General features: G+C 41.1%; 1 protein-coding gene and 1 pseudogene across 5 annotated transcripts; one reads left to right on the forward strand and one right to left on the reverse strand.

Moving 5' to 3' along the window:
• Positions 1-6,304: 6,304 nt before the first annotated feature.
• LOC101601267 lies at positions 6,305-141,587 on the reverse strand (annotated as a pseudogene).
• Positions 141,588-146,128: 4,541 nt separating this feature from the next.
• On the forward strand, positions 146,129-151,698 carry Spry1 (sprouty RTK signaling antagonist 1). 5 transcript variants are annotated; one of them, XM_045131768.1, is made up of 2 exons: positions 146,129-146,250; positions 149,518-151,698. In XM_045131768.1, the coding sequence occupies exon 2, from the start codon at positions 149,573-149,575 to the stop codon at positions 150,530-150,532; it is 960 nt and encodes a 319-aa protein (XP_044987703.1). In that variant the 5' UTR covers positions 146,129-146,250; positions 149,518-149,572; the 3' UTR covers positions 150,533-151,698. The 5 variants fall into 5 exon arrangements, 3 of the variants coding, with proteins under 3 accessions (XP_044987703.1, XP_044987702.1, XP_044987705.1); XR_006632964.1 differs by lacking the exon at positions 149,518-151,698 and adding an exon at positions 146,837-147,274 and having other exon boundaries at positions 146,131-146,250; XR_006632965.1 differs by lacking the exon at positions 149,518-151,698 and adding an exon at positions 146,840-147,274 and having other exon boundaries at positions 146,142-146,250.
• The last annotated feature ends 136,660 nt before the right edge of the window (positions 151,699-288,358 follow it).

The following is a 288,358-nucleotide window of genomic DNA, read 5'->3' on the forward strand; positions in this document are numbered from 1 at the left end:
GCAGGGACTAGGGGAATTAAACTTATCTATGACTACAGCAATGTATTGTGTAAGCAGTTTGTGGTTTTTCCAGTAACTGATAAACCCACCCTTACCAGAAAACAAAAACTTAGACCTTGCCAGGAAACAGAAACTTAGGCCCATGGAGGACTCTGAAGCCTGTCATGGATTCCATCTGGTTCCTGAGTCCTTCACTGATAATGTGTTATTATCAGTTATTTATTTTGCAAGTATAATGAAATTTTATATAATTAGGCCCAATTGTTACCTATTAGAATACAATTTTGTCAGTCAATTTTTTGGCCGGGCATGGTGGCACATGCTTTTAATCCCAGCACTCAGGAGGCAGATGTAGGAGGATTGCTGTGAGTTTGAGGCCACCCCAAAACTCCATGGTGAATTCCAGGTCAGCCTGGGCTAGAGTGAGACCCTACCTCAAAAAAAAAAAAAAAGACACAAATTTTTACCCAATAGGAAACATGTAAGAACAGAATACATAAGAAATCTGTTTTTGTAAACAAAGAAGCAGATGTTCTATCAACAAAAAACCATTGGAAAACATGTAGACTTAACATTTGGATATAACTCTATCATAAGATTTAAGAGTGTCATTTAACATAAAATACTTATTTGTAAACTATTTTATGAACTGTCGTATAAAAGTAGAACAATATGTAGGTGGCCTTTTGTTATAAACAGACAATCAGGAAATTTGTAAATATTAAGAGAAGAATCATATATAAGAAAACATAAACTTTGACCTGTGAAATTTTTTAAAAGTTTAATAATATACTTATGTCATCATTTTTGTTTGATCTTTAAATATATCTTAATCAGAAATGTAACAACTCCCCCCCCACAACTTCTGCTTTTATGGTTTTCTGCCCCTGTGAATAATTATCAATAGATTGTCTGGATTCTGACTGTCTGCCTTCTCATTACTCTGGATTGGCAGTCCCTCAGACCCATTTTCTTACAGAATATCCAGAAGATCAGCTATGCTAATTTTGTATTTTATTTTTATAAAAATAAAGTAGATTCTTGTTTTTAAATATTGTATTGTATGTATTTATTTGAAAAAGAAGCAGATAGAGAGAGCAAATGAGAATGAGCATGCCAGGGCCTCTAGCCATTGCAAATGAACTCCAGACACAAGTATCACTTTGTGCATCTGCCTTACATGGGTACTGGAGAATCAAAACTGGGTCTTTAGACTTCACAAGCAAGCACCTTAAGCACTAAGCCTCTTCAGCCCCTGACTTTATGTTTTTGACTTTTATGTTACACTTAAATAAAGTTTGAATAAACAAACAAAAACTAGTTAAAATGAATCTTGATTTTTTAAAAGACTTAGTTTTTTTTTTTTAATTTTTATTTATTTATTTATTTGAGAGCGACAGACACAGAGAGAAAGACAGATAGAGGGAGAGAGAGAGAATGGGTGCGCCAGGGCTTCCAGCCTCTGCAAATGAACTCCAGACGCATGCGCCCCCTTGTGCATCTGGCTAACGTGAGCCCTGGGGAACCGAGCCTTGAACCGGGGTCCTTAGGCTTCACAGGCAAGTGCTTAACCGCTAAGCCATCTCTCCAGCCCAAAAGACTTAGTTTTTTTAGTAGAGTGTAACATAGTAGGAAGCTAAATTTTAACCTTTATTTGAGACATGACAATATAAATAAACTTAACAACTTATTAAAAAGAGTATATGGCTGGAGAGATGGCTTAGTGGTTAAGGCATTTACCTGCAAAGCCAAAGGATTCAGGTTTGATTTCCCCAGGACTCACCCCTAAGCCAGATGCACAAGGTGGGGGGGGGGTGATGGTTACATCCATGTCAACATGGTCTGTTTAGGAATCCACAGACATTTCTCATAAGTGGGTCTCTGAGGTTGCTTCCAGGAAGGATTAACTAAAGGAGGAATCCTTCCCCTAGGGTGACCCTTACCCCAGAGTGGACTACCCCTCTTAGAGGGGAGGCTTCATCAAAAAAAGCTCTGGAAAGAAAGGTATTCTCTTCCCCTCCCACCTGGCTTCTGGCACTACTTGTTTGCTGTTTGCTGTTTTGCTGCTTTCCAGTGTGGACCGGAGATCAGTGTGGACTGAAGAGCAGTGGCTCTCCAGGACACCTCCAGGCCTTCAGGATTGTTACTGCTGAGGCATCCAGCCTCATGGACTGACTAGCTACCAAGTTCCTTGACTCTCAGGCCTGTAATCTGCTGTTGTTGGACTGTCATAAAATAATCCAATAAATTCCCTTTTAATACAATTCATTCTATCGGTTCTGTTCCTCTATAGAACCCTGACTAATACAGGGCGCATGCATCTGGAGTTCGTTTGCAGTGGCTAGAGGCCCTGGCATGCCCATTCTCTCTCTCTCTCTCCCTGCTTATTTCTCTCTCAAATAAATCATTTTTCTTAATTGACCTTGAGGCCTGTCAGAATTAATAATTTCAGATTTGATTTTAGGCACTCCCAAAAGCGTGTCCTTGAGGATGAAGATGTTAGAGCCCATTTTGGACTGCTATTTTAAGATGATGTCAAATTACTAGAAATCAGTTTACAATGTATTTTAAGTCATCTCTGTGCTTTTTTGGCTTTGAAAGGAAAATACTTGTTTGGGCTTACTACAATGTTAGACAGTTGTACTTAAGGGTGAACAAAAAGGCCAAACTTCAACCCTGCTTTCTAAATTGCCTTATAGACTCACCTAAAAGGCCAACATTTTACATTTTTAAAAACTTATTTGCAAGTGTGTGGGTGTGTTCACATGCATGTATGCAAATGGACACAGCAAGCTCTCTTGTCATTGCCAATGAATGTGAGATATTTCTACCACTTTTTGTATCTGGCTTTACATGGATGGCTGGGAAATTAAAATCTGGCCAGCAGGTTTGCTGAGCCTCACTCCTCAGATTTGTTTTTAGGTAGGGTCTCACTCTAGTCCAGGCTGACCTGAAACTCACTAGGTAGTCTCAGGCTGGCCTCAAACTCATGGCAATCCTCCTACCTCTGCCTCTCCAGTGCTGGGATTAAAGGCATGCACTAACATGTCTGGCTCTTAGATGGTTATATAAAGTTTTTAGTGTAGAGAGAGAAAAAAAAAGAAAGAGGGACAGAATGTGGGCATCAGAATTTCTTGCCACTGTAAATGAATTCCAAACACATATGCCACTTAGTGAATCTGGATTTACATAGGTACTTGGGGAATTGAACCCTGGCTGCCAGGTTTTGAAAGTAAGCATCTTGTGGTAGTTTGAATGTTTGTCCCCCAGTAGGTTCAGTAGTTTTATGAAAGCTTGTAACTTGGATTTCTAGCCATCTGGCTAGAAGAGGTGTCACTGGGGGCAGATCCTAGGGTCCAGCCCAAAGATGTGTTTGCATGCAGGTCTGATTTCCAGCCTAAAGTGTGCAGTGTCTGAGCACTGCCTGGGTCCCTGCTGTTTTGCTGCTGGTGTTTTGCTGCTGGTGTTTTGCTCTTGCTTGTGGTGCTGGTGGTGGTTTTTCTCCTCTCTGTTTGGATCTGTAAAAGAAGGCCAGCCTCTTTTTCCATTATGGAACATCCCCTAGATCTATAAACATCAAATAAATCCATTCCTTCTATAAATTGTGTCTGGTTTAGAAGTGCATCCCAGCAATGTGGAGCTGGCAACAGCACAACTTTAACTGCTGAGATATGTCTCCTTAGGTTTTTAAAAATTATTTGTGGAGAGAGAGAATGAATATACTATGACCTTGTGTTACTGCAAATAAACACCAGATGCATGTGCCACTTTGTGCACATGGCTTTACATGGGTACTGGGAAATTGAACTCAGACCACCAAACTTTGCAAACAAACTCCTTAACTACTGTACCATCTCTCCAGCCCTAGATTGTTTTTAAAAATGCTTATATTATACACTTACATATTTGAAAAAATGATTGATGCAGATTTTTTTCAAGATTTAAAAATTGTTTATTTGACATTACTCTGATTTTAGTGAAGTAATTAATTTATACATAGACTAATTCAAAATATTTTCATTAAGCACCAAGAACAGTTTCCAGTATTTTCACCAAGAACACCTTTATTACTGAAAGACTAATGAAAATGTAACAGATTGTAGAAAAGGGAGTAGAAAGCAGGTTAAGAGCCACAGGTGGAAAGGTGTACTGTGAGGTACTGTCCTCCTGACAGGAACAGACGGGTACATTTATGAGCCAGTGATTACCTATGTCCCCACTGATAAGTGCCCTCATTGGAATAGGGGTGGGAAGAGGGGACAAATTAGGATAACCTGATGGGAATATGGCTAATTTGTAGAATGTTCATAAAGGTCCCAATAAAATTTTTTTACCAAGAAATCTAAAACTGCCAGTCAGAGCTGCTTTTTCTTTTCCCCCCAAAGTAAAGTCTCATTCTAGCCCAGACTGGCCTGGAATTCACAGCTATCCTCCTACCTCTGCCTCCCAAGTGCTGGGATTAAAGGTGTGCATCACCATGCCCTGGCTTGGTGTTTCTAATTAGCATAATTAGTATGAGACCACCACTCAAAACCTTATGTGAGTAACAGCAATCATTTTTGTTATTTTTTTAAGATAAAAGTCTCATGTCACCCAGGCTGATCTCACACTTGATGTGTAACAGGATGACTTTGAACTGATCTTCCTTCTACCTCCCAGGAGCTGGGCGTACATGTCTGCCACTGGGTCTCACCTAGAACAACTTCTTACCTTATCCATTCTAAGAGGGACTGTGTTGGCTTTAGGCGGTACACATAGGTCTATGTGACAAGTACCACACAACCAAGCCCACAAAGAAAGATGAAAAGCACCATATAAAAAATAAATGTGATCTCTTAGGTTCAAGGGGAATAATGCCTAATTCTTGGGGACATATGCAGCAACAGACATAAAGACAAGTATGAATCATAACCCTTAAGGAAAAACTAAAAAGTTGGTAAGAGACACATATACAAAATCCTGTACCCTGGGGACAATGGAAGCTTCACAGACCAGGTGGCATCCAGACCAGACAAGGAACACTAATTGAAATATCAACGTGAGGGACATGAAGGCTGTAGACCAACATGGGCCAAGACCTTGAGTGGGAGACACTACTCAGGACAGTGCGGTGTTTGCTCTGGTCAAGGATGTAATCTGCTCTGAGAAGGTAAAACTGCACCAACCTCAAAGCAGGGATAATCGACGTCATCTTTTAACTCCTTACAGCTCACCGATGTCCCCACTGTGACACTACTGAGACAAGGTCTGCCTTGTCCTTACGCTGACCAGGGCAGCATGGTCCTGATTCATCCCCAAGTAAGCATGATGCAAATACAAACTCACCCCAAGTAGAAGTCAATTCAAACCTCCTATACTCACTACAGTAACAGCGTAGTTTAGCCTTTTGCAACTCACTCACAAATGTGCAAACTGTGTACTGTTCTGGAAGCATAACATGCTGTGTTAGACTTCTCTTCCTGAGGTAGTTCAAAGTCTTGAAAAAGAAAATTTACCCATCTGTCTGCACTACCACGGATGAATAGCTGTTAAAGTCAACAATCAAATTATCTTCTGCTTCTCAGATTATTACTTCTTTCTTTCAGTCCAAACAAACTAGCAACCAGAAAAATGGAGATGAAGCAATGGAAAGGTATATAACCCAACAAAGACTCCAGGAAGCAAGAGGGAATCTGTGTCATTACCCTGACAGTATGAACTTACTAAAAACAAAAAAACCTTACTTGACTTACTGAAGACATGCACTTTCAAAGTACCCAAGAATCTAGGACTGAGGAGCCTAAGGCAGGGGCTGCACTCCCAGCCAGCCTGGTGTGGACAGTGAGACCTTGTTTCAGGAGAGAATAAGAGCTAACACTCAAAAATAATAGTGGGTTGCTCCCAGCAATCAGGAGGCAGAGAGATAGGAGTGTCGCCACTGAGTTTGAGGCCACCCTGAGACTACACAGTGAAGTCTAGGTCAGCCCGAACTACAGTGAGACCCTACCTCAAAAAAAAAAACCCATAATAATAATAATAGTGGGAACATAAAATTAGCATTAGATTATTCTTTTTTGTTTTTGTTTTTGTTTTTGTTTTCAAAGTAGGATCTCACCCTAGCTCAGGTTGACGTGGGATTCACTATGTAGTCTCAGGGAGGCCTCGAACTCACAGAAATCCTCCTACCTCTATCTCCTAGGTGCTGAGATTAAAGGTGTGTGCCACCACACCCAGCCTGTCATTCTTCAACAGAGCTCTTCCAAAATGCCATAAGGAAGGAAGCTTGATCAGCTGTATGGACAGGAATCCTCGCTGGCCAGAGCACTCAGGTCTGCTTCATAGTTGCAGGAATGTTGGCAGATGCCTGCTTGAGGGAGGCCAACAGGCTTGAGGGATTTCGGCTGGCTTTTTGTGCTGTGCATTGATGTCCTCCAGCTCCTGCTGCCAGTGCCTCAGCTTTGTCAAGTGCTTCTGGACCAGAGCGTCTTTCCATTGCAATTCATTCCTTAGTTCTGATACATCCTCTTTGATAACCTGCTCTGGTTTCTGAACAGACAACTGCAGTCCTTTTTGTAGGAAAAAGCACTCTGTCTGTCTTGCAACATCCAGAAACTTCTGAATACACTGATCAACACCAGTTCGAATTTCTTCTGATCAGTGTCATTCACATAATCCTGACTCACAAGAGAAACGAAACCAAAAAAAAAGAAGAAGAAGAAGAAGAAGAAGAAGAAGAAGAAGAAGAAGAAGAAGAAGAAGACCAGGTGGCAGAACTAATACAGTCCAACAAAGAGAAAGACAAACTAATAGAAAAGTATGAATAGGGATTTTAAGATATTTGGGGTACTATGAAAAAATCAAATTTAAGAATTCAGAGCATAGTAGAGGAAAAAGAATTTCCCTCCAAAGAATAGTAGGCATTTTCAACAAAATTATAGAAGAAAACCTCCCCCAGATTCAGAAAGAGAGGACATGGAGATAAAGGAAGTCTCTAGAACACCAAACAGACAAAACATGGAAAGAACCTCTCCTTGCCATATTATAATTAAACTACCAAACATACAAACCAAAGAAAATATATTGGAAGCAGTTAGAGAGAAAAATCAAGTCATATACAAAGGCAAGTCCATCAGGATCACAGCAGATTACTCAACATAAACTTTAAAAGCCAAAAGGTCTTGGAATGATGTATTCCAAGTTCTGAAAGATAAAAACTGTCAACCAAGGTTACTTTGTCCTGCAAATGGAAGGAGAAGTAAGGACATTCTGTAACAAAAGCAGGCTAAAGGAATATTTGAAGACAAAACCAGCTCTACAGAAAATACTTGGAAGGATCTCCCATGCCGAAGAGAAATAAAAACATGCATATAAGGAACCTGGAAAAAACAAACCCTGCTCAAATACTAGATAATACAAAAGAGCAAAGGTAAAACCAGAAGAACTACAAAACAAAAATGGCAAAAATAGACAAAACTCAATAACTCAATATCAAGGGCCTCACTGCCCCAACCAAAAGACACAGGTTTGTGAACTGGGCTAAAAAAGCAGGATCCTTCAATTTGTTGCCTCCAAGAAACTCACCTTTCTACAAAGGATGGATACTATTGGGTCAAAGGTTAGAAAATGGCGTTTCAAGCAAATGGGCCTAGAAAACAAGCAGGGGTCACTATACTAACTTCTGACAGGGTAGACTTCAGACCAACATTAGTTAGGAATGATAAAGAAGGTCACTTTATAGTGATTAAAGAAATATTCCAACAGGAGGACATTATAATCCTAAACATATATGTACCTAATATGGGGAGCTAGCTCCCAACTTCATCAAACAAAGGCTATTAGAAATAAGGTCACAGATAACAACAAACACAGCTGTAGTAGGTGACTTCAACACCTCACTCTCATCAATTGACAGGTAATCTTGAAAAAAAAAAAAAAACAGATGCATCTGGATTAAATTAGATCATAGAACAAATGGACCTAACAGATATATACAGGACATGTCACCCAAATGCTGCAGAATACACATCCTTTCTGACAACATATAAACATTCCCTAAAATAGACCATATATTAGGACACAAAGCAAATCTTAACAAATTCAGGAAAATTGAAATAATTCCTTGCATTCTATCTGATCAAAATGGGATCAAAATATAAATCAATAGCAAGAAAAGCTATAGAGCATACACAAAATCATGGAAACTGAACAATACACTACTAAATGATGAATGGGTCAATGAAGAAATCAAGAAGGAAATCAAAATATTTATAGAGTCAAACGATAATGAGAACACAACATATCAAAACCCTGGGGACAAAATGAAGGCAGTGCTAAGAGGGAAATTTATAGTTTTAAGTGCCTATATTAAGAAATTAGAAAGGTCACAAGTAAGCAACTTAATGCTTCTTCACCTTACACCTTGGAAAAAGAAGAACAAGGCAAACCGAAACTCAGTAGATGGGAAATTAATGAAATAGAAACAAACAAAAAAGAATCCAAAGAATCAATGAAACAAAGAGTTGGTTCTTTGAAAGCATAAACAAAATTGATAAACCCTCAGCAAATCTGACCAAAAGAAAGAGAAAAGAAACAAAAATCTAAAAGTTAGAGATGAAAAAGTCACCATCACAATAGATACCAGAGAAATTAAAACAAAATCATAGGGACATACTATAAGAACATATAGTCCACTAAGTTTGAAAATCTGAAAGAAATGAATGATTTCCTTGATTTATATGACATACCTAAATTAAAGCAAGATGAGATTAACCACTTAAATAGACCTATAATGAGTATGGTGATCCAAGCAGTCATGTATGTGTGTATGTGTGTGTGTATATATATATACACATATACATATACATGTATATGTATGTATGTATCCCAATTAAAAAAATTTCAGGCCCAGATGGATTCACTTGTGAATTTTATCAGACCTTCATGGAAGAACTAATGCCAATGCTTCTTAAACTTTTCCATAAAATGGAAATGGAAGGAATCCTATGGAACTCCTTCTATGAAGCCAGCGTTACACTCATACCAAAACAAGACAAAGATAGAACTAAAAAAGAAAATTACAGACCAATCTCCCTTGTGAACATAGATGCAAAAATGCTCAACAAAATATTGGCAAACAGAATACAAGAATATGTCAGAAAGATCATTTATCCCAACCAAGTAGGCTTTATCCTAGAGATGTAGGGATGACTCAACATAAGCAAATCAATAAATGTAATACATTATATAAATGGACTGAAGGACAAAAATCACATTATCTCATTAGATACAGAAAATAACTTTTGACAAAAACCAACATCCCTTCATGATAAAAGTCCTACAGAGACTGGGAATAAAAGGAACATATCTCAACATAATGAAGGCTATTTATGACAAACCTACAGTCAATATAATACTAAATGGAGAAAAACTTGAAGCTTTTCCACTAATATCAGGAACAAGACAATGGTGTCCACTGTTCCCACTTGTATTTAATATAGTACTGGACATCTTAGCCATAGCAATAAGGAAAGAGACACACATAAGAGGAATACAAATTAGAAAGGAAGAGATCAAGTTATCATTATTTGCAAATGACATGATTCTATACATAAAGACTTTCCCAGCAAACTGTTAGAGCAGATAAACACCTATTGCCAAGGAGCAGGATACAAAATAAATATACAGAAACCAGTAGCCATCTGATATGCTAACAACAAATACAGAGGATGAAATCAGATAACTACTCCCATTCCCAATTGAATAAAAATATAAAAAAAACAAAAAACCTTGGAGTACCTAACCAAGGAAGTAAAAGATCTCTGCAATGAAAACTTTAAAACATTCAAGCGAGAAATTGCAGAAGACTCTAGGAAATGGAAAGACATCCCTTGTTCTTGGATTGGAAGAATCAATATCGTGAAATCTTTGGTAATCTTACCAAAAACAATCTACACATTTAATGCAATCTCCATGAAAATTCTAATGGCATTCTTCATGGAAATAGAAAAAAAAATCAAAAATTTATTCAGAAGCACAATTTTGAGCAACAAAAAAAAGGCTGATTGTATCACTATACCTGATTTTAGCTCATACTACAGAGCCATAGTAGCAAAAACAGCATGGTACTGTCACAAAAACAGACATGTAGATCAATGGAACAGAATAGAGAACTAGAGGTAAGTCTAGGTAGCTATAGTTACCTGATCTTTGACAAAAAAAAATGCCAAAAATAGAGCTGGAGAGAGGGCTTAGCAGTTAAGCACTTGCTTGTGAAGCCTAAGGACCCTGGCTCGAGGTTCAAGTTCCCAGGACCAATTAGCCAGATGCACAAGGGGTCACACGTGTCTGAAGTTTGTGTGCAGTGGCTAGAGGCCCTGGTGTGCCCCTTGTCTCTTTTTCTCTCTGCCTTTTCCTGTCTGTTGCTCTCAAATAAATAAATAAATAAACAAAATGCCAAAAATACTCATTGAAGAAAAGACAGCCTCTTCAGCAAATGGTGCTGGGTCCATTGAGGAAGAGATGACAGAAAGAATATAAGAGCCAAAGGAAGGTAGGACTCCTTACTATATGCTCCTCCAGACACAAAATGGCCTGGATATCCATAACCCGACAGTGTCTGACACTATCTACACAAGACCATCATAATAGGAGGGAAATATGAAAATAAAAGAGAGACTGAGTAGGGGAGAGGATGTGATGGAGAGTGGAGTTTCAAAGGGGAAAGTGGGTAGAGGGAGGGAATTACCAAGAGATATTGCTTACAATTATGGAAGTTGTCAATAAAAAAATTAAAATAAAAAAAGAATCAACTACAGAGGAATCAAGAACATTAATATCAGACCTGAAACTTTGAAAGTACTAGAGGAAAAAGTAGGGAAAGCACTTCAACATATTGGCTTAGGCAAGGAATTTCTGAATAGAACCCCAGTTGCTCAGAGAGTAAGACAACTAATTAACCACTGGGACCTCGTGAAATTAAAAAGCTTTTGTGAACAGAGCAAAGAGGCAACTTACATAATGGGAGAAAATCTTTATTAGATATACATCTATCAGATGATTAACATCCAGGAGTCACAGAAAACATTAAAAACTAAACAATAAGAAATAAAAGACTTTGGGTAGGATGACAGCATAGGAGTCACACCAAACCAGCCTAGGGAGGGATTTAAGCAAAACCCCTGCAAAATACACTCTTCTTCTGGAAAGGGATGGAGTATAGGTTATTCTTAGACACAGTGGAGAAGCTGGAGAGACCAAGATCCACCAGAAAGAAGGAAAATGGTCCAATCTGCTCAAACACTGCACCCGCCAGACACTGCCCTGCCAGACGCGCCAAGCGGCGGCAGCAGCAGGGACCAAACAAGGAGGTTTCTCAATTTCATCAGCCTCCTTGAAAAGTTAAGAAAACAGAAGTAAAGGCAGCTGAGATCAACCAAAGAGCTACTGAAAGGGATGCAGGTGGAACTGTGTGAGCAACTGCAGAAGTCTGAACTACCATGTCTCCCACCATCAGAACCAAGAACCTATAGCATTCAGCCCCCAGTAGGAGTGCAGCTAGCATATCCAGTCAGAGCTCCAGCTCCACAGCAGAACATTGAGGAATCAAGGTGTGCACTCCAAAATGGTGAGATCGGAAGCCACCCCAAAAGGTAACAAGGCCAACTGACCAAAAAAAAAAAAAAGAAGAAGAAGAAGAAGAAAACACCAAAAACAGGTACATAGGCTTACATTGGAAGAACTAATCTCTCTTTCCTGTCAGGGCAGGTTATGGATTGTATATTCTTGGTTGTCTTTACCATCTTCAAATAACCTGTATTTTGGGATTGAATATTGTTGCTTATGATCATTTCATATTTATAGGGCCTTTGTCTTTTGCTTCTCTCATTATTGGGGGCAGGATCTGATCCACACCCAGGTTGACATTGAACCCAATTCAGAACAGAAATCTCTACCTCCCAGCTGACAAGATTAAGGGCGTAGAGTAACACATACCCTTAGGGAATTTGGCTTTATAGGACTATCTGTTTGTTTTAATCCCCAAAATTGCATACTTTGTGCTGGTTTTTATTGATTGTGTATGCTGCTCCATTGAAGTTTAGAACTTGCCAGTAAATTGTTCCACTCAGTCCACTAGAATACTTGCTTAGCAAGCAAACTCAACACCTAGGATTACTTCTGCAGCTGGATTGGAGTACAAGAGCTACACCTGGCACCTTGAACTCAGATCCTGAGGGTATACAAAGGTGGATTGCCATATCTGGGAACACTGTGGATAAGTAGAAAACCCAAGCATCAAATCAATTCAGGATGCAAAAGTCGCTATAATACAATACAAGAAGCTCAAAGAATCAAGACAACAGCCCCACCAAATATTATAAATCCATCAGAAATGATCACCAATGAAACTGTTTTAGATGAAATGCCTGATAAAGATTTCAAGAAAATGATGGTGTCTATGCTAAAAGAAATCAGAGAAGAAATGAGGGGAATCAAAGAAGAAAACAAAGGAATTAAAGGAGAAAACAAACCTCTGAAAGAGAAAACAGGAAATGAGCTTAATGAAATAAGGAGGACCTTATAAGACATGAGTGAGGAAATAGAAATATGATGAAAAACCAGGCTGAAATCCTAGCACTGAAAAATACAGTCAGTGAAATAAAAAACTCTGTGGAAAGTCTCACCAGTAGAATGGATGAAGGAGAGAACAGAATAGCTAAACTAGATATTCAAGTGGCAGATCTAATACAGTCCAACAAAGAGAAAGACAAGCTAATAACAAGGTATAAATGGTAGTTTCAAGATATCCAGGACACTATGAAAATATCAAACATATGAATTCAGGGTATAATAGAAGGAGAAGAATTTCAATCCTGAAGCTTAATAGGTATTTTCAACAAAATCATAGAAGAAGATTTTCTCTAAATTGGGAAAGAAATGTCAATGCTGATACAAGAACCTTTTAGAACACCAAACAGACAAAACCTGGAATGAACCTCTCCTCACCATGTTATAATTAAACTCCTAAGCACAGAACCCAAAGACAATATACTGAGAGCAGTTAGAGAGGAAAAGCAAATCACCTACATATGCAAGCCCACCAGGATAGAAGCTGATTACTCAACACAAACTTTAAAAGCCAGAAGGGCTTGGAATGATGTATTCCCAGTTCTGAAAGACAACAACTGTCAAGATTATTTTATCCTGCAAAGCTATCTATTCAAATCGATGGAGAAATAAAGACATTCCACAACAAAAACAGGCTAAAGTAATTTATGACAAGTAAACCAGCTCTACAGAAAATACTTGAAAGAATTCTTAATGCTGAAGAGAAAGCAAAACACACACAGGTGGAAATAGGAAAAAATAAACCACACTCAAATAACAGTTACAACAAATGAGTAAAGGGAAAACAGGAAACACTACAAAATAAGAAGAGTGGTGAGAATAAATGCATATCTTTCAATAGTAACTCTTAATATCAATAGCCTTAGGCTGGATTAAAAGTCAGGATCCTGCCATTTATTGCCTCCAGGAAACTCATCTCTTAATAAAAGATAGACACTGATATAGGGTAAAGGGTAGGAAAATGGTATTTCAAGGAAACAAGCAGGCATTTGTATCCTAATATCTGACAGTATAGACTTCAAAGCAACATTAGTGAGGAAAGATAAAGAAGGTCACTTTATACTGATTAAAGGAACACTCTAGCAGGAGGACATTACAATCCTAAATATATATGCACCTAACATGGGGGCTCCCAGTTCATCTAACAAACACTATTAGACTTAAGGTCACAGATAACATCAAACACAATTGTAGTGAGAGACTTCAATATCCCACTCTCCTCAATTGACAGGTCATCCCAGCCAAAAGTAAACAGAGAGACATCTGAATTAAATGATGTCATGGAACAAATGGACCTAACAGATATCTACAGAACATTCCATCCAAATGCTGCAGAATATACATTTTTCTCAGCAGCACATGAAACATTCTCTAAAATAGACCATATGTTAGGACACAAATCTCAACAAATACAGGAAAATTGAAATAATGCCTTGTACCCTATCTGACCACAATGGGATTAAACTGCAAATTAGCAAAATGAAAAGTTACAGAGCACACAGAAACTCATGGAGACTAAACAGTACACTATTGAATGATCAATGGGTCATTGAAAAAATAAAGAAAAGAAATCAATAAATTCATAGAATTAAATGATGATGATAATGCAACAGACCAAAACCTTTGAGACACAATGAAGGCAGTACTAAGAGGGAAATTTATACCTCTAAGTGCCTATATTAAGAAGTTAGAGAGTTCACAAATAAACAGTGTAATGCTTCATCTTAAGGCCTTGGAAAAAGAAGAACAAGGCAAACCAAAATTCAGTATATGAGAAGAAATAATAAAAATTAGGGCACAAATTAATGAAATAGAAACAAAACAAAATCAAAAGAATGATTGAAATGAAGAGTTGGTTCTTTAAAAGGATAAACAAGATTGATAAAGCCTTAGCAAATTTGACCAGAAGAAAGTGAGAAGAGACAAAATTTAATAAGATTAGAAATGAAAAAGGCACAAGACATACCAATGAAATTCAGAAGCTTATAAGGACATACATTAAGAATATATATGAAAAAAGAATATATATGCCTCTAAGTTTGAAAATCTGAAAGAAATGGATGATTTCCTTGATGCATATGACCTACCAAAATTAAATCAAGATGAGATCAGCCACTTAAATAGACCTATAACAAGTATGGAGAGGCAAGCAGTTATAAAAAGTCTCCCAACCAAAAAAAGTCCAGCCCCAGATAGATTCACTCATAAATTTTACCAGACATTCATGAAAGAACTAAAACCACTGCTTCTCAAACTTGTCCATAAAATAGAAAAAGAAGGCATTCTACCAAACTCCTATGAAGCCAGCATCACCCTCATACCAAAACCAGACAAAGACAGGAAACAACAAAACAAAACAAAAAAACCTACAGATCAATATCCCTCATGAACATAGTTGCAAAAACTCTCAACAAAATATTGGCAAACAGGAGCCGGGTGTGGTGGTGCATGACTTTAATCCCAGCACTCAGGAGGCAGAGGTAGGAGGATTGCAGAGAGTTTGAGGCCACCCTGAGACTACATAGTGAATTCCAGGTCAGCCTGGGCTAGAGTGAAACCCTATCTCAAAAACAAAACAAAACAAAAACAAATATATTGGCAAACAGAACACAAGAATATATCAAAAAGATTATTCACCCCAACTAAGTTAGCTTTATCCAAGGGATGCAGGGATGGTTCAACATATGCAAATTGATAAATTTAATACATCATATAAATGATCTGAAGGATAAGAATCACATGATCATCTCAATAGATGCAGAAAAAGGCATTCGACAAAATCCAGCATCCTTTCATGGTAAAAGTATTACAGAAACTGGGAATGGAAAGAACATGTCTCAACATAATAAAAGCTATTTATCCCAAACCTACAGCCAACATAATACTAAATGGAGAAAAACTTGAAGCTTTTCCACTAAATTCAGGAACAAAACAAGGATTTCCACTTTCCCCACTTTTATTTAATATAGTACTGGAAGTCTTAGATATAGCAATAAGGCAAGAGACACTCATAAAAAGGATATAAATTGGAAAGGAAGAGATCAAATTATCACTATTTGCAGATGATATGATTGTATACATAAAAGACCCTAAAAATTCTACCAGCAAATGTTTAGAGATGATAAACACCTTTAACAACATAGCAGAATACAAAATAAATATACAGAAATTAGTAGCTTTTCTATATGCTAACAAGAAAAATGAAGAGGATGAAATTGGGGAATCACTCCCATTTACAATTGTCTCAAAAAAAAAAAAAAAGTAACCTGGAATAAAATTAACCAAGGAAGTGAAGGATCTCTACAATGAGAACTTTAATACAGCCAAGCAAGAAATTGCAGAAGACAAAAGGAAATGGAATGACATTCATGCCATGTTCTGGGATTGGAAGAATCGATATTGTGAAAATATCAATCTTACCAAAAACAATCTACATTTTAATGCAATCCCCATTAAAATTTCAGTGGCATTCTTCACAGAAATAGAAAATGCAATCGTAAAATTCATTTGGAAGCATAAAATAGCCAAAATGATTTTGAGCAACAAAAATAAGTTTGGGTATCACCGTGCCTGATTTTAAGCTATATTACAAAGCCATAGCAACAAAACCAGCATAGTATTGGCACAAAGACAGACATATAGATCAATGGAACAGAATAGAAGACCCAGATATTAATCCAGGCAGCTGTAGCCATCTGGTATTTGACAAAAATGCCAAAAATATTCATTGGAGAAAAGACAGCCTTCTCAAAAAGTGGTGCTGGGAAAACTGGATTTCTATATGTAGAAAGATGAAAATAGATCTTTGTCTTTCTCCATGCACAATAGTCAAATCCAATAGGACCAGGGACCTTTAATATGAGACCTGAAACTGAAACTTCTCAAGGAGAAGGTAGGGAAAACACTTCAATATATTGGCATAGGTAATGACTTTCTGAACATAACCCCAATTGCTCATAAAATAAAACCACTGATCAACTACTGGGATCTCATGAAATTACAAAGCTTTTGTACAGCAAAGACAAAGAGACAAACTACAGAATGGGAGAAAATCTTTGCCAGCTACACATCTAACATGGGATTAATATCCAGAATATACAAAGAACTCAAAAAAAAAAAAAAACAGAACAATAATAAATCAAACAACCCAATTTTAAAATGGGCTATGGAACTAAATAGAGAGTTCTCATCGGAAGAAATACAGATGGCATATAAACATCTAAAAAAGTGTTCTACATCCTTAGCCATCAGGGAAATGCAAATTTAAACGACCTTGAGATGCCATCTCTCTCTCCTGTTAGAAGGGCTACCATCAAGAAAACAAATGACAATAAATGTTGGTGAGGATGCGGTAAAAGGGGAACCCTTCTACACTATTGGTGGGAATGTAGTCTGGTACAGCCATTGTGGAAATAAGTGTGGAGGTTCTTGAGACAGCTAAAAATAGATTCACATTATGATCCAGCTATAGCACTTTTAGGCATATGTCCTAAGGACTCTTCTTACTACCTTAGAGATACTTGCACAACCATGTTTAATGCTGCTCTCTTCACAATAACTAAGAGATGGAACCAGCCTAGATGTCCATCCACAGATTAATGGATAATAAAGATGTGGTACATTTATACAATGGAGTTATATTCAGCAGTAATGAAAAATAAAATTATGAAATTCACAGGGAAATGGATGGATCTGGAAAGGATTATACTAAGTGAGGTAACCCAGGCCCAGAAATCCAAACATCACATGTTCTTTCTCATATGTGGATCCTAGCTACCAATGTATAGACTTGTGTGTGATCTGGAACCAAAAATCAGTAGCAGAGGCCCATAAGCTAGAAAAAAGCTATAAGGGAGGTAAGAGAGGGAAGGACTTTAGGTGATGGTATTGTATATATGTAAGTAGATGAACAGATTACAGGGAGGTGAAAGGCCTAACTGAGGTCAAGAGAAGAGACTGTATAAAATAAGGTTGGGGGAAAGGTTCAACCAAAATTCAAGATATTCTGAATTAGACGTATGAAAATCTACTTACTTGAATAATGGCACATCCAGAAGCCATATATTGTTACGAGAAAGTTTTCAGTGCAAAGGATGGGATACCTTCCAGTGAGTTGTTGGCCAGGGAGGTCACTGTTGCCTCCAAAACATTATAGGATATTGCCAAGGCCCTTGGTTTCCTGTGAGAAAGAGATGGTAAGACGCTATTGCTGAATACTTTACATGCCTGGGTGGCAAAGTCACTGAGAAATCAAGCTGGTGCTGAGCAGAAAAAATTCTCCCTGTAGCCCAGCCAACTGAAAGCTGTATGCAGCCTTATGGGAGACAGAAATCAGCAGTGGTGAAAACATTGGACACTGGAAGCCTCAACTTTGGCCAGATAGGCCAAATGACTGAATGAGCACAATAGTGACATGTCTGCTCTGGGGGAAACCAACTGTTCTCTAATTGGACTAAGGCCCAATCTATGGGAGGGAATACGTACATGGTACTGAAAACCTAATCAAAAGCCTATGGCAGGGGAGGTCATGAGATTTAGACAAAGCCTGCTCTTGTCTGGATAAATGCATATATTACTCTCACCAAATTGCCCTGAAGGCACTACACTTAATATTCCTATTCAGGGCTGGAGAGATGGCTTAGCGGTTAAGCGCTTGCCTGTGAAGCCTAAGGACCCCGGTTCGAGGCTCGGTTCTCCAGGTCCCACGTTAGCCAGATGCATAAGGGGGCGCACGCATCTGGAGTTCGTTTGCAGAGGCTGGAAGCCCTGGCGCGCCCATTCCCTCTCTCTCCCTCTATCTGTCTTTCTCTCTCTGTCTGTCGCTCTCAAATAAATAAATAAATAAATAAATAATTTAAAAAAAATATTCCTATTCATATAATAATGCTAATTTCACTTCTGGTTAGAGAAGCTTCTCTTTTCAGATGGTGATGACCACTGGCATCACCCAAAAGGCAACACAGTGCTGAGAAGAAGGGACAGAGGAGTGTCCAGTACTGAAACATCTCATACTCTCCAAGACTGAGAGTACATTGTGGAAGAGGTGGCGGAAATAATATAAGAGCCAAAGGAAGGGTACTCCTCCTTACATACAACTGTCTAGACAGAAATTGGCCTCAATATCCAAGACCTTGCAATACCTAGCAATACTTACACAAGACTGTCATAATAGGGGAAAAATATGATGACATCAAATTAAAAGAGAGCCTAATGGAGAGAGAGAGGGGATATGATGGAGAGCCGAGTTATGAAGGGGAAAGCAGGGGAGGAGAGGGAAATACCATGGTTTTTTATCTCTAAGTATAGAAGTTGTCAATAAATAAATATATATATTAAAAAATCTGACAGAATATAAATAAGTCATATGCAAACCTACTTTTTTGGGCAATGGAACACTCAGGAGCCATAGATAGTACTAGAAAATTTTCAGTGCTGAGGTTGGGATAACTTCCAGTGGGTTGTTGGCCAGGGAAGTTCCCTGATACCCACAAAACATTTAATGCCATTGCTGAGGCCCTTGGTTTCCCATCAGGAATAGATGTTAAGACCCTATTGCTGAAGACACCACATACTTGGGCTGTAAGGTCACTGAGAATTCCTGCCAGAGCTGAGCTGAAAACCTCCTCCATGTAGACCAGCTGACAGAAAGCTGGCAAAAAGCCACTCTGCATGCAGTTCAATGGGAGAGAGTGATATCACTAGTGAAGATACCCAACAGTGGACACTGCAAACCATATATTAGGCCATCCAGGCCAAATAAGCCAACAGGTGCAATAGTGGCACGTCTGTTATGGGGGAAACCAACTGCCCTCTAATTTGACTGGAGGCCCGCTCCATGGGAGGGAATACATCCCTGATACTGAAAACCTGCAATATTCATGAAAACCTATAACACCTAGGGATGTAACGATTGCAGGTTTCTGGCTAAATGTATACCCTATGCTCACCAAACTTCCCAGTAAGCATTTCTCTTAATGTTCATACCCATATATTAAAGCTACTCTCACTTTTAGTTAGAGGTACTTCTCTTTTCAGATGGTAGTGACTTTAGGTTGACTCAGAAGGCACCATGGTGTTGAGAAGTGACAGAGGAGTGCTCAGCCCTGAAATATCTCAATCACACCTTCCATGGCTCATTGTCCATTGTGGAAGATGTGGCAGAAAGAATATAAAAGCCCAAGGAAGGGTGGGACTCCTTACAAGGAGCTCCTCCAAACACAAAGTGACCTGGATATCCATGACCTCACAGTGTCTGACACTACCTAAACAAGACCATCATAATAGGAAGAAAAGATACAATGGTCATGACATTAAAATAAAGGAGAGGGGGAGTGAATATGATTGAGAGTGGAGTTTCTAAAGGTAAAGTGAAGGAAGGGAGGGAATTACCTTGGAATATTGTTCATAATTATGGAAGTTGTCAATAAAAAAACTAAAAAAGAAATAAAAGAAACTAATAAAAATGGGCTATAGAATTAAATAGAGAGTTCTCAAAAGAAGAAATATAACTGGCCAGTAAACATCTAAAGACATGTCCTACATCCTTAGCCATCTGGAAAATGCAAATTAAAACTACTTTGAGGTTCCATCTCATTACTATTAGAATGGATATAATCAAGAAAACAAATGGCAATAAATGGTGATGAGTGTGTGGGGAAGAAAAGAACCCTTTGCATTGCTGGTGGGAATTTAAACTGGTACAGTCATTATAGAAATTAGTGTGGAGGTTCCTGAAACAGCTAAAAATTGATTTATCATATCATCCAGCTATACCATTCCTTAGCATGTACCCTAAGGTCTCTACTCATTATTATAGAGATTGGTTTTTTTTTTTTTTCTTCATTTTTTGATATAAGGTCTCACCCTAGCTGAGGCTGACCTGTAATTCACTCTGTAGTCTTAGGCTGGCCTCAAATTCATGGAAATCTTTTACCTTTGCTTCCCAAATGAGATTAAAGGTGTGTGCCACTACATCCAGCTACTATAGACTCTTTTTTTTTTTTTTGTTTGTTTTTTTTTACTATAGGCTCTTGATCATTCATGTTTATTGCTGCTCCCACCTGACTAGTTCTCACTGCTCCCTGACCAGTGCCCACTCCCCCTGACCAATTCTCACTCCTGCCTGATCGGTGCCCAACCCCATTGACCATTGCTCACTCCCCTGACCAGAACCCACTTCTCCATGACCAGTGCCCATTCACCTCTGACCAGTGACCACTCCTTCCTGACCAGTGCCTACTCACCCCTGAACAGTGCCCATCTCTCCCTGACCAGTGCCCATTCACCCTGACCAGTGACCACTCCTCCCTGACCTTTCTTTCTTTAATTCTTCCTAAGGTTCATGAATCAACCAAAGACTTTCTTCCTACACCACACCTAATGGTTAAAACCACCAATGATTTTTTATGAGAGAGAGGGAGAGAATTCTCACGCCAGGGCCTCCAGCCACTAAATCAAACTCCAGACAGGTATTACACCTTGTGTGCATATGTGACCTTGTGCACTTGTGTCACCTTGTGTAGCTGGCTTATGTGGGACCTGGAGGCTTGAACACAGGTCCTTAGGCTTTACAGGCAAGCACCTTAACCACTAAGATCTCCAGCCCCACCAATGAACTTTTTTTTCAAGGTAGGGTTTCACTCTAGCTCAGACTGACATGGAATTTACTATGTAATGTCAGAGTGGCCTTGAACTTATGGTAATCCTCCTACTTCTACCTCCTGAGTGCTGGGATTAAAGGTGTGGGCCACCACACCCAGCTCCCCCCAATGAACTTTTAAAGTCTCTCAGATAGGCCCATGGGAGAAACACTCTAACTTGCCACACCCAATGATCCAACTTGGCTCAAAGAAATCAAAGAAAGACCCTTGAGCCTGTAAGGTAGAATCAGGTTCCTCCTTATTTATTTTCCCCTAAAGAGGTCCTCTAAGATTGCACCTTGCTGCAGTCCAGAAATGTCAGAACGATCTGGTTTTCCTGGTCTTCCCTAAGGGAGTTCTTCCCTGGAAACCAAGCATAAGGATTGCAAGGCACTTAAACACCTGGCATGGGAATTTTAAATGACCAGCTCAACCCCCATGGAGTAAATTCCCATAAAATTTCCCAAAGTTGCCAGGTGTGTTTTCTCATTTCTGGGGAACCTCCTTGCTATAGAGGAGCTCTGCCTTCTGTCCTCTTAAGTTCTATAATCAAATCTTCCTAAACTGCACCCTCTATGGGTCTGTAGCTTTCACTCATTAAATTCATAAGCCAAGAACCTGGAGGCCACTGACTCAGAGGAAGTTTTGTGTGACTGTGTCCATGTGGCAAGCTAATTTTTTTTAGATTTATCTTATTGTTTTAAACAGTTTTTAGTGTTAACTTTCATAATTATAGACAATAAACTATGGCAAGTCACTCCCCTCCCCCACTTTCCCCTTCACAAATCTACTGTCCATCATATCCTCTCTCCCTCTCAATTAGTCTCTCTTTTCTTGTGTTGTCATCATCTTTTCCTTCTATTATGAGGGTTTTGTGTAGGTAGTACTAGGCACTGTGAGATCAAGGTATATCAAGGCCAGTTTGTGTCTGGAAGAGTGCATTGTAAAGTCTTACCATTCCTTTGCTCTTACATTCTTTCTAGCACCTCTTCCACAATGGACTCTGATCCTTGGAAGTTGTTATGAACATTCCTCTGTCACTTCTTTTTTTTTAATTTTTTTTATTAGCATTTTTATTTAAAAAATCCCATGGTAATTCCCTCCCTCCCCACCCCCCCACACTTTCCCCTTTGAAATTCCATTCTCCATCACATTACATCCCCATAACACTCATTGTACTTACATATATACAATATCAACCTATTAAGTACCCTCCTCCCTTCCTTTCTCTTCCCTTTATGTCTCCCTTTTAACTCACTGGCCTCTGCTACTAAGTATTTTCATTCCCATGCAGAAGCCCAGCCATCTGTAGCTAGGATCCACATAGGAGAGAGAACATGTGGTGCTTGGCTTTCTGGGCCTGGGTTACCTCACTTAGCATAATGTCTTCCAGGTCCATCCATTTTTCTGCAAATTTCATAACTTCATTTTTCTTTACTGCTGAGTAGAACTCAATTGTATAAATGTGCCACATCTTCATTAGTTGAGGAACATTTGGGCTGGTTCCATTTCCCAGCTATTATAAATTGAGCAGCAATAAACATGGTTGAGCACGTATTTCTAAGGAGATGAGATGAGTCCTTTGGATATATGCCTAGAAGTGCTATAGCTGGGTCATATGGTAGATCAATCTTTAGCTGTTTTAGGAACCTCCACATTGATTTCCACAATGGCTGGACCAGATTGCATTCCCACCAGCAGTGTAGAAGGGTTCCTGTTTTTCCATATCCCCGCCAACATTTATGATCATTTGTTTTCATGATGGTCGCCGATCTGACAGGAGTGAGATGGAATCTCAATGTAGTTTTAATCTGCATTTCCCTGATGACTAGTGACATAGAACATTTTTTTAGATGCTTATATGCCATTCGTATTTCTTCCTTTGAGAATGCTCTATTTAGCTCCATAGCCCATTTTTTGATTGGCTTGTTTGATTCCTTATTATTTAAATTTTTGAGTTCTTTGTATATCCTAGATATTAATCCTCTATCAGATATATAGCTGGCGAAGATTTTTTCCCATTCTGTAGGTTGCCTCTTTGCTTTTTTCACTGTGTCCTTTGCAGAGCAAAATCTTTGTAATTTCATGAAGTCCCAGTGATTAATCTGTGGTTTTATTACCTGAGCAATTAGGGTTGTATTCAGAAAGTCTTTGCCAAGACCAATATGTTGAAGGGTTTCCCCTACTTTTTCCTCTAGCAGTTTCAGAGTTTCAGGTCTGATGTTAAGGTCTTTAATCCATTTGGACTTAATTCCTGTGCGTGGTGAGAGAGAAGAATCTATTTTCATCCTTCTGCAGATATATATCCAGTTTTCCCAACACCATTTGCTGAAGAGGCTGTCTTTTCTCCAATGAGTATTTTTGGCATTTTTATTGAATATCAGGTGGCTATAGCTACTTGGGCTTACATCTGGGTCCTCTATTCTGTTCCACTGATCTACATGTCTGTTTTTGTGCCAGTACCATGCTGTTTTTGTTACTATGGCTCTGTAGTATAGGTTAAAATCAGGTATGGTGATACCACCAGCCTCATTTTTGTTGCTCAGTATTATTTTAGATATTCGAGGTTTTTTGTGATTCCAAATGAATTTTTGGATTGTTTTTTCTATTTCCATGAAGAATGCTTTTGGAATTTTGATAGGGATTGCATTAAATGTGTAGATTGCTTTAGGTAAGATTGCCATTTTCACAATATTGATTCTTCCAATCCAGGAACAGGGTATGTTTTTCCACTTTCTAGTGTCTTCTGCAATTTCTCGCTTGAGTGTTTTAAAGTTCTCTTTGTAGAGATTCTTTACACCCTTGGTTAGGTTTATTCCAAGGTACTTTATTTTTTTTTGATGCAATTGTGAATGGGAGTGATTTCTCTGATTTCATCCTCTGTGTCTTTGTTGTTAGCATATATGAAGGCTACAGATTTCTGGGTATTTATTTTGTATCCTGCTACATGGCTGTAGGTTTTGATCAGCTCTAACAGCTTGCTAGTAGAGTCTTTAGGGTCCTTTATGTCTAGAATCATGTCATCTGCAAATAATGATAACTTGATCTCTTCCTTTGCAATTTGTATCCCTTTTATGTGTGTCTCTTGCCTTATTGCTATGGCTAAGACTTCCAAAACTATATTAAATAAATTGGGGACAGTGGACACCCTTGTCTTGTTCCTGATTTTAGTGGAAAAGCTTCCAGTTTTTCCCCATTTAGTAATATGTTGGCTGTAGGCTTGTCATAAATAGCTTTTATTATATTGAGATATGTTCCTTCTATTCCCAGTCTCTGTAGGACTTTTATCATGAAGGAATGTTGGATTTTGTCAAATGCTTTCTCTGCGTCTAATGAGATGATCAAGTGATTTTTGTCCTTCAACCAATTCATATAATGTATTACATTTATAGACTTGCGTATATTGAACTATCCCTGCATCTCTGGGATAAAGCCTACTTGGTCAGGGTGAATGATCTTTTTGATATACTCTTGTATTCTGTTTGCCAATATTTTATTGAGAATTTTTGCATCTATGTTCATGAGGGAGATTGGTCTGTAATTTTCTTTTTTTGTTCTATCTTTGCCTGGTTTTGGTATCAGGGTGATGCTGGCCTCATAGAAGGAGTTTGGTAGAATTCCTTCTTTTTCTATTTCCTGGAAAAGCTTAAGAAGAAATGGTGTTAACTCTTCCTTAAAGGTCTGGTAAAATTCAGCAGTGAATCCAACCGGGCCTGGGCTTTTTTTAGTTGGGAGATTATTGATAACTGTATGTATCTCCATGTTTGTTATAGGTCTATTAAGGTGATTAATCTCCTTTGGATTTAATTTAGGTAGGTCATATAAATCAAGGAAATCATCCATTTCTTTCAGATTTTCATAGTTTGTGGAGTATATGCTTTTATAGTATGTCCCTATGATCTTATGAATTTCTCTGGAACCTGTTGTGATGTTACCTTGTTCATCTCTGATTTTATTAAGTTGTGTCTCTTCTCTCTTTCTATGGGTCAGATTTGCTAACGGTTTATCAATCTTGTTTCATTAATTCTTTGGATTGTTTTTTTTTTGTTTCTATTTCATTAATTTCTGCCCTAATCTTTATTATTTCTTCCCGTCTACTGATTTTTAGTTTGCCTTGTTCTTCTTTTTCCAAGGCTTTAAGGTGAAGCATTAGGTCGTTTACCTGTGACTTTCTAATTTCTTTCTTTCTTTCTTTCTTTCTTTCTTTCTTTCTTTCTTTATTTATTTATTTATTTATATTTTTTTAAAATTTTTATTTAGTTATTTCTTTGAGAGCAACAGACACAGAGAGAAAGACAGATAGAGGGAGAGAGAGAGAATGGGCGCTACAGGGCTTCCAGCCTCTGCAAACGAACTCCAGATGCGTGCGCCCCCTTGTGCATCTGGCTAACGTGGGACCTGGGGAACCGAGCCTCGAACCGGGGTCCTTAGGCTTCACAGGCAAGCGCTTAACCACTAAGCCATCTCTCCAGCCCCTTTCTAATTTCTTAATATAGGCACTTAAGGCTATAAATTTACCTCTTAGAACTGCCTTCATTGTGTCCCAGAGATTTTGATATGTTGTGTTCTCATTATCATTTGACTCTTTGAATTTTTTGATTTCCTTCTTGATTTCTTCATTGACCCATTCATCATTTAGTAGTGTATTGCTTAGTTTCCATGATTTTGTGTCTGCTCTATAGCCTTTCTTGCTATTGATTTGTAGTTTAATCCCATTGTGGTCAGATAGAATGCAAGGAATTATTTCAATTTTCCTAAATTTGTTGAGATTTGCTTTTTGTCCCAATATATTGTCTATTTTAGAGAATGTTCCATGTGCTGCTGAAAAGAATGTATATTCTGCAGCCTTTGGATGAAATGTCCTGTATATATCTGTGAAGTCCATTCCTTCTATGACCTCATTAAGTCCCGATGCCTCTCTGTTTATTTTTTCCCGGGATGATCTGTCAATTGGTGAGAGTGGGGTGTTAAAGTCACCCACTACCACTGTGTTTGGTGTTATCTGTGACCTTAGTTCTAATAGTGTTTGTTTGATGAATTTGGGAGCCCCCATGTTAGGTGCATATATGTTTAGGATTGTAATGTCCTCCTGTTGGAGTGTGCCCTTAATCAATGTAAAGTGTACTTCCTTATCTTTCTTGCTTAACGTTGGACTGAAGTCTACCTTGTCAGATATTAGGATAGCAACCCCTGCTTTTTTCTAGGCCCATTTGCTTGAAACACCATCTTCCAACCTTTCACCCTAAGATAATATCTATCCTTTGTATAAAGGTGAGTTTCTTGGAGACAACAAATTGTAGGATCCTGCTTTTTAACCCAGTCTGCAAACCTATGTCTTTTTGTTGGGGCATTTAGGCCATTGATATTAAGAGATATTATTGAAAGGTGTGTATTTATATTTGCCATTTTTTTTTTTTTGTGGTTCCGGTTCTACCTGTGCTCTTTTAACAAGTATTTGAGTATTGCTTGTTTTTTCTAGGTTCCTTATATATGTGCTTTTCCTTTTCTTCAGCATGGAGGATTCTATCAGGTATTTTCTGTAGAGCTGGTTTTGTCTTCAAATACTCCTTTAACCTGCTTTTGTCATGGAATGTCTTTATTTCTCCATCTATTTGAATGGATAACTTTGCAGGATAAAGTAACGTTGGTTGACAGTTGTTATCTTTCAGAACTTGGAATATATCACTCCAAGCCCTTCTGACTTTAAAAGTTTGTGTTGAATAATCCTCTGTAATCCTGATGGGCTTGCTTGTGTAGGTAACTTGATTTTTCTCTCCAACTGCTTTCAATATTTTTTCTTTGGTGTGTTTATTTGGAAGTTTGATTATAATATGGCGAGGAGAGGTTCTTTCTAGGTTTTGTCTGGCTGGGGTTCTAAAGGCTTCCTGTATCTGTGTTGGCACCTCTTTCCCAATTTGGGGGAAATTTTCTTCTATGATTTTGTTGAAGACGCCTACTATGCCTTTGGAGTGGAATTCTTCTCCTTCTACTATGCCCTGAATTCTAATATTTGATCTCTTCATAGTGTCCCGAATATCTTGAAATTCCTACTCATACTTTTCTATAAGTTTGTCTTTCTCTTTGTTGGCCTGTATTAGATCTGCCACCTGGTCCTCTAGCTTAGATATTCTATCCGCTCCTTCATCCATTCTACTGGTGAGATTTTCTACAGAGTTTTTTATTTCATTAACTGTGTTCTTCATTGCTAGTAATTCTGACTCGTTTTTCTTTATTATTTCTATTTCCTTATTTATGTCTTGTATTGCCTTCTTCATTTCATTAAATTGGTGTCCTGCTTCTTTGATTCCTTTGATTTCCTCCTTGACTCCTTTGATTTGTTCTTTGACCTCTTTGAACATATTTACAATCATTCTTTTGGAATCTTTCTCAGGCATTTCCTCTAACTCGTTCTCACTGGAGGTCATTTCTGATGCATTAATACTTTTGGATGGATTTATATCATCTTGCTTTTTAGTGTTTCTTGTGTTATAATGAATATATTTTTGCATCTTGGATTAAGTTAATGCTTGTATTTTCTAGCTAGCTGGGTATTCTTAGCTGTATCAATTGGTTTGATGTTATATATTTTCAGGGTAGGAGCTTGAGGTGTTAGATGTGGCTCTTAAGACTCTGAGAGTATCTACAAAGTGCTCCTAGGGGTTGAGTTTCCCTGCTATGGAGGTATTCAAGTAGGCTGAGTGGAATAAAATACAGGTAGATTCTAAAAGTTAACTAAATACTGTACCCATTCAATCAAAAACAGCCGCAAGTATGTATGCCAGAGTAGTTATTATAACAACCAGATCCCTATCAACATAGAGGTTAAGATTTCTGGTCTGTTGAGGGATCCAAGTCAGTTTGTGACCAAGTGCGACCCTTCCCTGGTGCAAACCCTGGATGAGTTTGGTCTCACTCAAGTTGCTGCCTGGGTCGTCGGGCTGCTGTTGTGATTTCTGGAGCTGGGCACTGGCTTTTTCTGCAGGGCAAGCCAAGCCTGGCAACTGTGGCCCTGCAGATCAGCCTCCCCACTGGGTCTGTCAGCAGCTGAAGCTTCTGCTGCCTGGTCGGCTGTTGTTGCCACTCCTGGGCTGCTGCTTGGGCCACTATTCCTGGTGCTGGAGCCGCTGATGTTGCTGCCGAACTCTGCTCCTTCTTGGGTCATACTGTCGGCTCAGGTTGGTGTGGTAGGGTCCTGGGACCGCTGCTCTGTTTGCTGGAGCTGGGCTCAGGCGGTGGGGGAGGGGAGGGAGCTGCAGCTGCTCCGGTTTTCTCGCTGCTCCATGTGTTCTTCTACCTCGTGGTGTGCTCCTCTGTTGCTCACTGCCGCTCTTCCTTCACCTTTCCTGAGTTGCGGAGAGCGCAGTGTGAGGGGAAAATCCCGCACCTGGCTTTTCTTGTGGCTGGAACTGAGCTTGGTGGCTTTCTAGTGCGCTGCCACCGCCACCACCACCTTGGTTGGCCGAGCTGCCGGGGCCATTTTTGCCATCCTGTGCAGACTCTGGATGCTCTGGATCTCTCCTACTTCTCCGCTGCTGCTTCAATTTCCTATACACCTCACTTTTTAGTGAAAGTGTGTATTTAGCTGAGTTTTTTTGGTCCTTCCCCCCCCCCCCGCAGGCTGCTTTGGCGTGGTACCTACGCCGCCATCTTAACCAGAAGTCCCCTCCTCTGTCACTTCTTTTCAGCCCTATGGTGACTTTTGGGTTATCCCAGTGGTCACCCCCATCTGAAAAGAGAAGTTTTTAACCAAAAGTGAGAGTAACATTAATATATGGGTATGAACATTAAGAAAAGTACTTACAGGGAAGTTTGCTGAGCATTTTTTAGCCAGACACCAGAAGGTATTATATCCCTGTGGCTCATGAACTCCCTAGCCATAGGCTTTTGACTAGGTTTTCAGTAGCAGGCATGTATTTCCTCCTGTGGAGCAGGCCTCCTGTCCAATTAAGAGAGTGGTTGTTTTTTCCCATAAGGGACTGGCACTCTAATTTTTGAGTTAAAGCCCAACCAAGAGCTGAGAATGGTTCTGTCATTCTCAAAGACACCCCAAATTTATGTATTACTGTGACTTCTCAAATAAAAAGTCTGAACACAGGGTACTTCTCCTCATCTCTCTTCTTTTCTATAGAAAATAACAAGTTGACGATGGTGTTGTAGTTTAGGGTTCCCTCTGAGACCAAATCTCCCCATCTTCCTGGGGATACTTGGGCCATGCTTGGGTACAGAAGAAAGTACCTCCTTGTGAAGGGTTTGAGTATCTAGCTCCTCTAGTTAGGAGGCCGTTCAGGTGTGTGTCAGATGTGATCTTGGAAACCATTGTACCCATCTGTAAGTGAAATGGAGAAATATGCAGAATGAGAGATATTGCCCTGAGATTGGAGTCTCTGTCATGGTGGGAGATTGCTCTTAGCTTGGCCAGACAAAGCTTCTGAGGGTTTTGTTATATGCTATTATTTGGGCTTACCCACAACTTGTAGGCCAGGCTCCTGACAGTTTTGCTTATAACCTAAGTCTTTTTGCCACATCCAATCCTGAATATATTGAAATTCAAAGATCATCCTCTTTATGAACTAAATAAGGAGTGTTAACAGTGACAAAACCCATAAGAGTTGTGCACCTGATGGTGACAGGAACAAGACCATAATGATGAGATTTCTGTTCTTGGCTTGAACAAATTGGAAGGCTCCATGGGAAAGACTTGAAAATCATTTGGGATTGGATCCCAGAGGAGCTCAAGTTGTAAACGGGCCAGGTGATTGACAACCACCAATATAGCTCCTTCTCTTCCATTAGCCAATGACTTGTTAGTTCATCTTAAGATTATGCAACCATGTTTGCATGCGTGCACATGTATGTATGTGTGCATGGGGTGGGAAGACCTCTCTATAACCTGATTCAAAAATTACCTCAGCTTATAGAAGAATAATAACATAATAACTACATTTAAATTCTGCACAGTGCCCAGTATTTCAGACTTCAAACACTATGTAGACTTACAATAGGGAGCATGCACAGTATGTTTATGAAAGCAGAAATGATGCAATATGCTTTATCACTATTCCTTCAATAAAACTAAAGGAATGAATATCTCATGTAGAAACAATAACAAAAAAATCAACCACTTAGAAGTCCAAATTAAATTTCAAATGATTCCTTGATTAAAGAAAATACTAGTTGTGGTTAGGATGTGAAAGCAGGAGGACCAGAAGTTCAAGGTCATCTTTAGCTACTAAGTGTGTTAGAGGCCAGCCTGGGCTGCATGATACTCTGTTGTTTTTAGTGACAGCTTTGGTTTGCTATACACCTCATTGGCTTGCTTACCAATACCAATATGATGTGGTCCCTTCTCTCATATTTAAGCCAGAACACATTTGGGTATTCCTGAGGCTTTATAAAGCGTGTATCATTTGTTATACGAACCTAACTTACCTTGTTTTCTCATATTGAGAAATGTAAATCTACTTTATTTTAATGAAACTATTTTGGTAATGGATAAGCAATTTTGGTTATGATTAGGGAGTTAATTCCAGGTTTCCATGACTTGATTTGAGCTTTGCTTTATTTCATATCAGTAAGGTAGCCATTTTAATTTATCTAAATAAAACATTTCCTTTCTCACTAAAAGAATGATATGGCAGGGTATAATTAAAACTATTTACAGAGATTAATACAATTAAGGTGAATTAAGCATTTTCCTAAAATGTTATGGGAAAGAACTCCAAAATTTGCCTCCAGGAAAAAAATAGATGTAAAAGCTGAACTTAATAAATTCAAGAACAATAGAAATGATAGATTAACACATTATTCTCCAGTGAGCCAACTCCGAAACAAAATGTACTATGTGTATGTTAGGAATTAGAATATGGTGGTTACATATTATAAGTGCAACAGGAAAGGAATCTACCTTCTAGCTCATTTTTTAAAAGATTAAAAAATTCACAAATGGCCAAAATTAGAGGAAAAGAGAACCACACTGAGAGGGAAATACAAATTTAGGAAGAAGTTATATATACTTACACTAGTAAATATGAAAACGAACTATTCCAAAAACGTGGCCACCAACATGAACCTCTGACTCCAGCACAAAGTCTCATTTTCCCCACCTCAGTTTGTCAGTTCTGGGAGTGCTGGCCAGTTCAGCCCTTTGGGCAGTGGGGTGCTCATGGTGCAACTAATGACTGCTGTAACAAAATAAGGCCACCCTTCCTTTCATCCCCAGATATGTATCAGTATTCATCCCAACAATGTCCCTAAGTCCATTCTAGTAACCTCACTTCCTCCTGTACTTCCCAGGACTCTGGTGAATACTTTAATGGGTGTTAAGTACATTCTCACAATGACTCAACCAGTGTCCCCTTGCCCAATCCCATGTTTTCACCACTGTCACCCACTCCTCAGCCCTGAACCCCCATGCTGTTCTAACAGGTTCCTTTAATGGCTGGACACTGCCTTCTCCCCAGGATGGAAGAGACCTGACTCCTCCAGTGAGTAGGAAAAGGCCAGGCTATGGTTTTTCCCAAAACATGGCTGATAACAGAAACCACATAGTTGTGCAGACAAAACTAATTAGTTTTGGATATCAGTGCCCCTGGAATCTTCTGCTTCCTCATTCCTTCACACCCTGTTTCATCCTCTTTCCTGCCACTATTGCGAAAACTAGCTTCTCACCTACCTGAACTTAGGGGACCGTCACTTCTGCTACCCAGCCCACCTTGAAGACATTCTCTGATGCTTGCAATGTAGTCATTTCATCCAGTTTCCAAAGCATTTTCATCACAGAGGATTTCTGCTTTTATATTTAACTATCTTTGTCCCAACAGTAAGTTATTACTGTCATAAAAGTAGAATCAGTAAGTGTTTGTATATGTTTTTGTGCTAGTGAGAATGATGTGTATGTATAGATTTGCATACCTCATGTGCACGTGTGTAGAGAATAGACTACGATGTCTGATGTCCTCTATCACTGTTTTGTATTATTTCCTTGAGATGGAGTCTCTCACTAAGCCTGGAGCTGGCATTTGCCAGTTAGATTGACTGCTCAGTGAGCTCCTGTGATTTTATCACAGGAGACCCCATCCCTTAGTGATGGAGTTACAGGCATGCTCAACTATGTCTAGCTTTTGTGAATGCTCCCTCACACTTGGCTTTCCCTTCTCTCAAATATGCCAGCCCCAGGTTGGAGAATGCCTATGAATATGGACTCTAAAGAAATTAGGTCACAGAGGATTTGATATAATACTGATTGAGCTGACTTTATTGGTGTAGACACAGTTATCAGAGGTTCTGCAGGAAGTGTTTTGGTTCTTTTACTTCACTTGTTAATTTTTAAAAATATTTTATTTATTTATGGGAGGAAGAGGCACATAGAGATAGAGACTGGACATGCCAGGGCCTCTAGCCACTACAAATGAACTCTAGATGCATGTGCCATGTTGGGCATCTGGCTTTATGTGGATACTGGAGAATTGAACTTGGGTCCTTAGGTTTTTTGGGTAAGCACCTCAAACCACTGAAAAATTTCTCCAGCCCCTACTTGTTAATTTTTAATCTTTGCTTTCCCTGTTGCTATGGCCAACAGTTTTTCTCTCTTTTGTTTGCTGCCATATTCCCAGCAATTTAGTTTACACTCAATAAATATTTACTTGCTCTTCTCCAGACTTTTTGAAAGATTTGCCAAATAATTCATGCCGTGTGAAGTGTATGCTTACTAAGTTTGAGAGGAAATGACCTAAATTTAAGATATATGTATATATATTTATTATTTAAGATATATGTATATATGCTGGAAAGATAGCTCAGCAGTTAAGGTGCTTGTCTGCAAAACCTGACAGCCCAAGGTTCAATTCCCTGGTACCTACATAAAGCTAGATGCACAAAGTGCACATACATCTGGAGTTTGTTTGCAGAGGCAAATTTATATATTATTGTGGGAAACTACTTTACTTTCTGAATTCATCAGTTGTTCAAATACTGTATTTAAAACATACCTGAACAAAAATCACTTTGGAAGTTTTTATGATAAAAACAAATGAAAACATAAACAGTGCCTCTTGTGTTTTTGCCAATTGCACTGGTCTGCCAGTTTTCTGGGGAAGTCTGGGCAGCATTCTGGGTCTGCAGTCCACTGCCCTACTTAGTCTCTTACATTCTGTTAGCCTATAGCTCTTCACTTCCATCTCTCTGGGATACGCATTCAGGGTGGTACTTGTATGAAAGATCAGCAGCACTCTGCAGTTCACCTTGTGGGTTGTCTGACACAGGCCCCATGGTAGCTTGTGCTAAATGAGGCAGAGATACCAGCACCTCCCTGGTATAGTGAAGTCAGAGGAACCCAGCAAAAGATTCAGCCCAAGGAGAGCCAAAGAAGACAGAGTCCTGGGGCCAGGGAAGGGCTGATGGGCAGAGATAGAGGGTTTCTGTGGTTGCAGGGTGACAGCAGATGGAGAGAGCTGACTGTTCTCTTCAATGAAATGGGATGCTCAGCTCTCAGCTGAATATAAGAATGGAAGACAATTGGATGTACGAAGGGAGCGAGTAATGTGTCTGTGACATAAGATGGCTAAGTTCAGGGTCCACTCAGGACAGGGTGAGGACAGTACGAGCACATACAACTGTGAGTTGGCCAAGTTCTTACATTTTATTTCAGAATCATATCACAGTTATAGTTCCAGAGTTCTTTTGTATGTGTCATACATGTGTATATGAGTGTTCACATGTGTGAATACAGTATGTGTGGGTGCATGTGCATATGTGTGCATTTACCTGTGGAGGCCAGAGGACAACCTTGGGTGTCATACTTAGGAACATCACCCACCTCTTTTTGAGACAGAATCTCACATTAGCTTGGAGCTCACTAATTAGGTTAGACTGGCTAACCAGTGAGGCAGAGGAGCCCTCCTATCTCCACCTCCCCAGCTTTGGGATTACAGACTGTTATATGAGTCCTGGGCATCCAGTTCATATGCTAATGTTTGTGAGGCAAGAACTTTACCAACAGGTATCTTTCCAGCCCTGAATTTTAGTTTATTTATTACTGATTTTTCATGCACATATGTATAAGTGTAGGGCACATGTGGGCACATGCATGTCCATAACAAGCATGCATGTGGAGTCTGGAGAACAACCTGAAGGTAAGTGTGCTCATTTTCTGTGAGACAAGGTCTCTTAATGCTGTGAATGAATCTGGCCCAAAGCTTTGGATTCTCCTGGCTATGACTCCCATGATTGCAGGCATGTAGGGATCATAGAAGCATGCACTACTTTGAATCCAGCTTTATATGCTGCTGGGGAATTGAACCTATGCAGGCAGGCTGTGCTTTTAACCATGGAACCATCTCTTCAGGTTCCTAAATTTAATTTTAAAATGAATATATAAAAGCCTAAAAGCAAGTCAGGTATAGTGGCTGACAGCTATAATCTCAGCACTTGGGAGACTAGGATAATTACCATGAGTTTGAGGCAGCCTGGGCTACATAGTGAGGTCCAGGTCAGTCTGAGTAAAATCCTGACTTAAAAAAAAAGCCTAAAATCAGCTCCAAATTTCATCTCCTACTTCCCATCATTTGTCTTCTATGACAGCTTTTTGTTTTTGTGGTCTGTGCTTTTCTTCATCCACTAAAATTCCCACTGGCTGTGAGTTGAAAGATGTCAGTTACCCATTTCTTGCAGTCAGGTTCGCATTGCTGGTAGAAATCACCCAACCAGAAGCAGCTTGTGGGGAAAAAAAAAAGTTTATTTTGGTTTACAGGCTCAAGGGAGAAGCTCCACAATGGCAGGGGAACACAATGGCATGAGAAGAAGGTGGACATTATCCTCTGGCCAACATCAGGTGGACAACAGGAACAGGAGGGTGTGCCAAAGACTGGCATGGGGAAACTGGATTTAACACCCATAAGCCCGCACCCAACAATACACCGCCTCCAAGAGGCTTTAATTTCCAATTGCCATCAGCTGGGGAACTTAGCATCTAGAACACTTAAGTTTATGGGGACACCTGAATCAAACCACCACACCATTCCACAATGCCACAAAGCCTTCCAAAGTGGCTGAGAGAAGTCACCCTTTACAATTCACCACTCAGGCCCTTCACATCTCCAACAGTAGGAACTGGGGCTGTCATTCAAGTAGATATAGACATACACTTTAACATATTCTATAAGTCATATCGATACAAACTTTTGTAAAATGTTGAGATTTTTAATATATTTTCTCACAAAAAAATTATCTCTGAAAAAATTATAATGATGTTTTAGAACAGAACTAGGTTTTACTAACCCAAACAACAGTAAAGATTTTTCTGGTGGCTTCTGGGGAACTTTGGGCTTTTTATTCATTAGGGGATAGACTTTTAGTTTATCAGCAGAGCCCACCAACCCTGGTATAGCCCATACAAACATGGGCTCTATTCCATGCCTGTCATTGTCTCCAGTATTAGGATCTCCTCTGGTCTTACTGAATGGGAACGGCTGTGCCTTTCTTTGATCCCCACCCCCAGTGTGTTAGTGGTGGTGGAGAGGGAGGAAGGCTCTGCATGCACACTGGGCCACCCAGCCTTCAGATAGTACACACTCTTCCTTTCTGTTTCTTTATATTGCAGGGTCCAGCCCTACAGACCAAAGGAATTCCTTATTAAGAATACTGGCGAAGGCTAAATAATTTTGGCAAAATCACAAAATAAGGATAATAGTATAACAGTTGGAATGGAATTCTCACCTATCTCACTTAGGTGCTGAGAGAATGAATTAACTTCTGTGAAGACCTCTGAGTTCTGTGGGGGTACATGCCACCAGACAGGTAGCATTACTGTGGAAGGATTTCAATACTAGCAGCTGGGATGTTACTAAAAACACAGCAGACCTTTCTGTGTGGATGTAAGGAAGGAAATGCCTCACTGAGAAGAGCTTAACCATCTGTTAATATGAATGCTTAGGAAGCCAGGGGATGAAACAGCCCTGCTGAGTTTCTGTTGTAAATAAAGGGTGACATTTTCTGAACATTGGCAGGGTGCTGGAGAACAAAACAGAATGACTGCTTGGCCAGAAAAGTGGTTATGGTCTGTGACAAAGAGATCAAGAGACTGCTTGGCTATGGCACTGTGCTGGTCCTCTGCCCATTGGTGGGTCCTCCAGCACATCTGGTAGTGAGGGCGCAGCTTGTCAGAGTTCTAGATCTATTTTCCATTGCTTCCCTCTCAAATAAACACTTCAAGTCCTAGTTTTGAAATAACAGAAGAAATATTCTTGCTTATGTGCTTACAAAGGATTGTATTAGCTTTGTAAGAAACACAAATCAAATAAGCCAACTTCTTTGTCCATACTTTTATAGTGGTAGAAGCTGAATTCAAGGAGTGAGTTCTGTGATGTTTGGGAGGTCATCTTCATCAAAACTGTCCCCCCAAAAGGAATGGAATTCCTCTCCTGGTTTCCTAATCCTCCTTCCCAGCCTCTTCTCCTTCCACCTTCTTATTTTGTAACAATGCCTGTGAAGTCTAAAGTATATTAGCAAATAAATAAATCCTTTTATGTCATGGAGCACTTTTCTCAGCATAAATGGGATTAATCTGCCACCCTAGAAAATACCTGGGCTGTAGGAAGTCCTTATTCCAACCCCTAATTTATGGCAAAATTTATTGAACTAGTTAGCTTTATTCTTCCGTCTCATCCCAGCCCAGCTCTCTTGGTTTTCTACCTTTGACCTTTACATGACCTTTAGGAATGCATCGGAGGGCAGTTGGTACCCTATGGTCCAGAAAAGCAGGACAAGTGGCAGGGTGTGGAACATGAGCCTTCAAGAAGCAGTAACTTAAGTGTAGCTCTGGCCTTGAGCACACAGGCAGGGTGTGAGGGCCCAGAGCTATGGCCACCATCCTCCTACACAGTAATGAAGGAAATCTGGCTGCACCCATAGCCCCTACTGGCCTGTCTTGAAAGTGAGGAAGGAGTTGCTTTTCTGATGAACAGGGAAGGCAGAGTCCAAATATCTCCACACACATCGCATCTAACAACTTGCCCAAACCCACACAGTCAGGTGGGTGGTCTGCTAGCACCATGCTGTCCCTACCAACCACATCTCCTTCCCTGCTGAACACATCTCCTGCTGCTCTTCTTTAGGAACTGAAGAGAAAAAGAAACTTTGGGGGGTTATAAGTACTTAAGACCACTGGATCCGTTCTGACTCAACACAATAATACTTCTCTTTCCCTCCCTTCCAAGTCTAGCAACATGGCTCACCCAGTACTCTGGTGCCCTTAGGGACTGCAATTGTACGCCCATATGTTTCATGGTTCCCAGAACACTGGGTCTCGGTCAGGCCTTTATGCTAGGAGAATTTGGGTGCATTACTAAGTAGCCATAGCAAAAGCTTCACTTCAGAGCCACACAGCAGAACTGCAGTTGCTTGCAGCAAGGACAGCTCACAGTGTGACTGTAGTGAAGTGAGCCCTCAAACCCCATGCATCCTGACCACTCCTTGTCGAGTTTAATGCCATTAAAAGCTTTAAAATATGTGCATTTTAGGTATACAGTGACTTCTGCAGACCAAAAGCAAAGGAAACGCCGAGGATTCCAAACCATGGAAAAGACTTGATGCTGAGGCACGAATGTATGGTTAGATATGAGTTCTCTCACAGTCTAGTTTGTGGAGGCAGGGCCACAGATGTTTACTGTTAAAAATAAATAAGCTGGGCATGGTGGTGCCTGCCTTTAATCCCAGCACTCAGGAGGCAGAGGTAGGAGGGTTGCTGTGAGTTCAAGGCTACCCTGAGACTACACAGTAATTTCCAGGGCAGCCTGGCTAGAGTGAAACCCTACCTCAAAAAAAATCAATCAATCAATAAATAAGTAAACAAAAGCTGAACATCTCTGACTCATTGATGAGAAAAGCATTGTGGGTCAAGGATCATGACTAATCCCATTAATAAATTTAAAATAAATAAATATGACAGTTGCATGGGTTTGCCAGGGCTGAAGTAACACAACAGCATGAAGTAAGTGGCTCAAACTACAGAAATTCATTGCTTCACAGTTCTGGAGGTTACACATCCAAAAGAAAAATGTTTCCAAGGTTGGTTTCCATCAGGAGGTGGGGAGTGGGAAAGAGGCACGTGTCCAGACATGCTAGCAGGTCATCTCCCTGGGCCTCCCAGTTTCCTCTGTGTTGGGTCCATGTCCAAATTTCTTCCTCTTATAAGATGTCAATTATGAGATTAGGGCCACATTCATGCCTTCATTTTACCTTGATTAACTCTGTAAAGACCTTTTCTCCAAATAAGACCACATTCCAAAATACTGGGGATTGGGACTCATTTTTTTGGGGGGTAGGTTATGTAGTTCAACACTTAGCAAAAGCATGTACAAAAAAAAAAAAAGCAAAAGTATGGCTGTTACCATCCATAACATCAGAAGTGGAAGGCGGCAGAATTTTGGTTGTTGTACACTTTAGAATATGGGTATTGAAGTTTTCTTTGTATTGTAGGCTTATGTTAAAGAAACCATAGAAACATGGTTAGAAGCTTCCCAAAGGATTGGAGAGATCTCATTGTCTGAAAGTTTTTTTTAATTGATTTTAAATATTGTTCACGGGTCTTTAAGGCAACTTTGATTCATTCTCCTCCTTAAAGCAGCTGCAAAGTTCTAGTTGTCTTCTCTATCATGAATATCTATCAACATTTAAAAGAGCCCGGTTATGGCCCAACCCTTGTCTCTTCCTGGAATCTGCCTTAGACAAGACTTTCTTTTCCAAGTTAAACAAACAAGGCTGCTGACACCGTGATGGTCATGATGATATCTGAGATGTATATCCGGAAGCAGGTGGCTAACTAAATTGCAGGATAGGCAAAGCTGTGCAAGCATTTGAAGAATAAGGTAGCAATACACAATCATAGCCAATTTACTGAGTGTCCATGTACACAAGCCTGGCACTAACTTACATGAACTCTATAGTTTATTGTAAACAAGGCAGGTTATGAGCCCATGCACAGTAGAGAAAAGGGACTTGGAGGGCTCGTGAGGTGAGGTGATTTGACTTGTCCAGCTATGCAGTAAGTCAGCAGGGCTGGGAGTCAAACCTGTAAGTGTAGAAACAAGAGAAACTTCCTGAACTCTGGTGTGAGCACATATCACTGTAAAGTCTGGGATGTGGACAATGTCTCCTTTAAAAAACCAATTCCAATCTGTCTCTTTCCTCATTTTTACTCCTTTGACTTCTGGTTTAATCCAGCTTCCACTTCCACTCTTGGTTTGCACACTGGCCACCTGGTCTTTGGTTTTCACACCGTCAGCTAGAGGACCCTGCCTCTCATGATAGACATTGTCTTCTGGCTGGAACTTCCTGGTGCCTAAAATAGCTGAGCCTCTGTAAGGTACCTTCCTAAGCCAAGATCTCCTTTCCCTAGAGCTCAGGGTGATCAGCTCTGCAGCAGGAAGCCTCCTCTTTCCTTGCCCCCAAGCCCTGGCAGACCAGTGTCCTTCATGTGAGCTCTTCTCTGTGAGCTCACAACAAAGGTCAGTCAGCTCCAGCTCCTTTCCTGCATAGCACAGTTCCCAACTTTGTCATCCGGTAACATCTCCCTCCCTCCTTGCCCTCCTCTGTCCTCCCCTTTTAGCTCTTCATGGCCAGGTTCTTGTATTACTGTTACTGTTTTAGCTGTGATTGACAGCTCCCTAAAGACAGGTAGCAATTATTTTTCTTTTCTGAAACTGTGGTCTACCCAGTACTATGATGTCCCATTGTCTAAGAAACATATATTTAATAAAGCCAATGAGTAGAGTTGATGGGTTTAAAGTGTAAATTATACATAAACAAAATAGTAGATAACTACATGTGGTAGCCCCAGTTGACATACAAGCATCCCTGTGGCAAACCTTGATCTGAGCTGGGGAGCTTTTATGGTGTGATTATGAGCTCTACTTCACCTCCTGCAGCCTGTTGTGAGCATTATGCTGTCTAACTGAAGCACAAGTCCTGTCTTCCTACAGTCTTTGAGTAGATGGGACGGGTGCCTGTGATGTTGACCTTAGGGTTCTTCTCTTCTGCAGTGGATCTTCTTCCTGTTTCCTCTGCTTATTCTCCAGCCCTCCAACAACTGGCTTTCTAGCTCTTGTACTGGTCTCTCTCCAAGGCCAAGGCCCTACATTTAGCCAGGTTCCCCAGGCTTCCATCTGCCTGCTGGATTTTGGGCTGCTCTTCAACCTGTAATTAGTTAATGCTGCTGACATTTCATACTCCTTTCCTTATATGGATTTACCTCCTAGTTTCAAACCCAATTTGGTATTCATGAGAGAGAACTACTGCAATCTCAAGTAACATGTTTCTGGCACTTGAACCTTGTTCTTCTCTGGAGACCCAGTAGCCCACAGCCTGGCCTTGGTAGTTTCTTGGTTCTCTCTGAGAAATAGCAGCTGGAACCAGACACAGCTTCAATCAGACTTCAGAGGAAACACACCAAAAGGGCTTAAAGATTGGAAAACAGCTACCAGAGAGCCTTGAAGGAAGACAGATGAAAGAAATCTTCCCATGATATCTATCAGATGGGTGAGGCGTGATGGAGAGGGGTGTGAGAATGTCCTGACCTTCACATGAGGAGGAACAGGGTAAGAATCCTGAGCTAACAGCATTCAGTGTCCCATCTAGTCCCTGGATACAGTTTTCAAGGTGCCACAGTGCACAAGCTCCAGGTTACACAGGACCTTTTTTGATGGTTAGTGTGAAGTCACTAAGTGAAGAGACGCTGAGTCATGAGGGTCAGGGGTGTGGTTGAGGAAGCAGTGTGCCCAAAAGAGTCCATGGCAGGTGCTGGCTTTGAGCCTGTGCTCTACAGTGGCAGAATCTTCTGCCTGGGTAGACAGGAAGATTTTGACCTGGGGCCTTCTTGACTTCTCTGATCTTCCCAGAAAAAGGATAGGATACAATTTTTTTTTTTTTTTTTTTTTGGTATTTCAAGGAAGGGTCTCGCTTTAGCCCAGGCTGACCTGGAATTCACTATGGAGTCTCAGGGTGGCCTTGAACTCACGATGATCCTCCTACCTCTGCCTCCCTACTGCTGGGATTAAAGGTGTGCGCCACCACACCAGGCACAAAAAATTTTTTTTAAATTTTTAAAAAAAATTTTATTAGCATTTTCCATGATTATGAAAAATATCCCATGGTAATTCCCTCCTCCCCCCCCACTTTCCCCTTTAAATTTTTTAATTCATAAATTAAATAAATAAAATCCACCCAAGTGTGAGGGAAATCAGTTTACCAGCAAAGGGAGTACCCATGGCCTCTGTCCAGACCTTCAGATTCAAGGTCACTCTGCTGAGGAGTAGCAAACAGCCACGAGGAGCCTGGGCATCACAAATAACTCTAGATTTGAGTCCCAGGAAGTTACCCACACTTAGTGCATGTATTTCTTACTCCCAAACACAGAATTTGCAACATCTACATGTTAAGACAGTGAGGGGGTAAAATGAGGATTTACTTTTGATGCAGGCTCATGGCCCACCTTCTCTGACTGCTCTTGGCTCAGGGTATGGCCAGGTGGTCATCATCTGTCCTTTATAATTGGCTGGATGAAATCAGAACAGATCAGATGTATTCTGTGGTCACTATATCCTGTCTTTTTTTTTGTGGGGATTTGTTTTTTTTTTTTTTTTGAGGTAGGGTCTCACTCTAGCCCAAACTGATCTGGAGATAACTTTGTAGTTCCAGACTGGCTTCCAACTCACAATGATCTTCCTACCTCTGTCTCTCAAGTGCTGTGATTAAAGGTGTGTTCCACCATACCCAGCTATGCATGGGGATTTTTAAGTGAATGTCTGATCTAGCACAGACTTTATGTTTTTTTGCTTTGTTTTGTTTTTGAATAACCCTACCATGTGAATCCTGTTCCTGGCTGAGGGTAACAATGTGCTCATTTCTCTGAACCTCCTGAAGCCCATCCAGCTTCAGACCAGCTAAGCCCGATGGCCCTTTGCTTAGCGGACCCATGATGACCTGCTCATTTATCCTCCAGATTCCCATAAATTTCACAGGACCTATCAAGTTCTTTTTCATCAGAACTAAGTAAGGAATAGAAGTCCCTTGTTTCCTTTGCTGCTTGGTGATGAGAGTGTCATGAGGCCTGGCAAGGGCTCACACAGTTTCCTTCAGCAGAATAAGGCCAATAAAATCTGGACCTTTGAAGCTGGTCCCCACCACACCTGTCATACTTGTTTACTATCTAGTATTGATGAAGCATTTCCCACCATCCCCTCAGAGTGAAAACATCACATCTTATGCTTTGTTTTGCATGTTTAATGGGGGCATCAGGGAGCCTGCCTCAGCCCTTTCAGATCACTGTCCACCATAGCTTTAAAACAGTTTCATGGGACACTGCTATCGTAAGTTCCCATCTTGCAGCTATGGAAACTGAAACACAAAGAGATGATCTGCATAAAGCCACATGGTCTGCAGAGAGGAAAGCCAGGACCTGACCCCAGAGCCTGGCTTTGAGCCATGACTCAGTAACTTACCAGGGAAGTGACTGCATGCCTCACTCAGGATCCTTATTTGTAAATGTGGAAATAACGACAGTAACACCCCAGGGGTTGTCACACAGATCAAATAAGATGAAGTATGGAAATGCAGGAGACTCCTCTGCCACTCTTAGAGTGTGCCCTGTGCTGACATGAGGGACATATCCCTATCATTGTGGCCACCACACCTCTGCTCTCTAGCTGCCATTGTAGCATTTCTGGAAACAAAGTCCAAGTGTCTACCTGGTGAGGCTTCCCCAGCAATGTTCTGTAAATATTGTCCATGAATCAAGGAAATGTAGTATCACTTCTGGGTGCCTGGGTGTTAGTTTTTAGCTGTTTTACTTATAACCTGAGGACAGAAGCTATTGCTCCTGAGTTGTCCCAACACAAATCTTACCTAATCTCAGGATTTGATAAGGAAATGGAGAGCACATAGGTATTTCCTTGATGCACATCTGGTGGTGTGTTCACTAAGTGATGCATTTTTCTATGGTGGGATGGTGCAGGGCAGCAAATTCTCCCCTCTCAGGGAAGAGAGTTGGGGGAAGCAGGATAGAAACCTCCCCTTTTCTCCATAGATGTCCCCTCCATTTCTCTGCAAACAAAAAATATTGTGTCTTTGGACCACTAGACTGAGCTTTGGCTAGGTCTCCAAGGATAGGAGAAAAGTGGGCATGGATTATGTTCTCCTGGGTTCTCTCTCTACTGTTTAGGATACGCATGTATGATCATGCATGCTTCTGCACCTGCCTAATGACTACGACATGCATGTTTTGGTGGGACTTTATAAAACAGACAGCTAATGTGTTTGAGAAGCTCACCTGGCTGAAGGGCACAGCTGCCTGGACCAGGTGAGCTTGGGCAGAGATGGTAACTTCAGCTGCATCAGTATTTTTCTTGTCTGGCCTCTCCAACACATATGACTACTGTCACCAAGCAAGCAAACCACTATAAGAAACTACTATTCTGAAAGTTTTCTGTAAAGTATAGCCCAAAGATTGTTGTTTTTCTGAAATGAAGAGTTGCTAGGATACTAGTACAGTGGTATCTTGGTATGGGACCATTTTTACTTGCATTTTAATAATTTCAAAATAGAAAGAACTGACTGCTGGGTAGAACCTTTCTCCAAGGCCATTTCCTTGTCTTTATTAAGAGTGTGACAGAAACAGCATTTGTGTGGAACAGTCTTCTGTGCCAGATACACTGTGACACAAATACTATACAATTTTTCTAATCTGATTTCAAATGAGATTAAGAACTGTGCTCATGAAAACTTTTCTTGGGTTACAGAGGTTGTCTTTGTTTCTTTTTTTAATTATTTATTTATTTATTTTTATTAGTTTTCTATTCTGCAAGTACAGGCAGTTTGGTACCATTATTAGGCTCATCTGTGACCTACCCCTTCCCCATTGGCCCCTCCTTGTTGAGGTATATGGGTCGTGCATTGTGGAGTTAGCCCACAGTTATTGGTATTATAAATGTCTCTGCATATCATGACCCAACATGTGGCTCTGATATTCTTTCTGCCCCTCATCTTCAGCAAAATTTCCCTGAGCCATGTTGGGTTCATTTTTGGTCTGCATCAGTAATGAGGTGTTGGGGGCCTCTGGGGCTCTGGATCTCTGATTTGGTAGGAGTTGATTTTTCTCTGTGTTGGTCTCCTTCCCCCTTGTGCTGGTATCCAGTTCATCAGGAAAACAGCACCCTTGCTTGTTTCACCAATTTTCCTTACTTTCAGCCGAGGCCCTTTTGAGGTATGATGGGGTGGCTCTCTCCTTAGGATCTGCATCTCTCTGAAAAAGAGAAGCAGATTCTCCAAAGGAGAGTCATTTAGCACCAGGACAAAACAAATAGACTTTACTTTTTCTTATAGAGAGTTTAATAGGTGTAGGCCCTCTTGTAGCCCATGATTGATGGTAGCTTGATATTGGAGAGTGGGCTTATGTTTGGATATGGTTCTGACTTGTTACCCAGCTCCAGCTATGGGTCTCGTACCACTGAGGGGATCAGTTAGCCGAATCAAGAGCAATTTATTCCACACCATGGCTGTGTTCCACTATTGCACTTGTGCGGGCATCACACCAGGTTATTTGCTGCTAAGTAGGTTGGACCATGAGTTGCTAGGACAGATATTGGTCATTTTTCCCCAGTCACCCATGTAGCACCTTCTGGCACTAGACACGCTGACTGTCTGGGGACTGACTCTCTCATAGCTTCCAGCCATGCCATTCCATTTTACATGTCAGCTGCATATGGTGTCTTCAGCAATAGGGTCTTACCACTAACCTTTGGTGGGTCATCAAGTACTCTGACAGAAACTTTCATTCCTTTAGAAAACCTTGTAGGTTTTTATGATCAAAAGCTCATTGTGGATGTTAGCCCCATGCTGGTACTGGGAGTTACAGGTCAGTGCCCCCTAAGAAAATGAGGAAAAAAGGTAACTAACATATAGGAGTTAGAGAGGAGAGAGAGAGAGAGAGGGAGAGTGAGAGAAGGTTAGACTTGATCCTACCCTCTCCATTGTCTTGTGGTTCAGGTGTTTCCTGTAAGGGCCTGGTGAAGGATCAGCCATTTGGTCTGCCTTTTAGGAAGTAAAATTTTATGGTACCATTGCCGTTTGAGTCTAGATTAGTGTTTGCCACCCATTTGATGCCCTCGCCTCCCTCTCCATCCCTCCTAGTGTCTAGTCCATGAGATGCTTGCTGGGTATGTAAGGTATCTTGGGTAGATTCAGGTTATGTGCTGTAGATGAGTGAGATTATGAGGTGATTTTTCTTCTGTGATTGGGTAAATTCACTGAGAATGACCTGTTCCAGGTTCACCCATTTTTCCTCAAATTTCATTGTGTCATTTTTTCTTACTGCTGTATAGAATTCCATTATGTAGATATACCACATCTTAGTTATCCATTCTTCTAGTGATGGACATCTGGGTTGATTCCAGCTCTTAGCTATTACAAATTGAGCCGCTACAAGCATGGTTGAGCAAATCTCTCTGTCCCATGGTTTGAAGGTTTTAGGGTAGATGCCCAGTAAGAGAATAACTGGTTCTGTTAGTATCTGTATAGTCAGCTTTTTCAGGAGTCTCCATATTGCTTTCCAAAGTGGTTGTACCATCCTACATTCCCACCGACAGTGGATGAGTGTCCCTGCTTCTCCACATCCTCGCCAGCATTTATTTTCGTTTGATTTTTTGATGTTTTCTATCCTTATTGGGGTAAGGTGGAATCTCACAGTTGTTTTAATTTGTATTTCTCTGATGATTAGGGGTGATGAACATTATCTTAAGTGTGTGTTTGCCATTTGTATTTCTTCCTCTGTGAACAGCCTGTTCATCTCTTTGCCCCATTTTGTGAGTGGGGCGTTTGACTTTTTACTGTTTAGATTTTTAAGTTCTTTGTAGATTCTAGAGATTAGGCCTCTATCAGTTGGATAACCCACAAATATTTTCTCCCATTCTGTGGGTAACCTATTGGCTTTGCTTATTGTATGCTTGTCTGTAAAGAAACTCTTCAGCTTCATATGATCCCATTGGTTGAGTGACTGTTTAAGATCGTGAGCTACTGGGGTTTTGTTCAGGAAGTCTTTTTCCATTCCTATTCCATGGAAAGTACTTCCTAAATTTCTTCCAGTAGTATTTGAGTTTCTGGTCTTATATTGAGGTCTTTGATCCATTTGGATTTGAGTGTAGTGCATGGTGAAATGTGTGGATCAAGTTTCAGCTTGCTGCATGTGGTTATCCAGTTTGTCCAGCACCATTTGTTGAAGATGCTGTCTTTTTTCCAGCCTATATTGTTCGGACCTTTGTCAAATATCAAGTAGCTATAGTTGCTTGACCCAAAGTCCGGGTCCTCAACTCTATTCCATTGGTCTATACTCCTGTTTTTATGCCAGTACCATGCTGTTTTTTATTACTATGGCTTTGTAATATAGCTTTAGATCAGGTATGGTGATGCCACCACAGGTGTTTCTTTTGCTGGGGATATGTTTGGACATGCGAGGCCTTCTGCCTTTCCATATGAAATTTGAGATCATTTTTTCTATCTCTGTGAAGAACACTGTAGGGATTTTAATTGGAATTTCATTAAATCTATATATTGCCTTTGGTAGGATTGCCATCTTCACAATGTTAATTCTGCCTATCCAGGAGAATGGGAAATCTTTCCATTTTCTCAAGTCCTCCTCAGTTTCTTTTTTGAGTGTTTTTATGTTTTTGTTCTATAGATCTTACACTTCCTTGGTTAATGTTATTCCAAGGTATTTTATTTTTGTTGTTGCTATTGAAATTGGGACTATGTCCCTTATCTTTCTCTGTGTCTTTGTCATTTTCATATAGAAATACTACTGATTTTTGTGCATTGATTTTGTATCCTGCTACTTTGCTATAGGAGTTCATCACCTTCAGGAGTTTTGGGATGGAGTCTCTCGGGCCTCTTACATATACAATCATGTCATCAGCAAATAGTGCTAACTTAACTTCTTCCTTTCCAAATTATATCCCTTTTTATTTCCTTCTCCTGTCTTATTGCTAGAGCTAGGACTTCCAGTAATATATGGAAAAGCAGAGGTGAGAGAGGACAACCCTGTCTTGTTACTGATCTTAATGGGAATTCCTCCAGTCTCTCTCCATTAAGTATTATTTGGGCCTTTGGAGCTTTGTATATTGCCTTTATTATGTTAAGATATGTACCAACTATGCCAATTCTCTCTAATGTTTTGATCATGAAGTGATGTTGTATCTTGTCAAAGGCCTTTTCTGCATCTCTTGAAATGATCATGTGGTTTTTATGTTTAACCTTGTTTATGTGGTGTTTTACATTGACAGATTTCTGTATGCTGAATCACCCTTGTGTTCCTGGGATGAATCCCACTTGGTCAAGGTGGATGATGTTTTTGACGTGTTGGATTCGGTTTGCGAGGATTTTGTTCAGGATCTTTGCATCTAAGATCATTAGGGAAATAGGCCAGTAGTTTTCTTTTCTTGTGGCATCTCTGCCTGGTTTTGGATTAGGGTGATACTAGCTTCATAAAAAGTGTTGGGTAGCTTTCCCTGTTCTTCAATTGTGTGGCACAGTTTAAGGAAGATTGGTTTGAGTTCTTCCATGAAGGTTTGATAGAATTCAGCTGAGAAGCCACCCGGTCCTGGACTCTTCTTTTTGTGGAGGCTTTTTATTACTTTTTCAATCTCCCTGAGTGTGATGGGTTCATTGAGGTGATTAATCTGCTCTGAATTTAGCTTTGATAGATGGTATGTGTCCAGGAATTTATCCATCTCCTCCACATTATCCAGTTTTGTGGAGTAGAGGTTTTTGAAATAAGTCCTGGTGATTCTCCCAATTTCACTAATGTCTGTTGTGATGTCTCCTTTTTCATTTTGAATTTTGTTAATTTGAAGCCACTCCTTTTTTTGCTTCATCAAATTGGCCAGGGGTTTGTCAATCTTGTTTATTTTTTCAAAAAACCATCTCTTTGTTTTGTCAATTGTCTTGATTGTTTCCTTGGTTTCTAATTCATTAATTTATGCTCTGATATTAATTATTTCCTTCCTTCTGGAGCTCTTTGGGTTGGATTTTTCTTCTTTTTCCAGTGCCTTTAGGTGGATGGTTAGGCTATTGATTTGGGATCTTTCTGTCTTCTTTATGAAGGCATTGAGTGATATGAATTTTCCCCTGAGGACTGTCTTCATTGTGTCCCATAAGTTTTGGTATGATGTGCTCTCATCGTCATTCAATTCCAGAAATTTTGCAATTTCATTTTTTATTTCATCCACTATTCTTTTATTGTTTAAAAGTGTGCTGTTCAGTTTCCAGGTGCCATTGGGATTTTTGGTGGGTCTTTTGTTGTTGATTTCTAGCAATATAGCATTGTGATCTGATATCATGCAGGGAATTATGTCAGTTGATGGCTGAGGAGAATGGGGGATGGCTGGGGATGGCACTGTGATGGGGCATGGGACTCGGTGCGGGACAGGGCTCCACGACGGGGCGTGGGATGGGCGCGGTCTCTGTGACTGGGCCCAGGACGGCACTGGATGGGGCACCACGATAGGGCACCCAGCTATTTGGTGGAATGGGTGTTTTACCTGCCCATGAGGGGATCCCCAATTCCCTGTTTCCCCCCCTCTGAGCCCTCCCCCTGACAAGAAGACCCAGAAAAACCTTAATGTCTTGCCTATCATTCCCCATGATTTGCAGCACAGCTAGGCGGTCGCCCTCTTGGCTGGAAGTCCCTTGTTTCTTTATTTTTTTAGAAAAATATTTTTATTTATATATTTATGAGCAGAGAGAATGTGTTTATGGCCACACTTGGGTCTCTTTGCTACTGTAAATGAACTCCAGATGCATGCACCACTTTGTATATTTGGCTTTATATGGGTATTGGGGAATTGAACCTGAGCTGGCAGAGTTTGCAAACAAGTGCCTTTAACCATGGAGTCCTGGTGTCTCTTTTGATTGACATAGCCAAATGCTGGAGGTGCCTCAGGTGGGAATAATCTACTATTCTTCTCTATGTATTTATAGAAGTTGTAGCTCTGTTCCCAATCACTGAGTTATAAAACCAACCTATGTGTCCAACAATAGAGGAACGAATAAATAAAATATGATGTATATGCACAATGCAAAATTTTTAGTCATAAAGAAGAATGAAGTCATGCTGCTTATAGGAAAATGGATGTAACTAGAGATAATCATGTTGATTTAAACCAGCTTCAGAAAAGCAAGTATCTTATATTACCTTTATATATAGTTCCTAGATTTTCTTTTTTCTTTCTTTCTTTCTCTCTCTCTTTCTTTTTGTTTGTTTTCCAAGGTAGGATTTCACCTTAACCCAGGCTGACCTGGAATTCACTATGTAATCTCAGGGTGGCCTTGAACTCATGGTGATTCTCCTACCTCTGCCTTCCAAGTGCTGGGATTAAAGGCGTGTGTGACCACTCCTGGAATTGCTTCCTAGATTTTCTATAAATACATAAAATCATGTGTATATATAAGACATGAGAGTAAAGTAGCAAAAATGTACAGTAGAAGTTAGGGTGCTGGTAAGTGAGGATGTGGGATGTCCTCAATGTACAATATGTAGGAAAATGTCCTTATTAACACATTGCCATGTAAAATGAAAATCTTTTAAATTTGTCATAAAAAATTAACACACCACAGTGAATTCTACTCTCCTAGTAAAGGAGTAATGAACATTTAGACAATAACTTGGTTTGTTTGTTTGATATGCTGTGTTTGAGACAGGGTCTTATATATCCCAGACTAGTATCTGACTCACTATGTAGCTCAGGATAACCTTGAATTCCTGATCATTCTGCATCTACCTCCAGAGTACTAGGATTATCTAAGTGCCATTCATGCTAGACAGTGACTCCTTAAGCTGAGTTTTGTTTCCTTTGGACCATGTTAGGCACATAAGTGGCCCAGATAGTCTCTGTGATGATTTGCTTAGAATATCTGCCAGACTGGGGAGACAGCATTTAAGTTGCTTGCCTACAAAGGCAAAGGACCCAGATTCAATTCCCCAGCACCCATATAAAGCCAGATGCACAATGCACAAGGTGGCCCATGTATCTGGAGTTCATTTGCAGTAAAAAAGCAAAGCAAAACAAACAAACAACCAAGATCCAACTGACAAGAACAGAAAAAAACAAAACAAAAAAATGAACAGGGCTGGAGAAATGGTTTAGCAGTTAAGTGCTTGCCTGTGAAGCCTAAGGACCCCGGTTGGAGGCTCAATTCCCCAGGACCCATGTTAGCCAGATGTACAAGGGGGCGCATACGTCTGGAGTTCGTTTGCAGTGGCTGGAGGCCCTGGCGTGCCCATTCTCTTTCTCTCTCTCTCTCTGCCTCTTTCTCTCTGTCGCTCTCAAATAAATAAATAAATAAATAAATACATAAATAATAAATTAAAAAAAAAACAGGAACAGGCTTCAGGGACTGCCATCTTAGACCATCCAGGTTTTCTAGGCAAAAGGTGGTAATATTAAGGGAGAAAATGGAAGGTGGCGGGCGGGGGAAGGAAGGAAGGAAGGAAAGGGAAGGGAGGAGAAGGAAAGGAAAGGAAACAAGGCCAGCCCTCAGGAATGTTGCAGAATAAAGGCCAACTAGCTTCACAATAGTCTCTTAAGGAAACAATACCCAGATTTGGTACGTATTACACTCATGTATACATACTTAGTTTGGCCAGTTTTGAGGCAATTCAGCTCAAAACAACTGACTTCCACTAAGAAACACAGGATTGAAGATAAATCAGAATGATGAGGGCTGAAGATTAGTAAGAACAGAGTAGCCATATGGTTAATACATGTTCTTCCTATGGAATGTTGCATAGAAAATTGAAAAAAAATCTATGGTGGTTTGTCCCCCAAAATTTAAGTGTTCCAGCTGATGGAGATTTGAAAATTCCCTTCTTGGAGGCAGTGTATTGTTGGAGGTGGGATTATGGGTGTTATAGCCAGAGTCCTCATGCCAGTGTTCAGCATACTCTTCTGTTGCTATTGTCCACCTTATGTTGGCCAGGGGGTTATGTCCACCTTCTGCTCATGATATCATTTTCCCCTGCCATCATGGAGCTTCCCCCTTAAGCCTATAAGCCAAAATAACCTCTTTTTTTTCCCCCAAAGCTGCTCTTGGTAAATTGATTTCTGCCAGCAATGCAAACCTGATTGCAAAAGTATAGTTGGTAACAGAAGTGGCATCATTTGCTGCTAGACAGCTGACTGTGTGGCTTTGGACTTTGGAGTTTATTTTCAAGAAGAATGTGGAAGGATTTGAAACCTTGGCCTAAGAGATGCTTTGCAGTGCTGTAAGTACAGCTTGATGGACTATTTTGGTTACAGTTGAAAGACCTGAATGCAGTAAAAACTATGGACTGTGAGGTTTGGCTTATGAGGATGAGAAAGAGCTTAACTTGGACTGGGCTAGCAGTATGTGTGAGAAGCTTGCTGTTAATGCTCGTATCCTGAGAAGTTATATAGGGTTGCTTTGTGTAGAAATAAACTGGTATGAGCAGAGGGATATGGCACAGAGGAAAAAAAAATGTTTGGGTGAACTGCTGCCCATTCAGCTGCAACTGAGAGATTACAATTTTTGAGATTGGGGTAGCTGACCTGCCCTGGGGCAAGAGGAAGAATGCAGACTCTTTTTGAGTGCTCAAGGAATGTCCTGTTCTTCAAAGTCTGCTTTATTGCCCCCTGTATTTAACAAATTGGCACCCTACCTGATATTGTAGAGTATAAGAAATGCAGGAAAGAGAGGGTCATTGAATTTGCAACACCGACTTGTGTTTTGGAAATGGCCATGGGCAGTGTGAAGCAGGTTTGCTCATGCCATCATTTTCCCCTGCCATGATGGAACTTCCCTTTGAGCCTATAAGCCAAAATAAGCCCCCTCCCCTTTTTTTTTCCCAAAGCTGTTCTTTGTCAGGTGATTTCTGACAGCAATGTGAACCTGATTGCAACAACGTCCTTATCATGAGGATGCTTTGTAATCAAGAAATCTGAGCAAGGGATCATGTTATACTGTCTATATGTATGGAAGTTATCATTAGAAAGTTTAAAAAAGGGGGCTGGGGAAATGACTTAGTGGTTAATACGTTTGCCTGCAAAGCCTAAGGACCCTTGTTTGATTCCCCAGGGCCCATGTAAACCAGATACACAAGGGGCCACGTGTGTCTGGAGCTCATTTGCAGTGGCTGTAAGCCCTGGTATACCTATTCTCTCTGACTCTTCCTTTCTCTCTCTCAAATAAAAAAGTAAATTTTATATATATATATAATTTAAAAAAGGAAAGAAATCTGAGCAAGGAAATTCTGCTGGAGACTGGAGTGCTTGAGAGGTGCAGATCTTCCAGGTAAGGAGAAGAACACCACCAGCAGACCCTTGCATACTTTCCCCCTTAGGCTACCTGAACATTCTGCCTATACAAGACCATTTTCGACTGTGCTATACTTGCAGACCATTTCTGTAGAGCAGCACCAGGCCTCCTCCTGGGCTCCATCTGTCTGGGTCCACCTGCTCCTTTCCCTTAACCTGGTGCTTTTTGGATACCTCTAGATGGGGACATTTATATGTACAATATGATATTATCTCCTGATATTGGGCTGTAGCAGCAAGTCACAGCTCCTAGTCAGCCAGTTTCCAGAGTTCTTGGACACAAATACTCAATGAATTACATGAGATACTAACAGTTTATTATAAAACAGACTTGTTATGAGGTGATTTTGCACAATTATAAGCTAATGTAGATATTCTGAGCACATTTAAGGAAAGCTAAGTCACACTCAAAGTTGAAGAACATCTTTTGTTTCCCCAACTATGTACTCCCAAATGTTATTTGCACTATGAAGCTGAAACCATATTTTCCCAGCTTTCTCATTTCATTTCTCTGATACCATTATTACTCCAATCTTGTTTGATTGCTCTCCTAATGTTAGCTCCAGATGCTTTAAACATAAACTCCTATCAAAAACAGGGCCTGGGGCTGGAGAAATGGCTTAGTGGTTAAGGTGCTTGCCTGCGAAGCCTAAGGACCTATGTTCAATCCCTTTCTAGGTCCCATGTAAGCCAAATGCACAAAAGTTGTCACAAGCACAAGGTTGCATATGTTCACTAGGTGGAGCAAGGGTCAGGATTGCAGTGGCTGAGGCCCTGGCATGCTACTTCTCTCTCTAAAAAAGGAAGGAAGGGAGGGAGGGAGGAAGGAAGGAAGGAAAGAAAGAAAGAAAGAAGGAAGAGGGTCTGTCACTACCTTATTCTATTATTTGGAGCAATTGACATCTGAAATTATTTTACCTTTTTATTACTGTTGTTGTTATCTGCCCCAACAAGAAAATAGAAACTCCATAAAGGTAATGAACTTGTTTTGCTCATGATATGTGATAGTACCTCACATTACTGGAGCAGACTAGGTACACAGTAGGAGCTTAAGCTGTGCATGCTAGGAGTAGTGATTGAGCAGTCTTGTCTGTAGGTGTACAACTAGATGCTTCTGCTACTGCCTAGTTAAATGGTGATGTCATCCATGCATGCTTCATTCTTGCCCACATAACATTTCTGGCCGGTGGAAATATTACCAGACCCAAATTAGATGGTTCACTGTACAACAGGCCAATTAAGTAGAGAGAGAAAATGTTGAAGCAGGGGAAGTGACTTTACTCGAAATGCCAGCTAAGCAAGAAGATAAAGCACTCCTGTCACAAAGCCCATCATATCAGCCCATCTTGAATTAGGGGTGATTTATAGGTAGTTGATCAGTGTTCCCTGCCTGGTATCTGCCTTCTAACAGAGGCTAGTCTTGAGGTACTTTTTAGTTCTGCAATCTCAAGAATAAAGACCATCACTTCCTCTGGCTACACTTGTCACTGATTAGTTTATGCATGTGAAGTTACATATTCAATATGAACAGGCTAGAAGACCACATCAGGTCCTCTTGATGATTGATATATTCACAATCATGGAAGAAACATCCTTAATGCTCATCTGCAATACCAGGTGGCACTGTGTACCTTATCAAAGGACACCCTCCACATGTCCCACATGTCACACTATGATATACTGCAGAAGAAACTGGGTTGTAAGCACTTGCACTGGTTTTGCTTAAGGGAGGAAAGGCTTTGGCTGGGAAGGGAGGAGGGAGAATAAGTTTCTTACATGTTGTCACCAAGAGACAACATATAATTAATGTGTTAATGTGGGAGGGACCCTTTAAGGATGCCACATTCAATCTTTGTTACCTTCTACAATAACACTGATGAGCAGTGATTTTCTCAATATGAGTTATCCCCGTGATGATGCAACATTTACTGTATACTACATTACTAGTATGTAGCATTGCTGATAGTAGCTAATATTTACTGGATACCCCTTTGTTCCCATCTGGTTACTAGCTATGCTGCAGGGCTGTATAGTGCATTTTCAGGGGGGCAGTAATATCAGTGGCATATCTGGATTCTGTGTGATGTGACATCTCCAATGTCATATGTAATTATGTTCATCCGTCCAACCCAGCACAGCAGACTTGTGGCAAGAAATGCCAAGACTGAGAGTTGAACCCCAAAATGTTCAACTGACATGATACCTAACACCCACTTATTTATAGTTTGAACCCTGTGGCCCCAATTCTACCCTCTGAGTTCCCTCAGAAGACTTTAGAAGAATTTTTGCTAAATCACCTGGTTCTCATACACTACTCACCATAGATAGATGAATGATAGATAGATAGATAGATAGATAGATAGATAGATAGATAGATGATAGATAGATAGATAGATAGATAGATAGATAGATAGATAGATAGATTCCTTCACAGGGAAACCCTATCTCTATACATTTTAGCAGGGGCTTCCTATGAAGATATGCTATACTTCCTATGTTGCTTGAGCTGGCTTCAAATTCCCAATCTCTTGCTTTAGACTCCCAAGTACTGGACTTAAGGTATGCACACAACTCTCACTGTTTCTTATCTTTGTAAAAAGTAAGTCAGGTCAAACCACCTCCTGCTTCAGATCCTCTCCACTGGCTCCTGTTCCTGGAACCAAAGCCACATTCCTTCCCGTGGTTCCCAAGGCCAGTCTCCTAGAGTCCTGATCTCACACTTTAGCTTCCTTCCCAGGATTTTAAGTTCATGACTTTTTATTTGTTTAAGTCGACTTCTTCTTTTTTTTTTTTTTTTTGTCATATTCCTCTGCACAAATGGAAATCCCAGGAAGGCAGATTCTGTGATAAATTAGTTGTTGATCATTGGATAACTACTTTACCCACAAAAGTAATCCCATTTTTTTGTTGTTGTTGAATAACTGAATATTCTATAAAGCATTGATTATTCCTAAAGGGTTGTCTTTTCCTAGATGAAATGTACTCATTCTTTCAAGTCAACCCTGTGGATACTGAAGACCAAATTCACTTTAGAAAATTTCCAAACACAAAACTCAAATTTGCCTTATGCAAAGCACTAGGCTAAATCTATGTAAATTAAGCAATGTGTTGCATAACCTGCTGTAGCTTCTGGACACTTTATGGACCTCTTTTCCAGCACTTGTTTCTCCTGTAGCAATATTCCTCACCTGTGTCTGGTTTAAGCTTGATGTATTTAGACTTATAATGGTTGTGTCAGTATTGAACATGTACAGAAGTTTTTTGTTATTATTTCTCAATAATGTAGTACAACCATTTATACAGAGATCACAGTATATATCTCCAAAGTAATCTCAATATGATTTAAAGTCTGCATGAGGATGTATGTACACACATGTAAATACCACATGACTTTATATAAAATCCTTGAGTATTTGTGGATTTTGGTGTCCGTGAGGATCCTGGAACCTGTCCCCTGCAGATATCAAGGGCTGGCTGTATTTTTTAAAATATATATATTTCATACATTGTCTTTTAAATATTTCATTTGTTATTTATTTGAAAGAGAAAGAGAGATAAATGGAGCAGCAGGACCTCTAGCTACTGCAAACAAACTAGATGCATGTGCCACCTTGTGCATCTGGCTTTATGTGGTTATGAGGGAATAGAACTTATGTCCTTAGGCTTTGTAGGCAAGTGCCTTAACTGTTGAGCCATCTCTCCAGCCCCTGGCTGTACTCTTTATATAGCACAATGCCCTCCTCCCTTTCTATGTTGGACTTTAAATTTCCCTACAACACTTCAGGAGTTGTCTCACACTTTTCTATCTATGCTGAGGCCCAGTAAATTGCTAGATTGTTTTTCCTTTCTTTTTTAAAAATTTTTAAAATTTTATTAGCATTTTCCATGATTATAAAAAAAAATCCCATGATAATTCCCTCCCTCCCCATCCCCCACACTTTCCCCTTCGAAATTCCATTCTCCATCATATTACCTCCCCATCACAATCATTGTACTTACATATATACAATATCAACCTATAAAGTACCCTCCTCCCTTCCTTTCTCTTCCCTTTATGTCTCCTTTTTAACTTACTGGCCTTTGCTACTAAGTATTTTCATTCTCACGCAGAAGCACAATCATCTGTAGCAAGTATCCACATATGAGAGAGAACATGTGATACTTGGCTTTCTGGGCCTGGGTTACCTCACTTAGTATAATCCTTTCCAGGTCCATCCATTTTTCTGCAAATTTCATAACTTCATTTTTCTTTACTGCTGAGTAGAACTCCAATGGATAACTGTGCCACATTGTCATTATCCACTCATCAGTTGAGGGACATTTAGGCTGGTTCCATTTCCCAGCAATTATAAATTGAGCAGCAATAAACATGGTTGAGCACGTATTTCTAAGGAATTGAGATGAGTCCTTTGGATATATGCATAGGAGTGCTATAGCTGGGTCATATGGTAGATCAATCTTTAGCTGTTTTAGGAACTTCCACACTGATTTCCACAAAGGCTGGACCAGATTGCATTCCCACCAGCAGTGTAGAAGGGTTCCTGTTTTTCCATATCCCCGCCAACATTTATGATCATTTGTTTTCATGATGGTCGCCGATCTGACAGGAGTGAGATGGAATCTCAATGTAGTTTTAATCTGCATTTCCCTGATGACTAGTGACGTAGAACATTTTTTTAGATGCTTATATGCCATTCGTATTTCTTCCTTTGAGAATGCTCTATTTAGCTCCATAGCCCATTTTTTTTATTGGCTTGTTTGATTCCTTATTATTTAACTTTTTGAGTTCTTTGTATATCCTAGATATTAATCCTCTATCAGATATATAGCTGGCGAAGAATTTTTCCCATTCTGTAGGTTGCCTCTTTGCTTTTTTCACTGTGTCCTCTGAGGTGCAAAATCTTTGTAATTTCACGAGGTCCCAGTGATTAATCTGTGGTTTTATTGCCTGAGCAATTGGGGTTGTATTCAGAAAGTCTTTGCCAAGACCAACATGTTGAAGGGTTTCCCTTACTTTTTCCTCTAGCAGTTTCAGAGTTTCAGGTCTGATGTTAAGGTCTTTAATCCATTTGGACTTAATTCTTGTCCATGAAGAGAGAGAAGATTCTATTTTCATCCTTCTACAGATATATATCCAGTTTTCCCAACACCATTTGCTGAAGAGGCTGTCTTTTCTCCAATGAGTATTTTGGGAATTTTTATCGAATATCAGGTGGCTATACCTACTTGGGCTTACATCTGGGTCCTCTATTCTGTTCCACTGATCTACATGTCTGTTTTTGTGCCAGTACCATGATGTTTTTGTTACTATAGCTCTATACTATAGGTTAAAAACAGGTATGGTGATACCACCAGCCTTATTTTTGTTGCTCAGTATTATTTTAGATATTCAAGGTTTTTTGTGATTCCAAATGAATTTTTGGATTGTTTTTTCTATTTCCGTGAAGAATGCTTTTAGAATTTTGATAGGGATTGCATTAAATGTGTAGATTTCTTTAGGTAAGATTGTCAATTTCACAATATTGATTCTTCCAATCCAGGAGCAAGGGATGTTTCTCTACTTTCTAGTGTCTTCTGCAATTTCTCGCTTGAGAGTTTTAAAGTTCTCATTGTAGAGATTCTTTACTTCCTTGGTTAGGTTTATTCCAAGGTACTTTATTTTTTTTTTGATGCAATTGTGAATGGGAGTGATTCTCTGATTTCATCCTCTGTGTCTTTGTTGTTAGCATATATGAAGGCTACTGATTTCTGTGTATTTATTTTGTATCCTGCTACATGGCTGTAGGTTTTGATCAGCTCTAACAGTTTGCTAGTAGAGTTTTTAGGGTCCTTTATGTATAGAATCATGTCATCTGCAAATAATGATAACTTGATCCCTTACTTTCCAATTTGTATCTCTTTTATGTGTGTCTCTTGCCTTATTGCTATGGCTAAGACTTCCAAAACTATATTAAATAAAAGTGGCGACAGTGGACACCCTTGTCTTGTTCCTGATTTTAGTGGAAAAGCTTCCAGTTTTTCCCCGTTTAGTAATATGTTGGCTGTAGGCTTGTCATAAATAGCTTTTATTATATTGAGATATGTTCCTTCTGTTCCCAGTCTCTGTAGGACTTTTATCATGAAGGGATGTTGGATTTTGTCAAATGCTTTGTCTGCATCTAATGATATGATCATGTGATTTTTGTCCTTCAACCCGTTTATATAATGTATTACATTTATAGATTTGCGTATGTTGAACCATCCCTGCATCTCTGGGATAAAGCCTACTTGGTCAGGGTGAATGATATTTTTGATATACTCTTGTATTCTGTTTGCCAATATCTTGTTGAGAATTTTTGCATCTATGTTCATGAGGGAGATTGGTCTGTAATTTTCTTTTTTTGTTCTATCTTTGCCTGGTTTTGGTATCAGGGCGATGCTGGCCTCATAGAAGGAGTTTGGTAGAATTCCTTCTTTTTCTATTTCCTGGAAAAGCTTAAGAAGCAATGGTGTTAGCTCTTCCTTAAAAGTCTGGTAAATGCTGGAGAGATGGCTTAGAATTTAAGCGCTTGCCTGTGAAGCCTAAGGACCCCGGTTCGAGGCTCGGTTCCCCAGGACCCATGTTAGCCAGATGCACAAGGGGGCACACACATCTGGAGTTCGTTTGCAGAGGCTGGAAGCCCTGGCGCACCCATTCTCTCTCTCCCCCTCTATCTGTCTTTCTTTCTGTGTCTGTCTCTCTCAAATAAATAAATAAATAAAAGTACAAAAAAAAAGTCTGGTAAATTTCAGCAGTGAATCCATTCGGGCCTGGGCTTTTTTTAGTTGGGAGATTATTGATAACTGTTCAGATTTCTTTGTTTGTTATAGGTCTATTTAAGTGATTAATCTCATTTTGATTTAATTTAGATAGGTCATATAAATCAAGGAAATCATCCATTTCTTTCAGATTTTCATACTTTGTGGAGTATATGCTTTTATAGTATGTCCCTATGATTTTTTTGAATTTCTCTAGAATCTGTTGTGATATTACCTTTTTGATCTCTGATTTTATTAATTTGTGTCTCTTCTCTCTTTCTATTGGTCAGATTTGCTAAGGGTTTATCAATCTTGTTTATCCTTTCAAAGAACCAACTCTTTGTTTCATTAATTCTTTGGATTTTTTTTTTGTTTGTTTCTTTTCATTAATTTCTACCCTAATCTTTATTATTTCTTCTCGTCTACTGATTTTTGGTTTGCCTTGTTCTTCTTTTTCTAAGGCTTTAAGGTAAAGCATTAGTTTGTTTACTTGTGACCTTTCTAACTTCTTAATATAGGCACTTAAGGCTATACATTTACCTCTTAGAACTGCCTTCAATGTGTTCCAGAGATTTTGGTACGTTGTGTTCTCATTATCGTTTGACTCTATGAATTTTTTGATTTCCTTCTTGATTTCTTCATTGCCCCATTCATCATTTAGTAGTGTATTGTTTAGTTTCCATGATTTTGTGTATGCTCTATAGCCTTTCTTGCTACTGATTTGTAGTTTAATTCCATTGTGGTCGGATAGAATGCAAGGAATGATTTCAATTTTCCTGAATTTGTTAAGATTTGCTTTGTGTCCTAATATATGGTCTATTTTAGAGAATGTTCCATGTGCTGCTGAAAAGAATGTATATTCTACAGCCTTTCGATGAAATGTCCTGTATATATCTGTTAGGTCCATTCCTTCTATGACCTCATGTAGTCAAGATGCCTCTCTGTTTATTTTTTCCCGGGATGATCTGTCAATTGATGAGAGTGGGGTGTTAAAGTCACCCACTACCACTGTGTTTGGTGTTATCTGTGACCTTAGTTCTAATAGTGTTTGTTTGATGAATTTGGGAGCCCCCATGTTAGGTGCATATATGTTTAGGATTGTAATGTCCTCCTGTTGGAGTGTGCCCTTAATCAATGTAAAGTGACCTTCCTTATCTTTCTTGCTTAACGTTGGACTGAAGTCTACCTTGTCAGATATTAGGATAGCAACCCCTGCTTTTTTCTAGGCCCATTTGCTTGAAACACCATCTTCCAACCTTTCACCCTAAGATAATGTCTATCCTTTGTAGAAAGGTGAGTTTCTTGGAGACAACAAATTGTAGGATCCTGCTTTTTAACCCAGTCTGCAAACCTATGTCTTTTCGTTGGGGCATTGAGGCTATTGATATTAAGAGATATTATTGAAAGGTGTGTATTTATGTTTGCCTTTTTTTTTTTTTTGTGGTTCTCGTTCTACCTGTGCTCTCTTAACAAGTATTTGAGTATTGCTTATTTTTTCTAGGTTCCTTATATGTGTGCGTTTCTTTTCTTCAGCATGGAGGATTCTATCAAGTATTTTCTGTAGAGCTGGATTTGCCTTCAAATACTCCTTTATCCTGCTTTTGTCATGGAATGTCCTTATTTCTCCGTCTATTTGAATGGATAACTTTGCAGGATAAAGTAACCTTGGATGACAGTTGTTATCTTTCAGAACATGGAATATATCTCTCCAATCCCTCTGGCTTTAATAGTTTGTCTTGAGTAATCGCTGTAATCCTGATGGGCTTACTTTTGTAGGTAACTTGATTTTCTCTAAGTGCTTTCAATATTTTTTCTTTGGTGTGCGTGTATGGAAGTTTGATTATAATATGGCAAGGAGAGGTTCTTTCCAAGTTTTGTCTGGCTGGTGTTCTAAAGGCTTCCTGTATCTGCATTGGCACCTCTTTTCCAATTGGGAGATGTTTTCTTCTATGATTTTGTTGAAGACGCCTACTATGTCTTTGGAGTGGAATTCTTCTCATTCTACTATGCCCTGAATTCTAATATTTGATCTTTTCATAGTGTCCCAAACATCTTGAAATTCCCACTCATACTTTTCTATAAGTTTGTCTTTCTCTTTATTGGCCTGTATTAGATCTGCTACCTGGTTTTCTATCTTATATATTCTGTCCTCTCCGTCAACCATTCTACTGGTGAGATTTTCTACAGAGTTTTTTAAGGATTTTTTTTTTTAATATTTTTTGTTCATTTTTTATTTATTTATTTGAGAGCAACAGTCACAGAGAGAAAGACAGATAGAGGGAGAGAGAGCGAATGGGTGCGCCAGGGCCTCCAGCCTCTGCAAATGAACTCCAGATGTGTGCGCCCCCTTGTGCATCTAGCTAACGTGGGACCTGGGGAACCGAGCCTTGAACCGGGGTCCATAGGCTTCACAGGCGAGCGCTTAACCGCTAAGCCATTTCTCCAGCCCTCTACAGAGGTTTTTATTTCATTAACTGTGTTCTTCATTGCTAGTAATTTTGACTGTTTTTTCTTCATTACTTCTATTTCCTTATTTATGTCTTGTATTGCCTTCTTTATTTCATGAAATTGGTGTTGTGCATCTTCTTTAATTCCTTTGAATTCCTCTTTAAGTTCCTCTTTGACTCCTTTGATTTGTTCTCTGACTTCTTTGAACATATTTACAATCATTCTTTTGAAATCTTTCTCAGGCATTTCCTCTAACTCGTTCTCACTGGAGGTCATTTCTGATGCATTAATACTTTTAGGTGGATTTATATCGTCTTGCTTTTTAGTGTTTCCTGTGTTATAATGTATATATTTTTGCATCTTGGATTAAGTTAAAGCTTGGATTTTCTACCTAGCTGGTTATTCTTAGCTGTATCAGTTGATTGGATGTTATGTATTTTCAGGGTAGGAGCTTGAGGTGTTAGATGTGGCTCTTAAGACTCTGAGAGTATCTACAAAGGTTCTCCTAGGGGCTGAGTTTCCCTGCTATGGGAGTATTCAAGTTGGCTGAGTGGAATAAAATACAGGTATATTCTAAAAGTTAACTAAATACTGTACCCATTCAGTCAAAAACAGCCGCAAGTATGTATGCCAGAGTAGTTATTATAACAACCAGATCCTCTATCAACATAGCGGTTAAGATTTCTGGTCTGTTGAGGGATCCAAGTCAGCTTGTGACCAAGTGAGACCCTTCCCTGGTACAAACCCTGTTATCTTGGATGAGTTTGGTCTCAGTCAAGTTGCTGCGTGGGTCATCAGGCTGCTGTTCTGATTTCTGGAGCCTGGCACTGGCTTTTCCTGTGTGGCAAACCAAGCCTGGCAACTATGGCCCTGCAGATCAGCACCCCGCTGCTGAAACTGCTGCTGCGAAAGCTGCCTCTGCTGGGTCTGTCAGCAGCTGAAGCTGCTGCTGCTGGGCCCACTGCTGCTGTTGCCCCTGCTGCTGCTGCTGCTGTAGCTGCCACTTCTGGAGCCACTGCTGTTGCTGAAGCTGCTGCCGCTCCTGGGTCTGCTGCTGCTGGGGCCACTGTTACCGGTGCTGGAGCTGCTGATGTTGCTCCCGGACTCTGTTCCTGCTTGTGTCCCGCTGTCGGGTCAAGTTGCATGGCCGTGTCCCGGGACCACTGCTCTGTTCGCCGGAGGTGGGCTCAGGCGGTGGGGGAGGGGAGGGAGCCGCAGCTGCTCAAGATCACTCGCTGCTCCACGTGTTCTTCTACCTCATGGTCTGCTCCTCCGTTGCTCTCTGCCACTCTCCCTTCACATTTCCTGAGTTGCTGAGAGCGCCAGTGTGAGTGGAAGCTCCCGCACCTGGCTTTTCCTGCGGCTCAAGCCAAGCCTGGCAGCTTTCTGGTGCACCGCAGCCACCGCAGTGGTTGGCAGAGCTCCCAGGGCCGCTTTTGCTGGCCTGTGTGGGTTCTGGATGCTCTGGATCTCTCCTACTTCTCCGCTGCTGCTTCAATTTCCTATACACCTCACTTTTTAGTAAAAGTGTGTATTTTACTGAGTGTTTTTGGTCTTTTTTCCCCCCAGGTTGCTTTGGCGTGGTACCTATGCCACCATCTTAACCAGAAGTCAAATTGCTAGATTTTGATAGAGGATGTGGATGAGTGAGCTAACGAGGTGTCCTGTCTGTTCAGAGCTCAGTGCTAAACTGGTGAGAAACTTACAACCCATCACTTCACTCCCTGCACCATGAATGCCATAGTGTAAATCCTGCCTGGCTCCTCATGACTAAGTTCATGTTATCAAAGGAAGGTCCTTCCTCTTGGCTGAGGCCTCCTCCTCCCTATTGGTTCTCCTCTAAGCCAAGCCCTGCTTCCCATGCACATGCATGGCCTCTCACTTTCCCTGAGGAACATCAACCAAGACAAATTGGTCTTGGACAAATGCTGACTTTCCTTATAAAACCAAAGCTCTCTATAAACTAGGCAGAAGGGGAACCAAAAGGGGAGGAAGAAAAATATAAATCTTAGGCCTACCCCTGCTTCCCATTCAGCCTCTGAGGGCACTAATTCATGCCTGTCTTCATGGCTTCCCCAGAGCACCTTGAATTAATTCTGATTATTCTTTTTCATTGTTGAGCCCAAATCAGTGGCCAAGAGGAACAGTTCTTTGTTGCTGACTTGGTTTATTTATTTCACTACAGTCAGTTCTTTTCTCCTTCAGCTCTCCAAAGGGTACTATGACCAGGGGTATAACTCCCCACATTGGTGGTGCTTCAGGTAAGGCTGTGATGTCTTGGGCCCAGCCCTGTAGTGTTTGTTAGCATGCCATTCAGAGATCTGATGTGTCTACCATCTTTTAATTGTGTCAGTGGGAAAGGGCTGACAATTAGTTACTCTGGCAAGGGTTTGGTTAAACCTGGAACTCAGACTTAACATACTGTGTGATCATTCCTGACCTATATCTGGAAGCCCTCCAGACCAGTGTGTCAATCTCCAGTGTGCTTGTTTAAACACACTCCTATAAGAGCTGCTCCTTTGTGAAGCAGGGTGGGGAAATGCTGGACATGAGAGCTGAGGTTAATTGCAGGGCTGAGCTGCTATGAGGAAGTTAAAAGGAAGCTGTTATTCTGAAACCCATATTCATTCTTAGGCAAAGGGGGCAGGGGTGGACTTCCAGACCCTTGGACTGGATGTGGTAAAATCATTTTGCTTCAGGAGATCACTAAGTCTACAAGTATGTTGTTCTTTTGTCTTTTCATTTTGATGTGGTAAACTGGTTTTGTTTTGTTTTTTGTTTGAAATGAGGTTTCATGTATCCTAGGCTGGACTCACACTGTATATGTAGCCAAGGATGACCTCAAACTACTAGTCCTCCTGTCTCTACCTTCCAAGTGCTGGCTTGGTGTGGTAGACTTTTCATTAAAATAGTACATGCTCACAGACAAGTGACCCTGTCCTCAGTGTCCAATTCGATGGATGTTCACAACACAAACATATCTAGGTAACTACTTCCAGATAAAGAGATGAATGGATGGTTCTTTGTCATCCTGGCCAGGGCAGGACCTCTTCATTCTTCCTTTGGTTTACCACTAACACCCTACAGACTTTTTAGTTCACTTCTCTAGTTCTAAGTCAAAGGTCTGATTTTTTTTAATTATCTAGAAGTTTTAAAATCATTCATTTGTAATATTTTATTTGAGAGAGAGGCAGATGAGAGAGAGAGAGAGAGAGAGAGAGAGAATAGGTGTGCCAGGGCTTTCAGCCACTGCAAACAAACTCCAGACACGTGCACCACCTTGTGTATCTGGCTTATGTGGGTACTGGGGAATTGAATCTGGGTCCTTTGGCTTTGTCCCTTAACTTTGGCAAGTGCCTTAACCACTAAGCAATCTCTCCAGACCTCATTAATTTTTTAATGAAATTAATTTATTTGTAGTGCTGGGGATCAAAGCCAGGGTCTCATACATTCAAGCTAAGTATTCTGGCCCCAAGGTACATCCTCAGCCTTTGTTCATGTATGTTTGCAGCTGTGGAACATGTATGTGTTTGGTAATATTACTGAGTCAGATTCTGAAGACTGCATGGGCCAGGATCACACCTTGGCATGCAAGTCTAGGCATACTTTTTTTGTTTGTGATCAGGCCCATGTCTATATAAATAGCTTGACTATGAAAAACTGTACAAGAGAATCCATGATACCATCCGAGTTGAGGAGGATTTCTGTGCTGGCTTCTTGTCCTGTTGCTGCACCTGGATATTCTGGTGTCTGGGAACCCTCTCATCCTTTTCAGGTTTAGGAAGTATGTCTTCCTGTTCTTTATTGTCAGATGCTCCATCTCAAGCCAATTATACATTTCCCACAGCAAGAAAAGGGAGAGAGGTTGTTATTCAGAACATACCATGTCTCCTCTGAATCACAAAACAGTACAGCTGTTTGTGTGTTCCTGGTTCATGTGATTAATTCACGTGTGACACTTAATCATCTAATCTACCATCCATAAGCACTGGCTTTCACATGGCAAAGAAGTGAAGATAGTCAATAGTTCCAAAGACACAAAACTGTGCAAACACCCACAATGACTTATTCCCTAGGTAAGTGACACTTGCCTACAGTCATAGGAGATGCCCTCAAGTAAAAGACCTCACTCACTATGTGAGTCAGTGAGAACTGAGGAAATCATGTTTTGGTTCAAGTGGCTTGGCCCATTTGATGGTAATTTGTTATGCAGTGACAGATAATAGAGAAGGTAAAACAAAGTTCTAAGAATTATTCAAACTTTGAGGAAGTTTAGATTTCATCATTTAAAACCACACTGATTAGTGGGGAAACAAAGTACTCTATGATTGTATTTGAGGCCCACTTCATAGGAGATAATTCATGCCTTGTACTGAAAACCTACGGTTGGGGAGATTAAAAAAAATCCTAAGGGGAAAGCTACTACTGTTGTCTGGCTAAATGGATATGTAGTGCCCATCAAGTTGCCCTATGTTATGTTGATGTCCATAGATTAATGCTGCTCTTAATTTGGCAAGAGAAGATTAATTCTGCAGTTTGTGATGACTACATGGGAGACTCAAAACTCATCCATGTGCTGAGAATAAATAACTGTTGAGTGCTCAGCACTAAATGAGACCTCTCTGTTAGGCCCATTAAGGCTCAGGGAACATCTCATAAAAGCAGGTGGGAAAGAATGTAAGAGCCAGAAGATGGGGAGAACTGCTTTGGAACATTGTCTTCCAGACATGAATTGGCTCTTGCATTCATGATCTCACAGTACTGTCATTACCTGCAGAGTCCTGCACAATATTGGACTCATCAACGTGTTATCATGGGTTGTGGAGGAGTGCAAGAAAAGCAAAATAATCCTATCAAAATAGAAAGAGGGACTAGATGACAATAAGAAAGTATTCAGTGGAAGGGGGAATGAAAGATAGGAATTATGATCAAAATACATTATATACATGTATAAAAATTGTCAACAAAAAGTTTAAATAACTGCCCAGTTTAACCCTGTCCCAGTGGGTACTGTTACAAACATATTTACAAGAGTATCTTAGCAATTAATTTTCAAGTATTTTTGACACCCAGGATAACTTATTTCTTGATCAAATCTGTCAGCCCATCTAACATGAGCTGAGAATGTCCCTATCAACTTTCTATTTATGCAAACAAAACACCATTTTGATTCATCCTAGATGTCCCTACCTGATAATTTCACAGTTGAGGTTAGATGGTATTGCCAGACAGAGAGCTTCACCACTTAAAGGCATGGTAGCACAGGCATCCCTAACCCAGGTCTTTCAGGAAGTTTCTCCCCTTTCCCTCCCTTAAGCACTCATTGGACCAAGCAATGACCTGCCTCTAATTATAATGCTTCTTCTCAAGCCAGTTCCTATTCTCATTTCTTGCAGGAGGTTCCTAGTGGCCTCTTTCAGTGAGCCTTTCCATCCATTCTGCATGCACTGTCTGGTGAATTCCCCTCTATTGTCACCTTCATTCTGTCCCTCAGGAGAGTCTCTAAAAGTCTCTGCTGCTTCTAGAACAAACTCTGACTCATCTAGATATGCTGCACCTAATCTTTATTCCCCATACCTCCAACACACTCCCTCAACTCATGTCTATGCCTCTTGTTCTTTTCTACAACAAGCACTCTCTCCACTCCTTGAATTAAAAACAAAAACCAGAAGCCCTCAGTTTGATCCCTGACACCACACCAACTGATCATGGTGGCATGTCTATAATCCCAGGTTGAGGCAGGAGGATCAGAAATTCAAGGTCTTCCTTATCTACATAATAAATTGGAGGATAACATGGACTACCCACTGTGCCAAGAATTAAACCTAGGGTTTTGTACATGCTAACCCTTTATCAACTGAGCTACATCCTCAGCCTGACTTCTATATTTTAAATCATAGGTACTTCAGTACCACACTTTCTCTCTTGCTGTGCAATACTGAATTACTATGTAGAGCATGGCTTTAGTGCCTTATCATGTGCACCATCCAGATGGGAAACATAAGAGGCAAAGTCAGTAATGATGTAGGAAAATTAATTAATACAATTGAGAATACTGCAGACTACTTCTTATGGTTCCATTTCCCAGATAGAAGAGTCTGACCTGAAATAGGTAAGTAGAAGTCTGAGCTTGATAGGAGCTCCTTGCCACTTTCTGAGTTCAGTAATTGTGGCCTAGTAGGTTCTGGTCCAGTGTTTTAATAGCTGGTTATGATTATTTGAATGTGGAGTGGAGTGTCACCCATAGTCTCACATGTTTGTGAGTAAGCCTCATACTTAATCCCCAGCTGGTGGGGTCCTTGGTATATGGAGCCTTGCTGAGGGAGGTGTGTCACTGGGGGCTAGCCTTAGGATTTTATGATCCAGCCCCACTGACAGTGCTCATTCTCTCTTCTTCCTGCCTGCTGATATGGAAAGATGTGACACCTAGCTATTTGCCCCTCCTCTGTTTTCCTGGCCACAATGAAGCTTCCTCTTGAAACTGTCAGGTGAAATAAACCCTCTTCTTCCATAAGCTGCTTCTGGTTTGCTGTTTTGTTCCAGCAACAAGAAGGTAAATGCTACACTGGTCTAAGTTATTCACATAGGAAACACATTTTTATTGTCCAAATAAATGGTGATGATGAGTTCTTACTTCTCAGGACTGCTTGGGGATTCTTTTTCTGAGATACTGTGTGCACCTGGTTTGCCCAGGAAAGCTTCGAAGCAAGTGCTTACATGTTCACTTATGGGGCCACAATCCTGGGGAGCAAGAGCTCATGTTGAAGAACAGAGAGATGGAAGGAAGGGGACAAATGCCCCCAAGTACATCAGCCAGAAGCCACAGCTTTGCACCAGCATGGCTGACTGCCTTTGCTCACACTGCTGCTCTCCAAACACTGTGAGTCTCCCTGTAGAAACAGAGCCCTCACAGTACCCTATGCCTCAATGTAATAAGAAGCCCTCATTAGCATGGCAATATAGTCCAATTGAGGCATAGCCTGGGGAGGTGTCATTCTTCCAGTAACAGGAAAATCTGTACATAGATGCTGCTTGACTAGCCAACTACACAGAGGCATCACCACACTATGACATGGTTCCTCCTACAAGAACAAATGCTTCTGTGTCTGTGGTCTACAGACATGTAGCTGGGGACTAGATCTCTACTAGGAGAAGTCTCTGACCAGTGTGGTGCCTGTGCTCAGCTCAGAGGCCATATCCATAGCTTTCCCTTTCTTCTTTGCCTAGTCAGCTGAAGTATGTGCCACAATGTCTGTAAGTCTGACATTAAAACTGTACCAAGAATAAAGTACACTAGGTCACTTCAGTTGACTTTGGTGGTTGTTAGCTTTGTAAAAAGGAGTAAAATCGGGGCTAGGGAGATAGTTCAGGGGATAAAGCTCAGATAAAGTTCAGATCCCCAGACATTATGTAAAAACTGGAAGTTCTGGTGGACTTTTGTTAAGTCCAGTGTGCTGCTGGCAAGATGGGAGGTGGAGGTAGGGAGAAGTTCCCAAAAGCTCATAGACCAGCTCACCTCATGGACACAGTAGTGAGTGATAACAATGAGAATGAGAAATGTTCTTCAAAACTGAGGTGGAAGGCAAGGACTAACCCCAACACTCTGACCTCCACAAGTGGCCCATTACACCTTTGTGCTCATTTGCACACATGTACATGCACACACATACTTACACAGAAACATATGAACAAAATAAGTGACACCATATTAGGGAACTTCAGGTGACCTCATCAGATAAAAACCCTTAACATATAAACATTTGTTATTGTTTCTCTGCTTACTTTTCTTTTCTTTTTTTTTTTAAATGTTTTTATTAGCATTTTCCATGATTATTAAAAAAATCCCATGGTAATTCCCTCCCTCCCCACACCCCACGATTTCCGCTTTGAAATTCCATTCTCCATCATATTACCTCCCCATCACAATCATTGTACTTACATATATATAATATCAACCTTTAAGTACCCTCCGCCCTTCCTTTCTCTTCCCTTTATGTCTCCTTTTTAACTTACTGGCCTCTGCTACTAAGTTTTTTCATTCTCACGCAGAAGCCCAATCATCTGTAGCTAGGATACACATATGAGAGAGAACATGTGCCACTTGGCTTTCTGGGCCTGGGTTACCTCACTTAGTATAATACTTTCCAGGTCCATCCATTTTTCTGCAAATTTCATAACTTCATTTTTCTTTACCGCTGAGTAGAACTCCATTGTATAAAAGTGCCACATCTTCATTATCCACTCATCTGTTGAGGGACATCTAGGCTGGTTCCATTTCCCAGCTATAATAAATTGAGCAGCAATAAACATGGTTGAGCACGTACTTCTAAGGAAATGAGATGAGTCCTTTGGATATATGCCTAGGAGTGCTATAGCTGGGTCATATGGTAGATCAATCTCTAGCTGTTTTAGGAACCTCCACACTGTTTTCCACAATGGCTGGACCAGATTGCATTCCCACCAGCAGTGTAGAAGGGTTCCTTTTTTTCAACATTCCCGCCAACATTTATGATCATTTGTTTTCATGATGGTGGCCAATCTGACAGGAGAGAGATGGAATCTCAATGTAGTTTTAATCTGCATTTCCCTGATGACTAGTGACGTAGAACATTTTTTTAGATGCTTATATGCCATTCGTATTTCTTCCTTTGAGAATGCTCTAATTAGCTCCATAGCCCATTTTTTGATTGGCTTGTTTGATTCCTTAATATTTAACTTTTTGAGTTCTTTGTATATCCTAGATATTAATCCTCTATCAGATATATAGCTGGCAAAGATTTTTTCCCATTCTGTAGGTTGCCTCTTCGCTTTTTTCACTGTGTCCTTTGCGGTGCAAAATCTTTGTATTTTCATTAGGTCCCAGTGGTTAATCTGTGGTTTTATTGCCTGAGAAATTGGGGTTGTATTCAGAAAGTTTTTGCCAAGACCAATAGGTTGAAGGGTTTCCCCTACTTTTTCCTCTAGCAGTTTCAGAGTTTCTGGTCTGATGTTAAGGTCTTTAATCCATTTGGACTTAATTCCTGTGCGTGGTGAGAGAGAAGAATCTATTTTCATCCTTCTGCAGATATATATCCAGTTTTCCCAACACCATTTGCTGAAGAGGCTGTCTCTTCTCCAATGAGTATTTTTGGCATTTTTATCGAATATCAGGTGGCTATAGCTACTTGGGCTTACATCTGGGTCCTCTATTCTGTTCCACTGATCTACATGTCTGTTTTTGTGCCAGTACCACACTGTTTTTGTTACTATGGCTCTGTAGTATAGGTTAAAATCAGGTATGGTGATACCACCAGCCTCTTTTTTGTTGCTCAGTATTATTTTAGATATTCGAGGTTTTTTGTGATTCCAAATGAATTTTTGGATTGTTTTTTCTATTTTCATGAAGTAAGCCTTTGGAATTTTGATAGGGATTGCATTAAATGTGTAGATTGCTTTAGGTAAGATTGCCATTTTCACAATATTGATTCTTCCAATCCAGGAACAAGGGATGTTTCTCCACTTTCTAGTGTCTTCTGCAATTTCTCGCTTGAGAGTTTTAAAGTTCTCATTGTAGAGATTCTTTACTTCCTTGCTTAGGTTTATTCCAAGGTATTTTATTTTTTTTTGATGCAATTGTGAATGGGAGTGATTTTCTGATTTCATCCTCTGTGTCTTTGTTGTTAGCATATATGAAGGCTACAGATTTCTGGGTATTTATTTTGTATCCTGCTACATGGCTGTAGGTTTTGATCAGCTCTAACAGCTTGCTAGTAGAGTCTTTAGGGTCCTTTATGTATAGAATCATGTCATCTGCAAATAATGATAACTTGATCTCTTCCTTTCCAATTTGTATCTCTTTTATGTGTGTCTCTTGCCTTATTGCTATGGCTAAGACTTCCAAAACTATATTAAATAAAAGTGGGGACAGTGGACACCCTTGTCTTGTTCCTGATTATAGTGGAAAAGCTTCCAGTTTTTCCCCATTTAGTAATATGTTGGCTGTAGGCTTGTCATAAATAGCCTTTATTATATTGAGATATGTTCCTTCTATTCCCAGCCTCTGTAGGACTTTTATCATGAAGGGATGTTGGATTTGGTCAAATGCTTTCTCTGTGTCTAATGAGATGATCATGTGATTTTTGTCCTTCAACCCGTTTATGTAATGTATTACATTTATAGATTTGCGTATGTTGAACCATCCCTGCATCTCTGGGATAAAGCCTACTTGGTCAGGGTGAATGATCTTTTTGATATACTCTTGTATTCTGTTTGCCAATATTTTGTTGAGAATTTTTGCATCTATGTTCATGAGGGAGATTGGTCAGTAATTTTCTTTTTTTTTGTTCTATCTTTGCCTGGTTTAGGTATCAGGGTGTTGCTGGCCTCATAGAAGGAGTTTGGTAGAATTCCTTCTTTTTCTATTTTCTGGAAAAGCTTAAGAAGCAATGGTGTTAGCTCTTCCTTAAAAGTCTGGTAAAATTCAGCAGTGAATCCATCTGGGCCTGGGCTTTTTTTAGTTGGGAGATTATTGATAACTGTTCGGATCTCCATGTTTGTTATAGATCTATTTAAGTGATTAATCTCATTTTGATTTTATTTAGGTAGGTCATATAGATAAAGGAAATCATCCATTTCTTCCAGTTTTTCATACTTTGTGGAGTATATGCTTTTATAGTATGTCCCTATGATTTTTTGAATTTCTCTGGCATCTGTTGTGATGTTACCTTGTTCATCTCTGATTTTATTAATTTGTGTCTCTTCTCTCTTTCTTTTGGACAGATTTGCTAAGGGTTTATCAATCTTGTTTATCCTTTCAAAGAACCAACTCTTTGTTTCATTAATTCTTTGGATTGTTATTTTTGTTTCTATCTCATTAATTTCTGCCCTAATTTTTATTATTTCTTCCCGTCTACTGACTTTTGGTTTGCTTTGTTCTTCTTTTTCCAAGGCTTTAAGGCGAAGCATTAGGTCGTTTACTTGCGACCTTTGTAATTTCTTAATATAAGCACTTAAGGCTATAAATTTACAACTTAGAACTGCCTTCATTGTGTCCCAGAGATTTGGATATGTTGTGTTCTCATTGTCATTTGACTCTATAAATTTTTTGATTTCCTTTTTGAATTCTTCATTGACCCATTCATCATTTAGTATTATATTCCTTAGTTTCCATGATTTTGTGTATGCTCTATAGCCTTTCTTGCTACTGATTTGTAGTTTAATTCCATTGTGGTCAGATAGAATGCAAGGAATTATTTCAATTTTCCTGAATTTGTTAAGATTTGCTTTGTGTCCTAATATATGGTCTATTTTAGAGAATGTTCCATGTGCTGCTGAAAAGAATGTATATTCTGCAGCCTTTGGATGAAATGTCCTGTATATATCTGTTAGGTCCATTCCTTCTATGACCTCATTTAGTCCAGATGCCTCTGTTTATTTTTTCCCAGGATGATCTGTCAATTGGTGACAGTGGGGTGTTAAAGTCACCCACTACCACTGTGTTTGGTGTTATCTGTGACCTTAGTTCTAATAGTGTTTGTTTGATAAATTTGGGAGCCCCCATGTTAGGTGCATATATGTTTAGGATTGTAATGTCCTCCTGTTGGAGTGTGCCCTTAATCAATGTAAAGTGACCTTCCTTATCTTTCTTGCTTAACGTTGGACTGAAGTCTACCTTGTCAGATATTAGGATAGCAACCCCTGCTTTTTTCTAGGCCCATTTGCTTGAAACACCATCTTCCAACCTTTCACCCTAAGATAATGTCTATCCTTTGTATAAAGGTGAGTTTCTTGGAGACAACAAATTGTAGGATCCTGCTTTTTTACCCAGTCTGCAAACCTATGTCTTTTTGTTGGGGCATTGAGGCCGTTGATATTAAGAGATATTATTGAAAGGTGTGTATTTATATTTGCCATTTTTTTTTTTTGTGGTTCTGGTTCTACCTGTGCTCTCTTCTGTTAACTGGTATTTGAGTATTGCTTGTTTTTTCTAGGTTCCTTATTTGTGTGCTTTTCCTTTTGTTCAGCATGGAGGATTCTATCAAGTATTTTCTGTAGAGCTGGTTTTGTCTTCAAATACTCCTTTAACCTGCTTTTGTCATGGAATGCCCTTATTTCTCCGTCTATTTGAATGGATAACTTTGCAGGATAAAGTAACCGTGGTTGACAGTTGTTATCTTTCAGAACTTGGAATATATCACTCCAAGCCCTTCTGGCTTTAAAAGTTTGTGTTGAATAATCTGCTATAATTCTGATGGGCTTACTTTTGTAGGCAACTTGATTTTTCTCTCTAACTGCTTTCAATATTTTTTGTTTGGTGTGTGTATTTGGAAGTTTGATTATAATATGGCGAGGAGAGGTTCTTTCCATGTTTTGTCTGGCTGGGGTTCTAAAGGCCTCCTGTATCTGTATTGGCACCTCTTTCCCAATTTGGGGAAAATTTTCTTCTATGATTTTGTTGAAGACACCTACTATGCCTTTGGAGTGGAATTCTTCTCCTTCTACTATGCCCTGAATTCTAATATTTGATCTTTTCATAGTGTCCCGAATATCTTGAAATTCCCACTCATACTTTTCTATAAGTTTGTCTTTCTCTTTGTTGGCCTGTATTAGATCTGCCACCTGGTCTTCTAGCTTAGATATTCTATCCTCTCCTTCATCCATTCTACTGGTGAGATTTTCTACAGAGTTTTTTATTTCATTAACTGTGTTCTTCATTGCTAGTAATTCTGACTGGTTTTTCTTTATTATTTCTATTTCCTTATTTATGTCTTGTATTGCTGTCTTTATTTCATGAAATTGGTATCCTGCATCTTCTTTGATTCCTTTGGTTTCCTCTTTAAGTTCCTCTTTGACTCCTTTGATTTGTTCTCTGACTTCTTTGAGCATATTTACAATCATTCTTTTGAAATCTTTCTCAGGCATTTCCTCTATCTCGTTCACAATGGAGGTCATTTCTGATGCATTAATACTTTTAGGTGGATTTATATCGTCTTGCATTTTAGTGTTTCTTGTGTTATAATGTATATATTTTTGCATGTTGGATTAAGTTAATGTTTGGATTTTCTAGCTAGCTGAGTATTCTTAGCTGTATCAATTGGTTTGATGTTATATATTTTCAGGGCAGGAGCTTGAGGTGTTAGATGTGGCTGTTAAGACTCTGAGAGTATCTACAAAGGTGCTCCTAGGGGTTGAGTTTCCCTGCTATGGGGGTATTCAAGTAGGCTGAGTGGAATAAAATACAGGTATATTCTAAAAGTTAACTAAACACTGTACCCATTCAGTCAAAAACAGCCCCAAGTATGTATGCCAGAGTAGTTATTATAACAACCAGATCCTCTATCAACATAGAGGTTAAGATTTCTGGTCTGTTGAGGGATCCAAGTCAGCTTGTGACCAAATGAGACCCTTCCCTGGTGCAAGCCCAGTTACCTTGGATGAGTTTGGTCTCAGTCAAGTTGCTGCCTGGGTCGTCGGGCTGCTGTTGTGATTTCTGGAGCTGGGCACTGGCGTTTCCTTCGGGGCAAGCCAAGCCTGGCAACTGTGGCCCTGAAGATCAGCTCCCCCACTGGGTCTGTCAGCAGCTGAAGCTTCTGCCACTCCTCGGTCTGCTGCTGCTTGGGCCACTGTTACCGGTGCTGGAGCCACTGATGTTGCTGCCGAACTCTGCTCCTGCTTGGGTCAGGTTGGCGTGGCCGGGTCCCAGGACCCCTGCTCTGTTCGCTGGAGCTGGGCTCAGGCGGTGGGGGAGGGGAGGGAGCCGCAGCTGCTCTGGTTCTCTCGCTGTTCCACGTGTTCTTCTACCTCGCGGTCTGCTCCTCTGTTGCTCGCTGCTGCTCTCCCTTCACGTTTTCCGAGTTGCGGAGAGCACGGTGTGAGGGTAAAATCCCGCACCTGGCTTTTCCTGTGGCTGGAACCGAGCCTGGCACCTTTCTTTGTGCCGCCGCTGAGGTTGGCCGAGGTGCCGCAGCCGCTTTTCCCACCTTTGCGGGCTCTTGATGCTCTAGATCTCTCCTACTTCTCCGCTGCTGCTTCAATTTCCTATACACCTCACTTTTTAGTAAAAGTGTATATTTTCCTGAGTTTTTTTGATCTTTTTTTCCCCCCAGGCTTCTTTGGCGTGGTACCTATGCCACCATCTTAACCGGAAGTCTTACTTTTCTTAATTAGTGGTAGAAGAGCCATCTATTTGGGGAGCCTACAAATTGTTGACCCCATCCTTGCCACAGTTTCCATTTCTTTTTGTTGTTGTTGTTGTGTGTGTTAGTATGTGTGTGGGTACATGTGTGCATGGGCATGCATTCATGTGTTTGCACATTTACGTAGAGACCAGAGGCCAATGTCAGGTGTCTTAATCACTCCACTTTACTTTTTGAGGCAGGGTCTCTCACCAAACCTGAAACTCACCAACTAGGCTAGATTGGCAGGTAATTAAGCCCAGAGGTCTTCCCATCTCTGCCCTGCTCCTGTCCTCCAGTGCTGGGATTGTAGACAAGTACCACCATACCCAGCTTTTATGTGGTTTCCAGAGATGTGAACTCAGGTCCCCATGCTTGGATAGCAAGTACTTTGTCTACAGAGGCATCTTTCCAGTCTCCATTAATCATCTACTTTCTAAGTACCGGTGCTGTGGGTTTGCACTAAGATTTTTGTTTTGTTTTGTTTTTTTTTTTTTTTTTTACTTTTTGAGTGAATAGCGTTTTTTTTGTGGTTGTTTTTTTTTTTTTTGAGTGAATATCTTTAAAATTTTGATGATGGCCTGGTGGCTTCCTGACTTTTTTTCATATTGAAACCTTAGAACTATAACCTTGCCCACCCCTGCAAGAATAGGCTTCAGAAAAGTGTGGACATAAGCTACTAGTTAGATTCTAGTAAGCATAAAGGATTTAAAGGCCACCTTGCGAACTTGAGAGAGGGCCATGGCAGCAGCACCTATAGCCTCATTCTTACCATTAAGGGAAAAATTTCTTATCTAGACATTTAGCTTCCCAAAGCAATGCTACATGAGATTTTTCTGAATCTGGAAAAGCAGTATAAAAAGTCAGCATTTTCTTTCACATGGGCTCACTTGTAGTGAGGGAAAAATGAACTCAATGTGTGAAAATTTTTTTTTTTTTTGAGGTAGGGTCTCACTCTAGCCCAGGCTGACCTGGAATTCACTCTGTATTCTCAGGGTGGCCTTGAACTCACAGTGATCCTCCTACCTCTGCCTCCTGAGTGCTGGGATTAAAGGTTATACTACCACGCCCCACTACAATGTGTGAATTTTCTTGGACTAACAGAAAAAACACAAGTCTTAAAAAGTTTTAGCTATCTAAACATTTTCTACTTAAAAAAATAAAATCAATTAGACAGGAACATCATGGTACATGGCTCACAGTAAACACCAAACACATAGTATCATAATCATTCTTTACAAAACTCAGGAAATTATATGAATCCAAAAAATAATTACCCAGAAAGTACAAATGAAGGATAACCAGAAGATAGATTTGAAGGTTTTGTTTGCAAGTTATCCATTTATATAACTTTGGATAGCCACATGATTGGATCTGGAATCAGTCAGAACCATAGATACAAAAAATATTCAGATATTGTGACAGTTGATTTTACTGTCAACTTGATTCCAGGAGATTAAAAAGCACACCTCTAGATGTGTTTATGAGACATATCCAGTGATTATTAGAGCCCAAGGGTTCTGAACCAATGAATGGTTTGATTCATCGATGGATTCAAAATTTCAAAACTTGGCTAGGAGATGGTGGAACTGTGGAAGGTGGGACCTGGTTGGAGGACATAGTTCATCGAGAGAATGTCTTTGGGGGCTGAATATGGCCCTGATCCCTTCCTGTTAATGCTCTGTCCTGCTTTTTGGCTGCTAGGATGTGAACTTTTTCCATTACATGCTCTGGACTCACTTTGTACCCAGAATCAGTGGATCCAAGTACCACCAGCCAAAAATCTCTGAAACTGTGAGCCTAAGTAAATCCTTCCTAGCTTTGCTTATCTCAGGCATTTAATCACAGTAATGTAAAGTTACTAACCACTGAGACCTTCAGATCTATATCTGTTTTTTTTTTGTTTTATGTTTATTTATTTATTTGAAAGTGACAGAGAAAGAGAGAGAGGGAGAGAGAAAGAGAGAGAGAGAGACAGAGAATGGGCATGCCAGGGCCTCCAGTCACTGCAAACGAACTCCAGACACATGTGCCCCCTTGTGCATCTGGCTAACGTGGGTCCTGGGGAATTGAGTCTCGAACCAGGGTCCTTAGGCTTCACAGGCAAGCATTTAACTGCTAAGCCATCTCTCCAGCCCTCTGTTTTTTTTTTTTTAAATTAATTAGCTTTGTACTCAGTGAATACAGTCAATTTGGTACCATTATTAGGCTCATCCATGTCCTATTCCCTCCCCCTGGTCCCTCCTTGTTGAGGTATATGGGCCATGCATTATGGAGTTAGCCCACAGTTATGGGTAGGATAAATGTCTTTGCATATCATGACCCAATGTGTGGCTCTGACATTCTTTCCACCTCCCTTCTGCAAAATTTCCCTGAGCCATGTTGAGTTCATTTTTGGTCTGCTTCAGTGATGAGGTGTTGGGGGTCTCTGAGTCTCTGGATATCTGATTTGGTAGGAGTTGACTTTTCTCTGTGTTATCTCCTTCACCTTTGTGCTGGTATCTGGTTCATCAGGAACAGCACCCTTGCTTGTTTCGCCTATCTGGAGACTGGCTTTCTCCCAGCTTCCAGCCATGCCATTCCATTGTATGTGTCAACCGCATATGGTGTCTTCAGCAGTAGGGTCTTATCACTAACCTTTGGTGGGTCATCAAGTACTCTGACAGAAATCTGTCTTTCTTTTAGGAAACCTTGTAGGAATCTCTGATCAAAAGCTCATAAAAGCTCATTGTGGATGATAGCCACATGCTGGTACTGGGAGTTACAGGTTGGTGCCCACTAAGAAAAGGAAGAAAAAGATAACTAATATAAAAGAGTTAGAGAGAAAAGAGAGAGAGAGAGAGAGGTGGTAGAAGATTAAGGTCAGTCTTCATCATACCCTCTTCAGTGTCTTGTGGCTCAGGTGTTCCCTCTAAGGGTCTGGTGACGGTTCAACCATTTGGTCTGCCTTTTAGGAATGTAGAATTTTATGGTACCATTGCCATTTGGGTTTAGATTTGTGTTTCCCACTCCCTCCCTTGCCCTCCCCTCCCTCCTTCCCTAACCACCCTATTGTTTGGTCCTCGAGATGCTTGCTGGTATGTAAGGCATCTTGGGTAGATTCAGGTTTGGTGCTGTAGATGAGTGACTATGTGGCAATTTTCTTTCTGTGATTAGGTAAGTTCACTGAGAATGATCTGTTCCAGGTTCAACCATTTTTCCTAAAATTTCACTGTGTCATTTTTTTCCCCACTGTGTAGAATTCTATTGTGTAGATATACCACATCTTAGTTATCCATTCTTCTAGTGATGGATATCTGGGTTGATTCTAGCTCTTAGCTATTATGAATTGAGCAGCTACAAACATGGTTGAGCAAATCTCTGTGGCCTGTGGTTTGAAGGTTTTAGGGTACATGTCCAGTAAGGGAATAAATGGGTCTGTTGGTATCTCTATAGTCAGCTTTTTCAGGAGTCTCCATATTGCTTTCCAAGTGGTTGTACCATCTTATATTCCCACCAACAGTGGATGAGTGTTCCTACTTCTCCACATCCTCGCCAGCATTTATTTTCATTTAATGTCTTTGATGTTTGCTATCCTTATTGGGGTGAGGTGGAATCTCATAGTTGTTTTAATTTGCATTTCTCTGATGATTAGGGATGATGAACATTTTTTTTAGGTGTGTGTTTGCCATTTGTATTTCTTCCTCTGTGAACGGCCTGTTCAGCTTTTTGCCCCATTTTGTGAGTGGGATGTTTGACTTTTTATTATTTAGGTTTTTGAGTTCTTTGTAGATTCTAGAGATTAGGCCTCTGTCAGTTGGATAATCAGCAAATATTTTCTCCCATTCTGTGGGTAATCTATTGGCTTTGCTTATTGTATGCTTGTCTGTAAAGAAACTCTTCAGCTTCATGGGATCCCACTGGTTGAGTGACTGTTTAAGATCGTGAACTACTGGACGTCTTTTTCCATTCCTATATCATGGAAAGTTCTTCCTATATTTTATTCCAGTAGTAGCTGAGTTTCTTTCTTTCTTTTTTTAAAATTATTTATTTATTTATTTGAGAGTGACATACACAGAGAGAAAGACAGATAAAGGGTGAGAGAGAGAATGGGCGTGCCAGGGCTTCCAACCTCTACAAACGAACTCCAGATGCGTGCACCCCCTTGTGCATCTGGCTAACGTGGGACCTGGTGAACCGAGCCTCGAACTGGGGTCCTTAGGCTTCACAGGCAAGCGCTTAACCACTAAGCCATCTCTCCAGCCCTGAGTTTCTGGTCTTACATTTAGGTCTTTGATCCATTTGGACTTGAGTGTAGTGCATGGCGAAATGTGTGGATCAAGTTTCAATTTCCTGCATATGGTTATCCAGTTTGTCCAGCACCATTTGTTTAGGCAGCCGCCATCTTGGCCGGAAGTCTCACCCCCCCCCTTTTTTTTTTGTTTTTCAAGGTAAGGTTTTGCTCTAGCCCAGGCTGACCTGGAATTCACTATGTAGCAGCCTCAGGGTAGCCTTGAACTCATTGCAATCCTCCTACATCTGCCTCCTGAGTGCTGGGATTAAAGGTGTGCACCACCACACCCAGCTATATCTGTTAATTCTGGATATGTTATTTACTGAAGGTGGTTTAAAGCTTCCTTTTAGGAAAGACTCCAGTTTTGAAATCATATTTGGAATAAACAAAAGCATAACACACTGCTTCAATAATAAACACTATCTATACAACCCCTTCTGTTTTAACATCTGTCATGTATCCATGAGGCATGCTAAATTATGCCCATTAGTAACGCCCATCAGTAAAGGAGTTCTTGACCTAGCATTGTATAATGATATTTTGGATATCATAGTGGTCCTGTACTCTATGCTGAAGATAAAAAATCCTTACCTTGGACTGGAGAGATGGCTTAACAATTAAGTAAATTGCATGCAAAGCCAAAGGACCCAGCTTCAATTCTCCAGGACCCATGTAAGCCAGATGTAGAAGGTGGTGCATGCTTCTGGAGTTCATTTGCAGTAGCTGGAGGCCCTGGCACACCCATCCCCCACCCTTTTCTAATAAATAAATAAAATAAAATAAATATTAAAAAATCATTTCTACCTTGAAGTGATTTCCTAGCTTCATAATGTCACAGCACAATGCATTATTAACATGCTTATGATAGTGTTGTGAACAAACCTATTGTACTGGCACATATATAAAAAGAACATGACATACAGTTATGTAAAGCCCATACTACTTCATAATGATAAATAACTATTATTGGTTTATGTATCTACTATACTTTTGAATGTTATTTTATTTTTTATTTTCTTAAGAATATTTATTTTGAAAAACCATACGAAAATCTTACAGTTATACTTACTATAATCTTAGAGGATGTGATCATGATTGGGTGAAAAGAATATAATCAGAAAACTTCAATGCCTATCTACTAATGTTAAAGCTCACATTCTGAGGGCAGTAAGGAAAAGATAATTGTATTTATCTTCTCCCTTAGCCTTTCCAACAGAAGAACATTATTTTATTTTATTCTTATTAAATTTTTTCTTATTAATTAGTTTTGTATTCAGAAAATACAGTCAGTTTGGTACCATTATTAGGCTCATCCATGACCTACCCCCTCCCCATTGGCCCCTCATTGTTGAAGTATATGGGTCATGCATGGTGGAGTTAGCCCACAGTTATGGGTAAGATAAATGTCTCTGCATATCATGACCCAACATGTGGCTCTGACATACTTTCCGGCCCCTCTTCTGAAAAATTTCCCTGAGCCATGTTGGGTTCATTTTTGATCTGCTTCAGTGATAAGATGTTGGGGGCCTCTGAGGCTCTGGCTCTCTGATTTGGTAGGAGTTGATTTTTCTCTGTGTTGGTCTCCTTCCCCTTTGTGCTGGTATCTGGTTCATCAGGTAAACAGCACCCTTGCTTGTTTCGCCAATTTTTCTTAGTTTCAGCTGGGGCCCTTTTGAGGTATGATGGGGTGGCTCTCTCTTTAGGATCTGAATCTATCTGAAAAAGAGAAGCAGATTCTCCAATGGAGAGTATTTTAGCAGGAGGACAAATGAGATAACCCTTACTTTTTTGATAGAGAGTTTAATAGGTGTAGGCCCTCTTGTAGCCCATGATTGATGGTAGCTTGATATTGGAGTATGGGCTTATGTTTGGATATGGTTCTGACTTGTTTCCCAGCTCCAGCTATGGGTCCCATACCACTGAGGGGATCAGTTAGCCAAATCAGGAGCGGTTGGTTCCCTACCATGGCTGTGTGCCACTATTGCACTTGTGTGGGCATCACACCAGGTTATTTGCTGCTAAGTAGGTTAGACCATGAGTTGCTTGGACAGATATTGGTCATTTTTCCCCAGTCACCCATGTAGCACCTTCTGGCACTAGATGCGCTGACTGTCTGGGGACTGACTCTAGAAGAACATTATTTTAGAGTACTGTGAAACAGTGTGCCAGCACCAGCCTGTGCGTGTCTTACTTACTATTTCTTTTGATAACATCAGAATGACTAACCTAAATTCATGTGATTGTACTCTTATGTTTTCACAATAGCAAAGTCACTAGCAATGCAGTTCACAGAGAATTCTTGTCATTGAGTGATACATGACTAGAGGCTACGATAGTCATAATTAATGGGCAAAGGGATGCATGCGGATACATGGCAGAACATTCTTTCTGGGTAGGTCCATGATCATATCACAGGAAGAGAGGGGCAGCTAAATTGGTAGACTGAGTCGAAAGGACCTGTTGACTGGATATGGCTGACTGGCATCCATTCCACTAAGAGCTGAGTAGAATGAATATGTGGAGGAAGGGAACTTCACTGTCTTGGCTAGAACATCTATCTTCACATGGCCTCAGATCTTTATGCTCCTAGTTCTTGGGCTCTTGAGTTTGACCTGGAGTCTTATCACCAGCTCTCTGAGCCCATAGCTTGACAAAGGATAGCCAGTATGTATCATGGGAGAGTATCCCTTATGTAAATCTCTCTATAGAAAGCCTCTTGGTTCTGTTTCCCTAGAGAACCTTAATCCTATGTGTGGACCCCTTGTTTCTCAAAGCTACAGGGTGCTACTTCGGAACAGATGGAAATTCCTCTGTAAAGTAACTTGAGGTATTGTCTCCAGAAGAGAAGTTACAGCCAAAACAGAATGGTGACAATCACTCAAATTATAGGAAACTCAGAGTTTTGCCTGGTGGTGTACACCTTTAATCCCAGCACTCAGGAGGCAGAGTTAGGAGGATCACCATGAGTTCGAGGATACCCTGAGACTACATAGTGAATTTCAGGTCAGCCTGGACTAGAGTGAAACCCTACTTCAAAAAACAAAAACAAAAACAATTATATATATATAAACAAAATTAAATAATTAAACAAAATAAAATAAAATGCAAGAATGAAATAAACAGAATAAATAAAATCCCATAAAAGATATTACTTTTATGCCAGCCATGAAGATTTATACTTATAATGCTATCACTCAGGAGGCTGAGACAGGAGGATTACTGAGAGTTTGAGATTCATCTGAGCTATATACTGAGTTCCAGGGGTTCAGCCTGGGCTTCATAGCAAAACCTTGTTTTAGGGATGGAGGGGAGAAAGTTAAATTATTTCTGCATATCTGATTGGCAGCATTTCAGCCACTGGTGCTATGCTGTATGGCTGAGGCCTGGGGAAGAACATCTCTATCTAATAGTACTAATAGTTGTGAAAGTCCCAGCATCACAGTAGACATCTAGAAAGATCTAGTAAAATGACAGCCTTTTGAGCATTGTTTATCTAGGCTCAGGATTTTTTCCTCAATCTGTCTTTAAGAGGTTTATTTGCTGAGACATTGCTTGTCACAATAATATTCTGAATATTCATACATAAATTCTAAATTTTCATACATAAAGCTCTGGGCCAGTCATAACTGGACTCATCATAATAGTATTTGAGAGTGAAGGGGTCAGTGACATGATGGTATAAACATGTCTAAGATCCAGCACTACCTAAAAAGGATATGGTAAAGTGTGTTGTGTAGACATGTTATCATTATTATATAAAGGACAGACTGTATGAAACATATACGCTCAAATTTCCCTTGATGGGCACATGTTTTACAAGGATACCTAAGAACCTAGCAAGTACAGCTGCTTCTTGAACTTATTAAAAGAATGAGGGTAAATAACGTATACATTAACACTTGTTATTTTTTTTTTGTTGTTGTTGTTTTGAGGTAGGGTCTCACTCTAGCCCAGGCGGACCTGGAATTCACTATGTAGTCTCAGGGTAGCCTCGAACTCATGACAATCTTCTTACTTTTGCCTCCCAAGTGCTGGGATCAAAGACATGTGCCACCATACCCGGCCTATACTTGTTAATTTTGAACTGCATAATATATTGTCTAGCTTAAAAAGGTCAAAAATAATTTAGGGCCAAGGAGATGGCTCAGCAGATAGTGCTTGCTGTGCAGAAATCCGGAACCCACATAAAGCTGAATGCTTTAGTGAGAATGTCTATAATGTCAGTGTACCTTTAGCAAGGTAGAGGCAGGAGAATCCCCAGAAGTTCATGAGCCACCTAGCCTGGCATACACAGAAGAGAGTAACAAATGAGGTGGAAGGGGAGGATTGAAACCTGATCTCCACATGTGCACTATGACGCGCACGCACGCATACACACACACAATGACTGGAACAATCCCAAACATGAGGTGTCTATGTCTTCAGGAATACATTGTCACACATCAGTGTATACCCACCATGAGAAATGACAACTCAGAATGACTGTGGGTATAGAATCTCTGAGTTTCTTTTGTTGCATGAGTCACTGAGCCATCTTCCCTGTGACTAAATTCCATCTTTACTCTCTGGTTCTCTTCCTCAGAGTTCCAACCCTCTACCTGTGGGCCAGCCCCCTACCTGAGCCTATGAGTACACTGGATCCATCTTCAGCCATCTGTTAGCATTGTCAGGTATCCAGGGCAAGCCATCCCATTACCATAAAGTATCAAGGTGGTGCCACTGCAAAGAGCAAAGACATACCTATTACTTAGAAATTCCAGGTTACCTCCCAGAAACTGACCACAAAATACAGCACAATTCTTTTTTTATTATATATAGACTTTTTAAAATTTATTTGACAGAGAGAAAGAATGAGAGAGAGAAAATGGGTGCACCAGGGCCTCCACTTGCTGCAAATGAACTCCAGATGCCTGTGCCACCTTGTGCATCTGGCTTATGTGGGACCTGGGGAATTGAACCTGGGTCCTTTGGCTTTGCAAGCAAGCACCTTAACTGCCAAGCCATACCTCCAGCCCCAGCCCAATTCTTTATTACATGCCCTCTGATTAAAATTCCTCACAAAAATTCCTCACAGCTCCCTTAATTTGAAAATAAAGTACTTAAATAGAGATTTCAAGGCCTTTATGAGAAGGAATGATACACAAGCAACATAAAAACATTTTTTTATGACTGGAGAGATGGTTGATCAGTTAAGTTGCTTGCCTGCAAAGTCTAAGGACCCAGGTTCAATTCCCCAGTAAGCCAAATGCACAAGGTGGCATATGTGTCTGGAGTTCATCTGTAATGGCTAGAGGACCTGGCATGCCCATTCTTTCTCTCTATCTGCTTTTTTTCCTCTCTCTCTCAAATAAATAAAAATAAAAATATCTATTAAAAACTCAAAAACATTCAGGGTGTGATGCTCTAGCTGGCATATAGCAGGCAATAAATTCTTGCTTGAATAATCATTCACTAGTTGATGGAAGGAAGGTAGTACTAAACTGATAAAAAGAAAATGTCTATAATCTACAAAGATGATAAACTTAAAAGTGAAAAAAATAATAATATTGAGATCTTACATACCTCTTGGAAATTGAATGTGTCAATTAATACCTTCTTATTCTGGCTTCTGGATTTAACTTAGAGTCTAAAGGGTTTTTGTTTTGATATGGGTGGGTGTATGTGTGTGTGGTAAGTACACATGTCTGTGCAGGTGCATGTGCCCCATGTTCCCTCATGCAGAGGCCAAAGGAGAACATGGGGTGTTCTTCCATCCCTCATCCACATATTTCCTTGAGATGGAGTCTCTCATTGGTTTCAGAGTTTGCCATTTTCTCAAGCCCCAATGATTCTCTGGTCACTGCCTCCCACCAGGACTGTGGTGACAGATGTGCACGGCAATGCCTAGCTGTTTACCTAGGTGTTGGGGAATAGAACTCAGGCCATGTTCAGCCCTCATGCTGGGGCAAGAAGCACTCTTACTTTTTAAGCCATATCTCTAATCTGTGATTTTGATTTTTTGAGGTAGTTTCTTACTCTGTAGCTCAGGATGGCCTCAAACTCATGGCAGCCCTCCTGCCTTATTTCCTGAGTGCCAAGCTTATAGGCATAAGCCACTATGCCCTGCAAAATATCAAGATTTGGGTCTCATTTCTAAGCCATCACTAGCCAACTCTGTCTTTTATGAAGTTAATAGAGCCAATAACAGCATATAATGTCCTGTTAAAATATTAAAAGAGGTCAATTCTTGGAAGAGACATCACCCATATGTTCAGCACAGACAAGGAATTCAAAATATGTGTAATGACAGTGGGGAGATGGCTCAGCCACTAAAGGCACCTGTTTTTAAAGCCTGTCAGCCAAAGTTTGATTCTCCAGTAACCACATAAAGCCAGATGCAAAAAGTGGTGCACACATCTGGAGTTCATTTGCAACATCAAGAGGCCCCAGCGTACTAATATTCATTCTCTCTCTTTTAAATAAATGAGTAAATATTTTTAAATATGTGTATTGAATACAATGCTAATATGATATTCCAGATCCCCTGGTGAAATATAAAAATATTGTGTAATGAGACTTTCAGGTGGTACTATCTTTGAATAAAAGATTTTTCTGTCACTATTTTCTTCTTTTTTACTTAAAACTTACTTAAAACACAAACAGAGGGGCTAGAGAGATGGCTTATCAGTTAAAGGCACTTGCTTACAATGCCTGATGGCCCAGGTTTGATTCCCCAGTACCTACATAAAGCCAGATATACAAAATGGTACATGTGTCTGGAGTTCATTTGCCATGGTAGAAAGCCCTGGCATGCTCAAACTCATTTTCTCTCTATCTACCTCTCTCTTTCATATAGATAAAAATATATTTAAAAAAACACAAGCAGAAATTTATCTGTTAAATTTATCCACTAATGCTTTGTGAGAATCACAGTTACATTGTTTGATTATAATCCTTGGGTTGGAATAAAAATGTCACTATGGAATTTGTGGGCAGAAAAGAAGACCCCTATCTTTTCAAATGACTTTAGATTTAGATAAAGTAAAATCAGAAAGCACAATCTCAGATTTTTCTTCATGTAGAAATAGCACAAAATCTTTAGTAGCTCACAAGGAGAAAGTATACAACATCGATGCAACATGGAGCATACAATCTGTCATTGGCTTAGTGTTCACTTTTTAAAAAAGAATTGAAATTCGTCTACAACTCAGACCTAGCTAGGTATACCACATATATAGTATGTGGAGATCTGACAAAATTGTCACTTTCTGTCTTATTAAAAAATATTTATGGGCTGGAGTGATGGCTTAGTGATTAAGGTGTTTGCCTGCAAAGCCAAAGGACCCAGGCTTGGTTCCCCAGGATCCACATTAGCTAGATGCACAAGGGGGCACAAGCATCTGGAGTTGGTTTGTAGTGGGTGGAGGCCCCGGCATACCTATTCTCTCTCTCTCCCTCTTTTTCTGTCAAATAAATAAAATAAAATACTAAAAAATTTATATGTATTTATTTGAGAGAGAAAGAGGCAGAGAGACAGAGAGAGAAAGAGAGAGAGAGAGAGAGAGAGAATGGGTGCATCAGGGACTCCAACCACTGCAAATGAACTTCAGATGCATGTGCCACCTTGTGCATCAGGCTTATGTGGGTCCTAGGGAATCAAACCTGGATTCTTTGGTTTTGCAGGCAAGTACCTTAACCACTAAGCAATCTCTCCAGCCCCATTTTCTGTCTTAATACCAGCAGCAGGCAGGCAGTCAGCTTTGCTGGTCAATGATAATAAAGGAGATGGGTATGAATGGGGACCTCTTACTCCCATTGCCACCCTGGAACCCCATGTATGTCCTTCCAGAACATGTAAACCTGATGTCAAAACAACATAATGGGGACTGAGATATACAAATGACTGCAGCTACTTTTAAATTAAATAGTCAGGGATGTGTATGACATCAATGTCTATGTACATACTGGGGGCTTAATTACATCGTGGATTAAAAGAAATTTTGACCCAAGATTGAAAACAGATATTCAATCACTTCATGTCCCAATGGTTACTTTGTGAGCAAGTAGCACTGGATTCTGTGCCTTCAAGAACATTTTCCTTCCCCTCATTGTTTTTGCCAAATATTCATTAAAGAAGAAACACAAAGGAACCCAGTTAGATTTCTCCTGGTTTCTTGAGTGCTAACAATCAACAGGATTAGCTATGTTTGATTGGAAATTTTTCTTAGGCATTTACTCTCACGATCTGTCTCTAATCTGGAAGGAAACAGCTGATGTTAAGTCACTGTTGTTGCAGCTAGTTTTTTTCTGCTTGTGAAAGTACAAAATCTAAAGTTTTATTGTGGTCTGCCTCATTTCACCTTTGCATGAATATTAGTACGCTGGGGCCTCTTGATGTTGCAAATGAACTCCAGATATGTGCACCACTTTTTGCATCTGGCTTTATGTGGTTACTGGAGAATCAATGAATGAACTAATAGTATGAGGTGGATCTGTTTAGCTATTTATACCCTTATCTGCTGATAGGATATGATATAAGCCCACTCCAAAAATGCTTATCTGGCATGCATGAAGCCCTGGGTTCTATTCCCAGTGCCATATAAACCTCATTCCCATAACCTCAGCACTTGGAGTTGGCGACAAGAGGACCAGAAGTTCAAGGTCATCCTCAGTTATATAGCCAATTTGAGGCCAGACTATGTAATATCCTGTATCAAATAAATAGTAAAGCATTTTAGTAGAAAAGCAATTTGTGTTGCTAGATTGTTGTTGAGAAAATAAGTAATTTGAATCTCCTACTGAGTCAAAGCATAGGTTTTTACACAAAAGGAGAGAGCTGTTTACCTGGTGTGAATGAACACACTTCAGGTCTGTTTCCAGCATTGGTATTGAAACTGTGGGTACAACTGGTATGTTATGGATCATTAATCCAGAAAGGAAGACAAATCTTAAACACATTCTGAAGAAACAATAACACTGTGTAAAGAAGTACTGAGTATTTCAAAATCATAGAATTGAGGGAGAAATAACATACAAAGATTTTGAGATTTGGAAGACATTATTCTACAAGCATACAAGGCAGTGACCTCCCTGCTATTACAGCACAGAAGCTACAGTGTGGTAGGGCCAGCTCAGAGAGAGAGTGGCTACATTCAGGCCATGTTCAGGGTCAGATGCTCGGTAGTATGGGAGGTGTTTGAAGGATGTCCCTGCTTATAAAGAGATCAGGTCTGAGTTGGGGATGTACACTGGTAGCGATGGACATGCTTGTCCAAGGGTAGAGTCGATACAACTGTTCTGGAGGACTGAAGAGAAGCACAGGAAGCAGAGCTGTCAGACCATGAGGACTGACATGAGGGACAAAGAGAAACTGGTGATGGGGACCATCACCTTTAGTAGAGAGGGGCAGAGGGCTTGTCACCCTGTGAGATAGTCAAGTGGGATGAGAACACTTTGGAATGGTGCTCAGAAGTGAAGTTCAAACTGCAGGTCTGTGGCCATCATCAGCAGAGCCATGGAGTGGCAGGCTCATTTAGGGAGAGAAAGATTTGATCCCAGGCATGGGGGCCATGGGTGTCAGCATAATTGTGTGTGTATGTATGTATATGTACAGGCACATGTATGGAGGTCTGAGGAAAACCTCAGAAGTTGCTCCTCACTGTCCATTTTCTTTTTGAGACAGGGTCTCTTTTGTTGTTGACTACTGTGAGTCGACTATCTGGCCAATAGCATCAAGACTCTCCTCATTCTGCATCCCATTTCCACTGGTGCCTCTAGGATTATAGACACATGCACTACTTCTGTACAGTTTTACATGGGATTTTTACATGGGATTATAGACATATGCACTACTTCCGTACAGTTTTATATGGGGTTACAGACATGTGCACTACTTCCATGCAGCCTGCCTGCTTGCTTCTTTCTTTCTTTCTTTCTTTCTTTCTTTCTTTCTTTCTTTCTTTCTTTCTTTCTTTCATTCTTTCTTTCTCTCTCTCTTTTTCTCTTTCTTTCTTTCTTCTTTTTTTTGCATGTATGTATGTGACGTGCATGTATTTGTGTATGCTTGTCTGTATGTGTGTAGGCATGAGTAAAAGTGTGAGTGTATGGAGGCCAGAGACCAATGTCTGGTGTCTGCCTCAATCTCTCTCCACCTTAGTTTTTTTATGGTGGCTTAATTGTGTTGAGTTTATTTTATTTATGTTATTTTTTTCAATTAATTTATTTTTTTCCTCAATTTTTGTTAACATTTTCTATGATTATAAAAAATATCCTATGGTATTACCCTCCATTCCCCCTCTTTCTTTCTTTTATTTTTTGAGGTAGAGTCTTGCCCCAGCCCAGGCTGACCTGGAATTCACTAAGTAGTCTCAGGGTGGACACAAATTTATATCAATCTTCCTACCTCAGCCTACCAAGTGCTGGGATTAAAGGCATGCATCACCACACCCAGCCCATGCAGTTTTACGTGGGATTTTTACATGGTGTTATAGACACATGCACCACTGCCATACAGTTTTAAATGGGTTCTGAGGATTCAAACTCTGGAGCAAATCCACTAAGGAGCCACAAACCATAACCAGGAGATGGTGATGCTATGAAGGCAAAGAAGGAGCTACACCACAGGTTTTACATATGTAATTACACCACATTCTTTGGGGTTCTGGAATGAAGGAGGATGGCAATGGGACCCTCAGATGGTTCAGTGAGTGGAGTTCAGCCAGAGGATGGGGTCTAGTGATCATTCCTAGAGCAAGGTAGGTGCCATTGTTACTGAAAAAAACCAAATACAGGGGCTGGAGAGATGGTTTAGTTGTTAAGCACTTGCCTGTGAAACCTAAGATTCCCTGTTCAAGGCTCGATTGCCCAGGACCCACATTAGCCAGATGCACAATGGGGCAAATACATCTGGAGTTCGTTTGCAGTGGCTGGAGGCCCTGAGGTGCCCATTCTCTCTCTCTCTCTCTCTCTCTCTCTATCTGCTCTTTCTCTCTCTGTCACTCTCAACTAAATACAAAAATGAACAACAACAACAAAATAAACCCAAATACACACGAGCTTAGACATTCACAATATAGCATGACTTTCTCCTCTTGGCAGATATATTGAGGAAACCATTAAGAATGCTAACATCAGTAAACTGCAGCAATTCTCAGTTGCTCTCATTCCTCACTCAAGCCATACCAGGCTTTACCTTAGGACTTTTTGGTGATACCCCCTCTTCCCCCCCCCCAGACTGAACATGGTCTTTTCTTTGACTCTCAAGATAGGAAGATACTCTAGACATCCTCCCCTGACCTAGGCTCTTCTCCAAGGGTGGCTTCCTTTTCCTGCCCCAGACAGGTCTCTTCTTCTCTAACTTGTGAATCTTCTTTTTGAAAATTTTAAACTCCTTAAACTTAGGAAGATTATCTATTATTTATCTTGGTATGTAGTAGAAATTCAATAAATTTTGTAAGTAGGAGAAATTTAATAAATGCCGAACTGAGTTAAAGTATAAGAGAGAAGTTAGAATCATTTTCTATTAAAATATTTTAATTTGTTTAGTTTTGGAAAGAGAGAAAGAGAGTGAACACAACAGGACCTTTACCACTGCAATGAACCCAGATGCATGTGCCACTTTGTGCATCTGGCTTTATATGAGTACTGGGGCATTGAACCATGGACTGGTGGGTTTTGCAAGGAAGTACCTTTAACTACTGAGCAATCTCCCAGCTCTGGAATCATTTTTTCTTCTTTTTAAAGAATAAGTTTTGGCGAACTTTGGTGATTTTAAAAATATTTTATTGGGCTGGAGAGATGGCTTAGCGGTTAAACGCTTGCCTGTGAAGCCTAAGGACCCTGGTTCGAGGCTCAGTTCCCCAGGTCCCACATTAGCCAGATGCACAAGGGGGCGCACGCGTCTGGAGTTCGTTTGCAGAGGCTGGAAGCCCTGGCATGCCCATTCTCTCTCTCTCCCTCTATCTGTCTTTCTCTCTGTGTCTGTCGCTCTCAAATAAATAAATAAAAAATTAAAAAAAAAGTTTTAAAGATATTTTATTTATTTATTCTTATTTACTTCAGAGAGACAAAGTGAGGGAGGGAGGCAGAAATGTAGAGAGGGAATGGGCACACCAGGGCCTTCACCTACTGTAAACAAACTCCAGAAGCATGTGCTGCCTTGTGCATCTGGTTTATGTGGGTCCTGGGGAATTGAACCTGGGTCCTTTGGCTTCACAGACAAATACCTTAACTGCTAAGCCATCTCTCCAGCCCTTTGGTAATTTTTTAAAATATTATTTTATTTATTTGTGTTCAAAGAAAGTCAGGAAGAGAATGGGCATGCCAGGCCCTCTTGTCAGTGCAGATGAACTCCACACGGGTATGCCACTTGATACATCTGGCTTTATGTGGATTTTGGGGAATAGGGCTGACAGACTTTGCAAGCAGATGCCTTTAACCACTGAGCCATTTCCCCTACCCTAGAATAATTTTCTCATTGAGGTAAGATTCACAGTGAGGGCAAAGCCTAATAACCTGGGCTCAATTCCCCAGTACCCATGTAAACTAGATGCACAAAGTGGTGCATGCATCTGGAGTTCATTTGCAGTGGCTGAAGGCCCATTCTCTCTCTCTCTTTCTCTCTCTCCCCTTGCAAGTAAACAAGAACACCTTTGCGTGTTTAAAGAAAAGATTCCCAGTGAAATACATTAGTCTTAAATGTGTAGTTAATTGAATTTCCACACAGTACACGTGAATACCATCCTAACTAGCAAACACAATTCTGTCCTTTTAGAAATCTTCTCTCTCTGGTCAGTCCTAATAGCATACACATCACTATTTTGCTTTCTATTCTTACAGATTAGAATCACACAACATGTCCTCTTTTTTGTCTGACTTTTTTGTTTAGCATCATATTTGTGAAACTGATCTATATTATGTGATATCAATAGTCTACTACTCCATGTTACATTGAGTAGTATTTTAGTGATACACCATCATTTCTTTCCATATTCTCCTATTGATGTATTTTGGTATTTTCTAATTTGGGGTTTCTGAGACTAAAGTTTTTTTTATTTATTTATTTATTTATTTATTTATTTATTTATTTATTTATTTATTTATATGAGAGTGACAGAGAGAAAGAGGCAGATAGAGAGAGTGAGATTGAGAATGGGCGCGCCAGGGCTTCCAGCCACTGCAAACGCGTGCGCCCTCTTGTGCATCTGGCTAACATGGGTCCTGGGGAATTGAGCCTCGAACTGGGGTCCTTAGGCTTCACAGGCAAGCGCTTAACCGCTAAGCCATCTCTCCAGCCCGAGACTGAAGTTTTTATGAATAATTATGTGGCCATTTTTTGTGTAGCTGTATGTTTTTATTCTTCTTGGTCTACTGTAAGGATAAGGGCTGGGACAGGATGTGTGCATGTTTAATTGTATAAGAAATGGCTCACCTATATTGTAAAAGTGGCTGTAGCATTTTTACATTTCTACCCATAATGAACAGCTGCCTTCAATACATACGAGTTATTCATCTTCTACTCAAACCATCGTGGGTCAAAAATATTTTTATTTAATTTTGGGCTGGAGAGATGGCTTAGCGGTTAAGCGCTTGCCTGTGAAGCCTAAGGACCCTGGTTCAAGGCTCAGTTCCCCAGGTCCCACGTTAGCCAGATGCACAAGGGGACGCATGCGTCTGGAGTTCGTTTGCAGAGGCTGGAAGCCCTGGCGCGCCCATTCTCTCTCTCTCCCTCTATCTGTCTTTCTTTCTGTGTCTATTGCTCTCAAATAAATAAATAAAAATTAAAAAAAAATATTTTTATTTAATTTTTTCATGAGAGAGAGAGACAGAGAGAAAATTTGCATGCTCAGGCCTCCAGCCACTTCATTAAAACTTAAGACGCATGCGCCACCTTGTGTACATGTGCAACCTTGCACACTTGTGTCACCTTGTGGGTCTGGCTTGTGTGGGACCTGGAGAGTTGAACACAGGTCCTTAGGCTTTGCAGGCAAGTGCCTTAACAGTTAAGCCATCTCTCCAGCCTGAAAAGATTTGAAAAATTTTGTGAAATTAAAAAAAAAAGGGCTGGAGAGATGGCTTACCAGTTAAGGTGCTTCCCTGCAACACCAAAGGACCCAGGTTTGACTCCCCAGGAACCATATAAGCCAGATGCACAAAGTGGCACATATTTCTGGCATTCATTTGCAGTGGCTAGAGGCCCTGGTAGACTTATTCTCCCTCCATCTGCCAGTCTTTCTCTCTTTCATAACTAAATAAAAATTTAAAAAATTAAAAATAAATGAGGACTTCCGGTTAAGATGGCATAGGTACCACGCCAAAGCAGCCTGGGGGGGGGGGGAAAAGACCAAAAAAACTCAGCAAAATACACACTTTTACTAAAAAGTGAGGTGTATAGGAAATTGAAGCGGCAGCGGAGAAGTAGAAGAGTTATAGAGCATCCAGAGCCTGCACAGGCGGGAAAAGCATCTCCGGCAGCTCAGCCAACCGCCGCAGCCGCAGTGGGGCAGAAAGCCGCCAGACTCGGCTCGAGCTGCAGGAAAAGCCAGGTGCGGGATTTTCCCCTCACACCGCCCTCTCCACAACTCGGGAAACGTGAGGTGAGAGCGGCAGCGAGCAACGGAGGAGCAGACCGAGAGGTAGAAGAACACGTGGAACAGCGAGACAACCAGAGCAGCCGCGGCTCCCTCCCCTCCCCCACCGCCTGAACCCAGCTCCAGCGAACAGAGCAGCGGCCTGGGACCCGGTCACGCCAACTTGGGCTGACAACGGGACCCAAGCAGGAGCAGAGTTCAGGAGCAACATCAGCGGCTCCAGCACCGGTACCAGCGGCCCCAGCAGCAGCAGACCCAGGAGCGGCAGCAGCGGCAGATCCCGCAGCAGCAGCTTCAGGGGGAGCAGTGGCAGTGGACACAGCAGCAGCAGCTTCAGCAGCAGTGGTGGCTCCAGCAGTGGCAGCTACAGCAGCAGCAGAGGCAGCAGCAGCGGCTCAGTTTGCCCTGTAGGAAAAGCAAGTGCCCAGCTCCAGAAATCAGAACAGCAGCCCGACGACCCAGGCAGCAACTTGACTGAGACCAAAATCACCCAAGGTAACTGGAATTGCACCAGGGAAGGGTCTCACTTGGTCACAAGCTGACTTGGATCCCTCAACAGACCAGAAATCTAAACCTCTTTGTTGATAGAGGATCTGGTCATTATAATAACTACTCTTGCATACATACTCGGGGCTGTTTTTGATTGAATGTGTACAGTGTTTAGTTAAATTTTAGAATCTACCTGTATTTTATTCCACTCAGCCTGCTTGAATACTCCTATAGCAGGGAAACTCAACCCCTAAGAACATCTTTGTAGATACTCTGAGAGTCTTAAGAGCCACACCTAATACCTTAAGGTCCTACCCTGAAAATATACTACATCAAATCAATTGATACAGCTAAGAATACACAGCTAGCTAGAAAATCCAAGCATTAACTTAATCCAAGATGCAAAAATATATACATTATAACACAAGAAACACTAAAAAGCAAGACGATATAAATCCACCTAAAAGTATTAATGCATCAGAAATGTCCTCCAGTGAGAAAGAGTTAGAGGAAATGCCTGAGAAAGAGTTCAAAAGAATAATTATAAATATGTTCAAAGAGGTCAAAGAACACATGAAAGCAATCAAAGAAGAAATCAAAGACGAAATCAAGGGAATCAAAGAAGAGGCAGGACACCAATTTAATGAAATAAAGAAGGCAATACAAGACATAAATAGGGAAATAGAAATAATAAAGAAAAACCAGTCAGAATTACTAGCAATGAAGAACACAGTTAATGAATTAAAAAACTCTGTAGAAAATCTCACCAGTAGGATGGATGAGGGAGAGGACAGAATATCTAAGCTAGAAGACCAGGTGACAGATCTAATACAGGCCAACAAAGAGAAAGACAAACTTATAGAAAAGTATGAGTGGGAATTTCAAGATATTCGGGACACTATGAAAAGATCCAATATAAGAATTCAGGGCATAGTAGAAGGAGAAGAACTCCACTCCAGAGGCATAGTAGGCATCTTCAACAAAATCATAGAGGAAAATTTCCCCCAAATTGGGAAAGAGGTGCCAATACAGATACAGGAAGCCTTTAGAACCCCAGCCAGACAAAACCCAGAAAGAACCTCTCCTCACCATATTATAATCAAACTTCCAAACACACACACCAAAGAAAAAATATTGAAAGCAGTTAGAGAGAAAAATCAAGTTACATACAAAAGCAAGCCCATCAGGATTAGAGCAGATTATTCAACACAAACTTTTAAAGCCAGAAGGGCTTGGAGTGATATATTCCAAGTTCTGAAAGATAACAACTGTCAACCAAGGTTACTTTATCCTGCAAAGTTATCCATTCAAATAGATGGAGAAATAAAGACATTCCATGACAAAAGCAGGTTAAAGGAGTATTTGAAGACAAAACCAGCTCTACAGAAAATACTTGATAGAATCCTCCATGCTGAACAAAAGGAAAAGCACACATATAAGGAACCTAGAAAAAACAAGCTATACTCAAATACCAGTTAACAGAAGAGAGCACAGGTAGAACCAGAAACACACACACAAAAAAAATGGCAAACATAAATACATACCTTTCAATAATATCTCTTAATATCAACGGTCTCAATGCCCCAACGAAAAGACATAGATTTGCAGACTGGGTTAAAAAGCAGGATCCTACAATTTGTTGTCTCCAAGAAACTCACCTTTCTACAAAGGATAGACATTATCTTAGGGTGAAAGGTTGGAAGACGGTGTTTCAAGCAAATGGGCCTAGAAAACAAGCAGGGGTTGCTATCCTAATATCAGACAGGGTAGACTTTAGTCCGACGTTAGTCAAGAAAGATAAGGAAGGTCACTTTATATTGATTAAGGGCACACTCCAACAGGAGGACATTACAATCCGAAACATATATGCACCTAACATGGGGGCTCCCAAATTCGTCAAACAAACACTATTAGAACTAAGGTCACAGATAACACCAAACACAGTGGTGGTGGGTGACTTTAACACCCCACTCTCATCAATTGACAGGTCATCCAGGGAAAGAATAAACAGAGAGGCATCTGAACTAAATGAGGTCATAGAAGGAATGGACCTAACAGATATATACAGGACATTTCATCCAAAGGCTGCAGAATATACATTCTTTTCAGCAGCACATGGAACATTCTCTAAAATAGACCATATATTAGGACACAAAGCAAATCTTAACAAATTCAGGAAAATTGAAATCATTCCTTGCATTCTATCTGACCACAATGGAATTAAACTACAAATCAGTAGCAAGAAAGGCTATAGAGCATACACAAAATCATGGAAACTAAACAGTACACTACTAAATGATGAGGGGGTCAATGGAGAAATAAAAAAGGAAATCAAAAAATTTATAGAGTCAAATGATAATGAGAACACAACATACCAAAATCTCTGGGACACAATGAAGGCAGTTCTAAGAGGTAAATTTATAGCCTTAAGTGCCTATATTAATAAATTAGAAAGGTCGCAAGTAAACGACCTAATGCTTTGCCTTAAAGCCTTAGAAAAAGAAGAACAAGGCAAGCCAAAAATCAGTAGATAGGAAGAAATAGTAAATATTAGGGCAGAAATTAATGAAATAGAAACAAAAAAAAAAATCCAAAGAATTAATGAAACAAACAGTTGGTTCCTTGAAAGGATAAACAAGATTGATAACCCCTTAGCAAATCTGACCAAAAGAAAGAGAGAAGAGACACAAATTAATAAAATCAGAGATGAACAAGCTAACATCACAACAGATTCCAGAGAAATTCAAAAAATCATAGGGACATACTATAAAAGCATATACTCCACAAAGTATGAAAATCTGAAAGAAATGGATGATTTCCTTGATCTATATGACCTACCTAAATTAAATCAAAATGAGATTAATCACTTAAATAGACCTATAACAAACATGGAGATCCGAACAGTTACCAATAATCTCGCAACTAAAAAAAGCCCAGGTCCAGATGGATTCATTGCTGAATTTTACCAGACTTTTAAGGAAGAGCTAACACCATTGCTTCTTAAGCTTTTCCAGGAAATAGAAAAAGAAGGAATTCTACCAAACTCCTTCTATGAGGCCAGCATCACCCTGATACCAAAACCAGGCAAAGATAGAACAAAAAAAGAAAATTACAGACCAATCTCCCTCATGAACATAGATGCAAAAATTCTCAACAAAATATTGGCAAACAGAATACAAGAGTATATCAAAAAGATCATTCACCCTGACCAAGTAGGCTTTATCCCAGAGATGCAGGGATGGTTCAACATACGCAAATCTATAAATGTAATACATTACATAAACGGGTTGAAGGACAAAAATCACATGATCATCTCATTAGATGCAGAGAAAGCATTTGACAAAATCCAACATCCCTTCATGATTAAAGTCCTACAGAGACTGGGAATAGAAGGAACATATCTCAATATAATAAAGGCTATTTATGACAAGCCTACAGCCAACATAATACTAAATGGGGAAAAACTGGAAGCTTTTCCACTAAAATCAGGAACAAGACAAGGGTGTCCACTGTCCCCACTTCTATTTAATATAGTTTTGGAAGTCTTAACCATAGCAATAAGGCAAGAGACATACATAAAAGGGAAACAAATTGGAAAGGAAGAAATCAAGTTATCATTATTTGCAGATGACATGATTCTATACATAAAGGACCCTAAAGACTCTACTAGCAAGCTGTTAGAGCTGATCAAAACCTACAGCAATGTAGCAGGATACAAAATAAATACACAGAAATCATTAGCCTTCATATATGCTAACAACAAAGACACTGAGGATGAAATCAGAGAATCACTCCCATTCACAATTGCATCAAAAAAAAATAAAGTACCTTGGAATAAACCTAACCAAGGGTGTAAAGAATCTCTACAAAGAGAACTTTAAAACACTCAAGCGAGAAATTGCAGAAGACACTAGAAAGTGGAAAAACATCCCCTGTTCCTGGATTGGAAGAATCAATATTGTGAAAATGGCAATCTTACCTAAAGCAATCTACACATTTAATGCAATCCCTATCAAAATTCCAAAAGCATTCTTCATGGAAATAGAAAAAACAATCCAAAAATTCATTTGGAATCACAAAAAACCTCGAATATCTAAAATAATACTGAGCAACAAAAATGAGGCTGGTGGTATCACCATACCTGATTTTAACCTATACTACAGAGCCATAGTAACAAAAACAGCATGGTACTGGCACAAAAACAGACATGTAGATCAGTGGAACAGAATAGAGGAGCCAGATGTAAGCCCAAGTAGGTATAGCCACCTGATATTCGATAAAAATTCCCAAAATACTCATTGGAGAAGAGACAGCCTCTTCAGCAAATGGTGTTTTGAAAACTGGATATATATCTGCAGAAGGATAAAAATAGATTCTTCTCTCTCGCCATGCACAAGAATTAAGTCCAAATGGATTAAAGACCTTAACATCAGACCGGAAACTTTGAAACTGCTAGAGGAAAAAGTAGGGGAAACCCTTCAACATATTGGTCTTGGCAAAGACTTTCTGAATACAATCCCAATTGCTCAGGCAATAAAACCACAGATTAACCACTGGGACCTAATGAAATTACAAAGATTTTGCACCGCAAAGGACACAGTGAAAAAAGCAAAGAGGCAACCTACAGAATGGGAAAAAATCTTTGCCAGCTATATATCTGATAGAGGATTAATATCTAGGATATACAAAGAACTCAAAAAGTTAAATATTAAGGAATCAAACAAGCCAAACAAAAAATGGGCTATGGAGCTAAATAGAGAGTTCTCAAAGGAAGAAATACAAATGGCATATAAGCATCTAAAAAAATGTTCTACGTCACTAGTCATCAGGGAAATGCAGATTAAAACTACATTGAGATTCCGTCTCACTCCTGTCAGATTGGCCACCATCATGAAAACAAATGATCATAAATGTTGGCGGGGATGTGGAAAAAAAGGAACCCTTCTGCACTGCTGGTGGGAATGCAATCTGGTCCAGCCATTGTGGAAAACAGTGTGGAGGTTCCCAAAACAGCTAGAGATTGATCTACCATATGACCCAGCTATAGCACTCCTAGGCATATATCCAAAGGACTCATCTCATTTCCTTAGAAGTACATGCTCAACCATGTTTATTGCTGCTCAATTTATAATAGCTGGGAAATGGAACCAGCCTAGATGTCCCTCAACAGATGAGTGGATAATGAAGATGTGGTACATTTATACAATGCAGTTCTACTCAGCGGTAAAGAAAAATGAAGTTATGAAATTTGCAGAAAAATGGATGGACCTGGAAAGTATTATACTAAGTCTGGTAACCCAGGCCCAGAAAGCCAAGCGCCACATGTTCTCTCTCATATGTGGATCCTAGCTACAGATGACTGGGCTTCTGCGTGAGAATGAAAATACTTAGTAGCAGAGGCCAGTAAGTTGAAAAGGAGACATAAAGGGTGGAGAAAGGAAGGGAGGAGGATACTTAATAGGTTGATATTGTATATATGTAAGTACAATGATTGTAATGAGGAGGTAATATGATGGAGAATGGAATTTCAAATGGGAAAGTGTGGGGGTGGGGGGAGGGAGGGAATTACCGTGGGATATATTTTATAATCATGGAAAATGTTAATAAAAATTAAAAAAAAAAAGAATGCTTCTCCAAAAAAAAAAAATGAGTAAAATAAAAATATAAGGGCTGGAGAAATGGTTAGTGGTTAAGGTGCTTTATGGTAAAGCCAAAGGATCCAGGTTTGATTCCCCAAGACCCACAGAAGCCAGATGCATCTGGAGTTCAGTTGCAGTGACTGGAGGGCATGGTGCACCGATTCTCTCTCTCTATCTGCATCTTTCTCTCTCTCTCTCAAATAAGTAAATAATTAAAAAAAATAGGGGCTGGAGAGATGGCTCAGCAGTTAAGGTGCATTCCTGTGAATCCTAAGGATCCAGGTTCGATTCTCTAAGTCCTATGTAAGCCAGATGCACATGGTGGTGCCTGTGTCTGGAGTTCATTTTCAGTGGCTGGAAGAGCTAGTATGCCCATTCTTACTTTCTGTCTCTCTCTAATATGTAATTAAAAATAAATCTTAAAAAAATGTAGCTGAGGGATGGAGAGATGGCTTAGCGGTTAAGCACTTGCCTGTGAAGCCTACAGACCCTGGTTCGACGCTTGTTATCCCAGGACTCAAGTTAGCCAAATGCACAAGGGGGCTCATGCATCTGGAATTCGTTTGCAGTGGCTGGAGGCCCTGGTGCACCCATTCTCTCTCTTTCTCTCTGTCTGCCTCTTTCTCTCTCTGTCACTCTCAAATAAATACACAACAATGAACAAAAAATATTTTACAAAAATGTAGCTGGGCGTGGTGGTACATGCCTTTAATACTAGCACTCGGGGAGGCAGAGGTAGGAGGATTGCCATAAGTTCGAGGTCATCCTGAGACTATGTAGTGAATTCCAGGTCAGCCTGGGCTACAGTGGGACCCTACCTTGAAAAACAATAAATAAATAAATAAATAAATAAATAAATAAATTAATAAATACATACATACATACATACATACATACATACATACATACATAAGGAACTGTGTCAGCACTGAACATTTGTAGTCTATTTTTTCTTGTCATGTTTGCTTAAGTTATATAACTATTTACATCACATTTACACCTACTAAGTATTATAAATAGTCTAGAGGTTATTTCAAGTATGAGATGAAGAACAGATGAGTACAAAGTATATGTATGAAAATGCCGTGATGAAACCAATTACTTTGTATGTTGACCCAAAACATTAATACTTAGAGAAAAATATATGAGAGGATGTGCATTTACCATTTACGTAAGGAACTTGAATGTTTGCATGTTTGGCTATCTCTGGAGGTTCTGGAGTTAATTGTACATAGATACAGAAAGATAGCAAGAGTAAGAGTTCAACACTCCCTTCCTTATGACCATTGTCAGTCTTTTATAATTTTAGCCACACTTGTAGCTATGAAATGGCTTCTTTTTCTGGTTTTGTCTCCATTTTACCACTAGAAAAATGCAGTGGAGTGACTTTTTGTGAGCTTATGACTATTTGTAACTTAAGGGAGGAAGAATTTATTTGGGTTTTTGAAGTCAAGAGAGTTCATTCAGCTCATCATGGTGATGAAGGCATGGAGGGGGGAGTGTTAAGCTGAGGGTCTCCACACTTCAACAGACAAGAAGCAAAGGAGGCCTGGAACCAGATATAGAAATAACTGCCATGGCCTGCCCCAAAGGCCCACTTCCTACAGAGAAGCTACACCTCCCCAAGGTTTCCAAAACAGTGCTACTAGTTGGGAGCCAGGTTTTCAAAGGTGTGACTGTGAAGGACATTTTATATCCAAACCATAACACTATTCATGTATTTTGCACATGTAAACATGTGACAATGGATTCTGGATGCAAATATTTGGTCAGGTACATGTAGCTCATATATTACTTCTGTGGTCTGTCTTTTCTTAATATAGGCACTTAAGGCTATAAATTTACCTCTTAGAACTGCCTTCATTGTGTCCCAGAGATTTTGGTATGTTGTGTTCTCATTATCATTTGACTCTATAAATTTTTTGATTTCCTTTTTTATTTCTCCATTGACCCACTCATCATTTAGTAGTGTACTGTTTAGTTTCCATGATTTTGTGTATACTCTATAGCCTTTCTTGCTACTGATTTGTAGTTTAATTCCATTGTGGTCAGATAGAATACAAGGAATGATTTCAATTTTCCTGAATTTGTTAAGATTTGCTTTGTGTCCTAATATATGGTCTATTTTAGAGAATGTTCCATGTGCTGCTGAAAAGAATGTATATTCTGCAGCCTTTGGATGAAATGTCCTGTATATATCTGTTAGGTCCATTCCTTCTATGACCTCATTTAGTTCAGATGCCTCTCTGTTTATTCTTTCCCTGGATGACCTGTCAATTGATGAGAGTGGGGTGTTAAAGTCACCCACCACCACTGTGTTTGGTGTTATCTGTGACCTTAGTTCTAATAGTGTTTGTTTGACGAATTTGGGAGCCCCCATGTTAGGTGCATATATGTTTCGGATTGTAATGTCCTCCTGTTGGAGTGTGCCCTTAATCAATATAAAGTGACCTTCCTTATCTTTCTTGACTAACGTCGGACTAAAGTCTACCCTGTCTGATATTAGGATAGCAACCCCTGCTTGTTTTCTAGGCCCATTTGCTTGAAACACCGTCTTCCAACCTTTCACCCTAAGATAATGTCTATCCTTTGTAGAAAGGTGAGTTTCTTGGAGACAACAAATTGTAGGATCCTGCTTTTTAACCCAGTCTGCAAATCTATGTCTTTTCGTTGGGGCATTGAGACCGTTGATATTAAGAGATATTATTGAAAGGTATGTATTTATGTTTGCCATTTTTTTTGTGTGTGTGTTTCTGGTTCTACCTGTGCTCTCTTCTGTTAACTGGTATTTGAGTATAGCTTGTTTTTTCTAGGTTCCTTATATGTGTGCTTTTCCTTTTGTTCAGCATGGAGGATTCTATCAAGTATTTTCTGTAGAGCTGGTTTTGTCTTCAAATACTCCTTTAACCTGCTTTTGTCATGGAATGTCTTTATTTCTCCATCTATTTGAATGGATAACTTTGCAGGATAAAGTAACCTTGGTTGACAGTTGTTATCTTTCAGAACTTGGAATATATCACTCCAAGCCCTTCTGGCTTTAAAAGTTTGTGTTGAATAATCTGCTCTAATCCTGATGGGCTTGCTTTTGTATGTAACTTGATTTTTCTCTCTAACTGCTTTCAATATTTTTTCTTTGGTGTGTGTGTTTGGAAGTTTGATTATAATATGGTGAGGAGAGGTTCTTTCTGGGTTTTGTCTGGCTGGGGTTCTAAAGGCTTCCTGTATCTGTATTGGCACCTCTTTCCCAATTTGGGGGAAATTTTCCTCTATGATTTTGTTGAAGATGCCTACTATGCCTCTGGAGTGGAGTTCTTCTCCTTCTACTATGCCCTGAATTCTTATATTGGATCTTTTCATAGTGTCCCGAATATCTTGAAATTCCCACTCATACTTTTCTATAAGTTTGTCTTTCTCTTTGTTGGCCTGTATTAGATCTGTCACCTGGTCTTCTAGCTTAGATATTCTGTCCTCTCCCTCATCCATCCTACTGGTGAGATTTTCTACAGAGTTTTTTATTTCATTAACTGTGTTCTTCATTGCTAGTAATTCTGACTGGTTTTTCTTTATTATTTCTATTTCCCTATTTATGTCTTGTATTGCCTTCTTTATTTCATTAAATTGGTGTCCTGCCTCTTCTTTGATTCCCTTGATTTCGTCTTTGATTTCTTCTTTGATTGCTTTCATGTGTTCTTTGACCTCTTTGAACATATTTATAATTATTCTTTTGAACTCTTTCTCAGGCATTTCCTCTAACTCTTTCTCACTGGAGGACATTTCTGATGCATTAATACTTTTAGGTGGATTTATATCGTCTTGCTTTTTAGTGTTTCTTGTGTTATAATGTATATATTTTTGCATCTTGGATTAAGTTAATGCTTGGATTTTCTAGCTAGCTGTGTATTCTTAGCTGTATCAATTGATTTGATGTAGTATATTTTCAGGGTAGGACCTTAAGGTATTAGGTGTGGCTCTTAAGACTCTCAGAGTATCTACAAAGATGTTCTTAGGGGTTGAGTTTCCCTGCTATAGGAGTATTCAAGCAGGCTGAGTGGAATAAAATACAGGTAGATTCTAAAATTTAACTAAACACTGTACACATTCAATCAAAAACAGCCCCGAGTATGTATGCAAGAGTAGTTATTATAATGACCAGATCCTCTATCAACAAAGAGGTTTAGATTTCTGGTCTGTTGAGGGATCCAAGTCAGCTTGTGACCAAGTGAGACCCTTCCCTGGTGCAATTCCAGTTACCTTGGGTGATTTTGGTCTCAGTCAAGTTGCTGCCTGGGTCGTCGGGCTGCTGTTCTGATTTCTGGAGCTGGGCACTTGCTTTTCCTACAGGGCAAACTGAGCCGCTGCTGCTGCCTCTGCTGCTGCTGTAGCTGCCACTGCTGGAGCCACCACTGCTGCTGAAGCTGCTGCTGCTGTGTCCACTGCCACTGCTCCCCCTGAAGCTGCTGCTGCGGGATCTGCCGCTGCTGCCGCTCCTGGGTCTGCTGCTGCTGGGGCCGCTGGTACCGGTGCTGGAGCCGCTGATGTTGCTCCTGAACTCTGCTCCTGCTTGGGTCCCGTTGTCAGCCCAAGTTGGCGTGACCGGGTCCCAGGCCGCTGCTCTGTTCGCTGGAGCTGGGTTCAGGCGGTGGGGGAGGGGAGGGAGCCGCGGCTGCTCTGGTTGTCTCGCTGTTCCACGTGTTCTTCTACCTCTCGGTCTGCTCCTCCGTTGCTCGCTGCCGCTCTCACCTCACATTTCCCGAGTTGTGGAGAGCGCGGTGTGAGGGGAAAATCCCGCACCTGGCTTTTCCTGCAGCTCGAGCCGAGTCTGGCGGCTTTCTGCCCCACCGCGGCTGCGGCGGTTGGCTGAGCTGCCGGAGATGCTTTTCCCGCCTGTGCAGGCTCTGGATGCTCTATAACTCTTCTACTTCTCCGCTGCCGCTTCAATTTCCTATACACCTCACTTTTTAGTAAAAGTGTGTATTTTGCTGAGTTTTTTTGGTCTTTCCCCCCCCCCCCCCCAGGCTGCTTTGGCGTGGTACCTATGCCGCCATCTTAACCAGAAGTCCTGGTCTGTCTTTTCAGTGCATACTAGTGGTAGTTAGAAAGTTTTAGTTTTGATGATGTGATGGGATCTTTTCTGTATGGCTCCTGTTGTGTCATTTCTGTGAACATGAGGTAAAGGTCTTACCTTCTCAAGATTGTAAAGCTATTGTCCTATATTTCCTTTGAGAAGTTTCATACTATTAGCTTTCCAGTTAGGTCTCTGTGGTGGCTTGAATGTATGGCCCCATAGACTCAGGCATTTTTTTCTTATTAAAACTGAGCTTACAACTTAAGTATCCAGTGGGTTGAGCCCTACTGGGGAATAGATATGTCACTTGGGACATATCTTATAGTCCAGCTAAAAGTATGTTCAGAAAAGTTTGAGCTCTGGCTATTTGTGTTTGCTGGCTGTTGGTACTTGCTAGTATTGGCTTTTCTCTCTCTGCTGTGGATGCATCTATGAAGTTAGCCAGTTGCCTTTGCCATTGATGGTGCTTTCCCTGGATTCTGTAAGCCTGAAATAAGCCCTTTTCTTCCATAAGCTGCTTTTGGTCTGGTGTTTGTCCAGCAGCACAAAAGTAACTGCAACAGTCTCTAATCTATCTTGATAGTGTTGGAATAAGAAAGACATTTCAAATAATTTAGAAAGTGCAAGAGATCCATACGTAAGACAGACATTGCTGGGAAGATTGCTCAGTGGTTAAAGGCTCTGTCTAAGCCAAATGCAAAAAGTGGTATAAATGTCTAGCCTTTGCTTGCAGTGGCTAGAGGTCTTGGTGAATCCCTCACCAGACTGCATACACATACAAATAAATAAATAATTAAATCCATAGTTTTGAACAAAGGACTGGGAAAGGACTGGAGAGATGTCTCTGTGGATAAGGTACTTGCCTGCAAAGCTTAACAACCCAGGCTTAATTCTCTAGTACCCATGTGTGGTGGTTTGATTCAGGTGTTCTGAGTAAACTTAGGTGTTCTGAATACTGGGTTCCCCAGAAGATGGCAATTGGAAATTAAAGCCTCCTGGAGGCAGTGTGTTGTGGGGGCAGGCTTATGGGTATTATAGTCAGTTTCCTCATGCCAGTTTTTGGGCACACTCTCCTGTTCCTTTTGTCCACCTGATGTTGGCCAGGAGGTGATGTCCACCTTCATTTTCTCTTGCCATCATGGAGCTTCCCCTTGAGTCAGTAAGCCAAAATAAACCTTTTATTCCTGTGGGGCTCCTTCCCGGTCAGGTAGTGCCAAGGGAAGGATCAGGCCTGCTGGTTCCTCCCTAGAGTTTGAGGGGATGTTGAACGTCGGACGACTCAGAAACCTCTCCTGGCCAACGGAGAAAAACCACACTGAGTCAGGAGTCTTTTCAATGCAGGAACTCACAGAAACAACTCGCTTTATTACTTTGAGCATGTTGGGGACAAAGGCGGGGATTTTAGGATGGGGGAAGAGGTAAGGGCCAATAGTAAACTTTAACTATTGAAACTTTAACTATTGAAATGGTAATTACAATTGCCACATGGAGGTAGCAGGCCAGAAGCCATTAGGCATCTTGCTGAGTCATAGCTGGCCAGAGCCAGGTCGCCAGGAAGTTCCACTAGGCCTCACGCCTGGGCCTTTCAGGGCCCAACATCTCCCCCTTTTGTTTTTATTTTTGCATTAGTTACCGTGGCCCCTGTCTTAGGTTGTCCCCCTCTGGGGATCTTATCTGTCATTGAGTACCAGGTGTTTAGCTCGCTGAGAACCCACTCCATAGCCTGTCTTAGGTTGTCCCCCTCTGGGAATCTTAACCATCATGGGGGGCAGGGGAGGTGGCAGTGGGTCATCTGAGGAACTTAATTCCTGAGTTGCCAGCCTATGGTATCTCGACCTGATGAAGTTTTACTGCCTCTAGCCGCTGGTGAATAAATTGTGTAAGTTTGTTAATTACACAAGGCCTGACAGTGAGGAGGAGAAGGGGAAGGAGGGGGAGGGGTCCAGGTAGAGGGAGGAGGTAGGGTGAGAAGTCATGTAGGCCCGTCCGCAGCAGGTCATCCTGGAGGTCCCGTTGCCTCCTCTCCAAGTCTTCCTGGAGCCTCTTAATCTTGTCCTGGACGATTCCCAATTTATTGGCGTAAATGCGGCATTTTTCCTGTAAAAACAAACATACGCCTCCCTTTTTGGATGTTAGTAGGTCTAGTCCTCTCCTGTTTTGTAGGACTAACTTAGCCAGGGAATGTAGCTTCCAGAAATGATATCTACATCTGGGATGAAGGTGGCTAGGGCACAAAGGCCTGTCCAATTGCTGGGCAGAAAGTCATAGGCCATCTCGCCTCCGCAAACATAAGCCATTCCAGATGGCGGGCAGCGTTGAGCACTGAGCTAAGTTGTGTTAAAAGTACAGAAGGAAGGATGAATGTATCCCACATCTATACAGGAATTATTAGGGGAAGGCAGGGCCCAAATGCCCTGAGGAAACATTGGGAAATGCTGGATGGGGATGGAAAGGTGGCTGAGCAGTTTTTTTAAGGTCGTATGGATAACTGTACTGCAAGCAGCTGGAGAGGTCCAGATCAGAGGCAAAGCCAGCAATCCTCTGCAAGGGAGGGAGTTATTTAATTTAGCAGGGTGAAGGACCATTTTAGGAACAGTCCTCAGGGGCAGGACACTCCCTAGAGAAGTGATTGTTAGTGTCCCCTTGTTGGGACAAATATTTTAGGTCTCTTGCTGGTACCCAAATGGGTCTTTTTTCATCTTGAGGGAAGACACATCCAAACCCTCTCCCTGCTGTGAGGAGCGGATCAGGCCCTCTCCAGGCCCCAGTCAATGGGTTCCTTCATCTTACCCAGATAGAACTGTAGGTAACAGATGAGGACCAATGTTTTTGAAAAGGGGATAATTGTTTATTTTCTTTGGAAAAGTTTAAAATGTTTAGGGTAAATAATGCCTTTTATAGTTGGTCATGTGAAGGTAAGGATTCTCTCTTTTATTTTTGTAATTGAGACTTGAGAGTCTGATTGTATCTTTCAACTATAGCTTGGCCCCAGGGGTTGTATGGGATGCCTGTGGAATGTGAGATTTTCCAGGTCTGGAGAAAATCTATAAAGGCCTTGCTTACAAAGCAGGGGCCATTATCTGTTTTAATTTGATCAGGCAGCCCAAGAGTGGCAAAACATTGAAGCATATGACTAATGGCATGTTTAGATTTTTCCCCGGCATGTGCTGATGTCCAGCAGGCGCGGGAGAAGGTATTGACTGAAAGAAAGATATATTTAAGCTTTCCAAATGGAGAATAGTGTGTGACATCAATTTGCCAAAGATGATTAGGGCGGAGCCCTCGAGGATCGTTTCCTGTATTTTGAAGGAGGGGCACTTGGAGGAAAGGCTGACAGGACTTACAAGTCCGGACAATTTTTTTTAAGGTTTTTGACTGGTACCTGTGGAAACCTGTGCTTGAGACCTCTCCAGTTGGCATGGGTCCATAAGTGGAAGCTTGTAGCTTCTGTAATAGTATTACATTGAGGCATAGAAGCCATTTTATCAGCCAAATTGTTTCCTTGAGAGAGAAATCCCTGTAAGTTTTGATGACCCCTGAGATGTTGAGGAAACATGGGTTTGAATCTTTGTTTGAGTAGGGAATGAACTTGAATCATCAAAGGAGATATAGGGTTGGAGTCAGGTCTAATATGGGCCTCAACCAGCTTAGGTAATAACTTAACAATGTAAAGGCTGTCAGAAAATAAGTTAAATGGCTCTTGAATAGTGTCCAAAGCTAGAACGACATCAAATAGTTCTTTGAATTGTGCTGACCCCTCAACCTCATGGGAGACTGACTTTATGGGGATAGGCTCTTTTTCCTGTTTTAAGGGAGGGTAAATGGCTAGGGAAGCCCCCAGGTGGTAAGAAAGTCAGTGTTAAGTTGAGACAGAAAAAGCCTGGGAGGCTTTCATTCTAACCTGCAGAAAGAACTCATCCATTTGTGGGGGCCATAATGGCAATCAATTTTACCTAGAAACCCCTCGAGAACCGTAGCAACTCTGTTATTATTTCTCTGAAGCCAGGTGAAATCAGTTATCTCAAAGGGAGTGACAATAAGGTGAGGTTCTGTGCCAAACAACCGGACAGAGGTGTCTCTGCCCTTGATAATGTAATCAGCAACCTGGTTGGTTATAGAATAAACTCTGGGGATCCCACGGATTGAGAGGTGGATCCTTTGGATGGGCTCACCTTCCTGGGCCAACAGTGCGGTGCATAATGTTTCCCCAGAGAAAATGTAGAGGGAGATGGGCAAATTAGGATTGAACCTCTTTAAGGTCACAGTATTTATAGCCTGTTGTACCTTATGAAAAATTTGTTGATGACAAGGGTACAAAATTACCTGAGAGGAGAAGTTAAGATCCTTTAGGAGGTCAAACAAAGGGGACAGCTCTTCAGTAGTTATGGGTATCCAAGGCCTCATCCAGTTAATTTCTCCCAAGAGCTTCTGGAGTTGAGGCAAGGTGTAAGAATCCTGAATATAAAGTTGTGGTTTAATGGGTGAAACTGTATCTAGGGTAAGGGTCGAGTCCAAGATCTTAAAGGGAGGCACAGTTTGAACTTTTTCAGGAGCTACTTTAAAGCTGTGAGTACGAAGGATAGTTAGACATTGGTGGGTAAGGTCCTGGAGTGTGGAGGAATCTAGGCACCCAAGAATAATATCATCCATGTAGATATAAAACAGGGTATTGGGGAGATTGATAAGAGAAGAGAAAATGGATGACAGGTAATATTGACAAATGGGTGGGCTATTAGCCATGACCTGAGGTAAGACAGTCCTTTCAAATCTCCTATCTGGGCCACAAAAATTAACAGCCGGGTACAGAGAATGCAAATTTTTCCATGTCTCCTGGATGGAGAGGGATAGAGAAGAAGCAATCTTTAATGTCAATGATAGTAATATGGTATATATTGGGAATAGCTGGGACCCATGGGAGTCCCCTCTGAGGGGTTCTGAATGGGATCATGCATTCATTGATCTTTCTTAAATCATGTAAAAATCTCCAGGACCCATTAGGCTTTTTTATGACAAAGACAGGAGAGTTCCAGGGACTAGTGGAGGGACGGATATGTCCGGCCTCCAACTGTTGATCAATAAGTATGTGGAGTTGGTGTAACTTAGAAGAAGGGAGAGGCCACTGCTCAACCCGTATAGGGTTCCCGGTCTCCACTGGATTTTAAAGGTGAGGGTTGGGCAGTGGCCCTTAGAATTGGGGGTGTTCATTGGAGTAATTGGGATGACATTCCCTCCCTCCCTCAAACTGTTGTTGATATTTTGTTTTATTTAACAAACCATTATAAAAGGCCTTGTGGTCAGTAGTGATGAAAGCCTCTGTATCTCCAAGGATGTCTTGCCCCAGTAAGTTAGGAGTGAGCCCAGTCACCACGAGAGGGCAGACTTCTCCCTTGTCTCCACCTGGGTCAGTCCAAGTGAGCCAAGTGGCAGTCTCCCAGGAGGTGGATTGCCCACCAACTCCCAGTAGGGGAGGGCCGGGAACAAGTTGCCAGGAGGGGGGCACTTCCTCCTTTCTCAGGGCCGTTCAGTCTGCTCCAGTGTCGACGAGAAGTTTGAACTTTGTTTTTTTATATTTCTTTTTTATTTATTTATTTTTCATCTTAACTATTTTTATTTTTTTTTAGTTTTTAAATTTTTATTAACATTTTCCATGATTATAAAAAAATATCCCATGGTAATTCCCTCCCTCCCCCTGACACTTTCCCCTTTGAAATTCCATTCTACATCATATTACCTCCCCATCTCAATCATTGTAATTACATATATACAATATCAACCTATTAAATACCCTCCTCCCTTCCTTTCTCTTCCCTTTATGTCTCCTTTTTAATGTACTGGCCTCTGCTACCAAGTATTTTCCTTCTTACGCAGAAGCCCAATCATCTGTAGCTAGGATCCACATATGAAGCGCTTGGCTTTCTGGGCCTGGGTTACCTCACTTAGTATAATACTTTCCAGGTCCATCCATTTTTCTGCAAATTTCATAACTTCATTTTTCTTTACCGCTGAGTAGAACTCCATTATATAAATGTGCCTCATCTTCATTATCCACTCATCTGTTGAGGGACATCTAGGTTGGTTCCATTTCCCAGCTATTATAAATTGAGCAGGAATAAACATGGTTGAGCACGTACTTCTAAGGAAATGAGATGAGTCCTTCGGATATATGCCTAGGAGTGCTATAGGTGGGTCATATGGTAGATCAATCTTTAGCTGTTTTAGGAACCTCTGCACTGTTTTCCACAATGGCTGGATGAGATTGCATTCCCACCAGCAGTGTAATTTAAGTGATTAATTTGTGGTTTTATTGCCTGAGCAATTGGGGTTGTATTCAGAAAGTCTTTGCCAAGACCAATATGTTGAAGGATTTCCCCTACTTTTTCCTCTAGCAGTTTCAGAGTTTCAGGTCTGATGTTAAGGTCATTAATCCATTTGGACTTAATTCTTGTGCATGGTGAGAGAGAAGAATCTATTTTCATCCTTCTGCAGATATATTTCCAGTTTTCCCAACACCATTTACTGAAGAGGCTGTCTCTTCTCCAATGAGTATTTTGGGCATTTTTATCGAATATCAGGTGGCTATAGCTACTTGGGCTTACATCTGGGTCCTCTATTCTGTTCCACTGATCTACATGTCTGTTTTTGTGCCAGTACCATGCTGTTTTTGTTACTATGGCTCTGTAGTATAGGTTAAAATCAGGTATGGTGATACCACCAGCCTTATTTTTGTTGCTCAGTATTATTTTAGATATTCGAGGTTTTTTGTGATTCCAAATGAATTTTTGGATTGTTTTTTCTATTTCCATGAAGTAAGCCTTTGGAATTTTGATAGGGATTGCATTAAATGTGTAGATTGCTTTAGGTAAGATTGCCATTTTCACAATATTGATTCTTCCAATCCAGGAACAAGGGATGTTTCTCCACTTTCTAGAGTCTTCTGCAATTTCTCGCATGAGTGTTTTAAGGTTCTCATTGTATAGATTCTTTACTTCCTTGGTTAGGTTTATTCCAAGGTACTTTTTTTTTTTTTTTTTTTGATGCAATTGTGAATGGGCGTGATTCTCTGATTTCATCCTCGGTGGGTTTGTTGTTAGCATATATGAAGGCTACTGATTTCTGTGTATTTATTTTGTATCCTGCTACATGGCTGTAGGTTTTGATCAGCTCTAACAGTTTGCTGGTAGAGTCTTTAGGGTCCTTTATGTATAGAATCATGTCATCTGCAAATAATGATAACTTGATCTCTTCCTTTCCAATTTGTATCCCTTTTATGTGTGTCTCTTGCCTTATTGCTATGGCTAAGACTTCCAAAACTATATTAAATGAAAGTGGGGACAGTGGACACCCTTGTCTTGTTCCTGATTTTAGTGGAAAAGCTTCCAGTTTTTTCCCATTCAGTAATATGTTGGCTGTAGGCTTGTCATAAACAGCCTTTATTATATTGAGATATGTTCCTTGTATTCCCAGTCTCTGTAGGACTTTTATCATGAAGGGATGTTGGATTTTGTCAAATGCTTTGTCTGCATCTACTAAGATGATCACGTGATTTTTGTCTTTCAACCCATTTATATAATGTATTACATCTATAGATTTGTGTATGTTGAATCATCCCTGCATCTCTGGGATAAAGCCTACTTGGTCAGGGTGAATGATCTTTTTGATATACTCTTGTATTCTGTTTGCCAATATCTTGTTGAGAATTTTTCATCTATGTTCATGAGGGAGATTGGTCTGTAATTTTCTTTTTTGTTCTATCTTTGCCTGGTTTTGGTATCAGGGTGATGCTAGCCTCATAGAAGGAGTTTGGTAGAATTCCTTCTTTTTCTATTTCCTGGAAAAGCTTAAGAAGCAATGGTGTTAGCTCTTCCTTAAAGGTCTGGTAAAATTCAGCAGTGAATCCATCTGGGCCTGGGCTTTATTTAGTTGGGAGATTATTGGTAATTGTGCAGATCTCCATGTTTGTTATAGGTCTATTTAAGTGATTAATCTCATTTTGATTTAATTTAGGTACGTCATATGAATCAAGGATATCATCCATTTCTTTCAGATTTTCATACTTTGTGCAGTATATGCTTTTATAACATGTCCCTATGATTTTTTGGATTTCTCTGGAATCTATTGTGATGTTAGCTTGTTCATCTCTGATTTTATTAATTTATGTCTCTTCTCTCTTTCTTTTGGTCAGATTTGCTAAGGGTTTATCAATCTTGTTTATCCTTTCAAGGAACCAACTGTTTGTTTCATTAATTCTTTGGATTTTTTTTTTTGTTTCTATTTCATTAATTTCTGCCCTAATCTTTACTATTTCTTCCTGTCTACTGACTTTTGGTTTGCCTTGTTCTTCTTTTTCCAGGGTTTTAAGGTGAAACATTAGGTCGTTTACTTGCGACCTTTCTAATTTCTTAATATAGGCACTTAAGGCTATAAATTTACCACTTAGAACTGCCTTCATTGTGTCCCAGAGATTTTGATATGTTGTGTTCTCATTATCGTTTGACTCTATAAATTTTTTGATTTCCTTCTTGATTTCTTCATTGACCCGTTCATCATTTGGTAGTGTATTGTTTAGTTTCCATGATATTGTGTATGTTCTATAGCCCCCCCCTTTTTTTTTTTTGATTCCTCATTTAGTTTTTATTTATTTATTTATTTGCAAGCAGAGATCCAGAGATGGGAAGAGAAAGAATGGGCATGCCAGTGTAGACACTACAGTTATACTCCAGATGCATTTGCCCTTTGGGTGCACCTGGCTTTCTTTCTTTTTTTTTTTTTTTTTAAATTTAATTTATTAGTTTTCTTTTCAGTAAATACAGGCAGTTTGGTACCATTATTTAGGCTCATCTGTGATCTACCCCCTCCCATTAGACACTCCTTGTTATTGAAAATGGGTCGTGCATTGTGGAGTTAGCCCCCAGTTATTAGTATGATAAATGTCTCTGAAAATCATGACCCAACATGTAACTCTGACATTCTTTCCGCCCCCTCTTCCGCAAGATTTCCCTGAGCCATGTTGGGTTCATTTTTGGTCTGCTTCAGTGCTGAGGTGTTGGGGGCCTCTGAGGCTCTGGCTCTCTGATTTGGTAGGAGTTGATTTTTCTCTGCATTGATCTCCTTCCCCTTTGTGCTGGTATCCAGTTCACAGGAAAACATCACCCTTGCTTATTTCGCCAGTTGTCCTTAGTTTCAGTTGGGCCCTTTCTGAGGTATGTTGGGGCAGCTCTCTTCTTAGGATCTGCATCTATCTGGAAAAGAGAAGCAGATTCTCCAACGGAGAGTAAGTTAGCACCCAGAAAATTGAGATAACACTTACTTTTTTGATAGACAGTTTGATAGGTGTAGGCCCTCTTATACCCCGTGATTGATGGTAGCTTGATATTGTAGAGTGGGCTTGTGCTTGGGTATGGTTCTGACTTGTTTCTCAGCTCCAGCTAAGGGTCTAGTACCACTGAGTGGATCAGTTAGCCAAATCAAGAGGAATTGATTCCTCACCATGGCTGTGTACCACTATTGCACTTGTGTGGGTATCACATCCGGTCAATTGTTGCTACTTAGGTTAAACAATGTGTTTCTTGGACAGATCTTGGTCACTTCCCCCAGTCGCCTATGTAGCGCCTTCTGGCACTAGACATGCTGACTGTCTGGGGACTGACTCTCTCCTGGCTTCCAGCCATGTCATTCCATTTTACGTGTCAGCTGCGTATGGAGTCTTCAGCAATAGGGTCTTACCACTGGCCTTTGGTGGGTCATCAGTTACTCTGACAGAAGTCTGTCATTGTTTTGGGAAACCTTGTAGGTTTCTCTGATCAAAAGCTCATTGTGGATTGTAGGCCCAAGCTGGAAGTGGGGGTTACAGGTCAGTGTCCACTAAGAAATTGAGGAAAAAGATAACTAATATACAAGAGTTAGAGAGGAGAGAGATAGAGGGGAGAGGGGGAGAGGGAGGGAAGGGAGATGTAGGAGATTTAGGTCAGTCTTGATCCTACCCTCTCCAGTGTCTTGTGGTTCAGGTGTTTCCTGTAAGGGACTAGTGAAGGTTCAGTCATTTGGTCTGTCTTTTAGGAAGTAGAATTTTATGGTACCATTGCCGTTTGGGTCCGGATTACTGTTTTCCACCCTTTGATTCCCTCCCCACCCTCCCATCCATCTTATTGTCTAGTCCATGAGGTACTTGCTGGGTATGTAAGGCATCTTGGGCAAATTCAGGTTAGGTGTTGCAGATGAGTGAGACTATGTGTCGATTTTTTTTCTGTGATTGGGTAAGTTCGCTGAGAATGATCTGTTCCAGGTTCAACCATTTTTCCTCAAATTTCTTTATGTCGTTTTTTCTTACTGCTGTATAGAATTCCATTGTGTAGATATACCACATCTTTGTTATCCATTCTTCTAATGATGGACATCTGGGTTGATTCCAGCTTTTAGCTATTACGAATTGAGCTGCTACAAACATGGTTGAGCAAATCTCTCTGGCTTTTGGTTTGAAGGTTTTAGGGTACATGCCCAGTAATGGTATAACTGGGTCTGTTGGTATTTCTATAGTCAGCTTTTTCAGGAGTCTCCATATTGCTTTCCAAAGTGGTTGTACCATCCTGCATTCCCACCAACAGTGAATGAGTGTCCCTGCTTCTCCACATCCTCGCCAGCATATATTTTCATTTGACCTTTTGATGTTGGCTATCCTTATTGGGGTAAGGTGGAATCTCATAGTTGTTTTAATTTGCATTTCTCTGATGATTAGTGATGATGAACATTTTCTTAGGTTTGTGTTTGCCATTTGTATCTCTTCCTCTGTGAATTGCCTGTTTAACTCTGTGCCCCATTTTGTGAGTGGGGTATTTGTCTTCTTATTGTTTAGACTTTTGAGTTCTTTGTAAATTCTAGAGATAAGGCCTCTATCAGTTGGATAACCTGCAAATATTTTCTCCCACTCTGTGGGTATTCTATTGGCTTTGTTTATTATATGCTTATCTGTAAAGAAACTCTTCAGCTTCATATGATCCCAATGGTTGAGTGACTGTTTTAGAACTTGAGCCACTGGGGATTTATTCAGGAAGTCTTTTTCCATTCCTATATCATGGAAAGTACTTCCTAAATTTTCTTCCAGTAGTTTTCGAGTTTCTGGTCTTATGTTGAGGTCTTTGATCCATTTGGATTTGAGTGTTGTGCATGGTGAAATGTGTGGATCAAGTTTTAGTTTCCTGCATGTGGTTATCCAGTTTGTCCAGCACCATTTGTTGAAGATGCTATCTTTTTTCCAGTCTATATTGTTTGGGCCTTTGTCGAATATCAAGTAGCTATAGTTGCTTGGCCCAAAATCCGGGTCCTCAAGTCTATTCCATTGGTCTATACTCCTGTTTTTATGCCAGTACCATGCTGTTTTTATTACTATGGCTTTGTAGTATAACTTTATATCGGGTATGGTGATGCCACCAGAGGTATTTCTTTTGCTGAGGATATGTTTGGACATGCGAGGCCTTCTGCCTTTCCATATGAAACTTGAGATCATTTTTTCTATGTCTGTGAAGAACATTGTAGGGATTTTAATTGGAATTGCGTTAAATCTATATATTGCCTTTGGTAGGATTGTCATCTTCACAATGTTAATTCTGCCTATCCAGGAGCATGGGAGGTCTTTCCATCGTTTCAAGTCCTCCTCAATTTCTTTTTTGAGAGTTTTTATATTTTCGTTGTATAGATCTTTTACTTCCTTGGTTAACATTATTCCAAGGTATTTTATTTTATTTTTTGCTATTGAAAATGGGACTATGTCCTTTATTTCTTTTTCTGTGTCTTTGTCATTTGCATACAGAAATGCTTCCAATTTTTGTGCATTGATTTTGTATCCTGCTACTTTGCTATAGGAGTTAATCACCTTCAGGAGTTTTGGGATGGAGTCTCTCGGGTCTCTTACATATACAATCATGTCATCAGCAAATAGAGCTAACTTAACTTCTTCCTTTCCAAATTGTATCCCTTTTATTTCCTTCTCCTGCCTTATTGCTTGGGCTAGGAATTCCAGAACTATATTGAAAAGCAGAGGTGAGAGAGGACATCCCTGTCTTGTTCCTGATCTCAATGGGAATTCCTCCAGTCTCTCTCCATTAAGAATTATTTGGGGGCTGGAGAGATGGCTTAGCGGTTAAGCGCTTGCCTGTGAAGCCTAAGGACCCCAGTTCGAGGCTCGGTTCCCCAGGTCCCACGTTAGCCAGATGCACAAGGGGGCGCACGCGTCTGGAGTTCGTTTGCAGAGGCTGGAAGCCCTGGCGCGCCCATTCTCTCTCTCTCCCTCTATCTGTCTTTCTCTCTGTGTCTGTCGCTCTCAAATAAATAAATAAATAAATCAAAAAAAAATTATAAAAAAAAAGAATTATTTGGGCCTTTGGAGCTTTGTATATTGCCTTTATTATATTAAGATGTGAACCGGCCATGCTGATTCTCTCAAATGTTTTGATTATGAAGTGATGTTGTATCTTGTCAAAGGCCTTTTCTGCATCTATCGAAATGATCATGTGATTTTTATGTTTAAGTTTGTTTATGTGGTGTATTACATTGACAGATTTTCGTATGTTGAACCACCCTTGTGTTCCTGGGATAAATCCCACTTGGTCAAGGTGGATAATGCTTTTGATGTGTTGTTGGATTCAGTTTGCGAGAATTTTGTTGAGGATCTTTGCGTATATGTTCATTAGGGAAATAGGCCGATAGTTTTCTTTTCTTGTGGCGTCTCTGCCTGGTTTTGGGATTAGGGTGATACTAGCTTCATAGAAGGAGTTGGGTAGTTTTCCCTGTTCTTCAATTGTGTGGCACAGTTTTAGGAAGATTGGTTTGAGTTCTTCCATGAAGGTTTGATAAAATTTGGCTGGGAATCCATCTGGTCCTGGACTCTTCTTTTTTGGGAGGTTTTTTATTACTTTTTCAATCTCCATGAGCGTGATGGGTTCATTGAGGTGGTTGATCTGCTCTGAGTTTAGCTTTGGTAGATGATATACATCCAGGAATTTATCCATCTCCTCCACATTTTCCAGTTTTGTGGAGTAGAGGTTTTTGAAATAAGTCCTGATGATTCTGCCGATTTCACTGATGTCTGTTGTAATCTCTCCTTTTTCATTTTGAATTTTGTTAATTTGGAGTCTCTCCTTTTTTTGCTTGATCAAATTGGCCAGAGGTTTGTCAATCTTGTTTATTTTTTCAAAGAACCAGCTCTTTGTTTTGTCAATTGCCTTAATTGTTTCCTTGATTTCCAATTCTTTAGTTTCTGCTCTGATTTTAATTATTTCCTTCCTTCTGGAGCTCTTTGGGTTGGATTTTTCTTGTTTTTCCAATGCCTTTAGGTGGATGGTTAAGCTATTGATTTGGGATTTTTCTGTCTTTTTTATGAAGGCATTGAGTGCTATGAATTTTCCCCTGAGGACTGCCTTCATTGTGTCCCACTAGTTTTGGTATGATGTGTTCTCATTGTCATTCAATTCCAGGAATTTTGCAATTTCATTTTTTATTTCATCCACTATCCATTTATTATTTAAGAGTGTGCTATTCAGTTTCCAGTTGCCGTTGGGGCTCTTGTTGGTTTTTTTGTTGTTGATTTCTAGGAATATAGCATTATGATCTGATATCATGCAGGGAATTATGTCGATTTTCCTAAATATGTGGAGGCTATCTTTGTGACCCAGTATATGGTCTATTTTAGAGAATGTTCCATGGGCTGCTGAGAAGAATGTGTAGTCTGTGGATTTGGGGTGGAAAGTTCTGTAGATGTCTGTTAGGTCTAAGTGCTCTATGGTTTTGTTGAGCTCTCTTACTTCCCTGTTGAGCTTCTGTTTGGATGATCTGTCTATTACTGATAATGGTGTGTTAAAGTCCCCAGCTATGATGGTGTTGGTGGTTATTTCTGTTTTATTGTCAAGTAGGTTTTGTTTTATGAACTGCGGTGCCCCTGTGTTTGGTGCATACAGATTTATGATTGTAATATCCTCTTGATGGATTGTTCCCTTTACAAGTAAGAAGTAGCCTTCTTTGTCTTTTTTGATTGTTTTTGGTTTGAAGTCAACTTTATCTGATATTAATATAGCTACACCTGCTTGTTTCTTATTCCCATTTGCTTGGAATATTGTTTTCCACCCTTTCACCCTGAGGAGGTTTCTGTCTTTAGTGGTAAGGTGGGTTTCTTGAAGGCAGCAGATTGAGGGGTCTAATTTTTTGATCCACCCTGTTAGCCTGTGTCTCTTGATGGGTGAATTAAGGCCATTAATGTTTAGGGTGATGACTGTGAGATTTGATTTGATCCCTGTCATTTTGTGGTGGTAGAGGTGTGTTGGCATTTCCATGGAATTTTTTTTTTTTTTTTTTGTATCTACTCTGGGTTTGATTGCTGTGATCTTCTTCTTGTAGGCATTTGTGTTTGGTTATTTGTTTCTTCTCTGTGGAGAATTTCCTGGAGTACTTTCTGTAGGTTTGGTTTTGTGTTCATATAATTGTAAAGCTGAGTTTTATCATGGAAAGTTTTCCTTTCACCATCTATTATAAGGGAGACTTTTGCTGGGTAGAGTAGTTTGGGTTGAAAGCCATAGTTTCTTAGAGTTTGGAGAGTTTCATTCCAGGCCCTTCTAGCTTTCAGGGTTTCCATTGAGAAGTCTGAAGTAATTCTGATGGGGTTTCCTTTGAAAGTGGTGTGCTGTTTTTCCCTAGCTGCTTTTAGGATTTTTTCCTTGGTGTCAATGTTTAGAGTCTTAATGATAGTATGCCTTAGGGAGTTTCTCCTTTGGTCTAGTCGGTTAGGAGTTCTGTTTGCTTCTTGAATCTTGATGGGCCTTTCTTTTAAGAGACGGGGGAAGTTTTCTTCAATTATTGTGTTAAATAAGTTCTCCATGCCTTTGGTCTGAAATTCTTCTCCTTCTGGTATTCCAATGATTCTGATATTAGGACGTTTAAGTGTATCCCACAATTCTCTCATGTTCTGTTCACAGGAACTTTTGAACTTACTGAAATTTTTGGACTCTCGAACTGTTTCTTCCATCCTGTCTTCCAGATCAGAATTTCTATCTTCTACTTCGCTGACTCTATTCTTGAGAGCCTCTAGTGAGTTTTGGACTTGTTCAATTAAGTTTGCATTTTCTACTACTTTCCTATGTATCACTTCCATCGCTTTGTCCAGCTCCCTTTTTGTCTCATTTTCTGATTTTCTTGATGATTCTTGGAAATCATCCTTGCATTTCTTTATGTTTTCATTTAGTGTGGCCAGCTGATTTTTAAGGTCCTCTTTTTTTTCATTCTCCCTCAACTCTCTTAGCTCTCTTTGAATTCCTTCCAGTGTCTTATCATATTGCTCTAGCTTAGTGATGGTAGCATTCATACGATTATCTATCCTTTGTAGCTTTCCTGTCAGATCTAGCCGTAGTTTGGTCAGGGTTGCATTGTTCATTGCTTCCACTTGATGTTCTGATCCTAAACACTCTTCTATGTTTTGGTTTGTTGTGATCCTTGTTGGACTGGGTGATCTGTCTGGATTTTCTTCCATTTTATTTTTTGTGTTATTTCTTTTGCGCTGTGGTCTACCCATGTCAGTGTATGGGCAGGTAGGTGGGTGGAGCAGCCTGGGATCTAGCTTAATGCAAATCCAAGGCAGCCTGGGGCAGTTGTAAGCAGCCTGGGTTTTTGCTCACTCTTGCCAAAGCCGCCTACCTATAGCCTGACAGGGGCACCAAAGTTGCCTGAATTCTCACCCAGTAATGCACCTAAGCTGCCTGCCTTTGAGCTTGAAAAGGGACTGAGGTAGCAAGCCTTGAAGGTGCCTAGATTCTGGCTGGGTACACTGGGGTCTGTAAACAGTCTGTGCTCTTCCGCCTCAGGGGAGTGGGGGATGGGTGGCGATGTACAGGAAGGGGATGGCACCTGCGCTGGCGCTAGTGACTCAGTGTGGACTTATGTGGCTCTTGCTGTGGGACTGGGCCCTCTGCACGTGCAATTGTAGTGCAGAGGCAGATGATGTGGGTACGGAATCAGGACACAGCAGAAACTGACCGGCGTCAAGTGATGTGAGAACAGCAGGGCGTGAGGGGAGGGGGGGCAGCTAGGAGCGCGGGGCACTGTGGGATACCGTGGGGTGCTCTGGACTCGCAGGGGGTGAGGGGGCGTATCGCGCGGGGGGGGTGAGGGGGTCCAGGGGGTCGCGGGTCGCGCAGGGGGCGTGGAGCATGCTGAGGTAAGATGGAGTGCTGGATGCTGCGGGACGCTGCGGGGCAGTCTCGACGCGTGGCGGGGGTGGGGTGCACGGGGGGGGCTCGAGGAGCACGGGGGTGGGGCGCGGGGAGTCTCGGGGCATGCGGGGGGCACGGGGCACACCTGGGCGCCCGGGTGCTGGACGCTGCGGGGCGCTTTGAGCGCCCCTGTCGCGTGTGGGTAGGGAGCTTTGGGCGTGCTGGGTGGGAGGCGGGGGCGGGGCTCGCGGGGGGGCTTGAGGCACGTGAGGGTGGGGTGTGGGGGTCTCAGGGCGCGCGGGGGCGCGGGGGTGCGAGGCACGCCTGGGCGCCCGGGGCGCGGGGCGCTTGGGGCGTGCCTGCTGTGTATGGATAGAGAGCAAGGAACGCGCGGGGGGTGGGGCACGCGGGACGGTGAGGCGGGCGTGGTGTGGTCTCGAGGCACGTGGGGGTGGGGCGCAGGTGTCTTGGGCGCGCGGGGGCACGGGGCAGGCCTAGGCGCCCAGGGCGCGGGAAGCCTTGGTTCGCTTGGGCCGCGTCTGGCGTGTGTGGATAGGGAGCGTGTGGCGCGCTGGGGGGCAGGGGCGCGCTGGGGGGGAGGGGCGCGCTGGGGAGGTGCGGGGGGTGCGGCGGGCGTGGGGTACGGGGGTTGTGGGGTGCGCTGGGCCGCCGGGGTGCATGGGGCTTGGTGTGCATGGGGCGCCGGGCCTCTGGGTGCGGGGCCGCGCCCGTTGCAGTTATTCGCGGCGGGCGGGGTGGCGGGGCGTGGGTCGCGGGGGTGTGTGCTTCCCTCTTTTATCCCAATCTGTGCCCTCCCTCTTCAAAAAGTTCCTAATTTCCCTTGAATACTTGCCTTTTTTTTCCCTCGTTGTTTGTAGTGCAGCTAGGTGGTCGCCATCTTGACCGGAAGCCCCCTGCACCTGGCTTTCTATGGATCTCTATAGCCTTTTTTGCTACAGATTTGTAGTTTAATTCCATTGTGGTCAGATAGAATGCAAGGAATTATTTCAATTTTCCTGAATTTGTAAAGATTTGCTTTGTGTCCTAATATATGGTCTATTTTAGAGAATGTTCCATGTGCTGCTGAAAAGAATGGATATTCTGAAGCCTTTGGATTTAATGTCCTGTATATATCTGTTAGGTCCATTCCTTCTATGACCTCATTTAGTCCAGATGCCTCTCTGTTTATTTTTTTCGGTCTGACCTGTCAATTGATGAGAGTGGGGTGTTAAAGTCACCCACTACCACTTTGTTTGGTGTTATCTGTGACCTTAGTTCTAATAGTGTTTGTTTGACGAATTTGGGAGTCCCCATGTTAGGTGCCTATATGTTTAGGATTGTAATGTCCTCCTGTTGGAGTGTGCCCTTAATCAATGTAAAGTGACCTTCCTTATATTTCTTGACTAACGTTGGACTAAAGTCTACCTTGTCAGATATTAGGATAGCAACCCCTGCTTGTTTTCTAGGCCCATTTGCTTGAAACACCATCTTCCAACCTTTCACCCTAAGATAATGTCTATCCTTTGAAAGGTGAAGTTTCCTGGAGACAACAAATTGTAGGATCCTGCTTTTTAACCCAGTCTGCAAACGTATGTCTTTTCGTTGGGGCATTGAGGCCATTGATATTAAGATATATTATTGAAAGGTGTGTATTTATGTTTGCCAGTTTTTTTTGTGTGTGTGTGTGTTGTTCCGGTTCTATCTGTGTTCTCTTGTGTTAACTAGTATTTGAGTATTGCTTGTTTTTTCTAGGTTCCTTATATGTGTGCTTTTCCTTTTCTTCAGCATGGAGGGTTCTATCAAGTATTTTCTGTAGAGCTGGTTTTGTCTTCAAATACTCCTTTAACCTGTTTTTGTCATGGAATGTCCTTATTTCTCCGTGTATTTGAATGGACAACTTTGCAGGATAAAGTAACGTTGGTTGACAGTTGTTATCTTTCAGAACTTGGAATATATCACTCCAAGCCCTTCTGGCTTTAAAAGTTTGTGTTGAATAATCTGCTGTAATCCTGATGGGCTTGCTTTTGTAGGTAACTTGATTTTTCTCTCTAACTGCTTTCAATATTTTTTCTTTGGTGTGTGTGTTTGGAAGTTTGATTATAATATGGCAAGGAGAGGTTCTTTCCAGTGTTTGTCTTGGTGGGGGTTCTAAAGGCTTCCTGTATCTGCATTGGCACCTCTTTCCCAATTTGGGATAAATTTTCTTCTATGATTTTGTTGAAGACGCCTACTATGTCTTTGGAGTGGAATTCTTCTCCTTCTACTATGCCCTGAATTCTTATATTTGATCTTTTCATAGTGTCCTGAATATCTTAAAATTCCCACTCATACTTTTTTATTAGTTTGTCTTTCTCTTTGTTGGACTGTATTACATCTGACACCTGGTCTTCTAGCTTAGATATTGTGTTCTCTCCCTCATCCATCCTATTGGTGAGATTTTCTACAGAGTTTTTCATTTCATTAACTGTGTTCTTCATTGCTAGTAATTTTGACTGTTTTTTCTTTATTTTTTTATTTCCTTATTTATGTCTTGTATTGCCTTCTTCATTTCATTAAATTGTTGTCCTGCTTCTTTGATTCCTTTTATTTCCTCTTTGAGTTCTTCTTTGATTCTTTTGATTTGTTCTTTGACCTCCTTGAACATATTTACAATCATTCTTTTGAACTCTTTCTCAGGCATTTCCTCTAACTCGTTCTCACTGGAGGACATTTCTGATGCATTAATACTTTTAGGTGGACTTATATAATCTTGCTTTTTAGTGTTTCTTGTGTTATAATGTATATATTTTTGCATCTTGGATTAAGTTAAAGCTTGGATTTTCTAGCTAGCTGTGTATTCTTAGCTGTATCAATTGATTTGATGTAGTATATTTTCAGGGTAGGACCTTAAGGTGTTAGGTGTGGCTCTTAAGACTCTCAGAGTAACCACAAAGGTATTCCTAGGGGTTGAGTTTCCCTGCTGTAGGAGAATTCAAGCAGGCTGAGTGGAATAAAATACAGGTAGATTCTAAAATTTAACTAAACACTGTACATATTCAATTAAAACAGCCCCGAGTATGTATACAAGAGTAGTTATTATAACAACCAGTTCCTCTATCAACATAGAGGTTAAGATTTCTGGTCTGTTGAGGGATCCCAGTTAGCTTGTGACCTAGTGAGACCCTTCCCTGGTGCAATCTCAGTTACCTTGGGTGATTTTGGTCTCAGTCAAGTTGCTGCCTGGGTCATCAGGCTGCTGTTCTGATTTCTGGAGCTGGGCACTGGCTTTTCCTGCAGGGCAAACTGAGCCTGGCAAGTGTGGACCTGAAGATCAGCACCCCCGGTGCTGGAACTGCTGCTGCTAAAGCTGCCGCTGCTGGGTCTGTAGCTGCTGCTGGTGAAGCTGTGCTGCTGGGCCCACCACTGCTGCTGCTGTAGCTGCCACTGCTGGAGCCACCAGTGCTGTTGAAGCTGGTGCTGCTGGGTCCACTGCCATTGTTGCCACTGAAGCTACTGCTGCGGGATCTGCCGCTGCTGCCACTCCTCGGTCTGCTGCTGCTGTGTCTGTCATTGCTGCCGCTACTGGGTCTGCTGCTGCTGGGGCCGCTGTTACCTGTGCCAGAGCCGCTGATGTTGCTGCCGAATTTTGCTCCTGCTTGGGTCCTGCTGTCGGCTCAAGTTGGCATGGCTGGGTCCCGGGACCATTGCTCTGTTCACTGGAGCTGGGCTCAGGTGGTGGGGGAGGGGAGGGAGCCACAGCTGCTCTGGTACTCTCGCTGTTCCATGTGTTCTTCTAACAGGTGGTCTGCTCCTCCGTTGTTCACTGCTGCTCTCCCTTCACGTTTCCTGAGTTGCGGAGAGCGCTGGTGTGAGGGAAAGCTCCTGCACCTGGCTTTTCCTGTGGCTGGAGCCGAGCCTGGCAGCTTTCTGGTGCGCCACCGCCACAGTGGTTGGCGGTGCTGCCAGGGCCGCTTTTGCCGGCCTGTGTGGGGTCTGGATGCTCTGGATCTCTTCTACTTCTCCGCTGCTGCTTCAATTTCCTATACACCTCACTTTTTAGTAAAAGCGTGTGTTTTGCTGAGTTTTTTGGTCTTTTTTTCCCCTCCTAGGCTGCTTTGGCATGGTACCTACGCCGCCATCTTAACAAGAAGTCAAGTTTGAATTTTTTATTGCCAATATTTAAAATAATTTTGGGTCTAAGGCCGGGAACCACGGGGACTGTCCAATGGGCTTTGATAGATTCTTTCCTCTTATTTAATGGGGCTGGGGGAAGCCAGAGAATAAGTTTAAAGGCTTTCCCTGTATGTTAAATTTTGATTGGCAGTCCCTAGCCCAATGAAACCCCTTATTGCATTTAGGGCAGTGGGTGTGAGGGGCATTGGTCATCCCCCCAGAGGGCAGGGGAGGCTTTGTCTTGTTGGGGCACTCCTTTTTAAGGTGGCCCACATCCCCACACCCGAAACATGTTGAGTTTTTAGGATTTAACTGTAATGCACAGATCTTATCCGCTAAATCTCCCTATTTATTTTCCTGAAGGGTGGCAGCCATGGCCCTAGCCTGATGGGAGATAGTGCCAACATCCTTGGTGGTTACAATCCATCTACTCATGGAGTTGTCCTTGAGACCTGCACAGGCTAGGTGGTGATCAGCTGTCATCCCTTCCCAGACCAACATTTTAGTGAACTGATCTCGTAATGCCCCTGGGGGAAATTTTCTTTGGAGACCTTTTTCCATCCTATCTATAAATGTAGCCAAGTCCTCAGGTGGTTTTTGAGTAATACTCATAAGGGGGGTTTCAGAGGGTCCCTCATCAAGCTTTTTCCATGCTGCCAAGCCCAGTGCCCTGACCTGGTCCCTATATGGGTCAGGTATAGCCACCTGCAGAGATACTGGAGAGCATCCCAAAAGTTATCGGCACAGGGGGCTGTTGATTTTGGTTTCGTTCTGCCTGTGCATGGCACTCATCTTTAAAATAGGAACACCACTTAAGGTATAGGGGACCTGACAAGACAGCCCTGACTAGATTTTTCCAATCTTGGGTTGTACAAGGTTGATGGGCAAGTCCCTGTAATAGGATCTCAGCCCAAAGAGAGTTGGGTCCATCCTCCGAGACCACCTTTTTAAGCTCCTTAAGGTCCTGAGCTTTCCACGGATACCAAGCAGCAGGGTGATTGCCCCCAGGATTTGGATTGATGGGAAATAAAAAAATAGCTTTATTTTCTGGCGGCTTGGCAGCTGAATATGAAAGAGGGGCCGAGGGGTTCCAGAAAGGGTTAATTGATGGAAGAGGTTCCCTGGAAGGCCAGGGAGCACTCTCAAAGGGATCGAGTGAGGAATATAAAGATGTATCCTCTTTTGGGGTTTTTATAGCTGTATCTCCAGGAGGAGTAGCCGGATCAGGCTGTATATTATCTTTTCCTTCTGTCTTTTGTTTATGTTTGGTTGGTCTTGGAGGGAAGCAGTCCTTGAGGGCCGAGATCATAGGGAGGCTCCCTGAGGGGAGTATTTGACCCTTCTCAAACAAGGGCCTCTACCCTATCCCATGTGTCCCAATCAAAGAGATTTCCTTCCGGTAGCCATGGCACCAGCTTGAAAAGGCAATCCCAGGTCTGTCAAACCTGATTATCAGTCAAATTAAGCCCTATACTCTTTAGGAATGCCCTGAGAGATTCTAAGACAGGATTGGATTTAGAGGTAGACTGTCCCTATAAAGTTGAGAGAGAGATGTCCACAAAACTAGACCAATAGCAACCCACAAGTATAATACAACCACAAGGATCCAAAAGATAGGTAAACATGTTGTACAAAAGTTGCAGATGCAGCTTGTCTGCGAAATGAAAGTGAAAGGAAAGAGAAAGAGAATGAAGAGATGTTGACAAGTAAGTACAGGTTATAGAAGCAAAGTTTAGTGCACTAAATATGAAGACTGCCTCATAACTCATGAGGTTATGCTCACCTGCACACACCAATTATCTCCTCAACGACTGCCTCTCACGGGGTGTGCTAGTCTATTGGGGTCCCAGAGCTGCATGTTGGGCGCCAGATGTGGGGCTCCTTCCCTGTCAGGTAGTGCCAAAGGAAGGACCAGGCCTGCTGGTTCCTCCCTTGGGGTTGAGGGGATGATGAATGTCGGATGACTCAGAAACCTCTCCTGGCCAACGGAGAAAAACCACACTGAGTCAGGAGTCTTTTCAATATAGGAACTCACAGAAACAACTCGCTTTATTACTCTGAGCAGTTGTCTGTATCATGTTGGGGATGAAGGTGGGGATTTTAGGATGGGGGAAGAGGTAAGGGCCAATAGTAAACTTTAACTATTGAAATGGTAATTACAATTGCCACGCGGAGGTAGCAGGCCAGAAGCCATTAGGTGTCTTGCTGAGTCATAGCTGGCCAGAGCCAGGTTGCCAAACTTTAGCTAGGCTCAGGAAGTTCCACTAGACCTCACGCCTGGGCCTTTCAGGGCCCAACATATTCCCACAAGCTACTCTTGGTCAGGCGATTTCTGACAGCAATGTAAACTTGACTGCAACAGTAAACTTGTTACTGAGAGTGGTGTCATCTCTGCTTGAAACCTGACTCTGTGACTTTGGCTTTTTGGAGCTGATTTTCAAGAGTAATGTGGATGAATTTGGAATCTTGGTCTAAGAGACACCTTGCAGTGCTGTAAGTACAGCTTGATGGACTATTCTGGTCAAAGTTGAAAGACCTGATACAGTAAGAACTATGGACTGTGAGGTTTGGCTTGTGAAGTTGAGAAAGACCTATGCCTGTACTGGGCTAGAAGCAGTTTTTGTGAGAGGCTTGCTGTTATGCTTATGTCCTGAGAATTTGTGTAGAGTTGCTTTGCATAGAAATGAACTGGTGTGAGCAGAGGATATGGCACAGAAATGAAATCTTTGGGTTGAAACTTCTGCCTGTTCAGCTGCAATTATATGAGATATTACAACCATTGAGATTTGGCCAGCTGACCTGCATTGAGGCAACTCTTTTGAAGGGGCCTGAATGCTCAAGCAGTGTCCTGTTCTTCAAAGTCTGCTTTATTCCCCCAGGATTTACAAATTGGAACACTCCCTGGTATTATGGAGTATAAGAAATGCAGGAAAGAGAGGGCAGTTAAATTTGTACACAAGTTTTGTGTTTTGGAAACAGCCATGGGCAGTGTGAAGCAGGTTTGTTGGATTGCCTGCATGGAGACCTGATGGTGCCATGAGGATGAACTGTGGGTTTCAGTGGAGGTGCTGAGACCAGGAGATGGCTGCTAAGGAGAGCTTCCAGACCAGGATGAAGTTTTCCAGGACTGTGAGTAGCCTAGTTGGAGGGGCAGAATTGGAACTCCAGAGGCTTGTTACTAGTTAGAATTATTGAACTTGGAAATTTGTCACTGACTAGAATTGTTGGTCTTGGAGCTACAGAGTTTGATGTTTGCCCTGTTTAAATCTTGTATTGGTTGAATATTACTTTGCTTTGCCCAATGTAGTATGAATGTTTATTATCCTGTGCTATTATGTTTTTGTTTTTTTTTTTGTGGGGGAGATTTTTGGTATTATTGCTCATTTAAAAGACCTTGGATTATGAGGATGTTTGAATATCATTTGATAAAAATCTATGGGGGCTTTTAAAATTGGAAGAATACATTGCATTTTACATCATGTATGGTTATCAGTTTATGGGGACCAGGGACAGAATATGGTGGTTGGATTCAGGTGTCCCCCTTAAATTTAGGTATTCTGAATGCTGGGTTCCCCAGCAGATGGCAATTGGAAATTAACACCTCCTGGAGGTGGAGTATTGTTGGGGGCAGGTTACGGGCGTTATAGCCAGTTTACCCTTGCCAGTTTTTGGGCACACGGTCCTGTTCCTATTGTTCACCTGATGTTCGCAGGTGGTGATGTCTACATTCTGCCCATGCCATTATCTTCTGCCATTATGGAGCAACCTCTCAAGTCTGTAAGCCAAAATAAACCTTTTTTTTTTTTTTTCAGGCTGGATGGATGGCTTAGCAGTTAAGGTGATTGCCTGCAAAGCCACAGGACCCAGGTTCAGTTCCCCAGTACCCATGTAAGCCAGAGGCACAAGGTGGTACATATGTCTGAGTTTGTTTTCAGCAGCTGGAGGCCCTGGTGTGCCCATTCTCTCCCTCTATGCCTCTTTCTCTCTGTCAAATAAATAAATCAATAAACTTTTTTTTAAAAGAAAAAAATTGTTTTTCCCCACAAACTGCTCTTGGTTGGGTGATTTCTACCAGCAATATGAACCTGATTGTAACACCATGTAAAGCCAGATGCACAAAATGGCACATGCATCTGGAGTTTACAGCAGCTGAAGGCTTTGGCATGTCTATTCTCGCTGTATGCCTCTTTTCTATCTCTCTCTGCTTGCAAATATACATTGTTGTTGTTTGTTTGTTTTCTGAGGTAGGGTCTCACTCTAGAGGCTGACCTGAAATTTACTATGTAGTCTCAGGGTGGCCTTGAACTCATGGTGATCCTCCTACCTCTGCCTCCTGAGTGTTGGGATTAAAGGCGTACACCACCATGCCCATATAATTATATCATATATATATATAATATATATATATATAAATATATATTAGTATATATATTAATATATATTAGTATATATATAATATATATATTAATTTTTTTGTTTATTTGAGGGCGACACAGAGAGAAAGAGGTAGGGAGAGAGAGAGAGAGAAAATGGGTGCGCCAGGGCTTCCAGCCACTGCAAATGAATTCCAGATGCATGCGCCCCCTTGTGCATCTGGCTTGCATGGGTCCTGGGGAATGGAGCCTCGAACTGGGGTCCTTAGGCTTTACAGGCAAGCACTTAACCACTAGGCAATCTCTCCAGCCTTCAATATATGTTTTAAAGGACTGGGAAGATGGTTCAGTGGTAAAGGTGATTGCATGCAAAGCCTGCCAGCCCAGGTTAAATTCCAAAGCTTCCCACATAAGCCACATGAAAAAAAATGGCCCACATGTCTGGCATTCATTTGCAGTGGCAAGAAGCTTTGGTGTACCCTACACTCAGTATATGCACACACATTTGCAAATAAGAATGAACAAATTTAAATAAATAAAAAGATTAAAAAAGTAAATAAAAAGGAAAAATTGAAGTTGATTTTGGGGAAAAATAGGTCATTGTTTTGCATAAAGACAGTTACAATTTTGAATATTATGTGGCTATTATATTTGTAAAATATAACGCCCAAATTTAGAGAGCATGTATATACTAAGGCAAATAAGCCATAGACTGGAAGCTTAGTCATTTTGTTTTTTTTTCTAAAATTTTGTATTAGTTAAGACTCACTAAATTTACCCTGATTTTTATTCCTCATTTTAAAAGTACAATATAAGGTGGGCACAGCAGCATATGCCTTTATCCCGGCCCTTGGGAAGGAGGCTAAAGTAGGGGCAATGCCATGAGTCTGAAGACAGCCTGGGCTGAAGAGAGAGTTCCAGAGCAGCCTGGGCTAGAGTAAGACCCTGTTGCAAAACCACAAACACAAAATCAACAAAAAAGGGAACAATATGATGATTTAATCAGCTTATTTCAGAGGACTAGAATTAACAGATAAATGATAATGTGATCTCTCTGAAATATGAAACTATATTATAAATCTGAACCAGGTAATGATGGCGAGTTGTGAAGTTTTTAACAGTCGTTTACACATTTGACTGTCCATACAGGAGAGAACAGTGGTGTGGTATATATCTCTTAGAGCTTCAACATAGATAAATGAATATCTTTTAAACTAAAGCTGCCTAGACTCTTCCTGCTCCTGCTGTTATACAAAGAGTGGCTTCAGCCCACATGTGCCTCTAATGAATTAGGATTGCTAGTGATGTATGCTCACCACTGTCACCGTAAGCTGAAAGGGAGTCCAATTAGTGATGTTTGCACAGGGTCTTACAAAAATAAGCCCATCAAATGGCACGTTGTCATCAAGCGCAGGGCCACTCATTAATAAAACTCTTATGCCAGGATCAAATTCCCTATGTAGTTAAAAAAATCTCATTAATTCAGAACCCACCTTGGGACTTGTAATTATTCTTGTCTGGTAGAGGAAGTTCACAATTCAAAGCACAGCTCAGAATGATTCTCTGAGAATGATGGGACAATAAACTCCTACGAGTTAATTTTAGTCTTTTTAACTCTTTGGGTTTTTTTATATGTAGCATAAATGACACAAACTTGCATTTATTTTTAACTCTCACTGCTGAGCCTTTACCAAAGATAAGACTCCCTTCCCCCTATTTTTCCTCTTTTCTTTTGCAGTCGGTTCCTTTACATTCAAACCCAAAGCTCCAGAGTACATGTATACACATACACACACACACACACACCTGTAACCAGAGAAGGAAAGTTATACAGCAAGGAGTCTAACCCATGCTGCACTGACAAGGCTTTCTGTACAAAACTGAAGACTAACAGGGATATGCTAAAAGGCAGAACTACACACTCACTTGGAAACACCCCAACACTGGCTTTTCTTTATTATTCACAAACATCTTACTTGGCACGTACTCTATTATTCAGTGTAAGTCCCTTAGAGGCAGGAAATGTTTGACGTTTGGCAAATCATAGAATGTAAAGCATTTCAAGGCCTTGTGTGGTTCTGAATGATGGCCTGATGACTTTGCTCATGCTGAGAATGTGAGCAGTTAACGTTGGGGGAGGAAAGTTCTCGGTTACAGGGGATACTGATCCCTTCATTACTTCAGTGCCATCTTCATAAAGACTCTAAGGGTGATATAATGCAAAAAAGGAGCTTTGTATAATATATATTTTAGTTAGGAAAAAAACATATTTCTTGGGCTGGGGATACAGTTCATTCAGTGAAGTACTTGTCTTGTAAACACGAGGACCTGAGTTTGATCACCAGAACTCATAAAAAAAACACAGATGTGGTGGTGGGTGCCTGCTATCTTGGCACTGGAGAGGTGAAGGTAGGTGGATTTCTGGACCTCCCTAGTTATAAGAAGTACAGTAGGAGAATGGGTATACCAGGCATCTTGCCACTCAAATGAACTCCATATACATGTGATACGTTGTGCATCTGGCTTTATGTGGGTACTGGGGAAGTAAACACTGGGCCAGCAGGCTTTGCATGCAAGCACTTTATTTTTAAATTTTATTTGTTTATTTACTTATTTGAGAGTGAGAGCAGTAAAGAGAGAGGCAGATAGAAAGAAAATGGGTGCACTAGTGCCTCTAGGCCCTGCAAATGGACTCCAGACCCATGCGCCACCTTGTACATCTGGCTTATGTGGATATTGGGGAATCAAAGCTGGGTCTTTAGGCTTCACAGGCAAGCAACTTAACTGCTAAGTCACCTCTCTAGCCCAGCAAGCAAGTACTTTTAATCTCTACGCCATCTATCCAGACCTCATTACATACATTTTGAATTCCTTGTCTGTGCTAAACACAAGTGTCATGTCTCTTCCAAGAACTGATCTCTGTCTCAATTTACATGGGTACTAGGGAATCAAACCTGGGATGTCAGGCTTTATAAGCAAACACCTTTAACCAATGACCCATCTCTCCAGCTCCTACTTCAGGTATTTTTACCTAACAAGTTTTGTTTACCTATAACATTCACTTACTCATGTCCCTCATAGACTTTTATTATTGTTTATAATAATTTTATTTATTTATTTATTTGCAAGCAAAGAGAGATAGAAAAGAGACGAAGAGAATGGGTGCTCCTGGGGCTTCAGCCACTGCAAACAGATTCCAGATGCATGCACCACCCTGTGCATCTGGCTTTATGTGAGTGCTGGGGAATTGAAGTTGGGTGGCTAGGTTCTACAGGAAAGTGCCTTAACTGATAAGACATATCTCCAGCCTCCTTCTCTGGTTACAGGTGTGTGTGTGTGTGTGTGTGTGTGTGTGTGTGTGTGTGTTTATACACATGTACTTATAGCCTTTCAAAAATAGCACAAACAGACATCTTTTCTAGCCAAATAGACTATCTTAGTTAAGCCATCACTTTGAAATACTGGCTGCACAATGTTTGGGTTCAAGATAATATGCCCCAGCAATGCCATTAAGAAGCAGAATGGAGATCTACTCATTGAATTGGACTTGTTCATTCTTACAGCTGAGTCCTGTCTAAAGCAATGACCAACTATGTCTCAACTTTCACAGACCCAAGTGCAGGTGACATGATGCAGTCCACTGTTTATTCTCTTCTTTCAGTTTTCTGATTATTGTCTGTTGCAGTGAGGTTCACATTGCTGGTAGAAATCACCCATACAAGAGTAGCTTGTGGGAAAAAAGAGGTTTATTTTGGCTTACAGGCTTGAGGGGGAAGCTCCACGATGGCAGGGGGAAATGATGGCATGAGCAGAGGGTGGACATCACCCTCTAGCCAACATAAGGTAAACCATAGCAACAGGAGAGTGTGTCCAACACTGGCATGGGGAAACTGGCTATAACACCTATAAGCCTGCCCTGCCTCCAGCAGGCATTAATTCCCAAATCTCCATCAGCTGGGAACCTAGAATTTAGAACACCTAAGTTTATGGGGGACACCTGAATCAAACCATCACATCCCACCCCTGGCCCCCATACACTGATATCCATACATGATATAATTCAGTATGACTTTCAAAGCCCCCATAGTTTTTATCAATCCCAATGATGTTCAAAACATCCCCATAGTCCAAGATCTTTCAACTGAGCCATAATACCAAAAAATAACCTCAAAACCCATAATGGCACAGAAAAAATACAGTGCAAAAGATGGCATCAGGCATAGCAACAAAATATTCAACCAATACCAGATTTAAAACAACCAGGGCAAACATCAAACTCTGTAACCTAAAATCCAACAATTCCAGCTAGTGACAAATCTCCAAGTTCAATAACTCTAACCAGCAATAAGTCTCTGGCATTCCAATTCTGCCCCTCCAGCTAGGCTACTCACAGTCCTGGAAAACTTCATTGGGGCTGGCAGCTTTCCTTAGCAGTGATCTCGTGGTCCTGGCAGCTTCACTGGGTCTTCACTGAAATCCACGGTTCATCCTCATGGCCCCATGGGTCTCCATGCAGGCATCCGGCAAACCTGCTTCACACTGCCCATGGCCATTTCCAAAACACAAGACCTTGTTGCAAACTCAATGACCCTCTCATGCATTTTTATACTCCATAATATCAGGTAGAGTGCCAATTTGTTAATCTAGGGGGGAATAAAGCAAACTTTGAGGAACAGGATGCTCCTTGAGCAATCAGGCCCCTTCAAAAGAGTCTACATTCTTCCTGTTGCCCCAATACAGGTCAGCTGGCCCAATCTCAATGGTTGTAATCTCTCAAATAATTTGCAGGTAAACGGCAGCAGTTTAGGCACAAAGGTTTCATTTTTTTATGTGCCGCATCCCTCTGCTCACACCAGTTCATTTCTATGCAAAGCAACCCTACACAACTTCTCAGGACCCAGGCATAACAGCAAACTTCCCACATAAACTGCTAGCCCAGTACAGGAAAAGGTCTTTCTCACCCTCATTAAGCCAAACCTTACAGTCCATAGTTCTTACTGCATTCAGGTCTTTCAACTCTGATCAGAAGAGTCCATCAAGCTGTACTTACAGCACTGCAAGGTGTCTCTTAGGCCACAGTTTCAAATCCTTCCATATTTCTCTTAAAAATCATCTCCAAAAGGCCAAAGCAGCACAGGTGTCTAGCAGCAATCCCACTCCTTGGTACCACTTTACTGTTGTAGTCAGGTTTGCATTGCTGGTAGAAATCACCTGACCAAAAGCAGCTTGTGGGGAAAAGAGGTTTATTGTGGCTTACAGGCTTGAGGCTGGCCCACATAAGGTAGACCATAGCAACAGGAGGTGTGCCAATCACTGGCATGGGGAAACTGACTATAACACCCACAAGCCTGCACCCCAAAATACACCACCACCAGCAGGCATTAATTCCCAAATCTCCATCAGCTGGGAACCTAGCATTCAGAACACCTAAGTTTATGGGGGACACCCGAATCAAACCACCACAATGTCCTTCCCCTTCCCTCACATCTCCCCTGCTGTTAAACCAATGTCCTAACTGCAACTCTGCAAATGATCTATTTTTCTTCAAACTTCTCTGTCAGGGTATGAGAAAAGTGCTGTCTTTACTATGAAGTTTCAGCATCCTAAGTGCTAGCATGATCTGGGTTTGTTAATTGCATAGTTAGTCCCATCTTTCTTCCAGGGAACATTCATCAATGCCTTTGTGACCACCAGATGCTCTCCATCCATCAGCTAGGTGGTGGCCATGGAGACACAAAATACCAGGGATGGAGCAGAATTCAGGAAAAGATCCTGTTGTGTTTCCTGTTTACCTTCTTGCTTCCTAGAACTTTTCATGTTCTGTTCCACACAATAGTTGCCTTAATTATTGATCATTTTTAGACCAACTAATCCTTTGTTTTGCTTTTTTGAGGTAGGGTCTCACACTAGCCCAGGCTGACCTGGAATCACTTTAGTGTAGTCTCAGGCTGGCCTCGGACTCACAGCAATCCTCCCACCTCTGCCTCCTGAGTGCTGGAATTAAAGGTGTGCACACCCGGTCCAACTCATTCTTCTTCTAGTTAGTCCTTCCCCTTATCCAACAGCTGTAGGGTAGGTAGAGTTGTGTGAGGTAGCCTATGACTGCCTGCAGCCTGCTCAAAAATTTGTTTTCATGGTTTTATCTCCAGCATTTAACCCAGATACATATTTGTGAAATGTATTCATGAAACAACATGGTCTTGCAAGAGAGTAAAGTCCATGACTCTGTTACCTAATACAGCCTGACAATGAATTGTAAAATTAAAAAAAATTAAGTGCCCAGTGTGGTAGCACACATCTTTAGTCCCACCACTTGGGAGCTGAGGTAGGAGATCAGTATGAGTTTGAGGCTAGCCTGGAACTACAGAGAAAGTTCCAGGTCAGCCTGGACTAGAGTGAGACCCTGCCTTGAAAAAGCAGAATAACAACAAAAGAATTAAAATTAAAATCACAACTTACCATCTCTGTTTTATCTGATCTTGATTTTCTTTTTTAAATATATTATTTATTATTTATTTATTTTTAATTTTTATTAGCATTTTCCATGATTATAAAAAAATCCTACAGAATGATCTTTAGTTTTGATTAATGTAGTGCTTGATTTCTTTTCTGGATTAAGGTTTCTCATACCCTCACATTCTCCTGACTTGGGGAAATTTTTGGTTATCATTTGATGTCCTAATTAATTAACTTTCTAATCATGTATCAACTGCTTGATAGCTACATAATATAGCAGCATAACAGGTTCAACTTTTTGTCAGATGTAGCTATAAATATTAGTGCCGTTCTATAATCATATATCTTCCTGAAAATGTTTTCTTTCTCCAATTTCTTTCACAACTGAACAGAAAAGAAGTGATAAACAGTATCTCTCTAACTGTTCTGATGAATAGATTAACATTTTGATTCTGAAGATCCCTCTTCACAATCAGACACACACTGTGTCTTCATGTCTCCATATGTGGCAGACTTCTTTTTAAAGTCTGTGTCCCTCGTGTGACAGACAAAAGCAGGTACATTAATCAATTCTTTAAGGCTTTGTTAAGGACTGTGGGCAAGACTAGGATCTTCTGCCACACTCTCATTTAATGAAGTTGCATAGTTATATTGGTCTGACCCTTCTCCTTTTCTTCATGGTCTCTAGTAACCTGCTCCAAGTCCTTCCTGCCACCCACTTGGACCATGTTTCTTATCTCTAAACCAGCTTGCAGACATCAACATCTCAATTACATGGTCAGATGAATGTTTAGGGAAGGAAGAGTCCTTTGCATACGGTAACTCTCTTGTGCTAAAAGTTCACTGTCCTTGGTATGAAGCCCAAATCCTCAATGTGGCATTATGATTCTGAAGTAACATGTCCTTAACCTATTTGCCCAATTTTGTTAACTATGATCCTTACAAAAGAAACTTCCTTTGCCCTCATGCCAGTCTGGGAGATTGATCATGATGGTTAGGTGACTGTTGCCTGTTTCTCTTCTGGTGTTTCCCTGTGTCATTCCTCAGGATAGGTTGTCCTTTTTATTTATTGGTGTGTGTGTGTGTGTGTGTGTGTGAGAGAGAGAGAGAGAGGGAGATGTATGTATGTATATGGGTGCATGCAGATCAAAGACAACCTCAGTTGTTCTTTTATTAATATTCACCTGGCTTCATCTCCCACTGTCATTGGCATGTTAAATTATAGACCCATGCACCGCCCTGTCTTGGTTTTTACATGGGTGCTGAGAGGATTGAACATGCATTGGCAGACTTCGAAGCAAAAGTCTCTGAGATATCTTCTTGGGCCACTTTATTTTTTATTCCCAAATCCTAGTTATTCTAAAATAAGGCTCAACCCCTTCTTATAACAGCTAATTCACTCTGAGCTAACATCATTATTTCCCATCACTGTTAATTCTCACTATATTTAACTTATCAGATCTCACAAAATTTTGAATAGGTCACCAGCTACAAAACTTCCTGACTTTAGAATGCACTCTACAGTCTTATCATGGGCTGCAAGACTCTCCGTGGGAAGCTTTGCCTTTTCTTTCAGCCTCTCCTTACCAGTTCCACTTCACCAGCTCCTCAGGCCTTCCCTGGACCTTTGTACTTACCCTGTCTGTTCAAATCCTTACCCAAGATGTATTTGTGGCCCATGTCCTCACCTGGTCATGGTTCTGTCCAAATCTCACTTCCTCAGAGACACTTCTTGACCACCCTGACAAAAGGAACCAATGCCTGCTTTGGCCCTTGTCATTCTAAACAAGTGTCATTTTTTCCCTCAAGTTTTAGAGAAGGCAAGAGAGAGAGAGAGAAAGAGAGAGACAGAGAGAGAGAGGGAGGGAGGGAGGGAGGGGAAGAGAGAAAGAGGGAGAAATTGGTGGGCCTGAGCCTCAGCCACTGCAATAGAACTGTAGACGCTTGCACCACCTAGTGGGCATGTGACTTGTGCTTGCCTCACCTTTGTGCATCTGGCTTATGTGAGATCTGGAGAGAAATAAAACATGGGGCCTTAGGCTTCATAGGCAAGTACCTTAACAGCTAAATCATCTCTCCAGCCCAAGCTTCATTTGTTCTCTATACTACTTAGCACAGTTTTCCACTGGAACAAAGTATGAACTTGGTTATTGCCTTCTCTGCATGCATGGGAGCTCCAGGAAAGTCATCTCAGGGGATCTGACTTGCTCACAATGTACTCATCTGCTAAGCATAATGTAGGGATTAAGATATAGCTCAGTCATAGAGTGCATGCATCCACGAAGTCCCTCATTCAACCCCCAGTACTGGGGAAACAACTAAAACTTTCAAGTTTCAACTATACTTCACAGGTGAACCTTTTGTCTAAAGGAGGAAAAGAGGTTTATAAAAGTAATACCGCTGAAATGGAAGGCATTCCTGTCATTCTCAGCTGACTCATTCCCCCATATATCACAATTCTCTGTTGGGTCTCTTTCAGATCTCTGGTCATTTCACTTCATGCCTCTGCACATGTAAATTCAAAACTGAAAAAACAAAGGGCCTGAAGAAATGGCTCAGCTATTAAAGGTTTGAAAAGATTTCCAGCCTGCGCTCAATTCCTCAGCACCCATGTAAAGCCAAATTTGTTTAGAGAGGCAACAGAGCCTGGCACGCTTATGCATGCCAGTGAGTGCATGCACATGCATGTTTGCACACAAAAATTTTAAATGCTGTTAAAAGGATCCTTAAAGAAAATGGACACTATAACACACACATCCCAACTTCAATAGCGCTTTCACAATGTAACTGTGGGTTCCACGTTCTCTTCGGTGCTGATGACCTTCCTCGAAGTGCTTGTAAACCTCTTGGCTCTGAAGTACCATCAGCAACCAAATACAGAGATTGTTGTTGATGATGATGATGATAAGATCCTAAACTTTCACCCAGACTCAGTTAATAAAGCTCAAACCCATCTTAAGAAAGATGTGTTTTCACTATTGAAATTATTCTGTAGACACAATACCCTATGGAGATATACAGTACTGAAATTGTGATATCAGAAACTGATATCAGTCCTGATGATAATTACAGTAAAAGGGTCTTAAAGAAAGAGTTGTATAATTCTGTCACTATTGGAATAAGTACATAGCATTCCTGAAATACTACATGAAATGGGGAAACTCCCTCTACCTTTCTGCCTATGTTAGTTCCCTGAGTTAGTCAGGAGCAGACATCACCTCTCTGTTATCTATCTTCATCCCAGGACTGTGACTTGTGCACAGTGCTTTGTATAGATTCCTCAAAACAGTCAATGTATATTTAATAATTTCCAACATCATACAATAAAATTGTAAAATGAAAAAGGAAGAATACAAAACATTAATCAACATGAATATCCAATTACTAATCTTAGGCTCATTTTTCATTTTAATTGAGATTTGAAATGACTTGTTTTCAACAATAGGTGGCGCTTCACAGGTTTTTTGTTAGCTGAACTACATTAGCTAGATTAAAATATATTTGCCATCAAATTTTTAAATTAATACAAAAACTTAATATTTATATGAGGCTTTGGTAATTAATGGAATCTACCTGCTAGAAACACTGCCATACTTATGGGATCAAAGTTAATATTCCAAAAGAATAGAAAAGAGTCAGCAATAATATAATTTTTGAAAATATGTAGAAGCTGTATCAGTTTTTTTACTTTTCTACTTAGTTTCAACTTTTTTTAAAATATATTTTTATTTTTTTATTCTTTTAAAATTTTTATTAGCATTTTAGTTTCAACTTTTTTTTTTTTTAATTTGAGCGCGACAGACACAGAGAGAAAGACAGATAGAGGGAGAGAGAGAGAATGGGCGCGCCAGGGCTTCCAGCCTCTGCAAACGAACTCCAGACGCGTGCGCCCCTTGTGCATCTGGCTAACGTGGGACCTGGGGAAGCGAGCCTTGAACCAGGGTCCTTAGGCTTCACAGGCAAGCGCCTAACCACTAAGCCATCTCTCCAGCCCTAGTTTCAACTTTTAAAATGTTATTCAATCAGTTTTAAAATGCTTATTTGCATTTAAACTCTTAATTATCATGAGTTTACAAATTTTATAGGAAGGATTTTTCATTATTATATCTTTGTCTTAACTGGTAGTAAGATGTTAATAATTAGAATTCCATATAAATGATCAATGATCAATGCTAATTAGTATCTTAACCTGATGTCTGTGGACAACTGTTCTAAAATCACAATTAACACTTACCTTGAGCGTGTACACATGTCAAAGCAGTTACTTACATCTGAGAGTTTTTAGACTTGGAAAAACACAAATGAAACAGAATTAACTTGAAGACCATATAGGCAAATGTATTCATCATTTAGTGATGAAGCCTCTGGAGAAGGACCTTACCTGTTCCTTCATCATGGTGTGTCTGAAGTAACTCCTTGTGATAGCTTTCAGAGTACAAGGCACATGTATGTGTTTGAATCTATTAGCGGCACTGGGATCAGGGAGGCATGGTGTTGCTACTAATTACTGGTCATTGTGAGAAAGTAGGATCAGGGAAATTGAACATCACCCAGATAGAAGTGGCAAAAGACTTCATGTCATTTACTCCTTCATTGGCACCTTTGTTCATGATGCCTGTGGTACTGGACACAAGTGGCCATGGGTGAATATGATAATTAGCAAGAGTGATGTACATGATGTACAAAGGCAACACAGACAAAATTGAGATCTTCAGGGTGTGGTGGTGCACACCTTTAATCCCAGCACTCAGAGGCAGCAGTAGGATCACTATGGGTTCAAGACAACCCTGAGACTACATAGTTGGATTCCAGGTCAGCCTGAGCCACAGCAAAACCCTACCTCGAAATTTTTTTTTTTTTGAGATCTTTAATACATGTATGTAATCAATTATTATAGGACAGTTGAAATGCTTTTAAAAAGTGAATTATTCAAGTTTTCCATGAAAGTTATAAATTAAGGAGACTAAATATAAATGTTTTTAAAAACTTCTGGTAATTTGTGTGTTTTCTTTTTTCAATATTAGACATTCTTTTTTGCATGTGTGGTAGGCGTGTATATGCATGTCTGCATGTGTATGTGCAGAGGCCAGGAGTGGACACTGGGTATCTTCCTCAGTCACTGTCTAATTTTCAGTCTTTGGCAACATCACTCTGAAAGTTCCCAATCTAGTCTGATCTTGGAAGCTATAGTTTCACACTGAACCTAGAACTCATAGTTTCAGCATGCCCTAGGGATCTTCTTGTTTCTGCCTCCCTAGTATTGGTATTATAAGTACACCACCATGCCTGCTGATTCTGAACTTAGGTCTCATGCTTGTGTATCAAGCCTTTTATCCACTGAGCCACTCCCTGAGCCCAATATCAGGCTTTCTTCAAGTAGCACATTTCTATAATGAACTTACTAATGTGCTTTGTCACAAATAAAGGATAAACTATGGGCATAGGTTATTTCAACAGGAAACATTAAAGTGGGAAAGCCTCCAGAGATGTCCCAAGTTTTGTTTTGTTTTGTTTTAATGAAAGCACAATTTTGTTTTCTTACTGTTCTATTTTGAAGGGAAGCAGTTGCAGTTTTAAACCAAATCAGGTTCTTCCATGTTCATCTCTAAAGATTCTAGAGGCAGCAGGGTTATGATTCTCACCTTTTGTTGAGCAGAATTAAAAAAATGAGGTGTTCAGTTTAAGGGACATTTCACTCCTCATTTCAAAAATCAAATCTGTAGGGCTGGAAAGACGGCTTAGTGGTTAAGCGCTTGCCTATGAAGCCTAAGGACTCTGGTTCGAGGCTCAATTCCCCAGGACCCATGTTAGCCAGATGCATAAGGGGGCACACACATCTGGAGTTGGTTTATTCTCTCTCTCTCTCTTTCTCTCTCTGCCTCTCTCAAATAAATAAAAATAAACAAAAAATATCAAATCTGTAGAAGAGATGGCTCATCTTGCTTCCTTATGAAAACAAAGAACAAGTCAAGACTCAGAAGAGAACACCTAACATCCCTGAAAGAGGAAAAGGTCAGGACTCAGTGTGCAGTTGGCCAAGGTAAAAATGAAGGCAAAGAATTTTCCTTGTACAACCTTGCCAAATGGGCCTAATTAGCAAAATATTGCTACACAGTCCTGATGCAGCTTGAACCCTTGTCATGCCAGTTCACATATGGAGAGAAAGTGCCAATTCAGAGCCCTTTCCCTGTGGCCTCTCTTGGAGGGCAGACCAGGAAAATCACACATGACAGCTGCATCACAGAGCCTTGCATTGGTACACTGTACTCCATGCATTGCTGATCTACCTACTTCCATATTGAATCCAACACAAAACATCAAAGGATGTGAATTATGCTTCTGAAAATGTGGAAAATGTTTATGGAAAACTTACAGAGCAAGTTAGCCTATCTGTTAACTACAAAAGTTGTTTACAAAAGGAAACTGAACACAGTAGTCTTTTCCTGCAGCTTTTCTTGCAGAGTTTAGTTAATAGAAATTACCTACTTTTCATTGGTTTATCACATGTGTATATGCTAACTCATTAGCTTCTGTGACTATTTGTTGGCAAGTTTGTTTCTTAACAAGATGAAAGGTTATTAGTCATAACATAACTCATTATATAAGCAATAATATAATGTATGACTTCACAGAAACCTTGGGAGAATTGACAAGTTTTATTTTGCAAAAACTTGGAGCACATTATGGTTTTGCTATTTTTATTTTGGAAAATAAAGTAAATCAATGAATTTGTAGAGTCCTTTAGTACTCACTCTGTTTTTAAATTTATTTTAGATTAATAGCATTTATTAAGCATTACTAGATATTTTATCACTTCATTATTTTTTCAAAAATCAAAATAAGACATGGCTACTCATGTTTTCCCATGAAAGTGAAGGATTAGTCAGAACTTCCTATCCCACTTCATTTAAGCATATCATAAAATAATGAACTAGAAATTACTGTAAGATTTGCCCACTGAAACTTGCATTGTCTTTTAGAAGAGTTTCATACTCTAGTTATCCATTTCTAGCCAAGGTCCACTGCATTTAAATTTGCTAATTAAAATAATGTCTATTTTAAGCTAAAAATTATAGTTATTTCTAGCAAGTCTTAGAGACAATCAGCAAGTGAAAGTTTCATTAAATGTCATCTAGAGCCACAGTGCCAAGGCTCTTCTTACATGCAATGTAACAGCTACAGAAAAACCTATCGATGGCAGTTTAGTGTGAAAGGAGGTAAAGAGCCACTGGTTGGCTTTGTGGGGCATATTTGATTTCTAAATAGAACAAGACCCATGATGCCACTGTGTCAGACAAAAATATCATGTCTGGTTGAAACAGGCTGAAGTGTATTTTCTCAGAAATCTTTTAAATATACTTTTATAAGGTTTATGAACTAAAGCGCCCAGTGCTCCCTCACCTGGTTTTATCATGTTGGTAAACTGACCTCTCACACCAAGGTTTGGGCGATAGTCAGGAAGAACTAAAGAAGATTCTCTGATGTTCTGTTTCTGATTTGACCAGTTCAAACTCAGTCATAAGAAATATATTCATTAGCAAACTACACTGCATCTCCAAATCTATGAAAAAAGGAATGTATTCAAAAGCATCAATTTTATGTTTGAAAGCAGGCTGTTTAACTCATTCATAAGGCCAAGGTGAGGAGGTGGGTTCTTTCTTCCTCCTGGTTACCCTGTAGGCATTTCTGTCAGTTCATGCTCATGTTCTTTGAGTGAGTGTCCAGAGTACCTTAGAAGCAATTCTAAACATTACTATGGATGTTCACAAGAGCTCACACACATGAAAACTCAGGATGTAAACACCAAAACCACACAACAGTTTCAAAAGAATCACTTGGAAGTGTAAAGGAGACATTTAAAAATCACAATGACTTAAGAGTCTAGAATTCAGTTTAAAAAATTTTTTTTTGCTTTATGTTTATTTATTTATTTGAAAGTGACAGAGAAAGCGGGGGGGGGGAGAGAATGGACATGCCAGGGCCTCCAGACACTGCAAACGAACTCCAGACGCATGTCCCCCCTCGTGCATCTGGCTAACGTGGGTCCTGGGGAATCGAGCCTCGAACCGGGATCCTTAGGCTTCACAAGCAAGCGCTTAACCGCTAAGCCATCTCTCAAGCCCTAGAATTCAGTTGCTTTGCCAAAGACTTTACTCCTGACACTGCTGCATGGAAAAAAACTGTACTTGCTATTAACAATGTCTTTAGGTCTTAGGTATATTTTTTTAGTCTTTATGGAACTTTAAATTTCACATACAGTTCTCTTCATTGCAGTATGAATTACAGGGTTCTGCTAGTAACTGCCCAAAATTCTAGTTTATAAAAAGAAGCAAAATTTCAGCTTGTAAAAATAATTAAGATTATAATATCTTGGCAAATCATTTTTACTTTAATTGCCCTTTAGTTGATTTTAAAAATAAATTAGTTAGTGTTTTAGATAAAACTATACAAATATATTATTAAAGAGAGGGATTTGGGATTTTTTTGTATGATTTTTGTGAATTTATATCACAAACCAAGATAGAACAATTATTAAAAATAAACCCACATCGAGAAATTTAATGCAATTATATTACATTTGCAAAAGGAAGTGTTACTTTGAACTCTGATATTTTACATATTCTGAACTGTTATATCATCATGTCTTTATTTCAGTACACATTTTCCCTCTACTAATTCAACTTTAAGGGTGTAATATACAGATCCTCTTAAATGGGAGGCTGAAAACTTGATATTGACCACTAAACTCGAAAGTACTCTTTAATGCCCAATTGTAGTTGCAGAGTTTTTGGAGGCCTTTCCAGAGCTGGTTTACTGAAAGTGAGGAAATCCTGCTCCAGGTTTTCCGGCAGCCCGCGTGATTGACATGTGATATCACCGGGGGCGGATCCCCGGGTGGAGGTGGAGGCGAAGCTGAAATGCTGCAGAGCCCGCGCGGGAGCGCTCGCTGGGCACGCGGAGGTCTGCGGCGGCCCCGCACTCGGAGCTTCCCCTGCGCCCCGAGCAGCTGTAGGCACGGTGCCATGAGGCAGTCGGTCGTCTCCCAGTCTGTGCACGAGGTAAGAACCTTTCCTCCCTTTCCTTACGCAGACATTTTAGGCGTGATCAGGTGAGAAGTGCTTTTGGCCAGGAACCGGATGCATCTCTGAATTCGCTGTGAAGCTGGGATTACTGGATGCGTTTCCAAACAGCAGTGCTTTCCCAGGGCAAAGTGCTCAGGAAGCAAGTCCTGCGGTTCCCGAGCAGGGTCCCTTTCGCTTTTCCCCTAACAGAACAGCCGCAAGTTTTGGGAGTTTGAAACCCTGGCCGTTGATGCCGAAGACCGGCTGGCACCGGGTGTGCGGACCTAATGCATTGTTGGCGGCCGGATCCCGGGCGAAGTCTTGATTTAAAAACCTGAATATCTCGTCCCTGGGTATCGATTAACTGCGCGCAGAGGCGTTGCTTGGACTGCCAGCCGTTCCAAGGAGCAAAAACGTGCACCGCTGCATGTTGCCGGGGTTCGCGGCTGACACGGCGCCCGCGCCGGCCTGTCAATCACCCGGAGCAGCAACGGCGGCACTTGGCAGTGGCGGCCGGCGGCGGGCGCGGCGCGTCCGGGGCTGCGGAGGGGACTCACGTGTTTCTGTCTCTGATCGTCCGCAGCAGGCGTTCCGGCTGCGAACCCGCGAGGTCTGAGGCCGAGGAGTGAGAGCTGCCGCGTGAGGCGGACCTGCCGGGACCTGAGCTCCGGGGGACGCGACGCCACGCTTGCCCAGCGTGCGCGGTCGGACAGAGCCTCGGCCTAAGGCGGGGACCAGAGACGACGCCTGCCCGCGGGTCCGAGGGACCTGAAGCTCGCGCCTGCACCCCGAAGCGGGCAGCAGCCCCTCCCCCACGCACCACCGCGGCCTTCCGGAGGAGGCCGCCGCCGGTGCTCCGTCCCCGCGGGGACACGCTGTGCCAGCCAGGTGGCCCGCCGCGCCCTCCGTTCTGAGCGTTGGAGTCCGGGAGAGGATCTGTAAAGACCGGCCCTCGCAGCAGAAGAGTCCCCAGCGGATGTCCCCGCGCCGTCCCGGTCCTCGGCCAGCGCGCCGCGCGGAGAAGCGGCCCTGTCCGGGGGTGGCGGAGGCCTGGGGCCGGCCGGCCGCGGCTCCAGCGATGCGCTCTCGGCCGCCCGGCCGCAATTGATGCGGCGCGCGCTCGCCGTCCTCTCGGGGACCGGGCCCGTCGCCGCCGCTTCGGCCGAGGTGAGTGCGCGCGCGGGCGGCAGGTGCGGGCCGGGGTGGCTGGCGTCCGGTGCTTCTCGGTGGACGCGCTCGGGGGAGAGCCGGGCATGTGTGCGCGCCTGGGATGCAGCCCCACGGGGCGCCGGGGACCCCCGCCCGGGCGCCCCTGGGGTCTCCGCGCCGCTCCGAGCGCAGTGCGGCGCGAGGCGTGGAGGGGGCGCTGCCGCTTTAAGAGCGGGGACGGCCTCCCCTGAGGTCACGGCGCCCGCCTCCTCCTCCGGCCGTGGGGGAGCTTGTTTTCATTCATAACTTTCCCGGCCCGCCTGCGGGCCACTGCGCCTTCGCCCAGCTCGGAGGTGGTGCCGAGGGCGCCGCCCCGCGGGCCGCTGTCCACGCGCCGTCCCCGCCGCCCGGGTCGCCCTCGCCGGGGCCCGCAGCGCGGTGGACCCCACGGCCTCGGCGCGGGACGCGACCGCCCGACAGGTACGCTGCCTCCCGAGGCCCGTGGGCACCGACGCCGGCCGGACCCGAGCTGGCTGCTGTCTGGGCTTGTTTTGCCTGGCAGTTCGGAGAACCTTGTAAAATGCGAATTCAGTTTGTGCTGGAGTTTGAGGTACTCCACTTATTCCCACCGTTCCTGCCTTCCCTGTGGAACCAGACCTGGCACTTTTACACACCTTTTTTTTTTTTTTTTCCACGCATTGGGTTAAACTTCTGGTCATTTGGCTTTTTGTTTTTGTTAAAGAAGTGATAGCACTGTGAAGAATCGGACTTTTCTATCCGTCCTCTCATGTTATGCATGTGCCCAGCGAATGCACTGAAGGGAGAGGGGCCTCCGAGAAATTGACATACATTCAGAGTCTGGGGACCTTAGTTAACATCCCAAACCGATTTTCTTCTGCTTTATTCCTTAAGACGGCTCCCCCCCAACCCCGTTTGTCACTGGGTGAAAGTGAAGAATGGGTGTCTTCATTCCCGTCAGGCATTGCATGTGTGGATTTGGAAGGAATTTGTGAAAAATATGCTACTTTACTATTGACTGGAAATGTAAACTTTTGTTTGATTGTTTTGTGAAGAATACATTATAAATTTTCAATAATTTCTTAAGATGGAAGCATATTTATTTTTTATCAGGATATTAGTGTATTTTATTACAAGAATTATGTTGATTCAGAATTGGCAATGCTTTTGAAATCAGAGGTTTGTCAGGTAGATGGAGCTTTGTAAGTGGAAGGAAATACATATAATTAAGATGGCCGGGATTTCCTCTCCCAACTATAAAACCCTGACCCTTGTGCACAGAAGTTAATCTTGTTATGTGAGTTGTCCCCTGTTTGACTTTTAAAGAAATCAATTGCACGATTTCAAGTATGAACACTGTTACAACATTCAGACAGGCCCATTGAGTTCTCTCTGTGTGTGTTTTAATGCTTGTAAAATATCAGGTACTGTTGTATTCATTAATTTCTTTTGCGTCTCATGGAAGAGTAATTAGCTAGCTCTAAAATTCTGTTTTTTATTGAAAAAAAAAAACACCTTTTGAGATTCCACTTTAGCTTGGAAGAGCCACAGTGCTTTGAAAAAGGACTAGATTAATTTTTTTTCATTAATCTAAAGCTTGTAACAGCACACAAATGACAAAGAGGTAACTGCCCCCAAACCAATACTAATTTTTAAACATAGCAGTACATGTTTTCCTTTATGAAAATCACAGGTGAGTCCACTGATACTGAACTCTGGAGAGGAGAGCCATCCTCTGCTTACACTCTATTTTCCCTACGAAGCTTATTTCATTTTAATTATTTGTTAGATTTACAAATAGGAACACATTACTTCCTCTTGATTCTGCCTTTGAAAAGCTAGAATAACTTCAGATTTTTTTTATAGCATGAGGTCTTTTGCTTACATTCTTCTTATGTGATGTGGTCTACAGCCTCTCAAAGTTGGCCTGTGGCCAGAACCCGAGCGTCATTGTAATTCACTGATGGAGATCAGTACCAGGTGGTTTAGAAGGTTTTTAACTTGACAGGACCCCTCCCCGCTCCCAAATGCTTCCTCTCATTTATTTTCTTTCTCTCATAGGCACTCTCCCTCTTTCCATTTTTGGTCTTTTTTCAGGATTTCCGATGCATGCCAGGTTTCCACTGATTGCCACAATTCAGGATCACTACACATGGATCCCCCAAATCAGGATGGCAGCCGCAGCTCCTTAGTGGTGATCCAGCAGCAGTCTGTGGATGGCCAGCAAAGGTTAGACTGCGAAAGGGACATTCAGCCTGCTGCAATTCTGTCCTTAGACCAGATCAAAGCCATCAGAGGAAGCAATGAATACACAGAAGGACCCTCAGTGGTGAAAAGACCTGCTCTTCGGACGGCACTGAGACCAGAAAAGCAGGAAAGAACTCATGAAACCATACCAGCCAATGTGAACCACAGCTCTGAGCATCGTCCTTCCAGCCATCTGGGACATGCAGGACTCCCCAGCAGTGCCAGGGGCCCTGTGTTGAGCAGATCAACCAGTACAGGAAGTGCAGCCAGCTCTGGGAGCAACAGCAGTGCCTCTTCTGACCAGGGCTTGCTGGGAAGGTCACCACCCACAAGGCTGGTCCCCAGTCATAGGTCTGACAGGGCCATCCGGACCCAGCCAAAGCAGCTGCTTGCAGATGACTTGAAGGGTTCCTTGAAAGAGGACCCCACCCAGCACAAGTTCATTTGTGAACAGTGTGGGAAGTGCAAGTGTGAAGAATGCACAGCCCCCAGGACCCTGCCCTCCTGCCTGGCCTGTAACCGCCAGTGCCTCTGCTCCGCAGAGAGCATGGTGGAGTACGGAACCTGTATGTGCCTGGTCAAGGGCCTCTTCTACCACTGCTCCAATGATGATGAAGGGGATTCTTATTCAGATAACCCATGCTCCTGTTCACAGTCTCACTGTTGCTCGAGATACCTGTGTATTGGAGCCATGTCTGTGTGTTTACCCTGCTTGCTGTGTTACCCACCTGCCAAGGGCTGCCTGAAGTTGTGCCGGGGCTGTTACGACTGGACCCACCGCCCAGGTTGCAGATGTAAGAACTCCAACACAGTCTATTGTAAGCTGGAGAGCTGGCCTTCCCGGGGTCAAGGGAAGCCGTCATGATTTGTGGAGGTGGGTTGGACCTCATGAACTTTTAAGCTATCATAAGTTGTGGTTGTTAAGAAACATGCTGTTAGATAGTGACTGTCTTCTGTAGAGCTTTCCCCTGTTTTCTGCCTCCTCCTCTTTTCCCTGTTCCAAAGGTGGATTTCACTCTACTCTTCTCAGTCAGAGTGGACTGAAACTGCCTGCCTCACCTCTTAATAGCAGTGAGAGCCTCGTATCCATTCCTGACAGTGTTGAGTAGCCATTTTGTTCTGCAAGTGACTTTCCGAAGTTGTGTCCATGAACATGTGTCTGTCTACACCACGGCAGCTCAGCAGTGGCTTTGGCCAGGAACTGAGGTAGCAGGAAATTGATTTATTAAAAAACAAACAAGCACTTAAGTGCTTTAGTGAGCTCTGTATGGAATCTGCCTATAGTAAGAGCTGTCTTCATGGTATTGGACCCTTAAGCAGAGTGGGAGGATTTGTTTTTGTTATATAGTTTCCCTTTAGTCCTCACTGCCTCTCTCCTCTTTGGCTCTGAGTGCTAACTCAGATGTTCATGTGTTTTATTCCCATTTTTTTCCCTGTGTAATTCTGAGCTCACTTTACTATGGCAGTCTTCACACTGAAGATTGGAGACTTACACATTCCTATTCTAGCTTTTATATTTGTAAAGGACTCACATCCCTGCCCTCCACATCCTACACTTTTCACCAAATTTCTGTTGTCATTGAGGGCACTTGGGTAACTAAAGTTGAAGTTCCTAGTTCCTAGCTGATCTGCCTGTAGGCGTTGCAGAGCTTTGCTGTCTAAAGTGACCTTGGCTTCTTCTGGCTCTTTTAGACCCTTAGTTAACCAGCTGAGTGATTCTAATCTTCCCTGTTTTTTGTTTTTGTTTTTTTTCATTGCCTTAACCACAAATTGTGGTGCTGTTTTGTATATTTTATGTATAAATCACAAAGTTGAATTCTGGCTATTTTTAAGACAGAAGTCTGTTAAACTTTTTTATTGTAAAGAATATTTATTATGCGACTATTATTTTATGATATTTATTGCAAAAGACTGTTGAAATGTACTCATGTCTGAATATAACAAAATATCAATACTAAATGGAAAATAAGGTGACACGAAGAAAGAACATATGTTAACTATAATGCAGAAAATATATTAATTAATGTGAAACCGTCTCTTGACTTCTTCATTTATTAGCCTGCACTGTTGTGTTTTTTTTCTGTCCTGCCTTGACTTTCTCATACACACTCCTGCCACTTATAGTGTAGACACAGATAACCTCAAGTTGTAAGCTACATGCTTCCTAGAAAGTACAGTAGTCCAAATTTTATATTCCAAGTTCCGTTTTACCAAATCAAATGCCCAAGTGAATTAGTTTATAAAGGGTAAAGTTTTGTATGAGTAATAGCCCCTACTTGAGCTATCTTGTAAGCATGAGTTTTTGTTCTTGTTAGTTTCTTGAAATGAAGCAAAGCTGTAGGATTTTACAAGTTTTGCTCTTTGTTCCCTGGGTTAGTCAGAAATTGGTCTTCATAGTAAAACCTAAAGCATGTAGTTCTATAAACAGGCTATGAGCCTCTAGCACTGCTACTTTAATAAAGCATTTTAGAAATGAGGATGTAACCAAAGGCAGCTCATATTGCCAGAGAGGTGTTATACAAACATTCTCGTTCCAGCCTTGTCTTTTCATTTCCGTTACTATGTCTTTAGTGTGGTCTGGAAAATTATGCTTCCTGTCTAGTGGAAAAAATATGTAAGGGCCTGAAACTTAAGAGTCAATACTTTGGTATCTTATTTTTCAGTCTGCAAAGGCCAATAGGCCCAGTACCCCAGCCTCAGTCTTATTAGGTCACTTTGGTAGTAGGAGGTTGACATGTTTGAGCCCAAGATATCAGAACCCATCAGTTTTCTGTGGTCATTTCTCGTCCACTCTTCATAAGTAGATGTTGATTTCTTTTTCTCAGCCAAGTATGCAAATTCAGGAGAAATTTAGTTTGATGCTTGCTTGTTCATTAGGTACTGTGCTGTTGGCTGACATAAGTCAAATATTTTCTCTATGTTCAGCAAGAGTGGAAACTTAAAAAAATTTATTTTATTTTATTTATTTGCAAGTAGACAGAGAGCAAGATAGAAGAGAAACAGACAGACAGAGAGAATGGGCAAGCCAGGGCCTCTAGCCACTGAAAATGAACTCCAGATGCATATGCCCATTGTGCATCTGGCTTACATGGGTCCTGGGGAGTTGAACCTGAGTCCTTTGGCTTCATAGGCAAACACCTTAACTGCCAAGTCATTTCTCCAGTTCAAGAGTGAGAACTTTTAAAATGAGTATTTTTGTTGAAAGTCTATTTCATAATCTTAAACTGAACTTGAATGTTTTCCTCTCATACAGAAGTTATGTGACACCACAGCAATCATTATTTACAGTATTTTCTTGAGATTGACTCTTAAACAGGCTAGCAATAGGAGGCCTCAGGACCCTCTGTGGCTTTTTCTGTTGTTCATGTACTTGGTATAATTAGCAGTTGCTTTAAGAACTATCTGCAGCTATAGTAATAAAACTAAGAAGTACTAGCTTTTTTGAAAGAAATTATAACTTTTATGAGAATGAGGGATGAGTGTTTAACTTCTGGTGGTATGCAGAGAGAATTAAATTTATGATGTCAAGGTGGTACTAAGATATCAATCTGTGCATGGAAGTGACAATAGGTTTGCATTTCTGACCAACCATCAGATGTGAAACATATATACCTCCATTCAGACTTTCTCTTCTATAGTGTATTAAACCCAAGGAGGAAACACTAGGGTGTGTCCTTAAGTCTCGGGCTTTTGAACCTAATGTACCACAGTCATAAAGTGTGAAGGCTTTGAAAGCACTGGAATGTCTTACAAGGTGCTGGAATTAATGAATACTTCCTCTGAAAGGGGCATACCAAGTAGATGGGCGATGGACTAATTTCGTCACTTCACACATTGGTCCCTTCTACTCCAAATAAGACCCTGTGATGGACGATTTTGGTCTTCCTGGGTTTTTGTTATTTGTTTGTTGTTTGAGATAGACTCAAATTCAGCCTAGGCTAACCTTGAACTTGGGATCCTGCTTCAAAGAGTATGCTGCAATTACAGCACCCCACCAAGCTTGGCTGTGGTTCAGGATTAAGTAAATGGATCCTTTCTAGTATATTTTCATACCAATTTTTTAACTTCGAAGAAGACTTATTTAGATAATTTAATTGTGTAAAAGCAAGATGGGGCTTCTATACTGAGTATCTTCCTGTTAACAAAGCTTATTTTTCTCTATGCTCAGAAAACAGAATTTTCAAATGAATGCTTGTGTTCAACCTCTAAATTGATAGTTTCCATTATTGACTTTGTTTTAAAAAAAACCTACTAGATGATTAGTGTTTAACTCATTTCCTTTCACTTTTTTTTTAAATTTTTTTTGTTCATTTTTTTATTTACTTGAGAGTAACAAAGAAAGAGGTAGATAGAAAGAATGGGCATGCCAGGGCATCCAGCCACTGCAAATGAACTCCAAATGCATACACCCCCTTGTGCATCTGGCTAACGTGGGTCCTGGAGAATTGAGCCTCGAACCAGGGTCCTTAGGCTTCACAGGCAAGTGCTTAACCGCTAAGCCATCTCTCCAGCCCTTCCTTTCACTTTAAAAGTCCATTGTCTTAAGGAAATAACTAGAATGTCCTATGGTTTGGATTTTGAAAACAGTATTATGACTAGACTGTATTTAAAGACTCACCTTGGGCTTTGCAGAAGCAAAGTATATGTCTCATCAGTTTCCTGCTGGTATCATTTTATAAGCTAGCTTGAAAAAGGTTATAATAGCAGGGCTAAGGAAAGGGAGGAAAGTCCTAACTATCTGACAAGTGAGTTGGAATAGCAAAGATTAATGTGAAAAGTATAACATGGAAATCTGAGGGACTTGAAGGCATTTATATTGGGCTTGAGATGCAAGAGATAGGCAAATGGGAGACTGGTGGTTCTGTTGAAAGAAATGAGTGGGATTTGTTTTGGATATAAGGGGTGGAGGAAACTCCAGGATCTATTGAGATAAACACTAAACTACCCAACTGACAGTTGTGAAGAAGGTCTAGAGTACAAGGATACTTAGTGACTCTCTGTGATCCACTTGGGGTGGGTAGGGGTGATAGGAGATCATTTGTTGGTTTGTGACAAGGTTTCATGTAGCCCAGACAGTCCTTGACCTTGCTATATAGCCCAGAATGACCCTTGGACTTCTGAGGTTCCTGCATCTACCTCCTAAGTGCTGGGATTATAGGTGTGTGCTGCTGTGCCCACCTTATGTGGGTGCTGGAGTGAGCCTAGGTCTTCAAGCATGTTAAACAAGCATGCTACCACCTAGCTACATCCTCAGCCCCAAGAGTTTGAAAAATGGTCTCTTTTTCAGGGGCAGAGGGAGGCTATAAGGCCCATAGAAAAGAGGGATGGTCAAAGAAACATAGCCATGAGAATCTAAAAGAAGACACTTTCTGGAAGGAAATTAGCCATCAAGTGTCCAAAGCCGCAGCCAGCCACCCTGTCTCCATGTGGTGGGAGATTGTGGGGTGAAACATATGGACACCAGGTTGGGAGTGATGAGGACTAAGTAGACAGGGGGCTGTGCAATGATCATTAGGCCCTGTGGAAGAAATTTCGAGTTGATAGGAGAGTAAGTCAAGTCAGGTAAGAGCTGAGAGGATTTTGAGAACAACAAAAACTTAAGCCCTTTGGAGGAAGACAGGGCAGTTGATGTCCAAATGAATAATTCACTAATTCTAAAGTCTAAAATCAAGAACTTGTCCTTAGTGCGAGATACAGGGAGAGCTTCCATCACTGAGGAGGAAGAAACTTAAGGTAAACCAAGGGGTAAAAGAGCAATTTGGCAAGATAGTGTTCACCCAGAGCAAAGTGAGAAGAGAGGAATAAAAGATAATAGAGTGGAAGTTCAAGAAGGAGGAGAGGAAGGCTGTAGAAAGACATCTTGTTTTTTTGGTAAGTAGGAGATTGTCCTGCTGACAGTTGAGGTGTTTCAGGGACTGAAGAGGTGATTTGTAGGGGGTAACAGTCAACAAGGAGCACTGGTGAAGTGAAGGGGAGGAAGAAGCTCAGCTTGCTTGGAGAAGGGAGCTTTGAGGCACTTTGGTCCTTCAGGTTTTATCCAAGCACTGCAGGGGCATTCTACACAGAGTGTTACCTGGGGTAGTATGGAATGGTGACTTTCAAAGGGGTCAGGAGATTTAGAAACAGAGTCAGAGGGCTGCTAAAGTGATTGCCAAGACTTGAGTGAAGGTTTGATGAAGATGGTCACAAGTGTATTGATCCAGGAAAGACAGCTGTGGACAGAGCACTTCCATGAAAGAACCCAATCAGGAGTGGCCAGCACTGCTCCTGAGGAGACTCGTGGCCCCTCTGTGCTGATGAGCAGTGGTAGCGATGAGAGGTAAGTTGTCTGTAGTTGAGGAAGAGCAGGAGGAAGAGGAAGCTGAGGGACCAACAGAGCTGTTCTAGAAGATGAAAAACATGTTTATAGATGCTTTAGCTTAGTTTTAAGCTAGAGGATTGTAAATTAAGTAGTTAAGCTTCAGTAAATTATAGGATTTGTTTTTGAGTGTGTTTATGATGTATATGTGTGCATAAGTGTGCCAGTGTCTGTGTGAGTGGGAGTGTAGGCATGGAAACCAGAGGATAACCTTGGTTGTCATTCCACACCTTTCACCTTGTTTGAGACAGGATCTGTCTTTGTTCCCCATTATGCTTGTTTTAGCTGGCCCTCAAGCTTCCAGGAGATTCTCTTGTCTTTGCTTCTCTTCTCACTGTAGCTGCCCTGGTATGATAAATGCTTGTGCTACAGTGTCTGGCTTTTATGTGGGTTCTGGAAATCTCACCTTAGGTTGTCATGCTTATACAAGTGATAGCCCAGATAGGTCTGGATGCCAGGTGTGCACCACCACACCTGGTTTATGCAGTGCTAGGGTTTGACTTTGGGTGTGCTAGACAAGCAATCTACCAACAGAGCTACATTCTCAGCACTAAAATGCAGGTACAGTCTTAATAAAGAGTGAACTAAGGGAGAATGTAGTTCAAGCAGGATTTACTTTATTTATAGCACAAATGGTTAAGAATATAACTTGTTAGAGGAAACATCTTCATGAAGATTGATTAACCAGTCAACTCAGTCAAAATAATAGGCAGAGACAAAGGACCTGCTTGGCATTCACACAGTGGAGGATACTTCCATGTCTGAGCCTGTCTACCTCACACACTGGGTGCTGTGGGTTGGCAGGAGAAGCTGTGAGTGGACCTGATCTTCTCAGAGAAAGACACTTGAATTTTCTGGCCCACCCAGAAGCCTGCCTTCTACTCCACATAGAGATAGGCTTGTCTCTACCTGGGTGTTGGGCAGAGCACTGGTTCTGGACCTGCTGGTGTCTGTAATTTCCTCTGTGTGTTTGCCTTTGGCCATTGTTTTGTTTGGTTTTTATTTTTGCCCTTTAGCACCAGAAACACAATTTAATAATATAAAATAAAAGAAAGATGGAGCTAGGGAGATAGCCCAGTCAGTAAAGTCCTTGTCTCACGAGCATTAAGACCTCAGTTTGATCCCCAGAACCCATATACAATCCTGGGCGGGCAGTGGGCACTTTTTTTTTTTTTAATTTAATTTAGTGGGCACTTTTCATCCCAGCACTGCGGAGGTGGAGACAGGTAGATGTCTATGGCTTGCTGGTCAGCCAGTTTAGTCTACTTGGCAAGCTCCAGGCCAATGAAAGATCCTGTGTATTAAATACTTTCCTTGCTGCTGTGACAAAATTCCTGACAAGAAGTGTAACAGGGTGCTAGAGGTTCAGGAAAACCCTTGAACCCCAAACTCTAGATTTGTGTCTACTTTTAAACAATGAATTGAATAAAATAAGACTGAGAAGGGTAATTATTGAATTCTATTTATTGAGGGAAATACAGAACTAAGGAAAGGAGAATGAATGCACTCACATGGCTTGAGAGCCTGAAAAACCTGTGGGGAGGAAAGAAAAGAAAGTGTAAAGAACTCCTGCCATGTGGAGAGCAGGAGTGGGTAAAAAGCCCAAGTAGACAGTCAGGGCTGGGGCTAGGGGCTTCTCCCCTTGGCTGGCCCTGGCTGGGCCAAGCTAGGGGAAACTCGCCAACAGCTGGAGGTTTAAGAAAGGTCAGACAATACAGAAACCTTGCCCTTCCCTCACAAATGTATTTATAACCTTATGGTGGTGGGCCCTACCTTTCGGCTCAGGTAAGCTGAGGGATAGCTGATTGGTTTGGGCTAGGGGCTGTCTCAGGAATAGGCCAGTCAAGTTCTGGGGTCTAAGCTTGACCAACCACAATGTTAGGATTAGAGTTCAATCTTAGGAGAGACCTTCCACCCAGGAAGGACCCAGGTTCCTTGTAGAAAAAAACAAAACCAGAAACAAAAACAAACAAACAAAAAGCAGGTGTGGAGGATTAGTCAAGAGATAAGAACTCAGATTATCTTTTAATTTCTAGCAAGTGCAGACTACAAGGATAAGCCCAGAGACTTTCTTACTTTCAAGGGTCTAGTCACCCTAACTGCCTAAAAGAGCTGCCTGACTCTCTTAGCAGCAACTTAAGGAAGAAGGGTGAATTTTGGCTTTTGGTTTGAGGCCACAGCCCATCCTATCAGGGAAGTCCTAGCAGAAAGAACGTAATGCAAAGCCTGTCACATTGCATCTACAATCATGAAACAGACAGTAATGAATGCTGGGACTAAGCTCTCTCCCCTTTATTTGGACCAGAAGCCAGGGTGGGCCATCCCTCCTCAATTAACCTAATCTCAAAAATCTCTCATAGACATGCCTAGAGATTTGTCTCCAAGGTGATTCTACATCTTGTCAAGTTGACAATTAATATAAACCATCAAACCCATCTCAAAACTAGGTGGATAGGTACCTGAGAATGATACCTGACATGCACATAAAAGTGCAAGTACACCCTCACATGCACACAAAAAAGTAAAGATGACATAAAAACACATTAAACTTCTTAATGTCTTCTACCTGGAACAGTGTTTGTTAACATGGAGTAAAAAAAAATCAATAAATATTTATTGTTTGATTGACTTTCTGTATTAATTTCCAAAAACTTCAGACTAAGGACAGATGTATAGATCAGTGACCAAATTGAACTTTGGTTTTTGTGAGTTTTTTGACACTGCTTCTAATGTCAACAACATTGGCAGCTTTGAGGGGTAATAAGAATGGTTGACTTTGAGCCGGGTGTGGTGGCGCACACCTTTAATCCCAGCACTAGGGAGGCAGAGGTAGGTGGATCATGAGTTTGAGGCCACCCTGAGTAAATTCCAGGTCAGCCTGGACTAGGGTGAGACCCTACCTTGAAAAACAAAAAACCAAACCAAACAAAAAACCAGAGGAATCCTTTTGGGGCAGGAGAGATGGCTTAGTGGTTAAGGTAGTTGCCTAACCCAGGACCCACGTAAGCCAGATGCACAAGGGGGCACATGCATCTGAAGTTCATTTGAAGTGGCTGGAGGCCCTGATGCACCCATTCTCTCTCTCCCTCTCCTTCTCTCTCTCTCTCTCATAAGTTAAAAAAGAAATAAAGTTTGAGCCAGGCATGGTGGCACACTCGGGAGGCAGAGGTAGGAGGATTGCTGTGAGTTCAGGGCCACCCTGAGATTCCATAGTGAATTCCAGATCAGCCTGGGCTAGAGTGAGACCCTACCTTGAACCCCCCCCAAATAAATAAATAAATAAATAAATAAATAAATAAATAAATAAATAAAAAGTAAAGTTAAAAAGAAAAAAGAATGGTTGACTTTGTTGACCATTCATTCATTTCTTTATCAGTTGTACGCTATGCTCAGGATCTCAGGATTTAAATAGTTACTGATGACATTTGGCAGTATGGTTGGTGGAGAAACACTCTAGAGGAGGCATCTAGCTCCTTCTTTGCAGGCCAGAGACAGACCCTAAGGTAGATAGGAAGGATGAATATTAAGGTCCCTGAAGATAAGGAGAAGAAGCCCTTTAGAAAAAACCCAGGCACATCAGTGGGAATGACCATGGCAGGATGGGGAAAGCCCACTCCTGTAGTATGTTTGGAGCACAACTGGCCTGTGGGAAGAACAGGAGTCTGTCCTAAGAAAATGGGAATACCATGTTGAAAAGCTGAGCTGTCTCCTGTGGTTGACATTGTTCTTGGGAGAATGACAGAACCAGACTGGAGTTTTAGGAAGATTCTTCAGGGAGCTTTAGGGAGTGCTGGTAGCTTGGAGAGGAAGTAGAAGACTAGCTGGATGGTTCACACATAATGAGGTCTAACAAGGACAGGGACTTTTGGGTGATGAATGAGAATGGTGGGTGGCATAGCACAGCTCAGCTCACCTCTGGTAAGCAGAGGTGGCATTTGTATAATTGAAATATTTTCCACAATGCATATTCTACTGAATGTGCATACCTAAGTGTCTTCCCCTCAACCCACAATATTTGCAACATTGGTGTCCTGCTGTCCTTATTCTGCTGCGCTTTCTTCTGCCTGTACGTGATAGTAGAAGTGATAGAGATAGGGAGGAGAAATAGTCACATGAGGCTATTGGGATTAATTGTTTCAGAACAATTTGAAGTCACTCAAAATTAAAAAGCTACTTTCTTACATTTTTTACACTTTAAAGACAGTTGACCCCAAGAGAAATGACTTGTTCAAGGATTAACAGCTAGTGGGAAATAGAGCCAAACAAATGAGAAATATTACTAAAAGGCCTGAGCTAATTTCATTGGGCAGACTTTGTGTGTATTGTAAAATTGGGCAAATTTTGGAAAGAAAAAAAAAGCAGTCAGTGCTATTGGGAGCACCATCCTAGTCTGTTTGAACCTGCCCTTTTTTTCATATGCAGGTGTGTGTGTGTTCATGTGTTTGTAAGAGCACATTTGCACAGAGGTGCCATAGGTGCATGTGTGTGCATGTTCATGTGTGTAGGCCAGAGGTCTTGTGGTGAAGCCTATCCCACTCTCCAGGGCTGGTATTTCTGGCACTCTCCACCATACCTGGCCTTTATGTGGCTTCTAGGTCTTCATGCTTTCATGGCAAGCACTTTACTCATTGATTCATCTCCCTAGACCCCTGAACTTGACTTCCTTGAAGCAAGAAAACCAGCATATACCTACACTTGGATTAGGAGAGCTTAATTTACAAGTTCTGAATAGAACACACTAGAACACAAAAAGCTGATGAGATTTGTAGACATTATACAAAGGAGGGCAAAATCATTTGGGGATTAGAATTGTTCACTTTTTTCTTTTACTTTGCAATGCTTGTAGTAACAACATTAGCATTTGAGTTTTCTGTTTTGTAAGTGGAAGGAGGTTCATGTAAGAGACTTGGAAACACCCTTGTGGAAAGGTGATTGTTATGAAACACTGTGACGAATTTGCAGAAAGCTGGCCTTGCAGGACTTACAAGTTCAGTGAAAAAGAAAAAGTCAAGTGTGAAAGTCCACATTCTCTTCACCCTGTGTAGATAATGGGGTTGTTTGGTCTTCAGAAGCTGAAGTGGCTGGTAAGGTGTGGTCTCAAGTAACTATCTTGGTTGAGGGTGCTCTTTATCTTTAGGGGAAATATCCTTGTGTGCAAAACAAGGCTGGATATTTGGAAAGAAGCAAAGCAGGCAGTGTTCTTGGGAGGAAATAAAAAGAAGCTCCAATCTGCTTGAACTTGCCTTTCTTGGAAAAAAAAAAAAAAACCAGCATTCTTCCATAAAGGATTTTTTTTCAAAAGTATTTGCCTTTGAGCATTTTTTCCTACTTACCCATGCTTATCTTTCAAAACAAACATTTATTCTACTAGAGAGTGTGAGGAAGTTCCCTTGAGGTTGTGCCCTACAAATGGGTCCCAGAGGCAATTGTCACCTTCTTCCTGAAGCACAACAAATGACTAACTTACCGCAGGCAACCAGATTTCACCATGGGAACTGTTCAGATGTCACTGATGAGACACATTCTCAAAGGGAAATACTGCACAACTGTACTTTTGTGTGCAAATAAAATGATGGGTCCCTTTGACCCAGTGGAAAATGTGTGTCTGCTGGTGCCTGCCCAGTTGGATTAAGATGATTTACACTTGGAAACACTTATTCATTTGTCATATGATGTCCCTGGCCTACAGCATGGGTACATACAAATAACCATATTAAAATTAATTTTTTCCAGTTCATCAGACTGCATGATTCTTGGAAGCATCAAGTTTTCTTGTATCCTCCTATGATCGTGCTTTTCCTTCCCGACAGATTAAGTTAGACTCTGTGTTCCATGTTGGTGGCTGTACCTGTATACTCTCCACATGCCCTTTCATTCTTCTCTGAAGAAAACAAATCTATAGAGTGGAATTAGTTTGGTTCTCATCCAGAAACACACCTTTCAATCCAGACATTAGAGACAGCACTTTTTTTTAGTTCATTCACAGCTAGGTCTAAACTTCACCTCTGTGACTGGATCATGACGCTGTAATTTCTCCCTGAAGTTCTTTAGTAACTGCTTTGTGACTGCTCACTACCCCCCATCATGTGCATATGCATGCCATATGTATGTGGGTACACATGTGTGTGGGGACGTTGTAATGTCAGGTGTCTTCCTCAATCATTCTCCACCTTAGTTTTTTTCAATCCTTTTAAATGTTTTCTTTATTTACTTGAGAGAGAGAAACAGGCAGGTAGATACTGAGAGAGAGAGTAAGAATGGGCATTCCAGGGCCTCCAGTCATTGCAAATGAACTCCAGATGCATGCTGTACTTTGTACATCTGACTTACATGGATCCTTAGGCTTTGCAGGCAAGTGCCCTGACCACTAAGCATCTCTCCAATGCCACCTTAGTTTTAGAGACAGGGCATATCACTGAATTTAGAGCTTACTGACTGAGCTGGACTAGCTAGCCAGTGAACACAAGGGATCCTCCTGTCTCCACCTCCTTAGTGCTACCATGCCTGGCAGTTTATGTGAGTTTTGGGGATTTGAATTCTGCTTCTCCTGCTTGTGTGGCAAGCATTTTCTGCACTAAGATCTCCCTAGCCTGTAAACTGCTCATCACTCTTAATGTTTATTTTAAAAGTGTCTCAGTTTTGTTTCCCTTGTATCTCTATGTTCAGAGCTATGTGAAGATGGAGCAAACTTTTCTGTGCCTCCTGGTGCTTGGCCCAGAGCAAACTCTCCATAAATACTCATCAGTACCTTTATATCTGCAAGTTTTTAGTGTTTTTAGGGCAGAGTCTCACTCTAGCTCAGGCTGACCTAAAATCCATTCCATAGTTCCAAGCTGGCCTCAGACTCACAGTGCTCCCCCTTCCTTTGCCTTCCAAGTGTTGGGAATAAAGGCATGTGCAACCATACCAGACTCTTTTTCTGCATTTTACGGTTGAGCTCTAAAAGGCATATTTGTTTCCTGCTTGTCTGGCCAGAGGGCATTTACTATATTAATAAACTTTACGTTCTGATATGATACTCCTTAATTTTTACTAAATGGAATTACAAAACATGTAATTTTCTGCTGTATTTTGATAGTAGCATTGATCACATTAAAAGTTTCCACAGAAAAGGACATGGAATGGCTGAATGGACAAAGAGGACTTGAGTTTGATTCCCAGCACCCATATAAAAAGCTGAGCATGTCAGTCCCGCCCTGGAATCCAAGTGCTGGGGCTTGCTAGCTAGGTTAGCCAAATTGGTGAGCTCCAGGTTCAGTCTGAAAAAATGAGATGAGCTGGGCATGGTGGCATACATCTTTAATCCCAGCACTGGGGAGGCAGAGGTAGGAGGATTGCCATGAGTTTGAGGCTACCCTGAGACTACATAATGAATTCCAGGTCAGCTTGAGCTAGAGAAAGATCCTTGGGAAAAAAAAAAAAAGATGAAAAGCAGTTGAGAAAGACACCTGGCATCAACTTCTACACTTCACATACATGTGCAAACATATGCATGCACACACATGCACACACACGTTCCAGAGGAGCATAATTAAAGATTATAGCAGTAAGCATTACAACTATCTCTCTATAGACCCGATGCAGTGCTGCATTCCTGCTGTAAGAGCCCAGATAGATAGGCCATCATTGAAGCACATGCAGCTACCTATAGCTTCCCTTGCTATGCGCAGTTATTCATGATGAAAACTACCTGATCCTTCCTATTAAGGTTATGTATTTTACTAAGTAAGGAATGCTGAACTGACGTGGGAGAACCAGAACCATCTCACAGATCAGCTGCTGATACTTCTGAACTTGGGATGGAAACCCCTCAGGTACTCATGCTCTCAAGTAGACTATAAATACTTTGGATGGTTTTTGCATAGATCATTAATACTAAGCAATGTAAGTTATCACTTCAGCAGTTATAACAGGGCAACATCTCAGAGTGTATGCAATTGTGTTTCCTTACCTGCTAGTCATTCACCCACTAGTACCCTCCTGGAATAAGGGTGACTACTGTACTTAACAACATTTTCCATAAGTTTTGGAATTTTTGGCATGTTTGCAAGTTAAGGAGGAGCCAAATGACTTGCATTGTCTTATAGATAAGGCAGTTTGACACAGGGAAAAAACACAATTTTCACATTGATGGATAAGGTTGGGACCAGAATCCAGCTCACTTGTGGCTAGCTTGTTCCTTAGTCACTGTAGGCCTGTGACTTTGCTGTCATCAGAGGTCCCTGGCTCCCTGAGTTGGGATTACAGGTGCATACCATCACGTCTAGCTTTTGTATGTGTGCTGGGGATCCAAACTGTATTTTGATAACAGCGTTGATCACATTAAGAGTTTCCATAGGAAGAGAGCTGGGGAGCGACTCAATGGACAAAGAGGACCTGAGTTTGATTCCTAGCACCCATATAAAAAGTTGAGCAGGGGCTGGAGAGATGGCTTAGCGGTTAAGCGCTTGCCTGTGAAGCCTAAGGACCCCGGTTCAAGGCTCGGTTCCCCAGGTCCCACGTTAGCCAGATGCACAAGGGGGCGCACGCGTCTGGAGTTCGTTTGCAGAGGCTGGAAGCCCTGGCACGCCCATTCTCTCTCTCTCCCTCTATCTGTCTTTCTCTCTGTGTCTGTCGCTCTCAAATAAATAAATAAAAAATTAAAAAAAAAAAAGTTGAGCAGGTCAGTGCCAACAGCAAGCACTTTATACCCGCCATCTTCCTAGCCAAGTTTCTTTTTAAAATAAGGAACCTTTTAAAAATATTTTATTTATTTACTTGAGAGAGTGAGAGAGGCAGGTAGAAAGAGAGAATCGATGTTCTAGGGCCTTTAGCCACTGCAAACAAACTCCACGCACATGTGTCACCTTGCGCATCTGGCTTATGTGGGTCCTGGGGAATAAAACCTGGGTTCTTAGGATTGGCAGGCAAGTGCCTTTAACAGCTAAGCCATCTCTCCAGCCCATGACCAATTTCATATTTTTTGGGTTTTCAGGTCTTACTCTAGCTCAGGCTGACTTGGAATTCACTATGGAGTCTCAAGGTGGCCTCAAACTCATGGCAATCCTCCTACCTCTGCCTCCCAAGTGCTGGGATTAGAGGTGTGCACCACCATGCCCTGCTCCCCATAACCAATTTCTTAATTGCATTCTGTGCCTATGGTTTAGATACAATATTGTTGATGGGGAATGCGTATAGACCTGATATATACAAGTACATTTAAGTTGCCTTGGACTTTTATTATATTAGTATTTTATCTCCAGGGAATAGTTGACCTCTTGTTAAATTATCTTCTCTAGCTCTATCTCTGCTCAGATTATTAAGCAGGAAGATTCTAATTACATAGTCCGTCTTATCTTGAGGAAAATTGGGAATATGAGGTAGAAGTTGAAATGACGCATGTTTCTCTTCAGCAGGAAGCTAGAGCTGGGTCACAGGCCCTGATTAAGAACTTGCCTTTCTGCAGATTTGTCATAAGGTCCTTCTGCACAGCTCTGCCTTGAGTTTCTGATGGAGTTTTCCAGCAGGAATGCCGGCTTTGTTTCTCTGAACAGTGGAGTGCAGATTAGTGGCAGGCCAATTTCCTGTGGCTTTCAGAGCTGTGATTTGAGCTGGCTTTGCTCCTGGCCCTGGCCCATTGGGAAACAATGGACAACTTCTTTTAGGTTTTATTTCAGGGCTCTTAGAAGCAGCAGAAGTGGCTATAGCCCCACTTTACAGGTGACTAACAGTCGATAATGTTTGCTCTGCAGTTTTAAGAGCCAATAAAAGGTAGAACATACTGGACTCTTGATTCAGACATTGTGCAGTGGTTTTATGGACATGACAGTTGTCAGCATTCACAAGGGGACATAGAATACCTGCATCACATATATGGCAGCACAGAACTTTTAAAAAATAGGAACAATATGAGAAGCATTGAAAAGTAACTACAAAAGCTCTTGTCAGAGATGCTGTAGAAACTCTATCCCTTAATCTATGTATTTTGATTTGACATTCTTAGATTCGGGGTGAAAAGTTTCTCTAATCTGCAGACATTTACCTGAGGTGGTATTTCATGTTTTATAAATCCAGTGCTAGAATTCACCTGTCTGCTCCATGGTGGCGGTTCATTCTTCCACTGGCGTACCCTATAAACTAGACTTAGGTGTCCGTGTTCCTGCCCTTTATTGTATCTCTGTGTTGATACAACATTGATGCTCTGCATAAACAATGTTTTGTAGACATGGCATGTGCCCTCTGGGACAAGGGAGGCATGTGGCTATGCTGGTGGTCTAGTTGATTCACTCAGTCTTCAGCAGTTACTGAGTTATTGAACTCTGCTCATACACTGGCCACAGCATTAGGGATAGAAAGATGGCAGAGGCCCATGCTGCAGATTTTCTCACTGTCAAATCCTCTGGTTTCATCATGTTCACTCTAAAAGTGAGCTGATGGTGTCTCTCCATGGGAAGGGGGGATCCATTTTAATAAAGCTCTTGCTTCAATGTGGAGGCAACAGTCTTGATAAAATGTCAAAACCAGGACCTCCAGGTCACTTGCTTTTAGAGTGAACATAGCCAAACCAGAAGTCAATGGCTTTCATTCATGTTCCATGTTTCATGTTCCTTTATATCCTGACTAACTAGCAACATGAAAGTGTCACTTTACTTATCACCTCATGAGAGGCAAACAGAGAAAGTGCTTATGGCAGGAATTTATAGATAGTTTAAAACCAGAACAGCTCTTTCCAAGTGTGTTTAGACACCCTGGAGAGCTGTGTTTTAAGAGCAGAAGTGGACCAAGGGAAGGGCCTACATCAATTTATTTGTGGACCAGACCCATGGTGCCAACTGGGTTTCAGACAACAGCCAAGCCTTTGCACTCAGAGCTCAATCTGGAGGGAAGTAGGACATTTCATTCTCCTCTCCACACAGAAAATTCATGTGCTGTTAATATGATGTTTTAGAAAACTTAAGTAAGTATCAGGAAAAAAAAAATCCCCACATATAATGTGAACTCATTTCTTTCACAGTTACTTGTTACAGTTACTTGGATGCGTGCTTTACCAGTGGGTTGATGTCTTTACTTCCTAAAATTAAATAGGGAAGCAGGACACACTTATACTCCCCCGCCTTTTTTGTTTTTTTTTGACGTATGGTCTCACTCTAACCCAGGTTGACCTGGAATTTGCTATGTGATCTCAGGCTGCCTTGAATTCACAGCAATCCTCCCACCTTTGTCTCTCAAGTGCTGGTATTAATACTTTTTTATTTTATTTTATTTTTGGTAGGAAAGCATTGAGTTTCATTGGCTTTTTTTTTCTGATATTGAAAACAAGTATGACACATGAAGAACCCAGAATATGTGATAAATTGTCTCTTATTTAAAAGCTTTGCCCCCTTGTGTATCTCTTTTTTTTAATTTTGATTAACATTTTCCATGATTATAAAATATATCCCATGGTAATTCCCTCCCTCCCCACCCCCACACTTTCCCATTTGAAATTCCATTCTCCATAATATTATGTCCCCATTATAATCATTGTAATTACATATATACAATATCAACCTATTAAGTATCCTCCTCCCTTCCTTTCTCTACCCTTTATGTCTCCATTTTAACTTACTGGCCTCTGCTACTAAGTATTTTCATTCTCACACAGAAGCCCAGTCATCTGTAGCTAGGATCCACATATGAGAGAGAACATGTGGCTTTCTGGGTCTGGGTAACCTCACTTAGTATAATACTTTCCAGGTCCATCCATTTTTCTGCAAATTTCATAACTTCATTTTTCTTTACCGCTGAGTAGAACTCCATTGTATAAATGTGCCACATCTTCATTATCCACTCATCTGTTGAGGGACATCTAGGCTGGTTCCATTTCCCAGCTATTATAAATTGAGCAGCAATAAACATGGTTGAGCACGTACTTCTAAGGAAATGAGATGAGTCCTTTGGATATATGCCTAGGAGTGCTATAGCTGGGTCATATGGTAGATCAATCTCTAGCTGTTTTAGGAACCTCCACACTGTTTTCCACAATGGCTGGACCAGATTGCATTCCCACCAGCAGTGCAGAAGGGTTCCTTATTTTTCACATCCCTGCCAACATTTATGATCATTTGTTTTCATGATGGTGGCCAATCTGACAGGAGTGAAATGGAATCTCAATGTAGTTTTAATCTGTATTTCCCTGATGACTAGTGACATAGAACATTTTTTTAGATGCTTATATGCCATTCGTATTTCTTCCTTTGAGAACTCTCTATTTAGCTCCATAGCCCATTTTTTGATTGGCTTGTTTGATTCTTTATTATTTAACTTTTTGAGTTCTTTGTATATCCTAGATATTAATCCTCTATCAGATATATAGCTGGCGAAGATTTTTTCCCATTCTGTAGGTTGCCTCTTTGCTTTTTTCACTGTGTCCTTTGCGGTGCAAAATCTTTGTAATTTCATTAGGTCCCAGTGGTTAATCTGTGGTTTTATTGCCTGAGCAATTGGGGTTGTATTCAGAAAGTCTTTGCCAAGACCAATATGTTGAAGGGTTTCCCCTACTTTTTCCTCTAGCAGTTTCAGAGTTTCCAGTCTGATGTTAAGGTCTTTACTCCATTTGGACTTAATTCTTGTGTATGGCGAGAGAGAAGAATCTATTTTCATCCTTCTGCAGATATATATCCAGTTTTCAAAACACCATTTGCTAAAGAGGCTGTCTCTTCTCCAATGAGTATTTTTGGCATTTTTATCGAATATCAGGTGGCTATAGCTACCTGGGCTTACATCTGGGTCCTCTATTCTGTTCCACTGATCTACATGTCTGTTTTTGTGCCAGTACCACACTGTTTTTGTTACTATGGCTCTGTAGTATAGGTTAAAATCAGGTATGGTGATACCACCAGCCTCATTTTTGTTGCTCAGTATTATTTTAGATATTCGAGGTTTTTTGTGATTCCAAATGAATTTTTGGATTGTTTTTTCTATTTCCATGAAGATTGCCTTTGGAATTTTGGTAGGGATTGCATTAAATGTGTAGATTGCTTTAGGTAAGATTGCCATTTTCACAATATTGATTCTTCCAATCCAGGAACAAGGGATGTTTCTCCACTTTCTAGTGTCTTCTGCAATTTCTCGCTTGAGTGTTTTAAAGTTCTCATTGTATAGATTCTTTTTTTTTTTTAATTTTTTTCCTTTTCCTTTTTCTTTTCTTTTTTTAAAAATTTTTTTTATTTATTTATTTGAGAGTGACAGACACAGGGAGAAAGACAGATAGAGGGAGAGAGATAGAATGGGTGCGATAGGGCTTCCAGCCACTGCAAACGAACTTCAGAGGCGTGCGCCCCCTTATGCATCTGGCTAACGTGGGACCTGGGGAACCGAGCCTTGGACCTGGGTCCTTAGGCTTCACAGGCAAGCGCTTAACCGCTAAGCCATCTCTCCAGCCCATTGTATAGATTCTTTACTTCCTTGGTTAGGTTTATTCCAAGGTACTTTATTTTTTTTGATGCAATTGTGAATGGGAGTGATTATCTGATTTCATCCTCTGTGTGTTTGTTGTTAGCATATATAAAGGCTACTGATTTCTGTGTATTTATTTTGTATCCTGCTACATGGCTGTAGGTTTTGATCAGCTCTAACAGCTTTCTAGTAGAGTCTTTAGGGTCCTTTATGTATAGAATCATGTCATCTGCAAATAATGATAACTTGATTTCTTCCTTTCCAATTTATATCCCTTTTATGTGTGTCTCTTGCCTTATTGCTATGGCTAAGACTTCCAAAACTATATTAAATAGAAGTGGGGACAGTGGAACCCTTGTCTTGTTCCTGATTTTAGTGGAAAAGCTTCCAGTTTTTCCCCATTTAGTAATATGTTGGCTGTAGGCTTGTCATAAATAGCCTTTATTATATTGAGATATGTTCCTTCTATTCCCAGTCTCTGTAGGACTTTTATCATGAAGGGATGTTGGATTTTGTCAAATGCTTTCTCTGCGTCTAATGAGATGATCATGTGATTTTTGTCCTTCAACCCGTTTATGTAATGTATTACATTTATAGATTTGCGTATGTTGAACCATCCCTGCATCTCTGGGATAAAGCCTACTTGGTCAGGGTGAATGATCTTTTTGATATACTCTTGTATTCTGTTTGCCAATATTTTGTTGAAAATTTTTGCATCTATGTTCATGAGGGAGATTGGTCTGTAATTTTCTTTTTTTGTCCTATCTTTGCCTGGTTTTGGTATCAGGGTGATGCTGGCCTCATAGAAGGAGTTTGGTAGAATTCCTTCTTTTTCTATTTCCTGGAAAAGCTTAAAAAGCAATGGTGTTAGCTCTTCCTTAAATGTCTGGTAAAATTCAGCAGTGAATCCGTCCGGGCCTGGGCTTTTTTTAGTTGGGAGATTATTGATGTTTGTTATAGGTCTATTTAAGTCATTAATCTCATTTTTTTTTAATTTAGGTAGGTTATATCGATCAAGGAAATCATCCATTTCTTTCAGATTTTCATACTTTGTGGAGTATATGCTTTTATAGTATGTCCCTATGATTTTTGAATTTCTCTGGCATCTGTTGTGATGTTACCTTGTTCATCTCTGATTTTATTAAGTTGTGCCTCTTCTCTCTTTCTTTTGGTCAGATTTGCTAAGGGTTTATCAATCTTCTTTATCCTTTCAAAGAACCAACTCTTTGTTTCATTAATTCTTTGGATTGTTCTTTTTGTTTCTATTTCATTAATTTCTGCCCTAATCTTTATTATTTCTTCCTGTCTACTGATTTTTGGTTTGCCTTCTTCTGCTTTTACCAAGACTCTAAGGCAAAGCATTAAGTCGTTTACTTGCGACCTTTCTAATTTCTTAATATAGGCACTCAAGGTTATAAATTTACCTCTTAGAACTGCCTTCATTGTGTCCCAGAGATTTTGGTATGTTGTGTTCTCATTATCATTTGACTCTATAAATTTTTTGATTTCCTTTTTGATTTCTTCATTGACCCACTCATCATTTAGTAGTGTACTGTTTAGTTTCCATGATTTTGTGTATGCTCTATAGCCTTTCTTGCTACTGATTTGTAGTTTAATTCCATTGTGGTCTGATAGAATGCAAGGAATGATTTCAATTTTCCTGAATTTGTTAAGATTTGCTTTGTGTCCTAATATATGGTCTATTTTAGAGAATGTTCCATGTGCTGCTGAAAAGAATGTATATTCTGCAGCCTTTGGATGAAATGTCCTGTATATATCTGTTAGGTCCATTCCTTCTATGACCTCATTTAGTTCAGATGCCTCTCTGTTTATTCTTTCCCTGGATGACCTGTCAATTGATGAGAGTGGGGTGTTAAAGTCACCCACCACCACTGTGTTTGGTGTTATCTGTGACCTTAGTTCTAATAGTGTTTGTTTGATGAATTTGGGAGCCCCCATGTTAGGTGCATATATGTTTAGGATTGTAATGTCCTCCTGTTGGAGTGTGCCCTTAATCAATATAAAGTGACCTTCCTTATCTTTCTTGACTAACGTCGGACTAAAGTCTACCCTGTCTGATATTAGGATAGCAACCCCTGCTTGTTTTCTAGGCCCATTTGCTTGAAACACCGTCTTCCAACCTTTCACCCTAAGATAATGTCTATCCTTTGTAGAAAGGTGAGTTTCTTGGAGACACCAAATTGTAGGATCCTGCTTTTTAACCCAGTCTGCAAATCTATGTCTTTTCGTTGGGGCATTGAGGCCATTGATATTAAGAGATATTATTGAAAGGTATGTATTTATGTTTGCCATTTTTTTTGTGTGTGTGTGTTTCTGGTTCTACCTGTGCTCTCTTCTGTTAACTGGTATTTGAGTATAGCTTGTTTTTTCTAGGTTCCTTATATGTGTGCTTTTCCTTTTGTTCAGCATGGAGGATTCTATCAAGTATTTTCTGTAGAGCTGGTTTTGTCTTCAAATACTCCTTTAACCTGCTTTTGTCATGGAATGTCTTTATTTATCCATCTATTTGAATGGATAACTTTGCAGGATAAAGTAGCCTTGGTTGACAGTTGTTATCTTTCAGAACTTGGAATATATCACTCCAAGCCCTTCTGGCTTTAAAAGTTTGTGTTGAATAATCTGCTCTAATCCTGATGGGCTTGCTTTTGTATGTAACTTGATTTTTCTCTCTAACTGCTTTCAATATTTTTTCTTTGGTGTGTGTGTTTGGAAGTTTGATTATAATATGGCGAGGAGAGGTTCTTTCTGGGTTTTTTCTGGCCGGGGTTCTAAAGGCTTCCCGTATCTGCATTGGCACCTCTTTCCCAATTTGGGGAAAATTTTATTCTATGATTTTGTTGAAGATGCCTACTATGCCTCTGGTGTGGAGTTCTTCTCCTTCTACTATGCCCTGAATTCTTATATTGGATCTTTTCATAGTGTCCCGAATATCTTGAAATTCCCACTCATACTTTTCTATATGTTTGTCTTTCTCTTTGTTGGACTTCATTATGTCTGCCACCTGGTCTTTTAGCTTAGATATTGTGTCCTCTCCCTCATCCATCCTACTGGTGAGATTTTCTACAGAGTTTTTTATTTCATTAACTATGTTCTTCATTGCTAGTAATTGTGACTGGTTTTTCTTTATTATTTCTATTTCCTTATTTATGTCTTGTATTGCCTTCTTTATTTCTTTAAATTGGTGTCCTGCATCTTCTTTGATTCCTTTGATTTCCTCTTTGATTTCTTCTTTGATTGTTTGATGTGTTCTTTGACCTCTTTGAACATATTTATAATCATTCTTTTGAACTCTTTCTCAGGCATTTCCTCTAATTCTTTCTCAATGGAGGACATTTCTGATGCATTAATACTTTTAGGTGGATTTATATCGTCTTGCTTTTTAGTGTTTCTTGTGTTATAATGTATATATTTTTGCATCTTGGATTAATTTAATGGTTGGATTTTCTAGCTAGCTGTGTATTCTTAGCTGTATCAATTGATTTGATGTAGTATATTTTCAGGGTAGGACCTTAAGGTGTTAGGTGTGGCTCTTCAAGAGTCTCAGAGTCTCTACAAAGATGTTCTTAGGGTTTGAGTTTCCCTGCTATAGTAGTATTCAAGCAGGCTGAGTGGAATAAAATACAGGTAGATTCTAAAATTTAACTAAACACTGTACACATTCAATCAAAAACAGCCCCGAGTATGTATGCAAGAGTAGTTATTATAATGACCAGATCCTCTTTCAACAAAGAGGTTAAGATTTCTGGTCTGTTGAGGGATCCAAGTCAGCTTGTGACCAAGTGAGACCTTTCCCTTGTGCAATCCCAGTTACCTTGGATGACTTTGGTCTCAGTCAAGTTGCTGCCTGGGTGTCAGGCTGCTGTTCTGATTTGTGGAGTTGGGCACTTCCTTTCCTGCAGGGCAAACTGAGCCTGGCAAGTGTGGCCCTGCAGATCAGCACTCCTGCTGCTGGAACTGGTGCTGCTCAAGCTGCCCCTGCTGGGTCTGTAGCCACTGCTGCTGAAGGTGTTGCTGCTGGACCCACCGCTGCTGCTGCCTCTGCTGCTGCTTTAGCTGCCACTGCTGGAGCCACCACTGCTGTTGAAGCTGCTGCTGCTGTGTCCAGTGCCGCTGCTCCCCCTGAAGCTGCTGCTGCCGAGTCTGCCGCTGTTGCCACTCTTGGGACTGCTGCTGCTGGGGCCGCTGTTACTGGTGCTGGAGCCGCTGATGATGCTGCCGAACTCTGCTCCTGCTTGGATCCCGCTGTCAGCCCTATGTGGCGTGGCCCGGTCCTGGTTTTGCTGCTCTGTTCACCAGAGCTGGGCTCAGGCAGTGCGGGAGGGGAGGGAGCCACAGCTGCTCTGGTTCTCTCGCTGCTCCACGCATTCTTCTACCTCGTGGTCTGCTCCTCTGCTGCTCACTGCTGCTCTCCCCTCATGTTTCCCGAGTTGCGGAGAGCGCGGTGTGAGGGGAAGCTCCTGCACCTGGCTTTTCCTGTGGCTGGAGCTGAGCCTGGAGGCTTTCTGGTGCGCTGCGGCCACAGCGGTTGGCCGAGCTGCCGGAGCCGCTTTTCCCACCTGTGCAGGCTCTGGATGCTCTGGAACTTTTCTACTTCTCCGCTGCTGCTTCAATTTCCTATACACCTCACTTTTTAGTAAAAGTGTGTATTTTGCTGAGTTCTTTTGGTCTTTTTTCCCCCTAGGCTGCTTTGGTGTGGTACCTATGCCACCATCTTAACTGGAAGTCTACATTTTGCTTTTAAACTTACTTTATTTTTGAACAATTTCATACATGTATGTATACTCTAAATTATCTCCCTCCCTTCCACTCCCACTAAATCCCTTCTTCATGCCAACTAATGTCCTTCCTTCTCCTCTTCTTTTCTTCCTCTTTTCCTTCCTGAATGTGGGTGCTGGGGAATTGAACTTGTGTCAACAGACTAGCAGAATTTGCAAGCACTTCTGCCCTAAGTCTTTCTATGGGAGCTCTGCAGTCTTGTGTGTATGAACATATTCGCAGATGACTGTCTTACTGATTGCTTTTCTCACTGCCTGATGGACTCCTGCAGAAGATAGGGCTCATCTTCTCTGTCCCTTACTAAACTACAGACCAAATTTCCTTTAATTTCAGAGAGGCAATATCTTGTCCCTGGCTGCGTCCTTGTCCACCTCCTTTTTGAACATTTCTTTTTCCAGAGACCTCCTGTCACTCCTGGAAAGTGATTTGCTACTTTTTTTTTCTTTCTTACAGCTTCTTTTGACCACAATACAGGAGGTCTGACATGTGAATGATTTCAGGAAGATCTGGCTCAATTTTTCTAGTAGTTTCTTTGCTCAGTAGATCCAGTAGTTTGTTGTTTTCTGACATCCATACACCTTTGCTGGGTTTCAAAGGTTCCCTAACATCTGCTTATATTCTGTAGCTGCTTTGACATAGCATAACAAAGAATGACTCTTCTTTAAACTTTTTTATTGGTAATTTTCATGCATTACATGTACATAATGCATTGTGATCCTAATCCCCTCCTGTTACCTTTCCCTCCCCTTCCCCCTTCCACTGAACTCCTTCATCTTCCACCTTGTCCTTCTACTTTGATATCTTCTTTTTGCCCTCCTTCTTCATCCATGACAGAATTTTGATAGGCCCAATATTGTGCAGGTCTTGTGTACATAAGGACAGTCACTGTGAGCTCATGAATTCAACAAACACTTCATGTCCAGAAGGCAGTGTTCCAAAGCACTCTTCCCCATCCCTTGGCTCATACATTCTTTCCAACCCCCTTCTGCAATGTTCCCTGAACCTTGGTGTGTGATAGAGATGTCTCATTTAGTGGCAAGCACTCAATAGTTAATTCTTCTCATCATTTTAAGGGGTTTTGAGTCTGCCCAGTAGTCACTGCCATCTGCAAAAAGAAGCTTCTCTGACCAAAGGCAAGATCAACACTAATCTATGGGCATAAACATAAGTATTTAGAGGGAAATTTAATGGGCATAGTATAGCCATTTAGCCAAGCAACAGCAGTTTTTTTCTACCACAATAAAATAATTGAAAATATTTAGTTTTTCTATTTTAAAAACACTTTAATTAATTTATTTAATTATTTGAGAGAGGGAAGGAGAGAGAGAGTGAGAGAGAAAGAGAAGGAGGGTAAGACGCAGATATAGAGAGAATAGGCATGGTAGGGCCTCTAGCTACTGCAAATGAACTCTGGGCACATGCGCCATCTTGTGCATCTAGTTTACGTGGGTCCTGGGGAATTGACCCAGGGTCCTTAGGCTTCAGAGGCAAGTGCCTTAACTGCTAAGCCATCTCTCCAGCCCAAATGTTTGTTTTTTAATTCTTGGAGTTCCCAGAAACTACTATTTTTTTTTCCTAAAACTTCAAAAGCTCAGCTATTTGTATCCTCGGGGCAGCATGGTGGGCACAGCCATGGTGTGGAGATCCCAAAGTGGCTCCTCCTCTCTTCCGAGAGGCCCTGCAGAATCTGTTCCTTGGTCTCCAACCTGCACTTCCCAATAGGCCTATTCCTACAGACTTGTGAACTGGGGCTGCCTCAACAGGGTACAACATCTCTGTTTCCTAGCAACCATTGCTAGCTAAGTTTCTGGTTCACTTCCAAAATCTCCAGTTGAACCAAAAGTTAAGTTGCATATAATGGCTCAGATCATCCTACTGTGTTAGATTTTTTCTTCTACCTATAAGTGGGTTTTGCTACTTTCAAAGCTTTATTTCCAAATTTTGTGCATCCTATAGTTGTGGAACTTGGCTCTTACAGCTTCTACTTTTGTCAAAACAGGCTACATAATTTGAATCCAGATTATAAACATGGAAGTATAACAAGGCATCTGAGCGGCTGGGGAGATGACTGAGCAGATTAGAATACTTGCATACAAGCATGAGGGACTGGATTAACGGCCTCCCATAACTGTAGCTACAGTGCTGAGGGAGACAGACAGGAGAATGGTTGGGGCTTGCTGGTCAGTGGATCTGACCAACAAATGGCAGTTGTTTCAGTAAGATACTTTGTCTCAAGGAAATAAAGCAGAAGGGCAACAGAGGAGGACACCTGGCCTTCTCACATGCATACATGTACACACACACACACACACACACACATACACACACACCCCATACATACCACAAACACACAGAAAAAAAGAAAATGGGGCTGGAGAGATGGCTTAGTGGTTAAGGTGTTTGCCTGCAAAGCCAAAGGACCCAGGTTCAAATCCCCAGGACCCATGTAAGCAAGATGCACAAGGGGGCACATGTATCTGGAGTTCATTTGAAGTGGCTGGAGGCCACTTTCAAACCATTTGCTGGGTTTCAAAGATTCCCTAACATCTCTGTCTCTCTGTCTGTCTCTTTTCTCTATCTCTCTCTCTGTTTGCAAATAAATAAAATAAAATAAATCTTTTTTAAAAAGGTATGTGATAAGCATGGAAGACTCCAAATCATCTCCTTTCAAACCATTTCTGTGGTGAAGGAGATTAAATTGTAATGTGGTTTCACAATGTAATATTTGTTCATATAAAAAGTAAATAAATGGTTCTTTCAAAATAGTTTTATCTTCACATTCATCATGTGCCATTCAGCCATTTATTCTTTTGGGTGTGGTGAATGAAACTCAAAAGTGTTATTAGGATTCTCGTTTTTGGTGTTCACTCTATTTTTTTGTTTTGGAGTTATTGTTTCACAGAAATCAATAGATTTTTTAAAAAATATTTTATTTCTTTGAGAGAGAGAAAGAGGCAGATAAAGAGAGAATGGGTATGCCAGGACCTCTATATCCTGCAAATGAACTCCAGACACATGCACCGACTTGTACATCTGGCTTACATGGGTCCTGGGGAATCAGACCTGGGTCCTTGGGCTTCACAGGCAAATGCCTTAAACACTAAGTCATCTCTCCAGCCCCAATCAGTAGATTTTTAAATAAAGAAAAATTGTAAAACATTTTATTTACTATTATTATTTGAGAGAGAGAGAAAGAGAGAGAGAGAGAGAGAGAGAGAGAGAGAGAGAGAGAGAGAGAACACACCAGGACCTCTAGCCACTGTAAATGAACTTCAGACACATGTGCCACTTTGTGCATCTGGCTTAATGTGGGTGCTGGGAAACTGAACCTGGGACCTGTGGCTTTGATAGAAAGCCCTTAACTGCTAAGCCATCTCTCCAGCCCTAGATTTTTAAATATCTGATTTAATCTTATGAAATATTTGTGTCAGGAATTTACTTTGATTTATTTAAACACTGTCTGTTTGATAATAGGTGCTTCTTTATAGCTAAAAATATGTTAAGAGAATTATTACTAAAACAGAACCAAGGGGACCAGAATAGAGACGGTGCACATATCTCTAAACAGTTACTGCACTTGCTAGCTTGAGCTTCTAATGCAAGAAAAAATTTCTGCCAGGTCAGAAGAAAAAGTGAAAATATTATAGGGCACTTGTAGGTGCCATATAGCAAGCTCTCATGAAAGATATTATTTGCCCCTGGCACTAGTGTCTCAAGGAAAATTCTCACACAAAGCTTGTGTACGGGGTTGTGAGTATTTAGAATGGACAGTGTCCCATACAAAGTTCAGATAGAAGCTAGAGAGATAGCTTAGCAGTTAAGTGCTTGCCTGTGAAGCCTAAGGACCCCAGTTCAAGGCTCAATTCCCCAGGACCCACATTAGCCAGATGTACAAGGTAGTACATGCATATGGAGTTCTTTTGCAGTGGCTGGAAGCCCTGGTACGCCCATTCTCTCTCTGCCCATTCTCTCTCTCTCTCTCTCTCTGCCTCCTTCTGTCTGTCTGTTGCTCTAAAAAAAAAAAAAAAAAGTTCAGATAGTTACTTTTGGCATGTGTATGTGTGTGTGGCATATGTGCAGGCAAGCACACGCACATGTGTATGTGTGTGTATATTTTTAAAGACATAGTCTCAGAGTGTAATCTAGGCTGACTTTGAATTTGTAATCCTCTTGTCTCCACCTCCCTAGTGTTGTATTACAGGCATATGCTGCTATGTATAGTAGCTATCTTTAATGTGTAGGTTATGACTTTTTGGTCTAATGCATAAAGATGGAAGACTTAGGAGTAGAAAATTACAACTTATGTATGATGATGGACAAAGTCACAACAGATCTATCTATCATATATTATATATCATATCAATCTATCATCTATATATCTCTATCACCTATCTGTCTCTATTGCCTATCATTTATTTTCTATCTATCTATCTATTGAGTTAAAATTTTTATTTTCAAAATTCTTGATCTTCGCTGAGTATGTAAACTTGAGTTTACATATTTACATGCATGTTTAATACATATTTACATATTTGTGTAGCAGTATAGTGGCTCACACAGCAAGCATTCAGATATGTTACCTGCATACAGAAGACGCAGTGGATCCCTTAGCTCTGTACTGGAAGCCAGTTGCCAGTGAGACTGATAAGACGGAAGTGTGGTAGTTTGGATTGTTCCTAAAGTCAACCATGGAGCCTTCACTGACTGGTTAGTTTTTCAGGCAGTAGTGCCTCCCTCTTCCTAGCATGATTGCAAGCAGCTTTCCCTCTGGGCTCTGACTTGGCACAGTGTGTGATTTAACAGGCTTGTCAGCACCTCCCTAGATGGATTCAAGCAGATAAAACATAAGCCAGAAAATCACTGTATGCTTGTCCATCTCATGGAATGAAAGCAACAACATAGGGCCATGCCAAAGCCACACTTTGTTTTCTAGATACATTCTAAGTTGTGTCGTGGTGGGATGCAATGTGAATGACTGAACAGGTGTACCCTTTGTGGTTCTCAAGGAACCCATTCTGGGCTTGCACCTTTGCAGATTCACAACAGAGGGGCTGGGTGCTTTGGTAGTGGGTTCACCCTCAGAGAATGGCGGGCAGGGAGTGTGGTTGTGTGTGTGTGTGCGTGCGTGCGTGCGTGCGCGTGTATGTATGGGATTCTCTTTGCCTATGACTAATCTGGATGCTTTGTCATGTTTTTCCTTTTAATGACATGAGAAAGTAATATTTTATATGATGGCGAGTCTTTCTGGAAAAGAAAGCAATAAAAATCTCTCCTGGCATTCTATTGTCCTTTGATCTGAATCTTCCCTTGTCACACAGTTCTTCCTGTAAGGATATGTGAGGGTTGCATTGGTTATACTTACACTTAGTCATGAACTTACTGTTTTGGAGGAAGGGGTGGTAATATTGCAAGTTTCCCTGAAGATTGTGACATGAATAAACATGTGTGAACACATGTTCCCTAGGCTGCTAGGTCACCTCCCCATGAGCACATTGCTCAGACTTTATCAGTACTCAGTCAATTTCAGAATTGCAGTTACTTTGTGGAAAAAGTGAGGACACACGGACCTCTAAGGATTTCTGGACTACTTTTGTAGGTATTCTTTTTTTTTAGGATATTTTTTAAATTTTTATTTACTTATTTTTTACAAACAGAGAGAAAGAGAATGGACATGTTAGGGCCTCTAGCCACTGCAAATGAATTTGAGATGCATGTGCCACTTTGTGTATATGGCTTTATCAGGGCACTAAGGAATTGAACCTGGGTCATTAGGCCTTACAGGAAAGTGCCTGTATAACACTTTCATAAACTATGTTTCAGTAACTTTAGTAAAAGCTTTCAATATTTTATAAGCCTTTTTAATTTTTTTAAAATTTATTTGAGAGAGAGAGAAATGCAGAGAGAATGGGCATGCCGGTACCTCCAGCCACTGCAAACAAAGTCCAGATACATGTGCTACTTTGTGTATCTGGCTTACATACATAGGTACTGAGGAATCAAACCTGAGTCCTTATGCTTCACAGGCAAAAGCCTTAACCACTAAGCTATTTCTCTAGCCTGCCTTTCAATACTTTTCATCCCACAACATGGTGTAAAAATTGGAAATGCTCTGAAGGGCCTGGCTTTCAGGCAGAGACTTACTTCTGGCCTCTCTAAAGCTTCTGTGAGCCCAGAGAACACAGCATTGAATGTTTTTAAAAGTAACTCTTCAGAATGCATCACATCTATTTTTTCTCCTATAAAATTACTGAGCGTAATTAATTATATGGATACTCCCTGCTCAGCAGTTTGATGAAGGATGATAGAGAAGAGATTTATCCATTTTTAAATTTACATTGTATTTTATTTTATATTTTATTTATTTACAAGGAGACAGAGAGAGAGAGAGGAGAGAGAGAAAATAGGTGCTCCAGGGGCTCTACTGGCACAAATGAACTCAAGATGCATGCACCACTTTGTGTATCTGGCTTTACGTGGATATGGGGGAATTGAACCCAGGTTGTTATGCATTGCAAGAAAGTACCTTAACCACTGAGCAATCTCTCTAGCCCCAAGGGATTTATTTTTGAAGGAGGCAAAATGAGAAGAGTGAAATGTAACAACTGTTGATGTTAAAGATGTCCCATGGCACAGGGACTCATTCCGTAGAATTTTTTGCAGAGAAGACCAAAGGCAAAGTTCTATCTTCTCTAGCTGCAAGGATGTACACCTGGAATCCCACTGGTTATATCGTCTACCAGTCAGAAAAGCTACCATAGAGAAATGATAGACATACTAAAATAAATTAGATATAAAAGAAGTACCAAGGAGGCCAAAGTAAGAGAGTTGCATCAAGTTTGAGGCCAGCCTGGTCTTCACAGCAAGTTCCAGGCCACTAGGAACTATGTAGCAAAGCCCTGTTCAAAAAAATAAGCATTGAAACAAACTAAAACCAAACTCAACGAAGACTGGAGATGACATAGAGGGAGAGGAGAAGTGTTCTTTGTTTCCTTCAGTCTACCAACCCATCCCCTGAGTACTTCTTTCTGTGGCTCAAGTTCTTGCCCAAGAATTCTAGTTAATCTATTTCCTGTGTCAGTTGCTTTAAATTTTTTCCTTCATTTATAAAAGATTGTGGATGTTATTATTTCTGTTCCACAGTTGAGGAGTTGAAGCCTCCTTATGTAAGTACTTTGTCCAAGGACACTTTGCTATGGAATGGCAGAAATGGCAGTTAAAGCCAGCCTCATAGACACTGAAGCCCATCCTCTTTCTCTTCACTTCTTTTTAAAGACAATTGTCAAGCATTACTATTTCTTCTTCTTTCTTTCTTTCTTTCTTTCTTTCTTTCTTTCTTTCTTTCTTTCTTTCTTTCTTTCTTTCTTCCTTCCTTCCTTCCTTCCTTCCTTCCTTCCTTCCTTCCTTCCTTCCTTCCTTCCTTTCTTTCTTTCTTTCTTTTTTTTTTTTTTTGAGGTAGGCTCTCACTCTAGCCCAGGCTGACCTGGAAGTCACTATGTAGTTGCAGGGTGGCCTCAAACTCATGGCGATCCTCCTACCTCTGCCTCCCAAGTGCTGGGATTAAAGGCATGCGCCACCATGTGTGGCTAAGCATTACTATTTCTTGTATGGCAAATATACCTAACACCTATTAGCATGATTACTATAGGAAATAGAAAATAGCTAGTTAGAACTTACCATTTGAAGTAGTTTTTAAGTAAATAGTCCTGTGCTTTTTTCTTCACATTTGTTATTTATTGTAACAATTGTACAAATAGACTCAGTGAATTTCAATTCAGGAATATATGGTGCATTGATCATTCCCACCCAGCCTTGAAACTACCAGATTGTATTCCATAGAGGTTCTACCTACATACAACTTCTCCAAATTCTAATGTTTTGGTAATTTCTTTGTTTTCATCTACATGATGACTAAAGAAAAAAGAATCATCTATAACCTTGTAGGCCAGGAGTGTCTATTCTGACTTTCAGGTACTTTAGATAGAATTTTTTGATACATTGGACATCTCCGAAATGGAGAGATGGCAAAGACTCTTCACTTCACTTGCTTTGTGGTAGAATCTTTTAACTTGGTGCATTGCCATTGTCAATCCTTGTAGATGGCTCTACCACTTGGTGCACATACACTTACCATACTATAATAGGCTGCTACCCAGGTCAACGTACAGTAACCTTTCTCTAACACATTTTAAGTCTGTTTGGTTAATCTATCACTTCCTGCTTGTTTCTGGATCCTAGTTGCTTGGAAATTTATTTTTCATCCTTACAGTTTTATGTCCACACAGGTGATCTATGACTCTTGCAGTGTTTTGTTGTGTCTTGTCTTTCACATCAGCCAGTCTGTGTCCTAATTATTTATATTGAGGGCTGCAAATGCTATGTACCTGGTCCTGTCTTTTTTGTTGGTTTTCTTCTGGTAGTTGTAAATGTATTTTCCTACTTATTTACTTTTCTCTTGAATTGTTTACTATATTGGTAATATTTGATGCCTTCCTTTTTCCTCACAGGTAGATCTATGTTTTCTTTGGAATTTATCACTTTTTAAAAAAATGTATTTTATTGGGCTGGAGAGATGGCTTAGCGGTTAAGCGCTTGCCTGTGAAGCCTAAGGACCCCGGTTCGAGGCTCGGTTCCCCAGGTCCCACGTTAGCCAGATGCACAAGGGGGCGCACGCGTCTGGAGTTCGTTTGCAGAGGCTGGCGCGCCCATCCTCTCTCTCTCACCCTCTATCTGTCTTTAAGACAGATAGAGGGTGAGAGAGAGAGGATGGGCGTGCCAGGGCTTCCAACCTCTGCAAACGAACTCCAGACGCGTGCGCCCCCTTAGGTCCTTAGGCTTCACAGGCAAGCGCTTAACCGCTAAGCCATCTCTCCAGCCCTATTTATTTATTTATTTATGTGTGTGTGTGAGAGAGAAAGAGAAGGAGAGAGAGAGAGAGAGAGAGGGAGGGAGAGAATGGGCATGCCAGGACTTCCAGTTACTTCAAAGGAACTCCAGATGCATGTGCCCTCTTGTACATCTGGCTTATGTGAGTCCTGGAGAGTTGAACCAGGATCCTTTGGCTTTGCAGGCTAACATCATAACCACTAATTTCTCCTGCCCACATTTATCACTTTTTAATTTTTTTCTTAATTTTTTGAGTTAGGGTCTCACTCTAGCCCAGGCTGGTCTGGAATTCACTCCTAGACTAGCCTTGAACTAAGTGATCCTCCTAACTCTGCTAAGATTAAGGGTGTGCACCACCACACCTAGGTTATTCATGTTTTAATGATAGTATTTGTCAAAGTTTTTCTCCTCTGGATGTAAGACACCCTTAAACAACTTTTCCAATTCTGGTCTAGTGATCACAAAATCCATTAATTTATCTTTGTCATGGAAGGTCTTTATTTCCCCTTCAACTGTGAAGGACAGCCTTGCCAGATACAATAATCTTGCTTGGTGGTTACTTTATTTCAGAACCTGAAATACATCATTCCATGCCCTCCTGGCATTTAGAGTTCCTTCTGAGAAATCTGATATTAGTCTAATGTATTTTACCTTTAAAACACTTATTTATTTATTTATTGGGGGGGGGAGAGAGACAGAGAGAGAGAGAGAGAGAGAGAGAGAGAGAGAGAGAGAGAGAGAGAGAGAGAATGGGCATGCCAGGGCCTCCAGGCACTGCAAATGAACTCTAGATGCATGCGCCCCTTGTGCATCTGGCTTACGTGGGTCCTGGAGAATCAAACTGGGATCCTTTGGCTTTCCAGGCAAATGCCTTAGCCACTAAGCCATCTCTCCAGCCCTGTATTTGCCTATAAATGTGAGGTGGTGCTTCTCTCTTGCAGACTGTAATATTCTTTCCTTGTCCTGTGCACTTGACACATTTAACTATAATATGTTGTGGAGTACATCTGCCATCTTGGCTATCATATTTTAAAAAATCTGATTTGTTAAGCTTCTCAGATTTGTGATCTCTGTTTCAATCTCTTTCACAGTCCCTCTGTCATTACTAGACTTGAGTTAAAGGCCTCATTCACCTCCTGCCGGTCCTTCACCCTCATCTACTTCATCTCCGGCATTGCCTTTCTATTCTCTTTGATACTCTCTTCAAGTGCAGCAAATCACTTATTCAATTCCTCTTCAAATGCATGGACATGCTAATCGATCTTATCCACAGCCTCCACGTGCTGATTTACACACTGATACAAGGCATCTAAAGGCTGTGTTTCATGTTCTTTGAGCATTGGTTCATCTTCTCTGATGTTTCTGGAAACAGTTACCACAGAGTTTTGAACTTTAGGAGGTGTCCTATTACATTTTCTAATTCTTTTATTACTTATTTTAGAATTGCTCATTTGGCAGATTGGATGTCTCTTATACTTTTTTTGTTTGTTTTTTTGAGATAGGGTCTCACTGTACCTCAGTCTGACCTGGAATTCACTCTATATTCTCAGGGTGGCCTTGAACTCACAGCCATCCTCCTACCTCTGCCTCCTGAGTGCTGGGATTAAAGGTGTGGTGGTGCACTATTTATGTAATGGTCCTCCAAGTGACTTTCTCTTGACCAATGTGTTTTGGGGTTATCAGCCCTGGGATTGATCCACAGCAAGATTTAACTCACTAAAGTTGGTCTCCAAGGCAGATTTCATTATTTTTTTTCTCACATGATCCTGTGGCTGCAGCAGAGCTAAAATTAGAAAGCAGCAGGGTGTGCACCACCTGATGCAGACCAGTCCTGTGGTTTTAAGAAAGCACCTTCACAGTGCTCTGCAGCCTCACCACAAAATCTCTGTGCCCACTAAATATTAACTCTTTATTACTCCCTCCTCAGCCCCTGGCTACCATTTTTCTACTTTCCGTCTATGAATTTGGTACTCTAGATACCCGCACTACATCAACTAAGTAGTCACAAATTTTAATTGTGTGTCTGGCTTATTTCATTTATCATAATGTTCTCATTGTCCATCCATCTGGTAGGTAGTGTGACAGAGTGTACGGGTGACAAAAGAGGCATCAAGATAAACATTTGAGGGTTGGAGAAATGGCTTAGCAGTTAAGGTACTTGCCTGTAAAGCCAAAGAACCCAGGTTTGATTCCCCAGAAACCACTTAAGCCAGATGCACAAGGTGGTACATGCCTCTGAAATTCATTTGCAGTGGCTGGAGGCCCTGTCAATCCATAATCCCTCTCCCTCTTTCTTTCAAATAAATAAAATTTTAAAAAGATAAATATTTGAAAGAAACCAATGGCAGAAGAATACTGGAAAGCCTTCTCCACCAAGGACACAAGTAAGGGACAGAGCATGTGTGACGAAAGCTCATGCTACACCAACGTGGTAGAAGGAGTATGCTCTGTAAATGATCCGTAGGGATTTGACACACTGGGGTAGGAATTCTTAGAAGTTATAACCTTTAGTGGTCCACTTCCATTCTTGGGCATGCCTTTTCATTTCTTAATAAACTCTCTGTTTCTGTCACCACCCATGTGTCCCATTTTTTAATTCTATGATGTAAGAACTGAGTGGGTACACTCTGAACTCCAACCCTGCGTTACAACAGTATCAAGTTACAACACGTTGTTGTATCATGTTACAACAGTGTCAAGATCTCCTTTTGAAAAAGTGAGTAATATTGAACTGTATGTAAATATCACATGTTGTTTATTCATCTGGCAAATGACATTTGGAGCACTTAGCTATTGTGAGTACTGCTCAAAGAGGGTTGAACACACATCTGTTTCAGTCCATATTTTCAATTCTTTTGGGTATAATTGATGGATCTCTGTTTTGTCTTTTGAGGAAACTTCAGGCTGTTTTCTGTAGTGGCTGCTCCTATAACTATACTACCCAAACATTCTGATTCCCCCATATCTTCAACACACTGTATTATTTCCCTTTCAACCTCCCTCCCTCCTTTTCTTCCTTTCCTGTATGTCTGTCTGGGGTGCATGTGCGTTATTATGTTTGCAGGTACCTGGTTATACAGGTGCATGTTGCAGAAGTATGTGGAGGTCAGCATCAGCTGTCTTCCTCCTTCACTCTTCTACTTTATGTTTTTGAGACAGGATTTCTCACTGAACCCAGACTTACTTATTCAACTAGGCTAATCAGTGAGTTCTGGGGGTCCTCTTGTCTCCACCTCCCTAATGCTGCAATTACTGGTGTACATGGCCACACCTTTTTATTGAGTACTAGGGACCTGAACTTAGGACCTTATGAGTGCATGGGATGTATTTTACCCACTGAGCCTTCCCCTTAGTTATTTTATTTCTAGTTATTGTTAATTTTTACAATGGTGATCTCAATGGGTATATTGGTCCTAACTCTGCATGTGAAGCTTGTGCTCTTACAGCTGCAACACTTTCGCACACCCTCCAGTCTCCACGCTGACACACCCTTGGTCTCTGAGCTCATCTGAAGTCTGTTCAGTTCAGTCTGGAATCCAGTTGGCCAGATTTGTAATTTGTCATTCATTCTTCCCCTTCCCTGGTTAGAACAAATTATGTCTTCTGTACTCTCAGCCAAAGCATGTTTGAAGTCCATCTCAATACTAACCTCTTCTTGGAGTCATCTGTGGCAGCCCAGAGCATGATTTATTCCAGAATCCCATGAGATTTAAGGAGCATTTAAGATTGGGTTTATCTATATGATCTTTAGCATGCTTTCCAAGTGGGGCTATCCTCCCTGGTTTTAGGAACTGGACCTCAAGTACATACCTGGGACCAGCCCACCATAGCTGTTTTTCAGTGTTTGGCATGAAATGTACACTTAATAAAAGGTGCTGGTGACATTTATAAAGTCACTTGACTGTTTTTCTCCTGTCATATTTCCCTTGTAGATGTGAAAAAGAAAGCAAGCTTTGGGTCTTTGTGTTTCTGCCTCCATCTTACTAGAAACTTTCTCTGTTCAGCCCTCTCTCAGGGTATTCTGTCAGGGCAAACTTTTGGTCTCCAGAGAAGCATTTCAAAGTTTTGCTTTCTTACTTGCAAACATTTGATCCAAATCCCAATTTTTGGATATGGCGGCTTTTCAAAAGCTGTTGTCCCCTGAGCATGCCATGCGTGGTTCCACTGACCAGCTTCCCTTCAGCTTGCCTAGCCATGTTGCCCCCTTCAAAAGAGAGGGAGAAAGAATGAAGATGAGCAGGCTCTCATCAAGTCATTAGGCTTCCTGTTTACAACCTGTGAACAGCAGCATGTCTCTGAGCCTGTCCACTTTCTATTTCAGCTGGTAGTTACTGTGTAGTTAAAAAAAAAAAAATCATGGCCTGGGCTGGGAAAACTGATAGCATACCTTGCTTGGGTCTGACTCCCATGGTTTTCTAGTTCACTTAGGGATGACTGATATGGCAGGTGGGGAAAATAGGATGCATTATTCTGTAGTTCCACACATCTTACAGGGCTTTCTGGGAGCCTGAGGTTCCTGTCTGCTACCCTGAGTCAATGTACTTCCTCTGCAGCCTGAGCCCTTTTGGCCTCCTTGCCCCACCACTGGCCTCTGTTTTTGTGGCCAGAAAGGATCTTTAATTGCCCAGTTGCTCGGAAGTGACCTTTTGCCCTTGGTTAGATAGCACCAGGCTCTATCACTGACTGCTTTTGAGCTGGCAGTCGATTTTTTGTGTAGCCTGATCCAGTGTGAGGAAGAACAATGCCTGGCTTTGCAAAATTTTAGTATAGCTCAGGCTTGGGGTTGAGTAGGTGAGGGTGGGATGTGGGGTTGGGGAGAGCAGGCTCCCAACCCTGGCTGCAAAGACATCTTTTCTTTAGTAAAGTGGAAACCAAATGGCATGTTTTAAAATTTGCATTGTACCTAATTAGCCTACTCCTGTCTAATCATCATGTATTTCAGAGGACTATATTAGGCCAGAATTTTGCTAAATACTATTTTTTTGTTTGTTTTTTATTTTTATTAACTTTTTCCATGATTATATAAAAATATCCCTTGGTAGGTAATTCCCTCCCTCCCCCCCACATTTTCCCCTTTGAAATTCCATTCTCCATCATATTACCTCCCCATCTCAATCATTGTACTTACATATATATAATACCAACCTATTAAGTACCCTCCTCCCTTCCTTTCTCTTCCCTTTATATCTCCTTTTTAACTTACTGGCCTCTGCTACTAAGTATTTTCCTTCTCACACAGAAGCCCGATCATCTGTAGCTAGGATCCACATATGAGGCGCTTGGCTTTCTGGGCCTGGGTTACCTCACTTAGAATAATCCTTTCCAGGTCCATCCATTTTTCTGCAAATTTCATAACTTCACATTTATTTACCTCTGAGTAGAACTCCATTGTATAAATGTGCCACATCTTCATTATCCACTCATCAGTTGAGGGACATCTAGGCTGGTTCCATTTCCCAGCTATTAAAATTGAGCAGCAATAAACATGGTTGAGCATGTACTTCTAAGGAAATGAGATGATTCCTTTGGATATATGCCTAGGAGTGCTATAGCTGGGTCATATGGTAGATCAATCTTTAGCTGTTTTAGGAACCTCCACACTGATTTCCACAATGGCTGGACCAGATTGCATTCCCACCAACAGTGTAGAAGGGTTCCTCTTTTAATCGATCCCCACCAACATTTATGACGATTTGTTTTCACGATGGTGGCCAATCTGACAGGAGTGAGATGGAATCTCAATGTAGTTTTAATCTGCATTTCCCTGATGACTAGTGACGTAGAACATTTTTTTAGATGCTTATATGCCATTCATATTTCTTCCTTTGAGAATGCTCTATTTAGCTCCATAGCCCATTTTTTGATTGGCTTGTTTGATTCCTTATTATTTAACTTTTTGAGTTCTTTGTATATCCTAGATATTAATCCTCTATCAGATATATAGCTGGCGAAGACTTTTTCCCATTCTGTAGGTTGCCTCTTTGCTTTTTTCACTGTGTCCTTTGCAGGGCAAAATCTTTGTAATTTCATGAGGTCCCAGTGATTAATCTGTGGTTTTATTGCCTGAGCAATTGGGATTCAGAAAGTCTTTGCCAAGACCAATATGTTGAAGGGTTTCCCCTACTTTTTCCTCTAGCAGTTTCGGAGTTTCTGGTCTGATGTTAAGGTCTTTACTCCATTTGGACTTAATTCTTGTGCATGGAGAGAGAGAAGAATCTATTTTCATCCTTCTACAGATATATATCCAGTTTTCCCAACACCATTTGCTGAAGAGGCTGTCTTTTCTCCAATGAGTATTTTTGGCATTTTTATTGAATATCAGGTGGCTATAGCTACTTGGGCTTACATCTAGGTCCTCTATTCTGTTCCACTGATCTACATGTCTGTTTTTGTGCCAGTACCATGCTGTGTTTGTTACTATGGCTCTGTAGTATAGGTTAAAATCAGGTATGGTGATACCACCAGCCTTATTTTTGTTGCTCAGTATTATTTTAGATATTCGAGGTTTTTTGTGATTCCAAATGCATTTCTGGATTGTTTTTTCTATTTCCATGAAGAATGCCTTTGGAATTTTGGTAGGGATTGCATTAAATGTGTAGATTGCTTTAGGTAAGATTGCCATTTTCACAATATTGATTCTTCCAATCCAGGAACAAGGGATGTTTTTCCACTTTCTAGTGTTTTCTGCAATTTCTAGCTTAAGAGTTTTAAAGTTCTCATTGTAGAGATTCTTTACTTCCTTCATTAGATTTATTCCAAGGTACTTTATTTTTTTTGATGCAATTGTGAATGGGAGTGATTCTCTGATTTCATCCTCTGTATGTTTGTTGTTAGCATATATGAAGGCTACTGATTTCTGTGTATTTATTTTGTATCCTGCTACATGGCTGTTAAATACTATTTAAACATACAAAAATGTTGTTAGACTGTCCAGGGGGTGTACTTTTACATCAAATATTAATCAAAGGATGACTGAATTTCTTGGAGAACAACTTTACAAAAGGTTCTAATTACTGTAACACGTGCATTGAAGCATATAGTGATATACTCAATTGATGAAATCAAACTTTTTTTTTCTTTTAAAAATTTAAAATTAGAGTAGGGAGTGGTGGCATACACTTTTAATCTCAGCACTAGGAAGGTCAAGGCAGGAGGATAACTGTGAGTTGGAAGTCAAAGTGAAACTACATCATGAATTCCACGTCAGCTTGGCCTAGAGCAAGACCCTACCTGAAACAAACAAACAAACAAACAAACAAACATTTAAATTAGAGACAATATGCAGGAGAACTTTGCTCCCTGGACACAAGGAAGGAATTTGTGACTTGTCATCTTTCAAACAGATCTCAAATCCTTTTAATTTCAAAGTTAAGAGCATATCCACTGTAAGTGTAGAAAACTTTCAAAATCTGGCTTCTCACCTTTCCGGTTCACCTTAGGTAATTATTCCATGACACAGGTATAGAAGAATTTGAGGAATGTTTCTAAGGTTTATTAACATATCATTAGCATTATGATTTTGACGTTTCCTGGTCGCCCAATCTGAGGGGAAAATGACTTCTCTGATCCATACCTCATCCTTGCAACACTAAATTCTGAATTTTTGTGGTGATTTTAATGTGAGTGGCCCCAATGACTTTGTTCGCTCCTGGCCTGCCCACTATAGTGGCGTGGAATGGATGCTACTGAATCTACTGAAAACCTATAGGACCATTTATATCTTGTTTCAGTTTGCAATGTTGGGGGATGGAGTCTAGTGACCCACTCAGTTACTTTTGTTTTTTTTTTTTTTTTGAGATAGGGTCTCACTCTATCCCAGGGTAAACTAGGCTCACTCACTCTGTAGTTCCAGGCTGGCCTTGAACAAATTTATGGTGATTCTCCTTCCTCTGCCTCTGGAATACTGAGATGAAAGGTGTGCATCACCATACTCAGCTGCTCAGGGACTTTATTTGGTACAGAATGTGGAAAGTCTGTACATAAGCCTTGACCACAAAGGAACTGATGTGCAAAGTGATTAAGTATTGTCAGCTCTACTCTGTAGCAGGGCCATAGAACTCATAGCCATGTTGGTCAGTGCCTAGAAAGATTGACACCAGCCCTATGTTTCTTAATCGCCTGTTTCCTCACTTAAGAATGATTGTTTTCATAAATATTACATATGTGTAGGGGCTACAAAGAAAAGTGATTTCTGTATAGTACCTTTTTCAATTTTTTCTATTTGTGCTTTACTGGATAAATATATATCATAGGGAAAATCAACATGAAACAAAATTTTCAAATAATTTTGAAAATACAATGATACATATATGTATCTATCATCTATCTCTATCAATCAATCATCTACTATATATATGTATATATATCTTCTGCTAATAATAGTAGGAGGCAGTGAATACTGTGATTAATTTTATTAGCAGGTAATGTAAACATTTTGACAGATAACTTGACATTTGGTGCTTTCCTGGATGAGCCTCACAATTTGGGAAATTGCCAAGGGAAGATAGATGTTGAGACATTATTGAATGAAATAAAAGCATGCCATGAAGATGTTTGTAGATTTTCTCTTATTTCAGTCATTTTCCCAAAAGCAGAGACATACCTCTATGAAGAGTGCTGGCATGTGAGTTCCTGTGTTGCTTTGTTTTTCCTTCTAGAAGCGAGTCCTCAACTCTGATTATGACTTGAGAACTGTTGGCAGGGGCCATTGTAGGAAGAAGGTTTTGGTAGGGCCTTGGTGTGGGTAGCAGTGGAAATGCTGAATCCACTTATCATTCTGGCTTACAGCTTACAGGAGACAGGGTCATAGCTCTGCTGACTTAATTTCCTTTAAACTCCTCCTGCCTGAAATAAGGATACTCCTTTTATTACATGGGACTATAGAATGACTTTACAAGAATCTTCCTTACAGATGAACTGGAGAAAGAGTAGAGAGGTGAAGTGTCAGGAGATCAAGATCTGTCAGATATTTCTAAAAGGGTTTAAAAGCTTTCCCCTAATTCACATGGTTATTAGGTAGCAAGTGGAATGTGCCTGTAATTTCTGGCAGCCACCATTACTATGACAAACTATAAGAGCTAGCCAGCACACAAACAAAGCTAAGTACTTGCCTGAGGTCAACAAACATGCATCATTATAGATATTAGCAAAGAATATAGTAAAGCTTTAAGAGTTTAAATATATGTAAAAAAAGTGTAAGCTGTATTTCCTTTGCTACCATACCCAGAAAGCATTTTTCCCCCCACATTTAACATTAAGTTTTTGCTTCTTTTTTTTTTTTAATAGGAAATGATATAAATGCAAAATCTTTTGCTGAGCAACATAAAATGCTAGCAAAGTTTTCCTTGAGGTTAACTATAGGAAGGGTATAAAGAGCCACTGAGAGGAGGGGTTTAGTAGGCACACAGTTACAGAAGTCAGCCAAAGCTGAGCCTGTTGATCTGGAAGATCTAGGTTTTATTTTATTTAAAAAAAATTTTTTTCTGAGGTAGGGCTTCACTCTGGTCTAGGCTGACTTGGAATTCACTATGTAGTCTCAGGGTGGCCGGAACTCACAGTGATCCTCCTACCTCTGCCTCCCAAGTGCTGGGATTGAATGCATTGCCACCTTGGCCGGCTTGGCTATGGCTTTTAAATAACCATTGGGTGAGGTAGAAATGAAAACCAACACATACTTGTCAGGTCATAAGTGGTCTAGAAGTCTAGCTGCTGTGGAGACTTTGCAGGTGATGAGACCAAGGCTGTGAGGGGACTTTGTGAGGCTTCTTTCAAGCTGTCCTTTCATGAATGGAAGGAACACATGACAGAGGACATGGCTGTCAGATTTCCTTGGTTCAAGCCTAGTTGTTTCCTCTTTGTGGAAGGTTTCTGTGCCCTAACTTCTGTGGCTAACATGAAATTAAATACATGGAAACACTGGAGTGTACTAAGCTATGTAAATAAAGGCAGTTCTTCCCTATGGTCCTGTGAGGATGCATGGTTGTATATCACAATGAGGACTTTCCTGCCTAGGCTGTAGTTAAGTAGTTATTTGCTTGGTCACTTATTTAATGTCTTTTTCTTACCTAACTGGTAGACTCTAAAGCCATTAAGGCATGTTTAATATGTGTGTGTACTGGTGCACATTTGTGTATGTGTGGGGAGGCCTAAAGTTGTAATCCTTAAGAGCACTATTTACCTTTTGGAGACAGGGTCTCTCATTGGCCTGGGAGTTTACCAATTATGTTAGATAAACTAGCCAGTGAGCTCCAGAGATCCTCCTGTCTACTTTCCCAGTGCTGAGATTACAAGCATGTGCTACTATCACACCTGGCAGTGTGTGTGTGTGTGTGTGTGTGTGTGTGTGTGTGTGTGTGATCATGTGGGTGCATGTGTGTTCATGTATATGTGTGTGGGCACACATGAACCATGGTGCATATGTGGAGGGCAGAGGACAATTTAGGGGTATCCACTATCTTCTTCCACCTTGTTAGAGGCAGAGTCTTTCATTCTCTGTCTTGGATATTGGTCATTGCTGTTCTCACACCTCTGTTTCTTGTTTCCTGGCTACAGTCACTCAGACAGGCAGAACAATCTGAAAGAATAAAAGATGGGGCCCCACTAATTTTTTATGGTTACTCACTCATATTTAATTTAATGAATAACTCTTCTAGAACTCAGGAATGCAGGTGGAGATTCCCTGAGATACCTCATGACTGGCATAGTCTGCTGGTGACAGTATTGCTGTGCTCACCAGTCCATAAATTTTAGGGAAGTTCTCCCAGTTCCACCTCTGATTTCACTGTCAGTGTGCTGGGATTGCAGAAGCATGACTTTTATGTGGCATCTGGGGATCTAAACTTGGGTATTCCAGGTTGGACAGCAAGAGCTTTATTCACTGAGCATCTACTTAGCTCACATCTGGCATTCTTTTTTAGAGAGAGAGGAGAAAGGAAAACAGAAAGAGAGAGAATGGACACGCCAGTGTCTCCAGCCACTGCAAACGAACTCCAGACGCATGTCCCTCTTATGCAACTGGCTTACATGGGTCTTGGGGAATTGAACCTAGGTCCTTTGGCTTCTCAGGCAAATGCTTTAACCACTAAGCCATCTCTCCAGCCCATATGTGGCATCCTTATGTGGGTTCTGGTATTGAACTTAGCTCCTCATGTTTGACAGGCAGGCGCTTTAACCAACTGAGCTATCTTCCCAGGCCCATATTTGTTTTATTAGTCATTTAAATCCTGTTAATTACTAAAGTGTCTGGATGGGGGGCATTCAATAGATATTTGTTGGGTGAATGGATGGATATAATATTCTAAAGCTCTCCAAGGAATCTAAAAGATATCAAAAAGGCATGCACTATAGATTATGAACATTAATGCTCATAGTATTTTCCAAGCCTTTACTCAAACTCAACATTTATTTCAGGGAGTACTCTAGCAAATCTGGATATTCAGTATCCTGAATTATATAAAACCGGAAACTGATAACCAGGACTTGCTGGGAGGACCCAAGGGACTCTGCTACCAGAACCATTGCAGTCTGGGATGACTGACACAAACCAATAGAACTATGTGTTTATAAAGGCTTTGTGAACCTGAGAATCACACAAACCCATGTTGTTAGAAGGAGGCAGCCTCTGTGGTACAGTTCCTGTGAGGTCATTGAGGAGAGCTGCACAACGAAGGATGCACATAAGGATGTTCTAGAACCACTAATAAATGGAATAATATTCACATCCCTCAACAATTAGGGACATATTTAGGTCACTCTTGATAAAATAAAATTGAAATATCATAGTTCTAATAATACTGAATAAAGATGAACCATCCTATGCATTGACCCAATATTTTTTTTTTTGTTTTATTTTATTTTGTTTCATTTTGTTTTGTTTTTCAAGGTATGGTCTCACTCTGGTGCAGGCTGACCTGGAATTAACTTTGTAGTCTCAGGGTGGCCTTAAACTCACAGCGATCCTCCTACCTTTTCCTCCTGAGTGCTGGGATTAAAGGCATGTGCCACTACACCCAGCTTTTTCTTTTGCCTGGGTTTATGATGGTGAGGCTTTTGCATTTTCTTGGGATTTTTCTGTCTCCAGTGGTCCTGTGAAAGTGGGCTAGCATCTGCCATTATAAAACTTCCCCTAGATCTATAAACTTCAATAAATCCCTTCCTCCATAACTATACATGGCCTAAAAGTTCATCTCAACAACCTAAAGCTGACTAAGACACTTCCCAAGTGCTAGTTATTACAGACATGCACCACCATGCCTGGTTTATGTAATTTTAGGGACTGAAACTAGGGCCTCCTGCATGCTAGGCAAGCACTTTACCAACTAAGCTATGCCCTCTATCCCCAGTAACCTTTTAAAGGTATTATAAAATCAACCCAATTCCAAAAGTTAGAAAGTTATGTTTGCTGTAAAGCCTAGGTGTTCACCAATAAATGAATGGATAAATAAAAATGTGGTGTACACATAGAATGGTATTTAATAAAATTATGCCTAAATATAGCCATAAATTATGCAGAGTTTATATTTTTTTAAAAAAGCATACATGGGCTGTTGAGAAAGCTCAGTGGATAAAGTGCTTGCTAATCAAACCTAAGTACCTGAGTTTGGGTTTCCAGCACTCACACAAAGCTGGATGCTGTAGGTGAGAAGGGCGGTAGAGACAGGTCAATTGACCAGCTTAGCTTGGTGAGTGCAGTGGTGAATAATTGAGTTTCCCTCAAAGAAGGTAAAAGGCAAGGATCAACACCTGAAGTTGTCTTCTGACCTCCATAAACATGTCATGGCACCTACATGCCCATTCCCAGGTGGACATGCACACATACATCACATGCACACGTTTATAGATGATATGAAAGTAGAATGGGGTCTCTAATGTGGAAGGATAAGGACCAACTGGAGGGAGAAGAGGTGATAAGAAAGGGTAATGGCGATGTGAATATGATTAAAGTAAATGATTGATATGTATAAAAATGTCGTAATGTAATCCATTATTTTGCACAATGAATATTTGCTTATCACCAAAAACATTCAATGACTAACAAATAAAAAAACACCTGTAAGACTGGCAAAATGATAAATAAATTAGATCCTATATAAATTAGAATTATTATATTAAAAGTACTGTTATTTTGTTAGCCAAAGTAGTCAGGTTCTTAATTCGCCTAAGTTAGAAGACAAGGAGGAAGGGCAAGAGGAGGAGGAGGAGAAAAAGAAGGAAGAGGAGGAGGAGAAGAAGAGTGAATAATTCTAGATCTTTCCATGGATTAGGCTTTGATGTTCATAGTCACTCTAGTCAGTCCACCAGGGACAAAAATGAAATAATTGCCTAAAACAATTGGGTTAAATGATAGTTTTCTTTTCTTTCTCTCCTCTCCTCTCCTCTCCTCTCCTCTCCTCTCCTCTCCTCTCCTCTCCTCTCCTCTCCTCTCCTCTCCTCTCCTCTCCTCTCCTCTCCTCTCCTCTCCTCTCCTCTCCTCTCCTCTCCTCTCCTCTCCTCTCCTCTCCTCTCCTCTCCTCTCCTCTCCTCTCCTCTCCTCTCCCCTCCCCTCCCCTCCCCTCCCCTCCCCTCCCCTCCCCTCCCCTCCCCTCCCCTCCCCTCCCCTCCCCTCCCCTCCCCTCCCCTCCTCTTCCCTTCTTTCTTTGTTTTGTCAAGGTAGGCTCTTGCTCTAGCCCAGGCTGACCTGGAATTCACTATGTATCTCAGGGTGACCTTGAACTCAAAGCAATCATCTTATTTATGCTTCCCTAGTGCTGGGATTAAAGGCATGCACTACCATGCCCAGTAAATAATAGTTTCTTTAACTGCAAAAATGTTTCTTTCCATGAGATAATGGTTGACATCCACCATGCACACCAAGCCACACATATGCCACTCTGAGAGAGTTGCCAATACTATTGTCATTATTGGAATTTTTTTTAAAAGCACAATTCAAAGATATGCTTATGGTATTCTTGTTATTAGTAATGGTACATGCTTTAGGTAGACAAACCAGAGAGGTGCTGGTGCTGTATGGACAGTTTTGCCTTCCTTCATCTCTTCTGATCCTTGAACCTTCCCAGATATTCCCAGAGGTGTGCTGCTCCATTAGTGCTGGTGTTGGGGTCTTTGCAGTTGTGGTCCTGTATGTTTGGATGCTTGATTTAAACACTTGCATCATGAATCTGCCCACTTTTCTGTGACCATCTACTCTAAAACAAATAGAAATTTACTGCTGGTCTGTATCAGTCTTCCATGCTTCTGGTAAAATTCATAACACTGCTTATATGTGGTGCAGGCAGTTGTAGTGGAACACATGATCATGATGAGGTTAGGTCAATTGATGAGGACAAAGGCCACCTTTACAGAGGTTGGCAGAAAAGAGGAAGATGTTATAATTAAATTAAGGAAGGGTGGAGTGATGGCTTAGAAGGTAAGGCACTTGCCTGCAAAGCATAAGGACCCAGGTGTGGTTGCCAAGTACCCATGTGTGGTAGTTTGAATAGATGGTCCCCAATATATTCAGTGTTTTATTAGTTTGTAGTTTGCATCTGCAGCCTCCTGGCTGGTGGCAGTGTCACTGGGTGGATCTTAGGGTCCAGCCCTAAGGTATGGTGGTGGGTTTAAGATTCCAATATAAAGATATGCAAAATACTTAGTTCCACCTGGAGTTCCTGGAGTGTGCAGAGTGGCTTTTGGCTTGGAGCTTCTGTCTCTCTGCTTGGACCTGTGAGAGCAGGCCAGTTCCTTCTACCATTATGGAACTTCCCCTGGTTCTGTAAGTTTCAATAAATCCCTTCCTCCATAACTGTGCCTAGTTAGGAGGCTCATTTCAATGAATCTGAAGCTGTCTTCTACACCACGTGAAGCCAGATGCACAAGGTGGCACATGCATCTGGAGTTCATCTGCAGTGGCTAGAGGCTCTGGTATACCCATTCTTTCTCTCATAAATAAATAAGTATAAATAAATCGATGAGAAAGACCCTCCAAAAAGGACCCTGGCCTTATGAAACAGTGGGAGTGGGGGGAGTGGTGACTTTGGAATGCAGAAGTACAGAAGGACTTGTAAAGCCTATGTATTATTTACCTTTCTTGGTACTATGACAAAACATCTGAAATAAGCAAAAATATTTTAAACAGGAAGGGTTTAGTTTGGTTTATAGTTTTAAGTTAAGGTGGTAAGAAAGGCATGGCTCTACAAGGACATGAAGCAACTGGTTACATTGTGTCCATAGTCAGGAAGCAGAGAGCATAGTACTGGTGCACAGGTACTGTGTCCTTTTAGTGCAGTCATGGATCCCCAGTTAATGAGATGGTGCTGGCCACAGTTAGAATGGGTCCTACCATGTTAATTGACCTAATATAGCAAATCTCTTACAAAATTGACCAGAAATTTGTTTCCATTATGATTATAAATCTAATTAAGTTGACAAGCAGAGATAGACCATCATAGCTTCTGAATTAAATCAAGGGGGAAAAAAGTTCTTGAAAAAAGATAAGTTACACAAACACAGGCTGAAGAAGTTTACCCAGCCTGGAGGAAGAGGACAGAGATAATGAGGCCCTCATTGCCATGTGACATGTCAGAGAACTGCTATTTGTCCAGAAAGGGAAGTGATGGTGTATCTTTCAGAGGATCCACCTGGAGCCAGGCACCCTTTTGGGAGGTAGAATCTATGACTCTTTTCTTTGTTGAGATATTGGCCCTGTGGGGCAAGGACTATTCCCCTTGGATGCTGGAGACAGACAGGAGGTAGGGCAGGTCAGCAGCGCCCATGGGGGATCTCCTTCCAGCCTTGCTATCTGACAGGAAAAGAAATTATAATGCTTTCATGAAAACCAGGCATGGTGGCACCTTTTTTTAATCCCAGCACTTGGGAGGCAGAGGTAGGAGGATCACTGTGAATTCGAGACCACCCTGAGAGTATATAGTGAATTCTAGGTCAGCCTGGGCTAGAAAGAGAACCTACCTTGGTGGAAAAAAAAAAAAAAAAAAAAAAAAAAGAATGCTTTTATGAAGTCTAGAATCTGTGTTCCTAGAGGAGACCATGACAAAAAGAAATCAAAATCTAATTAAAGTAAATTTGGTAGTTCAGTTGTCTTCTATAGCAAAGGAATGCACCCAATATGACTAAGAACAGAGTTCTACACTTTTTTCTTTCTAACATCAGTATGTGGCAAGGTACTACAAGATTTTATAAACTCTAATTCATTTAAGTTCTATTCCCAAGGAAATCCTCAGAGTTGGATGGAAAGTGCCCAAGAGAGAAGCAGGAAATATAATCCTAAAATTCTGTAATCCCCTTGAAGAACAAATAAGAGTCTCTCTTTCGGGATGTGCATATATGCATAATAAAAGTACTGAAATAGATGGTTTAGTGGTTAAGATGCTTGCCTGTGAAGGCTAAGGATCCATGTTTAGCTCTCCAGGTCCCATGTAATCCAGACTCAGAAGGTTATACAAGCACGCAAGGTTGCACATGTGCACAAGGTAGTGCAAACATCTGGAGTTAGATTATAGTGACTGGAGGCCCTAGTATACCAATTCTCTGTCTCTCTCTCTCTTGCTCTCATTGTCTCACATTACAAAAAAGACCAGTCTGTTGGGCTTGTCCCCAAAACATAAAATAAAAGAAGTACTGACACAATTTATGGATAGCCTAAAATTTCAGGTTTTAGTTTTCAGTTTTTATATATCCAGCATGTATTGCTTTTATGATTGGAAAGAATTGAATATGATATTTGAAGCTGAAAATCTCTTTCCTGTGTCTGTGATCTGAGAGTTACGGAGAATAATTTGACCTCTTTTTCTGGGCTTTTACTGTGTCTCCTAAGACACATTTTACATATATATGTATATATTTTATATTATATAATTTAGTATTATATATATATATAAATTAGATATATAAATATATATATACATATATATTTAATAAAGTTCCATATCCCTTCAGTGAAGAAGGAGGAAGAAGAGAAGAGGAGGATGAAAAAAGAAGTATTCTTGTAATTCTTAATTAAATTTTTAACTAGCTTTGTATATATGTATATGTGTGTGTGTGAGAGAGAGAGACAGACAGAGAGTGAGCAAGCAAATGAGAGAGAGAATGGGTGTGCATATTGAGAGGATCGTATTTGCTCCAGTTTGCAGCTAGGCCTAAGTTTCAGTTTCCCAGAGAGGCAGGCAAGGCTTCTGGCACAAACCACAAAGGGCTGTTAATCAACAGCGACCCTGACATGTGGCTGTGGAAGATAGCCACCCATGTGCCTGAGTCAGTTCCTGCAAAGTCTCTAAAACATGTCTAAATATGCCCAAGGATGGTAAAATCTGGGTCACAGCTAGCCAAAGGTGTACAAATATAACTGCTGCTTGCTTAGCCAGTCACATTAGAAGAGGACCTAACTCTCCTAGAATTCCCCTAGCTGTACTTAAAAGGGGCCTGCATGCTCCTCTCAAGGTTGCAATTTTATATGAATGGTTGACCCCCTTATGCTGGCTGATTCTGCAGAATAAATGCTCTTTGTTTTTACATACTATTTGAGTCTGGGGTCCTTTCTTCAGCAATTCTCACACCTTACATTTGGGGGCTCATCCGGGATCACTGGAGCAACTACCCCCCCTCCCCCGACTTGATAGTGGAGCATTTCTAGGAGAGCAATTGGTTCTCTGCTGATCAGTGAGTTGGTGTGCCCCTCTGTACCGTGTGTCTTTGTTCTTCTCTGTTCCTTGTTTTTCTGGTAGATGTGGATGCCTACAAAGGTCAGGCAGACATTCCAATTATTACCTCCAGGCCAGGGTTTCTGAGGACACTTTGGACCCCCATCTGTTGGAGCCAGGGAGCTCAAGTTCGACTCTGGTTTTGATAGATACTGACTGGTTGCACCTGTCTGCGCACCCATCTGGCATAGCCTGTTTATGGGATAGGCTGCTATCAGCATAGTTTTGGATTCTTTTTCAGTCCCTGGGAGGTTTGTTTCTGTGTCTGTAGGTTTGTGTCTTGTTTGTCCTTTTCTTCTTTCTTGTGAGACACCATGGGACAAGCAGCAAGTTCCACCCCATAGGACCTAGTCCAGTCACACTTCAAGAATTTCCAACGCCTGGTGGGCAATCTGGGTTTAACAGTATGGCCAGGAAAACTAACCATCTTTTGCAGGAATGAATGGCCAACTTTCAATGTTGGATGGCCAGTGGGAGGCACCTTCCACCTTCTCACCATTTGCCAAGTTAAAGCTTTTGCAGGTGCTCTTCATGACTGAGGAAAGAGAACGGGTGCTAGCAGCAGCCACAGAGGTTGGTTCCAGGGCCAAATGGCCAGCCCACAGTGATCCTGGCTGATATTGATGTGGCTTTTCCCTTGATTTGCCCAAACTGGGATCCTAACAACACTGCAGGTAAGGAGAGGTTGAAGGTCTATCACCAGATTCTAATGGGTGGTCTCTGGGAGGCCACCAGAAGGCCTGCAAATTTGTCTAAAGTAGGCCAGATCATACAAGGTAAGGAGGAAAGCCAGGGGCCTTCCTAGAGCCACTGTTGGAAGCCTACTGGACTTACACACCCCTTGACCCTGAAGCAAAGGAAAATCAGGCCACTGTAAACATGGCTTTTGCCAACCAGTCGGTGCCAGACATCTGCAAAAAGCTCCAACGACTGGATGGATTTGTGGGTAAGCAAATGGCAGAGCTCTTAGCCATAGCAGAAAAGGTCTACAACATTAGGGAGACTCCAGAATATAGGCAAACAAAAGGACTCACCAGAGTACTACTGGTGGCAATAGGGAGAAAAAGATCTGATTCCCGAGAATTAAGAGATATTGCCTGTGAAAGGGGAAAACACAAACAAATTCCTCAAAACAAGGAGGGATGACCCTATCTCCAAAAAGACCAGTGTGCTTACTGCAAAAAAAAAAAAAAAAAAAAAGGACACTGGAAGAGTGACTGCCCCAAAAGCAGAGGGAGAAAGGAACCATACTTGGGGAGGAAATTCCAGGAGTATGGACCCCCCCAAAAAAAAATCAGATGGGGTTAACTAAATATTGGCTCCCAATTTTGGTACAACTAAAAACTCATGCTAGTCCAGCCCAAGTCTGCCAGTACTCCATGTCTTGGGAAGTGAAAATTGGGATAATACCTCACCTAAACTGACTCTGGGAACAAGGGATATTAGTTACTTTCCAGTCTGCCTGGAACAACCCCCAACCCCTTCTAAGAAAAGAAACCCCACTCCAATGACTACCGACCTGTGCAGGACTTAAGGAAAGTTAATAAAAGACTAAAAGACATTCACCCCACAGTGCCAAATCCATACACCCTGCTGAGTGGCTTGCCACCTGAGCAGGATGTCTATACAGTGTTGGATATTAAAGACATATTCTTCAGCCTGCCTCTGGCTCCAGCTAGCCCACCCTTGTTCATCTTTGAATGGAGTGACCTGGAGCGTGGTTGCAATGGACAACTGACCTGGACTACGCTAACACAAGGGTTTAACAACTCTCTCACCATCTTTGATGAGGCACTCCATGAAGACCTGGGTGAATACCAGCAGAAACACCCCCAAATAACCCTCCTACAGAATGTTGATGACCTCTTTATAGCTGCCCCAGGTGAGGAAACCTGTCATTTGGTGACTGGTGCCTTGCTCAGAGAATTGGACTGGATGGGATATTGAGTGTCTGCAAAAAAAGGCAGAGCTCTGTCAAAGGGAGGTAATATACCTAGGGTACATACTGAAGGGGGGCCAATGCCTGCTGTCTAAGGCCCGGAAAGAGATGATCCTCAGTATCCCCCTCCCAAAACTTGACAACAAGTTTGTGAGTTTTTGGGCTTGGTGGGATTCTGTAGACTCTGTATGCCAGGATTCATGGAAATTGCTAAGCCTCTCTATGAGGCCACAAGGGGGCAGGAGAATGCCTTAGACTGGACTCCAGAGATGGACAGAGCCTTCCACCAACTCAAGAAGGCACTCATTAAGGCCCCAGCACTGGCCCTACCAACTTCTACAAGCCTCTCCACCTGTATGTGTATGAAAACAAAGGCATAACTAAGGGGGTGCTGACTCAAACTCTAGGCCCTTGGAAAAGACCAGTAGCCCATCTGTCCCACAAAACTGGACCCAGTAGCACAAGGATGGCCAGCCTGCCTGTGCATTGTGGTGGCCACCATGTTGCTGGTTAAGGATGCAGATGAGATTGCTATGGGATAGGAATTGATCATAATTACCCCACATGCCATTGAAGGGATTCTCAAGAATCCCCAAGATCAATGTATCTCTAGTAACTGACTGGTGCATTACCAGTATCTGCTTCTGAACCCACTCTGCGTCCAATACCACCCTACCTCAGCCCTCAATCTGGCCACTTTACTGGCAGACCAGACCAGGACATTACACATGACTGCTCAATAGTGTTGAACCAAGTGCAAAACATAAGGTTGAACCTGACAGACATCCTCTGGCCGAATGCAGAAGTGGACTACTTCACAGACAGGAGCAGTTACATGCAAGATGGAGTCAGGTATGCAGGCACTGCGGAAGTAACTCTTGACTCTGTAGTATTAGCCTTTGCCCTATCACCCAGGACTTCTGCCCAGAGAGCCGAACTAATTGCCCTGAATCAGGCCCTTAAAATGGCTGAAGACAAAATTGCAAACACTTTCATGGACAGCCGATATGCCTTTGCCACGGCTCATGTCCATGGGCTTATTTATAAGGAAAGGGGGCTGCTCACAGAGGAAGGAAAAACCATCAAAAATAAAGATGAAATCCTAGCCTTATTAGAGGTGATATGGCTGCCCCTCAAGATAACCATTGTCCATTGCACAGGCCATCAAAAGGGGGAAGATAAAAGAACAAAAGCAAGCCGGGCATGGTGACGCTTGCCTTTAATCCCAGCACTTAGGAGGCAGAGGTAGGAGGATCGTCATGGAGTTCATGAGTTCAAGGCCACCCTGAGAATGCAGAGTGAATTCCAGGTCAGCCTGAGCTAGAGTGAGACCCTACCTCGAAAAACCAAAAGAGAAAAATAAAAAGAACAAAAGGAAATAGATTGGCTTATAAGGCCACAAAAGAGACTATACTAGACTCCACAGCCACAGCCTTGGTGGTTATGGTTCCACCAGGGCTCCCTCTGACCCCACCATTATAGCTCGAAAGATAAGAGCACCTAATCGTATTTCAAGACTCATTCGAAAAAAAGGATAGCTCCGTACAGCTGAGGGCAGAATAATTCTCCTTTCAGAATTTGATAAACAGCTCATTCATCAGATTCTTCAAGATACCCATCTGGGTCTTAGGAAACTTAAAGAACTGCTGCTACTTGTAAGGCAGTAAATCGCTTGATGGTAGGACAAAAGGCCCCGGGAAACCAGTTACATGAACAGAGACCAGGCGCAAACTGGGACATAGATTACACCAGTCAAACTGAGTATATATGGCTACAAATATCTTTTAGTTCTTATAGACACCTTTTCCAGCTGGGTGGAGGCATTCCCCACCAAGAAAGAGATCGCCACCATAGTGCCTAAGAAGCTGCTAGAGAAATTATCCCCAGGTATAGACTGCCTTCATTGTTGGGATCTGATAGTGGACCTGCCTTCATATGTTAGGTTGCTTGTTAAGATTGTGGGGTCAGATTGAAAACTTCATTGTGCCTTTTGTCCCAGAGTTGAAGCCAGATAGAGAGAATGAATTGGCCCTTAAAGGTGACCTTAACTAAATTAACTCTAGAAACTGGCAGTGACTGGGTAGCCCTCCTTCCTTATGCCTTGTATAAGGGTAGAAACACCCCCTATACCCTAGGCCAACTCCCTTTGAGATACTATATGGGAGGCCCCCTTCTGCCTAACCTCCAACCTGAGATCCTTGCAGAATTTGACCATCAAAAAAATTCCTGGAATCCCTAAAAGCCCTCCATAAGGTTCAAAAACAGATTTGGCTGGATATATGCCAAATCTATGAGTCAACTCCCCCTCCTAACTCCCATTGCTTTGAACCAGGTGATGAAGTCTGGATTAAGAGACACAATCCCAAGACTCTCGAGGCATGCTGAAAAGGCCTTCACATGGTAATCTTGACTATGCCACAGCTGTGAAGGTTGATGGAGTCAGAACCTGCTCCCATACATCACTCCCATATAAAATCTGTGGGACGAGAGACCACTCAACAGTTTCAACACTGATGGGAGAGGCCTCCTGATGACTCCAAAAGGATGGAAGATTCAGCCCCACCCACTGGACCCACTAAAGCTAAGACTTTACAAATCCTGATCTTAATCTCTGCTATGGGTTTGGCCCTCACTGGACCTAACCCTCATGAGCCATATAACCTCACATAGTGGTTACTAACACTGCTATGGGATGATTGTCAATTGCATGTCCAACTCAGCCCTTATTGAAACTTGGTCCCCTTGACTCACTACCCTACTTTCAGTGGTGACAGAGCCCCTGGTGCTGTTGCCACTCACCTTCATCTGTGGGCCCTATATCCTTAACACTCTCATAAGGTTTGTCAAAAAACACGTATGTACCACTCAGCTTATGGGATTAAAGTCCCAATATCAACTCCTAGACCCCTCTCAAGGATTTGAGATGGAACCTATCTCAAGAGAGGAATGAGAGGATTAAATTTACTCCAGCTTGGCCTAAGTTTTCATTTCCTGGAGAGGCAGGTAAGACTTCTGGGAAAAACCACAAAGAGCTGTTAATCAACAGCGACCCTGATATGTGGTTGGGCAAGATAGCTTCCCAGGTGCCTGAGTCAGTTCCTGAAAAGTCTCTAAAACATGTCTAAACATGTCCGAGGATGGTGAAATCTGGGTCACAGCCAGCCAAAGGTATACAAATGGAACTGCTGCTTGCTCAGCCAATCACATTAGAAGATGACCTAACCCTCCTAGAATTCCCCTAGCTGTGCTTAAAAGGGGCCTGCATGCTCCTCTCTGGGTCATTATTTTGTATGAATGGTTGACCCCGCATGCTGGCTGATTCTGCAGAATAAATGCTCTTTGTTTTTACATACTATTTGAGTCCGGGGGTCTTTCTTCAGTGACTCTCGGACCTTTACACACATACATGGCATGCATGTGGATGGAGGTCACAGGACAACCTTAAATCTTGGTCCTTGCTTTCTACCTTGTTTTAAAGCAAGTCTCTCATTAACAGCTATGTTTGCCATCCCAGATGGCTGGCAGACTTCCAGGATTCTCCTATTTTGTCTGACATCTCACCATAGGAGTGCTGGAGTTATTAGATGGTCACTTTTGTATTTGGCTTTATATGAGTTCTGGGGATCTGAACTCAGGTTGTCATACTTGCACAGCAAATTGTTTTGCCCACTGAGCCATCTCTCCAGTCCCATAATTTTGAGTTTTTTGTTGTTTTATATAGTATGGTCACCAAAAATTCCTGGCTATACTTCAGTTTAATGTTGTATATTTCAGTTCTGTGGAAATGTCTTGGTGGGTAAGAATACTAGCTGTACAAGCACGAGGACCTGAGTTTGACCTGAACACTAATGTCAACAGTTAAGCATGTTTGTGCACTCCAAGGCTGAGGAGGTATAGACAGAAGGATCTCTGGGGCTCCATGGTCAGCTAGTGAAGTGGACAGTTCTATGTTGCTGGGATGAACATCCAAACCAGACATAGTTTCTGGGAGGAAGGAGTTTAATTCAAGCTTACAGATACAGGGGAGATTTCCATCTATGGTGGAAGAAGCTGGCTCCCATTCATAAATCCAAGCAGAGAGAGAAACCACCACCATCCAGCAAACACCAAAAGTGCTGCAACCACAAAACTGGCAGCAAGCAGGACCTCAGAGCTCAGACCTCTGCATACCTTTGGCCTGAAATTCAGATTCACCTTAAGTGACACCTTAGGGCTGGCTTCTGTGACATACCTCCTCTAGCCAGACTGGTAGAGATCCAAGGTACAACTTTAATAAATCACCTGCTTCTATGGAAGGCAACCATTAGAACTTCCACAGCCAGTCTAATAAAAAAATAGGGAACTTGGGCTGGAAATCTGGCTTAGCAGTTAAGCACTTGCCTGTTCCCTGGTTCAAGGCTCAATTCCTCAGGACCCACCTGAACCAAATGCACAGGTGGCACATGCATCTGACTTTTTTTTTTTTTTTTTGCAGTGGCTGGAGGCCCTAGCACACCCATTCTTTCTCTCTCTCTCTCTCTCTCTGTCTGTCACTTGCAAATAAGTAAATAAAAAGAAAAAAAAATTGAAAAAAAAAAGAGGGAACTTCAGGTTCAGTGAGAGACTGATTCAGGAAAATAAAGTGGAAGTTCAAAAGAAGAGGGTATCTTTTGCTGGCCTCCCCATGTATGTATGTGAGGTGTGTATATCTGCACACACATGTGCATATGTTATACACACATGCACACACCACAAAATATATTTTTCACTAAACACTGAGCACCCAGTGATTATAGCCGCAGGAATAGTTTGTCACATGTGCAAAGATAAGCTCAGACTTTGCTATTAGAATATTTCAAATGGGAATTTGCACAAATTCTCTCTCTGTAGACAAATAGATCTCAAAGTTACAGTTAAAAACTTTGTAAATTCAGTTTAATTCAAAGTTCATTCATTGCTCTGTGTGGTGGTCTCTACCAGATAATGTCCATTGCTTCTAAGCATCATGTGATTAAATTAATCTTGGTAACTGTGACTTTAAAATTGATCTTTCATAAGAGGTGCCTTTCTCAGTTTCTCGTGTTTCATTAAGGATAAAGGGGCAGTTTATTATTACTTAACTTGGAAAATCATGTTCCAAATTAACTAAAGTTTGAGAGATATGGGGACCCTTGGTTGTTCATACTTAGGTATTAATGAGTGTCCTTGAATTCATTTGTATAATTTCAAATAACACAACAGAACTTTTGTTTTGTTTTTCCAGTTTTTTGTTGAAACTCAAGATCATCACATACTAGAAGCTCTGGCAGCTTTGTGTTACTTGGATAACTCAAAGACTATAAATAACATTATTTCATTAACAGACAATTTCAAAACCTATAGCTATTGGACAAGAGTGGAGTTCAGGTCTACTGGCTCCATCCATCCCATGTACTAGTACATCAATTAACAGTATTCTTCACTTAACAGAGTGTTTTTCAATGATAGAACTGACTTATTTTGTGAAATAGGGTCTCATTTGGTAGCTCAGGCTGGTTTATATCTCTTTCTGTAATCCAGGTTGGCCTGGAACTCATTGCCCTCTTGACCCCACCTCCATAGTGCTGGGATATGTGCTACAATGCCCAGCTAGAACATTTCACAGTCAAATGTTAAATAACTTTAACAATTTATGAATAAATAAATATGATATATATCCCTAATAAGCTTTGAGTCTATATGAGATACATTTTGTCAGTACTTTTTTTATGTGATTCTGTCCATCCAAGTTTCTTGAGATTACTTATTTTTTCCACAATTCTTTGTATTTGGAATAAGCCTGCAAACCAGACTTTGTATTTGGTCTGGTGTACTTTAAAATGTGGCTAATGGGAACACTTTCTCACCTATACCAAGGAAGGTGGGAATGTCTGGAAGTGAAAAGCTCATGAACTCTCATAATTGTGTAGCTGGAGAAACATGCAGGTAGAAATGGGGTGATAGTGATGAATGGCTAAGTTTTTAAAAATAAATTACAGGAGAGTGTACATGCAACACAAAGTTTCCATATCTTTATTTCTTTTCCTACCAACTGCATTCTTACTTTGCTTCCTATGACATGTGGAGGAACAAACTCTCACAAGTAATCAGTAGCAGAGAACAAGTTTCAAGTGAATTTACGACTCATGTTTGTTGTGTCATTGAACCTTGTTGCCAAGAGCTGCTTTTTTAAGCTTCTGGGGAAACAGTCAATAAAAGTTTTCTTTCTTTAAAAAGAGAGAGAGAGAGAAAAAGAGATACACACACACACATACACACACACACAGTGAGAGAGAGAGGGGGGTGGGTGGAGAGACCCCTAGGATCAGTTGTATTTGCATGGGCATTTCCAGTGGAAATGTCAAGTGTGACCTTCTTGTTTGGGGGTCTAATCCCATTTTAAAGCTCTGTCACGCCACTGCCGAGGGTCAGTGCCCCTGTGAATAGCACTTCTGCACCTGCTCCCCCTTTCTTCTCTTCTTCCCCTCAGAGTGGTGCTGGGGGCTGTTCAGGCTGGCAAACAAAACAATACTATGCTTCAATGGCTGCAGTGACAGAAAGACATTCCATAGACCTGGGAATCTGGTAGAAGAAGTTTGGAAACCATGAGGAAATAAACACACATAAAAATAAGCAAATCTGAAAAGGGGAGGGGATGGTGCAAGGATATTGTCATGGCTGCCTATCAGGCTAACATGCCCTTGAACTTTGCAGTTGATGGGACACAACCTCTGAGGAAAGGATGCTCCAGTAATGTCATTGACACTACCCTGAGAGGAGAAATGTGAGTAATAGTACCGCGGAAGTGCAAATGACCATGGCAACTGGATTTGGCTTCCCAGTTTCCTAAAGCAGAATTCTGAATTTTGTTTAATGGAGTTGAATTAAGCACTAAATAAGTGTGGACAATCTGAATAGTGGAAGGATTGTATTTTCATGCTTAGTATTATTTAAAGATAGCCTTCTGGAGAATGACACTTTGTGCTAGTGCCTCGGTTGGATTTTAACTCCCTGTCCCAGATAATTCATGTTGGAACACAGACAAATTTAAATATGTTATTTGTCATTGTAAGCTAACCAGAAGGCAAAAATATGAATTCACAATGAAAATGAGCTCAAACCATAAAGTTCATTTTATCTTATGTCACCTCACTACAAAATCTGTAAGATAAGATATCCAACCACATTAATGCTGTTATTGTCTTTCCTAAGATCACCATTGATATCCCTTTTTTTTTTTTTCTAATAAAACCAAGTCTTCATGCTGGTTCTCCAGATGGCAACTCTATCCAGTTTTATTTTCATTCTGTACCAGGTTCCAAAATCAAGGGTGCAGCTGCTCAGTGTCTCTCTCCCTTCCCTTGTCATCTCGGCTCTTACATGTACAATGATTCCCTACTGTCCTCATCTGCAGCTTCTACTAAAGAAAATTAGAGAGAAGGAGAATGAGAGAGAAGGAGAGAGGGAAGGAGAGAGGGAGAATGAGACAGAGAATAAGAAAGACAGAGGAGTGTGAGGTATAGAGGGGGCGTTATGGATGATGAGATGGAGAAACATATACCTTACTTCAGGGCTAGAAGAGAGGTATCTGGGAGCTTTTATGCCCATGTCTTTGGCATGAGGCAACTGCCTGGGGGAAGGAGCCTTGGGGCATTTGGGACCTTCTTTTCTCATGACCAGGTAGTAGGGGAGAGTAGGGGTTGGGGAGGGCTCTGAGACTGACATTAAGCAAGCCTTGATGGGGGTTAGGAGACTTATACAGGCTTTCTGTGGTTTGCAGTTTTAGAATGCAGGGTGCCTTCACACAGGTCTTCCATAGCAGCCCCTGAGAAAATAGCACAATTTTGTGGGGTTAGCTGGCCCACAAGGCCACAGGGCTCAGAGAGGTGAAGCACTTTGGCCTATCATACAGCTAAGGCTGGGCAGAGCAAGGCCACTTTCTTCTCAGAAACATGCATAGCTTGCATAGTTGGCCCTACCTTCTGGGACAGTGGTTGTGGCCAACATATGCTTTGTGCTTCTAGTTACTACTCTCACTTTGTGGATCAGCACTGAGTATGACAGAAGAGGACTTGCAGACTCATGGCCCCAAGACTCTTCTCACTGAGAATGAGGCCATATCATGGGACTCAAATTCCTCCAACCCTAGAACAGAACACCAGGAATGGCAGCCCATATTTCCCTGTCCTATGTCCCACTATGGTTCAGGACAATGAGGAAGGAAGAGATAGCATGCCTGTGGGCATGGCACATTGATGGTCCTTTGGCTGTCACAGGTGTGTCCATGAGAATTTCACCTATGGGACAGGAAGTGCGGTGGCTCCATGAGGTTAGGACAAGAAGGCAAGGGGACATGAATAGTCTCTAATGAGTGCAGTGCCGCTCCAGGGAAGAGGCCAGGGAAATCCGACTCCTAAGTCAGGCTCCACACCAGTCTATGTGTTTAACACCCTCTTTGCTCTTCACATCCAAACTGCAGATGGTCCAGACAGCTTGGAAGGAAAGGGCCTGCTCAGTTCTCTCCAGTCCCCTCTCTCCCTTGCCATTATCTGTGAGCAGTCTTAAGGGATTTGGCAAAGACTGGACTAACATGTAGTGGGAAAAGCCAGAAGTGGAAAATTTGAGTAAAAGTCTTCAGGGAAATACAATAAAATGTTCCTCAGAGTTAAAATTAATCACTTGAGTATGTGTGGCTTCTAGTTTGGAGGTGTGGACCCTTATGACATTAATAAGACTGCCTATAAAAATTTCTGTTATTTTTGAAACTTTCTAATTCAAATGATACAGGTTTAAAAAATGTTATTTTAAGTAAGAGACATAGATATATTTTGTCATGGAAGATGTCAACAAAACTTGATCATAAAATTAAAATGAGCTGGACAAGGGTGCATGCCTTTAATCCCAGCACTTGAGTGGCAGAGGTAGGAGGATCACTGTGAGTTCGAGGCCAACCTGAGACTACATAGTGAATTCCAGGCCAGCCTGGACTAGAGTGAAACCCTACCACACCAAACCAAAATATTAATATTAATAATAATAATAATAATGCATTCCTCATCACAAGTACAGTAAAGCAGATCTAGCTTGGTATCTTTCAGAATAACTGGCTGGGGCTGGGAAGAGAGCCCAGTCAGTAGAATGCTTGCCTTGCAAACAAGAGGACCTCAGTTTGATTTCCTAGCACCCACATAAAATTCTGGATATAGTGGCATGCACTTGTAATTCCAGATCTAGCAAGGCAGAGACAGGTGGGTCCCTGGGGATCTCTGATCCATCAGTGTAGCCTCATTGGTGAGCTCCAGGTCTAGAGAAGCCCCATCTCAAAAAGAGCTGGATGTGGTGGGGGTGGGAAAATAGCTCAGAGAATATAGTACAAGCATGAGTGCCTGAGTTCAGAACCCAAGATCTCATGTAAAAGCAGCAAGTCATGGTGGGCTTCTGAAATCCCGTCACACTGATGGTGGGATGGGAGACAGACAGGAGAATTTTCTGGAAATTCATGGACATTATAACCTGAGGAGCTCAGCAGTGAACAAAGGTGGGAGATGAAGACCAACACGACAAACTGCTCTCTGACCTTCACACGTGTGCTATGATACAGACATGCTTGCACTTACACACATAAACATATGAATATACAACAGCAAAAACAAAAAAAATAGATAGATAGATGGCATTCCCAATGATAACACCTGATACACATAGTCATAAAAAATAATAGGCTAAGATTTATCCGGTTTCTGTGGAAATGAATTTTGTACAGTAAGAACCTTAATCTGAAACTGCGGAGATGAAATGGGCTAAAAGGCCTGGAGGAGATTTGATAGGAAAACTGGTCACTCTTCTAGTGTGGCTCTATGTAAGGGCTGCAAGCACTCCTTAATGAGTGGACAAGATGGCTGCAATAAGAAAGCAAGAAGCCAGTATATGCTCTAGATCCATAAAGTTTAATTGAGAATTGACATGTAAGCAACTTTTAGAAGAGCTTAGTAAAAGATGTTCTAATGTGGAGGTTATAAAGCCCTCAAGATCAGGAAACTGCTGTGAAAATCAGAGGAAGGGATGCTGAAGTCCATGCTCCAAAGCACGTGGAACCATTTTCAAAACTTTGCAGCATGTAGATGGAGAATTTTGGGAGTATCTGGAAAATTGCTCACAAAGTAAGGGGCTGATGGATAAAAGGCTTGGTTATCATACATTTGCCTGTGTATTTGTGTGAAAAGCATCTGCCTCTAGTACTAGCTTGCCTTCTACTTCCCCCAGGTTCTCATCTGGATCTCAACAAGGCAGTTCCCAGGTTGTTTCCACACCAACAATGGCTGGTTATGCCAAGTTGTTAGCAGACAGCCAAGCTCACAGACCAGTTTTTCCAAATGAAACAAAACAACATAGAAAATAGACTCAGACATGACTAAGGGTGCTCAGTGGCCCAATACCATTTTAGTATGCTCAGGGTCCTGAGTTTAAGCCCCGGCATCCATCTCTGTCCATCCATCTGTCTATCCCTCCATCCATTCTTTCACCCATCTACCCTCTACCCATTTACCCATCCATCCATCCACCATTAATCAAAATGCGAAACAATAGACTCTGACATGAGTTTGTCTCTTTACCTGTCTGTTCCATGCATACAAAGTATGCATTGAATACCAAGGCTCCATACTCAGCTTTGGGGCCTTGCCTGTAAAAACAGACTAATCCTCATTCTAACTGGGGAGATAATTAACATGGAAGCCACACCCACAAAAACATATGACTTTGTGATGATAACAAAGACACAGATACCATGAGAGTCATTTTATATTACACAGGCCTTCTCTACCAGTGATTAGACATAGCTGGGAGACAATTGCTCCTTGAACAACACAGGTTTAACTTCATACATTCAGTTAAGCAAAGATTTGGGGGGAAAGTTTTGACAATTTGAAAAATGCCCACAAATTGCATGATCTAGAAATATAAAAAAAATTTAGGGCTACAGAGGTGGCTTAATGATTAAAGACACTTTTTAACAAAGCCTGGCTGCCCAGGTTTAATTCCCCAGTACCCACTTAAGCCAGATGCACAAAGTGACACATGCATTTGAAGTTCATTTACATTGGAAGGAGACCCTGGTACACCCATACTCTCCCTCTGCCTCTTTCACTCTGTCTCAAATAAATAAATAAAATTATTTAAAAAAAACTTAAAGTAAAGTATGTCATGAATGCATAAAACATATGTAGATAATAGTCATTTTATTACTATCATAAAATACAAACTTATCATAGACATCTAAATTTCATTGACACATACATAGGCCATACCTTGCCCACCACCTAAAATTGAGAGGAATGCAAACAATCATAAAGATATGGACCTAAATCATGACCACACAATTAACTCTGGTGTACACTGTGCTACCAGAAAATTTTCTTAGCCACGTCCTGTCACTATTACAGTGAGCTCATGGGCTGCCAGTGTCTACTTAAAAAGCCGTGGGTTACTTCTTATCTCCATGTGTGTGGTCACCCCCCCTCCCAAATTACATATCTCAGTAAAAAATGATCATGGGATTATCTTGTATGTAAGCACACTACATATAAAATGTGTTGGTCCACTACTCATGTTACAGTAAAAATTCTGGTCAATAGCAGGCTAATGTAGGTCAGTTTGTGGGGAATCAAGTCTTACAAGGATTTTTGATGGCACCCTAATCCACACAATGTTCAAGGTCAACCATATTTTTTATGGCTTCAATGGGTTTTTAAGCTCTTGGAGGATAGGAGAGATCACTTATATTTCTTGGAAGTCTTGCAAAAGTGGGAAACTAGAAATGACAATGGGGCCAGAGTTCAGGGTGTTGAGTGTTTTCTCATAGTGAAGACACACCTGCAATCCATAATATTTGGATGTTAAAACCCCCAGGGACATTTCCTCACTCAGTGACTAACATTCTCTTGGCATAGCCAATGGAATTGGTGTCATGGCCCTGTGTGGTTTCACAGACTGACAGTAGCTCCTGAGTAGGCATATTTATAACCTTCTCATGCTGTCATCATACACCTGACCAGAAGCAACTTAACAATAGAAAAAGAAAGGCTTTACAGTTTCAGTGTTCAGTTCAAGGTTGTAGTCCACCATGGTAGGGAAGGCATGGAGCAGGAGCTGTAGGTGACCTGATTACATTGCATTCACAGTGAGGAAGAGAGAGTGAGGAATGCTGTTGCCCGACATGTTTTCTCCTTTTTAGATAGTCCAGGAGCCCCAGTCCATGGAATGGTGCCACCCACAATTAGGGTAGGTCTGTTTCAACTAACCTAATCTAGAAATCCCTCATATCCTGCCTGGAGGTTTTTTTCATTGGTGATTCTAAATCCAGTCAAGTAAACAACCTTGACCGGCCATCACAGTAAGTGTATTAGATGCCTATGAATGAGTTCAGGAAATTTCCTTTCCTTCCTAGCTTTCTGTGAGTTTTTTTCATGAATGATATTGCATTTTATTAACTGCTTTTCCCCACTTTATTGACGTAGGTTTTCTTCTTTAATCTACTATATGGTCAGGAATTTTTAAATGTTAAACTAGTCTTATAATGATTAAATAAACTGTGTTCATTAAGATTGACTTTTAATTTCCTGCCAAATTTAGCAGACTAAAATTCTATATAGGAGTTTAGACTCAAAGTTTATAAGTAAGATTAGCCTATAATTTTTCTTTCTTGCATTGCCTTTGTCTGATTTTTATTTTATAGTATATTAGCTTTAGATAATAATGTGGAGTCTCAGTCCTCTTATACCTCCTTCTGGGAAAAGCTGGCATAACTTTGGAATTATGTGCTTTCTTAACTGTCTGGTGGAATTTTTCTATAAAACCATCTGAATCTGGTGTTCATTTTGTGTAGAAATACTAAACGTAATTAAGTTTCTTTCATAGGCCTGTAAGGTTTCCTCAGTTGTGTACTGTCTATTGTGTTTCCTAGGCACTTATTCGTTGTGTCTAAGTTTTGAAATATGTCGATTCATTTTTTTAATATTTATTCATTTGCAAGGAGAGAGAGACAGAGAGGGAGAGAGAGACATATGGAGAGAGATGTAGTGAGAGAATAGGTGTACCAGGACCTCCAGCCATTGCAAATGGACTCTAGATGCATATGTCACTTTGTGCATCTGGCATTTCATAGGCACTGGGGAACTGAACTGGGGTCATAAGGTTTTGCCCACAAGCTCCTTAACTGCTAAGTCATTTCTCCAGTCCTCGATTCATATTTTTAAGATTAAATAATGTCCACTGTAGATATAGACATGTCTTCTTTTTATATGTGGGGTTTGTTTTGAGACAGGGTCTCAAGTGGCCTAGGCTGGCTATAAACTCAATATCCTCATATGACCTTGAATTTATAATCCTGCTGGGATTATAGTCATGTGCCATCATGCCTGGTTTATGTAGTGCTAGGGATGTAATCCTGGGCTTTATGCTTGCTAGATGAGCACTCTACCAGCTGAACTACATCCCCAGCCCACTTTGTGGATTTTTGTATGACTGATCCACAAGTTTCAAAAGGTTGTATATGAAAATATTTCTCTTTATTCGTGCATATTACTCAGTACCTTTTATGCTTTCATTCTTCCCTTCCACTTCCATCTCAGGCTTGTCTAATGGATTGACGCCTGCACTGCCTAGACAAATACCCTTTCCTGTGTGGTTTTCCAAAGACAATGCCATGTTTAGGTGGCCCATGGTAGTGCTCCAACTGGTTAGTCACTAGGTAGCTTGTCCCTTCTTTCTAACCCACCAATCATGGTGAAGCTGTGTATTCCAAAGCAGAAACCTCCTAAAGTGTTCTGACCTGTGGCTTCCTTCTTTCTGATTTCTCATTCCCTGTGAGTTTCTCTGTGATTTTCCCTTGGTGTTGTAAGCTTATGTGAAATATCTTCTATGTATTATCTGAGCATTTTTCTAGGTCAAATCCACCATCATTAAAGAAAGTGTTCATGAACTCTGTTGGACAAAATCTTTGCTCTAGTTTATGACTCTTTTCCTAAGACAGAATTACAGATAAATTGGCGGGGAGGGGGTGCGAAGTTATTGAAATTATTCAGCACTCTCTGTAGATACCATCAATTTGTTCTCTAAGAAGTTAAAGTCTTGTTATCACCAATAAACCTTTTTGTTAGGTAACAGATTTATAGTATTTGGGGCTTCACAGAACCCTTGCCTTGAGATGTGAAGGTCTTTCACTGAGGGTGTCACAGAAGAAATGATACCCATGTTGAGGCTTCTTTGAAGATGAGTAGAAGCTAGCTGACCAGGGTGGTGAAAATCTTAAGAGAGGGAACAATGTATTCTGGAAGTGAGAGAGAGTATTGTCCATTTGAAAAGATGAAATTGAATAGGACCAGAGGGGGATAAGGGATTGGAATGTGAGAAGAGATGAGGTAGAAGATAAAATGGAATTCATATCTAGAAGAACTGGACTAAGAAGCACTACTTACTCTATGTTAACATGCATAGAGACACTTGCACATCCATGTTTATTGATACACTTGATATTCACAATAGCCAAAATATGAAACTAGCCTAGATTCCCACCAACATATGAACGGATGAAGAAAATTATGTATATATTTCCCCGTGGAAATTAATTTTGTAGAGTAGGAACTGTAATCTGAAACTTCAGAGATCATCTGGACTTAAATATGTATATAGTGAAATTTTGTTCAACCAAAGAAATGAATGAATTTATGGCATTTGCAGAAAAATTTATGCAATGGGAGATAATCACACTGTCAGTCTTATAAAGATAAATATCATATTTTTTAAAAAAACTTTCTTTTGAAAAATGTTTAACTAATTAATTTATTTGAGAGAGAGAGAGAGAAAGAGGCAGATATATATAGAGAGAATGGGTGCACCAGGGCCTCCAACCATTGCAAACAAACTCCAGACACATGTGGCACCTTGTGCATCTGACTTACATGGATCTTGGGGAATTGAACCTGGATCCTTTGGCTTTGCAGGCAAGTGCCTTAACTGCTAAGCCATCTCTCCAGACACTAAAAGAAATATTTTCTTTATTAATTTGCAAGGAGAGAAAGAGAGAAAGGATGCCCTGGGCATCTAGCTACTGCAAACATACTCCAGATGCATGTGCCTCTTTGTGCATCTGGCTTACGTGGTTACTGAGGAATTGAACCCAGGTAGTTAGGCTTTGCAGGCAAAGGCCTTAATCACTGATCCATCTCTGTAGCCCTAAATATAAATTTTTTATCATCTATTGAGAATTCCTTTTATATAACAACATAAAAATTATATTTATATGTCATCTGAAAGTAGAAATGAGGCTGAGGGTACAAAAAGGAGTAGTGGAAATGAAGAGGAGGAAGAGAAGGGCCTGGGGGGCTGAACATAATCAAAGCACATGATATTATTCGTCTGAAATTGTCTTTAGGAAACCCATCACTGTGCAATGAATACATGCCAATACAACTTATATTTTAAAAGAAGACATGGAGATTGACTTTTTGTTTTTTAAGATAGGACTTTGCTATGTTGACCAGGCTGGTCTTGAATTCATGACATAGAGTGATATTCTCACCTCAGCCTCCCATATGGTTCTGCAGGACAACTGCCTCTGATGGACACCTTTGGCTTCTGGGTTGTTATGGGGTGGGGGGCAGCAGTAGGTTGCATATGAGCCCTTTTGCTGCAAGGGAATCTGGATCTTCTGGTCTAATATCTAAGAGAAAGTTGAGCCATAATAGGGAACCAAACTCAGATATCATTCATACCTTTAAAGGCATCATTGGCTGATTGAATAGGTAGATCATTGATGAGAGTCAGGTGGCTGTATTTAGCTTGGTGATTTCTTTTTAATGATGAGGAATTTTACAGGAAGAGTGAAGTTTTCCAGTAAGTACTGTTAATTAGAATACAAATAAAGAAAACAGATGTTGTAGCAGGAAGGAAAAAAACTCAGTATTTACAAACCACCAACTAATGGCATTTCTTTTCTTCTTTCATGTGTTCACCTATGGTATAGCTAAGAATGACAAAGACCAGGAAGGAGAAAAATAAATTGCAGTTTCTCTTAATTTTCACTCATATCTAAGTCCTCTGTTTTTATAAAGTATTTTTTTTAATTTTTATTTATTTATTTGAGAGTGACAGCAATAGAAAGAGAAAGAGAGGGAGAGAGAGAGAGAATGGGCGCACCAGGGCCTCCAGCCACTGCAAACAAACTCTAAACGCGAGCGTCCCCTTGTGCATCTGGCTTACGTGGGTCCTGGAGAATCGAGCCTCTAACCGGGGTCCTCAGGCTTCACAGGTAAGCGCTTAACCACTAAGCCATCTCTCCAGCCCTAAGTCCTCGGTTTTTAGATTCATAAAATGGCAGCAGGAAACTGTTTGGAAACAATTAAGGTCATTATACTTTTTTGGTTTGCTTTTTTTTTTTTTTGTTTGAGGTAGGTTATTGCTCTAGCCCAGGCTGACTTGGAATTCACTATGTAGTCTCATGGTGGCCTTGAACTCATGGTGATCCTCCCACCTCTGCCACCTGAGTGTTGGGATTAAAGGCATGGGTCACCATGCCTGGCCATTATATATTTTTTCCTTTTTATTGACAACTTCCATATTTTCAGATAATAAAGCATGATAATTCCCTCCCCTTCCCCGCTTTCCCCTTCACAAATCCATACTCCGTCATATTCCCTACCTCTCTCCATTAGTCTCTCTTTTATTTTGATGCCATCATCTTTTCCTCCTATTATGAGGGTCTTGTGAAGATAGTGCGAGGTCATGGATATCAAGGCCAATTTCTGTCTGGTCAATTTCATTGTAAGCAGTCCTATCCTTCCTTTGTGTTTTTTCATTCTTTCTGCCACTTCTTCCAAAATGGACTCTGAGCCTTGGAGGGTGTGATAGACATAATTGAGTGCTGAACATTCCTCTGTCACATCTTCTCAGCACTATGGTGCCTTTTGGGTCATCCAGTGGTCACTACCATCTGAAAAGACAAGCTTCTCTAACCAAAACTGAAAGTAGCATTAATATATGGGTATGAATATTAAGTAAAGTACTTACAGGGCAGTTTAGTGAGCATAATATATGCCAGGCATTATACTCCTAATACTCATGACCTTCCCCACCACAGGCATTTGATTAGATTTTCAGTAATAGACATGTATTCCCTCCAATAGAGTGGGTCTCCAGTCCAATTAGAAAGCAGCTGGTTTTCCCCATAACAGACATGCCATTATTACACCCATTGGCAGCTCATATGGCCTTGCTGGCCAAACTTGAGGCTTGCAATGTCCACCATTTTCAAAACTGATGGCTTCTGTCTTCCACAAGGTGGCATACAAAGCAGCATTTTCCAGCTATTTGTCAGCTGGTCTACTGGGAGAAGGTTTTCAGCTCAATCCCAGTTTGATTTCTTGGTGACCTTGCACCCCAGGCATGTGGAGTCTTTAGCAACAGGGTCTTAAGCCTTGGCAATAGCCTATAATGTTTTGGGGGCATCAGGGACCTCCCTGGTTTACAACTCATTGGAAGGTATCACATTCCTGACACTGACATTTTTCTAGTAGCAATCTATGGCTTCTGGGTGTGCCATTATCCAAGAAAGTAGGTTATCATGTGGCTTATTCACAATATCCTAAATTTTGATTAACCCTCCTTCCACACTCCTTTTACTCAATTTCTTTCCCTGATCTCACTTAGACTACCTGCAGTAATCTGTCCATTTACTTACATATACACAGTAACATCCTCTTAAGTCCACCCCTCTCCTCCCTCCCTTATGGCCCTTTTCTAGCTTATTGGCCTCTGCTACCAATCTTTACTCTAACTCACACATAAACCTAAACACTTGTAACTAGGATCCACATATAAAAGAAAACAGGTGTTTGGCTATCTGGTTTTGGGTTGCCTTACTTAGTATAATCCTTTTCAGACCCATCCATTTCCCTATGAATTTCATTTTTCTTTACTGCTGAATAGAATTCCATCATAACAATGTACCACATCTTCATTATCCATTCATCAGTTACAGGACATCTAGGCTGGTTCCATTTACTAGCTACTGTGAATAGAGCAGAAATAAACATAGTTGTGCAAGTATCTCTATGGTAGTAAGAAGAGTCCTTGTGATATATATACCTATGAGTGGTATAGCTAGGTTATATGGTAAATTTAGTTTTAGCTGTCTCAGGAACCTCCACACTGATTTCCACAATAGTTGTACCAGATTATATTCTCACAATGTAGAAGGGTTCCTCTTTTTCTGCATCCTTGCCAACATTTATTGTCATTTGTTTTCTTGATGATAGACATTTTGAAAGGAGTGAGATGGAATCTCAAAGTAGTTTTAATTTGCATTTCCCTTATGACTAAGGATGTAGAACATTTTAAAAAAATATTTTATTTTTATTTATTTGAGAGTGACAGATACAAAAAGAAAGGCAAAGAGAGAGTGGGGGGGGGGGATGGGTATGCCAGGGCTGCTAGCTGCTGCAAACACACTCCAGACGCATGCACCCCCTGGTGCATCTGGCTAACGTGGGTCCTTAGGCTTCATAGGCAAGCGCTTAACCACTAAGCCATCTCTCAAGCCCATAACATTTTTTTTAGATATGCCATCTGTATTTCTTCTTTTGAGAACTCTCTATTGAGTTCCTTATGCCATTTTTTAACTGGGTTATTTGATTTCTTATTTAGTTTTCTGAGTTCTTTGTATATCCTAGATAATAATCCTCTGCCAGATGTATAGCTGGCAAAGATTTTCTCCCATTCTGTAGTTTGCCTCTTTGCTCTATTCACAGTGTCCTTTGCTGTAGAAAAGCTTTGCAATTTCATGAGGTTCCACTGATTGATTAGTGGTATTATGTCCTGGGCAACTGGGGTTATATTCCAGAAGTCATTGCTATACCACTATGTTGAAGAGTTTCCACTACTTTTTCCTCTAGCAGTTTCAGAGTTACAGGCCTGATATTAAGGTCTTTGATAAATTTGGACTTGATTCTTGTGCATGGAGAGAAATAAGGATCTATTTTCATCATTCTACATATAAATCTCCAGTTTTCCCAGCACCATTTGTTAAAGAGGCTGTCTTCTATAGTGCATGTTTTAAGCATTTTTGTCAAAAATTGAATGGATATAGAAGGCTGAATTTATATCTGGATCCTTTATTCTGTTCCATTGATCTATGTGTCTGTTTTTGCCAGTACCATGCTATTTTTGTTACTATGGTTTTGTAATATAGCTTAAAATCAGGTATGGTAATACCACCAGCCTTATTTTTGTTGCTCAAAATTGTTTTGGATATTTGAAGATTTATCGTGCTTCCAAATGAGTTTTAGGATTGTTTTTCTACTTCCATGAAGAATGACTTTGGAATTTTAATCGGGATTGTATTAATGTGTAGAATGCTTTTGGTAAGATTGACATTTTCACAATATTCATTATTCTAATCCAAGAAAATGGAATATTTTTACATCTCCTAATAACATCTGCAGTATCTCGCTTAAGTGCTTTGAAGTTTTCATTGTAGAGATCTTTTACTTCCTTGGTGCTTTTTTTTTGATGTAAGTTTGAATGAGAGTGATTCCTGGATTTCATCTTCCACAGGTTTCTTGTTAGTATGTAGAAGAGCTACTGATTTCTATGTTTATTTTGTATCCTGCTATATTGCTGTAAGTGTTTATCAGCTCTAACTTTTGCTGGTGGAATCTTTAGCATCCTTTATGTATGGAATCATATCATCTGCAAATAATGATAATTTGATATCTACCTTTCCAATTTGTATGTCTTTTATGAGTGCCTTTTATCTTAATGCTATAGCTAAGACTTCCAGTACTATATTAAATAGGAGTGGGGACAGTAGACACCTTTGATTTGTTCCTGATTTTAGTTAAGAAGCTTCAAGTTTTTTCCCATTTAGTATTATGTTGGGCTGTAGGTTTGTCATAAATAGCCTTTATTATGTTGAGATATGTTCCTTCTATTCTGAGCTTCTGTAGGACTTTTACCATGAAGGGATGTTGGATTTTATCAAATGCCTTTTCTGCATCTATTGAGATGATGATGTGATTTTTGTCCTTTAGCCCATTTATGTAGCGTATTGCATTTATCGATTTGTATATATTGACCCATGCTTGCATCTCTGAGATGAAGCTAGCTTGGTCAGGGTGAATGATCTTTTTGATATATTCTTGTATTCTGTTTGCCAATATTTTGCTCAGAATTTTGCATCCATGTTCATGAGGGAGATTGGTCTGTGATTTCTTTTTCTTGTTCTGTCTTTATCTGGTTTTGGTATCAGAGTGATAATGGCTTGGTTTCCTTCTTGTCCTATTTTATGGAAAAGTTTGGGAAACCATGGTGTTAGTTGTTCCATGAAGGTCTGGTAAAATTCTCCAGTGAATCCATCTGGGCCTAGACATTTTTTTTAGTTGGGAGACTTTTTATAACTGCTTGGATCTGTACTTGTTATAGGTCTATTTAAATGGTTTATCTCATTTTGATTTAATTTTAGTAGGTCATATAAGTCAAGGAAGTCATCCATTTCTTTCACATTTTCAAACTTAGAGGTGCCTATATTCTTAAAGTATGTCCTTACGATTTTCTGAAATTTTTTGGCATCTATTGTAATAGTGCCTTTTTCATCTCTAATTTTATTAATTTTTTTCTCTTTTTCTTTTTTCTCCTCTCTTTTTCTTTTAGTCAAATTTGCTAAAGGTATATCAACCTTGTTTATCCTTTCAAAGAACCAACTCTTTGTTTCATTGATTCTCTGGATTATTTTTGGATGGAGGTCTATTTCCTTAATTTCTGCCTTAATCTTTATTATTTCTTCCCTTCTAATGATTTTCGGTTTGCCTTGTTCTTTTCTCAAGGCCTTAAGATGAAGGATTAAATTGTTTACTTGTGAACTCTCTAATTCCTTAATATTGGCACTTAGGGCTATAAATTTCCCTCCTTGGGCTGCCTTTTTTTGTCCCAAAGGTTTTGATATGTTGTATTCTCATCATCATTTGATTCTATGAATTTATTGATTTCCTTAATGACCCATTCATCATTCAATAGTGCACTGTTTAATCACCATAAATTTCTGTATGCTCTGTAGTTTTTCTTGTTGCTGATTTGTAGTTTAATCCCATTGTGGTCAGACTACAAGGGATTATTTCAGTTTTTCTTCATTTGTTAAGATTGCCTTGTGTCCTAATATATGTTCTATTTTAGAGAATGTTCCATGTGCTACTGAGAAAAAAAGGTATATTCTGCAGCATTTGGATGGAATGTTTTGTAGATATCTGTTAGGTCCATTTGTTCCATGATGTCATTTAATCCAGAAGTAATCCTAGGTGTTAATTTTGCCTGCTAAACAAGTATTCTAGTGGACTGGGTGGAACAATTTACTGGAAAATTCTAAACTTCAACTGAGCAATATACACATTCTATAAAAACCAGCACAGAGTATGCAAGTGTGGGGACTGAATCAAACAGATAACTTTATAAAGCCAAAATCCCTAATGGTGTGTGTTGCTGTACACCCTTGTTCCTGTCTGCCGAGAGGTTGAGGTTTCTGTTCTGAAATGGGTTCCAGGTTGGCCTGGGTCTGAATCAGACTCTGAGCCAATAATGAGAGATGCTTTTCAATGTCCATATACATCTGAAAGCAGCAAATGCAACACTAGTCAACCCCCAAATACAGCTTAGTTGTGAATGGTAAAGCCAATGAAGAATATGTAACCCATAACCTTCCCTGACATTGAAAGAGAGATTAGCACTTCCAGTACAGGCCTATGTACCTTCTTTTATGCCAGCTAGCCTATTTGCCTTTTGAGGTGGCTTCCAATCTTAGCAATGCTTTGTGACCACCTTGATCCCTCTCTGTTGTGTTATGGATATGGTGTTCTGATCAGCTGTGGTGCCGCTGGGGGCTAAATAAATTCTCTAGAGGTTTGTGGCTCTGATGGTTGGGGGGTGAGAGAATACAGGTAGCCTGGAGTTGTAGTGGAACTGCTCAGTTTATTCTGCCTGCGTCCCCTTCAACAGCTCCACAGCTGGTCTCTTCTGTCTCCCTTTCAGGTTTCTTGACTTTGTGAGGAGGCTGATGTGATTGGAAAATTTCCTCATTTGGTCTCTGCTCCTGCATATCAGCACCAGGCTGGGTAGGTGCATGGATCTAGGCCGCAGGTGCCTCAGCAGTATTCTGGCAGGTTTTGTCCTTTTTGGTGGATCTTGGTCTCTCCCACTTCTATGCTATGGCCAATAATAACCTATACACTTTCTGTTTTCAGAAGAAAAGTGTATTTCATTGTGGTTTTGCTTAAATCCCTCCCTAGGCTGGTTTGGCACGACTCCTATGCCACCATCTTACCTGTAAGTCTCCCATTATGCTTTTTGACAAAATAATTTAATTTTTTCAGGTTGAAATAAATACAATTCAAAGTGCTAATGACAATCAAATGATAGGGGAGGTGACAGCACCCTAAAGAGATGACAAGATGGCAACTAATTCGGGTAGAAGTTTGTACCTGCTACTTACAAAACAATAAAATAATGGAACTGGGATATGGGAACTGAAAGGAATCAAGAAATGAGAACTTTGCTCTGCAAGACAGAATACTTCTATTATAGGTCAGGCAGGTGATTCACCTCTCCTCCACTAGAGTATTTTTGAGGACAAACTTGTCATGTATATGAGAAATGAACTTAACTTATTATAATTTCTTAGTGAGGTTTTGTTGTTATCTGGTGATTATTATGTTTGAAGTTTCTTACAGGCTAATTGGTTTATTCACATGTGGATTGATTAGGTTTCTCAATAGGAATGAAAGGACTTTGAAAAACCAACTGCAAAATACATTTCGTGTAACCAAAATGAACTATGTCAGGAGGATCAGTGCACTGAGGAGTTTCCCAGCTGTCTATGTAGGTGTTATACAACATTGTCATCCCTGCTATGATGGTTGTGGTCAAAGTTCCTGTATGGAAAGAGGAACATATTCCTCTACAGAAAGAGGAAAATATTCCAAATTTATTTGACCAAAGTTTTATAACATGAAGGATTCATAGTTGTGTGTGGTGGTGCCTGCTTGTAATCACAGCTGTTGGGAGGCAAAAGCAAGAGATTTGCTCTTAGTTCCAAGCCAACTTGGACTTCAGAATGAGGCCCTGCCATGAAAAAATAAAAAGAAAATGGGGAAATAAAGGAAGGGAGCAAGGGAAAGAGGAAAAAAGATCCAGTGATGTAGGAGAATTTCCATTTTTACCCTTTGTTTACCTTTAGACTAGTAGACTAATAGAAGTGGCTCACTCTCTCACTAATACAAGATGGTCAAATGAAGCTATGAGGTATGATTTATTTTATCTATTTATTATTTGTTGATTTATTTATTTATTTATTTTGGTAGTACTGGTGTTTGAACCCAGGGCTTCATCCATGTAAGGCAAGTATTCTGCCTATAGAACTCCAAATTAGGGTTATTTTTTCTTCTTTGTTTTAGGTGTATGGATAGAAGTCAGGGCTGTGCATGTGCTTGGCAAGAACTCTACTGTGAAGCTTCATCTCAAGCCTCTGTGCTATTATTTACTTAACCTTACTACAAAGAATGAATGTGCCTTTTCCAGTGACTCCTTCCAGAATTCTCTGGTGAACTCTCATGACATAATCTGTTCATCTGCTACTTCCTAAAGTCATCACTGTTGTCTGAATGGGCTGACATGGGCGACACACTCAGTGCTAGAAATAGAAGCACCGTGTGGCTGTGAACTATGACCAGAACCCACTGGTCAGGGCAGCATGGGCCTGGTTGTGTGATGGGACCACCTGGAACTCTGATTGCAGGCCTGTGCTCTGTATGAAGAAAGGGGCGCATGGTGATCATTTGTACAACATCCTGCCATGTAAGGGGCATAAGGTGGGTCCTGGAAGTGAAAACCAGTAGAATGAAGCCTGGCAAAGAGAACCTTCAGCCACAGCCACATTTACAGCATGCATGGCCACTTCAGTCCTGCAAGACTTCCCTTGTAGACTCTGTTCAAATCAGCTAAGGCCAAACACTCTGAGGGTGTGAAAGTGCTCCACCCCCAGTGTAAAGGAAAGAAGACCTGCTTGCAGAGATCATTAGATAGTCTAAATTAAAGAAGTCAGGGGCTGGAGAGATGGATATGTGGTTAAGGTACTTGCCTGTAAAGCCAAAGGACCCATGTTCAATTACCTAGGACCCATGTAAACCAGATGCACAAGATGGCAAATGCATCTGGAGTTTGTTTGTAAGTGGCTAGAGTCCCTGGCATGCCCATTCTTTGTCTCTCTCTTTCTCTCTCAAATAAATAAATAAATAGTTAAAAAAATAAAGTCAGCAATGAAGTGTCTTTAAATTCAGCTCTGTTATGCCAAATAATTTCAAAGTAATTCCACAAAATCCAATCATGTTCTTTCGGTTGCTTCTTATCAAAATAATCTCTATTTGAGTGTCTATTATGTGTCCAAATATGCCTATTCTCTAGTGTGCTTGTAGAATTACATTTTGAGGGGAGTCTTTGTGTTTTTTCATAGTTAGAACAGTCCTCAGCTTCCTAGTGGTTTGAAATAGCAGCACAACCAGCCCAAGTAGAAAGTTATCTCAGGCTTCAAATGCAATTTTACCCTTATTTTTGAAATATTACTAATAACTCATACTTTGTTTAAAAATGAAGGGATTTTTTTTTTGAGACTGTCTCCTGTAGCTCAGCTGAGGATGACTTGGGATTTCTGATTCTCATAATTCCATCTCTGGACTGCTGGAGATAGAATCCAGGCTTCTGTTGTAGTCAGGTTTGCATTGCTGATAGAAATCACCCAACCAAGAGCAGCTTGTGGGAAAAAAGAGGTTTATTTTGGCTTACAGGCTTGAGGGAGAAGCTCCACGATGGCAGGGGAAAATGGTGGCATGAGCAGAGGGTGGACATCACCCCCTGGCCCACATAAGGTGGACAATAGCAACAGAAGAATGTGCCAGGCACTAGCAAGGAGGAGCTGGTTATAACACCCATAAGTCCGCCCCAACAATACACTGCATCCTGGAGGTGTTAGTTCCCAAATCTCCATCAGCTGTGAACCTAGCAGTCAGAACAACTAAGTTAACAGGGGACATGTGAATCAAATCGCCACAGCTTCCTTACATTTTAGGTAAACAGTCTACCAACTGAGCTCCATCCTGAGCCCATGACTTAACCTTTTATTTACTATAAAGAAAAACTTCCCTGTTCTTCCTTTTCAAGAACTATAGGAGCTTTAATGGCACACGCACTAACTTTAAACCTTGGGGAAAGCATAAAAGCAGATTATATTTTCTGGTCAAGGACAGAAAGTAGGGAGAGAGGCCCATGGTAACTAAAAACAGAATGAGACTTGCTTTTCATTTGTGGGGCAGAGAAAGAGCCTCTAAGCTAAGAATACCTTCTAGGCCTAAAACCTTTCGGTATGGCTCTTTCAGGATAAAAGAGAGAATAGGATTTAAGAGATTTTGAGATTGAGTAAATATTTAGAGAAGAAAGACCTGCCTGCCTCTGTGGAACTGTGGAATTTTTTCCCCATCCTTAAACAGTAGTAATTTTTCTGTTCCGTGGTCAGTTAGTTGTCCCAGAATTCTGTGCTTCAGACTGTGGGTCTGGCCATCTTGGTAGGGATGTGGAAGGCTGAAACCCATGATGGGATTACAGTAGTTTTAGGCCATGGGGGCCTGGGACAGAGGCCAGAAGAGATGGAATCTATTGTTTACCAGGGGTGGTGGAGCCTGGAAATAGAGGAAACTTGGGACAGTGGTCAGTGGGGGTAGGGCAGGAGGCCAGAGGAAACAGAAGATGGTGGGGGCCAGGATGGTGGATCCTTGGAACAAAGAAGACTGGGGACAGAGCCTGCAGGGGCCAAGGTTGGAGGGCCGCACAGGCCAGGGACTGTGAAGTCTAGGATAGTGGAGGATGGAGGCCAGGAACACTGGCTAGCAAAGGCCAAGGCCGGGTGGGCCGGGTGGAGACTTACATTTGCATGTCTAGACTCGGCACTGGTGCTTCCTCACTCCCACCAGAGCCCTCCTTTGTTGGTTTTAGCCCGAGTCAAGTCCCCTTCTTGCACAGGGTTTGTGAGGCCAGGAGGAATGCGGGGCTGGAAAGCGGATCGGGAGCCCATTGCTGTGGAGTCCGCACCGCGCTCAGCTGCCAGCAGGACCACCGTCCAGGCCTTCGCTAGCGCTGGGGTCCTGGCTGCAGCCTTAGGAGCGCCTGGAAGATGCGCAAGGTTTCTTTAGTGCAATCACTAGAAATGCGGTTGTCTTGTTGGGTAACCATAGTGATCAAAGAGGTCCCAGCAGCTGTCCTGTAAGCTAAGGCCAAGAGCCGTCCAGGGACGTTATTTCAAACTTCTTCTAAATTTGCAGAGCTCCCCTTTCCTTTTTCATGTTACACATAAAGCTCAGAGGTCTGGAGGGGCTCCATGGGCCACGAGAGAGACAGGAACAACAACAGCTGGTCCTCAGGGGCTTTGTAATGACCTTTCTGCCATCAAGTACAGGGAAAAGTAAGGTGAGGGTTCCCGCACAGCCACTGTAATTCAGTGTCCAGCTTAGGCTGCACAGATGCGGTTCAGCGTCTGCGGTGGAGACTCTGTCCAGCGTCCTTGAGCGTGGTGACATTCCAAAGGCGGATGTCCCAGTCTCTGGATATCAGGAACTACAGGTCAGTAGGCTGGGCTACACTGTGGCACCACCAGATAGTCAGTATGAAATGAGGCTGACCACTTGTCCTTACAACATTATATTTTATTTATTTATTTTTTTAAATTTTTTAAAATTTTTATTTATTTATTTATTTGAGAGCGACAGACTCAGAGAGAAAGACAGATAGAGGGAGAGAGAGAATGGGCGCGCCAGGGCTTCCAGCCTCTGCAAACGAACTCCAGACGCATGCGCCCCCTTGTGCATCTGGCTAACGTGGGACCTGGGGAACCGAGCCTCGAACCGGGGTCCTTAGGCTTCACAGGCCAGCGCTTAACCGCTAAGCCATCTCTCCAGCCCTATATTTTATTTTTTTTTGGTTTGTCCCAGCCCTTGTTCAAAACAGTCATACTGCCACAACACTCACACAGATGGTGGATCCTTTTCCATTTCCAGCAGTGGTGAAACAGAAAGCACTTTCATGTGGCTTTAAAGGCTGAAGAAAGATGACACATTAGAAAATAAAGGGAGGGCTTTTGATCTGGAGGTGTTTCCGTCTTGGCATTGTAGCAGTTACCTTGTCCTTGGGACAAACCATTTGAACCAGAAGCAGTGGATGTGAGGAAAGGGTTTGTTTGGGCTTATAGTGCAGAGGGGAAATTTCATCATGGTGGGAAAGCCTGGTAGAGCAGACAGTGTCACACCAGCAGGAAGAACGCAGCAGTAGGGTGCTGGCTTGCACCGACAATGGGGCTGAAGTACAAAGTCCCAAGACTCACCCCATCACTCCTCCTCAAAGGCTCCTCAGGGCGGGGATCAAGCATGAGGCCTAATCACAAGCACAAGAAGCTACGGGAGACATTTCACACTCAAACTACACACATGCTCATATGTTTATACAGAGAGGTGTTGTTTATCTTTGACTTATGATGCAAACATTGTTCTATGTGAAATGCTCACATTCTGCTCTAATGTTCACTTTTGCCAACTTTCTATGGGCTGTAGACTCCTGGTCCTCAGCTGTCTTACCATGGCATGCTGTCCAGAGAGAAATACATGTTAACACCTGTGCTAGTAACTCATACCAGCCTAGGTTACCTCTGAGGTGCCCTTGCCCTTATTCCTTTTCCCTTCCCCATCCCTTCCTCTCCTCCTCCTCTTAGCCTCCAGGGCTCCACACATGCTAGCCAAGTGCTCTATCACTAAGCTGCACCCCAGCCCCAGAGAGACTTTCTAAATGGCCAAGTGCAAGGCCTCCTGTCTGTTGTCTGAGTGAGTTTTTGGTTAGGACCCTCAGGTCAACTGCTGACCCTTAATTGGGTATTCCTGCTTTTTCTTCCCAGTTAGCTATTCAGGGAGGGGGAAAGCAGCAGAAGTGTTGGCTGGCAGGTGCAGCTTAAAATTGACATACAGATATAATATATTCATATTTATTGACGTCTCCTTTCAAAGGGAAAATTCTAAGTTATTCTAAGTTCATATTTATTAGTATAAAGTAAAAAAACAATATGAGGATAAAGGTCACTTTTTCATGTGTAAATATTGTTAAGTAAACAATTTGTTTAGAAAGCCAAAAATTTAAAGGAACTAAAAACTGCTTAAAATGTTTAGATATTATAGATTTTACTTCTAAACGGTAAAAATTGGAATATTATTAAATGAGCAATATTATTAATAGAAATATATATAATGGACAGTTGTGAGCTTTGATAGGTTAAATTTCTTGGCTTTAAAAATGTCTTTATTAGGCTATTTATGACAAGCCTACAGCCAACATATTACTAAATGGGGAAAAACTGGAAGCTTTTCCACTAAAATCAGGAACAAGACAAGGGTGTCCACTGTCCCCACTTCTATTTAATATAGTTTTGGAAGTCTTAGCCATAGCAATAAGGCAAGAGACACACATAAAAGGGATACAAATTGGAAAGGAAGAAATCAAGTTATCATTATTTGCAGATGACATGAGTCTATACATAAAGGACCCTAAAGACTCTACTAGCAAGCTGTTAGAGCTGATCAAAACCTACAGCAATGTAGCAGGATACAAAATAAATACACAGAAATCAGTAGCCTTCATATATGCTAACAACAAACATACAGAGGATGAAATCAGAGAATCACTCCCATTCACAATTGCATCAAAAAAAATAAAATACCTTGGAATAAACCTAACCAAGGAAGTAAAGAATCTATACAATGAGAACTTTAAAACACTCAAGCGAGAAATTGCAGAAGACACTAGAAAGTGGAGAAACATCCCTTGTTCCTGGATTGGAAGAATCAATATTGTGAAAATGGCAATCTTACCTAAAGCAATCTACACATTTAATGCAATCCCTATCAAAATTCCAAAGGCTTTCTTCATGGAAATAGAAAAAAACAATCCAAAAATTCATTTGGAATCACAAAAAACCTCGAATATCTAAAATAATACTGAGCAACAAAAATAAGGCTGGTGGTATCACCATACCTGATTTTAACCTATACTACAGAGCCATAGTAACAAACACAGCATGGTACTGGCACAAAAACAGACATGTAGATCAGTGGAACAGAATAGAGGACCCAGATGTAAGCCCAAGTAGCTATAGCCACCTGATATTCGATAAAAATGCCAAAAATACTCACTGGAGAAGAGACAGCCTCTTCAGCAAATGGTGTTTTGAAAACTGGATAAATATCTGCAGAAGGATGAAAATAGATTCTTCTCTCTCGCCATGCACAAGAATTAAGTCCAAATGGATTAAAGACCTTAACATCAGACCGGAAACTTTGAAACTGCTAGAGGAAAAAGTAGGGGAAACCCTTCAACATATTGGTCTTGGCAAAGACTTTCTGAATACAACCCCAATTGCTCAGGCAATAAAACCACAGATTAACCACTGGGACCTCATGAAATTACAAAGATTTTGCACCGCAAAGGACACAGTGAAAAAAGCAAAGAGGCAACCTACAGAATGGGACAAAATCTTCGCCAGCTATATATCTGATAGAGGATTAATATCTAGGATATACAAAGAACTCAAAAAGTTAAATAATAAGGAATCAAACAAGCCAATAAAAAAATGGGCTATGGAGCTAAATAGAGCATTCTCGAAGGAAGAAATACGAAAGGCATATAAGCATCTAAAAAAATGTTCTACGTCACTAGTCATCAGGGAAATGCAGATTAAAACTACATTGAGATTCCATCTCACTCCTGTCAGAATGGCCACCATCATGAAAACAAATGATCATAAATGTTGGCGGGGATGTGGAAAAAAAGGAACCCTTCTGCACTGCTGGTGGGAATGCAATCTGGTCCAGCCATTGTGGAAAACAGTGTGGAGGTTCCTAAAACAGCTAGAGATTGATCTACCATATGACCCAGCTATAGCACTCCTAGGCATATATCCAAAGGACTCATCTCATTTCCTTAGAAGTACGTGCTCAACCATGTTTATTGCTGCTCAATTTATAATAGCTGGGAAATGGAACCAGCCTAGATGTCCCTCAACAGATGAGTGGATAATGAAGATGTGGTACATTTATACAATGGAGTTCTACTCAGCGATAAAGAAAAATGAAGTTATGAAATTTGCAGAAAAATGGATGGACCTGGAAAGTATTATACTAAGTCAGGTAACCCAGGCCCAGAAAGCCAAGCGCCACAGGTTCTCTCTCATATGTGGATCCTAGCTACAGATGACTGGGCTTCTGTGTGAGAATGAAAATACTTAGTAGCAGAGGCCAGTAAGTTGAAAAGGAGACATAAAGGGTGGAGAAAGGAAGGGAGGAGGATACTTAATAGGTTGATATTGTATATATGTAATTACAATGATTGTAATGGGGAGATAATATGATGGAGAATGGAATTTCAAATGGGAAAGTGTGGGGGTGGGGAGGGAGGGAATTACCATGGGATATATTTTAAAAAAAATGAAAAAAAAAGTCTTTATTTATTTATTTATTGGGCAGGGGAGACTCTGCATTCCAGGGCCTCTTGCCATGGCAATAAACACATGTGTGACTTTGCACATCTGCCTTTATGTGCATATTGAGAATTTGAACCCAGGCTGGCAGGCTTTACAAGGTAGTGCCTTTAACTGCTGAGCCATCTCTGCAGTATACCCTCTACTCCAACCTTTTTAAGACAAGATCTTGCTCTGTAATGCAGGTTGGCCTTGAACTCACAACAATCACTCTGCTTTAGCCTTTTAAGTGCTAGGCTTATAGTTATGTCCTGTCATACCTGGTTTTCTTTGTGCTTTCTTTTAATTTTGTATAATGAGCAGTTTGTTGGACTATAGTACAGTGATATCCCACCCCCCCCCCCCCCAGTGAAGCTGACTAAACCACAAAACCCTACAAACTAACCAGTATTTGTAACCTTGTTTTGGTTGGTAAGTGAATTTCAGCAATGAAACTGTGAAACCACAACTTCCTGACAGTGATGGGCTAGGGTTCAGAGGAAAGCACTGCCTTGGCACAGTTTGGGTTATTGGAATCTGGAGTTTGGCACTCGCTCACTTAAAACATGATGGCCAGGGGCCGGGGTCATGGCTCTACTAGTGGGACGTGCTTGTCGTGCAAGCATGGTCCCTAGCTTCCATGGAAATGCCAAGCAGAATGTGTGTGCCTGTAATCCCAATGCTCAGGAGGTGGAGACAGGAGGATCCTCAGGGAAAGCTGGCTAGCTAGTCCAGCTGAATCAGTGAATTCCAGGTTTAGTGAGAGAGTCTGTCTCAATAAATAAGGTGGAGCACAATTGAAAAAAAAAAAAACACAGCTGATGTAGACTTCTGGCTTCCATATGTAAGTACATGCACATGCTTGTTCTCCTTGACTTACAATGTGTGCACCCACAAGCATATGCACACACAGACATGTGTGCATGCACATCACATACACATATACACAACTGACTATTCCTCTAGCTCACGGGAACATCTGGGGACACCTATATTTTGTTGAGTGAAAAATTTCCATATTGTTCTAGGTCCAGTGTGTTCTGTTTGACCAGCCTGAGTCTTTAGGAAAGATCAGAGAAGACTCAGTTTTCCCTAGAGAAAGACTACTTCATCACTCCTGCTCTTGATGAGAGGGCTTTGGCCAGCTGGGGCATGAATTCAGAGCATTAGTCATGAACCTATTTGTATCAGACCATGACGTCTGAACAGGAGGTATTCAGCTGGGACTGAAATTTTAGTTGCTTGACTTTGAAAGAAAATTGTTTCAGATCATACACGCCTCCACTCAGGTAGAAAGTTCTCCAAGTCCGAACCCTTTCCATGTGTGTGCCTCTGTACTCACATGTCTGCAAGCAGGAGCCTCTGCCCAGAACCCTCCAACGTGGTGACATTTCAAAGATTGATGTCCTAGTCTTAGAACTAAGTCTCAGTTGACACCTCTAGAAGATTTTGTTGGGTCTTCCTTGGTATCTGCAGTGTTGACAGATAGATTGCTTCCTGTGGGACATTCCTCTGGTTGCTTTTTGTAGCAAGACACTCCTGGCATTCATTTCTTCTGCGTTTTGGTCTTCTCTTCAGGCTTTTTCTCTTGGATTATCCCTTAACTATGCTCTCTGGGGTGGCAGTGAGGGTGAAGAGTTCAGTCTTTGATTTTCATTTCTTCTTTACATTTTTTTTTTTTTTTGTTTTTTTGAGGTAGGCTCTCACTCTGGTCCAGGCTGACCTGGAATTAACTCTGTAGTCTCAGGGTGGCCTTGAACTCATAGCGATCCTCCTACCTCTGCCTCCCAAGTGCTGGGATTAAAGGCGTGCGCCACCACGCCCGGCTTTTCTTTACATTTTTTTGATGAGTATTCTGAGACATTGTATTAGGACACATGAGGTATTCTCCTGCCTCAGGGCTTTTTCACATAGACTTTTCTTGGCATTAAACTTTTCTTTCCTCAGATATGGGGCACATGGCTTGTTTTTTTTTATTTAGCTTCTACTCCAATGTCACCTTTCAAAAATGAAACTTCATTGATTCACTGTGGAAAATAGCAGGTATCCACTCAGAGCTAAGACAAGGGTAGGGCAAGCAAAGTGTCCATGGTGAGACACTGAAGGGGGCTTTGGCTGTCACCAAGTACAGGGTGCCACATAATGAGTGCCTCTTTATACGAGTGTCTGAGTATCTTGCTTGCTCTACCTGCCACATCCTGTCACTCTCTAGACTATTTGTCTTTCTTCAAGATAATCTCATCAACCAGCATCTATGTAGTTGACTACTGTATCTCCCACCCTTACTTCACCCACCCTGTTAGAATGTTCTTGGAACCTAGAGCAACTCAGAATGTGGCAGTACTCAGAATGTACTTTAATTAATCTAATACATAAACAACCAGTTACATTATTTATGAATGTCAAACTTACGCAAGCAGGGTTGATAAATGGACCTCTCCCCTTGGATGGCCCTGAGCTTTCTACATTCATCATGTCCCAAACTATGTTTATTAAACCTGTTCTCTATGTGGCCTTCCACCTAAGTTCTCTTTTCTTTTTAATAGAGGGTCTTATGTAGCCCATGTTAGGCTCAAATTTGCTATGTAGCTCAGGCTGACCTGAACTGCCGATTCTCCTAACTCTACCTTCCCATAGAAAGGATTACAGGCCTGTACCACCATTCTCTTCTGGCTCCTGAGTATTCTGTTTTGATGCCTAGTTCCCCACATAAGTCTGATGAAGTAGGCTCCCTGCTAACTCCTCCTGGGTCTCTCTTCCCTTTCTCCCACCTCACAAAGGACCTTCAAGCATATTTCACCTCTCTGTTCACACTTTCAGCCTATCACATGAAGTGAGCTCTCTGTACTACTTCCTGTCTCACAATGAGTCCCCATGACCCACAAGGATGAAAGTAGACTGCCAGTATTGTAGTATCTGGAAAGACTCTTCCACTGGTCACCCTCCTGCTCACATGATCTCCCTCCTAGACCCTTCATACCCACTATGTTCCAGCCTGTGGGTTCTAGGAATTTTTGGAAAAAGCTTACCATAAATGGTGTCCTACAAATTGCCTGGCATAATTCTCCTCATTTCATCCATTTCACATTGATCTTACTCTGTCTATCCAGCTTTTCTGTGACTTTCTGTTTACTTGCCTTTCTTTCCATGGTATCAAAGGAATGATGTGGATCTTTTGTGTTTGCATATGCTTTATGTTGTTTTGTGTAAACTTTTTAAAATTTTTTTGTTTGTTTTTATTTATTTATTTGATAGTGACAGAGAGCAAAAGAGGCAGATAGGGAGAGAAGAAAGAGAATGGGTGTGCCAGGGCCTCCAGCCACTGCAAACGAACTCCAGACATGTGCGCCCCCTTGTGTATCTGGCTAACATGGGTCCTGGGGAATTGAGCCTTGAACCAGGGTCCTTAGGCTTCACAGGCAAGCGTTTAACTGCTAAGCCATCTCTCCAGCCCAGTTTTGTCTAAACTTCTAAGACATTATTTAGTGTGCATGTTCTTATGTGTTACTGTGTGTATACACATGTCATGGTATGCATATGGAAGACAGAGGACAGCTTTGTTCAGGCCTCATTTTCCACCTCATTTTGAGGCAAAGTCTCTAATTTTTCACAACTCTGTTATTAAGCTTCCAGGAAATTCTCTTATCTCTGCCTGCCTTCCTGCAGAAGACACATTGGGATTACACAGGCCTACCACAGCTTCCAGTATTTTTATGTGGGGTTTGGGGATTTGAACTCAAGTACTCAGACTTGCACAGCAAGTGCTTGATTTAATGAACCATCTTCTGAGTCTTCCATGCTGTTTTTGGATTATTACATGAATTCTAAAGGTTTTATCTTAGATGTAGAATAAGATATAGATCAAGTGACTTTTTTCTTATATACCAATATTTATTCCAACATATATTTGTTGTGTATGTGTTTGTGGTGTGTGAATATCTGCATGAATGTTCATAGTATGTGTGTGGGTGTGTGTATGTGCATGTATGCCTGAGGTTGACATCGGGTGTCTTCTAAATGGCTCTCCATCTTATTTTTTGAGACAAGGTCGCTCATTCAGCTGGGCTGGTAAGCCCTGGGGATATTCTTATCTCTGCCTCCCTGACACTGGGATGACAGGCATGCTGTGTTCCCCTGCTTTTATGGATAAGCACTACCTGCTGAGCAAGTGCCACATTCTCTTATTCCAACATATGTGACAAACCTTTCTTCTCTCCCTTATGTGAGAGGTTTATTCTGTCATCCATTCTTAAAAATAGTTGGGGGCTGGAGAGATGGTTTAGTGGTTAAGGCATTTGCTTGGGAAGCCAAAGGACCTAGGTTTGATTCCCCAGTACTCATGTAAGCCAGATGCACAAGGGGGCACAGGCGTCTGGAGTTTATTGCAGTGGCTGGAGATCCTGGTGTGCCCATTTTGTCTCTGTCTGTCTCTCTTCTATCTCTCTTTCTCTGTGTTTGCAAATAAATAAATAAAAATTTAAAATATAAAAAGCTGGATATTGTTCCTATTGCCCTATTGGTCACTTACACCTGTGTCAGTTACCCCCTCAGCCATGCTTTTTTAAGAACGTTCTTTAGATTCTGTCCATGTTTATTTTGCTAAATCTATTTTGCTATTGAAATGTTCTGTTGCTTTGGAATAGGAAAAAGAGAACCCATTTCAGAGATTTTACTGGCATAATTATGTAGTGCCTGAGACTTACATTTTAAAAAATTATTTATTTATTTGAGAGAGAGAGAAAGAGAGAGAGAGAGAGAGAGAGAGAGAGAGAGAGAGGTGCCACAGCCTCCAGCCACTGCAGACGAGCTCCAGAGGCATGCGCCACCTTGTGCATCTGGTTTACATGGGTCCTGGGGAATCGAACTTCATGCTTTCAGCTTCACAGGCAAGTGCCTTAACCATTAAGTCATCTCTCCAGCCCAAGACTTACTTTGAGCAAGCAAAACCTTCACATTGTCAAATCCTCCTCCTGTTGTTGGTCTGTCGTTCTGGCACTGGGAAACACTGAAGCCACAGCAAATGCTGACATCAAGTGATAGCCATGTTCATAAGATCATCTTCCATTTCCTTCTGGCAGAACACACAGGTTCATATGGATCCTGGGCCATGTCTGCTCCTTTGTTCCCATGCAGACCATCTATGGATCTATTCAACAGCCTGACATGTTGTCTTCTGAAACTCTCCTCGAGTGGAGATATGCCACATTTCTCATATGCCATTCCAGGAGCATATTATGAATGGGAAGTGCTTCTTTTTTGCTCAACACTAGTATTTCACAACAAATCCAGCCCATTTTCTTAGTGAGGACAAAACCCAGCTGGCCTCCATCCTAATTCTGTTTCCAACTAGTAACAGTGAAATTCAGCTTTAGCTTGGTTTATCTAAAAATTTACTCTGTGAGACCTAGACACCAATAAATTTTACACAAACCATTCAAGCATTTTACAAACTGCTGTTTATCTAACATAAGACAGTGCGTGCTGCCTGCAACTCAGATTCTAAATGGAGGGTCATGACCTTGGGGAGCCTGCACTTTATGTTAACTGGATCATGCACTTCCCCCCTCTCTGGCTGGCATTAAAAGGCTAAAAGCACGGTTATTTTACTTTTTATTTGCTTAAGTTAAATCCCTATGGTCTTCTCTCCCACCCCTAACTTTCTAACTTAAGCAAAGGGGTTTATGAGGGCCCGAGCACTGATTTCATGCCACAGCTCAATACAGGTGGAAGCAGGGAAGTGACTGAGTTCACTGGCTTCTCTTCCAGTTCTTCTCTTCTCATGTTATTTGCCCTTCATCTCTGTCTCTCTGGGGGGTGGTTAATCATTTTTCTCATATCCTTTGGCTTTCAGGTAATGAGTGCTCAGGTGAGCAGACTGAAAGCATGCCTTCAAAAGTTTGTGCAAACCACTTACATGAACCCAGCTATAGTTAATTTCAGGTGACATTACTGATGGTGTATTAGGATGATGGATTTGTATGATCATGAGTCATTTGGTTCTTAAATCTTGCTCTGTGTGTGTGTGTGTGTGTGTGTGTGTGTGTGTGTGCGCGCGCGCGCGCGCATGCGTGCGCGTGTGTGCATGTGTGTTTGTCACCTAGACAGAACTGCATATGGCCATGGAAATCCATACTCACTTCTAGTCATAGGGAGTATGTTATTTTTTTAAAGTCAGTTTAGTTTAGGCCATGCTGTCAGAAGGAGAGGAAGATGAAGATGATGAGGAGAGGAGAGAAGAAGGAGGTGGGAGGAGAAGAAGAAAGAGAGCAATAACAAACAAACAAAAATACCACCCAAATAATTGTCTTGCTTTTCTACTGTTTGCCTACACACCCTCCACTTCTGTAGCAAGGAATATGGGCTTTGCAGACCTAGGAATAGGTCAGGCTAGCCTTTAAAAACCAAATAACACGGGCTGGAGAGATGGCTTAGCAGTTAAAGGGTTTGCCTGCAAAACCTAAGGACCCATGTTCAACTCCCCAGATCCCATGTAAGCCAGATGCACAAAGTGATGCATGTGCAAGGTCACACATGTGCACAAGGTGGTACATGTGTCTGGAGTTTGATATCAGTGACTGGAGGCCCTGGGGCATCAATTCTCCCTCTCTCTCATAAATAAATAAATAAATACATAAATAAATAAACTCAAATAACATCATGAAAAAGTGACCTCATTCAAACTGCCCATCCTTGGGCTGCAGAGTCCAGCACAGTCAATGAGGTGCAGAGGAGGAAGATGGAAGAGGACAGATGTGTTCTTCCCTCAGAGTGATCATGGGAAGGTCTGTACTTATTTTAGGCATACTGTCATTACTGAAGATAATTTCTTGTTAAATTTTAGAACCCATTTGGTTTTCCTTCTAAAATTTTTCCTCTATCTATCCATTTCTTGTCATCTTCAGCCCATGTCTGAATTTATAGTTCACCATCTCTTTATCCTGAACATGGAGACATCCTACTGCTCTCCATCCTTCAGTGACTGTTCTTCATGCCTACTGTAGTTACCCTGTCTTTGATCATGTTCCTCAGTGTGACATTCAATGTTTTTCACCATTTGGTCTGACTCTATATTTCCAGTCTTTTCTTCTCTGTACCCACACATGTGAATAGTGCCACTGAATACTAATGTATACATCTGTCTGGATGAACATTTTTATTTCTCTTGACTATAAACCTAGATGTGGAAATGTTCAATCCTGGCATAATGCTCTGTGTAGCATTTTGAGGATTGCCAAGTTATTATTCAGAGCAGCCATGTCATTTTATATTCCAGTCATAAGTGAGAGTTCCAAATCCTCCACATCATCATCAGCCCTTGGTATTATTGGCATTTTTGATGCCAGCTACTTTAATGAGTTTGTAGTAGTACGATGTTGTGGTTTTGATATACATATCCCCAATAACTATGTACATATTCATCAGATATTCATACATCTTCAGAGAAATGTTGATTCATATCCTTTGCCTGTTTTTTAACATGTGTGTGAACATGTGCATATGTGTATGTATAGGTACATGTAGGTGTATATGTGTATGCATGCATATGGAGACCAAAGCAAAGCCTCAGGCATCTTCCTAAGAATGCCATTCACTGTTGTTTTCAGACAGGGTCTCTCACTGGCCTGAAGCTTGCCAATCAAGCTTGCATAATTGACCAGTGAGTCTTAGGGATCCACTTGTCTCTACTTCCCCAGTACTGGATCATAGCACTTGCTAGCATGCAAGACTTTCATAATTTTGGATCTTTTTAAGTGGGGTCTAGAGATTGAACTCAGGTTCTCTTGTACTTTACCAACTGAACCATTTACTCAGGGTTTCTTTGCCTATTTGTAAACTGGGCCATTTTCTTTTCATTATTGAGTCATAAGAGTTACTTACATATTCAAGCCAAATATTTTGGGTACATGATTTGCAAATATTTCAAGTCTTTTAACCTTCTTTTTTTATAACTAAGATTTATTTAGTCATATATGTTAAATCACATTGTAAAGAGCATATTAATTTAGATATAGAACAAATGTTCAATCTTACATAAAATAATTGTATTACAGCTAAGGTATCAGTGTGAGTCTGCTAACACATGTTTCCTTTTTTTCCAAAGGATTTTTTTCCTTTCTGTCCAGGTTTATAACACTTGTTTGTTGACCTTTGACTCCCTTGATAACATCCTTTGAAGGATATGAAATCATTCATTTGGTTCAAAGTTTTGATTTGATCTGACTCATCAATATTCTCTTCAGGGCCTTGTGGCTTTGTATCATAATTAAGAAATCACTGCCACGTTAAAGGTCGCAATGTTTTAGGCTTGCATTTTCTTCTAAGAGTTTTATTGTTTTAGATCTTCCATGTAGGTCTGTGATGCACTTGAAATTAATTTTGTGTTGAGGCTGATCTGTGGTACATGATAAGACTGTACTTAACCTGTCTCCCCATCCCAGACTGACCAGTCACTGTTTCTCCCTCCTGCTCTGAGTCCCATGAGTCCAGGTATAATATTCCACCTTCTGCACCTGAAGCTGAGGCACCATCTCTAGAAGGTCACATTTATAGACCATGCCCTCTGGGAGGATGATTTTGTTGGGCATTTCCCTGATTAGTTGCAGAGAGTACCTGATTACACTTGGCTGTAATTATGCAGTTTATCTTGGGGGATAGGAGGTGGGTTGACAGTGATGAGACTGGTGATTTGCCCAAATCTCAAAACCTATGAATAGAGGTTGTATTATTTGGATGTCATGCAAAATGCAATGCTGTTTGGAGGAAAGCAGGATCTCCTGGCTTGCAGCTATAAACACATGCCTAAAGAGCCAATAGGCAGGAAAATAGAGCTGCACTCTAAGCCTGTGCTTAAGCAGGACTTCTGGTGTAAAACAACTAGTGCTGAGGTTGTGGAATCCCATTGTATCCTGTTGCCCACAGGAGAAAAAAGCCACATTTTTGGCTTTTTGTGTCACAATGGGTGAGCTTACTTCACACCATCATGGAATCCAGAGATGTGATTTGATCTGCAGCATAAGAGAACTCACAAACAAGCCAGGTGTGGGTGTATCCAAAATTTTATTTTATTTTTTAAGTCTCAAGTCCTTTGTAGGTAGTCAAAAGAAGAGTAAGACAATATGCAAGCTTTGTGTAGCACATCCTTTCTGAGACATGGTATCTGCTTAGCAGCAGTGCCATCCAGGAGTGGCTGATGATGGAAATAAATAGCATAGGAAGAATGAGCACTTTCAGCCTGTAGATCCACAAATGGGAATTCTGCTGAAATGACTCACAGCTGTCCTCAGATCAGCAGGCAGCAACCATGAAACATTTGCATTTGTTTAAATTCATAGTCATCAAACTACCAATTGCCTAATAATTTTCAGGATAAATATGGCTTAACATGGCCAAGAATTACCTTCATTTAAATAACATAAATTTTTATCAGAGTTAAGTATGCAAGGCTAACCATTATCCAAGAATAAAAAGAATAATTGAAAAATAGCCAAAAAAATCTAGGCTTGTACTATTCAGTTAATAAACATGAGTTAGAATACTTAAGTTGAGGGTCTGGAGAGATAGCTTAGTAGATAAGAGGGCATGAGTTTGGATCTCCAGCACCCAGGTAAAACCTGAACATGGCAATGCAGGCCTATAATCCCAACACTGGGGAGGCAAAGACAAGATGATCCCTGAGACTTGATAGCTAGCTAGTCTAGCCAAATGGGTGAGTCCTGAGTTCAGTGAAAGACCTTGTGTAAAAAAAAATAAGACAGAGAGTGATTGAGAAAGACACCCGACATCAACCTCAACTACTGGCCTACACATGTACCTGCACATACATGTACACTCAATCACATACAAACACACATACACACACACACCATAGATATATACACATGAAAAAAAAAAGAAGAATACTTAAGTTGATTTAGAAGTGTGGCAAATGAAATCAGGAATGTCTTTTGTAAATCTTGCTATTTATCTGAGTACTGTATGCTCAGGAAATCCTGCTCTGGCAACAAGTTCTCATATAGCAACAGATGAGCTTTGAAAATAAGTAATGCAAGGAGAAAAATTCCACAGCTTCCTGCAGTATAAATAATGACTTTATGTTTCTTTAGTCATAGTGTAGTAGGTAGGCAAATATTAGGCTTATAGGTCACTGATCTTGCCTGTTTCTTTGGTAACAATAGAAAAGGAAACATCACAACTGCTACTCCACAAGATTTAAAATGCTTTATGAAAGGGAGGAGGATGGAAGCATCAAGGCTTTTGTTGAGGGAAAGCTAATTTGAGTTTTATCTCTGGCCCTGTGTGGAGATGTGACAAACCCAAACATAAGATTATGGTACTCTCGCAAAAGGGGTAACCCAATTAGCCTGTTGATCACCTGACCAAGAGACCGCCCTTAATCTGCAGACATACTAAGGAGGTAGGAGGAATATTTATCTTCTTAATGAGGTAATATCCTTAAACTCACAGAATCTTTCCCCCATCAAAGGTGCTCTCAGATCCTTACTGGTGAGTCAGCTTGCTTCTCTGAGCTCTAACAAAACATAATTTTTTAAAATTTATTTATTTATTTATTTATTCATTTATGCAGGAATGCGTGCCATGGTACACATGTGGAGGTCAGAGGACAACTCTGCAGTGTCTCTTATCTTCCAAGATATCCAAAGTGAAAATTTAAATTATAAATAACACATATGGTTAGGGAGAGTCTTAGCTGCATAATAACCAAAATCTAAGAAATAATTTATATTCTAAAGAAAAATTTAAAAATCCCTTATCTTTTCATTGAGAGGTTAAAGAAAAAAATATATGCATACACACACACACACACACACACACACACACACACACACACACACACACATATTCAAATGAGACCCATTTCCTATACTGACTTTGATCAAGGTTTTAAAGGAGAAACCATATATGATCATGAGGTTATACTTTACAATATGTTTTTATTTATATTTATTTATTTGCAAGCAGAGAGGGGGGAGAGAGAGACCAAGAGAGAGAAAGAATGGGCACACCAGAGCCTTCAGCTCCTGCAAACAAACTGCAGATACATGTGCTATTTTGTGCATCTGGCTTTACATGGGTACTGGGAAATTGAACCTGGATTGTTAGGCTTTGCAGCCAAATGCCTTAACCACCGAGCAATCCTCCAGCCCAAAGCTATACTTTTTGTGGTAATATTAAAGAAAACCAAACAGAAGCATTCTTTAAATGTTCCACCGAAATTTTGGAAAATAGTTTACAGTTGCAATTGGTTTTTATGATTCATAGATTTGTGAAAGACAGGAACTACAGAGGTTTAACATTATTATAACAGTAATGAGCTTGTGTTGACTAAGGTGTTTTGTATCTCTTTGGCAATTTCTAATGTGTAATCAATGAAATGATGAAACACAATAAACTTAAACAAAGATCGGGTCTCTTGCCATTGCAAATGAACTGCTAGGCTGCAAAGGAATGTCAGATTAACTGGCCAATAAGCTTTAGATTCTCCTAGCTCTTGTCACAGGTGCATGGGCATCAGAGATGCATATGGAACTTTGCATCTGACTTTATGTGGGTGTTGGGGAATTGAACCTGGGACATCTGGCTTTGTAAACAAACACATTTAATAGCTGAGCCATCTCCTTTCTCAATAAATCTCTTTTGCCTGACTTATTCCTTGTTGTCCATGTGCCTAAATTTTGTGAAGAGACAAAGGAGTCAACATTATGAAAATATGCAAGAATAGTGATATGGGAACTTGGGGTGTCTTTGAGAGAAACAGAGCTTTTCTCAGTTCTTTATTGGGCTTTAACTCAGGAGTTAGGGTTCCAAGTGCTGACAGCTACACAATACTTCTGAGTCAGTGGCTTCTAGGTTTTATTTTGGCAATTTTGATGAATGAAATCCACAGACCATAGAGGGTGAGGTTTATAAAGATTTTATTACAAAGCTTATAGAAGTTAAGAGAAGGAAAGTAGGCAGAACTCTTGCCCAGGAGGGGAGTTCCTGGAAATGGGAAGTCTCCCGTGGAGAACTTGGCTGGGGTCTTTCATGGGAATTACTGGATGGGGCTGAGCTGGTCAGTTCAGTACTTATATCAAATGTCATGGGTTTCCAGGAATAGGAATAAATCCAGGAAAGGGAATTATTCTTCCTGGAAGAGGGATCATCTTTTCTAGGAAAGGAGATACTCCTTAGGAGGTCTTCCTTAGGAAGAAGAGATAGGAAGGATTTACCAAATCCCCCCTTACATTCCTGGCCTGCAGCAAGGTGGGGGATTCTGTTAGGGTAAAGAGGTAAGGAAGAGTCAGGGACCTACTTCTTAAGGCTCAAGGACATTTTTCCCCTACGGACAAGGACATTCCTCACTTTTACTTTTGAAGGGCGTGTTACACCTAAACTGCCTCAATAGCAAGATGTTAGGCAGATACAGATACTATAAGAAAGGCATGAAGTGCACAGTACTGTTCTTAAAAAGTCTACTATTTTTCCCCATTATTGGAAGCTGCTGCCAATTCCAATGGAGACCAATTTATCAGTAGCTGAACTCATCAGCCTTCAAGAAATAGTAACTCAGACTAGATGAGTCTCAAATGGAGGTAGGGGTGCCACAAAAAGTATCCTGACCCTAGAAGACTTGTATTTTGACCAGGCTCACCAGGTAACTATTGCGCCATATACCATGTAGGTTGACCTATGAAATCTTTTCCAATTCAAAAGCCATATATATATATATATGCCTGCCAAATGGCATGTCCTTTTGGTACTGAGTCTCACGTGGAGCAAATGAAACTTTCTTTGAAAATTTCTTATGAAGGAAGCCAGTGCTTTAGTCAAGCTTTGCTCTGGGCTGTCTACTGAGTTTGTGTCCCTCTACACTATTGAGTTTTCTCCTGACTTACAGGTTAAACAAACTAAGCTTTAGAAATGGCTTAGGACTGAAGAGATAGCTCAGTTGGTAAACTGCTTGTCACTTAAGCATGAGGACCTGAGGTTGATCCCCAGAACCCACATTAAATTCTAGGCATACTGGGTGTAGTGGCTCATGCCTTTAGTCCCAGAATTGGGGAGGCAGAGGTAGGAGGATCGCCATGAGTTCAAGGCTAACTTGAGACTACATAGTGAATTCCAGGTCAGCCAGGGCAAGAGCGAGACCCTACCTTGAAAAACAAAACAACAACAACAAAATGCTAGGCATGATGTCCCATATCTGTAATCCATACCTGGGGAAAGGCAGAGGGGCAGGGGGATCCCTGGGACATACTGACTAGCCAGTCTAATCTGAATAGTTGAGTTCCAGGCCAATAAAAGACCCTGCTTCAAAAAGGTTGTCCTTTGGCCTCCGCACACAGGCACACACTTTTACCTACACACACATGAGCATGCCTGTACACACCTGCATTAAAATAATTTTAATAATTTTTTTTTAAAGTAAATGGCTCCTCTATCCCCTCTAGTGTATCAAAAGGCATGGTGAGAATCCACTGAATATGAATCAAACTGTGTCTTATGTCAGGTGGAACAGAGGAGGTGTTAATGCTTCTGAAAGCACTGGCTTTCTCCTGCACCAGCCTTGTCAGAGCCACTGCAATTTGCATAGTGGCTCAAGGAGGAGGAGGAGAAATAGGAGAAGGAAGAGGAGGAGGAGGGGTGGAGGGCTGAGCCCCAGTGAATCCTGAATCCCAGCTGTGCTGCTAAAGCACATAGGGAAGCAGATATCATTCCTCTCAGCTCCTTTCCAGACTAGGTCTGTTTTCTGTATTAGCAGAAATTAAATCTATAAGACACACAATATAAAATAAAACTCCATAAGGGAGGGTCAGATGTTACTTAAGAAAATGTGCTTTTTCTAATTTAAATTTCTGTTGCTCTGGCAAGAAGGCTATAATCCCAAAGCAGTTCTCGTGAACCTTGGAGAAGAGGTAGTCTGTTTTATAGTGTTTTGTGTGCCTTTGCTAAATAGGTAAGACTTCCATGGCCTGATTAGTGCTTAGGTTTTCATTACTGGCCTCTAGTCATGTTACATGGACTTCTGGTGAGGAAACAGAAGTCCTTGAATCCAAACAGACCAGATTGTTACTGACAGATGGCTCACATACTGTAATGTGATTATTTCCCTCCCTGCTTTTCTCCCCTCTACATCTTGGTGTAGGAATCCTTTATGTAGAAAGTCAAGGACCCCGGTACCAGAATCCTGTGTATGTACATTTGTGCCTGACTTTCTGAGAGTTGAGTTTGTGGAGAAGATCGTGCCTGGTGTTCATCATCTTAATTTCTGCGCCTGTCCATGTAGGCAACAATCAGCAATGGTTAAAGTTGTAAGAACATTCATTATGGAACAGAAATAACTTTAGCCTGGAGCTGTTGAGAAGGTGGAGAGAGGAATGGATGAAACAAATATCTGAGACTATGTGGAAGACCTGAGTCTCTAACACAGGACTTGAGCTATACACAGAAAATTGTAGAATGAATGTGCAAGCACATTAAATGATGCAAAAAATTATGAATTTAAACTATTGGATAGTAAAATTTAACTTTTTAAAGACTATATAAAACTCTAAGCACCAGTAAAGTTTTAATTATTCTTACCCAGTGTGAGTAGGAATTCACGAGACTTGCTTTGAGGGCTCTATAAACTGGACTGTCCCCATTCTGCACTTGGTTTAGATTGACTACAGTCCAGCTGCTACTACCATTAGGAGTGTGTCACATCTCTAAGTGGGTAAGGTGGGAGGGTTTAAACTTTTTCCAGACCATCTTATTTCTATCATTCAATTTCTTTTTTGTGCATTAGGTGGATGAGCCAGTAAAATCATTACCAACAACTGCAATGTAATTCTGATTAAAATTATTATTCTTGCTTTATTTCCAAAGCATGGATAAGATATAATGTGGACCTTTCTATATGCAAAAGACAAAGATACAGAGAAGAAATAAGTGATGTTGTCCCATTTTCAGTAGCATCAAAAAAAAAAAAAAAAAACCTTGGAATAACATTAATCATGGATGTGAAAGACCTATATGATGAAAACATAAAATCACTCAAGAAAGAAATTGAGGAGGACTTGAGAAAATGGAAAGACCTCGCATGCTCCTAGATAGGCAGAATTAACATTGTGAAAATGGCAATCTTACCAAGAGCAATATTCATATTTAATGCAATACCAAAATAAATCCCAACATTTTTGTCCACAGAGATAGGAAAAATGATCTCAAAATTCATATAGAATGGCAGTAGGCTTCAGATATTCAAGTATATCCTCAGTAAAAGAAACACCTCTGGAGGCATCACCATACCTGCTCTACAGCTAAATTACAAAGCCATAGTAAAAAAAAAAAAAAAACCGAAAAAAACAAAAACAAAAACAAAAAACAAAAAACAATGCGGTACTGGCATAAAAACAGGATTATGGACCAATGGAATAGAATCAAGGACCCAGACTTTGGGTCAAGTAACTATAGCTAATTGTTATTTGACAAAGGCCCTAAAAATGTAGGCTGGAAAAAATGCAACATCTTCAACAAATGGTTTTGGACAAACTGGATATCCACATGTAGGAAAATGAAACTCAGTCCATACATCTTACCATGCAAAAATATCAAGTCCAAATGGATCAAAGATCTCAAGATAAGATCAGAAACTCTGTTACTACTGGAAGAAAAAATAGGAGGAACTTTCCATGATATAGGAGTGGGAAAAGACTTCCTGAACAAAACCTCAGTAGCTCAGGAAATTAAATATTGAGATCTCATGAAGCTGAAAAGTTTTTTCATAGACAAGCATACAATAACAGAGCCAATAGGGTACCCACAGAATGGAAGAAAATTTTTGCTGGCTATGCAATTGACAGAGGCCTTATTTCTAGAATCTACTAAGAACTCAAAAAGCTAAACAATAAAAAGTCAAACAACCCACCACAAAATGGGGCAGAGAACTGTGCAGGGAGTTCTCAGAGGAAGAAATACAAAAGGCAAACACACACTTAAGAAAATGTTCAACATCCCTAATCATCAGAGAAAAGCAAATTAAAATAATTATGAGATTCCACCTTACCCGAGTAAGGATAGAAAACATTAAAAAATAAAATGAAAACAAATGCTGATGAGAATGTGGAGAAATAGCACCCTTATTCATTGTTGGTAGGAGTGTAAGATGGTACAACTACTATGGAAATCAATATAAAGACTCCTAAAAAGATTGACTATAGAGTTACCAACATACCCAGTTATTCCCTTAATGGGCATTTACCCTAAAAGTTCCATGCCTAAGTTCATAGACATTTGCTCAACCATGTTTATAGCTGCTTAATCCATAATAGTTAAGAGCTGGAATCAACCCAGATGTCCATCATTAGATGAATGTATAACCAAGATGTGGTATATCTACATGACGGAATTCTACATGGCAGTAAGAGAAAAAAATCACGCAGTGAAATTTGAAGAAAAATGGTCAAAGTTGGAACACATCATTCTCAACTAACTCACATATAACCACAGAAAGATAATTGTCACATGGCCTCACTCATATATGACTCCTAACCTGAATCTGCCCGAGATGCTGACATACCTAATAAGCATCTGGAGGACCAAACAATAGAGAGGATAGGGTTGGAGGGGAAGGTAAGGTGGGGGGACACAAAACTGGACCCAAATGGAAATGGAACCATAAAATCCTATATCATGAAAGACAGACTAAAAGGTTGAACCGTCATCAGGTTCTTAGAGGGAGTACCTGAATCACAGGCCCCTGGAGAGAGTATGATGAAGACTAACCTTAATCTTCTTCTGTTTCTCTCTCCCTCTCCCTCTTCTCTCTATCACTTTTTTTTTTATTAACATTTTCCATGATTATAAAAAAATATCCCATGGTAATTCCCTCCCCCCCCCCGACACTTTCCCCTTTGAAATTCCATTCTCCATCATATTACCTCCCCATCTCAATCATTGTACTTACATATATACAATATCTATCACTTTTATATTACCTATATTTTTCTTTCTTCTTTTCCCTTGGCACTGGCCTGTAACTCCCAGTACCAGCATGTGGTACCACAATGAGCTGTTGATCAGAGAGACCAAAAGAAGACAGGTTTCTTTCAGAGTACTTGATGACCCACCAAAGGTTAATGGTAAGACCCTACTGCTGAAGACACCATATGCTATTGGTACAGAACATGGAATGGCATAGCTGGAATCTAGAAGAGAGTCAGTCCCCAGACAGTTAGCTCATCTAGTGCCAGAAGGTGCTACATGAGTTATTGGGGGAAAATAACCAATATCTGTCTAAGCAACTCTTGGTCTAAGCTACTTAGCAGCAAATAACTTGACATGATGCTCACACAAGTGCAATAGTGGCACACGGCCATGGTCAGTAACCAACTGCTCTTGATTTGGCTATTGGATCCACTCAGTGGAATGGAACTCATAGCTGGAAATGGGAAACAAGTCCAAGCCATAACAAGCCTTCTCTCCACTATCAAGCTCCCACCAATCATGGATTACAAGAGGACCTACACCTATTAAATTCTCTCTAAAATAATAATGGTTATCTCATTTATCTGGTGCTGACTTCACTCTTCACTGAAGAATTTGCTTCTTTTTTTCAGATGGATGCAGAACCTGAGGAGAGAATCAGCCCATCACACCTCACCAGGGCCCCAGCTGAAACCACAGAGTAATTAAGGAAATGAGTAAGAGTGCTGCTCTGTTGGTGAACCTGGTACGAGCACAAGGGTGAAGGAGATAGACACAGAGAATACTCAATTTGTACCAAACCATATATCCAGAGACACAGAGGCTCCCAAGACCTCATCACTGAAGTAGACCTATAATGAACCCAACATGGCTCAGGGAAGTTTGTGGAAGAGGGGTCAGAAATATTAGAAATATTCAAATGTTGGGGGGTGTGTCCTTGAACTTGGTTGTCTCTCTCCTTCTCTCTCCCCTTCTTCTCCTCCCTCTCTCCCATGAGCAAACAGCCTCTCCTGCAATACACTGGGCTGCCACAGACCTACAGCTATAGAGCCAAGTCACCATGGCAGAAATATTGTTAGAGCCACAAGTTGGGACAGTATGCAGAGGCATTGCTTCTTACCCATAACTGCTGGTTAACCCCACAATACACAGCCCACCTTCCTCAATGATGAGGGTCCCTTCAGAGGGGAGAGGACAAGGAGTAGGCTAATGATGGCACCAACATGGCTGTATATACACTGTGTACATAACTAATAAATAAATTGTATGTAAAAATGGATATAATATAGAGAAAGTAGATATATCAAATAAAAGAGAATATACCTTATTTTCATGTCTTCCTAGCTTCTCTCTGTTTTGTTTTAGGCATACATCTGTGGCAGCTACCTGAGATTAGTAGTCCTAGCTTCCCAGAATGGAAGTGTTTCCTGGATATGCAGTATTCAGTGCTAAAATCAGGCAAGTCGCAGGCAGAGCAGGATGGGTTGGCCACCCTATTACAGTCTTCAACAAGCAGAGCAACATGAGAACTGCTAGTCTGAATCTAGCTATATCACGTGACCCAGAGACATGTGAGAAAAATATAAGTTATGGTTGTTTTAAGGTACTGTCTTCCAAGCTCTTTGGTTTTTCCTTCCTCAGTCTTTTCCCTAATACCCTTCCCTAAGCCCCTCTTTCCCTTGCTCCATCCCTCCCTCCTCCCTTTCTTTACTCTATCCATTAATCTTTCTTTCCATCCCTCCCTCTCACACCTTCCTTTCTCTTTATTAAATTGTATGCAGAACTTCCCGCTGTTTCAACAAATACAAATAAAACAACACCTGAGACCCAGTGGCTTTAAGGAAGAGGCTTTGGTGGATCATAGGTTCAGAAATTTTAGCCCATAGTGACTTGGCTCTATAGCTGTAGGCCTGTGGCAGCCCAGTGTATCACAGGGGGGGCTGTTTGCTCATGGGAAAGAGGGAGGAGAAAAAGGGGAGAGAGAAGGAGAGAGACAACCAAGTTCAAGGACACCCCCCACCAATATTCTAAAGGTACCATAACCTGGCATCCTGGCCATTAACACAGAGATCTCTGGATGACATACAAATTTTAAATTATTGTATGTAGAGACTATATTTTTAAAATAACAGTATGTAAAAACATTTTTATGTTTTAAGTATTCCTCTACAACATCAATTTTAATGATTTCATGAAATCTCATTAAGGGCTGGACCATAGTCTATTAAACTTCCCATCTCCTTGGATGCTTATGTCACTTTTCATGTTTATGCCCTCAAAGTGATGTCTTTGTACACAACCCATACTTCTTGAGAATTAATTTCTATAAGTGGCATCACTGAGTCAAAAGACCTTATTTTTAAAAATATTTTCTTGCCAGGTGTGGCGACACACACCTTTAATCCCAGGACTTGGGAGGCAGATTTAGGAGGACTGCCACGAATTCAAGTCCAGCTTGCGACTACATAGTGAATTCCAGGTCAGCTAGGGCTACAGTGAAAAGCCAAAACAAACAAACAAAAGCCCCAACAGTTTTCTTTATTTATTTGCAAGCAAAGAGAGATAGAGAGAAGAGAGACAGACAAAGAATGGGCATGCCAGGACCTCTAGACACTGCAAACTCCAGCTGCATGTGCCACTTTGTGTATCCAGCTTTGGGTGGGTACTAGGGAACTGAACCCTGTTCCTTAGGCTTTGCAAACAAGTGCCTAAAACTCTGAGCCATCTCTCCAATCCCTTCACTTTTTAAAAAATTTTATGGATGAGAGAGAGAGTGGGAGAGAGGGAGGGAGGGAGGGAGGGAGAGAGAGAGAATAAGAGAGAGAATTGGCATGCCAGGGCCTCCAGACCATGAACCATCTTGTGCACTTGTGTGACTGCACAGTTGCATAACCTTGTGTATCTGACTTACATGGGACCTGGAGAGTCAAACATAGGTCCTTAGGCTTCATAGGTAAGCCCTTTAATTGATAAGCTATCTCTCCAACCCTCCAGCCCCTTTTTATTTATTTTTATTTATTTGTAGCTTTTTAAATTGCAAGATAGTTTCTCCATAACTGTACAAAGCTGCAGAAAGGAAAGAAGAAGAAGCTAACTAAAGATACACTGGGCTGGGTTAAGGAACTAGCCTTGTTTTCTTCCTCCTTTAGATTTCCTGGTGCAGTGGGCCTTGCACTACCATTCTTAACACATAGCAGATGTTGAATAAATATTTTATAGTGTGGAGGGCTTAAGTAATGATTCATGTAAACATCAGAAGCTGCTGCCCAGGACCTATTTCATAGAAAGTTTTTTTTTTTTTTTTTTTTTTTTTTTTTGATGGGAGGAAGGGATTTATTTGATGCTTACAGATCCAGAGGACATTCTGTTGACAATGGGAGAAGTTGGTCCTTTTCACAGGTACAAGCAGACAGATACACTACCAACAAGCACAAGCAAAACCCAGCAGCCAAACAGCAGGGTGCTCAGGCAGAGCTGAAGCATTCTGCATCCCTTTAGGCTGGAAATCAGATCTACCCACAAACACACCTCTGGACTACACCCCAGAATCTGTCCCCTTTGACACCTCTTCCAGCTAGGCAGCTGGAAATCCAAGTTACAAGCTTTAATAAAACTGAGTCAGGCTGGAGAGCTGGCTTAGTGGCTAAGGTGCTTGCCTGCAAAGCCTATGGACCCATGTTCGATCACTCTCCAGATGCCACATAAGCCTGATGCACAAAGTTTTAAATTGACCAGAGGAGGTGAACTGTGGGATGTGTGAGATGACTGGGAAGCATAAGATAGTCTCATTAACTTGTCAAGGGGATAGGATCAGGGAGCACATTTGTGGTTATAAGCTCACTCAGTGTTTGTGTGTATGGTCAGTAGTTCTGTAGACTAGCACAACATTTAAGGAGGGCAATTGGTGATATTCACCAAAGCATTAAAAATAAGATCTTTGGGGGAAGGAGAGATGGCTCAGCACTTACGGCATGTTTGAGAAGTTTAAAAAATTGTCAAAGTGATGAGAAGTGACAGTTGAGTGTTCAGCACTAAATGAGACATGTTTATATCACCCTCCAAGGCTCAGGGACCATAGAAGAAGAGATGGTAGAAAGAATGTAAGAATCAAAATATGGAGAGGAAGGCTTTGGAATGCTGTCTTCCAGACACACCAATTGGTCATTTTATCCATGACCTCTCCTTACCTGATAAGACCTACATTATGTTGGCCCATCAACAGGTCATTGTGACTGATGGAGGAGAAAAAAAAAGATATAAATAATATCAATATAGAAGAGGGAATAGAAGGAAAGAAGGGATTCACTGCAGAATGGGGGAGGAAAACAAAGAAGGATGGGGTGGGAGGGAATTGTGTAATTTTTAAAAAATGTTTTATATTTTAATAGTTTTTATTTTCAATATGGTATGGTGGTATACGCCTGCAATTCCAGCAGTAAGTTACAGAGCTGGAAATGTAGTTCATTTGCTAGAGAGCTTGCCTAGCAGACATGAAACTACCTAGAAGAGCTCCTTTCTTGGAGCATTGCTAAGCAGTGAGTTGCTTGGAGTTGTCACCACTCAAGATGGCATATGAAGTCACAATGAACTTTTTGCAAGATTTAAGCAGAGAAATAGACAAGTTGTCTTTATAACTCCAGTCCTCGATCCAAGTGAGTCTCTGGCCACCTGCCTCTTCCTTTCCTGTTATACGAGTTGTCATGTTTCTGTTTGGATAGATTTCTTTGAAATCATTTGTTATTGCATTCTGAACAACACAGCCATATGTCTAGGCTTAACAGGATTAACTAAGCAAGCTATGATATGTTCATAAAATCAAAGTGTGTTGGCTCCTGGGCGTATATCCTAAAGATTCCACTCTTTAATATAGAGATACTTGCTCAGCCATGTTTTCTGTTGTTCTGTTCACAGTAGCTAGGAAATTGAATCAGGCCATATTCCTTATGACTGATGAATGGATAATGAAGATATGGTCCATATACACAATGGAGTTCTATTCCACAGCAAAAGAAAATAAAATTATGAAAATTTCAGGAAAATGGATGGACTTGGAAAAAATTATACAAAGTGAGGTTACTTACACTCAGAAAGACAAACACCTCATGTTCTCTTTCATATGTGGGCCCTAACATGGAATAGTTTGATTTGTTCGTAAGTTGTGGTTAGTGTCAGTAGCACTGTTTAGGAAGCTAAAATAAGTTTTGGAGAGAGGAGTGGGGAGAGATTAGAGGAGATTACATGCAAATGGATAGAACAAAGGGGTGGAAAGGTCTGGGAGAAGACAAGGATAAAAGAGTGGAATGATTCACAAAACTAAAGATAGCATGAATTAGTACTACAGCAGCCTACTTCTTTGTTAGCTAATTAAAAGAGATAATAGCCCCCTTAAAGAGAGAGAATGAGAGAAGTGGGGGGCTAGTTTGGGTAGAAGAACCCTGCTGAGGTTAGAGAAAACTTTACCCTAGGCTGTTATAGGTGATTCCCAGTGCCAGAATTGGGTCACTCCCCCACAGTAAGCCGTTGGCCAGAAAGACCAATAAGGCCTCCAGAACAATGCAGGCCATTACCAAGGCACTTGGTTACCCATTAGAATTGGAAAGTAAGACCCTATTGCCAGACACTGAGAAATCCAACAGTTAACTGAGATGTCAGCCAACTCCCTTCCAGCTAGCTATCATAGTGCTGGAAAACACTATGTTAGACTGGGGAATAACAGTCATCACTAGTGTGAACAAGAAGTGGATCCTGGGCTGAAGAGATGGCTTAGCAGTTAAGCACTTGCCTGTGAAGCCTAAGGACCGCGGTTTGAGGCTCGATTCCCCAGGACCCACGTTAGCCAGATGACAAGCAGGCGCACGTATCTGGAGTTTGCAGTGGCTGGAAGCCTTGGCGTGCCCATTCTCTCTCTCTTTTCTCTCTCTCCCTCTTTGCTTCTTTCTTTCTCTGTCTGTCACTCTCAAATAAATAAATGAATAAATAAATTAATTAAAAAACCCTCATCTTTAAAAAAAATGTGGATCCTGCCAGCTACAAAAGTAACCAGCCAGGCAAGTTGTACACATATGTGCAACCAGGCAAGACATACCCTATGGATAATAGTGGCACATAGGTTACCAGAGTAAGCAACTGCTCTCTGATTGGATATGAGATCTGCTTAGTGGGAGGGAATTCATGCCTGGTGCTGAGAACCAAGCCCATGCCTAGGGCTTGGAAGGTCATAGACCATAGATAGAGGGAAGCTCACACTGTTCTTTGGCTAATTGGAGAGGTTATGGCTTATCAAAAAGTCTTCTAATTGTATATGCTTATCCCATTTGATCAATGTTGATCTCATTCTTACAGAACTGTTTTTTACAGATGGCAGTAAATACCAGAGAAATCCAAGACCCATCAAAATGACAAAAAGAGAAAGCTGAGTGTCTAGCATAAGACAAGTCATCTCTATCACATCCACTGGGGCCCCAGAAGCATTACAGATGGAGAGGTGGATTAAACACGAGTGCTGCTATCACTGCTAGCCAGAGAAGCTTCTCCAGGTAGTTGGTGGGAGACACTGAAGAGACTCAAAACTAATCACAGCAGAAAATAAGGGGCTATTGAGACTTTAACACTGAAGGAAACTTACTATGTGCCCTCAAAGGCTCAGGGAACATTGTGGAAGAAGGAGTGGAAAGATTCTAAGAGCCTTAGAGTGGGAAGGTGCACTCTGAGGTATTGTCCACCCAGTAGGAACTGACTGGTACAACCATGACCCCATAGAAACTACTGATACCCCCTCCCCCCAAAGAGGACCCTCAGGGAAATAGGTACAGAGGAAGAGGGACATATGAGGATAACCCAGTGAAAATACAACCCATTTGCAATATGTTAACATCCTAAAGTTCCCAGTAAATTTTAAATTAATGAAATAAAAAAAAAATCATGTGGGGCTGAGCAAATAACTTGGTTGGTTAGAATGCTTGCCTAGTATTCATGAAGTCTGGGTTTCAACCTAGCATTATGGTGGCATTCACCTATAATCTCAACACTCAGTGGAGGCAGCAATATCACAAGTTCAAGGCTATCCTTGGCTACATAGGGAAGCAGAGTCCAGCCTGTGTTACACAAAACCCTGTCTCAAACAAAAGGAGTAAAGTAAATGAAGGAACTAATTAAAATAATAAATTTAAAATGTTAATGGACTCAATATGTAACCTTCAGTTACATATAATGACATGATCAGCACATGAACAGCATGATGGCATTTTAGTTGCAGAGATCAGAGATGCAAATGAATTTTCTTGAGTGTGTGTGACAGTGGTGTTAGGGGTGAGATGACCCTACTCCCAAGCAGCTCTTACTCAGGACACAGTCTCAGGGGAGAGGTATTCTCTGGCCCCCTAGGGCTGGCTGGAGAAAGGCTATGTGGCTGCCAAAACAAATTCTGATCGTCCAGAATTTTTCTCTGAACAAGCCTCATGCTCAGAAAAGAAAGAGGGCAATATCTCCCCTCCTCACTTTTTGTATGTGTATATGTGCACTCATGTGTGAATGTAGGTGGAGGTCAGAGGTTGACATAGATGTCTTCCTCTATCACTCTCTGCCTTGATTTTTGAGATAGGGTCTCCCTGAAACTAGAGTGCACCAGTTCAACTAGACTAAGTAGCCAGCTAGCCCTAGGGATCCTCCTTTTTCAACTTCTTCAGCACTGGGATTATAGGTGCTCACCACAATGCCTGGCTTTTGCATGGGATCTGAACTCAGTCCTTATACTTGCATGGCAAGCACTCTAAGCACTGAGGCATAGCCCCATCTCTCTTTCCTTTTTAACATTTGTTTTCTCTTGAGCCATAATTGTAAGAATCAAGAATTTACAGCCAGAGCATGGTAGCATACTCTTATAATCCCAGAATTCAGGAGGCTGAGGCAGGAGTCTTTCAAGTTTGAGGACTGCCTGACCCATATAGTAAATTTGATGCCAGCCTGGAAAATATAGTTTGCTGTCCCAAAAATCATAAGTTAATGATAGTTAGTTTGGTTGTGCTAGATAAACTGTGGGTTAAGTTTGGAGCAATTTGGGACTATTAATTTGGGGCCAAACCTCCAAAATTTAATGTTATTGATGTATGAATTCCCCATAAGAAGTGAAATGTTATCTGGAAGGTGTGAATACAGGCAAGCATCATGAGCAGTGTCACCTGTGGGCAGCACAGCACATGTAGAAAGAAGCAAAGCATGAAGTCTTCAGAGTAAGAAATGGACCATACTTTTAAATCCAGATGTGTTCCCAGCATTCATGTGAATGCTGATATATCTTTTTGTGCAGCAGAAACAATGACCCTTGAAAATTTCAGTGGGCATCACTGAGACACACAGTCTTAAGGTAGCAGGTCCCTTTTCACTGCATTTAAGAATGCCAATAGTTTGATTCTGAAGTACCATAAGTCAGCTACTATGTTAAATTCAGCTTCTCTTGGTTTCTTACTTCTGAAACATACATGCTCAGACATCCATGGGCTTAGAAGAGCTTTCCTGTTGTAAAGCAGAGTCTTTACCAATTGGTTACACTTTTGCTGATTAAATTTCTTTTTGCTATTATTTGGGGGGAATGAGCAGAGTCTCATGTAACCCAGGTTGTCTTCAAACTTGCTATACAGCTAAAAATGATCTTAAACTCCTGATCCCCCAGCCTCCACCTCTTGCATGCTGGGATTACAGGTGTGTACAATCATGCCTGGTTTATGAGGGGGCTGGGAATTGAGCACAGGTTTTGGTTCATGCTAGGCAAGCAGTCTACAACTGAGATAGATTCTAGTTCCTTATCAAGTAGTTTTTAAACCACTCCTTCCAAAGATGGAGGTACCACAAAAAGAAGGTTGAAATTGGTATCTGGTTCCTTTTCCCATAGGTTACTAGGTTTTCAAAGAAAAATCTGGCAAATGGGATTATGTCTAATCAGTCAATTTGGTAGAAGGATTGGCATGGATCTGAGGCTGTTCCCATGAGCCTTGCAAACTTATTTCAAATGGTTTTCATTATGTTGGGTGTGCCACTAGGAATCCTTGTAAAATGAATATAGCAACATGTAACTATTAGCATAACTGTATGAAGTAGGTTCAGGGCAGGGCCTTACACAAAAATAGCTTTTGGTGCTAAATACTGGGAACCTGATAACGCTATCATTATTGTTCATCAGGTGTATTATGACTTGTGAATCACTGTCAGGAAAGTATCTGACAAAACTTACTAAAAATCTAGACACAGGGTGTACAGTTGGAAAGTCATACTGCTGTTTGCTCTCTGTATGGTTTCACCACAACTAGGCGGGCTCAGGCTTGCCTCTGGGGTCTCCTCACATTGTGCACTAACAGTGGGGTTCTCTTCCTGCCATCCTGTCCCCTGTGAGCATTGCTGTTGAGGCATGCTGAGGTCCAGTGAGTGTCAGCTTCTCATTGTTGATGTACATCTTGGGTGTGGAGAGTGTTTCCTATGTGCATGTTGCTACATGAAGTTGGTCTTTGTTAAGTGTATATCCTGTTAGTGTAGTGCAATGTGCTGACTTCAAGAAAGCCCAGTAACACCTAAAAGGTGTTTCCACAGAGAACATTTAACTGTGCTGATAACTTGTGTTTCGAGACAATATGCCAGAGTGTTAGGCAGTGTTTTTATCTTGAATTGAAAACACTCTACTATTGGCCTTTTCTGATGATGTTTGAATTCTAAGGGAATAGTAAATTTCTGTGTCAAGAAGAAAATAAGAAAACTTGGAGCTTGGCAGGACACATCCAGTTTTTGTCACATATCCCTCTTCTGTTGTCTATACAGTCCCCTGAAAAGTCATACATTGTATCTAATGAGAGTTAGAAAGAGAGAGGATAGTACATAAGAGAGGCTGGGGGGCTGGGGACATTAGGCACATAAGCCCAGCTCTTGGGAGGCTAAGGCAGGAGGATCGAGAGTTCCAGATTTACCTGGGCTATACAGAAAAGCCATGGCTCAACATAAATAAATAAACATAGTAAACATTGAAAAAGTAAAATAAGGGCTGGAAGAATGATTCAGTGTAAAGCTTTTACCATGAGTTCATAACTGAGTTCAAATCTCCAGAGACCACATGTAGCATATTGTAATCCTCGTATGCCTGTGTTGAGGGGGGGAAATGGAGACAGGAAAATCTTCCCACTCCCAGAAGCTCACTGACAAGCTAGCCAGCAAACGCAGCAACAAATAATCAGAGACCCTGCCTCAAACAAGGTGGAAGGCTCAGATAGACATCTGAGACAGTCCTGTAAGTTCCACATGAGCACTGTGTCATGCATGTGCCTGCATTCACACATACTACCCCCACAAAAAATAAGTAAATAAAAAATAAATAAAAATACGTTGAGATCTGAAGCCCACTAGGCTGTAATTTGTCTACCCCTAACATCAGAGTCAAAAAATGACAAAAATCCACACAAAAAGCCCACAACAGAGAGCCTGGTTCTGCTGTGTGGGCTCTGGGGCAGCAGCATGGACTGAATGTTTTCCCCATTCCTGATTCATTCTTTGGTTGTGGGGAGTAGAGTGTGGGCTAGAGTACCACAGCCCTGCTTTGTAGCCACATATTTATGCAGTGAACTTGAGATGACTGTAAATTTCTCTTCATTAGTGAGTGTCATGAGTCCCATGGTAACAATTTGTAAAGTCCTTTGAGGTGAAAGGCCAAATAATAAATATTAATTACAGCCATTGTTTTGATGAAAGGAGGATTACTGGAGGCACAGAAGCCTCTAAATCTACCTATTAAACTGTGCTCCACCTCTTAAACTCTTGGATGAAGGGGTTAAATTATATTAGGTAAAGTCCCCAGGATCCTTCTGGGGTCTGAAGGCTGATGAAAGCTCACTTTGCACATGATGCTGTTTTAGGACCACCTCCCAAAGCTTCACAATCATTTCTATGAGAAAAACAATCCAACAAGGAAACCTGAAGACTTTGGTGTGCTTCATCAGGAATGCAGCAAGTCAGGCTGCTGGTAAAAAGCTCAGGGTTTCAGTGGTAAAATGAACCCCAATTCCAGGTTGAAGAAAGCTTAAGGAGTACAAAACACACTTGGTGGCTTTTTGAAGTAGTTATGAAACTAAATAGAAAACTTGAATAAACATAGTTCTCATATTTTATATGTCTTGCTACAGAGAAAAGTAATGAGAAAGTTATGTAGAGTCTTCATTTAAGTGAATACAGTTCTTTCATATCTTCACTAATCATAAGCTGTGCTCATGTAAGGTGATGCTTACTACTATCCTTATTAAATGTCACTGTCTCCAGGTTCAGTGCTTCACAGAGGAAAGGGACTGTGAGTCACCACATTAAAAGGGCTCACTTGGAAGAAAGGTGAACTGCAGAATTCAAAGTGAGTGGGTGAGGGATGTGTACTAATCTGTACATGAGTGAATGGATGAAGGGGTTGTGTACTAATTTGTACATAAGCCTGTAAGACAATTGGACGAAAGGCTTGATTTTTAATGTAATTTTCATGTAATAGGAAAAATAATAAAATTGTAATGTTTTTATTTTGTTTGTGAGACAAAGTCTAGGCTGGCCTTGAATTGTCAATCCTCCTGCTCTAGTCTCTTGAGTGCTGGGATTATAGGCTTGTGCCACTGGGCCAACCCATTTAAAATGATTTTTTTTCTTTTTTCATTTTTATTTTATTTATTTATTTGAGAGTGACAGAGAGAGAAAGAGAGAGAGAGAGAGAGAAGCAGATATATATATATGGAGAGAGAGAGAGAGAATGAATGGGCGCACCAGGGCTTCCAGCCACTGAAAACGAACTTCAGATGTGTGCGCCCCCTTGTGCATCTGACTAACGTGGGTCCTGGGGAATTGAACCTTGAACCTGGGTCCTTAGGCTTCACAGGCAAAGGCTCAACCACTAAGCCATCTCTCCAGCCCTAAAATGATTTTTTTATATAAGCACTTGTAATTCTAATATCCAGAAAAAAGTCACCATTAAAATTTGTTGTACCTAGTTATACATCTTTTTTACTTTTACAAAGTTTTTTTGATACAGTGAATGTTGTTTTGTAACTTGCTATTTTCTCTTAATGTATGGGTCAACTATGAATGTGTGTCATTCATTCAGTTAACATTCACTGAATGCAGTTCATGGCATGATCATTTTAATGACCATAATGGCCACACAATGGAGTAGTTTTTGTTGTTGTTTTTTGTTTATTTTTTTGTTCATTTATTCATTTGAGAGTGACAGAGAGAGAAAGAGACAGAGAGAGAGAGAGAGATTGAGAATGGGCGTGCCAGGGCTTCCAGCCACTGCAAACGAACTCCAGATGCATGCGCCCCCTTGTGCATCTGGCTAACATGGGTCCTGGGGAACCAAGCCTCAAACCAGGGTCCTTAGGCTTCACAGGCAAGCACTTAACCACTAAGCCATCTCTCCAGCCCTGTTGTTTATATATATATATATACACACATTGCTGTTGAGACAGATTCCTGTATATCCTAGGCTGGGCTCAACCTCACTGTGTAGCCAAGGAAGGGGGGCCTTGAACGAATCCTCCTTTCTTCAAGGAGACAAATTGACAGTGAATTTTAAGCCAGCCTGGGTTGCATAAGTATATTTAAAAAAAAAAAGAACAAGAACAAGAACAAGGAGGAGGAGAAGGAGGAGGAGGAGGAAAAGAAGGAGATTAACAGACTATAACTTGCTATAGTCATTCCACATATAAATCACTTTCATTTCTTGTTCAGTGGATTTGGAATTATGTGTTGGGTAAATGTGTTGTGTAATTGTGCTCATTTTCCCCATGTTATTGAGTTAAACATCTTTCAAGAGAGTCTAAATTTCTAAGAAGAAACCATGAGTCCAAAGGGTCTAGGAGGACTGAGAAAGAGAGCAGCATGCACTGAAGCAATACTCAGTAGTCTTCTGCACCCTCTCTTACCTCCCAAGAGCCCAAGCCCCAGCCAGGCCTGACATTTGCCTTGTGCCATCTGCCACCAGCAGTCGCTTTTAGGTAACTGTCTCTGCTCTCTTGTTTTCTGCCTAAAAGCAGGGTATGATTTCTGTCTTGTAAAGAAAATTTCCATCTAAGTGTCTTCCCCTGTCTAGGCAAGTGGCTCTGGTGATAGTCTGAGAAGCCTTGGGGCTGCATGACAAATCTTACAAAAGAAACCCTTGTCTTATATGTTTCATAGTCACTTCCACACAGCTTCCTCCCCACTACATTAGCCCACACCACTCTTCCTTTGTCTGGTCTCCTCTCCACACAGTATTACTTTTTGTTAAAGTGCTATAAAGCCCCAACATATAGTCACCTCTGTAGGGCTGTTAATTTCAAGTAATATCCTAAAGCCATCAACAAAGCATCAAAATCCAATCCATCTACAATCTCTGAATTATTTCACTTGACTGTTCTCATGTTAAAATTACCATCAGACATTTTTAAATTTCCAGTCAGAATACAGTAGAAATAAATGGATAATCAAGATTTTCTAAGTAAATAATATGTCTCTTACAAATCATTTATTGCTCCTGTATTGCCTGTAAGATATGTGCAGAGGAGGAAAAAAAACTTCTCTGAATATTCTTAGGTTCATGAATGGAGTTTGTGGATTAATTTACAAGGTACATGTTAATAGAAAAAACAAAGTTTTACTTTGTATTCATGCAAGGCAACTTCTCAAAGTGTAATCTGGGAAAATAGCACCCTGGCTTTGCATCAAAATATTGCAATCTTCCATCCTCAATCAGCAATAAATATAGCTTTAGTTAGTATACTAAAGTTTAGTTAGTATACTAACTATATGGGTATACTACCTTTGGTACTTGGGAAAGACTAAAAACAAACAACAACAACAAAAATCCAGGATGAAAATCTTCACATTTTGGAGGCAGGTTATAGTGAGTATGTAGATGTCCAACGGAGTTCAACAGAACAGAGAGGGATAGGGGCTCAGAGGCACTTCATATGACCCCTAGACAGCCCAATTCTGAGAGAGAAAGATGGATGTTTCTTGTTGACCCAGACTGAACATTTCCCAAGGAATGCTTCAGCAAGACTTACATACACTTTTGAGGACAGAGGATTCCCACTGAAAGAAAAGGGAGACTATTAGTCTAATAGAAATGGGGAAATATTGTTTGGCTTTTGAACCAAAGCTGAATTGTGTGTGTGTGTGTGTGTGTGTGTGTGTGTGTGTGTGTGTGTGTCCCTTTCATATACTCTGGTACTGTGCTCATACTGGAAAGTGAGGTTGAAATAAAACCCTTAATGATCTTGTATTCCAATGCAGGAGATAGACCAAACAATGCTATCACAAACGATTAGGTAGCTGCTGGAATCCCACAGTGCAGCACAGGCTTCTAGGGGTGGCCAGGAGTGTTTTAGTTGGTCACATGACATAAGACTCACATTTAGACTGAGATGTGAGGGTTCAGACCTCAGGGCTTTCTGCCAGGTGAAGCATCTCAGTGTAAGCATCTGAGTCAACCAGCCTTTCCATGTGTTCTTTCAGGTGTTCTGTGTCCTTGAGGGCAGGACCAGGGTGAGGAAGCTTCTAGATATACAAAGAATTATCAGGACCACAGCAGAGGTTTCCAGAAATTCTTTTTTTCTAACTGATTATGGTACAGAACTGAAGTGAATCCATGTGTATGACAGGCATAAAGGTGAGGTCAGCTCATGTTAATGACCTGTACAGAAGGTGAGGAGGTGATAATGGCTTCTGCAATCACCAGTTCTGTGGTTAGTGAAGCATCCATTTTCCTGTGGTTCAGGTGACGCACACATACTGATAGTGCTCAATCTTTATTATTTTGATGTGTAGAGTTAACATAGCTTCACATTGTGCATAGGAAATGTAGAAAGTTTAAAGATGTGTTATTCAGTTGGATGGTGTTTCATTGTCATTTTCTTGGCCAGAAACCCTGTCTCAAACATCTTGCTACTCAAAAGTCCTTTCTTTGAATTAAGGTCTCAGTGATACCCTCCTTCCACGGGGCATTATTTTTCAAGGATAAAATTTTGTTATTTGGCCATGATGTTAGCCTATGAAAATCTATAGCTAAATAACAAGATTACTACTATTTTCAAAGGAATTAGAGTAGAAGAGAGAAGTCAGAGCATTGTGTGGTAAAGAAAAAAAAGAAAGAAAGAAAGAAAAAAAGGAGAATATAGGGTATCTTCCTCCATTGCTCATCCACATGTTTCCTTGAGACAAAGACTCTTACTGAATCCAGAACTGTTGTTTTCTGTCAGACTAACTGACAAGTGAGCCCCAGGGATTCCAGCCATGGGACTGGAGATTTAGATACCACACCAGCTGGGAATTGAACTCAGGCAGTCTCAGACCCTCATGCTTACATAGCAAGTGCTCTTACCCACTGAGCCATTTCTCCAGCCAATGCTTAGGGCTCTTAGGGAAAATATTGAGCACTCAAACCAATTAAACGATGATACAATCAGTCAATTATTTTTGGTATTACATTCCATTTTAAACTTTTAAAAGATATTTTATTTTTATTTATTTATTTGAGAGAGAAAGAAGGAAAGAGAAAGAAAGGGGGGAGAGGGAGAGAGAGAGAAGAGAGAAGAGAGAAGGGGGGGGGAGGGAGGATAAGGGAGAGAGGGAAAGAGTGGGCATGCCAGGACATCCAGGCACTGTAAAGAAACTCCAGATGTATGTGCCACCTTGTGCAGATGCTTACATAGGTCCTGGGGAATCAAAGCTTGGTTCCTTGGCTTTGCTCTCCAGCCCTAAACATTTTTTTTTTTTTTTTAGTTAAAACAAAGTTAAACATCTAGAGTCTTCTTTTAAAAAAAAAATCTATGTTTCTCTTAGAGAAAAAGTATAAAGCTATATTAAGTCCCAACTTAAAAAAACAAAACACTATCACTTTCTGTGTTGAGTCAGACTGCTAATATAATTTAGGGCTATGGTTTCTATCCTTAGCTGATGGTCAGAAGAACATCACAGAGAATGTGAAGTGCAGATTCCTGGGCTCCTGGCCCCTCATCTGTTATTCCAGAGTTCAGAAACAAGGCCCCAAGAATCTGCATTTTAGGAGCAGTACTTGAGAATGAACCCAGAGTTTCAGGCATGTTAGACAAGCAGCTCTATCACTGAGCTATGCTTTTAGCCCAGAAATCTGCATTTTTATAAAAGCTATTGGGTTACTAACAATACTTAGGAAATTACTTGCTGTACAAGCATGAGGGCATCCATGTAAAAGCCCAGTGTGGTGGCTTGTAACTCTAATCCCAGTCCCAGGTTGTGGAGACAGGAAGATTTGCTGGGACTTGCTGACTGGCTAGCTAGTCTAGCATGGGTGAACTCCAGATTCAGCAGGAGATCCTCTCTCAAAAAATTAAGGTGGAGAGTGATTCAGGAAGACACCAGATAATGGCTTCCGGTTTCTTCATACAAGTACATACACAAGCACACCAGCTATATATACACACATACACACATAAGAATAGATTCTCAGTATGATTTGAGACTTATGGCTATAAAACACACAGGAATCTAAAACCATAGCTTAAGCCTGTAATAAAGACCTTGTAGGCTGTTTCCTGTTGACTGATGACCTGTTGGAAGTTGTTTCTAGAATCTTTCCATTCAGACCGCAACCTGACATGCCTGCACTTCAAATATGTAAAGTTTTTCTGTGCAAGGAACATTGTACTGTCAGATAGCTTTAATTGCATTCCTTTCCCAATTCATCTCTCAACTGCCTAAACCAGAAGGTTCAAAGTGTAAGGCTGTGTTGGAACAAACAGGCTAGGGGGCAGGAATAGTTAGCTCTCTGGTGGGTGCTGCTAAAAGGTTCTATTTGTTTAGCAGTGATTTGAACTCCATTGCCCCATTTCCTTACTGCACTACTCAGTAATTCTTGGGAACTCGACAGCTGCTGTCTAACAACACAGATTACCACATCATTTTCCAGTGTTGGAAGCTGGTGGCTGCAGAAAGCTGTCTGATGCTCAAATTCTGCAGCGGAGAGCAGTGTTCTTTCCACCCACCAACCCTTACTGGCAGGTAAAATGTTCATAGTTCAGGTCTTGTTACCAAGCAACAGAGTTGCATTTGCCAATTGCCACCATTTCCTTCTCCTAGTATTACAGGCCTTATTATTAACTGTCATTACGTGAAGTAACTTCCTTTAGAGGTTACTCATTAACCTTAGGTATTTTACTGTGTAATTATAACCACCAGTGCCGCAGGCTTGGAAAACCTTTGAACTCCTCAAGGTATTAGGGGATGGCAAAAAAAGATATCTGATTTTCTTCCTTTTCCAGTTAAGGTTTAATTTTGGAGGTGCCTGTCCCCCTTCTAGAGATGTCTGCCTTCCTAAATAGTGACCTCTTCAACTTTGTTTGGCCACAGATTCTGAACTAAACCCGGAGGGCCTCTGCTATTAATCATGATTTTTTTCCCAACCCTGTGGTCCAGAGTGAAACTCAGTGCCCCTTAAATTCCTGGGGACCCTGAGAAGTCCCTGTGGCTGGGGAAAGGCTGACAGGCAGGCATGCACAATGGCTGGGATTGTATGTCGCTACTGCACCACTTAATTCTGACACAGTGGAAGGCCTTCGTCCTCTCTCTGCTGTCTGGCTCCTAAGCAGCCAGGTGCATAGCTCCATAAAGCGCTATTATACAGCCCGGCCAGTCGCCATCGCTTACACAATGACCCTTCTGATTTGCCCTCTATGGCGGGCGCGGGTGCCAAGGCTTCGGTCCCCACCCAGTGCGGTTTCAGGTATGCACTCCACATATATTTGCAGGCCAAATAAAGAAGAAAAAATACCAGGACACCTCCCCCCTTTTGTTTAAGACAGACAAAGGTAACTGGCACCCTGCCCCGCCCCCATTTTGAGTGCCTGGAGCAGGGCGCCCTCCAACAGGAAACCGGTTTTCCTCTTGGTTTTCTGGATCCCCCACCCGGGCTCCGCTCCCGCGCCCAGTGCTTCGGGCCTCCGCCGGGTCGCAGCAGGTAACGCGACTCCGCGGCCACGTAACCTCGCCCGCTGGGGGCGGGGACAGGTGTGCCTCCGCTTGCTGCCGCTCCGCCCGCTGCCGCTTTGATCCGGACAAAAGAAAGGCCGGGCTGGCTCGGAGCTGCCGGCCCAGGCCGGGATTTTGGGGATTCTGGGCGTGGCTTTTATGGGCCCAGCCGCGAGTCTGAACCCGGTTCCGGAGCGGGTGCAGCGCTAGCTACGGAGCCCGGCCGCCCCTCGCCCCGCCGCGCACTTCGTGATGCACGAAATGCGGAACGTGGGACTCAGTTGCATTATTACAAAGGTGCGAGGACTTGCTTTCTCCCCCAAATAAAGAGCTCGAGGAGGTTTCTTTGAGGCTGGAAGGAACATGCTGTTCCCTGTAAGCCAACAGCTCATCCTCCCAGACTGCACGCATTAGTCTTAGAGCATCTTAGTGTGCGCTTTGAGTGTTGGGGAGGAGCAGCCTCGGTCTCCCCTCTCCTACTTATGGCTTAGCTGGGGTGGAGAGGGGCATTGCCACCATTGGTGAGGGAGCGCATAACCTGCGCCAGGCATCCTGTGGGTGTTTCCTTTATTCCTCCTGATGACAGGCTTGCTCCACCAGTTTGTGCTGAGGCTCAAACCAGATCGTCATGTATGCTACACAAGCACTCTGCCAATTGAGCAAACCTCATACCTGGGGTTTTATTATGGAAGTAGAGAGGAGAGACCATGAAATGGGGTTGGGGAGATGGCACAATCAGTAAACTGCATCTGTAGCACTGAAACGCAGGATGAAAAATTTTAAAGTAAACTTAGTGAAGAAACAGCTGGTTGCTACAGCTAGGGGACAGCCTGAACTATATATTCAGAAAGGAATAAATAAAAAATAGGCTAAAAGATAGGATGCAGGTGGCCCAAGATATGGGTTGGTCGGGTCAACCTAAACTTTGTGTCCCAGGAAGAGGATAAACAAAAATACAGTTTTGAGAAAAACCAAAATAATAAGATAGTTTCCCAAGACAGCCTGACCAAGGACTTAAACTCTGGTTATGCACAAATAAGATATGTAGACATAACTGTACAAGCTTGGCAAATACCCTTGTGAAACCCCCTCCCCTTTCCCTTCCTTGCTAAAAACCCTATAAAAAGAAACACCTAATAGGGCTCAGGGTCGACTCCTCTGTCTCCTGCATGAGATACGTGTAGACCCCAGAGCTCTGGTTTCCCAAATAAAGCCTCATGCTTTTGCAGCAAGTTTGGTCTCCCGTGTGTCTTTGGGTGCCTGCTATCTCGAGACTTGAGTGAAGGTCTCCCTCTGGGGGTCTTTCAGCACCTCTCTAAAAGCTAGGCGCTATGGCATGCCTGTAATCCCAGCGCTAGACTTGCTGGTTCGAGGTAGAGTGAGAGACTGTTGTGGTCAGGTTCGCATTGCTGGTAGAAATCACCCAACCAAGAGCAGCTTGTGGGAAAAAGAGGTTTATTTTGGCTTACAGGCTTGAGGGGGAAGCTCCACAGTGGCAGGGGAAAACGATGGCATGAGCAGAGGGTGGACATCACCCCCTGGCCAACATAAGGTGGACAATAGCAACAGGAGAGTGTGCCAACACTGGCAAGGGGAAGCTGGCTATAACACCCATAAGCCCGCCCCCAACAATACACTCCCTCCAGGAGGCATTAATTCCCAAATCACCATCAGCTGGGAATCTAGAATTCATAACACCCTAGTTTATGGGGAATACCTGTATCAAACCACCCCATTTGGTGATTATTATGTTTGAAGTTCTTATAGCCTAATTGGTTTATTCACACACAAACATACATGTGCACATAAGCACATCCTTGTGAAATGTATAATGCTGATCTTCACCTGGATGATGATCTACATTCCTTCCTCTGATGTTCAGTGATATGTAGGGCTGCAGCTCTCTGGACATGCATGCACATAGAGTCCCATGACCCCAATGCATTAGCTCAGCTTCCATATGTGGACACTTAGTTCCCTCATGGTGACTAAAGGTAGGCAGTCTAACATATTGACGTTTCTTAGTGTGAAACAGCGCCAATGCAATTTTATGAGTATCACAAGAGGAAAGAAGACACATCCTTTGATCTGGTATCTCACCTCACTTCCATGGACACTGGGCTAATTTCAGCAGCTGCTTTGAGCATGGATCTGAATGAGGAATGTTCTGGTGTCTGAAAAATGCACTCCAGAACGCTGCTCAAGCTGTGTCTTTAGTCAGCCTAGTTGGTGGTGTTTGAGATGTCTTGGACATTCCAGTTTAGGTTGAGTTGCATGGTCCCTATTGTTAGGATATAAACTAAAACTGACAACCTGATCTGGTGGTTTTCACATCAGAGGAGCTCTGCAGCTTTGTTATATGTGTGTGTAATGCGCATGTGCATGTGTGCATGTGTTTTCATATGAGTTTTGTATGTGCACTTATAGGCATGCCTGTGTGTGGAGACCAGAGGTAGATATGGGATGTCTTCCACGTTAGTTTTTTTTTTTTTCCATTTTTATTTTTATTTATTTATTTATTTTTTTGGTTTTTTGAGGTAGGGTTTCACTCTAGCCCAGGCTGACCTGGAATTCACTAAGGAGTCTCAGGGTGGCCTCGAACTCACAGTGATCCTCCTACCTCTGCCTCCCAAGTGCTGGGATTAAAGGCGTGCACCACCACGCCCGGCTCCACGTTAGTTTTTTGAGACAGGGTCTCTCATTGAAGTTAGCTAGACTAGCTAGCCAGCAGGTGCTGAAGATCCTCAAGTCTCTGCTTCCCCAGTGCTGGGTTTACAGGAATGCTCTGTTGCCCCTGGCTTTCATGTGGCTGTTAGGGAACTGAACTCAGGTTCTCATGCTTACATGGCAAGCACTTTACTAAAAGCCATCACTCTAGCCTTAGTTGTTTGTCTGTCTTTCTTTCCTTCCTTCCTTCCTTCTTTCTTTCTTTCTTTCTTCATTCATTCATTATTTTTGGTGTTCTCAATTGAAGACAGAGCCTTGTGGAGCATCTCTGCTTATTGGAATTTTGTGTTAGAAATTAGCTTAAAATAAAAAAGGGGGACTTATGACAAAATCCATTCTAGCCTGGCTTCAGAGTCTGGCTGGGCCCTTTTCCTATCAGTTCCATTGGCCTGCCATTCTCTTAGCTCCATTAATGGCTCTGCTGTATGAGAAGCACAGTGTGATTGAAAGGAGCAGAAGACTAGAAATGAAGGTTGAGTCCACATTTGGTATTTCCATGGTTGTAGGGCCTGGAGAACACAGTTTCATTAGAATTCCAAAGCTACCGATGAATTTTTTATTAACTTCTTAAAATTGACAACCTTCACACATACACATAATATTCCCTGGTCATAATTCCCTTGCTCCACACTCATTTGTTCTGCTCCTTTATTCCCCTTTCACTGAGCTCCTTCTTTCCAACTAGTCCCTCTTCTATTTTGATGTCTCTTCCCCTTCTCTGTTCTCTATAACAACATGTTGATGGGACCAGTATTATGCAGGTCTTGTGTAGATAACAGCCACTGTGAGACCATAAATACAATTGCCACTTTGTATCAGGATGAAGACATTCCATAGCACTTTTCTCCATGGTCTGGCTCTTAAATTCTTTCTGCCACCTCTTCTTCAATAATCCTTGAGCCTCAGAATTTGTGATAGAGATGACCCATTTAGTGCTGAACACTCAACTGTGACTTCTCAGCACTGTACAAGTAGCCATTGCCATCTGAAAAGAGAAGCTTCTTTAACTCAAAGTAAGAACAGCATTAATATACAGGCATAAACATGAATATTTAGATGGCATTTGTGAGTATTATAGCCACATGACAGCAAAAGTTTCCCCCTTGGCTTATGACCTTCTGTCCATAGGCTTTTGATTAGATTTTCAGTATCAGGCATGGATTCTGTCCCATGGAGCAGGTCTCAAATTCAATCAGAGAGAAGTTGGTTACCCCCATAACAGATATGTCACTATTGTACTAGGGGGCACATCTTGCTTTGTTGGACAGTTGTGTACCTTAGAGAATCCATTGAGAGTTAAGATGTTGATGACCTTGCTTTTTTTTCCGTATTTTTTTTATGTGAGAGGGAAAGTGAGGGTAGTGGGAAGAACTAGCACACCAGTGCTTCTAACCAGAGGTGCTTTTCCAAACGCCAGATGTACTTTTCCACTTGTGTGTGTGACCTTGTGCACTTGTGTCACCTTGTGTTTCTGGCTTATGTAGGGCCTGGAGAGTTGAACATGAGTCCTTGGGCTTAGCAGGCAAGTTCCTTAACCACTAAGCCATCTCTCCAGCCCTGTTGATAACCTTTCTTTCCCAGCAAGCTGCATAGCATTTTTTTTTTTTTTAAGCATTATGACAGCTAGTCAGCAGGGTAGAGGATTCCGAATCAGTTCTAGCCAGATTTCTCAATGTCCTGCAATTAAAACATGTGATATCTTCAGCAATAAGGCCTTACCATCTAGTTCTGGTGGGCAACCAAGAACTTGGAAATAGTATATATTGCTTTGGAGGTCTCAGGGGCCTCCCTAGTAATTCACTGGAATATATCCCACCCCAGCACTGGAATGTTTTTTGTAACAACCTATGACTTCTGGGTGCAGCATTATCCACCTCCACAAGGTACTTTTGTCCAAACTCTCTTTTTAAAAATTATGTATTTTAAAAATAACTAAAAAAGAAGTAGGTTTCCATATGGCTTATTCATGATATCTTTATTTCTGATTAATTATCCTGCCATCACCCCCTTCTCTTAACCCTATTTAGAACTTTCCACCTCCAGTGTTCTGCCCCTCTACCCACATGTCTGCTAGCCCCTCTGCTTAGGCTTCCCTCTCATCCCACCAATGAATTTGAGAACAGTTGTGTCTGGCGCACAGCTGTGAGTGCCACAGGCCTGATACGCAGGAGTTATTTCCTCATGAAAGACTCTAGAGAAGAGCACTTCGGAGTAGGTGTGAGAGGTCTGCACCATGTTCAGGGAGCCAGGTACTCCATTGGGTCCTGCCATTTTGTTACAGAGCAGCAAGCATCATCTTCACAGACCTCAGGGTCTGCCATGGCTTTTGGACTGCTTTTACTGCTTGCATTGTAGGACGGGAGAAGGGGGCAGAGAGAGCAGTAAGAGGGGCTTGCAGCCCATCTGGGCCAGCCTGCTCAGGTCCGTCACAAGTCACATTCCTGGCCAAAACTCAGGACAAGATAGACATGATTCTTGGTAGCAGTGTTCCTAGCTGCAAGTCAGTATTCTGTGATTAAGCAAATTAGTTACTTTCCTTGCTGTAAAAAACTCAAGAAATTTAAGGAAGGAAGGAAGGAAGGGTTTATTTTGGCTAGTGGTTTGAGGGTACAATGGTTTGAGGCAGAGTGTGTCAATATAATACCATCTCTTTGCCATCATAGTGGCAGGAACATGAGGCAGCTGCTCACACTGCACCTGCAATCAGAAAGAGAGTGAGGAATGTAGATGTTCAGCTAGCATTCTTCTGTTTATTGTTTGGGACCCAGGCCCATAGGATGTTGCTATCCATAGGTAGAGTGGATTTTTCCACTTCAATTCATTTAATCTAGAAACTCCCTCACAAACATGCCTATAAATTTGTCTCCTAGGTAAATTAAAGCTTGGCATATTAAACATCATATTAAAAGAAGACAATTGGATACTGAGTGGTCATAGGGTCTCTACTTCAGGCATGAAGTGATTAGAGCTCTGTAACGAATTTGTTTATTCAGTGGCAATCAGTGGGGCTCCGTGGGCTAGCTGGAGGGAATGAACACTTGAACTGCAGTGACCTTGGGCACATGAGAAGGGACTGCCCAGGTTTGACAGGCGTTGCTTCTCAGCTGGGGAAGTGGAACAATGGGAAAGGGATGCTATTGATGCTGTTGGTTGAACTAGGAAATCAAAGGAGTTTTCAGAAGGAAGATTCTGTATGCAAAGTTGGATATGTTGCATGTGACCAAGAAGATTTACTAGACTGAGAGCTCCAAGGTTCATGTTCAACATTCCTCAGAGAATTCTGGGCTTATTTGTTGTTTCAAAATCCTATTATTTAGGATGTCTTCATGTGTTCCAGGGTTTATGGAGTTGTTTCTTAGGGTAGTCTTAATTGCAATGGAGTAAAATTATAGGGTTACCTCTTTTTGATGGGTTGAAATTCCACAGAAATACCTTCCTACCAATGGGCTTAGGGATCATGAGAGCTATGACAAAATAAAATTTAGACAAATGTAGCAGTCAGCTTTAGATTTGCTAAGATGAACTTCTTTACCAGGCACAGTTATGGAGGAAGGGATATTTATTAAAGCTTACAGAACCAGTGGAAGTTCCATAATGGTAGAAGTTGGCACCCTCTTAAAGGACCAGGCAGAGAGACAGAAGCCACAAGCCCAAAATCCAAAAGCCTCACAGCACACTTCAGGAACTACAGGTGGAATTAGGCACTTTGCATATCTTTAGATTGGAATTTTAAACTCACCATCACACTTTAAAATACACCCAGTGACACCTCCTCCAGCTAGATGATTGCAGATCCAAACTACAAACTAATAAAACACTGAATATATTGGGGGACATCTATTCAAACTACCACAATCTCCAGCCCTGGCCACCAATAGATTTAAAACCATCACACATTGCAAAATGTATTCAATTTATTTTCAAAGGTCCCCACAGTCTTTACCAACTTAAGATAGTTCTAAAGTCCCAAGTCTCTAAGAATTAATATTGTCCCTTAGCTGTGAATCTTGTAAAATCAAACAAGTTTCAACATATCATGGCACAGAGTAAATATTTTTTAACTCTTAAAAGGCATAGCAAGGAGAGACTAGAACAATGTAGTCAACAAACATCAAAATTTTGCAGCTTAAGTTCAATCCTAAGACTGACAGTCTCTGGATTTTCCAATTCCACCCCTCCAGCTGGGCAGAGTAGCCAGGGAACATTTTCATTCCAGGCCAACCGTGTACTCCATGGTAGCCTTTGTATAGTGCTGGTATATCTAAAACATTTTTGGGTCTCCATACAAACCACACTCCATCTTCCAAAAGCTCTTCTAGTCTAATTATGAGAGTCATCATGCCCTGTGCATATGTCCCATCTCAGTAGTGGCTCCTGGAACAACGTGTGCACTTTTTGACCCAGTCCATGTATTTTTCATGCTTTCAAAACTAATATCAGCTGTGCAGGACACAGCCATATTCTTAATTCAGGGACAAAATAAATTGTAAACTTGAAAAGCAGATTCCTTTTCCACTCACCTCTTTCTCAAAAGAGTTTGTGTTTTTATCATAGTAATTCCTTTGCTTACTTTATCCCCCTTCATTCTGGGATTACAGGAGTGGGCTGCCACACCTGGCTTCTACCCCAGACTTCCTGTGTGGTCCACCCTGATGTGCTCCAACATGGATAAAACCCAAACTCCTCAATTGTAGTCCAAAGACATTTCCTAGTAGTAGAATCCCTTGCACTCCTTTTGCTCCCAACCTCAACCTGGTTCCCTTGATCTCTTCTATCTTGGACCTATTGTTTTCATGGAACAGACGGAGTGAAAGCCACCTATATTCCAAGGAAGGATGTAAGTGGAGCCATGTGCACTAATTCTTGGTCCAAGAGGAAATGAAAATATGAGCCAGGGGCCCCAGACAGCAAGGTTAATAGCAAAGGCAGCCAAGAGATAAAGAAGTAAAGCAAAGGATCTTCAGGTCAGGAAGCAGGATTTAAACCCATAAGCATAGGCAGTATGGATAAAGCATCTACAGCATCTCGCCATCATAGTGGCAGGAACATGAGGCAGCTCATACATGGAGGTAGAGGTAGGAGGATCATCATAAGTTTGAGGCCATCCTGAGACTATATTATAAATTCCAGGTCAGCTTGGGCTAGAGTGAGATCTATCTCAAAAACCCAAAAATAAATAAATAAATAAAAAGATTAAAAAAGGAGACTCCTGTGACAAATAATTCCAAGTAAAGCCACAAAAACAAAACAAAATTTTCTTAGGGAGAGAAGAGAGTAATTCCACATAGATATAGACAAGTATATTCCATACATAGATCTAGGTTGGGTATTTGCCTTCACGATTGCTTCTTCTGTGCATGTACGCATATGCATATGATGAGCATATGTATATATATGTGTATAGGTGCATATGTGCATGCATGTGTGCTGAGGGCAGAGGACAACCTTAGGTGTCATCCTGAGACTGCCATTACCCCCTCTTTTTCGGACAGGGTCTCTCATTGACCTGGAGCATACCAATTAGGCTAGACTGGTTGGCCAGTGAGCTCTGAGACTTTTTTTTTTTTTTTTTCAGTTCCTGGGTGCTGGGATTTCAGGCACAGGCTACCACACTAGCATTTACATGGGACTGGGAATTGAACTCAGGTCTTTTTGCTTGAAAGGCAAGTACTGAACCATTGAACCATCGATTAGCCCTCTTTAAGGACTCTGAACGCATTGTTTTCTGGCTCAGGTGTTGCTGATTAGGATGAGGCACCTATTATGAGTACTTGTCATTTATTTGTGGCTTCTTTTCTTTTTCCAAGTCTTCTCAATTTGACACTGAAGTACTTTTCTATAAATCTTTTATAACATGCAGCATGGCATTTACTCAGTGGCTCTCACTTTGGGAATGGGGAATTTCCCTATGCTGGCTGTGATGATGGCTGCCATGCTATATTATCCTCTGTTTTCTCTCTCTCAGTTTTTATTTTGCTGAAAATCCTGTGAATCCCATACTGAATCTCTTAGATGTCATTTTTCTCCAAATTTTCTTCCCTTTGATATTTAAAGTATTTCTTTTTTGTTTATTTTATTTATTTATTTGAGAAAGAGAAAGAGGCAGAGAGAGAATGGGCATGCCAGGGCATCTAGCCACTGCAAATGAACTCTAGACGCATGTGCCCTCTTGTGCTTCTGGCTTACATGGGTCCTGGAGAATCGAACTGGGATCCTTTCGCTTTGCAGGAAAAGACCTTAACTGCTGAGCCATCTCTCCAGTCCCCCCTTTTGATATTTATTTTGTGGATCTTAGTAGCATTGTTTTTTTTTGTAATGTAAAAAATTAAAAAAATATATATATATATACACATATATTTACTGAGAATTTGAATACATGTAAACACTGTAATTTGATCACATTCATGTAATCACTAGGGTCTCTCAACTCTACCTGGGCATCCATTCCCTGCTTTCCTGGGAGTCCCATGGTGCTAGAAGTGACCACTTACACTTGTCTCTTGTAACAACACCCCTTGGAGTTAGATGTTTTTCTACCAGCATCTTTGGTAAATGAAGATAGAGCCTGAGAGGAATATATATGATGACATTTGCATTGTTGAAGATGATCAAAAGAAATGCATGGGTAGTAGAATGATTTGTTCCCAACATAGTATGTTTGTGGACTTTATACAAAAGCTGCATTTGCTGTTTTTTCTACTTGACCAGTACTGGGAGAGATGTGAGGAAAGGGAGAGTTCTTTGGTAGAGTTTCACATTGACAATCAAAGCAGAAAAGCTGTGGGAACCTACTTAGAAGATGATGGGCCAGCCAGGAGTACCTTAAAATGAGACTTCCCATTAGAATTTTAAATAAAAATTATGTGCTATTCATTGACTATCGATTATGACAGAATTGGGTGAGTGGGAGGTTGAAGAGGCAGGATAGAGAGGAGGGGTCGTGGGCTAAGAGATGGAGTGAGCAGTTAGTTTCACTTGTATTCTGAAGTTCTTAAAGGGCTTCAAAAGACAAGTGTTTTTATATCTCTTTATAATATCAAAAGAGTAGATTCCTGCCTTGGTGATGCTTAGCATATGAGGCAACACAAATATTGTAGGAAGAATGTCTTGTGAGAAAGTAGTTAAAAGAACTGCACATGAAGAGAGTTGGGTCATTCCTTTCCAGATCTGGCTGGGTTTCCAATCAGTCTTAGAATTTGAGAAAGGAATGTTTGATCTGACAGGGGACTTTGAGCTCAGCAACTCCTTTCCTTCCTTGAGCACCTCCTGGCCCAAGTTGATGATGGATCCTTGGGGAGATCTTGCTTCCTCCCAGGAGCTCTGCACTGCAGCCGGAATGACACGTGTTTCCCAAGCTGTCTAACCTTTAATTTTATCGGCCTGTCATTGACCTCTTCATTTTGCAATGAGTCAGTTTATTTGCTTGTATACATTGCATTTCCTTAGAGTGAAATATAATAGAGCTCGATAGAAAGATGTCAATGTTTTGATTACTTCTGAAGGAGAAACAGTGATGGCATCCATGCTGCTGGGACTGCTCATTTGATGATGGCCGGTGTTGTTGGTTTATTTTAATACCATGTACTGAGGTCTACATTGTGTTTCTGTCAGTGTGGAAATATTGATCGATATATTGTCCAGTTTACAAGCTCATTGCTCCTCCATTCCTGGGAGTTCTAAGAGTTTGCTTAGCAACTTGTCTGACCCAGCATCTCCCAACACTGCAGCACTTACTGGTGGGGTGGATGGAGCCCTTTTCAGAACTAAACAAGCATTTTGTACAAATGGTGCCAGCCTTTTCCTCGATGGGACCTGAGCCTGTAACCCAGTCCAACAAAACCAGGGAGAACAAGCCAAAAAAACCCTTTTAAGAAACAATACAGGCAGTAGGAAATGATACTGGTCAAGGCTTGCTTTTCTGGCTCAGGGCCTTATTCCAACCTGTTGCAATCAGCTCTAGAGTGTCTGTGGAGGGGACACCCTGGTGTGTGGAGTGTCTAGGAGAATACCCTGGTGCTTGTGGTGTCTGTGGGAGGGCCATCCTGGTGCATGCAGTGTCTGTGTGTGTGTGTGGGGGGGATATCCTGGCACATAGAGTGTCTGTGGCGACACTCTGGTGCTTGCAGTGTCTGTGGGTACACTCTGGTGCATGAAGTGTCTATGGGGACACCATGTTGCATGGAGGGTCTGTGGGGGAGACACCCTGGTGCAAGGGCTCTGCCAGGGAAGGGAACTTTGAGATTTCTGTTTGACTGGGCTCCTTGCCAAATGCCAAGTTCAAAGTGCATTTTCCAGCAATTCACCGAGACTTCTTTGTGGGTTTACAAGGCCAGGACAGAAGCCTGTAAACCCAAGGAACGGTTCCCGATCTCTGTCATTCTCAGGAAAAGAGAAGAAAGCTACCTGGGGGTCCTGAGGCTGGGATGGTTTCCTCAGCTCTGAGAGAAGACTGGGTCTTTTGGTCTCTTGCTGTCCCCAACCAGCTTTCTCCTCTCATTCAGGTCAAGAGGGTCTTGGCTCTGTGAAGCTAGCTTTACATTCCTGCCTTAGAGTTCCTCATCCTCTCCACCATTTCTTGTCATTTCATCTCTTGTCCCTCTTTCTGCCACCATGTCTCAGAATGCGGTCATTCGAAGGTAATTTTTGTTAAATGAAAAGACAGGCTATGGGGGAATATGACTTCTGGGAAGTGTTTTGTAGAACAGTGGCATTCTCCAGTTTACCACAGCTCATTGCCCCTCAAAAAATGTACTCCAAAATGCTTTCTGTGGTCCCTGAACTAGTTACTTTGATCACAAGAAAGACCTGGCTCAAAGAAGGCTTCCACAGAGTTGAGCTAAGAGAATCTTAAGCTACCAAGATTCTGTAACCCTGCCAACACATTGCCATCCCCTTTTACTGCAGTCACCACTGCCTCAAATATACTGATGGCTATGATGACAAAACTCAAGGACACAAAAGGGTAGTGAAAAAGAACATAGGAATTACTTCCTTCTTTTCTCTCAAAGTTCTTACCTGTACTTTCTACATGTCCTCCTTCTTTTCATTTGCTAATTTTCCATGAAAAGACCACTTTATTGAGATAGCATCCTGAATATTCTATTATAGCAATTTAACTTTGTAACATAATTCTACTGCAATAAAGCAATTTAGGCTGGTGGTAATGATGGAGTGGGTGCTGGTAAGTGGGTGGGGGTGGAGAACTCACTACACTGGCATTTGTCTTCATCTGTTTATGAACCACAAAGCCATGTTAGTATGAAACCTTATTTAAATATTTTCATTAGAGGATTGGTGCCATTTGAGGCCTTCTTAATATGTATCTGTGTGATGCCAAAATAACTCTCTAAGGTTTTAGTGAAAAGACTTCAGACTTTTTGGTTGTATGGAATTATATTACATAAACAATGGCTTTTTTACAGAGTTTATAAAAATTAAACTTGTGTAAATTAATAATTTGTTCTTGTAATGTGGCATGAGGAGTCTGAATTATCTCCATAGTATTGGCTATGTTGAAGTTACATGCTCATTGCTGCACAAAGCACTTACCAAAAGAAGCTGATTGGAGGAACATTTTTATTTTAGCTTACAGTCTTTAGAGGAAGCTCCATGATGTCAGGGAAAAGATGGCATGAACAGAGGCTGAACATTACCTCTGTTACACCAGGTGGAAATCACAGCAAAAGAGTGAGCCAAGTTCCTGCAAGGGGGAGCTGGATATAACACCCCTAGGCCCAACCAAAACAACAAATTTCCTCCAGTAAGGACCCAATTCCCAAACTACCACTGTCTGGGGATCAATCACTATAACACATATGGGCAACACCTAATTCAAATTACCGCAGGTTATAATTTTTTTTTCAAGTGTGACAAATTGAAAAACCAATACCCAGTTAACTGTATAGGCAAGTCTCAGACATGTGGGTAAAGAGGTAATCAAATGTCAGTCCACACCATGATGAAGTGAAAGTAAGCAACTTAGGTTCTTGGACAAAGTTAGTTTTCTCATCATGAGACAGATCTCACAAGACAGTCTATGAATTTCTCAATGCATATCTTATTGCTTATTATACATGTCTTTGCTAAAGAATTCAGGCATCTGCAAAAGATTTGAAGATCAAAATTGAATGCTTATTATGGCCTGCCAATTCCTGTCAATCATGGGTCTGAAGAACTCTCTCTTGCTTCCTAAATCTACTGTGTTAGGCCTTTGGCATTTTTGGAAATAACATTGGCAGTTTCATCTGCTTCTGAGATACCATGAGAGTTTATGGTGTGTATAGTTTGCAATCTGCATGAGACCCAAAGCTCAAAAATGCCACCTTGGACCTGAGAGCCATCTGAACCAAGCAACGGTGATATGAATGTGTCTGTTCTTCACATATCCTGGTCCACATAGCCATAACTGGTTCAGTGATCAATACTTTTATTTTGGCAAAAAACAGACCATCAAACAAAGTCACCTGAGTGGGTGCTGGGAATGGCACTTAAAGACCTAGAAAAATTAAGGTTCTGAGGAAAAGAATGTTTTTATACCATTTTTAATCTGTGTTTTAAATTTCACTCACATATTAGAAGGCCTGAAAAGCCAGTTAGTCTTTTCAAGTAAATGTACTTCCAAATACATTATGGAGTATATTGCAGGCTGTGGTGATTTCTGAGAGCTTGCAACTTAGTGGAACTTTTTGGAGTCACACATTATTCCTGGTTGTTGCTGTGCTGAGAGTATCTTGGACATTTTTTTTTAACTGTCATGCTGTAAGAACAAGTGAATATTTCTGCCTGTTTTGGGATGGAGAACTGACTAGAATAGGCCTATAATATTGAAATGAACAGTAGCGAGATAAAAAGGCATAAGCAACATATTGGTATGCTGCTAAACTATAGAAAACATCAATGAATGCATTTCCTTCCCATAGAAAAGCTCAGAAGAAGCAATGCTCAATTGTGTGTTTAGCATGTGTGAGCTGCTGGGTTATATTTCTAGCATGCTTGTTTGCCTAGACACACACACACACACACACACACACACACCACAGGGAACTGTTCATGGTCCAGAAGTATCTCCTTGCAGTACAGACCATGGAGCACCCTACAGGTTTTGCTTTCATTTGAGGCACCTTTCTCTGGCTCTTCAACTGAAATTGTCATCAGCCCTGACCCCCCCCCCCCTTTGTACCCTGTCCTCTCTTCTTTAAGATTCCTTTTCTTTCAGCTCAGTTATCTCAAAGACCTCCTGACAACTGTGTGGGGAGGAGGAAAGAACAGAAATACTAGATACTTCTCTTTTGCATTGTGTCACCCTCCTAATAACTTTCTGACCATGAGGAAGTTAACACTCTGTCTTATGGAGAAGCTCAGAACTATTAAGTAACTTGCTGTAATTCACATAACCCAAAGGCTGGAATGATTTAGTCAGGTTTGAACAGAGTTCTCAGGACTCCCGAAGGTACCTCCCCAGGAGGGATAGCAATCTGACTGTTATTTGCCCCTCATCATCTCATGTCTGATATATTGAAAAGTGCGGTTGAATTATAGCGTTAAATCTATTGCATAAAGCAAGGAATGTCTGGGCACTTTTCTCCTGTGCCTGAGAACACCGGGATTTAAGGACCTGCTTCTTCTAAGTACATTTCCAGTAAAGATACTCTTATAATACTTGTCTTCTTATTCTTTATTTTCAAAATAATCTTTAGATAGCTTAGCCTAAAAGCTATACACCTAGGTTATAATTTAAAATTTATCATTTCTCAATCCTCATGAATACTTTCAACCCTCCTTTCTCTACCACCCCAAGATGTTTAATGCCACGGTTCCTAACTAACCCTGTATGAAAATAGCAAGTCATTATAGTGTCTGAGCTAACATCCAAAGTACATGCATTTTCTTCCAAGACTCTCATATCTATTATTGTGAAAAACACAGAACTTTTAAAACTCAAATGGTTTCTTCAAGCCAACTCCCTAATCACGAACATAAATTTCATCCCATTACGGAAGGGGAACCAGGCAGTAACTGAAATTAGGCATATTATCAAATTTCAAGGGAGAAGGATAGAAAAAAATATTAAAAAGATTAGGCATGGAATTCTTTCCATTGCCTTTGCTCATGAAACATGGTCAAATAAACCTGCTTCTCTGTACATATTAAGAGTGCAGACATGTAAAGAGAGTGCTGGCTTTCCTCAGTGAATCGGGGGAAGGTATTTGATGCTGCTCCACTTTTCCTATGACTGGCTGCAGAGTCTTGGGCCAGGCAAGTAACACAGGCTCCCCTCTTCTATCTTTGCATGGTAGAAGTGATTCTGCTGCATTTTTCCCTATGATATAACATACCTTTAGTATATTCCTATGACATACTTGTTGTATATTCCTGTGACATACCTGTGGTATATTTCTAAATCTTCCAAATACCAGTAGTTCCCAAGATAAGCACAGGAAAGGGATGCAGTGGATGGAAGGTTCAGTGGTATTCTTTTGATTGGTACTCCTCTACACATCTCAGCTTCTCTAGGGATACTTTTAATATTTATCAAGATTTTTCTCTTTAAACCAGGTGTACTTAATTTCCTTGCTTTTCTTTTACAAACTGTGTTTTGTTCACCTGTTTTTAAATTGTTGCCAGGATGAAACCCAGGGTCTTCACACATGCTTGGCAAGAGCTCTGCTATAATGCTACATCCAAGCCTGGCATTCTCCTTTTAGAAAATGTTAAATCTTTACTCTGGTGTGATGGCTCATGCTTTTAATCCCAGCTCTTGGAAAGCTGAAGCAGGGGAATTACTGTGAGCTCGGGGCCAGCCTAGGCCATAAAGAGTATATCAAAAACCAAAGGAAAAATAATGAACTTCTCTGTAGACAGTAAGCTGACCCCTTAGCATCCCAGCAAACAAGTTCACATTTTTTGAGATGCATACTTTTGCTTTCACAGGAGCATATTAACATGCAAACCTATACATGAAAATACATAGCATAATATGAAGTATTTGTGTATGTACCTATGGTGCTGATGGTCAAGCTCAGGGCCATGGGTATGCTAGGCAAACACTCTGCTTCTCATCTACATCCCCAGCCCTAAAGAAGTTTTATGAAACTTTTTCTTAACAACCTCCATACATATACACAGTATATAATATACATATAATCTCCTCCCCTGCCCATCTTTGTCCCCCTCCACTGAATCCCTTCTTCTTTCCAAATAGTCCTTATTCTATTTTGATGTCATTATTTTTACCTCTTGTTACACAGTTCTTGTGTAGGTAGCATCAGCCACTCTGAGGTCATGAGTACCATGGCCATTTTGTGTCTGGAAGACAATATTGTCTAACAGTCCTCCCCTTCATTTGGCTCTTACATTCATCCCATTTTCTGTTCCACAATGGTCCCTGAGCCTTGGAGGGTATGATAGAGATGTCTCACTTAGTGCTGAACATGCCCTTGTCATTTCTTCTCAGCACCTAGATAAAATTTGAGTCTTCCCAGTGGTCATTGCCATCTGAAAAGATAAGCTTCTCTAATGAAAAGTGAGAGTAGCATTAACATATGGGCATAAACATCACTGTTTAGAAGGCAATTGAGTGGATATAATATATGCATTTAGCCATACACCAGCAGGTATTCCACCTCTAGGACTCATGACCTCTCTAGCCATAGGCTTTTGACTAGGTTTTCAGCACCAGAAATGTATTCCCTCTCTTGGAGACCTCAAGTCTAATCAGAAAACAGACATAACACACATGCCATTTTACCAGTTGGCACATTTGGCTTGGCTGGCCAGCTGTAAAGTTTGTAGGACCAACTGCTGGTTAAGAGTGTTGATGGCTTTTCTCTTACAACATATTGCTTAGCTCTTTTCAGCATCCAACCCACCTGTCCAATTATCACTTCCCTGTAGTGGCCCACACCCAGAGACAAGGTAGACCACTCTACAACCAAAGAATTCCAGTGCCCCACCATCCTGTCAGTATCCCTAGACTAAGCTGTCGACCTGCCTGGTCAGGGCCCTTCTCTGACTTGCCCGGAGTGAAACCTGTCACAGGTATTGAGCTGAGTCTTTCCTGCCTTTTCACCCCCTAAGAATAGCATTACTATGGCAGTTAAAGGCTTAAATAAAAATGAATGACCATTAATGTTGGCTGTTTGGGAATTTGGCTACCTGCAGGCTAAACCGTATGGTTGGGAGGTGCTTGCTGGTGGCATGGCACTAACTCAGATGGGGTGTTGGTGGCATGATGCCAGGTCACATACCTCATCTTGAATCCCTGTACTTACCTTCTATGTATAATGAATAAGCCAGGGAAAGAAAGATGACCATTTTTTTTTATCCAAGATAAGGACAGTAATGAAACAAATATCATAGTATTTTTGTAAGAATTCATTGAGACAGTACATAGACAACATATCTGGGAGCCTTCTGGGCACATAGTAAATACTCAATAAATACTGGTTATTTCCTGAAATAGTAGAGAATGGCTTAAACATTACTTAATTAGGAGGTACTTCATGGGGCATACTTCAGGGCAGAATGTAATACAGAGAAAGAAGTACATTTAATGAGCACTACTTTATAAATCTAGTAATGATAAAAACTATCTCATATATGTCTACACTTAATATGTCTATGATGGCATAACATTTGGACAAAATATTCAAATGGCAGTAGTACTGACAAAGTATCCAAGTGGGTAAAAGGAGGAGCCAAAGTTGAAAACCAAAATGATTGAATAATAATGCAGTCATGTTACTGACATATACCAATACCCAAACCCAATTAAGCATAAAGAATATAAATATGTACATATACACAATAAAATACTGAAGGAAAGAGTCTTAATTACTAATGGTGCTTGTGTCTGAGGTGCTGGGATTTCTTTATTGGTATATTTAGACAATAAGCACATATTGTTAATACATTCAGGAATTTTTTATTTTTTTTAATCTTTATTTTTTTTTACTGTGGGGAAAAGACACAAAACAGTGCTTTTCCATAGCTTTCCACTAGGGAGGAGTGGCCAGGTGTGTGTCTCCAGAAGTTGCAGACCTTTGGAGTAGCCTGATCTGCTGGGCCATGTGATCTGAACACAAGATGTGTAACTCACATGCCTGCTATTTAGTCTCCTATTTTGGGGAGCTGAATTAAATGTAAAGGATGATGTGGGCCAGAGGCCCTGTGAACATATGTCAGTGAACTACAAAATTCCTCAAAGTGTGAGGGAAGGAATCACAGATAATTATATCTATACCTCATTCAGACTCAGGGCTCACAGAATCCAACTCATAGACATTTTTATAAAATACCATTTATGACAAAGCTTTGTTAAAAAGAAAAACCTCTGTTCCCTTTCTATATTTTTAGGGAGGCCTAGGAGTGTAATTCGGGGGTCTTGTGAGGCCTAGCAGGTATGGGGCCAGAGTCCATTCTCAGCACTGCAAAACAACAGAAAAGGTTGAAATTCTTTAGATTAGCCTTCAAAATCTGTATACTTTGATTCATGATTCTCACTGTTGCTTCTTATTTCTTTTCAAAGTTTTATCTAAAACTGTTTAGTTGCTATGGTTGAAGGGCAAGTTGAGATATGGAGAGATATGTATAACATTTTTATTTACTTATATCCAAATGAGGTAGAGATATATAGGGATAGATAGATGATAGATAGATAGTGAATGGGCACACAAGGACCTCCTGCTACTGCAAACAAACTTCAGACGCAAGTGCCACTTGGTGCTTCTCACTTTACATTTCTCACTTTATACTTTACTGTGGAATTAAACCTGAGCTTCCAGGCTTTGCAAACAAGCACCTTGAACCTCTAAGCCACCTCAGCAGCGCTCTCTCAATATTTCTTTATACCTCCAATCTGCTTTAGTCAGTTCAGACCTCACAGTGTTTTCCAAAGAGACCCTGGCATACCCATACCTATACCTATACACATGTACACACAGGTACAAATAAATAAATAAATAAATAAATAATTTAAAATGTCTTTCTCTTTGTCCATACCCTTCTCCCTTCCCTTCTTCTGAATCTTTCTCATTCCTTAAGCTTGGCTCCAGGTCATCTTTTTAAGTGTGTGTTTGTGTATATGCATATTTGTATGCACGCAACTGTGTAAGTGTGTGCATGTGAGTGTGCATATTCTTGTGGAGGAGTGTAAATAAGTGTGTCTGGAGGCCAGAGGGCAACCTCAGGTGTCAGTCTCAGGAAGACCACCTGTTTTGAAACATGGCTTGGGTGCTCACCAATTAGGCTAGAATGGCTGGTCAGGAAGCTCCAGGGCTCCTCTTGTCACTGCTTCACTAGGGCTTGGATTATAGGTACATACCACCAAACCTGGTTGGCATTTTTACTTAGGTTCTGGGAATTGAATTTACATCTTCATGTTTGTGAGGCAAGCACTTTGCTGACTGAGCCATCTCTCCAGTGCCCTTCCACCAGGGCATCTTCATGTAAATGCTTAGTGCAGTGTCTTAGCCCTCAAGGACGTCTCTGCTCACTCCCCACCATGTGTCCTCTATCACGGATGCCCTGGGCATCTTGGCCCCTCTTAGCCAGCACCTCTGCTGCCTTGAACAGCTGCTCATCTCCATATGCAATCTTCTCTTTCAGCTGGTGCTCTCCTTGAGGAGGAGGCTGAGCTCTTTCTTTCCTTGCATTTCCGCAGTTCCCAACATGCTGCCCTGAATACCATGGACATGAGTGATGGAATGTAGTTTTTTGAAAACCAGAAGTAATCCTATAATTAGTGAATGTGTTGGAGCCTTTATGTTGAAACCGACTTCTTCACATAAAAGTATAAAAGCTTATCTGTCTAGATAAGAATGGCTCCATAAACATGGAAGCAACAAGAACCTTTCAACTCCTCACAAAATGTGTGTGCACCCAATCAGTGATATGAACTTACATTTGCCCCAAGCAAAATGAATTACACAGAAAACCACATGAAAGACATGTAAATTTTTGAGAACTGGAAGCAGTGAAATATTAATGATTAATAGTCACTAGCATTTATATGGCTTTAATTATGTGCTAGTTTGCCAAATGTTTTACATATATTAACTCGCTTCATCCTTTAAGTGACTCAATGGGGAGAATGTGTTGATTGACTCATTTCACAGTGGGTGACATAGAACTAAGCTGGCTCTATATGTTCTTGGGAGCTTCTTAAAGCTATTTAGTTGAAATGTGAATGGCTTTCTGATTCTTGTAACATGACTTCTATAGCTTCATCTATACAAAGGGTGACACTCACACAATGAAGTACTTTCAATGAGAAGGTTGATTCTGTCCAAGGT

Source organism: Jaculus jaculus, chromosome 12 (assembly GCF_020740685.1).
Source record: "Jaculus jaculus isolate mJacJac1 chromosome 12, mJacJac1.mat.Y.cur, whole genome shotgun sequence".
In the NCBI taxonomy this organism is placed as follows: domain Eukaryota; kingdom Metazoa; phylum Chordata; class Mammalia; order Rodentia; family Dipodidae; genus Jaculus; species Jaculus jaculus.

Coding starts and splice junctions, on each gene's coding strand:
- Spry1 (XM_045131768.1), top strand. CDS start 149,573: ATGGATCCCCCAAATCAGGATGGCAGCCGCAGCTCCTTAGTGGTGATC.